The 288,358-nt window shown below is 44.2% G+C and overlaps 1 protein-coding gene across 1 annotated transcript; it reads right to left on the bottom strand.

The window, feature by feature from the left end:
• Positions 1 to 83,458: 83,458 nt before the first annotated feature.
• LOC137380815 (V-type proton ATPase 116 kDa subunit a 1-like) lies at positions 83,459 to 245,724 on the bottom strand. The gene is made up of 20 exons (XM_068053200.1): positions 245,608 to 245,724; positions 245,199 to 245,277; positions 244,956 to 245,053; positions 243,016 to 243,144; positions 228,980 to 229,089; positions 221,946 to 222,072; positions 220,453 to 220,535; positions 220,255 to 220,348; positions 182,262 to 182,474; positions 169,623 to 169,773; positions 141,053 to 141,192; positions 139,557 to 139,717; positions 132,191 to 132,284; positions 130,967 to 131,085; positions 114,180 to 114,396; positions 101,896 to 102,003; positions 99,675 to 99,776; positions 99,177 to 99,294; positions 92,320 to 92,491; positions 83,459 to 83,552 (listed from the first exon to the last, which is right to left on the bottom strand). The coding sequence occupies exons 1-20, from the start codon at positions 245,722 to 245,724 to the stop codon at positions 83,459 to 83,461; spliced, it is 2,526 nt and encodes an 841-aa protein (XP_067909301.1).
• Positions 245,725 to 288,358: the final 42,634 nt, after the last annotated feature.

Here is a 288,358-nt window from a genome sequence, read left to right as displayed (position 1 = left end):
TGAATATAGAAGGTTCAGCGGGGAAGTGAAAAAGCAAATAAGAGAAGCAAAGAGAGTATGAAAAGAGACTGGCAGCTGATGTAAAAGAAATCCAAAAGTCTTCTCTAGGCATATAAATAATAAAAGGGTGGTAAAAGGAGGAGTGGGGCCAATTAGGAACATAGGAGCAGGAGTAGGCCATTCAGCCCATTGAGCCTGCTCCGCCATTCAGTACGATCATGGCTGATCTTCCACTTCGATACCTTTTTCCCACACTATCCTCATATCCCCTTATGTCATTTGTATTTAGAAATCTGTCAATCCCTGCTTTAAACATACTCAATGACCGAGCTTCCACAGCTCTCTGGGGTAGAGAATTCCAAAGATTCACGACCCTCTAAATAAAGAAATTTCTCCTCATCTCTGTCCTAAGTGGCTTCACCCTTATTTTGAAATTGCATCCCACAGTTCTAGACTCCGCAACCAAGGGAAGTATCTTAGCTGCATCTACCCTGTCTATCCATTTAAGTATTTTGTAGGTTTCAATGAGATCCTCTCATTCTTTGAAACTCTAGAGAATATAGGCCCAGTTTCCCCAATCTCTCTTCATAGGACAGTCCTGCCATCCCGGGAACAAGTCTGCTGAACTCATTGCACTTCCTCTATGGCAATAATATCCTTCTAAGGTAAGGGGACCAAAATTGCACACAGTATGCCAGGTGTTGTCTAACCAAGGTTCTATACAACTGAACCAGAACTTCACTGCTCATGTACTCAAATCCTCTTGCGATAAAGGCTAACATACCGTTAGCCTTCTTAATTGCTTGCTGTATCTGCATGTTAGCTTTCAGTGACTAATTGACGAGGACAGCCAGGTCCCTTTGTACATCTACACTTTCTAATCTCTCACCATTTAAGAAATATTCTGCACAACTATTCCTCCTACCAAAGTGGATAACCTCACATTTTTCCACATTATATTCCATCTTCCACATTCTTGCCCACTCATTAAGTCTATCCAAATCCCCTTGCAGCCACTTTGCATTTTCCTCAAAACACACATTCCCACCTAGTGTTGTGTCATCTGCAAACTTGGAAATATTACATTTGGTTCCCACATCCAAATCATTGATATATATTGTGAACAGCTGGGGCCCAAGCACTGATCCATGCGGTACCCCTCTAGTCATAGCCTTCCAACGCGAGAATGACCCGTTTATTCCAACTCTGCACTTTCTGCCTGTTAACCAATCCTTAATCCATGCCAGTATATTACCTCCTATACCAAGTGCTTTAATTTTGCTCACCAACCTCCTGTGAGGGACTTTATCAAAAGCCTTCTGAAAATCCAAATATATCACGTCCACCCAAATCCCCTTTATCAATTCTGTTAGTAATATCCTCAAAAAACTCCAACAGGTTCGTCAAACATGATTTCCCATTCATACATCCATGTTGACTATACCCAATCAGATCATTATTATCCAAGTGTCCATTTATCACATCCTTTAGAATAGATTCTAGCATTTTTCCAATGACTGTTGTAAGGCTAAGAGGTCTGTAATTCCCTGTTTTTTTGTCTCCCTCCCTTCTTAAATAGTGGGGTGACATTTGTGACCTTCCAATCTGCAGGAACCACTGCAGAATCGATATAATTTTGGAAAATGGTCACCAATGCATCCACTATCTCCATTGCTACCTCTTTGAACGCTCTGGGATGTAGAATATCAGGTCCTGGGGACTTATCAACCTTCAGCCCCATTAATTTATCCAATACAACCTTCTTACTAATACTAATTTCCTTCAATTCCTCATTCCCCCTAATCCCTGGATCTCTAATTTTGGAGATTTCTTGTATCTTCCTCAGTGAAGACAGGCACAAAGTAATCATTTAGCTTCTCTGCCATTTCTCCATATAAATTAACCTGACTCTGCCTGTAATGGACCCATATTTGTTTTAGCCAAATGTTTCCTTTTTATGAACCTATAGAAGCTTTTACAGCCTGTTTTAATATATTTTGTTAGCTTACATTCATACTATATTCTCCCTTTCTTTTATCAGTTTCTTCGTCCTCCTTTTCTGTATTCTAAAATCTTCCCAATCCTCAGGTTTACTACTATTTCTGGCAACTTTATAGGCCTTTTCTTTTACTCTTATACAATCCTTAACTTCCTTTGTTATCCATGGTTGACTGCCTTTACTTTTGGGGTTTTTGTGCCTTTAAGGAATGTATAGTTGCTGTAAACTATGTATTTCTTTAAAGACTATCCATTGCCTATGTACTGTCATACCATTTAATGTACTTTCCCAATCCACCTCAGCCAATTTGCCCCTCAAACCTTCATAATTTCCTTTGTTCAAATTTAACACCCTGGCTTCAGATTGAACTACCTAATTTTCAAACATAATGTAAAATTCTATCATATTATGGTCGCTCATCGCTAAAGTTTCTTTTACAACAAGATTATTAATTAGCCCTTTCTCATTACATAATACTAGATCTAAAATAGCCTGTTCTCTAGTTGGTTCCTCAACATACTGCTCTAGAAAACCGTCCCTAACACAGTGGAGAAACTCGTCCTCTACAGCATTAGTGCTCATTAGGTTTACCTAGTCTATATGCAGATTGAAATCACCCATGATTACTGTATTACCCATGTTACATGCTTCTCTAATCTCCTGATTAATACCATGTCCCACACTACCACTACCACTTTAAACAACTCCTACCAATGTTTGCTGCCCCTTGCTGTTTCTTAGCTCCACTCAAACAGATTCCACATTCTGTTCTTCCGATCTGAGATCCTCCCTTACCCCTTATTAATGTATTGATCCCATCCCATATTATCAGTGCAACACCACCTCCTTTTCCTTTTTGCCTGTCCTTCCTAAATTTCGAATATCCTTGAATATTCAGTTCCCAGTCTTGGTCACCCCCTATAGCCACGTTTCCATTATGGCAATTAGGTCATACCTATTTACCTCTATTTGGGCCTTTAAATCATTACCTTGTTGTGAATGCTGTGTGCATTCGGCTATAGTGTCCTTAAACGTGTCTTCTTGATGTTCTGCATTCTAAGCCTAGTTGATGCTCACCTTTGTTTTGCCTTCTAATGTCACTTGCTACTTTTCTACCTCCTGTTACATGCTTTACTTCCTTCCAATTTGAGCAACCCTCAGGTTCCCATCCCCTGAACCCTCCCCAACAGGAAATATTTCTGCGAGGATGTTAATTCCAGTCCCGTTAACATGTAGCCTGTCCATCTTGTACAGGTCCCACCTGCCCCGGAGCCGGTCTCAATCCCTCAAAGCGACCTGCTGTTTTATGGCTCTCACCTCTCTAACTCTCTCTGAAGCAATCATGGAGAGATCTTTGAACTTTAAATCTTGCGTGGTCTGCAACCTTTTGAAATTCTTACAGCTACACATTTAATTCCCCAAAACTAATAGTGGCCTTTAAAACATTAATACAAACCATGAATTAGATGATCATAACACTGCCTGTACGAAGGCATCAGGACCGGATGAGATACATCCAAGGATACTGAAGGAAGTGAGAGTGAAAATTGCAGAGGCACGGGCCACAATTTGTTCAAAAAAGGGTGTAAAGATAAGCCCAGCAACTACAGGCCAGCCAGTTTAACCTCCGTGGTGGGGAAGCTTCTTGAAACGATAATTCAGTGCAAAATTAGTCACTTGGGCAAATGCGGGTTAAGTAAGGAAAGCCAGCATGGATTCGTTAAGGGCAAATCGTGCTTAACTAACTTGCTGGAGTTTTTTGATGAGGTAACAAAGAAGGTTGATGAGGGCAATGCTGTTGATGTGTACATGGACTACTGAAAGGCATTTAATAAAGTGCAACACAACAGACTTGTGAGCAAGGTTATAGATCATGGAATAAAACACATTGATACGAAACTGGCTGAGTGACAGGAAACAGACAGTAGTGGTTAGTGAATGTTTTTCAGACTGGAGGAAGCTTTGTAGTGGAGTTCCCCAGGGATCGGTGTTATGATCCTTGTTGTTCCTAACACATATTAATGACCTAGACCATGGTGTACAGGGCACAATTTCAAAATTTGCTGATGATACGAAACGTGGAAACATTGTGACTAAGGAGGATAGTGTAGAACTTCAAAAGGACATGGACAGTTTGGTGGAATGGGCAGATAAGTGGCAGATGAAATTTAATGTAGAGAAGTGTGAAATGATTCATTTGGTAGAAAGAATGTGGAGAGACATTATAAAATAAAGGGTACAATTCTAAAGGGTTTCAGGAGCAGAGGGACCTGGGTGTATATGTGCATAAGTCATTGAAGGTGGCAGGACAGGTTGGGAGAACGGTTAATAAAGCATACAGCATCCTATGCTTTATTAATAGGGGCTTAGAGTACGAAAGCAAGGAAGCTATGTTAAACTTGTATAAAACATTGGTTCGGCCTCAAGTGGAGTATTGTGTCCAGTTCTGGGCACCACCCTTTAGGGAAGGTGTGAAGGCACTAGAGAGAGTGCAGTAAAGATTCATGAGAATGGTTCCAGAATGAGGAATTTCAGTTATGTGGATAGATTGCAAAGTTGGGACTGTTTTCCTTGGAGAAGAAAAGGTTGAGAGGATATTTGATAGAGGTACTCAAAGTCATGAGGGGTCTGGATAGAGTAGATAGCGAAACTGTTCCCACTGGGTGGCAGGATCGAGATCAAGAGGACACAGATTTAGGAGAATTGGCAAAAGAAGCAATGGTGACATGAGGAAAAACTTTTTCATGCAGCGACTGGTTAGGATCTGGAATGCACTACCTGAGAGTGTGGCGGATGCAGGTTCAATTAAGGCAGTCAAGAGGGAATTGGATTATTAGCTGAAAAGGAAGAATGTGAAGGGCTACGGGGAGAAGGCGGGGGAGAAGCATGAGGTGAATTGCTCCTTTGGAGAGCCAGTGCAGATATGATGGGCCGAATGGCCTCCTCTGTGCTGTAATAATTCTGTGATTCTGGATTGTCTGATCTCAGACAGAAGGGCTCCGTAATTAGACTCAGCACCCTGTGGACTAGGAAGGAATGAATATCAACTAGGGTTTCCACTCTGAATGTTCTCCAGTGACTGTCGTTAGAACATTGGTGAATGTGGATCCGGCTTGGCTGTGATAGAAAGAAAGAAAAAAGACAAAGATTTGCATTTCTGTTGTACCTTTCACAAAGTTTTACAGCCAATGAAGCACTTTCTGAAGTGTAGTCATTTTTGTAATGTGAGAAACCCCGCAGCCAATTTGCACACAACAAGCTCACAAAACAGCAGAATCACAGAATTGTTACAGTGCAGAAGGAGAACATTCTGTCCATTGTGTCTGCACCGGCTCTCCAAAAGAACAATCTACTCAGTTCCATTTTCCCGCCTTCTGCTCGTAATCCTGATAATGATCAGAATATCTGTTTTTTGTGATATTAATTGAGGGAAAATACTGGCGAGGACAACTCCCCTGCTTTTCTTCAAAACCATGCCATGGGTTCTTTTACATCCACCTGAAAGGGCAGGTAGGTCCTCGGTTTAAGGTCTCATCTGAAAAGCAGCACCTCAGTACTACATTGGAGTGTTAGCTTAGTTTCTGTGCCCAAGTCTCTGGAGTGGGATTTGAACCTTCAGCCTTCTGACTTAGTGGTGAGAGTGCTACCAACAGAGCCACAGCTGCTGCAAGTTGCAGTGGAATAGCCTACAGTTGTTCACTATATAGGTTGATATACAAAGGCTGATGGTCGAATTTGAATTCAATTAATAAAAAATCTGGAATTAAAAGCTAAGCTATTGGTGACCATGAAACCATTATTGATTGTTGTAAAAATCCAACTGGTTCACTAATGTCCTTAGGGAAGGAAATCTGTCATCCTTATCTGGTCTGGCTTATATGTGACTGCAGACCCACAGCAATGTGGTTGATTCTTAACTGCCCTCTGAAATGACCTCGCAAGCCACTCCATTGTATCAAACCACTACAAAGTCGAAGAAAAGGAATAAAATTGGACAGACCACCTGGCACTGACCTAGGCACCGGAAACAACAATGGTAAACCCAGCCCTGTTGACCGTGCAAAGTCCTCCTTACTAACATGTGGGGACTTGTGCCAAAATTGGGAGATCTGTCCCACAGACCAGTCAAGCAACAGCCTGACATAGTCATACTCACGGAATCATACGTTACAATGTCCCAGACACCACCATCACCATCCCTGAGTATGTCCTGTCCCACTGGCAGGACAGACCTACCAGAGATTGTGGCACAGTGGTATACAGTCAGAAGGGAGTTTCCCTGGGAGTCCTCAACATTGGCTCTGGACCCCAGGTCAAACATGGGCAAGGAAACCTCTTGCGGATTACCACCTACTGGCCCACCATCCCATCTGATGAATCAGTGCTTCTCCATGTTGAATACCAATTGGAAGAAGCACTGAGGGTAGCAAGGGCACAGAATGTACTCTGGGTGAGGGACTTCAATGTCCATCACCAACAGTGGCACAGTAGCACCACTAATGACCGAGCTGGCCAAGACCTAAAGGACATAGCTGCTAGACTGGGTCTGCGGCAGGTGGTGAGGGAACCAACAAGAGGGAAAACCTACTTGACCTCATCCTCACCAATTTGTCACAGATGCATCTGTCCTTGACAGTATTGGTAGGAGTGACCACCACACAGTCCTTGTGTGGTGACACAGTGGCGCAGTGGTTAGCACCGCAGCCTCACAGCTCCAGGGACCCGGGTTCGATTCCGGGTACTGCCTGTGTGGAGTTTGCAAGTTCTCCCTGTGTCTGCGTGGGTTTTCTCCGGGTGCTCCGGTTTCCTCCCACAATCCAAAAGACTTGCAGATTGATAGGTAAATTGGCCATTATAAATTGTCATTAGTATATGTAGGTGGTAGGGAAATATGGGGACAGGTGGGGATGTTTGGTAGGAATATGGGATTAGTGTAGGATTAGTATAAATGGGTGGTTGATGTTCGGCACAGACTCGGTGGGCCGAAGGGCCTGTTTCAGTGCTGTATCTCTAATCTAATCTAATCATAATCTAATCTTGTGGAGACGATGTCCCGTCTTCACACTAAAGGTACCCACCATGGTGTGTGGCACTACCACTGTGCTAAATGGGATAGATTTCGAACAGATCTAGCAACTTAAAACTGGGCATCCATGAGGCACTGTGGGTCATCAGAAGCAGCAGACTTGTATTCAACCACAATCTGTAACCTCATGGCCTGGCATATCCCCCACTCTTACCATTACCATCAAGCCGGGGGACAACTCTGGTTCAATGAAGAGTGCAGGAGGGCATGCCAGGAGCAGCACCAGGCATACCTAAAAATAAGGTGTCAGCCTGGTGAAGCTATAACCCAGGTCTACTTGCATGCCAAACAGCAGAAGCAGCATGCAATAGACAGGGTAACTTGTCTTCTGACTCCCCAGAGATTGTCCACTATCTACAAGACACAAGTCAGGAGTGTGATGGAATACTCCCCACTTGCCTGGATGGGTGCAGCTCCAACAACACTCAAGAAGCTCGACACCATCCAGGACAAAGCAGCCTGCTTAATTGGCACTCCATCCACAACCCTCAGCATTCACTCCCTCCACCACCGACGTACAGTGGCAGCAGTGTGTACCATCTACAAGATGTACTGCAGCAACTCACCAAGGTTCCTTCGACAGCACCTTCCAAACCTGCGACCTTTAACACCTAGAAGGACAAAGGCAGCAGATGCATGGGAACACCACCACCTGCAAGTTCCCCTCCAAGCCACACACCATCCTGACTTGAAACTATATCGCCATTCCTTCACTGTCGCTGGGTCAAAATCCTGGAACTCCCTTCCTAACAGCACTGTTGGTGTACCTACACCACGAGTACTGCAGCGGTTCAAGAAGGCAGTCCATTACCATCTTCTCAAGGGCAATAGGAATGGGCAATAAATGTTGGCCTCGCTAGCGATGCCCACATCCCTAGAACGAATAAAAAAAAATTACAATTTGAACTATCTACATATGAGCAATAATCGATCAAAGACCGATATAAATTTGCTTTGACCATAATGATCGAAATGTTTAAATCTTTAAGCATGACTTGTGTTTCTGTACTATGCCCAATAAAAGTCCAAGCTCTGAAGTTTTCCTACTTCAGACAACCCAATGAGCAAAGAAGTTGCCTTTTCCCATAATTTATTCTCATGGTTGTTTATAATACTCACCATTATTAAAATTGAAAAGCATCTTGTATTTAAAGAACAAAGAAGGCTTGCTTGCCCCCTTAGTGTAAAGTGATAACAGATCAAGTGATTTTACACATTTAAAGTTGGATAATATGCAGATTGATGGCAACTTATCATTTTAAAATCATAGAATTGTTACAGCACAGAAGGAGGCCATTTGGCCCGTCATGTCCATGCAAGAGCAACTCAGCCAGTACCACGACCTTGCCCCCTCCCCGCAGCCTTGCAAATTCTCTCCTGATAACCATCCAAATCCTGTCAGGTTAGGCAAATTTGACCAAGGAACAGCACATCAGAATTTTTACCTCATGTTTTATGGCCTGGAGTTTCTGCTCAGTTGCATTGGTTTTTTGGGGGCACTTCAGTCGAAGTTGGAATTGTGGAATTTTAAGCACAAACTACATCCAGTGCAAATTGAGTTTCTGTGATCTTTTGAGCTAGTTTAAAAAAATCTTGCAGGAAGCTGGCCATGCTCCCAGATTGAAATAATCACTATTGTGAGTTTCTACTATGCCTGTTTGAAGGCCTTCAAGAAGGCCCTTAACATTTTTAAGGTGCAAGGACACCAATAGGCATGTTTTAAAAGCTTTTGAATACATTTTTAAAATTTATTTTTTATTCATTCATGGGATGTGGGCATCGCTGGCCAGGCCAGCATTTATTGCCCATCCCTAATTGCCCTTGAGAAGGTGGTGGTGAGCTGCCTTCTTGAACCGCTGCAGTCCATGTGGGTTAGGTACACCCACAGTGCTGTCAGGAAGGGAGTTCCAGGATTTTGACCCAGCAACAGGGAAGGAACAGCGATATAGTTCCAAGTCAGGATGGTGTGTGACTTGGAGGGGAACTTGCAGGTGGTGGTGTTCCGATGCATTTGCTACCCTTGTCCTTCTAATTGGTAGAGGTCGCGGGTTTGGAAGGTGCTGTCTAAGGAGCCTTGGTGCGTTGCTGCAGTGCATCTTGTAGATGGTACACACTGCTGCCACTGTGCATCAGTGGTGGAGTGAGTGAATGTTAGTGGATGGGGTGCCAATCAAGCGGGCTGCTTTGTCCTGGATGGAATCGAGCTTCTTGAGTGTTGTTGGAGCTGCACCCATCCAGGCAAGTGGAGAGTATTCCATCACACTCCTGACTTGTGTTTTGTAGATGGTGGATAGGCTTTGGGGAGTCAGGAGGTGAGTTGTTCACCGCAGGATTCCTAGCCTCTGACCTGCTCTTGTAGCCACGGTATTTATATGGCCACTCCAGTTCAGTTTCTGGTCAATGATAGCCCCTAGGATGTTGATATTGGGGGATTCAGCGATGGTAATGCCATTGAATGTCAAGGAGAGATGGTTAGATTCTCTGTTGTTGGAGATGGTCATTGCCTGGCACTTGCGTGGCGCGAATGTTAATTTACTGAGAATCTGACTATTGTACACCAATATAACTAGCAAATGTTTATGTATATTTTCTGAAAGTAATTTTCAGTTATTTACTCACGTTACTCATGTGGTGAATTAGAAACTCTGATTAAAATGATTATTTTTTTTATGATAAACCCACTTTCAGCTGTATTAATAAAACTGCACCAAGTTACCGCTCTTAATTATATCAAGGAATTTTTTAAAAGCAAATCAAACTGCGCAAAGTTATCATTATTAAATATATCAAGGAATCTTTTTTAAAGAAAAACATTTAAAAATATATGTTCTAAAATGCTGCCTGATTGTGTTGGTTCATGGCAGATTTTACATTCAGTGATAGGCAAATGAGTTTGAATGGAAACTTGAGAAAAGAATCTTCGCAAAACTAGTGCAATGTTGGGTTGAATTTACCTCTGGATCGCCGATAACTCCCAAAGTGAAAACTCTACTTGACGATTTCTAATATAAATAAAGACCAGCAGAGGGAGTGCTGAGCCACTAAATAGAGATTGTGAACTTGGTCATAATCTGCTTTGGAGTTTTGGGTTGTTGCAGAGTTTTCATTATTTATTTAGAAGCTAAAAAACTCATGAAAACATACAATTTAAATTATGTTCTGACGACTTTCTGTATCTAAATCCATTCAAAAAACCCCACAATGCATCACAGTTGCAGCAATTCTTCTTAAAAGAATCATTTGGAAATTATAGAAACAGAGAACACAAACATTTCTTCTACTTAATGGCATGACACCATCCAAAAACAAATGGTTTCTTTCAAGAAAATTCAACCCGATGTGCCATACCCATGGACGCAAGCCAAAAGCCACCTTTTGTGAGTATGTGAACATGCAGTATTCAGGCTTCTTGTGCTGAAGTCTACTAGGTGCTTGTTACTTTATAAACATAATGGGCAACATGTTTTGATATGACAACATTGTGCAGTGTTCTGAAACAATGGCTGTGGCAATCCCCAGGACTTCTCCTGGAATCCTATCGTAACTTCAGCGAGAGTCTGGTGGAATCAGACAATGAACAAGGCAGGAGCCCAGATGGGCCAGGTCTCTGCCATTTTTATGATTTTACAGCTAACCATAAGGTCTGTCCCTTGCAAGGCAAATGGTGCCAAGAGGCAGTCCTGGGAGCAGAGCCAAAAGTGGTGACTGTCTCTAACTCTCTATTCTCCTATACAGTTGGGACCTGATGTTGGTGAGATCAGGCGTACCAGCTGATTGATGGGTATAACCGGCTCCACCTGGACATTGGGGTGGGGTTGGGGAGCAGGGGCAAGAATACAGATTCAAGGCAAGTGGAGGAATGGACTGACTTAGACTCATGAAGAAAGAAAAAGATTTAAAAATAAAATACTGGATGGGACCCCTGTAGGACCGAAGGGAACATGGCTGGGCTAGGTAACCCTCTATTCCCCAGTAGTGGGCAGCCATATGGATGGTGGTCACTGAAGCTTTACTTTAGTAGTGCAGGCATCTGCCGGCCCTATGCAAATTAAAGGCCCTCCCAATGATGCCATATGTTAGCATATTTACCTTATTAATCATGTGTAGTCCAGCAATGTTGCAGGGCAGCCAGAAGCCCTTTAAGAGGTGGTGGTACCTGATAATGAGCCACCTGCTCCTGTGGCATTCCCAGCACGTCATGAGCTGAGTGCTGGGAGTGAGAGTATTTATTATAATGAACTGACCTTGCAATATAACACAAAGTTTGTCGAATGCTTCACCAACATGCACAACACCCAGAGAACAGTGGTCCTGGTCTATAAGAACAAATAGAAATGAGTTACTTGGGCTTCATGGGCTGGATTGCCAGGAACTGTGGGCGGCATACAACCCACAGGCAATAGTTTGGATACTCACTGCAAGGGGATGATTTTGTTGTGGGCAACTATATCGCCAATACTGCATAGTGTCAAAAAACTCAATTGGGCGATAAACAGAGGTTTTCTAATTACTTCATAATCTCCGGATTGCTACCTGAGCCACGTGCAAATTGGTTTAAGGTAAATAAGATTAGAGAGGTAAACGCATGGCTCAAAGATTGGTGTGGGAGAAATGGGTTCCGATTCATGGGGCACTGGCACCAGTACTGGGGAAGGAGAGAGCTGTTCTGTTGGGACGGGCCCCATTTGAACCATGCTGAGACCAGTGTCCTGGCGAATCATATAACTAGGGTTGTTATTAGGACTTTAAACTAATTAGTGGGAGGGAGGGTTCAATTGAGGGGAAGTTTAAAAAATAAAAAAGAAATGAGAGAGCAGAGGTGCAGGGTAGTGAAGAGGCAAATGGTAATCAAAGTGTGACAGGAAGGGGCAGAAAATATAAGCCGAAGAGTGCAGCAGAAATTAGAACCAGAATGAGTAATAATGGCAAGAAGTCAAAGCTTGAGGCTCTTTATCTGAATGTACACAGCATTTGTAACGAGATAGATGAGCTGACAACACAAACAGAAATGAATGAGTATGACTTGATAGCTATTACAGAGACGTGGTTGCAGGGTAACCAAGACTGGGAACTTAATATTCAAGGGTATTTGACGTTCCGGAAAAATAGGCAAAAAGGAAAAGGAGGTGGGGTAACTTTGTTGATAAAGGAAGGTATCAGTGCGGTGGTGAGTAGTGATATAGGTGCAATAGATCGTGATGTGGAATCAGTTTGGTGGAAATAAGGAATAGCAAGGGGAGGAAGTCAGAGGGAGTCGTCTATAGGCCCCTGAAGAGTTGCCTCACTGTAAGACAAAGTATAAATCGGGAAATAATGGAGGTGTGTAAGAAGGGCACTACAATTGTCATGGGTGATTTTAATCTGCATATTGACTGGACAAATCATATTGGCAGAGGTAACATGAAAGACGAATTTGTAGAGTGCATCAGGGATTGTTACTGAGAGCTATACATTGCAGAACCTACCAGGGAACAGGCTATATTAGATCTAGTAATGTGTAATGAGGTAGGATTAATAAGAGATATCGTAGTTAAGCATCCCCTAAGGCGTAGTGATCATAACATGGTAGAATTTCAAGTTCAGTTTGAGGGCGAGCAACTTGGGTCCCAAACCAGTGTTCTCAGCTTAAACAAGGGCAATTACAGAGGTATGAAGAAAGAGTTGTCTAAACAGGCTGGGAAAATAGACTAAGGGGAAGGTCAATGGATGAGCAGTGGCAGACATTTAAGCAGATATTTCATAACGCTCAGCAAAAATTTATCCTGGTCAAAAAGAAGGACTCGATGAGAAGGATGAACCACCCGCAGTTAACAAAGGCAGTCAAGGAGAGTATCCAATCAAAAACTAAGGCATACAAAGCGGCGAAAACTAGTGGTAGGCCAGAGGAGTAGGAATTTTTTAGGAACCGGCAGTGGATCACTAAAAAGCTAATAAAGAGGGAGAAAATTGATTATGAAAGTAAATTGGCAAGAAATATAAAAACAAACAGCAAGAGCTTCTATGGGTATATAAAAAGAAAAAGTGTAATAAAGTGAACGTGGGACCCTTGGAGGATGCGACTGGAGAATTGATAACGGGGAACAGGGAAATGGCAGATAATTTAAACCAATATTTTGCATCGGTCTTCACTGTGGAGGACACTATAAACATCCCACAGATATCAGATAAGCATCGAGCTAATGGGAGGAAAGATCTTGTAACAGTCTCTATCACGAGGGTCAAAGTATTTGACAAACTAATTGGACTAAAGGCAGACGAATCACCAGGACCTGATGGCCTACATCCAAGGGTTTTAAAGGGAGTGACTACAGAGATAGTGGAGGCATTGGTCGAATATTCCAGAACTCACTGGATTCCGGGAGGCTCCCAGCGGATTGGAAAACCGCTAATGTGACGCCCCTGTTCAAGAAGGGAGGGAGACAAGAAGCAGGAAACTATAGGCCAGTCAGCTTAACATCGGTTGTTGGCAAAATGCTAGAGTCCATTATTAAGGAAGAAATAGCAGGGCAGTTAGAAAAGCTTATCGTAATCAAACAGAGTCAACATGGTTTTGTGAAAGGGAAATCATGTTTGACAAATTTTCTAGAGTTCTTTGAGGATATAACAAGCAGAGTTGATAAAAGGGGAACCGCTAGATGGAGTGTATTTAGATTTCCAGAAGGCATTCGATAAGATGCCACATAAAAGATTATTGCACAAGATAAGAGCTCACGGTATTTGGGATAATATATTAGCAAGGATTGAGGATTGGTTAACTCACAGAAGACAGTGAGTCGGGATTAACGGGTCTTTTTCAGGTTGGAAAGACGTAACTAGTGGAGTGTCACAAGGATCATAGTCATAGTCATAGAGTTATACAGCATAGAAACAGGCCCTTCGGTCCATCATGTCATCAAGCACCTAACTATTTTAATCCCATTTTCCAGCACTTGGCCCATAGCCTTGTATGCTATGGCGTTTCAAGTGCACATCTAAATACTTCTTAAATGTTTTGAGGGTTCCTGCCTCTACCACCTCTTCAGGTGGTGCGTTCCAGATTCCAAACACCCTTTGGGTGAAATTTTTTTTCCTCAAATCCCCTCTAAATCTCCTGCCCCTTACCTTAAATCTATGCCCCCTGGTTATTGACACCTCCGCTAAGGGAAAAAGTTTCTTCCTATCTAACCTATCAATGCCTCTCATAATTTTGTATACCTCAATCATGTCCCCCTCAGCCTTCTCTGCTCTAAGGAAAACAACCCTAGCCTTTTCAGTCTCTCTTCATAGCTGAAATGCTCCAGCCCAGGCAACATCCTGGTGAATCTCCTCTGCTCCCTCTCCAGGGCAATCACATCCTTCCTATAGTGTGGTGCCCAGAACTGTACACAGTACTCCAGCTGTGGCCTAACTAGCGTTTTATACATCTCCATCATAACCTCCCTGTTCTTATATTCTGTGCCTCGGCTAATAAAGGCAAGTATCCCAAATGCCTTCCTAACCACCTTATCTACCTGTGCTGCTGCCTTCAGTGATCTATGGACAAGCACACCAAGGTCCCTCTGTACTTCCTAGGGTCCTACCATCCATTGTATATTCCCTTGCCTTATTAGTCCTCCCAAAATACATCACCTCAACTTCTCAGGATTAAATTCCATTTGCCACTGCTCCGCCCATCTTACCTGCCCATCTATATCGTCCTGTAATCTAAGGCTTTCCTCCTCACTATTTACGACACCACCAATTTTGGTGTCAACTGCGAACTTATTGATCGTAACTCCTATATTCACATCTAAATCATTAATGCACCCTACAAACAGCAAGGGTCCCAGCACCGATCCCTGTGGTACACCACTGGTCTCAGGCCTCCACTCGTAAAAACAACCCTCAACCATTACCCTCTGCCTCCTGCCACTAAGCCAATTTTGGATACAGTTTGCCAAATTGCCCTGGATCCCATGGGCTCATACCTTCTTAACCAATCTCCCATGTGGAACCTTATCAAAAGCCTTACTGAAGTCCATGTAGACTACATCAACTGCTTTATCCTGATCTACACATCTAGTCACCGCCTTGAAAAATTTAATTAAATTAGCTAGACATGAACTCCCCCTGACAAAGCCATGCTGACTATCCCTGATTAATCCCTGCCTCTCCAAGTGGAAATTAATCCTGTCCCTCAGAATTCTTTCCAATAGTTTCCCAACCACTGGCCTGTAATTACCTGGTTTATCCCTGCTACCCTTCTTGAATAATGGTACCACACTTGCTGTCCTCCAATGCTCTGGTACCTCCCCTGTGGCCAAAGAGGAATTGAAAATTTGTTTCAGAGCCCCTGCTATCTCCTCCCTTGCCTCATATAATAGCCTGGGATACATCTCATCTGGACGTGGGGATTTATTCACTTTTAAGCCCGCTAAAACAGCTAATACTTCCTCCCTTTCAATGCTAATATGTTCAAGTATATCCCAATCCCCCTCCCTGATCTCTACACCTACATCGTCCTTCTCTATAGTGAACACAGATGAAAAGTAATCGTTTAAAACCTCACCTATGTCCTCCGGTTCCACACACAGATTGCCACTTTGGTCTCTAATGGACACTACTTGTTCCCTGGTTATCCTCTTGCCCTTAAATAATGATAAAACGCCTTAGGATTTTCCTTTGTCTTGCCGTCCAGTGTTTTTTCATGTCCCCTCTTTGCTCTCCTAGTTACTTTTTTAAGTACCCTCCCCTACACTTTCTATACTCCTCTAGTGCCTCTGCTGTTTTCAGCGCTCTGAATCTGCCATAAGCCTCCTTTTTTTTCCTGATCCAATCTTCTATATCCCTTGACATTCAGGGTTCCCTGGACTTGTTGGTCCTACCCTTCACCTTAATGGGTTTGAATGACTCCTCTTTGAATGACTCCCACTGGTCTGATGTAGGTTTTCCTACAAGTAGTTGCTCCCAGTCCACTTTGGCCAGATCCTGTTTTATCACATTGAAATTGGCCTTCCTCCAGTTCAGTACCTTTATTTCCGGTCCATCTTTGTCTTTTTCCATAACTACCTTAAATCTTACAGAGTTATGGTCACCATCCCCGAAATGCTCCCCCACTGACACTTCTACTACTTGACCGGCTTCGTTCCTTAGGATTAGGTCCAATACTACCCCTTCTCTTGTAGGACTTTCTACGTACTGGCTCAAAATGTTCTCCTGTTTGCATTTCAAGAATTCCACCCCCTTTAAGCCTTTTGCACTAAGACTATCCCAGTTGATATTGGGAAGTTGAAATCCCCTACTATTATTACCCTATTATTTTTGCACCTCTCTGAGATTTGCCTACATATCTGCTCCTCTATCTCTCCCCCTGACTGTTTGGAGGCCTGTAGTACACTCCCAGCCAAGTGATTGCCCCCTTTTTGTTTTTAAGTTCTACCCATGTACGGCCTCATTTGAGGAACCTTCTAAGATATTATCCCTTTTTACTGCAGTAATTGATGCCTTGATCAACAGTGCAATACCACCTCCTCTTTTATCCCCTCCCCTATCATGCCTGAAGATTCTATACCCTGGAATATTGAGCTGCCAGTCCTGCCCCTCCCTCAACCATGTCTCTGTGATAGCAATAATATCATAATGCCATGTGCTAATCAACGCCCTCAATTCATCTGCCTTACTAGTAAGGCTCCTTGCATTAAAATAGATGCAATCCAGCCTTGCATTTTTCACTTGTGCCCTTAACAGTCTATATTTGCTCTGCCTTCCAGACTGACTCAGCTTCTCTTCTATATTTGTCAGTGCATCACCCACTACTGTACCTCCACTTTGTATCCCATTCTCCTGCCAAGTTAGTTTAACCCCCCCACCCCACCGTTCGCCCTGGACACTGGAAGTGTCCCTGATTTCCCACATTGCACAGGAGGAGCACTCCACATTGCCGAGCTGCCTTGCCATGACTTACCCTTAATTTATCCCCTTAAATTACCCAAAAATTAGATTATTTACACTTGGGACCTTGATTCCCTCAAAAAACTACCTAGTATATTAAAAAAAACTGTAGACCTTTTCCTTTACTTTTAGTCACTTACCCAGCTATTTAGAGTTATTCCCTAATAGCAGTTACTCACCAACCAATCACCTTACAGCTTTCCTGTGACGTCACTGCTCACTTTGTTTTCAAACTCTGGCGCATCTGGACTGCTCTCTGCGCCGCTCCCGGAAGATAAGTGACTGGGCCTCGATCCTCGGGCTCAATTTATCAGCTCTACTCTCGGCGTTATCCCCACAGGTCCGCTCCTCTCTTGGAAGGTAAGTGTTTGGGCCTCGATCCTCGGGCTCAATTTATCAGCTCTACTCTCGGCGTTATCCCCACAGGTCCGCTCCGCTCCCGGAAGGTAAGTGACTGGGCCTCGATCCTCGGTCTCAATTTATCAGCTCCGCTTTCGGTGTTCTCCCCACAGGTCCGGTCCGCTCCGCTCCCGGACGGTAGATCAGTCCTAGGGCCTCAATTATTTACTATCTATATTAGTGACTTAGAGGAGGGGGCAGAATGTAATATATACAAATTTTCTGACGATACAAAAATAGCTGGGAGGGCATGTTGTGATGAAGCCATAAGGAATCTGGAAGGGGATATAGATAGGTTGAATGAGTAGATAAAAACTTGGCAGATGGAGTTTAATGCAGGAAAGTGTGAAGTCATGCACTTTGATAGGAAGAATCAAAAGGCAGAATAATATTTAAATGGAGAGAGGCTTCAAAAAAGTGCAGCACAGAGGGATCTGGGTGTTCTTGTGCATGAAACACAAAAAGTTAGAATGCAGATGCAGCAAGTAATTAAGAAGGCAAATGGAATTTTGGCCTTTATTGCTAGGGGGTTGGAGTTTAAAAATAGGGAAGTCTTGTTACAACTGTACAGGATGTTGGTGAGGCTGCACCTGGAGTATTGTGTACAGTTTTGGTCTCTGTATTTAAGAAAGGATATGCTGGCATTGGAGGCAGTTCAAAAGAAATTCCTGGGACGAAGGGGTTGACTTATCAAGAACGTCTAAACAGGTTAGGTCTTTATTCATTAGAGTTTAGAAGAATGAGGGGTGATCTTATTGAAACGTACAAGATTCTGAGGGGGCTTGACAGGGTAGATGTTGAGAAGACGTTTCCACTGGTGGGGGAATCTTGAACTAGGGGACATAGTTACAGAATAAGGGGACACTCATTTAAAACTGAGATGCAAAGGAATTTCTTCTCTGAGGGTAGTGAATGTCTGGAATCCTCTACCCCAGAGGGCTGTGGAGGCTAGATCACTGAAAGTATTTAAAGAGGAGGTAGATAGATTTTTGAAATGTCGGGAGTTGAGGGCTATGAGGAGCTGGCATGAAAGAGGAGTTGAGGTCTGTGGCAGATAAGCCATGATCTTATTGAATGGCGGGGCAGGCTTGAGGGACCGAATGGCCTACCCCTACTCTTATTTCTTATATTTAGCTGGTATATAAACTTTAGTGGGACTTGTTAAACTTTGTTATTCGCTTCTGCCTGGAGTGCATTCAGACCATGTCATTTCCTTCCATCTCCCTGCAGCCTGATGCAGCTGTGTCATCTCTGCCACAGAAAGTACTTCATTAAGATGCTATAACCATCTACTGATAGATGTTATTAAGGAATGACGTCAAGGTGATTTGAATTATATGCTATAAGTTACTATAAAGTCAGCAAGTCAAAACTAGATAAAAATAAAAATCACCATGGTGATGATTATTGCACCACTTAATTTGGGCATTCTTCATGTCACATCCTGCACACCAGAACAGCAGACACTAACATCCATGCCTAAATTTGGATTCAAGTGAAGCACCCAGCCGCCACTAGAGAATGTATCAGGACACAGATCCAATTCATCTCTATCAAAGTAGGTTTATGCCCAAATTCCTGCTCCCCCCAACGAATGCTGGTTGTAATTGCTCTGCAGAATATACACAACAGTTTGAATAGCATTAAACGGAAGATAATAAAATGCTTCAGAACACCATCTACTTGGTATAAAAACAGGAAACGCTGCAAATATTCAGCAGGTATCATCTGTGGAGAGAGAGACAAGAGTTAACAGGCTGAATTTTCATCTCGAGGCGCAGGCGGGCTTGAAGGCTTGCCAGGAAAAAAATCGCGGCGCCAAGCAGCATGCCAGTTTCACGATGTGTCCCGCCTCCCAGCAATTTTAGTGGAGGGATTCTCTCGGGGATCGTAACCAGCCCGAAAGTGATGGGGAATCAACTGAGGCAGTTAACAAGCCTCTTGAGAGCTCGTTGCGGGGATGATTTAGTTTTTTGAAGTGATGCCCGGGAAGCACGCTGGGTCAGCAGCACGTCCAAGGAGATGAGGCGGCTGTGTAGCAGGGAGCCATTCAGAGAAGCGGGAGCCATTCCTGATGCTGCGTAAGTGGTGGATTAAGCAGAGAGGAGCTCATACATTAGCACACAGTGGCCATAACTTGAGCAGAGCTCACAGAGTGTTTCAGGCGGAGGCACTGGGGTAATTGCAGGGGAATGCACCTGCAGGGGTCAATGCGGCAGAGCAGGAAGGTCCAGGCACACGTTCCTGTGCAGCTGGTGGCAAGCGAGTCCATCCCTGGACATGGGGCTCAGCTACTCTGAGGTGGCGATGAGTAGTGATGATGAGCAGCTGCACTAGCAACACATGCAGTTCCTTGGAGCAGAGGTGATGCCCAAGGGGCAGGGAGGGCATGAGGGCGCTACACTCACCATAGGATCAATCACCAAAGACTCATCTTCCTGGACATGGCAGAGCATCAGTGCCACCAGCGGCTGTGGTTGCTGACTTGTGTGCCCTCATGGAGGAGGACCTCAGACCTCGCCGGTCATGTGGGCACACCCTGCGAGTAGCTGTGAAAGTGACAGTGGCCTTGAAATTCTTTGCCTCTGGGTCATTTCAGGTGGTGGCAGAGGACCTGTGTGGCATCTCGTAAGTGGTCACCCCCATCACTGCATAAGGCAGGTTACGGATGCCCTGTATGAGAGGGCATTGAATTCCTGACTGATGGGCCACTCGGGCCCAGAGGGCTGTGGGCTTTGCCTCCATGGCAGGATTCCCTCAGGTGCAGGGCATGATTGACTGCACCCATGTGCCATCAAGGCTCCAGCGGAGCAACCAGGGGCATTTAGAAATTGAAAGGAATTCCACTCCCTCAATGTACAGCTGGTGTGCGACCACCACAAGTGTTTCTGCAGTTGTGTGCAATGTTTCCTGGCAGTTGCCATAACGCCTTCATCCTGAGGCAATTGCAGGTATGGCAGCTGTTAGTGCCACCACAGAGAGTATGTGAATGGCTGCGAAGGGACAAGGGTTATCCATTGAAGAAATGGCTGCTGACACCTGTGTGCAACCCTACAACACAGGCACAGTGGTTCTGCAACCACTGTCAGCTTAACACAAGGGCCACCATAGAGTAGGCCGTTGGACTCCTGAAGATGCAGTTCCGGTGCCTTAACTGGTTGGGGGGTGCCCTGCGATACACTCCGTCAAGAGTTTCTCGCATGGTGGTGGTTTGCTGTGCTCTGCACAACGTGGTCCTCCAGAGAGGTGTGGAGGAAGATGCGGAGGAGTGGCACATGTCTTCGGAGTAGGAGGATGAGGAAGATGTGGTGCAGCACGATGATCCTGCATTGTAAGGCCTTCCAGAGGTCCACCTGAGGTGCAAAACCACTGACCAGCATGGCACGGTAGCTCAAGCACACTTCTCCTGAGGACGCACATCATTGATGACACATCATGGATGAGTACCACACCTCTCCCACAAGGAGCTGCCGCATCCAAAATGCCTGCCATGCAGAGCCATCTCCTGTTTCCCCACAATGCCTGGAAGACATTAAGCTGGCGGCCTCCCCATGTGGCAGGGTGCTGCTCTTCCGTTGGCAAAATGCCGGCGACTCCGTAAAATAGTCAGCAAATCAGAATCACAGTCCAGCACTGGGAAAATGCTCCGGTGGCAGACCGCATTAGGGAGCTGTCCTGAAACATTTTCCCACTATTTTACTGGATCACTAGCTGGCAAAAGAGGGAAATGGTGACACATCCTGTGGACTGGTGTGTACTACCATGTCGACCAGTTGCTACAGCATTTTGGCAACAGGCGCCAACATCAAAAACAACTCGCAGCTTCACGTGCAGCACTTGTTGCAGAACCTGCCTGTCAATGGTTGGCCTTCACAGCCATCAGCAAAGGTGCACCAAGAGAAGACATGTCATCTAATTGGATTGTTTGCTGTATGTTCTTCATCTTTTGTAGATGAAAGGATGCCAACCAACCAACCAACCACGTATATTTTATCAATTAAAAAAAAACAGGACTAAACCTACATGAGAACTGTTCCAGGATTTAGAAAATTACCTGTTACCCATGACATGAATAGCATTAGTGCTTCTTTAAAGTAATTTCTCCAGACTTGTACAGTAAGAACTGCTGCCATTGCATCCTTGGCTATTTCGATTGTGCTAGTCTTGATAACGGTTTCTAATTTTAAAGGTTATTTGGGATGAGCCAGGTATGATGGAAGAGGCTGGTGTTCCTGTACAAATTATTGCAGATCGATTGTCAAAATTCAAGTAATTGCTTTGAGAGCTGGTTTGCAAATGCTAAATTATGCACAAGTTGTTTTTGACTATGTCTTACAAACCTCATTATCTGAAAGACAATAAGCTACACTCCCCAAGGGTACAAAATAGAGGCACGGGAAGGACTGGTATAATGCTAAAAGGCAAAGGTTAATGATATTCAACGGCTTGTAGAAAAAAATTTACTTTAATCACACTTGAATTGTGGTATTTGGGTTGAATTCAGGATTTTTTGTGAGAAACATGGAAAATTATTCCAATCATAAGCTGCAAAGTCAGAAGCTCAAATTCATATATTTCTGTAAAATTACATCAGGTAGTTTCTGGTCTTTCTTGTATGCCATTCAAATAAACAGGCAAAACTGAAGTGTGTAATGGGATCTGTTAATCCAAATCTGAAGTCACAAGCTGTTTAGTATAAATAACATTGAGAGACATGATTGACATTGCCAGCCATCTATACTCTTTAAATTACATATTACATATTAGATGCCAATCTTAATAAAAATAGAATAGTCTTGGACCTCAAATTTCAATCAAAGCCAGGGAACATTCCTAGCGAAATCTTGAACGGGTCAGAATATGCACTGGAACCTGGTTCTGCTAGGAGTTTACCCCATACTTTAAAGAGCCTTTTTCTGTGTAGGGGGTGGGAAGGGGAATGAGCAAATCTCCTGTCTATCCCTCCCCCCATGTGAAGAATCTGTGCTTGGGGGAGTGCGCAGGCTTTCCTACAAATTCCATTTAAAGACCTCATTGGATATCAGACAAGTGAGAGCTGGCGTGACTTCCGCTGAGGCTTCAGGAAAGGCAAGACAGCTATTGCTGCAACAAGTATATCCAAAAATGGCTGAACGCACTGGACACAGCAAAAGCTATGGGCCCTGACAGTCTCCCAGTTGTAGTGCTGAAGGCTTGTGCTCCAGAACTAGCTGTAACCCGAGCCAAGCTGTTCCAGTGGAAAATTGCCCAGGTATGTCCTGTCCACAAAAAGGACAAATCCAATCCTGTCAGTTACCGCCCCATCAGTCTACTGTTACTCATCAGGAAAGTGATGACAGCTGTTGTCGGCAGTGCTATCAAGCAGTACTGCGTCTGCAATATCCTGCTCAACTGATGTTTAATTTCAGTTCTGCCAGGGCCACTCAGCTTCTGACCTCATTACAGCCTTGGTCCACACATGGATAAAAGAGCTGAATTCCAGAGGTGAGGTGAGAGTGACTGCCCTTGACATCAAGGCAGCATTTGACTGAGTGTGGCATCAAGGAGCCCTAGCAAAATTGAAGTCAATGGGAATTGGGGAAAAGTTACTACTGGTTGGAATCATACCTAGCAGAAAGGAAGATGGTTGTGGTTGTTGGAGGCCAATCATCTCATCCCCAGGACATTACTGCAGGAATTCCTCTGGTTAGTGTCTGAGGCCCAACCATCTTCAGCTGCTTCATCAATGACCTTCCCTCCAACATAAGGTCAGAAGTGGGGATGTTCGTTGATGATTGCATAGTATTCAGTCCCATTCGTAACTCCTCAGATAATGAAGCCCAGATGCAGCAAGGCCTGAACAACATTCAGCTTGGGCCGATAAGTGGTAAGTTATATTTGAACCACATAAATGCCAGGCAATGATCATCTCCAAAAAGACAGAATCTAGCCATCACCCCTAGACATTCAACAACCGAATGCTGGGGGTTACCATTGACCAGAAACTGAACTGGATCAGCCACATAAAATGCTGTGGCTACAAGAGCAGGTCAGAGGCTGGGAATTCTGCGACGAGTAACTCACTTCCTGACTCCCAAAGCCTTTCCACCATCTGCAAGGCACAAGTCAGGAGTGTGATGGAATACTCTCCACTTGTCTGGATCAGCGCAGCTGCTGCAACACTCAAGAAGCTCAACACCATCCAGGACAAAGTAGCCCACTTACTTGGCACCCCATCCAACACCTTAAACATTTACTCCCTCCACCACCTGCACACAGTGGCAGCAGTGTGTACCAGCTACAAGATGCACTGCAGCAACTCACCAAGACGCTTTCGACAGCACCTTCCAACCTGCGACTTCTACTACCTAGAAGGACAAGGGCAGCAAATGCATGGGAACACCACCACCAGTAAGTTTCCCTCCAAGTCACAGTGGCGCAGTGGTTAGCACCACAGCCTCACAGCTCTAGCGACCCGGGTTCAGTTCTGAGTACTGCCTGTGCGGAGTTTGCAAGTTCTCCCTGTGACCGCGTGGGTTTCCGCCGGGTGCTCCGGTTTCCTCCCACAGCCAAAGACTTGCAGGTTGATAGGTAAATTGGCCATTGTAAATTGCCCCTAGTGTAGGTAGGTGGTGGGGATGTGGTAGGGAATATGGGATTAATGTAGGATTAGTATAAATGGGTGGTTGTTGGTTGGCACAGACTCGGTGGGCTGAAGGGCCTGTTTGAGTGCTGTATCTCTCTGTGACTATCTTGATATAACTATATTGCCGTTCCTTCGGTCACTGGATCAAAATCTTGGAATTCTCTCCCTAACAGCAATGTGGGTGTACCTGCACCAGATGGACTGCAGTGGTTCAAGAAGGCAGTTCACTACCTTCTTAAGGGCAATTAGGGATGGGCAATAAATGCTGGCCTTGCCAGTGATGCCCACATCCCATGAATGGATTAAAAAAAGGTAACTGATCCCAGAGGAATTGGTTACTTGCAAACAGTGTCCTGTTAACTCCCATCAGTTGATGTCCTAGTTGAGATTGAACATGCACCATCCAGAAGAAGCACGAGCATGTTTTAGAAATGCAGTGCAAACATAATGTACAGCAGGGCTTTTGTCAATCATTTTTAATATTAATCTGTAAAATAATTTTACCTTTCCCTGAGAATTGACATTATTAATACATAAATGGCTAAAATTTGTTCGCATCCATTTTCAGGCGTGGGAGTCGCAATCCGCGATATGCTTCCACCTGTTCCCATTGAGGTAGGTAGAAGGCAAACTGCTTCATTATTTGAATGATTTCAGCATGCAGCACAGCACAACCTGCATTGCTGGCTGGCCACACACACAACAGGAGGCCTAACAGCTTGTTCCAGCTAGCCTCCAGCCCTTAAAGGCTGCACTGAATGAAAGGAAGTTGCTATTGAATGTTAGTGCTGCAATTGGAGAGAAGGGAAATGGAGCATCAGGGCAGTTCACTGATGCGCGCTGGAGGCCTTAGTCATGGACATTGTTAGGAGGAAAGAGCCCATATTTCCACAGGGGCAATGCAATCATTGACAGTCTGCCCTTTCTCTTGCAAGACAAGGTGGACCATATCGAAGAAAGCAATATTGAATCAACATGGGACAGGCAGACCTTCATCCCCTGTGCTTGATGTAGGAAATGGTGCTGTGCATCATGGGGCTGGCTGCGACAGAGTCCATATCATCCTGCTTCACTGACAACATTCAAGATGACGGCATGTTACTATTTTATGCCCCTTCTCAACTGCCACCTCACTCTCTTCCTGCTATGTGATATTATGTGCAAGCTGCAAATGGTGTGACCATTGTCTTGCAGACCCCCACCTGCCAAGAATGAGGCATATTCATTTTGTCATATGAACATCGATTTTTAAACCGTTGCTGGAGTGAAGAAATGATTTGTTAAAAAATCAACAGACACTTGGCTGGAAGAACATTTGCATACTAACAAACAGTGCTTGTGGAGAGAAAGGACTATTCTCTGGTCCACTTAACCCACAATGGACTTTGATCACCAGACTTTGAAGGTGAGGAAGCTCACATTCTAGGATGACTGCTAAGATGGCAGAATCTACAAACAGCTAGTCACATGACTAACCTGCTGGGCAACCTGGTTTTTTTTTTGAATTGTGCCACAGAGAAAGACTCAGAAGGCTGTTTGAACTGAAGCTGGAACAAGGAAGCCTCTCTCTCTCTCTCTGGCTTTCTCCCCAAGCCACCGGATCCATGGAAGACATGTAAACCTCAAGAGAGAAAAGACTCCGACATTGAAACAAGTTGAAGTGTGAACTGGGCCCCAACAAACAGCAGGACTGACCAGCAACCAACGACTCCACATTGAACTTAAAGGACTATAGCTACCAGATATTGCCTCAAACCTTTCCCCTTTATTCCTTCTACTTTTCCTGTCTCTGTCTGCGTATGTGTTTATTGCGTATGCATGCTAGCATGGTCGGGTTGCATATTCATAGTAACCGGATTAGAGTTTAAGATTAATAAACTTCTCCCTTTCTTGTTTAAAATCTGAGAAAACCTGCCTGAATTGATTTCTTTGCCTTACAATTGGAAAGCGGTGAACAAGGATTCACTAAGGGGGAGCTAAAAAGAGTGTTTTTAAAATTGAACCCTGTTATGATTAAACCAGGCGAAGGCTGAGACGGAACCCCTAGGTCATAAACTGGTCGTAACACCATGGACCTCTTGCTTTATAGCCACTGTCCCCCCCCCCCCCCCCCCCCCCCACCCCCCCGCTCCAACTCTCCCCTTCTGATTTTCAGATTTCAAATGCCTTAGAACTGCCACCTGCCCAGACACAGTGGCCCCAGGGGGAAGAGAGAGAGCAAAAACACATCACTGATGAACAAGCATCGTCACTTCAGATCTGACACTCACTTTAGAGACTATTATTGAGTCTGGACCTACATGCGTTGTGTCATGGGCATGATTGGGCAGCAGCCAGGCCAGGGGGAAAGTATCACGTGTGTCAGCTCACTGAGGGTGAAGTCGCAGCTGAGTTCTGCTGCAGGAGACTCAGATGAGGACTTTGATGGAGCAGTTTACAGAAGAATGCTGATGGCCAGGCACACTGAGGTGCTTGGTGCATTGGTTGGCCTGCCAGATAACCTGTTGTCACTATCAAGGAGCATGTAAGTGTCTGGCTCAACTTGATAGAGGGCATCGCATGGAGCTTGGAGCCAATCCTTTGCAGTGTGGAAATAGCCAACTCCATTACAGCACTTATGGAACAAAAACAGAAAATGCTGGAAATATTCAGCAGGTCAGGCAGCATCTGTGGAGAGAGAAACAGAGTTAATGTTTCAGGTCTGTGTGACCTTTCATCAGAACTGGGAAAAGTTAGAAATGTAATAGATTTTGAGCAAGTGAAAGGGGGAGGGAGGGAGAAGAACAAAAGGGAAAGTCTGTGATAAGATGGAGGGCAGGAGAGATTAAATGACAAAAGGTTTCATGGTACAAAGCCAAAGCAAGTAGTAATGGGACAAGTAAAGAAACAAAAGATTTGTCTGGATGAGGTGTAAATGGTAGGACAGAAGCCATTTGAACACAAAGTAAAGGGAATAAAAAAGAAATGGGGGTGAGGAGATTTGAAGAAAATGAACCAGCAAAAGAAAACACAAAAAAAGAAAAGAATGGGGACAGTTGTTATGATCTAAAATTATTGAACTCTATGTTGAGTCCAGAAGGCTGTAAAATGCTCAGTTGAAAAATGAGGTGCTGTTCCTCAAGCTTGCATTGAGCTTCATTGGAACACTTTAGCAGGCCAAGGACAGAAAGGTCAGAGTGGGAGCAAGGTGGAAAATTGAAATGACAAGTGACAGGAAGCTCGGGGTTGTGCTTGCGGACTGAACGGAGGTGTTCCACAAAGAGGTCACCCAGACTGGGTTTATCCCCCCAATGTAGAGGAAACCACATTGTGAGCAGCGAATACATTGGGCTGAATTTTACTGACCCCCTGTCGTCAGGGGTCGGGGCGGGGGCTGGAAAATGCCTTCCAGAAAGGCCCACCATGGATCTCAACGCCACAGAGGCCTTGTGGCGGCCCCCACCCCTCTGCGACAGGAGCCCAATTTAAGTATTTAAATTCATTAAAATAAAAAAATTAATTACCAGTACGCTTCTACCGTCTGTTTCAGGAACGATATTGTGCCGGTGGCCGGCACTCTGGCGCCCTCGGATCCCCGTCTGGGGAACCGCGATGGAACACTGTGCGGAGGGGGAAGCAGGTAAATTTCTCAGTGCGGAGTGAGGGGAGCGGGGTCAAAGTCATATTATTGGTGTAGGGGATGGTGGGAAGGGTTATAGTGTAAAGTGGATGAGGGAAGGTCAGCTTGATAGGGCAAGTGTTTTGGGGGGGTTGGTGGTGAGGGCAAGTAATTAAATCTGTGGTTATTGGGGGTGGGAGAGGGGCAAGATAAATTTATTTAACTTTTTTACGTAAATGTACCTTTAAATATTAAGTGGAAAGGTCAGACTCGAAGCCCTTTAAAATGGCATCAGTGCCTGCACGCAGACAGCTGATGCCATTGCTAGGGATGGACAGCCCAAGTCCGCCCCGGCTATTTAAATGAGCCGCTGTGCTGAATACATGGCGGCTCCGTGACGTATGGCCCGCATGGGCAGGCTGCCATTGTTTTCGTCCACCGCGGATTTTCAGCCCATTATACTAAATTGAAAGAAGTACAAGTAAATTGCTGTTTACTTGGATGGTAAGAAGGGAGGAAGTAAAAGGGCAGGAGTTGCATCTCCTGTGCTTGCATGGAAAGCGGGGGAGGTACTGGGGGTGAATGAGGAGTCACAGCACTTATGGACCCAGCCGTGATGCAGCACTTGGTGACTGTTGTCTCAGTTTCCACTGCAGTAGGGGCGGCAGCCACCCAAGTTCTCAGAGGTTATGAGATCCCTCCTTGCTGCCATGCAGTTCAGGCTGCTGCTATTATGGCTGTGGATCTCAGTGCTCAAAAGGGCTTGCAGGCTCTTGCGGCAGTCCAGCAAGATTACTAGGATTGCTGATGTGCTGCTCCATGGGAGTGGCAGTGGCACTGTCAAGCACATACCTCTCTCAGGATGACAGTATTCGTGCTCCCACACTGCCACTCCACCAGTGCCCTTGCTGTTGCCTTTCAGCCAGCCAACCGAGACTGTTGCTGCCCAGGTTGAGGTGGTGCAGTCCAAAGCTGGATCCCCAAGGCCCAGAGCTATTAGAAGGCCATTTGCAGTGTCTCTACAGTGAAAGTCAGTAGCCTTCCACCAGCCATGATACAGCCACTATGTAGGAACACTAGGTCAGGTAAAGGCACCTGGAAAACAGACACTAAGGGAATGCACAAAGGTGGATATTTAATTTCTGTTTGTATAATTTATTTATTTTTTTATTTATTTAAAGATATAGCACTGAAACAGGCCCTTCGGCCCACTGAGTCCGTGCCGACCATCAACCACCCATTTATACTAATCCCACATTAATCCCATATTCCTAACACATCCCCACCTTCCCTCAATTCCCCTACCACATACCTATACTGGGGGCAATTTTATAATGGCCAATTTACCTATCAACCTGCAAGTCTTTGGCTGTGGGAGGAAACCGGAGCACCCGGCGGAAACCACACACAGTCAAAGGGAGAACTTGCAAACTCCGCACAGGCAGTACCCAGAATCAAACCCGGGCCACTGGAGCTGTGAGGCTGTCGTGCTAGCCACAGCGCCACTGTGCTGCCCTTAAATTCCACTGGTTGCTGTGGTGGGATTTGAACCCATGCCTCTAAGGCATTAGCCTGGGCCTCCAGATTACTAGTTCAGTGACATTACTACTACGCCACTGTCTACCCCTTTACCACTACCCCACTGTCTACCCCTTTACCACTACCCCACTGTCTACCCCTAGTGGATGTGTTTTTGGATAAAAATGTAATGGAAAGTTTATTGTTGGTGGCTTTTATTGTAGGATCTTGACCAAGGAGATGTGGCATCCCAGGTGGATGGTGAGTTGGGGTATAGTGGAGCCATGGTGGTAAGGAGAAGTTGCCCTATGGGAAGTGGCTTCTGAACAGGTGCTCTCAGACAGGTGCTCTGGAGCCATGATCTCCTGCATACCTCCTCTTCCTTCTTTTCCCAAGGTGACCTCTGGATTCCTGATGATGGTAATGTTGTGGAGGACGAGGCAGACCACTGCAAACTTGGAGACATGCTCTGGCGTGTACTGGAGGGCTCCCCCAGAGTGGTGCAGGCATTGGAAGAGTTGCTTCAGGACGCAGATGGTCTGTTCCACCTAAGTTCCTGGTGACTCCATGGCTCTCTTGTGATTAGATGGCAGAGGGGAGTCATAAGCCACATGTACAGGGAATAACCTTTGCCCCTGAGCAGCTGAGATAGCGGAGATGGCAAATTGCCTCTGAATGAAGGCATCGTGGCTGCTTCCAGGATAGTGGGCATTCACCAACATGATGTACTGTGCATGCTTACACATCAACTGCATATTGATGGAATGGTTGCCCTTGCGGTACCTGTACCTATCCCCATTGACAAGGGGGACCTGTAGAGCCACGTGCATGCAACCAATGTCTCCATGCACCATCTTGAATCCCACTATCCTGGCAAATCTACTTGCCCACTCATCTTGTTTTCCTTCCTTGGAGAGAATATGATGGAATCACCTCTCTTGGACTCTAGGGCTTCTGTCACCTCCTGCATCAATGGACGGTTTACTGGGAAATATTGAGTATATCACACCCACTCCTGCCTGGAACTATCTGGTTGCATAAAGTTTAATGCCACTATGATCTTTGCGGCCACAGGCAGCGCTGTCCTCAACTTGGTGTGAGCCTCCAGGTCATGTTGAGGAGGTGGCACAGTTCTATCACCAGCTCCTTGTTGAATCTGAGTTGCCTCAGGCATTGCTCTTGGATGAGGTGGAGGTGGGAGAAGTGATCTTTGAAAACCCAGAGAGCCCTCCTCCTCCCTGTTCACTGAACTTCCCCTCTCTGCAGCCTTTGCTCCATATCTTGGTGTTGCGGACTCAGAGGCATTGAAGCTAAAGCCCTATACCTCTTGCAAACTTGGGTGGCCAAATCCTGATCAGATACATCAGCTCACCAACAGACCTTCAAAAACAGGCCACTGTACTTACACAAACTTCTTCACAGCAGAAGTGTCAAAGACGCCTCACTTACAAGTTGGATGCCTGTCCCTTTATATAATGCTAGTGGCGGGGTGGGGGGAGGGATTCCTTGTGCAGCTGACTGCATGTTCAGCTGAGAGTGATTAGCACAGGCATTCAGATCATGGATCATGTTTGAATGATGTGCATCAAATCAGCTGAAATGGCTGATTGTTGTGCCTATCAGACCTCTCCTCATGCTACTGATGGATGCATGGCACATCTGCGCTAGCACCCTGCCCAGAATGGGCAGGGCCTCGTAAAATGGCTGTGGAAGGCTTCCAGAGGGGAGCCCAATGTTTTCTTGCTATCATAGGATATTCTCAATGGTGGGAATGGCAGTGGCACAGCTGCCCGCCAACAGGAGGCGGATGGACAATTAAACCAATTAATTGGCCAATTACCAGTTACTTCCCACCTCTGCAAAAATTTTACCAGCCTTGGGATAGGCCCCCAGCACTGCTGAGACTGCCAAGTAAACTGTGGCAATCTCCCAGCAGGTTCCAGTGTTGGGTGCCTTCCTTATGGCCGATCCTGGCCCACAGAGCAGTGCTCTGGCTATAATGGCTGCCCGCATGGCTCCAACACTGCCGCTGGAGGGGTCACCCTTCCAATCACTGGGACCTGCCTGCCTGCTCCTGGCACAGTAAATAAAAAATCTTACCTGGTCTTCAAGGCCACCACAAAATGGAGGCACCTTCTTCCTGCAGCCTCAGCAGCGACCACCTCTATTGGTTGTGCTGCCAAGTTGCTGGCCCTCTGATTGGGCCAACAGCTCTGAGAGGTGGGCCACCATCCTCTTAATTGGCCACTGCTGCTAATATCCCGCCTTGGGTCCCACCGTCCATCCAGTGGTAGGATAGCCTGGGACTTGGTATGATTCCGGCTTGAGTTAATGAACATAACACAGAACTGACCCTGAGATGTCCGCAGCAATGATTTCTGCCTTTGTTTCCAGATGCATGGCCTTGTCAAGTGTTGGGCATGGACCTGGGGTATGTTGGGTCGAGGGCCATGGCCTAAACCCCAAATATGGGTGGATTCTGGTTAGGTCAAGCAGAGTATGCTTTCGGTAGACTTTGGTGGAGGGAAAAGGAAATCAGCATTAATATAAACATTATTGAACATTATTTCTGAAATATTGTACTCATTCCAGGATTTTCTACTTCTGTACTCTCTAGTGCACAATTCTCCACCTAGTTGAGCAGAACATACCAGCTGGCGATCACAGAAGTGGGAATCCTGGCTTTTTTAATTTTGAGAGAGGTAATTTATTTTTTAACTTACTGTGACCTTCGTGAAAGGGATAGGTTTTTCTAGAAAGGTGTTTGGCAATCTCTGTTTGTGAACAAGTCTACGATATTAGGATGCGCATTGTGCTGAAAAATGTTCACATCACTTTTGAGTAATTTCATTGTGATGAAAATGCCAAAAATCTACTCTAGCTACTGTCCATTTACAAAAAATGTGTGCCAAACACTTTTCCATGAATATAATACATTATTGACATTGCCTTTTCAGTCACTAGATCATAAGAAATACAGGCTACTTCCTGTACTGTTTTAAACTAGTGGGGAAGATTTCTTCTGCACTAGATATTGCAATAGCATAATTGTATTGTTTATAACTATGTTTGTAATTTTCCTACATCTAATACAGAGGAACTTTTTTTACCAACAGGTTAGTTAAAAGTGCCATTTTGCAGATTTGTTTTTGAAAATGTTCTCATTCATCCTACAACCTTGGGCTCAGAAGGTGATGCAAATTTTAAAACCTTTTTATACTTATTCAGGATATTATTGAGAGATTTATTTATTATTCCTAATTTATTTTTATTAAGTTACAGTTGATTGTGTTTTACACAAGGAAACAGGACACAATTACCAATACTGTTGTTTGTTATTGAATATTAGGACACCACCTACAAGAAGAGTGAGAGGGGATCTTCTACAGGGACGTAAGCTATCTGGCAGCAAAGAGGAAGTCAACCTGGAATAAAACTTTCAGATATATTATTAACAATTATTAAGGGGTTAAATCTAAGACAGCCATTAAGAATTCTCTCTTTACATAGAAGGTGATCAACACCTGGAATGACATCCTAGGAAAGGTATTTAGGACCAAGACAGTGGACTTATTTAAGAAACAGGTAGATACTGGAGTGGGAGGATGGTAAGTAAGGTTGACATGCAAGTAGATTGAGATCAAATGGGCTGAATGGCTATCTTCATTCAATCCTATCCCGTCTTATGTAGGACAGAGGAAGTTATCACATTCAGTTTATAAGACAATTCTCAGATCATGGCCACAGAGAAGAGATAATTGTTGGTGACAGAAATCCAAGAAATACAACAAAGCAATGATTGTGGATGCATTTCAGAGCCTCATCCTTGCAACCAGATTGTAAAATGAAGGTGTTAACAAGCTGTCTACAATTCCTGAGAGAGGTGACATTAAAGGTTATTTAATTACCTTTTGTAGAGGGAGCTCATTAGTTTCTTCAAAATGCTTTTAATTTCCTCAGAGACAAGTTCAGACAATTTAAGAACTGTACATACAGTAATCAACTTTAAATTACCCTTCAAACAAAGAAGATCTATGATTAGATCGCTTCTCTTTACATATTTATACCATAGGAATGCAGATTGTTAGATGGAAAAAGACCAAAGTCTACCTAGATCACCTCCTACAATCCTGGTTGTCATGCAGGCCCCCACCTGCCAAGAATGAGGCACATAAATTTTGCCACATGGACATTAAATTTTAAAATTGTTACTGGGAAGAAAAGAAGGCCTATTACAAGGGGTTGCCAAGCCCCTGGCTGGAAAGACATTGGCTGGAATTTTACGCCACCCCAACGAGACGGATGGTGGCGGGGGCTGGCATAAATTGGAGCGGGAGGCTTTGGGAGGCCTTCCCGACCCGCTCCCACCTCCGCCCCACTTTACATAGGGCGGGGGGTGGGGGGGGGGGCAATAAACGGGCCGCCCACCCCAGGCCAATCAAGGCCCTTAAGTTGCAAATTAACGGGGCTGGACCCTGAAAATCAGGCACAGGGTGCCCAATTGAGGGCTGCCCCACTTCCCCAGGACCCAACATGCCCCCTTTGCCCCAAACGACCAACTTTGCCTCGCTGGAGCCCAACTGATTAACCCTGGCGAGGCAACCAAAACTCACCTGAAATCCCGGCTCCATGTTTTCACCTGCCGTCTGCTGGGCTGCAGTCCCAGCAGTGGCCAGCACTCCTGGTGGCGCTGCTGGGACTAAGAGCTGCCGGCCTGCTGATTAGCCAGCAGCTCAATGAGGCGGGACTTCCTCCCTCAAGTGGGTGGAAGTCCCACCTCGGAACAATTAAAGCCTGGGGATCTGTAAAATGCAGGACGGGTCCCCAGGCTAGGCGGAAGCTGGTTTGACACCAACTTTTATGTTGATGGCCAGCTCCTGTCCGCCCAATGTAAAATCCAGCCCATATTTTTCATTCTAGCAGACAGTGTTGGAACAAAGGAACCAGTCCCTGCCCCAATACACAGAACAGACCTGGTCAAAACAGTCAGTCACGTCACCACCTAGGGGAGTTTTATATTGGAGAAACAGTGTTTGAAGACAGAGAGCTGTTTGCTCCTGGACTGGAAAAGACCTCTCTCCTGTCTGTTCTCATCTCGTTCTCACCAGCTTGGGAATCCATTGAAGACATATGAACCCTCAGAGAGAAAAGTATCCTACAGTGAACACGGTTTAAGAAGAATACTGAGCCCCAACGAAAATCAAAATCTACCTACAAGCAACAGCTACAGTGAGCTCGAAGCACAGTAACAAAAGCCCCTCTTCAGAGATTGCCTCAAACCTTTCCACGATTTTTCTTCTCTTTTCTGTCTCTATTTGCATGTGCGTATCGTGTATGCATGATAGCGTGGGGCACAGCATGTATCTGTAGGCATTAACCGAATTAGAGTTTAAGTTTTAATAAATTTCATTTTTCTTCTTTAAACCTAAGAAAGCCTGTTTGTGTTCATTTCTTTGCCTTATAATTGGAAAGCAGTGAACAAGGATTCACCAAGGGGGAGCTAAAACACGGTGTGTTTAACACAAAGCCCTGTTACAGTAAGACCAGATGAAGGCTAAAAGAGACCCCTAGGCATCTTTCTCACCTGGTCGTAACATGGTAGTTGCATGATACAATGATAATGAGTAGTTGATTAATCATAGTAATCAATCTTTATCAATTAGGCTACAGCAGACTCAGAAATGACATGTGGAAAATCCCATTGGTGGAGAACTTTGTGAACCATAGCTCCAAAGTTGCATTTTCCTCTCAAATACGCTACACTTGTCAAATAACATGGCTCAAATAATGCATATACTGTATCCTTTTTGGCTGCAGTGGAGGGACAGGAGATCTGCCTGTTTGATTGTTGCAATAAATGTCCTGGTCAGTTTCCTGACAGTTTTTCCAAGAGGAGTTGACTATTTTAGACAGAAATAAACTTCCTGGATGTTGTTACCACCAGGTGAGAAAGAGGTCTAGGGTTCCCTTTCAGCCTTCACCTGGTCTTACTGTAACAGGGTTTAACTTTTGAACACACCGTGTTTTCAGCTCTCCCTTGGTGAATCCTTTTTCACTGCTTTCCAATTATAAGGCAAAGAAACCAGCACAACAAGTTTTCTCAGGTTTAAAGAAGAAAAGTGAAATTTTATTGAACTTAAACTCTAATTTCGTTTATGCCTACGGATACACAACACGCTCATGCTAGCATGCACACGCGATATACATGTGCAGATAGAGACAGAAAGAAAACAGAAGAAGTAAAGTGGAAAAGTTTGAGGCAATGTCTGAGGGTTGAATGTGTCAGGGAATGGCTGCTTTGTCCTTCCAAACACTGTCTGTTAATATGCAAATGTCTTTTCCAGCCATGGCTGATCTGTGTAGCAAGTCCTTTCGTCACTCCAGTAACAGTTTAAAATCAATGTTCATGACAAAATTAATGTGCCTCATTCTTAGCAGGTAGGGGCCTAGCATGACAATGTACATTCCTTAAAGTTTGAATTTTACTATATTACCAAAACATTTCATGGTCACTGAGAAGATCAATTGAAATGCAATGAGTTATTGTGAATATTAATTGATCCTGCACAGTTGCTGCAAAGAGATCAAAAATTATAGTACAATCAGCAGAGATTGAATAGTAGGGTTTTCAATTATTAGCACTTAGATTGCTGATGTGTCCAATGCTTGTGCCGGGTTAGCATTTATAGTATGCTCTTGGTGTGTGCATGTTATTACTAGGGCAGTAATTTGATCAGCATATGCCCTGACTAGTCACAATGCACAGAATGGCAGTATACTGGAAATGTTATCTAAATGTACAGCACATGAGGACTGGTATGCTGTAATTTGTTGTGTGATAATATGTCCAACCATTGTATCTGATTAACCTAAATGGATTTAGCAACCTAATTTATAGCCTAGATAGGTAACAGTGGAATAATAAGGCTGGCCGTCTTACAATTTGAAACGTCATTACCATGTGTAGAGACCAGATGAGCCTACGTGTCCTGAGGGATTGAAATCCTATAGTTGCAACTCTGATATGGCAAATTCACTTTGTGAAAAAGAAATTCCTCGAGGATCTTTGGGTACAACCAACTTTAACATTTTGAAACACAATGCTTAGTTACCGGGCCAGATTTTCCTGTAAAAATAACAGCAGGGTGTTGCCGTTATTTAGGTAAAAATAGTACAGCAATTTCAGATGAGGAGCAGATGCACGTTTAATGCAGATATCCAGAAAGTTGCTGTCCAAGCTGCGTTTACCTTCACGAAAATGACATCTTCTTGTCTGTCTCACCATAGAAATGAATTGAACAGCAAGAAGTTGCTGTATTTGTGTGGTAAATACAAACTAAACTCACTGCGGAAAGTGATGTCTTGTCATTTCAAGTCTAAGTACCCTTTCAACAATATGATAAATATTAATTACTGCCAATAAACTTCTCTGGCACTGAAAAATAGCTTTTATAAGTGTGGAGACTCATCCAGGTATAAGTTGCTGTTGGAGATTTTAAATATCTATTATTTTAAATATAATTTTTAAACTCCTTTCTGTCTCTTTTCTCTCAAGCCAATTTTTCTTTCCCTTTCTATATTTCACTTTCTGTACCTGATTTGACATTGAATTCACCCCTTTAATTTACACTTCCTTCTCAGTCCTTGCGTTGTTTATTTCACTATCTTTCAACCTGAATGATTAAAGAGATATGCAGTTGCTTGTCCTGTTCACTCCGGTCCCAGATTCCCTGTTTCCCTTGCTGCACTCAGTTCACATTTTCAGCAGCTCACAACACAAAAAATGTTAAAGCCTATATGTGCAAAGGTAAGTCTAAATAATGGCAGGTGCTTTTAAATGCCCTGTTACAGCAAATTATGGCCCATTTATGAGATTTAGATTTTAGATTTAGAGATACAGCACTGAAACAGGCCCTTCGGCCCACTGAGTCTGTGCCGACCATTAACCACCCATTTATGAGATTTTCCTTGTGTATTTGACTGAACAATTTTATCACTTGTTTGGAGTCTTTTTTTCTCTCTTCAATGCCAGCTGTCCTCTCACATTTCATATATACCATCACAATGCTGATGTATTTTTTCTCGTCATTCTTCTGTGTGTAGCTTTTAAGGTTTGTGGGATCTTATGTCAGAAAAACGCATTTTTGTCCTTTTTTTCCTCCTTTATTTGGTATGTCTATATAAATTGTAGCTCTCTTTTACAATACACAGTAGTGAATTTTTGATATAGGTGGAAAACATTTTGAATAGTTTACCTATCTTATACTTATGTGTCTTTCTATGATTAATCTTCTAATTCATGTCACAATCAGAGTTCACTATAGCTAACTATTTACAGCATAAAGATAAAGGGGTGGGTTTTTTTCTTTGCTGCAATGGTGGTGGGCCTTCTACGGGCAGGACTGTCTCAAGCTCCATAAAAACATAAGAAATAGAAGCAGGAGTAGGCTATTCAGCCCCTCAAGCCTGCTCTGCTATTCAATAAGATCATGGCTGATCTGATCATGCCTCAACTCCACTTACCTGTTTGCCCCCATAACCCATGACTCCCTTGTAGATCAAAATCTGTGTAACTCAGCCTTGAATATATTCAGTGACCCAGCCTCCACTGCTCTCTGGGGAAGAGAATTCTAAAGATTACTAACCCTCTGAGAGAAGAAATTCCGCCTCATTTCCACCTTAAATGGGAGACCCCTTATTTTGAAATTTTACCCCCTAGTTCTAGATTCCCCCACAAGGGAAAACATCATCTCAGCTTCTACCCTGTCTAGTCCCCTTAAAATATGTTTCAATAAGATCACCTCTCTTTCTTCTAAACTCCAGGGCCCAACCTACTCAACCTTTCCTCATAAGGCAATCCCTTCATTCCAGGAATCCACTTAGTTAGCCTTCTCTGAACTGCCTCCAATTCAAGTATATCCCTCTTTAAATAAGGAGACCAAAACTGTAAGCAGTACTCTAGGTCTGATCTCACCAATGCCATATACAGTTGTAGCAAGACTTCCCTACTTTTATACTCCACCCCCCTTGCAATAAATGCTAACATTCAATTTGCCTTCCGAATTACTTGCTGTATCTGCATGCTGACTCTTTGTGATTCATGTACGAGGACACCCAGATCTCTCTGTACTGCAGCATTCTGTAGTCTCTCTCCATTTATATAATATTTTGCTTTTCTATTCTTCCTACCAAAGTGAATAACCTGACATTTTCCCACATTATACTTCCATCTGCCAAATTTTTGCCCACTCACTTAATCTACCTATATCCCTTTGCTGACTCTCTGGGCTGAGTTTTAAGGGACCGTTTGAGATGGGAACAGAGGCGGGGGGTGGGGGGGGGCGTAAAATAGAGATGGAAGATGTCGAACTTCATGACATCCCTTCTGGATTTTACTGTGGATGGCTAGAATGGAGAGCAGACTTCACACATCCACGTGGTGGGAAGGCAATTAAGAAGCCAGTATTTTATTCTCCGTTTTGCATTTAACTGATGGTGAATGGGGCTTCACAGCCTTGCTTGGTGAAAAGAGGTGGCAAGGAGACGTGAGCTCAGTGTTGTCTTCACTGGGAAGCCATCATGAGGCTGTGTCACTTGGCAGCGAGGGTGGAGGAGGGAGGCCATTGGGAAACACTGTTAGGAGTGGGGGCCATGGTGGCAGCTTTGTGGGGGCGCTACACCAAGGTGCCATCAGCGCAGTGCCACCTCATCGGAGGGCACAAGTGAGGGGAAATGGCAAATAAAAACAGAACAGGTCAGGCAGCATCTTTGGAGAGAGAAGCAGAGTTAATATTTCAGGTCAGTGACCCTTCTTCAGAACTGGCAGATATAAGAAATGTAAAAGATTTTAAGCAAAGAAGGGGTGGGGCAAGAGATAACAAAAGAGAAGGTATTGATAGGACAAGGTCACCGAATAGCTGACCAGAAGGCCATGGAGCAAAGGTAAACAATATGTTAATGGTGTGCTGAAAGACAAAACATTAGTACAGATAGGGTGTTCTTCTTCTTCTTTTGGGCCTCCTTATCTCGAGAGACAATGGATACGCGCCTGGAGGTGGTCAGTGGTTTGTGAAGCAGCGCCTGGAGTGGCTATAAAGGCCAATTCTGGAGTGACAGGCTCTTCCACAGGTGCTGCAGAGAAATTTGTTTGTCGGGGCTGTTGCACAGTTGGCTCTCCCCTTGCGCCTCTGTCTTTTTTCCTGCCAACTACTAAGTCTCTTCGACTCGCCACAACTTAGCCCTGTCTTTATGGCTGCCCGCCAGCTCTGGCGAATGCTGGCAACTGACTCCCACGACTTGTGATCAATGTCACATGATTTCATGTCGCGTTTGCAGACGTCTTTATAGTGGAGACATGGACGGCCGATAGGGTGTTAATGGACTAAATACTGTACAGCCACAAGCACAAATATGAAAAAAACAGTGGGTAGGCACAGTAGAAACAAACTGAACAAACTAAAATAAAATAAACACAAAAAAAAAACTAAAGATAAAAGTAAAATGGGGGGCCCGTCATGCTCTGAAATTATTGAACTCAATGTTCAGTCCGGCAGGCTGTAGTGTGCCTAATCAGTAAATGAGATGCTGTTCCTTGAGCTTGCGTTGATGTTCACTGGAACACTGCAGCAATCCCAGGACAGACATGTGTGTTGAAATGGCAAGCAACCAGAAGCTCAGAGTCCTGCTTTCGGACTGAGCGGAGGTGTTCCGCAAAGCGATCACCCAGTCTGCGTTTGGTCTCCCCAGTGTAGAGGAGACCACATTGCGAGCAGCGAATACAGTATACTACATTGAAAGAAGTACAAGTAAATTGCTGCTTCACCTGAAAGGAGTGTTTGGAGCCTTGGATAGTGAGGAGAGAGGAAGTAAATGGGCAGGTATTACACCTCCTGCGATTGCAGGGGAAGGTGCCGTGGGAAGGGGACGAGGTGGTGAGGGTAATGGAGGAGTGGACCAGGGTGTCACGGAGGGAATGATCTCTTCAGAATGTTGACAGGGGAAGGGAAGGGAAGATGCCTTTGGTAGTGACATCACGCTGGAGGTGGCGGAAATGGCGGAGGATGATCCTTTGGATATGGAGGCTGATGGGGTGGAAAATGAGGACAAGGGGAACCGTGTCGTGGTTCTGGGAGGGAGGGGAAGGGGTGAGGGTAGAGGTGCGGGAAATGGGCCGGACACGGTCGAGTTCCCTGTCAACCACAGTGGGTGGGGGAGGGAATCCTCGGTTGAGGAAAAAGGAAGACATATCAGAAACGCTGTCATGGAAGGTAGTATCATCAGAGGAGATGGGTCGGAGATGGAGAAACTGGGAGAATGGAATGGAGTCCTTACAGGAGGCAGGATGTGAAGAAGTGTAGTCGAGGTAGCTGTGGGAGTCGGTGGGTATATAATGAATATTAGTAGACAGCCTATCCCCAGAGATGGAGACAGAGAAGTCGAGGAAGGGAAGGTAAGTGTCAGAGATGGACCATGTAAAGGTGAGAGAAGGATGAAAATTGGAAGCAAAGTTGATAAAGTTTTCCAGTTCGGGGCGGGAGCAGGAAATGGCACCGATACAGTCATCAATGTACTGGAAAAAGAATTGGGGGAGGGAACCTGAGTAGGACTGGAACAAGGAATGTTCGACATATCTCACAAAAAGACAGACCTAACGAGGGCCCATGCGGGTACCCATAGCAACACCTTTTATCTGAAGGAAGTGAGTGGAGTTGAAGGAGAAGTTGTTCAATGTGAGAATAAGTTCAGCCAGGTGGAGGAGGGTGGCGGTGGATGGGGACTAGTTGGGCCTCTGCTCAAGGAAGAAGCTGCTCAAGGAAGAAGCGGAGAGCCCTCAGACTGTCCTGGTGGGGGATGGAGGTGTAGGGAGATGGGACGTCCATAGTGAATGAAGAGGAGGCGGTTGGGGCCAGGAAACTGGAAATTGTCAAAATGATGTAGGGCGTCAGAAGAGTGGGATATGGGGCTGTTTGCCTTGAAGTCCTTGCACTCAGGGAGAGGCAACCTGTCATGGGCCTCATTCACCCTGGCTTTGAGGCCTGCATTGAGGAAGAGGAGCAGCATAGAGGGAGGGATGTGTAGGCATCTGCAGGGGCACTACTTCAGCTTGGGGCACATAGCAGGGCTAGCCTCGGGAACAGGAGGCTGGAGAAGAATGCAGAGGGGTACACCAACAGCCTCCTGTGTGTGGAAGAAGCTACCCTCCAGAACCAAGGCTCAACTACCTGCAGATGTCCAAGTACAGTGTTTTTGAAGACTGCACCTCTCCAGGGAGGTCATCACTGATCTGTGTGCCATGATACCGGATGTGCTGAGCCCCATGGGACTTGATGGGCAGCAGATGCCTGTGGCGCTAAAGGCCATCTTGGAACTGAACTTCTATGCCATCGGATCATTCGAGCGATCTATAGAAGATCTGTGTGGAATCATACAGCCCATGGCGCATTGATGCAAAGGGGGTCACCAACACCCTGTTCAAGAGGGCCAGCAGCTATGTGCACTTCTGCATTGATCCAAACAGTCTAGCTGAAAGGGCTATAGGATTCGGTGACATTGCAGGATTCCACCAGGGGGTCACTGACTGCACACATGTGGCTATCAAGGCTCCCATCGACCAACCTACAGCCTTCATGAACAGGAATGACTTCCACTTGTTTAATGTGCAACTGGTCTGCGACCAACGTAAACAGATCCTACAGGCATCAACAATAGAAAGGAGACATAGTGAGTCAACATAATTTGTTTATGTTATGTCACACCAAACACAACCCTATCCATTTTGAATGTACCTTCAGTTGTGATCACCTAAGTGCATCTAGATTCTCTTTTAAATTGTTTCTGGTTGCTCCTATACCCTTGTACTGTCTGCTGAGGTGGAGGCAGGCTGCTGACCTTGCTGTCCCCTGGCTTGGGACAGCCATCCTCTGGCTGCCTGAGGACTGAAGGGCCCTGGAACACTGAGGGCCTCCTGAACAGAGATCCTCTCTTGTCATCAGGGATGATGGAGGCACTGGCATCATTGGCAGAGGGGCTTTGGAGCCACTGTCCACACTTGGAGCACCCAGAGAGGAGTCTCCAGATGCATGAGGCAGTCGCTTCTCCATGCTTATAAGGCACTCGTATCCCCTGCTGACCTGAGAGGGACATTGACCTGGTGGAGACTCCAAGAGCCTTGTCCCCTTCTCGCCTTGCCACCATTGCATGGAGCTCATGGATAAAGTGATGGAGTGCAGGTCTGCATGCATCTCCAGCAGCCACTGATTGATTTGCTGGATCTGGCTCTCCATGAGAGTCGCTAATCTCTCAACGGAGGAAGCCAGACACGCAGCTGTCAAAGACAGTGCAGTACCCTAGACCTGGATGGACTCCTCCATCGTCCCCACTTGGATATTCATAGCCTCTGGCATCTCTGCCAGATGTTGCCTTACTTCTCGCTGCATAGAGCTATAGAACCATAGAAAAATTATGACACAGAAGGAGGCCATTCAACCCATGTGTCTGCGCCAGATGAAAAAACGAGCCATCCAATCTAATCCCACCTTCCAGCACCTGGTCCGTAACCTTGCAGGTTACAGCATTTCAGGTGCATGTCCAGCTACCTTTTAAATGTGTTGAGGGTTTCTGCCTCCACCAGCAATCCGGGCAGTGAATTCCGGACACCCATCACCATCTGGGTGAAAAGGCTTTCCTCATGTCCCCTCTAATCCTTCTACCAATTACCTTAAATCTGTGCCCCCAGATTATTGACTAGGGGATTATTGACTTCTTGGCTAGGGGAAACAGGTCCTTCCTGCCTACTCTATCTAAGTCCCTCATAATTTTGTACACCTCAATTAAGTCACCCCTCAGCCTCCTCTGTTCTAAGGAAAACAACCCTAGCTGATCCAATCTTTCCTCATAGCTGCAACTATTGGCAACATTCTTGTAAATCTCCTCTGTACTCTCTCCAGAGCAATTATGTCCTTCCTGTAGTGTGGTGACCAGAACTGTATGCAGTACTCCAGCTGTGACCTAGCCAGCGTTTTATACAGTTCCAGCATTACATCCTTATTTTTGTATTCTATACCTTGGCTAGGAAAGGAAAGCATTCCATATGCCTTCTTCACCACTTTATCTACCTGTCCTGCCACCTTCAGGGACCTGTGGACATGCACTCCAGGGTCTCTCACTTCTTCCACACCTCTCAATATCCTCCTGTTTATTGTGTATTCCCTCGCTTTGTTTGCCCTCCCCAAATGCATTACCTCACACTTCTCCGGATTGAATTCCATTTGCCACTTTTATGCGCACTCAACCAAACCATTGATATCATTCTGGAGTCTACGGCTTTCCTCTTCACTATCAAATACACGCACAATATTTGTGTCATCTGCAAATTTCCCAATCATGCCTCCCACATTTCAGTCCAAATAATTAATCTATACCACAAACAGCAAGGAACCCAACACTGAACCCTGTGGAACGCCACTGGAAACTGCTCGACATTCACAAAAGCATCCGTCGACTACAACCCTTTGTTTCCTGTCACTGTGCCAATTTTGGATCCAACCTGCCACATTCCCCTGTATCCCATGGGTTTTTATTTTTCTGACCAGTCTGCCATGTGGGACCTTGTCAAATGCCTTACTAAAATCCATGTAGACCACATCAACTACCAATCACCTTAAATCTGTGCCCCCTGGTAAATGACCTCTCCGCTCGGGGAAACAGGTCCTTCCTGTCTACTCTATCTAGGCCCCTCATAATTTTGTACACCTCAATTAAGTCACCCCTCAGCCTCCTCTGTTCTAAGGAAAATAACCCAAGCCTATCCAATCTTTCCTCATAGCTGCAACTTTCAAGCCCTGGCAACGTTCTTATAAATCTCCTCTGTACTCTCTCCAGAACAATTATGTCCTTTCTGCAATGTGGTGACCAGAACTGTACACAATACTCCAGCTGTGGCCTAACCAGTGTTTTATACAGTTCCAGCATTACATCCCAGATTTTGTATTCGATACCTTGGCCAATAAAGGAAAGCATTCCATCATCTCCCTGGTGCGTCTGTGCTGTGCTCATCAGGTTATGTGCCCGAAACCAACTAGGACTGGATACCCCCGCCAATGGGAGAATATCTGTGCTGGTAGAGTGTGTGGGGGAATGATGTGACGCTGCACCCTCTGAGGCTCCCTCCTCCTCCTTAGAGGTGACCGGCTTGCCCCCAGTCTCTTCAGTTCTTTGCTCTTGTTGTTCATCTTGACCTGTATGAGGAAATATAGACATTGAAGTTTCAGTGTCTGCCCATTGTGACATTCTAACCACCCCAACTGTGCAATTTCACCGCTACTGTGGTGATCACATATGCAGCATGGCTGTTTTGTACCAGACACCCCTTGTGCCCCAGGATATGCTCATTCACTCTCTTGGGTAGGTGCCCCTGTCTCGCCATCAGCTATGGAGCGACCACCTTGCTGTCCTGCCAGTTCCATGGCCTCCTCCTCCATCGGGCTGAGGTCATGGAGATAAGGTACGTCACCGCCAGTCTTGGCAGGCTCCTTCCTGGGATGTTTTCTCATGCAGACACAAAGATCAACAAAGCTAGTCTCCCAGCAGTGACAGCCCATGACCTCTGATGGTGATAGTCCATCGGTACATGATGGGAGCACACATATACCTCCTACATGCATGTCCTCTCGAGGGACTGTGTGGGGTTTGACAATGATCGACGTGTGCTCCTTACGAAGATGCAGATCAACCCTAGGCATCATGTCGCTGCCCTTCCCAATGCACATGGCTGGGTGGCCACTCCCTTAACACCAAACGCTCCCTCTCGCTGAGCCACATGCAATGCCAAAGGGTCCAAAGTGTTTGGTGTTCTTACCTTAGCAGCCCGGATGAGGTCATTGACCCACTTCCTGCACTGGATCCATGTCTTAGGGGTGACCCCATGGCTGCTGATCTCCTCTGCAATTTCCATCCAGGCTTGCTTCGTCAGGCGGACAGGTCTCGTCCTCCACTCCCTAGGGAAGAGGTCCTCCCACCTTGCCCTTGCAGCCTGGAGGAGCACCTGCAAGGAGGCATCACTAAACTGTGGGGCCATCCAGTGTCTTCCTTCAGCCGTGGTCACTGCAGGCTCACGATCAGTTCCTTGCCTCTTAGGCAGCAGCCAAGGTCTAGAGGCAGCACAGGCAGCAGCCAAGGTCCAGGGGCAGCACAGGCAGCAGATAAGGTCCAGAGGCCAACACAGGCAGCAGACAAGGTTCAGGGGAACATAGGGCACTCAGTAAGGCTTTCTTTTCATCCAGGCAGTAGTGAATGCAGGCTTGGCAGCCCTTTAAATATGAGGCCAGCACCTGCCATTGCATCAGGCACCATTGTCAACCCCCTCCCCACCTCAGGCCCTTGATTACACAGGCCCCACGCCTCCCCTTCCTTAAGTGGTCGGCTGCCAAGTGATCATGGTCGGCTGCCCACATTTCGCTTGTGCGGTGACGGCACCTGCTTCCAGTGGCCCCACCGAAAGCCACGTCGTCACTTTAAACTTCAGTCCTCTGTGTCCACGCAGCTTTTTTTCCCACTATGTCAATGCTCCTGTGTCCAGGTAATTTCCTGAGGTCTGGGTGATTATTATAAGTTGGGCAGTTGGGATGATTACATCACTCCTTCCCACATGAGAGTACCTGTGCTGGTAGAGGGTGCGGGACAATGATGTGACACTGCACCCTCTGAGGCTCCCTCCTCCTCATCAGGGGGTGGCCCGAGTCTCTTCAGCTGTTTCCTCTTGTTCATCTTGACCTGCATGAGAAAACATAGACATTGAAGTGTTAGTGTCACCTCCTCAGATAAGTGGCAGCAAAATTGCTATGGCACTTTGCTGAACTCTAGTATGGCTGGTGGATGCTGACTAAAAATCGTACAGTTGTTTTTGAAGCTAAACTATTTACAATTCTCACTTTGCCTAGTGCAATTGCAATATTGTTACTTGCCTTTACAATATGTCCCTTTAAAATTGAACCCTTCCCCCACAGAGCAGCACCCCCCCACCCACCCTGCCACCGGGTCATAGCATTGCTGTATGCCAAAAACACACTGGTGTTTCTTGTTCTCAATGTTGCAAAGGTGCAAATGATGGAAAATATGTCCTCCTATCATGGTGTCTTAATATAATACAACTACTCATATATGGGTAGACCTGCTGTCACTTCTGGTGGAAATCCCTTGGTTGGCAGGGAGCCAATGGAATGCCGACCCACTCAATCTTCCACCCCTGCCCACACAGATTATGCAGAAATTTTGATGTAATTGCAGAGGAATACCATGGAGAAGTTTAACTTAAGAATGCATACTTGGGGTATTTAGGGTATTTGGAAAGATGTTTAAAGCCTGTAAGTAACTAAATGTATTTAAGTACTGCATAATGTATCTGACAATGTTTGAGAGATATGAGTTTGGAACATATAAAAGTAAAGCGAGTAGGTCTAGATGTTCTATTGGGATTTGCCATACTTAATGTTAATTGAGGAAGCTTAACAATGTTTGTACCAATGAATAACGGATCTCCACAGTTGCTAGGGACTCCGCCACCTTGATTTCAGCAGTTACCAAACAGGGGCTAGATGTTCAGCCTGTCCATCACCTGCTTGTAGATTGATTCTTGCAGCTTGGATTTCCTCTTCCTTCATTTTTGCCTGTCACCTGTTAATCCCCTTCAGCTTGGCAAAGGCTGCAAATGGGTTGAAATGTCTTTTGAGCCTTTCAGAAATGTTGCCACTATGTTAACACACTCTGCTTTGTCACCATCTAGTTATGTTTCACTTGATGCAGTTTTCCACTCTAGCCGCTCGCTGATTTGCTTCATGTCCTTGTCCAAATCTGTACCTGGAGCTCTGTATAATTTGATAACATGGTGACCTTAGTCCTGTAGGGAAGGAAATCTGCCATCCTTACCTGGTCTGGCCTACATGTGACTCCAGGCCCACAGCAATGTGGTTGACTCTTAAATGCCCTCTGAAATGGCCTAGCAAGCCACTCAAGGGCAATTAGGAAAGATTGGATAGGCTGAGGTTGTTCTCCTTGGAACAGAGAAAGCTGAGGGGAAATTTGATTGAAATGTACAAAATTTTGAGGGGCCTAGATATAGTGGAGGTGAAGGGTCTATTCACTTTAGCAGAGAGGTCAGTGACGAGGGGCATAGATTTAAAGTGATTGGTAGAAAAATTAGAGGGGAGATGAGGAAAAACTTTTTCACCCAGAGGGTGGTGATGGTCTGGAACTCGCTGCCTGAAAGGGTAGTTGAGGCAGAGACCCTCAACTTATTCAAAAGGAGTCTGGATATGCACCTCAAGTGCTGTAAGCTGCAGGGTTATGGACCAAATGCTGGAAGATGGGATTAGAATGGGTGGATCGTTTTTTGGCCGGCACAGACACGATGAGCCAAGTGGCCTCTTTCTGTGCCTTAAACATTCTATGATTCTAGGGATGGGCAATAAATGCTGTCCTAGCCAGTGATGCCCACATCCCAGAAACGAATAAAAAGACATTGGGTGGAAATAGCATATTTGTATTCATGTTAATGCAAAACCTATTTCTAACCATTCTGGTATAAACTGAACTGGACCAGCCACATAAGTGCTGTGGCTACAAGAGCAGGTCAGAAACTGGGAATTCTGGGCTGAGGAACTCACCTCCTGACTCCCCAATCCCTGTCCACCATCTACAAGGCACAAGTCAAGACTGTGATGGAATGCTCTCCACCTGCCTGGATAGGTGCAGCTCCAACAATACTCAAGAAGCTTGACACCATCCAGGACAAAGCAGCCCGCTTGATTGGCACCCCATCCACCACCTTCAACATTCACTCCATTCAACATTCACTCCCTTCATCACTGACGCACAGTGGCAGCAGTGTGTACCATCTACAAGATGCACTGCAGCAACTCACCAAGACGCTTTCGACAGCACCTTCCAAGCCCGTGACCTCTACCACCTAGAAGCACAAAGGCAGCAGATGCACGGGAACATCACCACTTGCAAGTTCCCCTCCCAGCCACACACCATCCTGATTTGGGACTATATCATCGTTCCTTCACTGTCGGTGGGTCAAAATCCTGGAACTACCTTCTTAACAGCACTGTGGGTGTACCTACACCCCAAGGATTGCAGCAGTTCAAGAAGGCTGTTCACCACCACCTTCTCAAGGGCAATTAGGGATGGGCTATAAATGCTGATCTAGCCAGCGACGCTCATGTCCCATGAATGAATAAAAAAAATTACATCCATATGAGAAAATTTGGCTGCAATGTGTATCTTGAGGTATTGTTACAATAAAGTTAACAGTTGAGTGTGATGTTGCAGAACAAAGTCCTTAAAAACTAAATTACAGAAGTTTTTTTCTAAAATGTAACACTTTTCCATAAGTGGATGTCTTTATAAGGCTGGGATTAAAGTATATTGTTGCGAGAGAGTAGATGGAGATTTATTCAAGTTTTTGTTTGATAATGCTGTTGGGTTCTTGAAATGAATAAGCTTCATTTCTCAATGCTACCATCTCTCATTTGCTGTAAACAAAAAAGCCACACAGATACTAGCATCTGTCCTTCCTCCCAACTTTTACATAATCGAGTTTGAATGAAGTGCTGGACCCAGTTGACGTAGAAAAGCAAATTAGCAATCATTACAATCATGCGGCAAGGAGTCTTATCAGTGCATAGAGTGGTAGGAGAATTGTGGGGATGTGGTAGGGAATATGGGATTAATGTAGGATTAGTATAAAATGGGTGGTTGATGGTTGGCACAGACTCGGTGGGCCGAAGGGCCTGTTTCAGTGCTGTATCTCTAAATAAATAAATAAATATTTTTGACCTATTTCAGTGGGCTCCAGGTTGCATAGAGCTTAGCAACATAATGAATCATGAACAATAATATCATAAAGCTCTAACAAGCTGCAGAAGCTACATATTTCTAAAAGTTGATCTCAATAAAAAAAAATCCTCTTGATTTTACAGTCATTTTTCCACTTTGTGCTCCTAACTTGTGGCATTGTACGTTGGGAGCGCATATCAGAATGCCAGGCTTGAAGGATGGAGCAACTTTTATGTGGCCCAATCAATTTTCTATCTATTGTAAGTTAATGGGCTGCATAACAGGTGTGCTACTGGCCTTACCCACTATTTAGATCTGTATCCCAGTATGTGATGCTGCAGGCCTGAGTGCAAAAGCAGGAAAATTACCCTAATGTTTTGGAGCTTAAGCTATAACCTTAACCAGGAACGTCCAGGAAGCAGTTCCAAGGAAATTCCTGGACATTGTCTACATATCTGCAATATCCCACAGAGCCAAAGGGAAAGAGAACTGGGGGGCTTAGTAGTGCAAAAGAAGAAAAAGGAAGAGAAAAGCTCCAGTTTAATTAAACGATAGAGAGTGCAATTTGCCATTTGTATACAGATAGCTTTCATAAAGGTTTCCTAACCCATAGCTACTTAATTTTACCAGTGACACAGCCAACCATACACAGTGTTTATAATGGATGCATTTTATATCCCGTGGGAAACTGCAACAACTGATCTGTTGCCCCAAGAGAGCTGGCTGGGAAATTGCTGCACTGCCATGATTGATGATGTTCTTGGTTTCAATCCAAACTGCAACTTAAACCTGACAATGTTGATTCAATCTGGGATCCAACTCTGTACAGAGAGTAAGGATTTTTGGTGTTGCAATAAATCAGAAAATCCCCCACAGCATAGCGTCTGATGCTGGAATAAAGCAGCAGCATTGGGTAGGGATTGCAATCAGGACCGGCAGGAAGGACAAGATCAAGCAGGTGGAATGCCTTTGTGAATTGGGAAGAGGGGATTATAGTGAGAAAGTGTCTCAGCCAACTGAAGGGAAATGAATGGAAGAGGGAGAGTGCATCCATAAATTGAAGATGGATTGAACGGGTAAAGAGCCTCTTTGAATCTTGAGTACTGTGTCCAGTTCTGGTCACTGAGACACAAGGATGTCTTCCATGTGCTAGAGGCAGTGTAGAGAAGAACCACAAGGCTAATCCCTAGTGCCAAAACTATGAGGAAAGTCTAAAGAAACTTAAACATTTTGGGCTTGACATGAGGGACTGAATTTTAATGTAAAGCCGCGGGGTCTCGGGGGCGGCAGCAGAAGCGGGTGCCATCACTGCACGAGCGAAATGTAGCCGACTGACCACAATCACGCAGTGGCCGGCCAGTTAAGGAAGGGGAGTTGTGGGGCCCAGGCAATCAATGACCAGAGGCGGAGGAACAAGGCGCCAATGGCAGTATCATCTGATACCACTAAAGATGCTGGCGTCATATTCAAAGGGCTGCCAGCCCTGCATTCACTGCTACCTGGTTTAAAAGAGTACCTTCCTGAGTGTCCTCTGCTGCCCCAGGACCCCTTCTGCTGCCTCTGCTGCCTGATAGGCAAGGAGATGAACGTGAGCCTGCAGCGATGATAGCTGAAGGAAGACACCGGGTGGCCCCATGGTTTAAAGATGCCTCCCTGCAGATTCTCCTCCAGGCTGCAGACGAAAGGCGGCAGGTCCTCTTCCCCAAGGATGGGAGGAGGAGACATACGAGCATACGAATTAGGAGCAGGAATAGGCCACTCGGCCCTCGAGCCTGCTCGGTCAATAAATAAGATCATGGCTGATCTGATTGTAACCTCGACTCCACTATCTCGCCTACCCCCAATTACATTTCACCCTCTTTCTTATCAAGAATTTATCTACAGCACCTGTAAAAATATTTAAAGACTCTGCTTCCACTGCCTTTTGAGGAAGAGAGTTTCAAAGACTCACGACCCTCTGAGAGAAAAAATTTCTTCCCATCTGTGTCTTAAATGGGCGACCCCTTATTTTTAAATAGTGACCCCTAGTTCTAGATTTATTTATTTTATTTAGAGATACAGCACTGAAACAGGCCCTTCGGCCCACCGAGTCTGTGCCGACCAACAACCACCCATTTATACTAATCCTACATTAATCCCATATTCTCTACCACATCCCCACCTTTCTCCTACCACCTACCTACACGAGGGGCAATTTACAATGACCAATTTACCTATCAACCTGCAAGTCTTTTGAGGTCGGAGGAAACCGGAGCACCCGGCGGAAACCCACGCAGGCACAGGGAGAACTTGCAAACTCCGCACAGGCAGCACCCAGAACTGAACCCAGGTCACTGGAGCTGTGAGGCTGCGGTGCTAACCACTGTGCCACTGTGCCGCCCACAAGGGGTAACATCCTTTCCACATCCACCCTGTCAAGACCCCTCAGGATCTTACATGTTTCAATCAAGTCAATTCTTACTCTTCTAAACTCCAGCCTAGCCTGTTCAACCTTTCCTCATATGACAACGCACCCATTCTAGGTGTTAGTCTAGTAAACCTTTTCTGAACTGCTTCCAATGCATTTACATCCTTCCTTAAATAAGGAGACCAATACTGTACACAGTATTCCAGATGTGGTCTCACCAATGCCCTGTATAATTGAAGCTTTACCTCCCTACTTTTGTATTCAATTCCTGTCTCAATAAACAATAACATTCTAAGCATTCCTAATTACTTGCTGAACCTGCATACTAACCTTTTGTGATTCATGCACTAGGACACCCAGATCACTCTGCATTGCAGAGCTCTGCAGACCTGCCCATCTGACAAAGCGAGCTAGGATGGAGATTTTGGAGGAGGTCAGCATCCATGGACATGGATCCAGTGCAGGAAGCAGATCAATGACCTGATCCGGTCTGCTAAGGTGAGAACTCCTATCACTGAATACCCCACTACCAACATCCTGGGGGTCACCATTGACCAGAAAATAAATGCTTTGGCTGCAAGAGCAGGTCAGAGACTGAGAATTCTGCGATGAGTAACTCACCTCCTGTCCCCCCCAATGCCTGTCCATCATCTGCAAGGCACTAGTCAAGAGAGTGATGGAATACCCTCCACTTGCCTGGATGGGTGCAGCTCCAACAACACCGAAGAAGCTCAACACCATCCAGGACAAAGCAGCCTGCTTGATTGGCACCGCATCCACCACCTTCAGCATTCACTCCCTCCATCACCTACAGTGGCAGCAGTGTGTACCATCTACAAGATGCACTGCAACAACTCACCAAGGCTCCTTCAGCAGCAACTTCCAAACTCACGACCTCTACAAACTAGAAAGCCAAGGGCAGAAGATAGAACCATAGAACCATAAAAGTATAGAAAGATTACAGCACCACAGGCAGCCATTCAGCCCATAGTGTCCGTGCCGGCCGAAAAAACTAGCCGCCTGATCTAATCTCACCTTGCAGCACCTGGTCCATAGTCTCGCAGGTTGCAGCACTTCAGGTGCATGTCCAGGTACCTTTTAAATGAGTTGAGGGTTTTTGCTCCACCACCGTTCCTGGCAGTGAATTCCAGACACCCACCACCATCTGGGTGAAAATGTTTTTCCTTATGTTCCCTCTAATCCTTCTACCAATCACCTTAAATCTGTGCCCCCTGGTAAATGACCTCTCCGCTAGGGGAAACAGGTCCTTCCTGTCTATTCTATCTAGGCCCCTCATAATTTTGTACACCTCAATTAAGTCACCCCTCAGCCTCCTCTGTTCTAAGGAAAACAACCCTAGCCTCTTTCCTCATAGCTGCAACTTTCAAGCCCTGGCAACATTCTTGTAAATCTCCTCTGTACTCTCTCCAGAACAATTATGTCCTTTCTGCAATGTGGTGACCAGAACTGTACACAATACTCCAGCTGTGGCCTAACCAGCGTTTTATACAGTTCCAGCATTACATCCCAGATTTTGTATTCGATACCTTGGCCAATAAAGGAAAGCATTCCATATGCCTTCTTCACCAATCTATCTACCTGTCCTGCCACCTTCAGGGACCTGTGGACATGCACTCCAAGGTCTTTCACTTCTTCCACCCGCTCAATATCCTCCCGTTTATTGTGTATTCCCTTGCTTTGTTTGCCCTCCCCAATGCATTACCTCACATTTCTCTGGATTGAATTCCATTTGCCACTTTTCCACCCACAACCAAACTATTGATATCATTCTGGAGTCTACAGCTATCCTCTTCACTATCAAATACACAGACACTTTTTGTGTCATCTGCAAATTTTCCAATCATGTCTCCCACATTTAAGTCCTTCTTTCTTTTGGGCCTCCTTATCTCGAGAGACAATGGATACGCGCCTGGAGGTGGTCAGTGGTTTGTGAAGCAGCGCCTGGAGTGGCTATAAAGGCCAATTCTGGAGTAACAGGCTCTTCCACAGGTGCTGCAGAGAAATTTGTTTGTTGGGGCTGTTGCACAGTTGGCTCTCCCCTTGCGCCTCTGTCTTTTTTCCTGCCAACTACTAAGTCTCTTCGACTCGCCACAATTTAGCCCTGTCTTTATGGCTGCCCGCCAGCTCTGGCGAACGCTGGCAACTGACTCCCACGACTTGTGATCAATGTCACACGATTTCATGTCGCGTTTGCAGACGTCTTTATAACGGAGACATGGACGGCCGGTGGGTCTGATACCAGTGGCGAGCTCGCTGTACAATGTGTCTTTGGGGATCCTGCCATCTTCCATGCGGCTCACATGGCCAAGCCATCTCAAGCGCCGCTGACTCAGTAGTGTGTATAAGCTGGGGAGCTTTTAAGTCCACATTTAAGTCCAAATCATTAATATACACCACAAACAGCAAGGGACCCTACATTGATCCCTGTGGAACACCACTGGAAACTGCTTTCCATTCGCAAAAACATCTGTCGACTATTACCCTTTGTTTCCTGCCACTGAGCCAATTTTGGATCCAACCTGCCACATTCCCCTGTAACCCATGGACTTTTATTTTACTGACCTGTCTGCCATGCGGGACCTTGTCAAATTCCTTACTAAAATCCATGTAGACTACATCCATTACACTACCCTCATCAATCCTCCTTGTTACTTCCTCAAAAAACTCAATCAAGTTAGTAAGACTTGACCTTCCCTTAATAAATCCATGCTGACTGTTCCTGATTATTCGTGTTTTTCTAAGTGGCAGTTTATCCTGTCCCTCAGAATTGATTCTCATAATTTACCCACCACCACGGTCAGACTGACTGGCCTATAATTATTTGGCCAATCCCTCGCACCTTTTTTAAATGATGGTATAAAGTTTGCAGACCTCCAATCCTCTGGCACCTCGCCCCTGTCTAGTGAGGATTTGAAGATGATCCTCAGCGCATCCGCTATTTCCTCCCTGGCTTCCTTTAACAATCTGGGATGCCATCCATTCAGCCCTGGCGATTTATCCACTTTCAAGGATGTCAGACCCTCTAATACTTCCTCTCTCATTATGCTTGTCATATCTAATATTTCACACTCCTCCTCTTTAACTACAATGTCTGCATCAACCCTCTCCTTTGTGAAGACAAAGACAAACAACTCATTAAGAACCCTGCCCACATCTTCTGCATCCACACACAAGTTCCCTTGTACATCTCTGATAGGTCCTACCCTTTCCTTAGTTGTCCTCTTGCTCTTAATGCACTGATAAAATATCTTCAGCTTTTCCTTGATTTTACCTGCCAATAATTTTTCATGTCCTCTTTGCTTTTCTAATTTCCTTTTTTACTTCACCCCAGCACTTTCTATACTCCTCCAGGCTTTCTAAAGTATTAAGTTTTTGTGATCGTCATAAGCTTTCTTTTTCTGCTTTAACTTACCTTGTAAGTTTCGAGATAACCAGGGGGCTCTGGATTTGGCAGCACCACCCTTTATCTTTGTGGAGACATGCTTACACTGTGCCTATAGTAGCTCACTTTTGAATGCCTCCCACTGGTTTGCCACTGACTTTCCTTCAAGTAGCTATATTCAGTCCACTTTCGCCAGGTCACCTCTCAGCTTCGGAAAATTTGCCTTCCCCCAATTTAGAACTTTTACTCCTGTTTTATCCTTGTCCTTTTCCATGATTATGCTAAAACTAACTGTATTATGGTCACTGTCTCCAAAATGGTCACCCACTGTTACTTCATCCACTTGCCCAGCTTCATTACCAAAGACTAAATCTAGAATTGTGCCCCCTCTCATTGGGCTTGTTATATGCTGGTTAAAAAAGTTCTCTTGAATACAGTTGAAGAATTTTGTGCCCTCTGTGCCCTTCACAATGTTTGTATCCTAGTTGATATTAGAGTAGTTGAAATCCCTATTATTGCCCTATAGTTTTTGCACTCAGAAATTTGCCTACATATTTGTTCTTCCATCTCCCTCTCGCTATTTGGGGGTCCACGGTACACTCCTAGTAGTGTGGCTGCCCCTTTTTATTTCTGAGCTCCACCCATATGGCCTCATTTGATGATTCATTTAGCATATCGTCCCTCCTCAAAGCTGTTATTGATTCCTTAACTAATAATGCTACACCCCCTCCTTTTTTATCCCTGTCTCTATCCTGCCTGAAAATGCTATATCCAGGGATGTTGAGCTGCTATTCTTGCCCCTCATTAAGCCAAGTTCCCGTTATAGCCATGATGAATGGGAGCACCACCACCTGCAAGTTCCCTCCAAGCCATACACCATCCTGACTTGGAACTATATTGCCGTTCTTTCACTTTCGCTGGGTCAAAATCCTGGCACTCCCTTCCTAACAGCACTGTTGGTGTACCTTTTTTTAAATTCTTTCATGGGATATGGACATTGCTACTAAGGACAGCATTTGTTACCCATCCCTAATTGCCCTTGCAACTGAGTGGCTTGCTAGGCCATTTCAGAGGGCAGTTAAGAGTCAACCACATTGCTGTGGGTCTGGAGTCACATGTAGGCCAGACCAGGTAAGGATGGCAGATTTCCTTTTGTAAAGGACATTAGTGAACCAGATGGGTTTTTATGAAAATCGATCATAGTTTCATGGCACTATTACTGAGACCAGCTTTCAATTGCAGATTTTTTATTAATTAATTGAACTTATTAATTAATTGAATTTAAATTCCACCAGCTGCCGTGGTGGGATTTGAACCTGTGTCCCCAGGGCATTGGCCCAGACCTCTGGATTACTAGCTCATTGACATTACCACTACACCACCACTCTTCTTCTTCTCTTTTTTGGCCTCCTTGTCTCGGGAGACAATGGGTAAGCGCCTGGTGGTGGTCAGTGGTTTGTGGAGCAGCGCCTGGAGTGGCTATAAAGGCCGATACTAGAGTGACAGACTCTTCCACAGGTGCTGCAGATAAAATTGGTTGTTGGGGCTGTTACACAGTTGGCTCTCCCCTTGCGCTTCTGTCTTTTTTCCTGCCAACTGCTAAGTCTCTTCAATTCGCCACACTTTAGCCCCGCCTTTATGGCTGCCCGCCAGCTCTGGCGATCGCTGGCAACTGACTCCCACGACTTGTGAGCAATGTTACAGGACTTCATGTCGCGTTTGCAGACGTCTTTAAAGCGTAGACAAGGATGGCCGGTGGGTCTGATACCAGCGACGAGCTCGCTGTACAATGTGTCCTTGGGGATCCTGCCATCTTCCATGTGGCTCACATGGCCAAGCCATTTCAAACGCCACTGACTCAATATTGTGTATAAGCTGGGGATGTTGGCCGCCTCGAGGACTACTGTGTTGGAGATACGGTCCTGCCACCTGATGCCAAGGATTCTCCGGAGGCAGCGAAGATGGAATGAATTGAGACGTCGCTCTTGGCTGACATACGTTGTCCAGGCCTCGCTGCCGTAGAGCAAGGTACTGAGGACACAGGCTTGATACACTCGGACTTTTGTGTTCCGTGTCTGTGCGCTATTTTCCCACACTCTCTTGGTCAGTCTGGACATAGCAGTGGAAGCCTTTCCCATGCGCTTGTTGATTTCTGCATCGAGAAACAGGTTACTGGTGATAGTTGAGCCTAGGTAGGTGAACTCTTGAACCACTTCCAGAGCGTGGTCGCCGATATTGATGGATGGAGCATTTCTGACATCCTGTCCCATGATGTTCGTTTTCTTGAGGCTGATGGTTAGGCCAAATTCATTGCAGGCAGCCGTAAACCTGTCAATAAGATTCTGCAGACACTCTTCAGTGTGAGTTGTTAATGCTTCATCGTCAGCAAAGAGGAGTTCCCTGATGAGGACTTTCCGTACTTTGGTCTTCGCTCTTAGACGGGCAAGGTTGAACAACCTGCCACCTGATCTTGTGTGGGGGAAAATTCCTTCTTCTGAAGACTTGAACGCGTGTGAGAGCAGCAGGGAGAAGAAAATCCCAAACAGTGTAGGTGCGAGAACACAGCCCTGTTTCACGCCACTCAGGATAGGAAAGGGGTCTGATGAGGCGCCGCTATGCTGATTTGTGCCTTTCATATTGTCATGGAATGAGGTGATGATACTTAGTAGCTTTGGTGGACATCCGATCTTTTCTAGTAGTCTGAAGAGACCACGTCTGCTGACGAGGTCAAAGGCTTTGGTGAGATCAATGAAAGCAACGTAGGGGGGGCATCTGTTGTTCGCGGCATTTCTCCTGTAGCTGACGAAGGGAGAACAGCATGTCAATGGTCGATCTCTCTGCTCGAGAGCCACACTGTGCCTCTGGATTACGAGCTCAGTGACATTACCACTGCACCACCACTACACTCCCCGTTACACCCCAAGGACTACAGCAGTTCAAGAAGGCAGCTCACTACCACCTTCTCAAGGCAAATTAGGGATGGGCAATAAATGCTGGCCTAGCCAGCGATGCCCACATCCCCTGAACAAATAAAAACATTTTTTGGACACTTTGGGCAGTGCATGTGGCTCAGTGAAAGTGAGTGTTTGGTGGAAAGGGAGTGACCATCCAGTCATGTGTATTGGGGAAGGGCAGCAGAACATTCTGCCTGAGGCTTGGCTGCATCCTGTTTAGAGGCGCACGTCAGTCATTGTTTAACCCCACACACTCCCTCCAGAGGGGTTGCATGCTGGAGGCATATGTGCACCCCCATAATGGACTGATGGATTATCACCATCAGCAGTCTTGATCTTGTCCGCACTTGGAGACTAACTTCGTTCATCATTGTGTTTGCAGGATAAGACAGCCCTCAATTGGAAAATCCATGCCAAGACCGGTGGTGGAATGCCTTATTTCCATGTCCTCAGCCCGATGGAGCAGGAGGCCATGGAATTGGCAGGACAGCTAGGCAGCCACGCCATAGTTGATGGTAAGACAGGGGCACATACCCAAGAGAGTGAGTGAGCATATCCTGGGACACAAGGGTGCATCTTATACAAATGAGCTACGCTTCTCATCGATTCACTGCATAAATGGAGCTGTACAGTAGTGATGATTGGAATGTCACGATGGGCAGATGTTAACCCTTCAATATTTATTTTATTATGCAGGTCACGATGAACGAGAAGAGCAAAGAGCTGGAGAGACTAGGGGCAGCTGTTCACCTCTGAGGAGGAGGAGGGGGCCTCAGAGGGTGCAGCGTCACATCATACCCCCGCACCCCTGACCAGCACAAATACTTTTATGTCAGTGGGTATCCGATCGATTTAGATTTGGGCACACAACCATGTGAGCACATCACAGAAGTGTCCGGGCAGCTGATGGAGGCTGTGACAGCCCAGGCCACTGGCAGTCAGAGGACTGTAGGAGGCCAGGCCCATGCTGAGCCCCAGGCTGATGATGTGCCTCTGGTGTTGCTAGCAACATGGGAAATGCTGCAGCTGCAGTGAGAGGTAAAGCAATGTCTGGCAGAGATGCCAGAGGCTATGCATACCCAAGCGTGGAGGATGGAGGAGTCCATCCAGGCTTTCGGCGCGGCACTGTCTCTGATGGATGTGTATCTGGCTTCCTCCATTGAGAGACTGGCGACTCTCATGGAGAGCCAGATCCAACAGACCAATCAGTGGCTGCGAGAGATGTGCGCAGACCTGCACTCCATCGCTTTGTCCATGAGCTCTGTGCAGCAATGGCAATGCGAGAAGGGGATGTGGCAACTGGAGTCTCCACAAGGTCCACGTCCCTCTCAGGTCAACAGGAAGATACAAGTGTGCCTGATAAGTGGAGAGGAGCAGGTGGCTGCCACATCTGCGGGCTCCTAGTATGGACAGTAGCTCCAAAGTCCCTCTGCCAGTGACGTCAGTGCCTCCAAAATCCCTGATGACGGAGGGGATCCCGGCACCGGTGCAGGAGCCACTCGGCATGCCAGGGCCCTCCAGGCCTCAGGCAGGCAGAGGATGGCCGCCAAGGTTATCCCAGCCAGGATGCAGCAAAGTCAGCAGCCTGTGTCCACCTCAGCTGACAGTGCAGGGGGAGCACCACATATGAGCATCCGGAAAAGATTTAAGAAGAGCATCTAGATGCACTTCGGGGTTCACAGGTGAATGTATATTCCAGATGGATTGGGTTACGTTTGGTGTCACGCGGAATAAAGAAATGGTGTCATCTCACTGCATCTTTTTTCTATTGTTGGCGCCTTTTTGGACTTCATTTAAACCCTTCCTGCCAAGTGGCTGGAAGCGAGTGCACAATGCTTTGGCTCTGCCAGGTGATATGCACCTGGGCGCTGCAGTGTAGAAGGAAGGAGGCAATGACAGGGCTGCTTAAAGGTAAAGCTTTATTGCAGTGCTTCCAGAAGGTGGTAAGGCGCAAAGGAAATGTGAATGTATAAGGGCGTCTTGTGCCTCCCTTGTGCATATCTCATGGTGCCTTTCCTGTTGTGCCTGGGGCCCTTCAACTGGTACTTCCTGGGCAGCATCCTCCTCTGCATCCTCATCATCACAGAAGGCATCGTGCTTCATGATCTCCTCACTGGGCAACACCTCCCCAATCTGTACTGCCAGGTTGTGCAGTGCACAGCACACCACCACAATACGTGAGACCTTCACCAGGGCATACTAAATGACTCCACTGGTTCGATCTATGCACCTGAATCTCATCTTGAGTAGACCAATGGCCTGCTTGATGGTTGCTTGGGTTGGCCCAAGCAGGTATTGTATCTCTCCTCTGCATCTGTGCATGGGTCCTCATAGGCATCTGTGGCCTTGTCCTCAGTGGGTAGCACTTGTCTCCAAGGATCCATCCCTGAAGGTGCATGGGGAGATGGAAAAGGTCTGACACTTGGGACTGTTGAAGTATGTAGGCATCGTGGCTGCTTACTGGGAATCATACACACCTCTGGAGGATCTGTTTGCGGTGGCTGCAGACCAGTTGCACATTGAGCGAGTGGAAGCCTTTCCTGTTGATGAAGGCTGCTGGCTAGTCTGCCGGAGCCTTGATGGCCACATGCGGGCAGTTGATGACAACCTGCACCTGGAGAAATCCAGCAATGGCTCCAATTCCTATAGCCCCAAATCCTATAGCCCTCTCAGCTTCTCTGGGTCAATGCAGAAGTGCACATAGTCTCAGGCTCTCCTGAACTGGACATTGGTGGCCTCCTTGATGCAGCAATGCGCCGCGGACTGCAAGATTCCACACATATCTCCAGTGGATCCTTGAAATGATGCAGTGGTGTAGAAGTTCAGTGTCTTGGTGACTTTCAGTGGCATTGGGTGACCCCCAAGTCCCATGGGGCTCAGATCATCCTACATCATGGCAATAGATCAGTGATGGCCTTCCTGGAGAGGCAGAGATTTTGGAGACGCTGTCGCTTGGACATCTGCAGGTAAGTGAATCTTGGCCGGTAGACCCTTTATGGAGGGTAGCTTCATCTGTGCGCATGAGGTTGTTGGCGTACCCCTCTGAGTTCTTCTCCGCCTTGCCTTTCCCGAGGTTGGCCCTTCTGTGGGTCCCAATGGCACCCTGGTTTATCTGCCCTGCACAGCTGGCCTCTTAGCCCACACTCCTGACAGTGATTCCTGATGCCCTCCTTCATCCACTCTCCCTGCTAATTGACAGTGCTTCACCTGATGGCTTCCCAGTGAAGTCAGCACGGAGCACCCACCTCCTTGTCACCTCCTTTAACCAGCTGAAGCTCTGAAGCCCTGTGGTTCCCATGAGCCATCTGTTAAATCGGACCCAGTAAATAAAATTGCTGTCTGTTGGGCTCTTAAGTACCTTAATTGCCTTCCCGCCACGTAGATGTGCGAAGTTCGCCTTCCATTTCGGCCTTTGACAGTAAAATTCAGAAGGGCAATCATGACACTGGATTTCCGGTCCGCTGTCTTCTGTCCCTATTTTATGCACCCCCACCCCCCGCCACCTCCATTCCCATCTCCAACGGTCCCTTAAAATTCTAGCTGAGGTGTCTGAAGAGGTGATTTTATAGAAATAAATAAGATAGTAAAAGGTATGGAAGGGGTAAATCTGGAAAGTCACTGAGGTTCAACTATATAAAGGATAAATTTAAACCTGATATCAAGAAATTATTTTTCACAGAATGGGTAATCAATACTTGGAAGAGGATGAAGTATGTTTGTCTTTGGATATTTAGAAGCAAGAAAACAACAGGAGGGCACAGAGATGTGTAAGTTGTTGATCAGGAAGTTTATGTGAGGATTATAGCTTTAGACAGGAAATTACAAGGTGAGGTAAAAGCGAGAGGATTATGAAGAGTGAATGGAAAGTATTAGCATCTGTGATTAATTCATCACAGGTCAGCGATAAATGGGCTACCTCTAAACCTCAAGAAAGAATCATCAGGAATTGGAAGGGGAGAAAGGCATGACCATCCTTGTTTCCACTGTTATGTACAAATAAATACTCAAATTGCTGTGCCCATAACTAGCTACTTTTATTTCCGGACCCTTTTGAAGATTTCATCAAAAAATAACAAAAGCAATACAAGAGATACACTGGAGTGTGATTGCTACAACGTGCTTACTCCCATAGGAGTTAACAATATGTAGCATCATACGTTTCACAACCAAGGGCAGCGTTGTCATAAAATGGAAACAAGTGTTGAGTGAAACCAAGAAAATTTGCATACTAGATGGATTAAGGTTGGTATAAATAGTTAAAAAAAAGTAAGGAAGCCTGTGAAGCTGCCCAATATATTACATTAATAGTAATAAAGGTAGTGTTATAAATATGGGTAGGGTCAACACCAAGCAAGTATACATCGTGTCATGTTGTGTACCTGAAAACTGTTGAGCTGGCGATGTATCTGGATGTTATAGCATAGGAATCTCATGACCAGTGGCGTGAGGCTGCTGCAAAAGCAAATAGAGTGTTAGGATGTGTTGCTAGGATAATTAAATACAGAACAAAAATACTATGATGTATTTTCATAAGGGCTTGGTTAGGCCTCTTTTAGAATATTGGGCTGGATTTTACCAAGCCCTCGACGTCGTGATCCGTGGCGGTGGAGGGGAGGGGGAGCCTGAAGATGGGTCTGGATGAGGCCTGCCATGGACATCAACACCGGGAGGGCCCGGCCTGACCCTCCCAGCGGTGGCGAAACTCCGTGGGGGAATCCCCCTGCCGCTGCGCAACAGGACCTCAATTAAAATATTCAAATGAATAAAATTAATAAATTTACATTGACGTACCTCGAATCTTGAGGGCCTGCCACGATCTTCGGCACAGCGGCCAGCACTCCTGCGCCTTCAATTCCCCGTCTGGGGAAAGGTGGCGTGACATTGGTGGGGAGGGGGGAGGAGGTAAGATTTTCAGTGTGGGGGGGTGGGGAGGGGTCAAATGCATGTAATGGGTGTAGAGAATGGTGGGAAGGGTTGAACTTCAAACTTTGTTTGGGGGGGGAAGTGGTGCTAGTGGGGGGGAAAGATCAGATGTAAGAGTTCGGTGTTTTTGGGGGGAATGGCAAATAGTTATTGGGGGGCAAGAAAGGGACATAAGAAATGTATTTATTTAATTTTGGGGGTATGTCTTTAAAAATTTAAATTAGGTGGCAGGGCTGGCTGCCCTTTAAAAATGGCACCAGCATCTGCGCAAAGGCAACTGACACCATTGCCGGGGACTAACAGCCTGTCCCCTCCACATTGATTTGGGTGGCGGGCCGCCCCGGCTATTTAAATGAGCAGCTGCGCTTGAGATTGCGGCGGCTGACTTCGCCGCCAATATTGGTGGCAGGCTCTTAAAATCCAGCCCATTGTGTCTGGTTTTGGTCTGCTCACCTGATGCAGAGGCCCTAGAGGAGTCTGTAGTACCAAAAATCTGGACACACGTTGACTATAGCTAATGTATCCAAACTATAGTTTTATTTCTCTTGTAACAAAAACAGTTTTTTTCCCCAAGAGTCATGCATTTTGCAGCTCCTTGGAAAACTGTCATGCTGCCTGTAACTGCTGTGTATGATTTGAGCTCCAGTAAGCTTTTGATCCAATATTAATTCAATTAAAGGTTCTTTGAAGGATAGGTAGCATTTCATATTATGATTTCATTTCACCCACACAGACAGAATTGTTTCCCAGCTGCTGTTAGGTGTCAAAAACAGATTAGTAGGCTATCAAGAAGTTTAAGATCTCGCCATTTCCATCTTGCAGTAAAGCAAGAACTACCACTAGCACCCTACATACTGCTCCATGGGACAGTGATAATATTCTCACTTATGGTGACTACAGTGACATTCTAAACTGTGCCTCATCCGCCTCAGTCATTAAAATAGTTGCTTTTGAAAATGTATGTTATTAACCCATATTGATGATAGATTTGCAGCAAAGTTATGCTCCTAAGCTTTCATCCCCTGAATTGTGAAATGTTGCCAGGGTGCAGATGTTGATTTGCATATTTGGAACCCAGTGAAAATCCAAGAGAATGCAGAAGATGAATGAAGTTGTTTTGCATCATCGGTGTACAAGCATCAATGTTGCCTGTAACTGGCAATTCATAGCAGATTGAGATTGGGGGCAAGGGTGCTGTGGCAAAATAATGCATTGCTGTCCAGATGTAGCTTGGTGTTGCTTCCTTTCATTCAACTGCATTCGCAGACACCATGGGCAGAATTTTGCTTTATGGGTTGAACCCTGATGTTGGGGTCAAATGGGGGTCACAACTCTGCATTGTGTAGGGAACAGTCACCTGGCAATAATTTTCCCTGAATTGTCAATTAGTTGCCAGAGGTCAGGCTCGCCGTCCAATTAAGGATGGTGGGCAGGCTCTCGAAGCTGGAGGGCCAAAAGGAGGTTCTCCAGCTTGGAAGGTGCAGCAGCTTACAGTTCAGGTAAGAGAGAGAAGGTGCCTGCATTTTAAAACTTTTAAATTAAAAAATGGCCTTAGCAGCCCGGCCACCATTACGGCAGGGGGAGGGGAGGAGGGGGTGGCCCTCCACAGGGTAGCCTGTAGCTGTTGCTGAGGCCAGCAGGTGGGTAGGGCCACAAAGCCTGCCTGTGTAATATTACTTGTTCCTATTTTAAGACTTTCAGGACTACAAGTAATAACCAAAGAAAATGTGGGTTTTTATTATAACTTCACTAGAACATATGTATACAAACAGTTACTGCATGAACCACAACTAAACACGTCTCACTCTGTTGGGCTACACCCACAACTCCCTCGTCATAAAAGGAAGGGATAGACCGTGTGAACGTCATATTGCACCAAGAAATCATACAAGAGTAGGGAAATTTGATAATGGAACAAACTTAAAGGCTTTGTATCTGAATGCACAAAGCATTCGGAATGAAATAAATGAGTTAACAGCACAAATAGAGATGAATGGGTATGATTTAGTGGCGATTACTGAGATGTGGTTGCAAGGAAACCAGGTGTGGGAACTGAATATCCAAGGGTACTCAGTTTTTCAGAAGGATAGGCATGAAGGAAAAGGAGGTGGTGTAGCTTTGTTAGTAAAGGAAGAGATCAGTGCTGTAGTGAGAAACAATATAGGCACTGGAGATCAAGACGTAGAATCAGTCTGGGTAGAAATAAGAAATAGCAAGGGATATGTATAGGTTAGGTGAATGGGCCAAAATTTGGCAGATGGAGTTTAACGTGGATAGGTGTGAGGTTATCCATTTTGGTCGGAAGAATGGAAAGGCAAATTATTATCTAAATGGAGAGAAACTTCAGAGTGCTTTGGTGCAGAGGGATCTGAGTGTCCTCATGCATGAATTGCAGAAAACTAGTATGCAGGTGCAGCGGGTAATAAGGAAGGCAAATGGAATTTTGGTATTTATTGCTAAAGGAATAGAGTATAAAAGTTGGAAAGTGTTGCTGCACCTGTACAAGGCATTAGAGACCACACCTGGAGTATTGCATACAGTTTTGGTCTCCTTACATGAGGGGGGATGTAGTTGCATTGGAGGCTGTTCAGAGGAGGTTCACCAGATTGATTCCAGAGATGAGGGGTTTGTCTTATGAAGAGAGATTGAGCAGTTTAGGCTTTTACTCACCAGAGTTTAGAAGAATGAGAGGAGATCTAATTGAGGTATATAAAATGATTAAGGGGATTGACAAAATAGACATAGAGAGGATGTTTCCTCTTGTGGGGCAATCTAGAACGAGAGGTCATAGTTTTAGGATAAGGGGTAGCAGATTTAAGACAGAGATGAGGAGAAATTACTTCTCTCAAAGGGTCGTGAGTCTGTGGAATTCACTACCCCAGAGTGTGGTGGGTGCCGGGACTTTGAGTAAATTTAAGGAGGAGATGGACAGATTTTTAATTAATAATGGGTTGAAGGGTTATGGAGAATGGGCAGAAAAGTGGAGTTGAGGCCGAGATGAGATCAGCCATGATCGTGTTGAATGGCGGAGCAGGCTCGAGGGGCTGAATTGCCTACCCCTACTCCTAGTTCTTATGTTCTTATGTGTGACACAACATCACTTCTTCCAGTGACCTTCACGTACATCCCCTTAAGGTGGTCCGCTTTTAAGGTTGTCCCACAACATCCCCCTTTTTTCCAAAGATATAAACAAGTGGACAATAAGCAATGATGTTGCGGTTCAGACTAACTATACATGATTAAAACAAAACGCTATTTACAAGTCAGTAAGTTTAACACTCTCTAAAATGTAGAGGACATTTGCTTATTTGTCCCGATCTTATTATCGGGAACATTTTCCCAGAGCTGAACTTGTATTGATGGCCCCTCTGAGACTCTGGTGACTCAGAACTCTGGTTAGCATGTTCTTTTTCTGTGCTCATAGCTTCTGTACATTCATCTTCAGACTTTGTCTTTGAAGGTGTCTGCGATACCACAGGGTTGTCACCTGTTGTGTTGTTGTACAGCTCTCTGAGTTGACTTCAGTTCTGCCTGAAAACTGCACCATTAGATGTCTGGACCTCATAGGATCTGGACTGGTTGTATCTCCTCGCAATCTCTGCAGGTACCAAGTTTCTGGTGCACGATTGAGGACTCTGCTCTTCTGTCCTACTTGGAATCGAGCTAATTCTGGTCATGCTTGCTTTGTTTAGAAAGCTTAGAAAAATGATGACTGGCAACATCGTCAATCACCAGCAATCCCTCTGGCCTCTGGGTACTTGTTGCTACAATGAACTGAAGCCTGAGGGGAAACTCCTGGGCGGCACAGTGGTGCAGTGGTTAGCACCGCAGCCTCACAGCTCCAGCGACCCGGGTTCAATTCTGGGTACTGCCTGTGTGGAGTTTGCAAGTTCTCCCTGTGTCTGCGTGGGTTTCCTCCGGGTGCTCCAGTTTCCTCCCACATGCCAAAGACTTGCAGGTTGATAGGTTAATTGGCCATTATAAATTGCCCTTAGTATAGGTAGGTGGTAGGGAAATATATAGGGACAGGTGGGGATGTGGTAGGAATATGGGATTAGTGTAGGGTTAGTATAAATGGGTGGTTGATGGTCGGTTGATGGTCGGTGGGCCGAAGGGCCTGTTTCAGTGCTGTATCTCTAAAAAAAAAATCACCTCTTTGTGTCAAAACTCCCAACCTTTGTGTCATTCTTTACGTGGACTGACCCGACACACTTGACCTGGATATTTTCTACCATCTTCGGTGTGTTACTGAATTCATGTAGTGTGACAATTCGTAAATCTTGGCATACTGGAAGTCCTACGACAGCTGGTCCAGTTGTGTCTACAAAATAAAAAATTGTGGTAGCCATTCGGAGCTCCCATAGCTGCACTGCAAGGTTATTGTTCCAACGCACTAGATTGGAGAACTGTTGTCGGTAGTTAGCCTAGATGTGGTGGGTCGTACTATAGATTCCCATTTCTTTAAATACATGACGTCAGTATATGGAGGGGCAAAATAATTGCACTCGATGACAATTTTTACTCTGAGCCTATGCTTGCCACTCTTCTGCAGACATACAATCCCAATCATGGCGAATGCCTCAGATTGCATGACAGCATTAACACATTGATGCAACTTAACTATGCGAAATGCATGCTCGCTGTTCGCAAGACTGCATTCTTCATCCGTGACAATCTGTCTCTCTGCTGTCCTGATGTACCTGCTTGGGCTTTTGTTGTGTGTTGGCAGACCTTTTGTTGCATTTGTCATCCTGTCTTGCAGGTGTTCTCTCTGTATGTGATCTGTCACCATTCCTGTGTGCAGTATATGATCTTGGCCTTCTGCATTGGCTTGCCCAATGTCCTCACTTGCCACAGGTTTTGCACAGGTCTTGGTACACTGGACAACTACAAATTGGGTGAGTCAGGCCACATTTGCCACAAGGCTTAGCAGACTGCTGAGCCTTGATTACCATACCAATTAGTTATTTTTAATTTTTTACATGTATTTTTTGTGTTTATTTTATTTTATTTCATCTTAGTTTGTTCAGTTTGCTTACCCACTGTTTTTTTTCATGTTTGTACTTGTGGCTGTTCAATTTTCAGTCTGTTAACATCCTATCTGTACTAATGCTTTGTCTTTCAACACACCATTAACGTATTGTTTGCCTTTGCTCCATGACCTTCTGGTCAGCTATTCTGTGACCTTGTCCTATCTACACTTTCTCCTTTGTTATCTCTTGCCCCACCCCTGCTTTACTTGCTTATAACCTTTCACATTTCTAATATTTGCCAGTTCTGAAGAAGGGTCACTGAACTGAAACGTTAATTCTGCTTCTCTCTCCACAGATGCTGCCAGATCTGCTGAGTATTTCCAGCATTTCTTGTTTTTATTTCAGATTTCCAGCATCCGCAGTATTTTGCTTTTATTATGCAATTGTAGTAGCTGTTCCCAGCACATATAACCGTTGACACCCAACCATAATAGCTTCAAATTTGCTTACATCATTGAGTAGTGCATCTATGGTGTGCTCTTTCTTCTTTTCTAGCAGGTATTTTTGAAAGGGTTCTAGTGGGGTAGATGCGATTACTAGTTCTATAACCCATTCCAACAATTTGATATCTGTAAAGCCACAATATTGAGCCTTGTCTCGGCACCTTGCAACGAACTGGTCAATGAACTCATCTTGCCTTTGCCGTTAGGTCATAAGCTCAAGCCTATGCAGTCAGAAATTTACCTTCACCTTGAGTTGCTGCTCCAGAAATATCTATAGCTTGCTAGGGTCTTTCTGATCTTCAATCCTGATGTATTGGTCCATTGCAGGCTCTTGTTGCCCAGTGCGATCTTCATTTTGATAGCTTGTTTCTCTGTTTTGCTCACTTCTTGATCCAGGAAAGACAGTTCCATGCACTGTCAAAACAGTTTCAATTCAGAAGCTATGTCTGATGCCTTCCGATCTATAACTGGATATCTGAAAGACATTAATTATCTTAATGATCCTGCTTTTTTATATAAATATAGGACTTTTAACAGGTTTTCATTATTACAGACACACTTCTTTTTTCTTGTTTAGACAGATTAGTTTTCTGCAGGCCTGCCCATTTAAGAGTAAGACTATAATTTTTTTTAAGACAGAGAGAGCAGTTCTTTGTTGACACAGATTGTTTTTGTTAAAACCAAAGGAACAACTCTTTGTTTACACAGGCTGGTTCTTTTTTGTTAATCTGAGTTTTTTAAAAACTGAGAACAGTTTTTTTTTCTGTAGCCAGCTGCAGCTTGCAGTACTGGCAGCTGTCACAACCAGACTTTCTCACTCTGCTGCGTATCTCCAGTGTCACTGTCGAGTCCTTCTTGCTCTTTTTGGAAAAGGCCCCACCCACAAAGCAAATAGAAATGGGAGAACTAAAACAGTAATGGCTCAACTACTGCTTTTCAAATTTTTTGACCAACTACCAGATAGGTGAAAGCTCTGATAACCTGACAAATTTCCTGCTTTACTCACAGAGTTTCAACACCTCCCAGGGTCCTGCACGTGGTCTAGCTTGCTGCACTGTTGTACGGTCTCCTGCCAGCTGCTCTCCAGGATCTTCAGCAACTCCACGGGCGGCAGTGGCGGAGTGGTATTGTCACTGGACTAGTAACCCAAAGACCCAGGGTATTGCTCTGGGGATAAAAACAAGAAATGCTGGAAATACTCAGCAGGTTTGGTGACATCTGTGGAGAGCGAAGCAGAGTTAACGTTTCAGGTCAGTGACCCTTCATCAGAACTGGAAAAGGTTAGAAATGTAATAGGTTTTAAGCAACTAAAGGTGAGGGGGTGGGGGGTAGAGATAACAAAAGTGAGGGTGTTGATAGGACAGGGTCACAGAGAATAACTGACCAGAAGGTCATGGAGCAAAGGCAAACAGTATGTTAATGGTGTATTGAAAGAGAAAGCGTTAGTGCAGGGAGGGTGTTAATGGACAGAAAAATGAACAGCACTGGCCCAAAGCATAAACATGAAAAACACAATGGGCAGCCACATGGTAAGAAAAATTAATGATGAAACAAACTGAAAAAAAAGAAAAAAGAGAAAGGAAAAAAAACTGAAAATAAAAAGGGGGGCCCGTCATGCTCTGAAATTATTGAACTTATTGTTCAGTCTGTCAGGCGGTAGTGTGCCTAATCAGTAAATGAGATGCTGTCCCTTAAGCTTGCGTTGATGTTCACTGGAACACTGCAGCAAGCCTAGGACAGACATGTGGGCATGAGAGCGGGGAGGGGGTGTTGAAATGGCAAGCAACCGGAATCTTGGGGCCATGCTTTCGGACTGAGTGGAGGTATTTCGCAAAGCAGTGACCCAATCTGCGTTTGGTTTCCCCAATGTAGAGGAGATCACATTGTGAGCAGCGAATACAGTATACCAAATTGAAAGAAATACAAGTAAATCGCTGCTTCACCTGAACAGAGTGTTTGGGGCCTTGGATAGTGAGGAGAGTGGAGGTAAAAGTGCAGGTATTACACCTCCTGTGATTGCATGGGAAGGTGCTGTGGGAAGGGGTCGACGTGTTGGGGGTAATGGAGGAGTGGACCAAGGTGTCATGGAGGGAACGATCCCTTCAGAATGCTGACAGGGGAGGGGAGGGGAATATGCATTTGGTTGTGGCATCACGCTGGACGTGGCGGAAATAGTGGTGGATGATCCTTTGGATGTGAAGGCTGGTGGGGTGGAAAGTGAGGACAAGGTTCTGGGAGGGAGGGGAAGGGGCGAGGGTAGAGGTGCGGGAAATGGGCTGGACACGGTTAATGGCCCTGTCAACCACAGTGGGGGGAATCCTCTGTTGAGGAAAAAGGAAGACATATCAGAAGCACTGTTGTGGAGGGTAGCATCATCAGAGCAGATGCGTCAGAGACGGAGAAACTGGGAGAATGGAATGGAGGCAGGGTGTGAAGAAGTGTAGTCAAGATAGCTGTGGGAGTCAGTAGGCTTATAATGAATATTAGTAGACAGCCTATTCCCCAGAGATGGAGACCGAGAAGTCGAGGAAGGGAAGTATCAGAGTTAGACCATGTAAAGGTGAGAGAAGGGTGGAAATTGGAAGCAAAGTTGATAAAGTTTTCCAGTTCAGGGCAGGAGCAGGAAACGGCACCGATACAGTCATCAATGTACTGGAAAAAGAGTTGGGGGAGGGGGCCTGAGTAGGACTGGAACTAGGAATGTTGAACATATCCCACAAAAAGACAGACATAGCTAGGACCCATGCGGGTACCCATAGCAACACCTTTTACTTGAAGGAAGTGAGTGGAGTTGAAGGAGAAGTTGTTCAATGTGAAAACAAGTTCAGCCAAGCGGAGGATGGTGGTGGTGGATGGGGACTAGTTGGGCCTTTGCTCAAGGAAGAAGCGGAGAGCCCTCAAACCATCCTGGTGGGGGATGGAGGTGTAGAGAGATTGAACGTCCATAGTGAAGAGGAGGCGGTTGGGGCCAGGAAACTGGAAATTGTCAAAATGACGTAGAGCGTCAGAAGAGTCACTGAAGATGTAGGTGGGAAGAGACTGGCCCAGTGGAGAAAAGATAGAGTCAAGATAGGAAGAAATAAGTTCAGTGGGGGAGGGACAGGCTGACACAATGGGTCTGCCAGGACAGTCCTGTTTGTGGATTTTGGGAAGGAGGTAGAAGCGGGCTGTCCGGGGTTGCGGGACTATGAGGTTGGAAACTATAGAGGGAAGATCTCCAGAGGAGATGAGGTCAGTGACAGTCCTGTGGACTGTAACTTGATGTTCGGTGGTGGGGTCATGGTCTAGGGGGAGGTAGGAAGAAGTGTCTGAGAGTTGGCGCTGAGCCTCTGCAAGGTAGAGATCGGTACGCAAGACAACAACAGCACCACCCTTGCACTGGGGACATGGGTTCGAAACCCACCATGGCAGAAGGTGGAATTTGAATTCAATAAATAAAAATCTGGAATTAAAAAGCTAGTCTAATGATGGCCATGAAACCATTGACATAAAAAAATAACATCTGGTTCACTAATGTCCTTTCGGGAAGGAAATCTACTGTCCTTACCTTGTCTGGCCTACATGTGACTCCAGGCCCACAGCAATGTGGGTGACTCTTAAATGCCCTCTGAAATGGCCTAGCAAGCCACTCAGTTATATCTAACCTCTACAAAGTCAGTAAGGAATGAAACTGGACGAACCACCCAGCATCGACCTAGGCTTCGGAAATGACAACGGCAAACCCAGCCCTGTCGACCCTGCAAAGTCCTCCTTACTAACATCTGGGAGCTTGTGCCAAGTTGGGAGAGCTGTCCCACCGACTAGTCAAGCAACAGCTTGATATAGTCATACTCACGGAATCATACCTTACAGACAATGTGCCAGACACTGCCATCAGCATCCCTCGGTATGTCCTGTCCCACCGGCAGGACAAACATATGAATTAGGAGCAAGAGCGGGCCACTCGACCCTTCGAGGCTGCTCCGCCATTCAATAAGTTCATGGCTGAACTGATTACTCCACATTTCCATCTACCCCCAATAACCTTCCACCCCCTTGCTTAACAAGAATCTAGCTACCTCTGCCTTAAAAAATATTTAAAGACTCTGCTTCCACTGCCTTTTGAGGAAGATAGTTCCTCTGAGAGATAACATTTCTCCCATCTCTGTCTTAAATGGGCGACCCCTTATTTTTAAACAGTGACCCCTATTTCTAGCTTCTCCCACAAGAGGAAACATCCTTTCCACATCCACCCTGTCAAGACCCCTCAGAATCTTATATGTTTCAATCAAGTCGCCTCTTACTCTTCTAAATTCCAGTGGATACAAGCCTAGCCTGTCCAATCTTTCCTGGTAAGACAGCCCGCCCATTCCAGGCATTAGTCTAGTAAACCTTCTTTGTACTGCCTCCAATGCATTTACAGCCCTCCTTGAATCAAGAGACTAGTACTGTACAAAGTACTCCAGATGCGGTCTCACCAATGCCCTACTTTTGTATTCAATTCCCCTCGCGAATTACGTGATGTACCTGCATACTAATCTTTTGTGACTCATGCACTAGGACACCCAGATCCCTCTGCATCTCAGCGCTCTGCAATCTCTCACCATTTAGATAATATGCTTCTTTTTTATTCGTCCTGCCAAAGTGGACAATTTTACACTTTCCCACATTATACTCCATTTGCCAGGTCTTTGCCCACTCACTTAACCTATCTATATCCCTTTGTAGCCCCCTTATGTCCTCTTCACAAGTTAATTTCCTACCTATCTTTGTGTCATCAGCAAAGTTAGCAACCATACCTTCGGTCCCTTCGTCTAAGTCATTCATATAAATTGTAAAAATTTGAGGCCCCAGCACAGATCCCTGTGGCACATCACTCGTTACATCTTGCCAACCAGAAAATGACCCATTCATGCCTACTCTCTGTTTCCTGTTAGCTAGCCAATCTTCTATCGATGCCAATATGTTACCCCCTACACCTTGTACTTTAATTTTCTGCAATAACCTTTGATGTGGCACCTTATCAAATAATGCCTTCTGGAAATCTAAGTACAACACATCCACCGGTTCCCCTTTATCCACAGCCAATGTAACTCCCTCAAAGAACTCCAATAAATTGGTTAAACATGATTCCCCTTTCATAAAACCATGTTGACTCTGCCTGATTACTTTGAATTTTTCTAAATGCCCTGCTATAATGTCTTTAATAATAGCTTCTAACATTTTCCCTAAGGCAGATGTTCAGCTAACTGGCCTCTATTTCCTGCTTTCTGGCTCCCTTCCTTTTTGAATAAAGGAATTACATTCGCTATTTTCCAATCTAATGGAACCTTCCCTGAATCCAGGGAATTTTGGTAAATTAAAACTAATGCATCAACTATCTCACTAGTCACTTCTTTTAACACCCTCGGATGAAGTCCATCAGGACCTGAGGACTTGTCAGCCTGCAGCTCCAACAATTTGTTCCCTGGTGATTGTAATTTTCTTGCGTTCCTCGCTCCCTTTCATATACTGACTTACAGCTAAAACTGGGATGTTACTTGTATCCTCAACAGTGAAGACCGATGCAAAATATCTGTTCAATTCATCTGCCGTCTCCTTATTATCCATTATTAATTCCCCAGACTCACTTTCTATAGGACCAATGCTCACTTTGTTAACTCTTTTAAAAATATATATAGAAACTCTTACTATCTGTCTTTATATTTCTAGCTATCTTTCTCTCGTACTCTAATTTTACCTTCTTTATCAATTTTTTAGTCATTCTTTACTGTTTTTTATATTCTGTCCAATCTTCTGATCTGCCTCCCATCTTTGTGCAATTATAGACTTTTCTAGTTAACCATGGATGGCAGGTCCCACCTTTGGAATTTTTCTTTCTCGTTGAAATGTATCTATTCTGTGTACTCTAAAATATCCCCTTAAATGTCTGCCACTGCATCTCGAATGGCCTATCCCTTAACCTGATTTGCCAGTTCACTTTAGCTAGCTCTGCTTTCATGCCCTCATAATTGCCCTTATTACCCAGCAGAGGTGGCAGCACAGTGGTGTACAGTCTGGCGGAGTTGCACTGGGAGTGGTGGGTGCGTGGAATGCGCTGCCAGCGGTAGTAGTAGAAGCAGATACATTAGGGGCATTTAAGCAACTCTCGGATAGGTACATGGATGATAGTAGAATGAAGGGTAGGTAGTTAGTTTGATCTTAGAGTAGGTTAAAGGTTCGGCACAACATCGTGGGCCGAAGGGCCTGTACTGTGCTGTACTGTTCTATGTTCTATGTTCCAACATCGACTCCAGACCCCATGAAGTCTCATGGCATCAGGTCAAACATGGGCAAGGAAACCTCCTGCTGATTACCACCGACCGCCCTCCCCTTCAGCTGATGAATCAGTACTCCTCCATGTTGAACATCACATGGAGGAAGCACTGAGGGTGGCAGGGGTGCAGAATGTACTCTGGGTGGGGGACTTCAATGTCCATCACCAAGAGTGGCTTGGTAGCATCACTACTGACCAAGCTGGCTGAATCCTAAAGGACATAGCTGCTTGACTGGGTCAGCGGCAGGTGGTGAGGGAACCAACAACAGGGAAAAATATACTTGAACTCGTCCTCACCAATCTATCTGCTGCAGATGCATCTGTCCATGACAATATTGGGAGGAGTGACCACTGCACAGTCCTTGTGGAGACAAAGTCCTGTCTTCACATTGAAGATACCCTCCATCATGTTGTGTGGCACTACCACCGTGCTAAATGGGATAGATTTTGAACAGATCTAGCAATGCAAAACTGGGCATCCATGAGGCGCTGTAGGCCATCAGCGGCAGCGGAATTCTACTCAACCACAATCTGTAACCTCATGGCCCGGCATATCCCCCACTCTACCATTACCATCAAGCAGGGGGACCAACCCTGGTTTAATGAAGAGTGCAGAAAGTCATGCCAGGAACAGCACCAGGCATACCTCAAAATGAGGTGTCAACCTGGTGAAACTACAACCCAGGACTACTTGGATGTCAAACAGTGTAAGCAGCATACGATAGACAGAGTTAAGCGATCTCATAACCAACAGATCAGATCTAAGCTCTGCAGTCCTGCCACATCCAGTTATGAATGGTGGTGGACAATTAAACAACTAAATGGAGAAGGTCCCTCCACAAATATCCCCATCTTCAACGATGGTGGAGCCCAGCACATCAGTGCAAAAGATAAGACTGAAGCATTTGCAACAATCTTCAGCCAGAAGTGCCGAGTTGATGATCTATCTCGACCTCCTCCTGAAGTCCCCAGCATCCAATTCGATTCACTCTGCGTGATATCAAGAAATGACTGAAGGCACTGGATACTGCAAAGGGTATGGGCCCTGACAATATTCTGGCAATAGTACTGAAGACCTGTGCTCCAGAACTAGCCACACCTCTAGCTAAGCTGTTCAAGCTACAACACTGGCATCTACCCGGCAATGTGTAAAATTGCCCAGGTATGTCCTGACCACAAAAAGCAGGACAAGTCCAACCCAGCCAATTACCATATTCAGTGAAGTGATGGAAGGTGTTGTTGATGGTACTATCAAGTGGCACTTGCTCGGCAATAACATGCTCACTGTCGCTCAGTTTGTGTTCCGCCAGGGCCACTCAGCTCCTGACCCCATTACAGCCTTGTTCCAAATATTGTCAAAACAGCTGATCTCCAGAGGTGAGATGAGAATGACAGCCCTTGACATCACAGCAGCATTTAACTGGGTATAGAACAAAGAACAAAGAACAAAGAAATTTACAGCACAGGAACAGGCCCTTCGGCCCTCCAAGCCTGCGCCGATCCAGATCCTCTATCTAAACATGACGCCTATTTTCTAAGGGTCTGTATCTCTTTACTTCCTGCCCATTCATGTATCTGTCTAGATACATCTTAAAAGACGCTATCGTGCCCGCGACTACCACCTCCACTGGCAACGTGTTCCAGGCACCCACCACCCTCTGCGTAAAGAGCTTTCCACGCATATCCCCCCTAAACTTTTCCCCTTTCACTTTGAACTCATGACCCCTAGTAATTGAATCCCCCACTCTGGGAAAAAGCTTCTTGCTATCCAACCTGTCTATACCTCTCATGATTTTGTATACCTCAATCAGGTCCCCCCTCAACCTCCGTCTTTCTAATGAAAATAATCCTAATCTACTCAACCTCTCTTCATAGCTAGCACCCTCCATACCAGGCAACATCCTGGCGAACCTCCTCTGCACCCTCTCCAAAGCATCCACATCCTTTTGGTAATGTGGCGACCAGAACTGCACGCAGTATTCCAAATGTCGCCGAACCAAAGTCCTATACAACTGTAACATGACCTGCCAACTCTTGGACTCAATACCCCGTCCGATGAAGGAAAGCATGCCGTATGCCTTCTTGACCACTCTATGCGACCTGCGTTGCCACCTTCAGGGAACAATGGACCTGAACACCCAAATCTCTCTGTACATCAATTTTCCCCAGGACTTTTCCATTTACTGTATAGTTCACTCTTGAATTGGATCTTCCAAAATGCATCACCTCGCATTTGCCCTGATTGAACTCCATCTGCCATTTCTCTGCCCAACTCTCCAATCTATCTATATTCTGCTGTATTCTCTGACAGTCCCCTTCACTATCTGCTACTCCACCAATCTTAGTGTTGTCTGCAAACTTGCTAATCAGACCACCTATACTTTCCTCCAAATCATTTATGTATATCACAAACAACAGTGGTCCCAGCACGGATCCCTGTGGAACACCACTGGTCACACGTCTCCATTTTGAGAAACTCCCTTCCACTGCTACTCTCTGTCTCCTGTTGCCCAGCCAGTTCTTTATCCATCTAGCTAGTACACCTTGGACCCCATGCGCCTTCACTTTCTCCATCAGCCTACCATGGGGAACCTGATCAAACACCCTCCTGAAGTCCATGTATATGACATCTACAGCCCTTCCCTCATCAATCAACTTTGTCACTTCCTCAAAGAATTCTATTAATTCTATTAATGACCTTCCCTGCACAAAACCATGTTGCCTATCACTGATAAGCCCATTTTCTTCCAAATGGGAATAGATCCTATCCCTCAGTAACTTCTCCAGCAGCTTCCCTACCACTGACGTCAGGCTCACCGGTGTATAATTACCTGGATTATCCCTGCTACCCTTCTTAAACATGGGGACAACATTAGCAATTCTCCAGTCCTCCGGGACCTCACCCGTGTTTAAGGATGCTGTAAAGATATCTGTTAAGGCCCCAGCTATTTCCTCTCTCGCTTCCCACAGTAACCTGGGATAGATCCCATCCGGACCTGGGGACTTGTCCACCTTAATGCCTTTTAGAATACCCAACACTTCCTCCCTCCTTATGCCGACTTGACCTAGAGTAATCAAACATCTGTTCCTAACCTCAACATCCTTCATGTCCCTCTCCTCGGTGAATACCGATGCAAAGTACTCGTTTAGAATCTCACCCATTTTCTCTGACTCCACGCATAACTTTCCTCCTTTGTCCTTGAGTGGGCCAATCCTTTCTCTAGTTACCCTCTTGCTCCTTATATATGAATAAAAGGCTTTGGGATTTTCCTTAACCCTGTTTGCTAAAGATATTTCATGACCCCTTTTAGCCCTCTTAATTCCTCGTTTCAGATTGGTATCAAGGAGCTCTAGCAAAACTGGAGTCAATGAGAATCAGGGGGAAAACTCTCTGCTGGTTGGAGTCATACCTAGCACAAAGGAAGATGGTTGTGGTTGTTGGAGGTCAATCATCTTAGTCACAGGACATCACTGCAGGAGTTCCTCAGGGTAGTGACCTAGGCCCACCCATCTTCAGCTGCTTCATCAATGACCTTCCCTCCGTCACAAAGTCAGAAGTAGGGATGTTTGCTGTTGATTGCACAATGTTCGGCACCATTCGCGACTCCTCAGATACAGAAGCAGCCCACGTCCATAAGCAACAAGACCTGGACAACAACAGGCTTGGGCTGATAAGTGGCAAGTAACATTCGTGCCACACAAGTGCCAGGGAATGACCATCTCAAATAAGAGAGAATCTAACCATCTTCCCTTTGACGTTCAATGGCATTACCATCGCTGAATCCCCCCACTATCAACATCCTAGGGGTTACCATTGACCAGAAACTGAACTGGACCAGCCATGTAAATGCTGTGGCTACAAGAGCAGGTCAGAGGCTGGGAATTCTGTGGCGAGTAACTCATCTCCTGTCTCTCCAGTGCCTGTCCACCATCTACAAGGCACAAGTCAGGAGTGTGATGAAATGCTTTCTACTTGACTGAATGGTTGCAGCTTCAACAACACTCAAGAAGCTCGACACCATCCTGGACAAAGAAGCACACTTGAATGGCACTCTGTGCACCACCTTCAACATTCATTCACTCCACCACAGATGCACAGTTGCAGCAGTGTATAATCTACAAGATGCACTGCAGCAACTCACCAAGGCACCTTCCAAATCCGCAACCTCTACCACCTAGAAGGACATTGGCAGCAGATGCCTGGGAACACCACCACCTGCAAGTTCTCCTCCAAGTCACACACTATCCTGACTTGGAATTATATCGCCATTCCTTCACTGTCGCAGGGTCAAAATCCTGGAAATCCCTTCCTAACAGCACTGTTGGTGTACCTACCTCCCATGGACTGCAGCAGTTCAAGAAGGCAGCTCACCACCACCACCTTCTCAAGGGCAATTAGGGATGAGTAATAAATGCTTACCTAGCCAGTGATGCCGACATTCCCCGAATGAATAAAAAAACCCATCTAAACACATCTCACTCTGTCGGGCCCGACCCACAACTCCCTGGTCATGTGTGATGCTTCTTCCAGTGACCTTCTCTTATGGTTGTCCCACAGCACCCTGATGGGGTGGCCTCCTGGTCTGCTGCCGGGAGGCCGCCTCTAGGTAGACAGCTTAGTCCGTAATGGGGTTCCGCAGGCCAATTGGAAAGTTTCAGTTGGCCTCTGACAACAGGTCTTAATACACCATTAAGTATCATCAATTGACTTGCAGCTGGGTAGCCCTTCAGCCGCTAATCCCACCTCTGGGAAAATGGCCCGGGGCCAGGATAGTGCTGGCAAACTGGCAAGTTGGCCACTGGTAAGAATGTTTGCACCCATTTGCCTCTGTAGGGGCGAAAATCCTCTCCCATGCCCCACTCTAAACTGATACCATGTTTTGAGGATTATTTGTGATGACTTGGACAATTTGCATGGTGAAGGAAGCATAAAAATACCGTGTAATTAGTTTGGATATGTGTCTGATTGACAATCTTTTGACATTGGAAGACAGTTACACAGATTACATGAAGCTTCTGGATCTGTCCCCGGGGTATTGAAACTAGGAGCTTTGTCAAAATCTTTAATTTGCAACCTATGGACAGAATAGAACCTCTAACAAGAATCAGACATTTCTATAGCAGTGAGAATATAAAAAACACAGTATGAAAGTTAATTATCAATTATAGTACAATATAGAGGTTATAAATGAATGATCTTTTTATATGAGATATTAGCATACTGTAACATCGAATGTAATATCACTATTTATTTACTTGTCATTTGCCAATAAATTCAGGTTCACAATTAAACATAAAAACAATAGGGCCAAGAACACATTAAGACTGCATCCCAACATATATTCAGGGATGCACCTGTTGGGTACTTCTGCCACTGATCCTGGAATACTCTTCAGGATTTCTTCCTTTGCTCGTTGATGACAGGTGCCTGCCTGGCTACATCTGGGGTTAAAAAGGATACAAATCAAAATGGTATTATTACCAATAGGCTTTCCTTCTCATAAAGGTTGTAGTAAAGTCGTTAACATGGTCAGTTTTAACTCTAGGTGTTTTCATTTTCTCTTTTAGGGCAAAGCTTAATGTGCTTGCACTCTCTTTTCTGTTTTAATGTAATTGTTAGCTATTTAAAACAAACATGTTAACAATTGCATTCAAATAGTGTAGAAGGAACTTTTTTTTGAATGATAACATGTGTGCTAAAATAGGAAATTAAACCCTAAGAGAGGGTCATATTTGTCCAGTTTTTATACTTCTGAAGTTAATAGCCTAGCTCGCAGCAGGATCATCTTATTGAAATGCTGAGTAAGGTGTGCCATGCTGGAGAGCAGATAACTCCTGAAGTATTTGTTCTCTTCACACTTTTGCTGTCTATTTCTGAAATACTAATTAAATAGCGCAACAAAAACTTGTTCTCATTAAAAATGAACAAGGATCATAAACTGTAGTGGACTTAAATAAAGATGTAACTTAATAAAACCTGCTCACAGTAGGTACAAATATAGCCTCTGTAATATAAATAGGCAGTCAGTTCAGGCTTCTTGGTAGTTACTTTATTGTCTGATGAGTGACATAAACATTGGAAATCTTTATGGTTTATATCGTTATTCTATATATCTGCCACTAATAATTGCATTTGAAAAATATTCTAGAATTGCTCATATAGCAACATTACTATCTGTTTATTACATTTTCTACCTTTTACTACCTCTTAGAATGGTATGTCTGCCAGGTTCTTTTCCTATCACTAGTCCCTCCAGGACTAATTAGGAAGTACAAAATAGCAGCATATTGAAGAGTCACCATCTAGTTTTTCCCTTTTCTTTCTATGGGAATTGACTTGATCTCTACTGAATCCCTCCTCACAGCATTGCAGCTGAAGTGAGAACATCAGTCTTGAGGCGATTCAAGCCTGCATTCCATTATCACTAGCATCTCTCATTATTTTTAATTTAATGAATCATAGAAATTTACAGCATGGAAGGAGGCCATTCGACCCATTGTGTTCCTGTTGGCCGCCTAATTCTTCTTTCCGGCTCTTGGTCTGTAGCTTTGTATTTTGCAGAATTATTTTCTGCCCAATGGGGTGAGAGATGTCAGTCCATGAGAATTAAGCATTGTGCTGTTGTTTTAACTTAGTATTAGTGTTCTCAACATTAAAAATTGGCAAACTCCAGGTTGCAGTCACTGGTATTCCATGGCCAAATAGAACAGTAAGTTTGTGCATAATGTTCCACAGACAGCAAATGAACAACCAATTACTTTTTCTTTGGTATAAAAACAGAAAGTGTTAGAAAAATCAGATGGTTTGGCAGCATCTGTGGAGAGAGAAGCAAAGTTGACATTTCAGGTCAGTGACCTTTCATCAGGACTCAAGAGTTCAGAACTTCAAGGCTTCATCAGGATTTCTGATGAAAGGTCAGTGACCTGAAATGTTAACTCTGCTTCTCTCTCCACAGATGCTGCCAGAACTGCTGAGTTTTTCCAGCACTTTCTGTTTTTATTTCAGATTTCCAGCATGTGCAGTATTTTGCTTTTACTCTTTCTTTGGTGTTGATTGAGGGCTGAATGTTGACCAGGACATTGGTAGAACATTCTGCTTTTCTTAAAATAGTGCCATGGATCTTTTACAAATACATGAGCAGGCAGACATTTAATTGGGGATAAATTTGGTAACCTCTGAAACCGGGCAGGGTGATTGCAATGCTTGATTTATCTACTCCCGTTGACTGCAACTCAGGCAGCATGCCAACTTCATACTGCCTGTTGTGTTAAATGATTTCAGCATCCATCCAACACTAAGTGTGCTGTTGATTGATTGGATGTCTAAGCATGGGTCAATATCATGAGTGGCTAGTACCAGTTAAAGCTAGCCTGCACTGCTTAAAGCAAGCCTGCACCTCTTAAAGAGCAAGTGCTGGTAGTTGTGCAGTAAGTGAATATGACCTGTGAAACATTGAATAACGGCACAGCATGGGAGAGAGCGGGCTCCAGTGTTTTTGGATGCTGCACTGGGGGCCTTGGTGGAGGAGGTGGAAAGGAGGAGAGATGTCCTGTATCTGCAGGAGGCCTTCCATAAATATGTTCAGAAGGCAGTGGGAGCAGATAATCATGGAAGACAATGCCAGGAATCAAGCCCCAAGGACCTGAATGCAGTCCCACAAAAAATTCAATGACCTCATATGAGTTGTCAGATCAGTAAATGCAGCTGCAAATGCCATATCAGGAATGTCAGGGAAATGTAACTAAAGAAATAACTCACTTAGAGAGCTAGCACAGGAGAGATGGCCTGAATGGTCTCCTTCATTGTAAAAATCTATAATTTTATGTAAATCACTTTGAAGTGTTTCTTGCACATCAGGAGCATTTAAAAAATGCAAGTTGTTGTTGATGTAAAGTTCCTGCTATGAGGTAGAGGCTATGGCTGGGATTTTGTCTTGGCGACGGATGTCTTGACCACTGGCAAAAGTGCCGGTGAGGGTCCCGTGTCACCTCCTCTGCGAAAGGCCCGCCAAATCAAGTGGCAATTAGGTACTTAAGTGGACGGGGGCAGGCCTTCCCTGGGATCAAGGACCCCAGTGGTGGAGGTCCTGCCTGCTGAGAGCTGCCAGCCAATCAGAGGCCAGCAGCTCTTTGACTGAGCCGCACCACCACAGAGACTGTGGCTGCTGTTGGTAGAGCACTCACCCAAGGCCCTGGAACCAGGCCACAGGTAAGTCACAGCGGGGGAGTTTCACGAGGTGGGGGTTGCAGGTGAGGGGGTTGTAGTGGGGGGATACAGCAAGGGTAGGAAGGGTGGCTTTCAGCAGGCCCCACCTTCCCTATGCCGGGGTCCCTCGTTCAGGTACTAAGTGCATTTTAATGAGGGACCCCCTCCCCTGGAGCCGGCAACCCCGCACGGGTTTGCTTGGTGTGCTCCCCTTGTGGCACCAGGCCCACCTGCCACTGGGCTAATTCCTACGGCGGCAGGATGAGGCACGTAATTGGGCATTAATTGCCCACTTAAGAGCCTCAATTGGTGGGAGGGCAGATCTTAATTTAGGTGGAGGTAGGAAGGTGGCGGGGTCCCCCCTCTGCTACCATCCCGCACAACTATATGCTCTTCCTGCTTGCAAATCCGACATGGAGAGAACATAAAACTCCCCACTATGAATGCCAGACTACCATAAACATCCTTAAGAACAGAAAACAGTTCTCAAAAATAACTCAGCAATTCATTAAGCTAATCACATCTGTAATGAGCATGCTCGCATTATCATACAAGACACAGATACATAGGTGAGAAACACAATTAAACATGTTTCTGAATGCTTTGATTTTAAAACATTTGATTACATTACATTTTCTACTAAGATAAATCTGCACTGTTTATTTGTAATACATCTGATGAATTATGCACTATTAATGAATAAAGTTTGATGCTACTAAACATGATGTTTGCTATATTTCTGAACATCGAGCAATGATACATTTTAAAATCATAGCTTCTTTGTTTCATACATAACAAGAAATATTTGTCAGACAATATTGCTATTAATTGCTGAGTTGTCTTTTACATATGTCTGTAAATGAGAAGGGAATGAATTTATAGCCTGCTCCTTTGTAAAATTTGTTTTGAAATTCCACCCTGCAAGAAAATAAAGGAGAAAACTTGGTACAAATCTAGTAAAAGGGAATAACATGTAAAATATTTTCTGTAGAATTAAACAGTAATCTTTAGCAGGATCTTCACAGAAAAAAAATTACAAAAATGTTTTCAAGCTACATGTACATGCAACTGCATAGCTAGTGCTATATGACTTTCTCACATTTTTCATATTGAAGCTGAAGAAGGTGAAAGTTTTCAAAATACTCTTTTATGTGTACCTGTCACAATAAAAGCTTGTAGGAGTTATCTTCATTTTAGTTGTATATTTTTGTTTTGCTTCCATTGAGATCCTCCATCTTAGCCTTCCACTCAATGCAAGCTGCTGTGATGATATGGTTTAAGGGGACAGCATGCCTGTGTTCTGGAGCTGGGAGTCAATGGCTCAAACCAGATTGGAGGTTTTACTTCAATCAAATTTAAGGGTAGCACAGAGATGCCAGGAGCTACATTTTCAGACCCAAAATCATGCTACCCAAGGAACCATAGAACCATAGAAAAATTATGCGACAGAGGAAGCCATTCAGCCCATTGTGTCTGTGTCGGCCGAAAAAACTAGCTGCCCACTCTAATCCCACCTTCCAACCCGTAGGCTTGCAGGTTACAGCACTTCAGGTGCATGTCCAGATACCTTTTAAAAGAATTGAGGGTTTCTGCCTCCACCACCATTCCTGGCAGTGAATTCCAGACACCCACCACCCTCTGGGTGAAAAGATTTTTCCTCATGTCCCCTCTAATCCTTCTACCAATCACCTTAAATCTATGCCTCCTGGTAATCGACCTCTCAGCTAGGGGAAACAGGTCCTTCCTGTCTACTCTATCTAGGCCCCTCATAGCTTTGTATATGTGATGAAAACCACACCTGCCAAGAATGAGGCATATTAATTTTGTCATATGGAACATTAATTTTAAACTCTTACTGGACTGAAAACATGGCTGTACCTGCATTCTAACAGGACAGTGGCTGGAAACATTTGCATTTTAAGAGACATTTGCCTGGAGAAGACAATGGAACTGCTCCCTGATTCAATTAACCCAAATGGATTTTGATCACTAGACATTGAATGTGTGACAATCAGAATTCCAGCCCCCTACTGAAGATGTCTACTAAGATTGAAAGAATCCACAAAACCTTGCCAGGCAGGTTGTCCCGAAGAAAAGAGCTAGTCACATGACTGCCCTGCTGGCCCTGGTTTGGTTTGAATTGTGTTCACAAACAGTATGAAGTCAGACTGCAACTGAACTTGAAGAGAGAGCATCTCTCCCTGTCTCTCTCTCACGAAAAGAGACTGCAACTGGATTTCAAGAAGACAGCATCTCCCTGTCTCTCTCTCTCTCCCTCTCATGCAAAGACAGGGACACATGGAAGAAGCTAAGTCTCAAGACAGAAAACCATTGAAACAAGTTTGAAAGCGTGCACTGGGCCCCAACGAGATGGCAAGATTTAACTGCAATCAAAGACTTTACATTGAACTCAAAAGACAGTAAATGAACTCCAGCTATTGCTTCAAACCTTTCCCCTTGATTCTTTCTCCTTTTCTGTCTCTATATGCATGTGTGTTCATTGTGTATGTATGCTAGTGTGGCCACGTCACATATTCGTAGTAGTTTTAACTGAATTAGTTTTAAACTTACATCTTTCTTGTATAAATCTAAGAAAACCTGTCTGGTTGATTTCTTTGCCATTACAATTGGTTGATTTCTTTGCCATTACAATTAGATAGCAGTGAACAAGGATTCACTGAAGGGAAGCTAAAAAAAGGTGTTTTACAAAATCAAACCCTGCTACGGCCAAACCAGGAAAAGGCTGAGAGGGAACCCCTAGACCCCTTTCTCACCTGGTCGTAACAGTATACCTCAATTAAGTTACCCCTCAGCCTCTGTTCTAAGGAAAACAAACCTTTTCTATCCAATCTTTCATCATAACTGCAACTTTCAAGTCCTGGCAACATTCATCATTTATAATGAACCATTATTTAACTCTTTTTCTTTCTAGCAGCTTTGGCAATGCCGACTAATACAATGTGAAGGGAAATTTGCAGTCATCTGTAGGATTTCATGTTTGATATTTGAACCTGTTTACAAAGTGAGGCATCGATGCAGATCATTGGATTGTGCTTTAATGTTATTATAATATGAGTGCAGTACAAGAACAAAGGAGAAATCCAGCATTGTTGTAAAAGTCTTGCTGAAGGCGAGCCACACCTTTTGTGCTTTTGGGTACGAGAGGTATCTCCCTCTATTTAATGGTACACCATTTCTTCAATACTACTCAAAATTGTCAATTTTGTGAAATGCTACTATATTCCCTTTGGGGTGACTGGAAGAAACCTGTGACAGAAATTAATTGAGATTGTCACCTTCACTATAACCAGTAATGCTGCTGCAATTAGAGAGAAGATTCTAGGTGATTAGCCCAAATCACTGCACACATTCCTGTTTGTTGAAAGCTAGGAGATTTGTCCTTGGCATGAAACCAAGAATTTTCTCTTTTCCTCTGTACTCTCCCTCCTGTGAGGTGCAGCATCAATCACCAAAGCAAAGAATTTACTAATTTAACACATTTCTGTACTCACAAATATGCTAATAAGGTAGGGTATATCTACTGGGTTTATTTTCTGCTGCTAGTACCCAATGATATTGGCATCAAAATGGATATACGACCAGAAATGGTATCCTACCCAGGTGATTTTAGTGCTATTCCTAGTTTTCCAACCCATTGTGATAATGATTGTAAGGCTGGTCAGAGTTATATCAGTATTATCAACTTCAGCTGTTTGCCACAAAAAAGTTATTCTTTAGATGTAGCAGCTTTCAGCAGAGAACATATTTCATGGTTGCCAAGCCGCCTGCTCAGATGCAACTGTCCCTCCTATAGCAACAGCACCAAGATTAACAATAACAACTTTATTTATTTCGTGTCTTTAATGTAAAAAAATGTTTTGGTGCTTCACAGACACATAATTTAAAACGTCAGCCACTGAGCCAAAGAAGGAGATATTAGGAGCGGTGACCAAATGTGGGGTCAAAGAGGTGGATGCTAAGAAGAGCCTCAAAGGAGGAGAGGGATTTGGGGAGGCATTGGGATTTTGGGAGGGAATTCTAGAATGTGGGACCTGGGTGGCTGAAGATATGGCCACCAAAGGTGAGGCAAAGGGAGGGGATGGATTACACAAGAGGCCAAAGTCAGATGAACGGAGAGTTTTTGGGGAGGGTGTAGCACCAGAGGAGGTTGTAGAGTTAGAGAAAGGTGAGACCATGAAAGGATTTATAAACAAGGATGAGAATTTTAAATTTGAGGTGGGAGAACTGCAGGAATGTAGGCTAGTAAGCGAGTATAGGGGTGAAAGGCAAGTGGGGATTTGCTACAATAGAATCCTGGGAGCAGAGTTTTGGATGAGATTGAGTTTATGGAGGGTGGAGGATGGGAGGATGGCTAGGAGAGAATTGGAGTAGTTGAACCTGGAGATGATCAAGGCATAGATGAGGGTTTCAATGGTGGATTGGCTGAGGAAGGGATGAAGATGAGCTATGGTGTAGAGACGAAAATTGAAGGAGAGGATGTGGGATTAGAAGCTTAGCTCAGGGTCAAATAGGTTGTTAATGTTTCAAACCGCTTGGCTCAGCCTTTGACAGTAGCCTGGAAGGAGGATGGAGCCATTGGCATGAGCGCAAAGTTTGTGGTGGGGGCAGATGGTTTCAGTCCCTCCAATGCTTAGGTGGCTGAAATTATAGCTCATCTAAGACTGGGTGTCAGCAAAGCAGACTGACAACACAAAAGCAGTGGAAAAAGAGAGATGGTGAAGGAGAGGAAGTTTTGAGTCTCATTGGCATACCTATGGAAGTTGACCCCATATCTGGATAATGTTACCAAGTAACAGCATGGAACTGAGGTACAGGAGGGGGCCAGGTTTAGATCCTTGGGGGACTCTGGAGATAACAGATAGGTATGAATGGACCCAAGCCATGGCAATGCCACTGAGCTAGATAACAAAGGAGAGGCATTGGAGAAGGATGGTGTGGTTGATGGTGTCATAGGATGCAGACAAAGAATAACACATCATGGTCACAGTTACAAAGAATGCCATTTGTGAATTTGGTTAGGGCTGTTTTGGTGTGCTTGGAGGAATGGAAACCTGATTGAAAACAATCAAAAATGGAGTTGTTGGATAAATGAGCACAGATTTGGGAGGTAACAGCACTTTCAAGGAGAGGAAGGGAAGGTTGAAGATGCAGCAATTGTTTGCGAGAATGGAGGGGTTGAGATAAGGTTTTTTGTGAAGTGGGGTGATGACAGTGCCTTTGAAAGATGAGCAGGACTGTCTCGGAGGTGGGGGAACCAATTACAAGACCAATGGGATGTATTTACAAACAATTGAGGGGCGTACATACAATCTATCAATGGGGGTGTATTTACATTCTATAAGTATAACCAGCCAGGGAGGCTTCGGTGGTGGCAAGGTGTCACCGTCCATGATGGTTTCAGTCAAAACCAGCACACTGATGTTGTCATATGTATTAAGGCCAGGATGGATGAGTGAATGGCTGTACTGCAGGGACATGTGGAGAGAGGTGGCAATTGTTGGTTTGACAGCAGAATCCGAAGGGTCAGTAGCGAGTGGGGTTAGCAAGATGGGAAGGAGGTTGGTGAGGCTGGCCTCCAATGGGTATGTTGTAAGAGGAAGATGTTGAGACAGGAGGATGGGGCAATTGGGGTTGCTGCAGCTAAGGAGGCAGCTACAGGTGCCTTGATAGGCCTTTTAAACAATGCCAAGAGAAATATAGAGAGTAGACATGTGCTTTTCCAGGAGGATTCAAGCCTGAGATGGTGGCAGGAGAGCATGAAGGCAGAGAAATAGAGTTAGTTTGGGTAAGGATTAGCAGAGCAAAGTATGTAAGCAGAAAGAGCTGAGAGGTGGCACGGCTGGGTGACAGGAAGGGGGGAGAATGGAGAGAAGAAATAAATGAAAGATTTGCATTTATGTAGCACCTTTCACAGCCACATGAAGTCCCAAAGCGCTTCACAGCCAATGAAGCACTTTTTGATGTGTAGTCACTGTTGTAATGTAGGAAACACGACAGTCAATTTGCACAAAGCAAGCTCCCACTAACAGCAATGTGATAATGACCAGTGTGAGGTGATTCACTTTGGAAGGAGTAACAGCAATGCAGAGTACTGGGCTAATGGGAAGATTCTTGGTAGTGTAGATGAGCAGAGAGATCTTGGTATCCAGGTACATAAATCCCTGAAAGTTGCTACCCAGGTTAATAGGGCTGTTAAGAAGGCATATGGTGTGTTAGCCTTTATTAGTAGGGGGATCGAGTTTCAGAGCCACGGGGTCATGATGCAGCTGTACAAAACTCTGGTGAGGCCGCACCTGGAGTATTGCGTGCAGTTCTGGTCACCGCATTATAGGAAGGATGTCGAAGCTTTGGAAAGGGTGCAGAGGAGATTTACTAGGATGTTGCCTGGTATGGAAGGAAGGTCTTACGAGGAAAGGCTGAGGGACTTGGGGTTGTTTTCGTTAGAGAGAAGGAGGAGGAGAGGTGACTTAATAGAGACATACAAGATAATCAGAGGGTTAGATAGGGTGGATAGTGAGAGTCTTTTTCCTCGGATGAGGATGGCAAACACGAGGGGACATAGCTTTAAGTTGAGGGGTGAAAGATATAGGACAGATGTCAGAGGTAGTTTCTTTACGCAGAGAGTAGTAGGGGCGTGGAACGCCCTGCCTGCAACAGTAGTAGACTCGCCAACTTTAAGGGCATTTAAGTGGTCATTGGATAGACATATGGATGTAAATGGAATAGTGTAGGTCAGATGATCGGCGCAACATCGAGGGCCGAAGGGCCTGTACTGCGCTGTAATATTCTAATTCTAAATTCTAATTCTAATAATCTGTTTTTTTGTAATGTTGATTGAGGGATAAATATTGGCCAGGCACTAGGGATAACTTCTCTGCTCTTCTACGAAACAGTGCCATGCGATCTTTTACATCCACCTGAGAGGAAAGATGGGGCCTTGGTTTAACATCTCATCCAAAAGACAGCACTGGAGTGTCAGCCTAGATTTTTGTACTTCACCTCCTGGAGTAGGACTAGAACCCACAACCTTCTAATTCAGTAGCAAGAGTGCTTCCAACTGAGCCACAGTTGACACACATAGATAAGCCTATGAGGGGCTAAATGAAGAAAAACAAGGGAGATAGCAGGCATAGATTTGGGTCCAAAGCAGCAGCAAAAATTCAGACGTCAATGTATAGAGAGGGATTTCAGGTTATGTGGCAATGGCAGAGTTTAGGAAAGACATGACATTATTACAAATAGAGAACAAGGAAGAGATGGTATGAAAGAGTCCAACGTTAATTTCTAAGGCTGTGGTTTTGTATTGTCTGTAAATTTAACCAGTTTACACTAATCTTCAGAATGCAAGTGGTTAATCTAAATTATAAATAGGAGGGGTCCCAATACTGATCTTTGGGGTATTCTACTCAGCACTTTTCAACATCTTAATGTAACTCCTTTAACATGAATATAAATAGATTCACGGTACACTGTCCCAATCAGAACTGTTCTGACAGTCTCAAATCTTGTTAGTTGCAAACATTTTGAAAGATTTCAATGAAGCACAATATTTAAATAAGTAGGTTAATTTTGCCACAAGAAAATGACACCGAGCTTCATCAAATCTAGTTTTTAAACATATGTAAATACTAGTCAGTTTTCTGGTGAGCTCGAGAATACATTACTTTATAACATGTAATGCAAAATATATCAGGATCATTGATTTATGGTGATTGAATAAGTGCAATTGCATTTTATTACAAAGTACTATGGAGTGCTAATAATATTTCTGGTACAAATTTTGATTATGCCGACATTTCCCTAGAAACCATAAATCACGGGCCTTGATTATTATCTGCTCCTTCAGTGTTGTAATGACTTATAACTTGCCCTTGCTTGAAGTCTAGGATACTGAAGAAGACTGTAGGAAGATGCTTGAGTTTTCTGGGAGGTAGGAATGGAGGAATACTGAAGAAAGGGGCTGTGAAAGGTTATTAGTAGTTTTGGGAATGGAGAGGGTTTATGGGCATAAGTGCAGTGGAAGAGGATTGTAGCTTATGACATGAGTAGGGGGTTGGAGTGTGTGATTACTGGGAGGGAAATTTCTGGGTAGATATAGTGAGAAAGTGTTATGAGGTTTGGCAGTACTGTAGTGTGTTGGGCATGTGGAAGTAAGGTGCTGTGATGTAGCAGTGGTAGGATAGTAGTGGTGGGTGTGGGAGCATCATTGAGGGGTGGGTAGTTGGCTGCTGGAACACTGGGAAGGGGATACTGGAGAGTGGGAACAGTAGAACACAGGATTGTGGAATGCAGCTGAGAAAAGTGCTGTAGCCACATCGTGGTTGTGACGGGGGAACTAGGTATAAGTTCTTTAAAGAAGCTAAAGCTGGTTCCTCAGCCATAGTCTGGAGGAAGATGACAGGGTTTTTTCTTGAAGTTGGGTAGGCAGTGAAGAGCAAGAATGGGAGGGAGAAGGATCAGGTAGGGAATAGCAGTGCTGAGAGTCAGCAACATAGAACAGAGAATGGGGTTCAGCGTGGCAAGAAAGGCATGAGCACTCATGTAGCTGGGAGAAGGAGTTGTGAGTAGTGCAAGGCAGTACGAGAGAAAAGGTAGCAAAGAGGTCGAAGCATTGGTGGATTGAGAGGATACTAAGTTGTGGTAGGTAGGATTGGGTAGTGGGAAGGGTGAAAAGACATGGCTGCTTGGAGTTAAATAACAGAGGTGACTCTACACAGTGCTTCCACCTACATGCTAGATTCACCTCTGTTATTTAAATTTAACACTGCTGATAATCACAGTCTGCTGTTAAATAATAGAGGCTCCCCAAGCTCAGTCACCTGGAAACTCATTCCAGAAGTTCCTCCCCACACCACAAAAGCTACATTCTTAGCCCTGATGGGAATGCCATGATAATAAAAGAGCACCAAGTGCTTAAGCAATTTAAAGCCCAATCCAGTTCAGACCTGGGAATGGGTTTTTGCAATGTGGTACATGGGGTGGGACCATGGCAACTCAGAGCAAGGAGGAAGGAAGTTACTACCTCAGGATAGGCTAGAGATGTGAATATATCAGCTCAGTTTTAGGGCAATGGAAGAGACATCAAAAGTCAATTGCAGGAATCACTGAGGAGGCTCATTCCTTACTTTAATAGGCCTGACATGTTTGGAGCTATGGAGAACATTGCCATAGAACCATCTACCCTGGGAAGTAAGTATGCTTTTAAGTGTGACAGCAAGGCATTACAGGCAGCCATGACAGAAAGAGCATGATGGAAAGTGTGACACTTACAGGAAATAAATGATATGTGCAAGTCTTAATATATAATAAATATTTAAGAATGGAAGATCTGCCCCAGTTAACCTGGTCCTCAAGCTTTTCACTAAAGTCCAAATTTTAAAACAAGTGGTTATATTAATTGATTGCCTAACATTACAACTATTTCTTCATGTTTCCCAGTGAAGTGATTAAATCTTTCTTCCAATTAATTTGCAGGAATGAATTACTGAAATAGAATTTTCTTCAATAATAAAATCACATTTCAGTTATCAGTTAATCGGTGAAAAATAATTAAATATTGCACTAAAATTGCTTACAATAATAGGGGGAAATGTGTAACTCATTTTCTAGGCCAGGCCCCTTTTTAATCACTTTTCACACCTTGCAGTTGCTCTTATGTACCTACCAGTGTAGACGCAGGGCATGCAGAAATGCCGAAAGACCTTCCATGACTAGTAGAATAGCCACAGTGAGAACAGCAAAAACAGCAAAGGTGATTGCGAGCCCAGTAGAGCTTAAGCCTTTATTTGCAGTGAAGCCATTGTGTAGAACCATGTGCCACAACACCTCAGAAAGTTCTGTAAAAAAATAGATTGGTTAGTGTCTTCTCAATGCCCACTGATTTTATGAGGTATTGGCCTAGATTATCTAATTGGTGTAAGCTTGACTGGAAGTTTGTCTGGGTTGGCAGGCACCCACCGACTTTCTGTGCACTGATCCTACGTGTAGTTCTTGAGTCATCCTTATTGTTGTAATGTGGGTCCACTCCCTGGGAGCGATTTCAATTCCTGGATTGGGACCCTGACGTCATGATGACTTCCAGGGCCCAACCTCGCGTCAACGTGAAAACATGTGTGCACCACAATTTTCTTATATAAGGTGCTTGAATGGTCATGAGTCGGATTTGCCGCCCAGCTGGAGGCGGTGGACGTGGGAGGAAGACAGGGCCAAGTCAGAAGTGGGCCTGATTTAAAGCCATTGCTGAAGCTGTTGTTCGACCACATAATGAAGGCACAACAGGGAGGGGCTCCATGCTACAAATAGACAGTAGGTCCATAAACTTCCCCAAAGGGAAAAAGGCAGATTAAGATCCTCGGCACAGATCCAGTCAGTTCTAACATAATAAAAGCTTTCATTGATATAACACCTTTAATGTAGAAAGACATTCCTAAACAGAGGCATCAGGAAAATTAAACACTAAGCCAAAGAAGGCGAGATAAGGAAGGCTGACTCTAAAAAGGGTCTGCACTTTAAATGTTAGTCTGTCTTTTCTTTTTCGATTTGTTGATAGACTTGCCATTGTGTTACCAGAATTTCTTGCTTTAATTTTGGTCTGTCTTGAGTCCTCTCTCCAGTGTTCCTTGGCAATTTGCTGCTGCTGAGAACTCTGCATCATTTCTGTTTCCAGCTCTGAGGGCCATCTCACAGTCTTCTATCATCATTTCTGACTTCTGCCTCTGTCTCGACATAGCTGATTGCTCCCTGTTATGTCATCGCCTCCTCTTCCATGTCATGGTTCAGACAGTGTGTCAAAACTAACCCACAGAAATAAAATACCCTGAACGAGCTGCTAACATGCTCATTAATGGCCTTAAGTGGCCATTAAACAAGTGTGGGCGGGTTGCCTGTTCTGCCTCCTGTCGTCACGTTCCAATATCTGAGTGTGCCAGTCTCGCGTCAGGAAACTGACATGCTGACCCCGGGGGGGCGGGTTTCAGTGACTGTCATCCCCGAACCCGCCTTCTCCAGCAATCCAAAATTCTGCACCCACCCCCCCCCCACCCCCCCCAGTGTGTAAAACTACCATGATTAGGCGCTTTCCTGTTGAAGAACGGGAATTCAGATGGTGTCGTAGGATTTTAAAGCTTGCACCAGCTTAAAATGAAAGGCATGGCGATTGTAACTGGACTAGTAATCCAGAGGTCAGTGCTAATAATCCAACCAATGTGAGTTCAAATCCCATTATGGCCATCTGAAAATTTGAATTCAGTTAGAAAATAATTTGGAAATAAAAAGCTGGTATCAGTAAAAGTGATAATGAAGCTATAGGGTCGTCATAAATAACCAACTGGCTCCTGCCTTTGCTCCTCCGCTACTAAAACACTCATACATGCCTTGTTACCTCTGGACTTGAGTATTCCAATTTGTTTTGGTTGACCTCTCATCTTGCACCCTCTGTAAATTTGAGCCCATTCAAAACCCAGGTGGCCATATCCTAACTTGCTCCAAGTCATATTCACCCATCACCCTAGTGCTCGCTGACCTACATTGGCTCCTGATCTAACAATGCGTTGATTTTAAAATTCTCATCCTTGTTTTCAAATCCATCCATTGACTTGCCCCTCCCTACCCCTGTAACCTCCTCCAGCCCTACAACCTTCCGAAATCTTTGCACTCCTCCACTTATGGTCTTTTGTGCATCCCTGATTTTCATTTCTCCACCACTGGTGGTTGTGCGTTCAGTTGCCTATGCCCTAAACTCTGGAATTCCCTCCCTTAAACTCTCTGCCTCTCCACCTCTCTCTCCTCGTTTAAGATGTTCCTTAAAACATAACTCTTTGACAAAGCTTTTGATCACCTAGCTAATATCTCCTTATGTGGCTCACCACCAAATTTTGTTTGATAATGCTCCTATGAAGTATCTCGGTACATTTTACTGTGTTAAAGATGCTACATAAATGGAAGTTGGTATTGTTGTAATGTCCTATAGGGAAGGAAACTGGTTGCCCTTATCTGTCTGTCCTTCCACCAGGTGGTCCTGGGAAGTGACAGTAAGAAGCTGAACAGGAGGAATATGGTATCTACATTTGATGAAGATGGGGCAGTCAACAGTGGTCTTGGTAGAGGCAGGGGGAGGCAAATTTATCTCAGGATGGGAATGTGGTTGTAGGTACTGCCCGAGTTTTCTTCCTTTTCTGTGAGTGGGATCATTGAGGAATAACCTGCCAGGTCAGGAAGCAGCCTGTTTCTCGGATTGTTTGTATTCTTGATAAGTGCATGACACAGTATTTACTGCCCATCCTGAGTTGCTCTGAGCATAGGAAGGGTCAAGAATAATGTGTGGGAGTAGAATAACCTGTAGGCCAGACTAGGTAGTGCTGGCAGATCCCCTTCCCTGAAGGACATTAGTGAACCAGTTCAGTTTTCACGACAGAAAGACAAAGCTGCATTGGTATTTATGCAAAATTATTCAAATAAGCTACAGGGAGCATTTCAGGCACTCAATACAAAAGCTTCACCTGCACTGGGAGTGGAATTTCAAGCCCATGAGTTGACAAAAATCTTTAAAGCTGTTGTCTATACAGGCAGTCAGATTGCACTAAGGATGAGTCTATATTTGGAATTAATAATTAAGTTATCTCTCCACTGGATTTTCAAGGATTTCTTGCAGTTTCCATAGCAATTCATATTGAGTGGGAATATCTATTTGACTGCATTGACATTTGATTTATGACTATCCTCAACTATGTGGGCTGCGTTCGGTAACTGGTTCTGTATAATCTGTAATTAATTACTGGTTTTCCATTTTTAGTTATACCTCTTAGATAATGGAGGTTATATTAGACATTTTCCAATACTCGGGAATATTTATTGAGTTTAGTGAATTTACAAAAATGTAGGTTAAATCTTCACTTGTTTCAGTCTCCATTTTCTTTGAGGGTTGTGGTGCAAGATGTCTGGATCAGAGACTTAATTTTATGAGCATCAAGCCTTCTGGCAATTATATTTATCATTATTTGCATAGTGTTAAACTCCCACAGTGCTGAAAATATTGGTCTCCTTATTTAAGGAAGGTTGTAAATGCATAGGAAGAAGTTCAGAGAAGGTTTACTAGACTAATACCTGGAATGGGCGGGTTGACTTATGAGGAAAGGTTGGACAGGCTAGATTTGTATCCGCTGGAGTCTAGAAGAGTAAGAGGCGACTTGATTGAAACATATAAGATTCTGAGGGGTCTTGACAGGGTGAATGTGGAAAGGAGAATCCAGAACTAGGGGTCACTTTTTTAAAATAAGGGGTCGCCCATTTAAGACAGATATGAGAAGAAATTTTTTCTCTTAGAAGGTTGTGAGTCTTTGGAACTCTCTTCCTCAAAAGGCAGTGGAAGCAGAGTCTTTGAATATTTTTAAGGCAGAGGTCGATAGATTCTAGATAAGCAAGGGGATGAAAGGTTATGGGGATAGGCGGGAATGTGGAGTTGAGCTTACAATCAGATCAGCCATGAACTTATTGAATGGCGGGGTAGACTGAGTGGCCTACTCCTGCTCCTAATTCAGATGTTCGTATGTTGTAAAATTTGGCATTGACTTTGGCAATTCCTGCCTGCGGTGCATAGTATGGACTTGAGCATGGGAATCTGAGTTCAATTAGAACAAATCAGAGGAAATAAATAGAATGTTAATTGAAAAACTTTTAATTAAACTTAAGCTGACCAGGTTTGCCTCCTCTTTGATCCCCTAGAAAGGTCTTTTTCTGGCTTTCCTTCACTTTCAAGCATTCTCAAAATTTGTCTAGTCACTTAATCTACCTTTTATGATTCTATCATGTGAGAGAATATAAACAGTCCAGCCATAGTGAAAGGCCATAAAATGCAAAATTGGTGATAAGGTAAGTTAGAATAGTGTTCATTCACATCCGTGTTCCAATTCAACCAGGATTGAAAATATGATGACCTTGATAATCCATGGCTGTTTGGTGGATTCCTGCCACACATCTGGGGTGAATCTGCCAAAATAGTCATAGACTTGGGTGGGACCAACCCGTGCCAATGTTTCTAGGATGGCCTTGTGGGGTTGGAGTATCTGTCTACCCCTACAATGCCACAGATGTAAGGTTGGAGATGGGGTGAGGAGTCTCTACAATTATATTTTCAGCTCCTAAGCCCTCACTTAGTGTAATTATACCTGGTTTCAGGGGCAGACAAGGGGCTCCAAAATTCTTTCAGCATGGAGGGCTAAAGTGGCCCCTTTTTAATGGAATAAAAACAGAAAATGCTGGAAATACTCTGCAGGTCAGGCAGCATCTGTGGAAAGAGAAACAGAGTTAACATTTCAGGTCGGTGACCTTTCATCAGAACTGGGAAACGTTAGAAATGTAACAGGTTTTAAGGAAGTGAAAGGGAGGAGGGTAGAAAAAGAACAGAAGGCAAGGTCTGTGATAGAGTAGAAGACAAGAGAGATTAAATGACAAAACAGTTGGTGGTGCAGCATCAAATGGAGTGGTAATGGGACAAATAAAAAAAAACAAAAGATATGTCTAGTGGAGGTGTGAATGGCAGAATAATGAACAGCTGCAGTCTGAAAGCAAAAACAAAGGAAAGACAAGACTGAAACCTAAACCTGCAAAGAAAAAGGAAACAAAATGGGGGCAGAGATCACAGTCTGAAATTTTTGAACTCAGTGTTGAGTCCAGAAGGCTGTAGAGTGCCTAATCAAAAGATGATGTTCTGTTCCTCGAGCTTACATTAAGCTTCATTGGAACAGTGCAGGAGGCTGAGGACAGAGAGGCCAGCATGACAGCAAAATGGGGCATTAAAATGGCAGGTGACTGGATGCTCGGGGTCATGCTTGCGGACTGAATGGGTGTCCCACAAAATGGTCACCCAATCTGTGTTTGGTCTCCCCAATGTAGAGCAAACTGCATTGTGAACAGTGAATACAGTATAATAAATTGAAAAAAATACAAGTAAATCAGTGTTTCATCTGGAAGGAGTGTTTGGGGCCTTGGACGGTGAGGAGAGAGGAAGTGAAAGGGCAGGTTTTGTATCTTCTGCACTTGCACGGAAAGGTGCATGGGAATGGGCAGGGTGTTGGGATGATTGAGGAGTGGACCAGGGTGTTACAGAGGGAATGGTCCCTTTGGAATGCTGAAAGGGAAGGGGAAGATTTGTTTGGTGATGGCATCATGTTGGAGGTGGTGGCAATGGCAGAGGATCATCCGTTGAATACAGAGACTGGTGTGGTGGAAGATGAGGCAAAGGGAACCCTATCATGGTTTTGGGAGGGAGAGGAAGGGGTGAAAGCAGAAGTGTGGGAAATGGGATGCACACGGTTGAGGGTCATGTTAACCACAGTGGGGGGTGGGGGGCGTACTGGGGGAGTCCTCGGTTCAGGAAAATGGAAGACATCAGAAGTGCTGGTATGGAAGTTTGCATCATCGGAACAGAGATGGAGACAGACAACTAGCTTAACGGAATGGAGTCATTACAGGAAGCAGGGTGTGAGGAAGTGCAGTCAAGGTGGTTGTGGGACTCAATGGGCTTATAGCAAATATTCATGGATAGTCTATCCCCAGAAATACAGACAGAGAAGTTGAGGAAGGGAAGAGTCAGAGATGGGCCATGTGAAGGTGACAGAAGGGTGGAAATTGGAAGCAAAGTTGATGAGATTTTCCAGTTCAGTGTTTTGATGATGCCGTTTGGTGAAGGGAGATTATTGTTTGGGAGGAAACCTGGCACGCTCCCAAGCCAGCCAACTACTGTTGGTGTTTTCAAGATTTTGGCAGAGGCAGCACAGATGTGTCCTCACTCTGTTGAAGGCCCAGCTCTTCTGCCTCCATGCACTGATCTCTCAAACTTCAGTAGGGAAAATGATGGTGGCTGCATTTGGGCACTTACGCTAGGAAGCGGTCTCTGGGGATGCCCAAAGGATCTGAACTTACATGAATTTGGTTTATTTCTATCTTTGTTTGTTTGTGCAAGTCCGTAGCACAAATCAGCATTTTATTCAGAAAGGCTGCAATGATGATGTGGGGAAACAAATACTATACCAGTGCAGTCGGGAGCTGTCTTCTGAAGTTAGAACTTCATTGCATGTTGAGCATTTGACAGCAAGTTTATTTTCCCATTGGTGCCTGGTGAGAATTTATGTAAATAAGTGGTGGGTCGATGATAATTGCTGTCTTCTTCCCATTTCCCATACCTCATTCTTAAGGTTAATGTAGAGAAATATTTAATACTGTTATAAAGATTAAAACCCTTTTAAATTCAAAACTTCAGAACCAACTTGCTCTCAGTCAAGAATAACTTCGGTTATGTTCTCTGCCCACAATTAGGGACAGTACACTTGTGGTGATTTTCTGATTTTGCTGTCGACTCGAATATGCTTGATGCTGGCACTGGATGCGACAAGATTAAAATGCTTCATTTCCCAGCCCTGACATCCTTCATGAGCATCAAAATCATTTAGATTCCCAACAATTGGCAGTTAGGATGTTATCAGTGACACTACTAGGCAATTTGAAACTTATGATATTCATACTCACCTGCATGAGCCAAGCTTAAGGCCCATAAGCGAAGGTATGAGGCAGTGTTTGATATACAACCCAGGCAGTACTCAATAGTGTGGATAGCCTGTTGTACAAAGGTATCGCCAAAGCTGAACTGTTGAGTTAAATATAACAGAAGTGCATTCATGTCATAACATGAGCTATGCAGCGCTTTAACACATCAATAAAGTAATATAGAATCATTGTAGAATTTTAGAACTTTACTGTTATATGTGAGTGACATTACTGGAAGTAAATTATGGAATTACACATTGGGAAACTAACCTTTTTAAAATGAAGTACTTACAGTATATTGCATTGTGCACTTGTAGAAAAGATTAGTTAGAAAGTGGGCTTAATGTGGGAGAAGTGGAAAGTGGTAATCTCATGGGTGATTAATGTTTGAACTTTTCACAGAAACATCTCTACTGTAAACATCCATTAATACTTAGCAAATGTTAATAAACTTACTATTGATCTGTATCACCATCTTACCTTTTCTCCCTCCCAGTGGCTTTCATTTCTTCTCCCATTAATTTCTACCTCAGTGTGCTCAGACTGGAGGATAGAAACTTTTGAGTTATCACACAGGCGTACCTTGATAGGAGAACCATTCAAATTCTCAAAATTCATTAAAATTTGTAAATCTACTCATAAGGCTGCATTAAGATAAAATAATGTGATATCATGGGTAAATCAAAATGCATCAGTAAAAGAATATTACTTAGTTGCATCAATGTAGTTTAATCAGAAATTACTCTCGGCTCCCTCAGTTAACCAGGAGAGTTTGTGGGTTCCAATCGCCACTACAATTATGGCCAATGGGGAGGGGGTGGGGTGGAAAGGTTGCCTGGCTGAGGGGGTGGGTTACAATTACCTCAGCAGTTCTTTGGTGGGACGGCCGCAGGACGGTTGGCTCCAAAATCTTAGGCACTGTTCTGTGGTGGTGGGGGTTGATGACTATACTTCTGCTCAATGCAGGGTGAAGTGTGAGTTGAGAAGTTCCTTCCATATATTAGTGCTCATTGTGGGAGGATGGCCAAGTATGGATGGGAGGAGGGTGGAGCTAGTGTGGGTGGTACAATGGCCCTGTTCAGTGGAGTAGGATTAATGTAAGTTTGTGGTGTGCTTCTAGAATTTCTGCTAAGGGGCAGGAATGCATCTTTATTTCATTCTGTTTCCTCCTCTTTAGGTTTGAAATTATGGTCATTGTGGGTTGTGGTGGGAGACACTGGAGCAGAAGGCACGGCTTCTGATTTGTTCTTTCTCATGAATAACAGCAGAACACCTCAGCTGTTCAATCTTGGGATCCAAGATTTAGCGTTTGAGTTTGGTCTTTGCCTATGGCTCACATGTGACTATTTGAAATTAATTTTCTGCGTGGCAATGATGTAAGTGTAAGGAAACAGTTAACTTTTAATTTTAAGCTTTTGCCTGTTAAGTAAGTTTCTGTTAGAAGGATAGTTTAAATTAAAAGGAATTCCACATATACAATAACTATTATTAATAATTACATACCTACTTAAGGTCACACTTACAGTACAAGGAATTGGAGAATTCACATCATGTGCCAAGCTTGAAGTCTAAATGACGGATAACAAATTATTGCACAGACACAGAACAAACAGGGAATGTTTAAGCTGATAAGATTTCAGCAGAGGCAAAACCAGACTTCCTTTGTTTGCTGAGATGCCTGTATCAACTTCTATAAGTCATGCAGCTGTGAGATAGTTGACAGGCTAATGGTGCCATCTATCTGACAGCTAGGATGACCAACTCCTCCAATAACATTGCTGAGGAATTTGGTCAGGCAATATCTGAAATATTGAGCTTCTGTAAATGTCTCCAGTTGAATGACTTGATTGACAGCTCAAACAAGGTGAATTTTGGGCAGTTATTATTGCTAAAACTGAAGACCAGCTAATTGGATGAGGTTATATTTGAAACATGTGTTTTCTCACATAACAGGAGTGAAAGAAAGGCACAAAAAGAGAGGTGTTAGAATAGATACTTAAGAATTCAACAAGACTTGCGCAGTCATTTAGACTTCAAGCTTGGCACATGATGTGAATTCTCCAATTCCTTGTACTGTAAGTGTGACCTTAAGTAGGTATGTAATTATTAATAATAGTTATTGTATATGTGTGATTATTGGTAATAGTAATCATTGTATGCTTAATTCCTATGAAAGCCAATAAATGCCCTTGAACTTAATTATCTTGTGGAATAACATTAATTTATAAGTAAGAACATCTATTCCCTAACAAAGGGGTAGAAGGGATATTTAAGTCCTAGAGACAGTTGCAATTTCTGCGATTAAGAAAATTCAGAGTTCCTTTGTGCTTCTGATTTCATGCCTTCCAATCTCTCAATGATATGCAAGATCTGGCAATCAGACAATCAGGATACCTGAGGATCTGCCTATTTAAAGCAATTACATCTTGTAGTTTTAAAGGGACGGGCTAATTAAACACAGTTACACTTTAATACCAGAATAATACATTATACATTACGTTATGCTAGTGAGCTTATGACGTTGTGCAACATGAGCAAAGCCATCGGAGATTCATCATTTTAAAATAAATACTTAATGCTCATGTTAAAAGAGCAGACAGAGGAAGGTTAATTGAACACATTAAGCATTCATCTGCTAATATCACCAACAGTACGTTCTAGGCTCAAAATGGTGACAAGTCAGATATGCACATGCCCTTACCACATGCTTTGTTCTTTGGTGGTCACTATACAGCAGATAGGGCTTAATAAGGAGCATCCATGGAACTGTCAGCAGAGCAGTGAGAACTAAGAATGTTTGGACACTCCTCTGAGGAAAAAACATTTTTTTTTAGTAAACATCTGAGATGTGCAAAAGAGGTTATCAGAGCAAAATATTAAAAAATACAATACATACCACTCCAGCGTCAATTCTGATTCTGCTAATAATGGCTACGGAACTTCATATTAACTTCTGAATTTCTGTGGAGCTATTAGAATTAATAGTGGTGGACACCATTGTGTACAAACCAATTTTCTTACTAATGCAATCGACATGTTCAATCCCACTCTTTCTTGCAGTGTTATTCAGGAGTATATGTGTAATGAGTTCTTTATTTCTTTATATTGTCCGAATATAAAGGAGATGCATGGAGTCCCATTTGCTGAAGATCTCAAACAGGTTTATTACAGATAAACTGTTATATACAGTACAGAGCAAACTATTTACAGAACTTTACTATGGGTGTTACGGTTGCAGAGTGACTTTGGCTATGAGTCACATGACTGCATCCTGGTACTTAGCTTATTAGCTTACTAAGATCTTAAAGAAACATGACTCTTAAAGGCAATCATATAACATCCCCTTTCCTTCCAAAGATAAGTCTCGTATGCTACAAGTAAAAACGCATAACTTTGGATAACATCAAAATTATTTACACATGGATAGAGATTATGAAGTTTACATGTGCAGAAGATTAAGAATCCACATATCGTTTCAGTGGTTCTTGCTTGGAGAATTTGCGTCTCAGCTATTGCTGTATTTTTCTGAGGTTTCTCCCTTTCTGCATTCAGCTTCTGTTGCTCTGCCTCCAGCCTGCTAACATACTCTGTTGCTTTTCTCAAGATGACCACTTTCAAGGCCTTGTCATTTTTGGAAAGTTCCGGCACCTCATCTCGCAGAGCCAACAGACAATGCTTCATCTCATTCCTCCTCTGCCTCCTCAGGACATTGTATGTCCTTTGTCTCTCCTCATCCTCTGCATCTGAAGGCCTGGGACTCAGGGTCGAGGACTTGTTGGGGGAGGAGTACTTGGCCTCATGGCGGTACCTGTCTGTTCTGGCTCATTGTGGTGCTGGCTGTTCTCTAGAGAGCAGAAGTGAAGGCGCGGCTGTACTGTTGCTGGATTTCCAGACTGCACCATTTGATGCTGGTCAGAGTCTGCGAGCGAGTTCCGGTCCTTAGAGATTTCCCCTTGGCAATACTCCTCACTGCCAGCCTTTTGCTTCTCAGAAGTGACAACGTCAATCTCTTCTTGAGTCGCTGGAGCATGAGGAAATACTGCCTGTTGACAAAGAACTTTCACCACCTGAGTTTGCATCTTCATTCTCTTGGTGTGGTGTCTCTGAGTAGGGGCTGATACTTTCCAAACCAGAACCACTGAGATTCTGGAGGAACTGTGTCTCAATGCAGGTACCCTTGGTTTCTTCTGCTGTACTGGGTACCTTGGTGACCTCGTGGATAGTTATGATGTTGAGGTCCTTACACGCTGGTAGTCCTGCCACTGCTAGTCCGCTCATGTCTACCAGGTAGAATATTTATGGTTTCCATGCCGACTTACCATAGATGCATTGCATTGCTAGTGTGCACTGCACCAAATGGGTGACCCATTGTATGCAGATAACTTGGCAGTTGCCAGTTGTATCATTGATTTCCGATGACTCCGGTACATATCCTTCAGGATTCGGACTGGTAGATATTTGCATTAGCCCCGGTGTCAATCTTAACCCTGAGTGTATGTTTGCCAGCTTTCTTTGGGCACGTGATGTTAATGGTAGCAAAAGCTTCCAGTTGTTTGACTTCATCAACATGATGTCTCAGAATCACAATGTGGAACACCTGCTCGTCTTTTGACTAAGAATCACTCTTCTCTGAGTCTTGTCTCAGGTCTGTTTCGCTGTGGACTGTGTATCTGCTTGCATTTATGCACTCTGCTTACTGCTGTTGCCCTGTTGCTGTGCCTGTTGTCTGTTTGTTTGTGTCATACTGTGACTTCTGGCTGCATCTTTGGAGCCAGATTTCTTGTATAGGTGGGCCCAGTGTCTTTTTGCACCACATGTCTTGCACAGATCTTGAAATGCAGGACAACTTTGCGGTTGGTGAGACAAACACACCTATCACACAGCTTGCGTGCTCTTTTCGACCTGGTTATCATGCCGATGCTGTAGGCTGCACCCTAGTGCTTGCAGATGCTGTTATCCAGCTACAATGGCTTTATATTTCCTGCCATCTTCTAGCAATGCAGTGATGTTGTGACCTTTCTTTTTCCCCAAGAGGTTTTTCGGAAACGCTTCAATGGATGTTGAGACAATCATCAACTCCATTATTCGGTCCGATAGCTCAGTTTCTGGAAAATCGCATTTGTTGCTCTTACTATACCATCTACTGACGAACTAGTTGATTGATCCTGTGGCTGTTGCCTGTAGGACATCAAATCCAGGCGGTGAATTTTAAAATTCACTCATAACTGGAACTGATCTTCCAGCACTTTCCATATCTTTTGGGGATCTTTCTGGTCCTCTTCAGATAAGCCTGAGGTATTGCTTCTATGTAATCCCTCATTTCCAACTGCCATTAGTATTTTTACAGTTTCTTTCTCTGGTTCTGCAACCGCTTGGTCTGTGAAGCATAGCTGCATTATTTGTTTAAAAAGTTCCAGTTCATGCTGAGAAATTTGGTACCCATCTTCTGCTGTTCTTTTGCCTAAAACATGCTTTAAGACTTGTTCTATGACTCTGCACTGTTTCCCTTTAAGAAATTCTCTGTCATTTAGACTAGCAGTTGGATTAAGAGGAGCAGTTGTTTAACAATGCTGTGTTTATCTTGCATGCAGAACTTAAGCCTATCGGTTCACTAGGCAGTTCAATTGTTTTTTTAGAGTTTGTCTATGTTCTTCATGCTTGATTGGCTTAATGGTATTTTTATAGCTGTGGCTTCATGAATGGAAGCCCTTCTTCATGCTAAAGTGATTTAATGAGTTTTTTTCAAAACTTTGGCTGTATGGATGAAGGCTGTGCAGTAATCGGGGTTTTCCCATGCTTTTTGCAAACGGATGCCTCCTGTAATGGTGCCAAGCTCAATCAGCCTGGGAGAGGAGCTGGGTCTTCCCCTTTCTTATGGAGTCTTTGCAAAAAGAAAACAACTTTCTAAGCATTTCAAAGCTTTTTTTTTAAAGCAGTATCCCTCGACCGTCGGCACAATGACTCACCCAATTTACCTGCAGCCTGTTGTTCTGTATTCTGTCTTCTACAGCTTGAGGTAAGTTTTTTTTTAACTGTTTGAGCCAATTTTTTTTTAACTTTCTCTCTACTGGCTGTAGGAAGTGTTGTTTTCAAGGCTGTTTTACCTGTGGTCTTCAATTTAGACTTTGTCTTCTCACCACAGCTGCCACCATGTAATGAGTTCTTTATGTTGTTTGATGCAACATAAATGAGATGTGTGGAGTCCAGTTTGCTGAAGATCTCAAAAAGGTTTATTACAGCGAAACTATTATATACAGTACAGCGCAAACTATTTACCGAACCTTACTCTGGGTGTTACAGTTGCAGAGTGACTTTGGCTTTGAGTCACATGACAGCATTACTTAGCTCATTCACATATGATGATCTTAAAGGGACATCACTCCTAAAGGCAATCCTACAACATTATGCACCCCTAGATGGCACTGTATCAGGTCCATCATATTTTCTTTGTCTCTATCATGCCTCTGATTCATCCTCATGCCTTATGTCTAGTTCTAATCATGTCTTATTTCTTCGACAGCACCTTCCAAACCCGTGACTCTCTACCACCTAGAAGGACAAGGGCAGCAGCCACACAGGAACACCACCACCTGCAAGTTTCCCTCCAAGTCATGGACCACCCTGACTTGGAAATAAATCGCTGTTCCTTCATGATCGCTGGGACAAAATCCTGACACTCCCCACCTAACAGCACTGTGGGTTTACCTACACTACGTGGACTGCAGCAGTTCAAGTAAGTGACTCATCACCAACTTCTCAAAGGGCAATTAGGGATGGGAAATAAATGCTGGTCTTTCCAATGACACCCACATTCTATGAACAAATAAAAAAACATTCTAATGCCTGTTGAAGCACATCATATTTGTCATTTGTCTTAAATCTGTCCTTAAAACTGATTCTCTTCACGTCTGACTCTGCCCAGCCTTGGCTCCTCTGCTACTGAAACTCTTATCCATGCCTTTGTTACCTCTAGAATAGACTATACCAATGCAGTCCTGGTTGAACTCTCATGTTCTACCTTCTATAAACTTGAGGTTATCCAATCTCTACTGCCGTCATCCTAACTCGCAACAAGTCCTGTTTATCCATTATCCCTGTGCTTGCTGATTTACATTGACACCTGGTTATGCAACACCTTGATTTTAAAATTCTCTTCCTTGTTTCAAATCCCCCCGTAGCCTCCCATCTCCCTATCTCTGTAACCTTCTCTAGCCCCTCAACCCTCTGAGATATCTACATTCATCTACTTCTGGCCTCATGACATCCCCATTTTTAATTGCTCCACCATTGGTGCCATACCTTCAGCTGCCAAGACCATATGCTCTGGAACTTCCTCTTAAATCTCTCCTTCTTTAGGGTGCTCCTTAAAATCTACCTCTTTGACAAAGCTTTTGGTCATCTGCCCTAATATTTCCTTACGTGGCTTGGTTTTAAATATTATTTGAAAATGCTCCTGTAATATATTTCTGTAAGATGTTGAAGATGCTATATAAGTGCAAGTTGTTGTTTTTGTTGTTGTTGCCACATCTGTGCACTTCATTACCCTATTTAAGTGTAATGTTCCCATACCTGTATTTTCAATCATGCTCCATGTGCGACTGAGTCCTCTTCCTCTCATGGACCATTTTGTTCATTATGTGGAAGGCTGGAATATTATTTCCTCCCAACAGTTTTCCCTAATATCTTTTCAATCTTTCTGTGAAACTGTTTATGAGAACGGGAAGGAGTGGTGCTTTTCTATGGAGGCAAATGGAATGAGAGGGAAGGGGAGCTGTGAATATTTGTGGGAAGAGGTTCAGAAGCAAATGGAGGAGGTGGGAAGAGACCAGGGAACAAATGGAATAACTAGCTGGGGGCAGTATTATCCTGGCCCACTGGCAAGTGCCTGAAGTATTTTTAAGCCTCATTTTTGAGGCTGGCCAGGTTAACATCTGCTAATGTCAAGTTTTGAATAAAAATGTAAAAGTATAATGTTAAACGTCTTATAGAAACTCTTACTGATTTTCACCTTTGCCAAAAGTAGTACTACTTTGGACAAAAGTCTGGCACTATTGCACATGTCTTGCTATTAGTGAAAAATATACCATTTAACCCTTTGACTATTGAGTTAGCTGTAGCATAATGAGTCAATAATAGTTATATAGGAACAGGAATAGGCTCATCAAGCCTATTGTGCTATTTTGTGAAGTACAAGAGGGGTGAATGTCTGTGAGGATCCTCCTTTTATCCACTGTAACTTTGGCAGAAAAGACCCAGAAACCCTGGAATGATGGCTGAAGTTATGCCGGATGGGTGGAAATTCCTCTTCATCTCTTAACTCACCATCCTTTCTCCATATCCCTTAATAGACTTACTTTCCCAGTAAATGTCTTTCTCATTTTTAAATAATACATTCAGTTCTGCAACTATGGTCTTCTGGAGCATTCCAACAACATTTATGTATGGAATTATTTTTCTGAATTTGGCTTTAACAAACTAGGATTAGAATTTCCTATCATGTCCATCAGAAACATGCCACTGCGCTTACCCAAATGACCTGGTGGATAAAGACATGACTTGATGTATACGTTCTCTAACCTGCACTGCCCAAATTGCTGTTGTGGTGGCACAGCCATTATTCTCACATCCCACCCTCACATCTTGCCATACTGAAGATCACAAGCCAGTCACAGGTGAGGAAGGCTCTTTGGCCCATTTAAACTCATCCATCCAGAATTTCCCATTGCAACATTTCATTGTTTTCTAAATATTTCCAGAATTTTCATCTCCACCACTCTATCTGGAAGTCTATTCCATTTGTTGATTACACTCTATATGAAGAGCATAATGTCCTAAATTTACCTTTTTTCTAATTTTAATCATTATAAACTAAAGTAATATTCCAGATTTACATTTTCCATTAATTATCTTATCTACTTTGATAAGACTATGACCCTGATTTTCCTCTTTGGGCTAGAGTTTCTATGACTGCCCCATCCTGATTCATTTTCCTGGATTGGGCCTTATTGGAAATGCTTGGTGGCCTCACAGCTAGTGCAAGTGTTTCAATAACAGGGATGCCATTGCAACCCCAGACTACTCGGCAATAGATGTAAAGGAGCAAGTGGGCCCTGAAGATCAGAATGAGGCCTCCCACTGAAGGTCTTGGTTGATATCTTCAACATGGTGGCCCCAAGAAATGGGATTTTGGGCAGAATCACAGAGGAACCCTCCCCACCCCCTATTTCTAAGATGCTTTCTTTCCAAGTTAGGAACTTGCTTTTCTCATAATTCATACCTTTGACGCTGGGAATCAATCTCATGGCTCTTATCTGCACTCCTTCCAGTGCTTCAATGCTTCCCGTGTGTCTCAATGGCCAGCGCTGAATGCAATATTCAAGGTTCCAATCTGACCAGAGTACTTTACATTTTGATCATGACTCCTCTGACTTATATTCTACTGTCTTGACTGGTACCTTATTCTCCTTGGTGCACTGTACCCTTTTCCATCTCTATTGCATTTCGTTCAAGATCCCTGTCCCATATTGCCTTCCTAAGTCCTATGCTGGCTTTCCTACTGAGATGTTCTCCCTTCCCTTTTTTTTCTCCTTGGCTTGAGTCCTCAGCCTTAGTAACTTCATGTAACTTCATATGCAGGGGAGGCAGTGGCGTAGTGGTAATGCCACTAGACTAGTAACCCAGAGCCCCAGGTGCAGTGGTTAGCACTGCAGCCTCACAGCTCCAGCGACCCGTGTTCAATTCTGGGTACTGCCTGTGCGGAGTTTGCAAGTTCTCCCTATGACCGCGTGGGTTTCTGCCGGGTGCTCCGATTTCCTCCCACAGCCAAAGACTTGCAGGTTGATGGTAAATTGTCCATTGTAAATTGCCCCTAATGTAGGTAGGAGAATTGAGGGAAGATGGGGATGTGGTAGGGAATATGGGATTAATGTAGGATTAGTATAAATGGGTGGTTGAGGGTCAGCACAGACTTGGTGGGCCAAAGGGTCTGTTTCAGTGCTGTATCTTTCTATCTATCTATGATAATGCTCTGGGAACATAGGTTTGATTTCCACCATGGCAGAAGGTGAAATCTGAAACCCATTGTCACTTGTTGTAAAAACCCATCTGGTTCACTAATGTCCTTTAGAGAAGGAAATTTGCCGTGCTTACCTGTTCTGGTGGCACTACCACCATGCTAAATGGGATAGATTTCGAACAGATCTAGCAACTCAAAGTTGGGCATCCATGAGGCGCTGTGGTCCATCAGCAGCAGCAGAATTGTATTCAACCGCAATCTGTAATCTCATGGTCGGGCATATCCTCAAGTCCACCATTACCATCAGGCCGGCGGATCAACTCTGGTTCAATGAAGAGTGCAGGAGTGCCAGGAGCAGCACCCGGCATACATAAAAATGAGGTGTCAGCCTGGTGAAGCTACAGCACAAGACTACTTGCATGCCAAACAGCAGAAGGAGCATGTGATAGACAAGGCTAAGCGATCCCACAACCAACGCATCAGATCTAAGCTCTGCAGTCCTGCCACATCCAGTCGTGAATAGTGGTGGACAATTAAACATCTGACAGGAGGAGGAGGCTCCACAAATATCTCCATCCTCAAAGATGGGGGGGGCCTCAGCACATCAGTGCAAAAAACAAGGCTGAAGCATTTGCATCCATCATTAGCCAGAAGTGCCGAGTTGATGATCCAACATCCAGCATCACAGATGCCAGTCTTCAGCCAATCCAATTCACACCATGTGCTATCAAGAAATGATTGAATGCACTGGATACTGCAAAGGCTCTGGGCCCTGACAGCATTTCAGCAACAGTACTGAAGACCTGTGCTCCAGAACTAGCCATGTCCCTCGCCAAGCTGTTCCAGTACAGCTACAGCACTGGCATCTACCCAACAATGTGGCAAATTGCTCATATATGTCCTGTGCACAAAAAGGACAAATCTAACCCGGCCAATTACCGCTCTCGATCATCAGCAAATCGATGGAAGGGGTTGTAGACAGTGCTATCAAGAGACACCTGGTCACCAATAAGCTGCTCACTGACACTCAGTTTGGGTTCCGCCAGGGCCACTCAGCTCCTGACCTCATTACAGCCTTGGAGCCTTGGTCTAAACATGGACAAAAGAGCTGAACTCCAGAGGTGAGGTGAGACTGACTGCCCTTGACATCAAGGCAGCATTTGACCAAGTATGGCATCAAGGAGCCTTAGCAAAACTGGAGTCAATGGGAATCAGGGGGAAAACTCTCTGCTGCTTGGAGTTATGCCTAGCACATAGGAAGATGGTTGTGGTTGTTGGAAGTCAATCATCTCAGTCCCAGGTTATCACTGCAGGAGTTCCTCAGGGTATTGTCCTAGGCCCAACCATCTTCAGCTGCTCCATCAATGACCATCCCTCCATCATAAGGTCAGAAGTGGTGATGTTTGCTGATGATTGCACAATGTTCAGTACCATTCACGACTCCTCAGATACCGAAGCAGCTCATGCCCATATGCAGCAAGACTTGGACAATATCCAGGCTTGGGCTGATAAGTGGCAAGTAACATACACGCCTCACAACTGCCAGGCAATGACCATCTCAAACAAGGGGGACTCTAACCATCTCCCCTTGGCATTCAATGGCATTACCATCGCTGAATCCCCCACTATCAACATCCTGGGGGTCACCATTGACTAGAAACTGTACTGGACCAGCCACGTAAATGCTGTGGCTACAAGAAGAGGTCAGAGGCTAGGAATTCTGCAGTGAGTAACTCACCTCTTGTCTTCCCAAAGCCTGTCCACCATCTATAAGGCACAAGTCAGGAGTGTGATGGAATACTCTCCACTTGCCTGGATGGGTGCAGCTCCAACAACACTCAAGAAGCTCAACACCATCCAGGACAAAGCAGCCCGCTTGATTGGCAACTCATCCACCACTGCCAACATTCACTCCCTCCACCACCAACGCACAGTGGCAGCAGTGCGTACCATCTCCAATAGGGTTGTCCAACATAGGGCCCGCGGGCCAGCATCCAGCTCACCAGAGCTTTCCATCCGGCCTGCGGATACAAACTGTACCTGGGGCTGTTCCTCATCTTCCCCAGGGGTCCGTGACTGGAGATGGGAAATTTCCCATTGTCTTCTTCTTGCAGAGCGCCCTTTTTAAAAACAACCGCTGTCAATTTCACAGCTCAGCTGTTGAAGCAAGAACGCGCTTCCCAATTTTGACAGATTCAGGGTTTTCTGACATTTTTGAAAAGCTCGCCGGAAAACCCCGAATCTTTCTGATGTTGGGAAGTGCGTTCGTGGTTCAGCAGCTGAGTTGTGAAACTTAGCGTGATGTTTTTAAACAAACTGACCACAAAGCTGCTATGCTGAATGCTCCCACTGAGTGCAACTCTCAGAGAGAGGGGGAGAAAGAGAGTTGGGGGGGGGGCAACAGAGAGAGAGGGGAGGGGAACAGAGACAGGGGACAATCGAGCGAGGGGGGCAGAGAGAGAGGGAGGGACAGGGAGAGGGAGGGCGGAGGACAGAGAGAGGGAGGGGGCATAGAGAGGGAGGGGGAAACAGAGAGAGGGGGAACAGGCAGAGAGGCGGGAAAACAGAGAAGGGGACAGAGAGAGAGGGGAAACAAAGAGAGAGAGGGGTAACAAAGAGAGCGAGGGGGCTGAACAGAGAGTGAGGCGGCAGAACAGAGAGCGAGGGGGGAAAAACAGAGAGAAGGAGGGGAACACAGGGAGAGAGGGAGATCAAGATCACTCCTGACAGATGGAAATCTATCCAGAATACTCTGCATCACTACATCAAGTGTGCAGGCAGAGACTGGCTGCTTATGCAAACAAAAACAATGCCAGGTATGTTACTAAATCAGTTTTCAATATCGTGATGAGAAAGTAAGTCAATAAATTAGTCTTCTCATTTAAAGCTTCTTCACAAAAATGCACATTTGTTGTTTTTATTAGTAAGATCAATTTTTAATGCCTTTAGCTTTCAAAGTTTGCTCACAGGCCCCCGTAATGTGGCCCTCTGTCCGAAAAGACTGGACAACACTGATCTACAAAGTGCACTGCAGCAACTCTTCAAGGCTCCTTCAACAGCACCTTCCAAGCCTGTGACCTCTACCACCTTGAAGGACAAGGGCAGCAGATGCATGGGAACACCACCGCCTGCAAGTTCTCCTCAAGCCAAACACCATCCTGACTTGGAACTATATCGTGCCGCTCCTTCACTGGCGCTGGGTCAGAATTCTGGAACTCCCTTTCTAACAGTACTGTGGTTGTACTTACACACCAAGGACTGCAGTGGTTCAAGAAGGCAGCTCACCACCACCTTCTCAAGGGCAATTAGGGATGGGCAATAAATGCTGGCCGAGTCAGCGATGCCCACATCCCAGGAATGAATAAAAAAAAACTTCCCTAATCCCCTCCAACTGAACTATTTCCAGACTCAACTATTCCAATGCTCTCTTGGCTATCCTCCACCCTCCATAAACTTCACATTTACCTATCACTGCTGCGCTCATTTACAAATCAAATTTAAAATTCTTATCATTGTGTTCAAGTCCCTCCATAGCCTCACCCCTCCCTATCTTTGTAACCCCTTCAGTCCTAAAACCTTCCGAGATCTCTGCGCTCCTCTAATTCTGGCCTCTTGCGTATCCTCAATTTCCATTGCCCCACCATAGGTGTCTTTGCCTTTGGCTGTCTAGGCTTTAAGTTCTGGAATTCCCTCCATAAACCTCTCCACCTCTCTCTTCCTCCTTTAACATAGAGACATAGAAAATTTATGGCACAGAAGGAGGCTATTTAGTCCAACGTATCCATGTTACTTCTTAAAACATTACTACTTTAACCAAGCTTTTGGCTACCTGTCTGAGTAAAATTTGTTTGATAACATTCCTGTGAAGAGTCTTGGGATTTTTTTTACATTAAAGGCACTATATAAATGCAAGTTTTTGTTGTCTTATCTTTACTCAGCCTCAGCCTTCACATAAACCTCTCCATGGGTACTCCTCAATTGTGCCATCTCTTGCAATATCTCCACTCACAAGGTCTTGATCACCAACAAAGCAATCTCTCACCAATTCCTCATCTATGTTACCACCCACATCCCTCTAACTTCTACCAGCTCCACTTCTGTTACCATCTACCTGTGGGAAAAATCTCTCCTTCCAACTTTCTTACTAATTCACTCTTAAATTCACAACTCCTTTTCTGCTGGTCCTTCACTCATTACTACTTTGAACTGCTTAACTGCACCCTGTCCTCTGCTTTTGGCAGTCACATTCTTGGAAAGACACTCAATATCTCCTGCTCATGCTGCTCCCCCTATACTCTCTCCAGCATCTTTCCTTAGTCAGAAGGTTGCAAACTTGTGTTCACCTGATGACAATAGCCATTCATTGCAAGATCTGATTCAACCAGGCCAAAGCAGTAATATAATGATAACACTACCATGTTCAATTTCCCATCTAAATCACACATATATATTCTGCATTGTTGCTCAGGGACAAAAGCACAGTGGAAATGCTACTGGACTAGTAATCCAGAGGCCTGGACTAATACTGGGAATTTAAATTCAACTAATTAATAAATCTGGAATAAAATACTAGTCTCATTGATCATGATCATAAAACTGTCATAAAAACCCATCTGGTTCACTAGTATTGTCTGAATGTGTGACATTATTTTAGTGCCCAGATTGAAGGTTCTGCAGCCATAGTAAAATTAATGGCTATGTAGCAAGTAGTGTGATCAGATTGTGTGACATTATTTTAATACTTACATTGAGCCCTTAATAATGACATTGCTTATAATTATTGGTGAAATCAGAATGTCTGATATTGTTTTAAAACTTGCAACAACCCCCTAAATTGTTAATAATATTAGTAATATTATTGTCAAGAATGAATGAGGTTATTCAAATGTACAACATTACTTTAATAAGCTCAGTAACAGCAATTTTCCAAACAAACCAAAAAGCCACACTCAGATTTCTGAAGTGCCCACCTGCTTACAGTAGAAAGGTGTCATTCCTGGGCCACTGTAGTTAAACATTAACATGTTGATGAAGTGAACAAGGATACTTGGAGCAATTTCAGACTCGGACACAGTAAAATTGCACCACTTGAAGATTATCAAGAAGACCAAGTAGCCAAACAGAGCAGTCAAGAAAATGACTTCTGGGATAAACTCCAGGAAAATGTTGTTAACTTCCTTAAAGTAACTGAAAGTAAATGCAGAAATTAGTCACAATCATCCAGTTCTTTTTTTGACAGAATTACCATTATTCTGTTACTATGTAAAGAGAATGTTTATGAAATAGTACCTGGCATTACAGTCATTGTATGGCTGTAGAAATCTATGTTTTTTAAAATTGTGCTTAAGATTATTAAACAATAAAACATTTCATTTCTAAACAGAGGGGCAGATTTTCATTTTTACCATCTGGGCATAGGCAGAGTTCAGAAAAGAAAATATGATGGGGAAGATTGCTAATTCCTTACAGAAACTTCTGGATATTTATTCCTGTCATTCATTTCAATGAAAAGAAAATTCACCCCCATTCACCTCCCTGCCACCAGATTTTCCTTTCTGTGCTCCACCCAGATGTTGTTTAATGCCTGTGTGGTAAAGATGAAACAGACTCCTAATGTCCTAATATCAGAGCAGGGACTCAGAATAATTACCAGTCCAACTGAAATGCAGTGGGAGTTTTGCTTTATGTTTTCTGTCTAATGTCTCAAAGGTATTGTAAAAATAACTGAAGGGCACGTTTGAAGACATTTTTGCATATTGACAGACGGTACTTGAAATGACAAAGGGGCTATTCCCTGCTCCAATTTAACCCACAATGGACCTTTGATCACCGGGTATTGTGTGTAGAGGAGACATTAAAAAATATACTAGGACAAGACAATCCACAAGGGCCAGGATTGATTGGGCCAGTTGGTCATATGACTAACTGGCTGTTGCAGGTTTTTTGAACTCGCCACAGAGAATTTGAACTCAGAAAGCTGTCCTGGACTGAGAAAACCTCTCTTCTGTCAGCTCCCATCTCTTTCTCGCGGAACTCCAAAACACAGACACATGAACCCCAAGAGAGAAAAGTCTCCTACATTGAACAAGGTTTAAGAAGAGTACTGGACCCCAACGAAAAGCAAGACCATACCTTCAACAAAGGGACTCTACAGTGAGCTCGAAGCACAGAAACAAAAAACCCTCCTCAGAGATTGCCTCATACCTTTATCTTTTCTTCTGCTCTTTTCTGTCTCTATTTGCATGTGCGTATCATGTATGCATGCTAGTGTGGGGCGCAGTGTGTATCCATAGGTGTTAACCGAATTAGAATTTGTAGTTTAAGTTTAATAAAATTTCACCTTTCTTCTTTAAATGTAAGAATGCCTGTTTGTGTTCATTTCTTTGTTTGATAATTGGAAAGCAGTGAACAAAGATTCACCAAGGGGAAGCTCAAAATATGGCATGTTTAAAATCAAACGCTGTTACAGTAAGACCAGGTGAAGGCTGAGAGGGACCACTAGACACCTTTCCCACCTGGTCATAACAATGATTAAAATGGTATATGCTGTTGATCTATATATTTTAACAAAAGTATTAAACCAATTATACAACTTAAAATCTACTTTAAATGCCTTCACTAGAACATTGGACAGAGGATTGTTACATGAACACTTTGAGCATATGCCTTCTGATATTGTGAACAATTTCTAGTTTATTTCTAGTCCATGGTTTCTTCCACAATAATAAAAATAGATACAGTATCAGTTCTGGCAGAAAAATCAAGAGCATAATTTCTTCCAATTACATTTTAAGCACACTTGTATAAAAATAACACAAAGAACATAATGAAAAGTATTTTTTTCTACAAATGCAGCTATTAAAGTTGAAAGCGTCCAAGTATGGCTTCCCTTGGAAATTAGCTTTTATCCAATTTATCCTTAAGAAAAGTAATCAGTATTACCCTCCTGTCACCCTATTGTCTTTCTAAAGTTATGTATGTGGGTCCCAATGATAGGGTCTAGGCTAGGCAAGTGAAAGAAAATAAATGTTTTAAAATATTTTTCCAGATGAGCCCTCTTGCTCAGGGGTCCAGCTTTCCTACCCAATGGATGGTTGAGTACAAACGTTTCTATGAGCATTGGGTGGGCAGGCACCAGAGATGAAACTGTAATGGTGCTTGTGTCTGCCTGCCTCATGCTAATTAAGCAGCCTTCTACTGACCTGGAATCTCTAGTGGGGTCAGCTCTGGAGGCAGATGTGATCCTGGTGTAACTGCCAGGATCACATCCTGAGGAATTCCAGGTTCCTGGAATCTGCTGTTAATTCTCAAATGACTCATCATTGTGAAAATTCTAGGTCAATCCATAATTCATAAATAGCAGTATGGTTCTCAGGATAACTATTCCTCTGATGATAATTGCTAATTATTTTGTGGGCCTATGCAATTTTATGAATGAATACTTTGAAGAATCATCTGTCCTTGTCTGGAACTGCGTCCTTCTAGACAATTTACCACTGCTTGGTTCCCCCACCAAAGATAATCATAAAGCCTCTTAACAAGGCTACCTGATTTTTTTTCTCAAATCACATTATCTGATGTGGTTGGTAGTTTATCCTTTGATTCTTTTTCCATTGACTCATAGGTTCTATGATCAATGATCCTTATCATCCATCTCTCTCTATTTTTTTGCTGATGAATTCATTTTATGTTTCTTACGATAACACGTTCTCACCACCTCCAGTATTCTCTGTGCAATGGTTGAATCATTATGTCTTGATCTTCTCCATGACCTTCAGTGGGATAATGAAAATGTGCTTTCTTTCAATTCTTCAAAGACACGGGCCGGAAGTTTATGGTGGGCGGATGGGAGCCGGCCTCTGATGTAAAAGTCCGTGGTGAACCTGCTTCCGCCTTGCCTGAGGATCTGTTCTGAATTTTATGGGTCCTCAGGCTTTAATTGTTCCGAGGCGGGACTTTCACCTACTTGAGGGAGGAAGTCCCGCCTCATTGAGCTGCCGGCCAATCAGTGGGCCGGCAGCTCTTAATCTCAGCAGCGCCACCAAGAGTGGTGGCCACTGCTGGGACTGCAGCCTAGCTGAGGATATAAGAGCTTTTCCCGGCTTTAGGATGTCCGTCTGCCACGTGTAAAATCCGCGTGGAGGTAGGCAAGGGCCCTTAAATGGCCGTTAAGAGGCCACTTAAGGGCCTTGATTGGCCTGGGGTGGGTGGACCGTTTCTCGCCCCCTCACCGCCCTACGTAAAGGGCGGAGGAGGCGGGAGCGGGTCAGGAAAGCCTCCCGTAGCCTCCCGCTCCATGTTACACCACCCCCCACCCCCCACCACCATCCCGTTTGTTGGGGTGGTATAAAATTTTGGCGACAGTTTCCTTAAGTTGTTCTAACCAAAAACGGCTATATTTTATTTTTGAAGATACCGCTCTCATGCCTCTACTGACATTCTTGTTTTGCCTGTCTCCTTGGACCTCAAATGAAACTCCAAGTAACAAAGGGTTGAATTTTGTTCTCTTGTCGGAGGCAGGTTCAGTGGCATGGGGGAGGGGCAGAGAATTTCCGCAGAGCCAGGAAACTTTGCGCCATACCACAGTATACCAATTTTGTCAGAGGTAGGGAAATAGCATGGCGGTACTGATGCCCCAACGCAACGGCACCTTCACTGAAATGTTTGAAATGCTGCTTTAAATAAATTTGAATCTAATTCACTGTGATCAAACAAAAGTTTCTCAATTTTGTGGTTGATGCGTAGCACTCATGTGCCTTCAGTTTTCTGACTTTGGAAACTGGCGCCATCGAGGCAAGAGTCCTAGGTATCGCGAGAGGGAAGGTAACCAAACCAGAGTAGCATAGGGGAAGTGGGGTTTACAGTGGCCATTGCCACAATACTGGGTGTCCAAGGGGCTTGTGTGGGTGAATGGGGGGGAACTCTGCAAGGAACTTGTATGTGAATAGGGGGATCTCTGCAATGGGCTTGTGTATGAATGGGGGGGATCTCTGCAATGGGCTTGTGTGTGAATGGGGGCATCTCTGCAAGGAACTTGTATGTGAATAGGGGGATCTCTGCAATGGGCTTGTGTATGAATGGGGGGGATCTCTGCAATGGGCTTGTGTGTGAATGGGGGCATCTCTGCAAGGAACTTGTATGTGAATAGGGGGATCTCTGCAATGGGCTTGTGTATGAATGGGGGGGATCTCTGCAATGGGCTTGTGTGTGAATGGGGGCATCTCTGCAAGGAACTTGTATGTGAATAGGGGGATCTCTGCAATGGGCTTGTGTATGAATGGGGGGGATCTCTGCAACGGGCTTGTGTGTGAATGGGGTGAACTCTGCAAAGGACTTGTGTGTGAATGGGGGGAACTCTGAAAGCATATAGGTTGTGTGTGTCGGGGTGCCATTAGAGGGTATCTTAAATGATTTTGTTATGGATGTGACGTCTCACACTTCTGGATAAGATGTTAGACCCACAGTAATCATTACTCAAGCATCGGATGAGCAAAATTGACAAACATTTTTGGCCAGAGAGGTTCATTTTTGCATCAGAAGGAAGCCGAAGGGCCCAGGGAAATTGGCATGGGTCTCATTGACTTTGTTTTTCTGGATCCCCTTGTGGTGTTGAGGCAGGCCCAAGAGGCAGATACGGTTCAGCCAGAAGCTAAAAGATGTGAACAGCAGCAGCCAGCAAGGCCAAAAAGAACCCAAGTGCTCCAGAGGGACTATAGGACTCATATAACCTACCTGCCGACGTCCAAGTGACACTGTCAGCGAAGGCTGTGTCTGTCCACGGAGGCTGTCACAGACCTATGTGGTCCTCTGCATGGCGAATTGCAACCAATGGGATTTGGTGGTCACCTTATGCATGTGGCCCTGAAGATTAACATGGCACTCAACTTTGAGACATCGGGATCATTCCAGGGATCCACCAGGGACATGTGTGGGGTCTCTCAGACTGTAGTGCACTGCTGCATCAAGGAGGTGACCAGTGCCCTGTACAAGAGGGCCAGCGACTATGTGTGCTACCAGACAGACCCTGAGAGCTAGGCCGAGGGCCACTGGATTTGGGGCCATCGCTGGATTTCCCCAGGTGCAAGGTGTAATTGATTGTATTCATGTGGCCATCAAGGCTCCCACGGACCAACCAGCCATCTTCAACAACAGGAAGGGCTTCCATTCAATCAATATTCAACTGGTCTGTGACCACCAAAAGTGTTTTTTACAAGTGTGTGCCCGCCTCCTGGGAAACTGCTATGTCTCCTACATACTTCGCCAGGCCCAGGTGCGACAGCTTTTCACTCTCCCTGTTCGCCTTCAGGGGTGGATTCTCAGGGGACAATGCCCTTGAAGACATGGCTTCTGACACCAGTGAGGAACACTTGCAATGATGTGGAGGAGAGCTTGCCACATCTCCACCCGAGGGTTCATCATGCAGGCCATCGGGCTGTTGAAGATGAGGTTCTGATGCCTTGATAGATCTGGCCGAGCACTGCTGTATGCCCCAGAGATGGTTGTGCGTATTGTGGTGGTGTGCTGCGCTCTACATAATATTGCAGTTCGACGCGGGAAGACCTCACATGAGGAAGACATGCATGAGCATCGAACATCCTCTGACAAAGACAACACAGAGGAGAGACATGGCCAAGGAGCTATGGAAGAGCGCCACATGACGATGGAGGCCACATGGTGAGCAATGCGTAAGGTAGGCAAGGGACAACCTTATAATGACGTAGTGGTATTGTCACTGGACTAGTAACCCAGAAAACCAGGGTATTGCTCTGGGGACATGGGTTCGAAGCCCACCATAGCAGGAGGTGGAATTTGAGTTCAATTAATAAAAATCTGGAATTAAAAAGCTAGTCTAATAATGGCCATGAAACCATTGTCGATTGTTGTAAAAACCCATCCGGTTCACTAAGTCCTTTAGGGAAGGAAATCTGCTGTCCTTACCTTGTCTGGCCTACATGTGACTACAGACCCACAGCAATATGTTTGACTCTGAATTGGCCTAGCAGGCACTCAGTTGTATCTAGCTGCTAAGGAATAAAACTGGACAGACCAACTGGCATCGACCTCAGCACCAGAAGCGACAATGGCAAACCCAGCCGTGTCGATCCTGCAAAGACTTCCTTACTAACATCTGGGGGCTAGTTCCAAAATTGGGAGAGCTGTCACAGTCCCACAGACTAGTCAAGTAACAGCTGACATACTAATACTCACCAAATCATACCTTACAATGTCCCAGACACCGCTATCACCATCCCCGGGTATGTCCTATCCCACCGCAGGACAGACCCAGCAGAGGTGGCGGCACAGTGGTATACAGTCGGGAGGAAGTTGCCCTGGGACTCCTCAACATCGCCTCCAGACCCCATGAAGTCTCATGGCATCAGGACAAATATAAGCAAACCTCCTGCTGATTACCACCTATCGCACCACCCCCCCCACCCTCTCAGCTGATGAGTCAGTACTCCTCCATGTTGAACGGCACTTGGAGGAAGCACTTAGGGTGGCAAGGGTGGAGAATGTACTCTGGGGGGGGATCTTCAATGTCTATCACCAAGAGTGACTTGGTAGCACCACTACTTGCCGAGTCCTAAAGGACGTGGCTGCTAGACTGCATCTGAGGCAGGTGGTGAGGGAACCAACAAGAGGGAAAAATATACTTGATCTCGTCCTCACCAATCTGCCTGCTGCAGATGCATCTGTCCATGACAGTATTGGTAGGAGTGACCACCGCACAGTCCTTGTGGAGACAAAGTCCTGTCTTCACATTGAGGATACTCTCCATCATGTTGTGTGGCACTACCACTGTGCTAAATGGGATAGATTATGAACAGATCTAGCAATGAAAAACTGGGCATCCCTGAGGCGCTATGGACCATCAGCAGCAGAAGAATTGTACCCAACCACAATCTGTAACCTCATGGCCCTGCGTATCGTCTACTCTACCATTACTATCAAGCGGGGAGACCAAACCTGGTTCAATGAAGATTGCAAGAGGGCATGCCAGGAGCAGCACCAGGCATACCTCAAAATGAGGTGTCAACCTGGTAAAGCTACAACCCAGGACAACTTGCATGCCAAAGTGCGTAAGCAGCATGCAGAAAGAGCTAAGCTATCCCATAACCAATGGATCAGATGTAAGCTCTGCAGTCCTGCGACATGCAATTGTGAATGGTGGTGGACAATTAAGGAGGAGGTGGCTCCACAAATATCCCCAACCTCAGTGATGGGGGAGCCCAGCACATCAGTGCAAAAGATAAGGCTGAAGCATTTGCAACAATCTTCAGTCAGAAGTGCCAAGTTGATAATCCATCTCAGCCTCCTCCTGCAGTCCCAAGCATCACAAACGGCAGTCTTCAGCCAATTCGATTCACGCCAAGTGATATCAAGAAACGACTGAAGGCACTGGATACTGCAAAGGCTATGGGCCCTGACAACATTCTGGCAATAGTACTGAAGACCTGTAGTCCAGAACTTGCCGCACCCCTAGCCAAGTTGTTCCAGTACAGCTACAACACTAGCATCTACCCGGCAATGTGTAAAATTGCCCAGGTGTGTCCTATACACAAAAAGCAGGATAAGCCCAACCCAGCCAATTAACGCCCCATCAGTCTACTATCAATCATCAGTAAAGTGATGGAAGATGTCACCAACAGTGTTATCAAGCAGCACTTCTTTAGTAATAACCTGATCAGTGACGCTCAGTTTGGGTTCCGCCAGGACCACACAGCTCTTGACCTCATTAGCCTTGGTTCAAACATAGACAAAAGAGTTGAAATCAAGAGGTGAGGTGATAATGACAGCCCTTGACATCAAGGCAGCATTTGACCGAGTATGGCATCAAGGAGCCCTAGCAAAACTGAAATCAATGGGAATCAAGGGGAAAACTCTCCACTAGTTGGAATCATACCTAGCGGAAAGAAAGATGATTGTGGTTGTTGGGAGGTCAATCATGTGAGCTTCAGGACATCAATGCAGAAGTTCCTCAGGGTAGTGCCCTCGACCCAACCATCTTCAGCTGCTTCATCAACGACCTTCCTTCAATCATAAGGTCAGAAATGGGGATGTTCATTGATGATTGTACAATGTTCAGCACCATTCCGACTCCTCATATACTGAAGCAGTCCATGTAGAAATGCAACAAGACCTGGACAATATCCAGGCTTGGGCTGATAAGTGGCAAGTTACTTACGTGCCACACAAGTGCCAGGCAATGACCATCTCCAACAAGAGAGAATCTAACTATCTCCCCTTGACATTCAACGGCATTACAATCACTGAACCGCCACTATCAACATCCTGGGGGTTACCATTGACCAGAAATTGAACTGGAGTAGCCATATAAATACCGTGTCTACAAGAGCAGGTCAGAGGCTAGGAATTCTGCGGCGAGTAACTCACCTCCTGACTCCCCAATACCTGTCCACCATCTACAAGGCATACGTCAGGAGTGTGATGGAATACTCTCCACTTGCCTGGATGGGTGCAACTCCAACAACACTCAAGAAGCTCCACCATCCAGGACAAAGCAGCCCGCTTGATTGGCACCCCATGCATCATCTTCAACATTCACTTCCTCCATCACCGACGCGCAGTGGCAGCAGTGTGTACCATCTACAAGATGCACTGCAGCAATACACCAAGGCTCCTTAGCACCTTCCAAACCCATGACCTGTACCACCTAAAAGGACAAGGGCAGCAAATGCATGGAAACACCACCACCACCTGCAAGTTCCCCTCCAAGTCATACACCATCCTGACTTGGAACTATATCGCTGTTCCTTCACTGTTCCTGCGTCAAAATCCTGGAACTCCCTTCCGAACAGCACTGTGGGTGTACCTACCCCACATGGACTGCAGCAGTTCAAAAAGGCAGCTCACCACCACCTTCTCAAGGGCAATTAGGAATGGGCAATAAATGCTGGCCTAGCCAGCAACGACCACATCCCGTGAATGCATAAAAAAAATTGGCACAAAAGAACATTTAATTAAAGTAAACATGACATAGTTGTGTCACCCATGAATACTCATGTGTGCATGTAGGTATTTTTTAAGACATTCATGGGTGCTCCTCTGCAGTGTAACTCCTGCATTATCAGTGGTGCTGGATGCTGGCTGCTGATCAGGGCCTTCCTTGGCCTGAGATGACTTTGGGGGGGTGTCCTCTGGGTGCCTGAGGCCTGGAGGGTCCCTGCTGCCTGAAGGCATTCTGCATTGGTATAGGACGCCCCTCAGGCTTCGCGGCTGCTGGAGCTGGACTCACTGGCAGAGGGGCTGAGGAGTCGGTGTCTACACTCGAATTGCCCTGAGGGGAGTCCCCAGATGTGGAGTGCATTCTCTTCTCCTCCCACTCAAGGCTCGTTCTTTCACTAGCTTGTGACCCTGATACCCTGATTGTAGAGTTGAGTTGATTCCCACTGAGGTGAGAGTATCTGCGCTGGTGAAAGGTGCAGGAGAGTCATGGGACAGTGCATCCTCTGAGTGTTCCTTCTCCTCAGAGGTTGTCAGCAGTCTCTTAGGGTCTGCAGTCACCTGCAAGCAGCGACCTGCAAGATACAATTAAAGCAACATGTGTGGGCTAGGCTACATATTTCCCATTATGGACAGCATGCCAGAGCTAATTCAACATGAGTTTTGCATTTTTATCTGATCGGTAATAATCACTCTCTTGCGCATGGACCCCGAGCTCCACGTCTGAGATGGCGCGTCCTCTTTGGCTCCCAGCTATTTGTAGTACCTCCTGTTTGGCCTGACTAAAAGGACACAGGTCGGGCACTCCACCATCAGTCCTGGCCACCTCCCTCCTGTTATGATCCTTCTTCTCCTGAAAAAGCAAGGATGCAGGTATTGAACATTGCCAAATGTCTCAATATCATTTTACTACTAACATGGGCCCCTCATCAACACCTGGGGAATTCTTTGTCTCTCATACTGACTCAGCCTGTCTTGGGTCTTACTTGGGCTGAGATATAAATGAAGAAGTCTTGTTTCACATATTGAAGCCAGTCATCTGCCATCAATCTGCTATGATCGCCTTGTCTTTGGAATGTCTTTGGCACCCATGTGGCATTCCGTTTGGTGATAACCAGATCACAACAATCGATTTTGGAATGTGCCACTTAGCTTTGCTGAATGCAGGAGCTCATTGACCCTCTTCCGACACTGCATCCAGTTTCGTTGGGTGACCCCACGGTTGTTGAGTTCCTCTGCGATCTCCGTCCAGGCTTTCTTGGTCAGGCGGGAAGACCTCTTCTTGTCATCACTGGGAAAAAGGACCTCCCACTTTTTCCTTGTAGCCTGCAGGCCAATCAGCAGGGAAGCATCACTGAACTGTGGGGCCACCCTTGCTCGGACATCTGACGTGGTCAGAAGGATGCCCGGAGGGATGCTTGCTGAGTTACAAATTTGTTTAACAGCACAAAAGTGTTGCTTCGATGAACTTATGTTGAATGCGCAGAGAGAGTAAATGCTGGGCTGGTAGGCTTTCAAAGATGGCGCCAGCACCTGCTCCAACATCAGGTGACGCCGTGAACGGTGTCTCCATTGCCGCCCCTGCCACGTGATTGGGGGGGGGGGGGGGGGGGGGGGGTGGGGGAGAGGCTGCCACCATAATGCAAAATGGGCACCCGTTCCTTAATCGCGGTAGCGCAGCCGCTGACGTCACAAGCAGGACCACCGCCATTTTGTGCACGATAACGGAATCAAAAATTCAGCCCATAGTTTCTGCTAGTATACAAAACACTTTTTTTCCTTCCCACAACTCATAACTAACTATGAAGTCTATATCTTAAATACAGCTTTCATGGGCTGAGTTTTCATTGGGCTGAGGAGGTGAGACCAGAGGCGGGCATGCAGGCAATCTGGCGTCAGAGAGCAGCACGCTGGTTTGCTGGCATGTTCCCAACTCCAGGCAATTTTGCATGAGGCTGGTTCGGGGCTTGATAGCTACCTGGTAGCTAATTAGGCTACTTAAAGGGCCTATTAAGGCCACTCTGCTGATGTAGACTGGAATTTTCCAGTTGGCAAGCGGGCCCCTGCTGTGGCTGAAACTCGGTGAATGGATGGAGGCGGCCTCCTGGTGGCAGACTGGGGGCTAGCGCTCTATCAAGCAATTTAACCACCCTTGCCCCACAGCAGCAATTGCCATCGGGTTACAGCTGCGGCTGCACGTATTCCTGCAGAGGGGTTTCCCCTTCATAATGATGGCCTGCAGCAGTGGACTCTGTGTCTTTGTAAAGTTTGAAAACTTGTCAGAGGACACCTCCATCTTGAGACGCCCTCTCGTTCTCCCCACTACATTGGCAGCTCCCACTTCTGATGGCGGGTCCGCTGATCTTTCAGTGCTGCAGGATCTCCTATTGGCCCTCCAGCCTCAGGATCTCACCTGCCACCCTTAATTGGTTGGTGAACACACCAACTGAACACTAATTGGCTATGTGGGGGTCAGGACCTAAAATGATCCTGTTGTCAGGGCACTGACCCAAAAATGAAAACTCAGCCCTTTATGTTGGGATTCTGTTCTAGCACTTCTCCCACACACTTGTACAGGATACAAGAAAAGGCTAATTGTCTGATAGACAATTCCATTCTCTCCATTAGCTTCCAACTCCTCTCTCCATTACACTATTATGGTCTCTATGTAATTGCGGGTGCTATAATCAGTGCTCGACCAAGCTACTCTTATTTCTACCAACTACAAATATACCATATGACATAGGGCAGGATTTTATCCTGCCTTTGGAGACTGGAAAGGAGGTGGGGGAGTAAACAAAATGGCAAGGGGTGCTGTTCCCGATGTTGTCCGGGCCCCCTCCCATTTTGTCCAGGGCACGGAAGGCTGAGTACTCAGCTCCAGAGGACAGGCAGCTCTGCAGTACCAGCAATGCCACTGGGAGTGGTGGCCACTGCTGGTACTCCAGGAGGCCTTCAGTACTGAGGATGTTGGAGCCCCTGGGACAGGTGTGTAGGGTGGGGGGGAGGTTGGTAAGGATGGAGCGTCGAGGTGGGTTCTCCCCTGCCTTCCGGCCCACTGTTAGGACCCCTGTCGCTGGAATAAAATCCGGCCTGTAGTTTTCTTCCTCCTTATATCTGCACTGTGATGAAAACAAACTAATCACACTGGGATAGAAAATCCTGTGTGTTGGAACGGGAATCTTGCTACACCTGTGAGTTTCACACCTCAGCTTGTGGAATATTTGAGGTCAAAATGTAGACAGCTCATTTAAATTTCTCCGATGGGTGTCCATGCCAATGTGGGTGGGGCCGGGGCACAAGATGCAGAGGTTCAAAGTCTCTCAGGGACAAGCCAGAGTAATTAGCATATACCAAAAGACAAATGCAAAAGATAAAAAGAGATACATGGAGAAGAATAAAACAAAGATAACAGAGAAAATAATTATAGACATTTTGGAAGGCCCAGGCTCTGAAAATCCTCACACTGACATCCACGGATGTCTTCCAACAGTGAACATCCAGAGTTTGTGGAGCCTGTGGGAGGGAACATCATTTGCATTGGGAAGGTGAGTGTAAATGATACTGCAATTACAAATCTGGCACCCACCTGTTCCATACAGCTGGAAAGATGACATCAGCTCAGGGGTGACTTGCTCAGAACCCTCTCCCAGCCATGCCTTCTTTTGCTCCATGTGTAAGGAGACTGATAAAGATTAGGTCACTTATGTGACCTGAATCTCCTCCTAGTTGGGACCATCGCCGTCCGTCTAGAGGCACTTGGCAAGGGCATACTCTTGGCATTGCACAGGCGGCAGGGAAAGTGGGCACTCAGTGCCCGAGCTTTGAATGGGATTGGTATTCTCTGGCATCATGGGGGCAGAAAAGCAAGGGGCCAGGCTTCCAAGGACAATTGGGCAGCCACCTGCCCAGAAGGAAGGCTCCAGCTGGCAATGGGGGCATGACTGTCAGATTTTGGGCCCAGTGAGGCGACACCCTCTGCAGGAAGGGCAGAACCCCGGGCATCAGGAGGGCATAGGAGAGGAAGGAGAGGAAAGAGAGGCAGAAAGGCAACGGAGGCCAAACCCTGAACACAGGAGCTACTGCCGAAGACAGAGCTATCTGGAAATGACCAAGAACCAGTGCAACTCTGTCGGCAGATGGTCACAGAGATTGTTACCACAGACTTTGCACCTCACTAATACTGGTTGCCATGCCTTGCCAGTAGCCGTCAAAGTTACTGTGGCCTAGAACTTCTTCACTTTTGGCTCCTTCCAAGGAGCAGCTGGGGAACTTCGTGGCATCTCACAAACAGATGCACAACATTGCATCTCACAAGTCAATGATACCCTCTTTGTCAGAGCTGTACTGCACATTCATTTAATGACAGGCATGGCCTTGCAGGGCCAGAGCACATTGGGTTTTGCCTCCATCGCTGGATTCCCCTTGCTGCAGGGCATCATCAATTGCACCCATGTGGCCATCAAGGCACCCAGCCACCGGTCAGTGAGATCTATCAACAGGAAGGGCTTTCACTCCTTCAATGTCCAACTGGTCTGCAACCACAACAAGAGCTTCCTCCATGTGTGCACTCACCTTCCTGGCAGCTGCCATGACTCCTTCATCATCTGCCAGTGCAGGCTGCCTCCGATCTTTACTCCAACTCCCAAAGTGCATTGATAGATCCACGGGGACAAGGGATATCCCTTGAAGAGATGACTATTCACTCCTCTACAGAAGCCTCAGATAGAGGCACAGAGGTGATACAACCAATGCCACATGCTCACTAGGACAACCACTGAGCAGCTCATTGGGCTTCTGAGGATACGATTCTGGAGCATGGACCAGTCGGGTTATGTCTTCCAATACCCTCCTGCAAAGGTCAGTCATTGTGGTAGTCTGCTGCATTCTCCATAATATGACCCTCCAGAGAGGTTTGGACCTTGAGGACAGGGAGGCCCTGGAAGGAGACAGCTCATCGGGGGAGGTTTGGGCACAGTAGGTGAGACAGGATGAAGACGCGGAGGAAGATGACGCTGAACAGAGAGGTGCCCCTGCCGCACATCAAGTTGGCCTTCTCCTGCCACCTTCCAGGAAGACGAACTCCCTCCTCTCCCTCACGGCCTCCAGCATTAGATCCAGGTTGGTATCGATGAAGCGAGGGGCTGCCCTGTCCCGGTTGCCAGGTCGCCTGCTCCCATGTGACATCTCAATTCCCTCTGGTGCATTGGAAGGCTTTGGCACAAACTGCAGATCTCTCCCTCAGGACAACCAGCAGCCTCAGTGATGGCATCTGTAGGGTGTCTAAATACGTCCCACACTTCATCTGACACACCTCCGTTCAAAGTGTACAGGAAACCCATCTCCATATCAATTAAGGGTTTTCCCATGTAAAAGTCGTAACTTTCATCAGTTTCCCACCAGAGGCAGATTTCTGACCTGAAAATACTTGGCTTGTGTTTCCTGCCTCCGTGGTGAAAATTCAGCCCAGAATAGTTAGCATAATTAGTAAGTTTGCAGATGACACCAAAATTGGTGGAATCGTGGACAGTGAAGAAGGTTGTCTAAGGTTACAACAGGATATGGATCAACTGGGAAAGTAGGCAAGGGATTGGCAAATGGAATTTAACGCAGACAAATGTGAAGTGATGCATTTTGGGAAGTTAAACCAGGGCAGGACATATACAGTGAATGGCAGGGCCCTGGGTAGTGTTGTTGAGCAGAGAGACCTTGGGGTGCAAGTTCCCTGAAAGGGGCAACACAGGTAGACAGGGTGGTGAAGAAGGCATATGGTATGCTTGCCTTCATCGGCCGAGGCATTGAGTACAAGAGTTGGGATGTCATGTTACTGTTGTACATGACGTTGGTTAGGCTGCATTTGGAGTACTGTGTGCAGTTCTGGTCGCCGCACTACAGGAAAGATGTGATTAAGCTAGAGAGGGTGCAGAAATGATTCACAAGGATGTTGCCTGGTTTGGAGGGCTTGAGTTATAAAGAGAGATTGGATAGGCTGGGTCTGTTTTCCCTGGAGCGAAGGAGGCTGAGAGAGGACATGATAGAGGTATATAAAATTATGACAGGCATAGATAGGGTAGATAGCCAGAGTCTGTTTCCCATGATAGGGGTGACTAAAACTAGAGGGCATAGATTTAAGGTGAGAGGGAGGAGGTTTAAAGGGAATCAAAGGGGTAAATTTTTCACACAAAGAATAATGGGTATCTGGAATGAGCTGCCTGAGGAGGTGGTGGAGGCAGGAACAGTAGCGACATTTAAGAGGCATCTGGACAGGTACTTGAATGAGCAAGGCATAGAGGGATATGGAATTAATGCAGGCAGATGGGATTAGTATAGATAGGCATTATGGTCGGCATGGACGCGGTGGGCCGAAGGGCCTGTTTCTATGCTGTACGACTCTATGACTCTGTGACTCTAATAAAGATTGTATTCAATAGTAATCCTATTGATATTTCTGAGGGCTCTGTACCATTGTTATTTATGTTTCACTAATTACTGTAGGCATGTGGATCATGTAAAATTAATATTTGTATGTAAAATGAAAGTTTACTTAGTTATACTTGCTCAGTGTGGAAAGCACAGCACATGAATTAGAGGAGTTAGTTATAACTTAGTGATTGAGCAGAATCAGCATGTGATGCCAATATCCTTCAATTGGAATGGCAAATAACAAAAACAAACTTTTGAAAAATTTGCATTATCAACACTAGGTGGAACCCATTCACCACAAGTATGGAACAAGCCTTAACTCTGCGACAACACCAGCATTATTTTCTCTTAAAGAATTTGTGTGCTGATCAAGGCAAAAGATATCAGTGCTGGGAAGTGAAACATTTTCCCACATCTGTCAACCAAATCAGGTAGTTCATGAATTAGGTATAAAGTAAAGCTCCTACTGCTCAACCTCAGCACTGTGCCTCTAACCCTTAGAAAACCATCCCTGCCCACCATACCAGTGTGACAGGTTTTGTTTCTGAATCCTGCCATCCGTGTGACCTATCTGAGTTAGACTAACAATCTATTTTGATATGCCAATCCATGTTTGGACTGCCCTAACTCATTTGCTTAGGAATTTTCTAGGCATCAGAGTGTGGAGATTTTTGCTTAGTCTGTCATCAATTCATATTTAGACCTTGGAGATGAAACGAAAGCTATTCACCCATTACGCAGTTCAGCAACTCTCCCTTTCAGAAGTCAGTATCCTGAACAGAAAATTATTCAGTTATTTTTTTCAAATAGCACTTTATCATTATCTTCAGCTGTCTGTAATTTTTTAAATTATAGATGTTTACAGACCAAGAGATGAGAATCAAGGTAGAATTTCTGTTGAGTAGAATTTCTCCTGATTTCCCGCTATAACTTCAATGGAAGATCAATGGGATTCCCTGCAAAATGGGCACTTATGATGGTTTTCCAGCATTTCCACCAATTTTCCATCAAGGTTACAGCAGAAGATTGGAAGAATTCTATCCCAATCTCAACCCCATAATCATGCCACCATTTATCTCCTGTGTGTGATAACACTTTTAACTCTTACAGAATTCCAATAATCAACATAGAAACATTTACACCATGGTATGTAGAATTAAATTTGGAAGTGCTCATTAAAGTAAGCAATCCCCTTACATTCTGAAAGAGCTCAGATGCTTTTAACAAGAAGTAACAACCACAGAAAAATCAGAATTTAAGTTATTTTTAAATGCAAAAGAAAGATTGGACAACTGAAGCATTATATACTTAGGCAAGCCCTTCATTTTCTATCTGCTTTTACACATTGTAACCAAGGCTGTATACTCACATGTGGTTCAATAAGCTTAGCGTGACTCCAAAAAGCATGTGAATGACCCCCAGGATAACTGACATCTTCATCTTGTAGGAGTTCAGGAATGTTAGCTTATTTATAGCAATGTTCCATATCTGAGAATAAATAAGAATGAAGCTTAATGTCTGTGTTGACAGCATCATTAGACTTTGGGCTGTAAAGAATATTTGGATGTTGAAAATACAAAAGAATGGATTGGAATAGCAGTTTTTAAGAGTTGGGCCCAACTTGCTGGACACTACCAGAATTGGAAGCAGTATAAGAGATGAGGTAACTAAAGAGGCACCGTTTAGGTGACATCAAAGTCAGGTTTTAAAAGGTGCTGAAAGGAATGAGTTAGATTAGGTAGTGAAAACAAAAATGCTGGAAACAGCATCTTGTAGAGCGAAGGTAGGGTTAATGTAAGGTGATCATACATCTCCATTTTTCAGGGACAGTCCCTGGATGAGATGCTGTGTCCCCAGGACAATAATGTCCCCAGGGCACAAAACTTGTCCCCTGAATACCCTAACTTTTAATTTCTCATGTTGGAATATGTCTAATATTGAGGTACAGCACAGAGTACCTTGGATAAGATGTCTGCTAAATGTCTAAGTAATACTAATAAATGCACAACAGTGTCTGAATACATTTCAATAGTGTGATGTCACATTCATGGTGATTATTTATGCTTTTGTTTCATGTACATGTGGTGTACATGTGGAACTGTTAAAATATAGGCTGCTAAAAACTTTTGCCATGATATGCTGTGCAACTAACATTTTCCATCGTGACTACTTTGCTGTGCTGTCACCCCGTGTGTCCCCGGATTTGGTTTAGAAAATATGGTCACCCTAGGTTAATGCTTTAGCACAATGTACTTTGATCAAGGGTTCTGATGACAGTAACATTAACCCTCTTGTCCTCTCTCTGCAGATGCTGTATGACTTGCTGAATGTTTCTAGCATTTTCTGTTTTTATTTCAGACTTGCAGCATCTGTAACTCATTCCTTTTTGAATTAGAGCAGGAGATGGAAAGTTAATCCTGATTTCAAGGTTATAATAGGGAGGAAGAGCAGAGAGAATGGCATTCTTCAAATTTAGGAAAAACAAGACAGGACAATTCAGAGATCATAGCAGTAATGTTAGAGTAGAGTGATACAAGAAAGGTTTTCATGGAGGGATAGAGGGTGGAGCCTTCAGAAGCTTAATGCCACTTACTGGGTCAATGCCAAATGGATAGGGTTTTCCTGAAAACACTCCTATCACCGCAGGATTTAACTGGAGTATGGCTGACTTCTGCAAAGTTTCGTTACTGAAAATAATTTGTAGACGTGAACATCATCAACATCAATACTTGACCCTACAACTAGTAAATGTGTGTTAGGAAAGGCTATGGAAGCATTGTGGTTATGTTACTGGACTAGTAATCCAGAGGCTTGGACTAATAATCCAGTGCCAGAGTTCAAATCCCACCATGGCAGCTGGGGAAATTCAATTCAATTAAATAAACAAATCTGGAATAAAAAGCTAATACTAGTAATGGAATCATGAAACTACTAGATTGTCATACAAACCCATCTGATTCACTAATGTACTTTAGAGAGGAAATCTGCTGTCCTAACCTGGTCTGGTTTACATGTGACTCCAGACTCGCAGCAATCTGGTTGACTCTTAACTTTCCTCTGAAATGGCCAAGTCTGACATTTCGTTGCATTGAACTGCTATGAAAAAGTCACTGTGGGAGTACTTTCACCAAACAGACTTCAGCAATTCAAGAACATGGCTCGCTACCACCTTCTTAAAGGCAATTAGAGATGGGCAATAAATGCTGGCCTTGTCAGTGATGCCCACATCCTGAGAATGAATAACAAAACCCACACTTTGTTTTCACAATATTCTACTTTCACATTTGAGTTTTACAAAGGTTTATAAAGATGTCTTTTAAAATAGTTATAATAACTGATAGTCATAGAACCTTAGAATTCTAAAGCACAGAAGGAATGCATTCAGTCCATGTAACTGTGCTAAAGCAAATACATAATATATATATATATAGAGAGAGAGAGAGCAATGCAACAATTTGCTCTTTACCTGTTTTGCCTGAACTGGGTTTTTATTTCATAACATTACTATCATGTTAAATTCAGCTGGTTCTCTTAGTCTTGAGCTAATAGGGATGAAACCAGACTGGTTGCCATGGTAATCTGAAGTAGTACTTAGCTACCTCAAGAGGGAGTCACTTTTAACCCATACCAGCATTAAAGCTGCTGTTTATACTGGTTTCTGTAGCTTTGAAATAATGGAAGGATCCCGGGAAGTCAGTCTGTTGAAATGGTCAGAAATTAAAAGGCGCAATACACTATCAACCAAGGTTGGGGGTAGGGGGAAGAGGGTCTAATTATCAGCTTAAGAGCCAATTATTTTCTGGGTTAATCAAACATTGAGAGATATGTTATTTTCTCACAGTTCTAAGGGTTGGCCCAACAAAGATCCCTTGGTGATTTACAGCTTAACAGACTGAGCCCTTGACCACAGAGACTTAAGGCAGAACACAGAGGAGATTCTCTGTCTCTGTCTCTTCTCCCTCTCCCATATATAAAATGAGCTGTGAGGTTAGCAGAAAGTTGCTTGCATTTTAAAGGTGTGAATCAGCAGGCTTTGGAATAGCTTAGATTGAAAGTCAGCCTATGTCTAAGGTGTTAAGTAAGTTTGCATCTTTGTTAAGAGCATTGGAAATTGGCTGATTTCACTGTGAGAATTGTATTCCATTTGTTCAGGTACCTAAACAAAAGAAACATATAGCACTGCTGATGCAGGCATCAATGCTAGAGGAAGCAAGTAGGATGCTCACAAGTAGCCTAGGCCTACTGGAATGCTGCTTTCAGACTTAACCTTTCTGCCCCAATCCAGAGAAGACTGCGTGTCGCTGTGCTGAACAATAATGCCACTGGGAAAGAACTCAACGTTTCCTTTTATGGAAGGCGATTTACCCATGAGCCCTACCCAAAATACCTGGGTGTCATCCTGGACAGGACTCTCACCTATCGACCTCATCTCATCAACAATGGCCAAAAAGTAAACTCCATGGAGAAACTGATCTGGAAACTCTCTGGAACATTATTGGGGAGAATAGCCAGCACACTTCACACTACAATAGTGAGTGGCCCTTGTCTACGGAGTCAGTAGTATAGTGATAGTGTTACTGGACTAGTGATTCAGATGCCTGGACAAATACTTTGGGGACGCAAGTTCAAATTTCACTACGGAATAAAAAGTTATAAAAACTCATCTGTCTGGTTCACTGATGTCCTTCAGGGAAGGAAATCTGCTGTCCTTGCCTGGCCTGGCCGACAGGTGACTCCAGACCCATAGCAATGTAGTCGACTCTTATGTGCCCTCTGAAATGGCCTAGCAAGCCACTCAGTCATATTAAACCTCTACAGAAAAGTTAAATAAGAATAAAACTGAAGGACCACCCGGCATTGACCTAGGCACCGGAAACAGCAAAGGAACACCTTACCCAGTCGACCCTGTAAAGTCCTCCTCACTAACATCTGGGAGAGCTGTGCCACAGACCAGTCAAGCAACAGCCTGATATAGTCATACTCACTGAACCATACTTTACAGCCAATGTCCCAGACACCTCTATCACCATCCCTGGGGGTGTCCTGTCCCACTGTTGGGACAGATCCACCACACGTGGTGGCACAGTGGTATACAGTTGGGAGGGTGTGACCCTGGAACTCCTCTTGACCCCCATGAAGTCTCATGGAATCAGGTCAAACAAGGCCAAGGAAAATTCCTGCTGATTGCCAACTGCAGCCCTCCCTCAGCTGATGAATCAGTACTCCTCCATGTTGAACACCACTTGGAAGAAGCACAGAGGGTAGCAAGGGAGCAGAATGTACTCTGGGTGAGGGACTTCACTGTCCACCACCAAGAGTGGCTGAGTCCTGAAGAACCTATCTGCCAGACTGGGCCTGTGGCAGGTGGTGAGAGAACCACCAAGAGGGGAAAACCTACTTCACCTCATCCTCACCAATCACCTGTTGCAGATGCATCTGTCCATGGAATCTGTTGTGCCACCCAAGCTCCATCCTTCTGCACCCTGGACCAGATCCTTAACGAAGACATTACAAAGTTGACAGACAACAAGAGCACATGGCATCTCACAGTGAATCCCTCTAAAACCATATCGGGTGTATTTCACCTTCACAATTCCAGTGACAAAAAAAAAAATTGTGTATCTACATGGATGGTCAGAGATTAAAGCATGATTCCAACCCAACATATTTGGGAATGACTCTGGATAGGACTTTGTCCTTCTGCGAGCATCTGAAAAAAACAGTAGCAATGGTCAAAATCAGAAACAACCTATTAACCAAACTTGTTGGTTCTACGTGGGGCGCTGCTGCCACAACACTCCGGATCTCACCACTTGCCCTACATACTCAGCAGCAGAGTACTGTGCACCTGTCTGGCATAGGTCATCACACACACATCTTGTTGATACTCAATTGAATGCAACAATGCACATCATAACTGGAACCCTCCACTCAACATCCCTCCCCTGGCTTCCTGTCCTTGCAAACATCACTCCCCCACAGATCCACCGACTGATGAAAACTCGCAAGCTGGTTGAAACCATCTGTGCTGCACCTCACTTACCACTCCATAATGACATGTTCAATCCAACTACTGCCTGCCTTCCTTCGGCACCCCATATAGGGCAACCTTCCTGAGCAAGATCTACCAGCAGACATCATTTGGATCAAGGAATGGGAAACATGGGAAGTCTCTAACAAGTTCCTTGTGACAAACACTATATGTCAAATGGCAGGCTTTGAACATTCATGGAGAGAGTGGTCCTTGCTAAACAGGTTCAGGAAAAGCCAGGGCCCCAACACAGCCAACCTCCACCACTGGGGCCTCAGTATAAACCCTTTACGCATTTGTGAAGAGACACAAACAATGCTGCACATTACCGAGATGTCAGATTACAGATGTGATCACAGATGTCAATCCGCAGATAATTCGACTCACTCCACGTGGCATCCCCTCTACAGGGACTAATCACCTTAGAGTCAGCAAATGAGGAGGCTTGGCTCCAGGGATTTGCATTCGCTAAATAATAAAACAAATAATAGTATTGGTCGGGGTGACCACCGCACAGTCCTTGTGGAGACTCGTGAAATAATAAAATAAATAATTGTATTGGTAGGAGTGACCACCACGCAGTCCTTGTGGAGACAAAATCTCAGTGTGTTGTGTGGTACTACACCATGTTAAATGGGATAGAATCAGAACAGAATTAGCAGCTCAAAACTGGGCATCCAAGGGGTGCTGTGGGCCAACAGTAGCAGCAGCAGAATTGTATTCAACCTCAATCTGTAAACTCATGGCTCGACAGATTCCTTACTCTCCCATTGCCATCAAGCCAGGAGATCAATCCTGGTTCAATGATGAGTCTAGGAGAGCAAGACAGGAGCAGCACCAGGTGTACCTAAAAATGAGGTGCCAAGCTGCTGAAGCGAAAACACAGAACTATGTGCATGCTAAACAGTGGAAAGAGAATGCTATAGACAGAGCTAAGTGATCCCACAACCAATAGATCAGATCAAATTTCTGCAGTCCTGCCATTTCCAGACGTGAATGGTGGTGGACAATTAAACAACTAACTGGAAGAGGAAGCTCCACGAACATCCCCATCCTCAATGATTGCGGAGCCCAGCACATCAGTGCAAAAGACAAGGCTGAAGCATTTGCAAACATCTTCAGCTAGAAGATCAGGAAGATCCTCCTCCTGAGGTCCCCAGTATCACAGATGTCAGTCCTCAGACAATTCAACTCACTCCACGTGACATTAAGCAATGGCTGAAGGCACCAGAAAGAACAAAGGCGATTGGCCCTGACAACATCCTGGTTGTAGCACTGAAGACTTGCACTCCAGAACTAGATGCGCCCCTAGTCCTCAGAGTAGTGTCCTAGGCCCAACCATCTTCAGCTGCTTCATCAATGACCTTCCCTGCAACATAAGGTCAGACGTGGGTATGTTCGCTGATGACTGTACAATGTGCAGTACCACCTGCAACTCCTCAGATACTGAAGCAGTCCGTACCGGCTTGCAGCAAGACCTAAACAACATTCAGGCTTGGGCTGATAAGTGGCAAGTAATATTCGCGTCACACAAGTGCCAGGCAATGGCCATCTCCTTACCTGGTCTGGCCTACATGTGACTCCAGATCCACAGCAATGTGGTTGACTCTTACATGCCCTCAAAATGGCCTAGCAAGCCACTCAGTTCAAGGGCAATTAGGGATGGGCAATAAATGCTGGCCTGGCCTGCGATGCCCACATCCCATGATAGAATAAAAAAAAAGGAACAGGTCAGGAGTGTGATGGAACACTCTTCACTTGCCTGGACGAATGCAGCTCCAACAACACTCCGGAAGCTTGACACTATCCAGGACAAAGCAGTCTGCTTGATCCGCACCCCATCCACCAACTTGAACATTCATTCCCTCCACTATCATTGCACAATGGCAGCAGTATGTACCATCTACAAGATGCACTGCAGCAACTCACCAATGCTCCTTCGACAGCACCTTCCAAACCAGTGACCTCTACCATCTGGAAGGACAAGGGCAGCAGACACACGGCAACAGCACCACCTGCAATTTCACCTCCAAGTCACACACCATCCTGACTTGGATCTATATCACCATTCCTTCACAGTCGCTGGGTCAAAATCCTGGAATTCTACCCCCCCCCCCACCCCACGACTAACTGCACTGTGGGTATACCGATGCCACAAGGACTGCAGTGGTTCAAGAAGACGGCTCGCCACTACCTTCTCAAAGGCAATTAGGGATGGGCAACAGATGTCAGCAATACTCACATCCCGTGAATGGATAAATAAAAAGCCAGAACACTTTGCAATGCAAAGTGTCCCTAGTCTACTGTGCTGCAGAGTTCTCTTTACCTCATGGTCCTGTAACAGCCATATAAAGACCCTGGATGTGCAGCTAAATGTTACAATGGGGATGGCGTCTGGGATGTTTAAGTCCACTGCAACTAAGTGGCTCCCAGTGCTGTCCCACAATATCCTGCCTGCCATTTGCCACAACAACATCGTGCTCTGTAAGTCATGAGCAACACCAGCTCTCCCATTCATTTAAAACGTAAAACTTAAAAAACCCACCAAGAAAGCGCTTAGTATCAGATCAGCCCTTCTGGGAAACAGCAGCTGGTATCAACCCACTATGCAGATGAATGGAATCGCGAGATACATGCAGCATAAAGGACAGGCACCTCATCACTTACCCAAGAGCAGAGGTCCCTGGCTTTGACCTCCCTCAAAGACAGCGGACAGTGCTCAACCAAATACACTCAGGGCATGCACAATGTGGCCACCCTCTACACAAGTGGAAGATGAGGGACGACATAAAGTGGGTTTGTAGCCATGAGTGTCAGACTATGGAACACATCACATTAACGTGCCCACTAAGATTTGTTGCGGGAGACACCTCATTTCTCCACTAAAATAAAAGCAAAATACTGCAGATTCTGGAAATCTGAAATAAAAACAAAAAGTGCTGGAAAATACTCAGCAGGTCTGGCAGCATCTGTGGAGAGAGAACTGGCAAGGTCACAGGCCTGAAATGTTAACTTTGCTTCTCTCTCCACAGATGCTGCCAGATCTGCTGAGTATTTTCCAGCACTTTTTGTTTTTATTACCTCATTTCTCCACTTGGCACCTCAGGAGGCCATCGAATGGATAGACATCCCATTATAAGCTTTTCCCATCATATGAAAGCAATAGTAACAAAATAAACCAGTTTGTTGGCTTGAAATTGTGTCTTAGGGATGAACTAATTGAGGTGCTAAAGATGATTAAAAGATTTATTCGGGTATATAGAGATAAACTATTTCTAAACTATTTCCTCTGGTGGAGAAGTCCAGAACAATGGGTCATAACCTTAAAATTAGAGCTAGGCCTTTCAAGGGTGATGTCTAGAAGCACTTCTTCATACAAAGACTAGTCAAAATCTGGAACAATCTCCCCCAAAAGGTGCTGAGGCTAGGTCAATTGAAAATTTCAAATCTGACATAGATAACTTTTTGTTAGGCAAGTGTATTAAGAGTTTCAGATCCAAGGCAGGTAGATGGAGTTAAGATACAGCTGCAACTAATTGAATTGCAGAAAAGGCTCGAGAGATTATAGCCTATTCCTGTTGATATGTTCCTCTTTTTGATAGACACTTTTCAGTATGCTTTCCCTGAAAAGAGAAGAATGCATATAATGGCAGGTGTAATATTTCAGTAGTTGGTCTACAGATCGAGGGTTTCATTTGGTCATCTCATTGTTTAATGAGATATTTTCTTATAAAGGGTACAGGAGATGTAGGATCCCTTACAGGAGTGATGCTGAACCTTAGAGGATAACTAACTAACATCCAAAATTTGTGACCACATTTTTAATAAATATTTATTGCCTTTGTAAAAGACAAATCAGTTTGTTGATTTATGAGTAAGTGCAAGAATCCTTATACAGCTCAAGGACATTCTCATGTGACAAACTCACCTCCACGGTCCATTTGGCTGGAACATAGCTCTGACATTCCAGGCTGATCCAAAGAGATTGAAAGTTTTGGAGAAGCAGTCATTGTATATGAGACCAGTGTAGATTGAGAAGAGTCCCATTAGCAGAACAATGTAACGCCCATGACACAAAATGCTTAGAATCTAAACAAGGTAAGATTATTTCAATCTAATTAATGTGATGCAAAAAATGAAATGATTCAGTGCACTATTATAAATGTTAATAGATTTATTATACTTTTTTATAAAACAAAGTTATTTTAAAATATTGTAATTTCCTATGAATTAATATATTTCAGACCACTTTAATCAAGATTTAACAAGTGTTCATCAATTAATCATTTGAGAAATGTGAAATTAAAATTAATTACTAATGAAAAATCTAAACATTTTAGGTTCTGACTTCAGATAACAGTGTGATAGGTGAACATAGAACATAGGACATAGAACAGTACAGCACAGTACAGGCCCTTCGGCCCACGATGTTGTGCCAAACCTTTAACCTACTCTAGGATCAAACTACCTACATACCCTTCATACTACTATCATCCATGTACCTATCCAAGAGTCGCTTAAATGTCCCTAATGTGTCTGCTTCTACTACCACCGCTGGCAGTGCATTCCACGCACCCACCACTCTCTGTGGAAAGAACCTATCTCTGACATCGCCCCGAAACCTTCCTCCAATCACCTTAAAATTATGCCCCCTGGTGATAGCCCTTTCCACCCTGGGAAAAAGTCTCTGGCTATCCACTCTATCTATGCCTCTCATCATCTTGTACCCCTCTATCAAGTCACCTCTCATCCTTCTTCGCTCCAATGAGAAAAGCCCTAGCTCCCTCAGCCTTTCTTCGTAAGACATGCCCTCCAGTCCAGGCAGCATCCTGGTAAATCTCCTCTGCACCCTCTCTAAAGCTTCCACATCCTTCCTATAATGAAGCGACCAGAACTGAACACAATATTCCAAGTGTGGTCTAACCAGGGCTTTATAGAGCTGCAGCATAACCTCGCGGCTCTTAAACTCAATGCCCCTGTTAATGAAAGCCAACACACCATATGCTTTCTTAACAACCCTATCAACTTGGGTGGAAACTTTGAGCGATCTATGGATCTGGACCCCAAGATCCCTCTGTTCCTCCACACTACCAAGAATCCTGTCTTTAAGCCTGTATTCTGCATTCAAATTCGACCTTCCAAAATGAATCACTTCACACTTTTCCAGGTTGAACTCCATCTGCCACTTCTCAGCCCAGGTCTGCATCCTGTCAATGTCCCGTGGCAACCTACAACAGCCTTCCACACTATCCACAACTCCAGCAACCTTCGTGTCATCGGCAAACTTGCTAAACCAGCCTTCCACTTCCTCATCCAAGTCATTTATAAAAATCATGAAGAGGTGGATGTTGGTTATTCTTTTGTGTAGCCTTCCTTTTATTTTATCATTTGCCTGGATGATTTTTGGTGAAAGAAAACACTTACCTCATTATTCATCTTTATGTTTCTATGGTGTTTTTCATACAAGATCATCCCCAGAGCCATTATTGCCATGATTAGTCCATGTCCACAATCACCAAACATGATGGCGAAAACGAAAGGAAATGTGATGATGCTGTAAGGGGCTTCATGGGGACAAAAGAACAACTTCAGTACATAAGCATTGTTAATCAGAACTATTTGAAGAGTGATTTTTGAGGTCTGTCTAAAGAGAAAAAATTATTTATATAGCATATTTTCCATCCTCAGGATATCCTAAAGTGCCATCAATTACTTTGGAAGAGTAGTCACTTGCTTTGTAGGCAAAAATGGCAGCAAATTGTCACAAAGTAATGAGATGAATGACCAGTTCATCTGTTTTTGGTGGTGTTGGTTCAGAAGTAAATGGTGGACAAGGCAACTTCTCTGCTCTTCTTCAAATGGTGCCATGGGATCTTTTACATCCACCTGAGAGAGCAGATGGAACCTCAGTTTCAAGAAGACACAACCAAGAATATAATAATCATTCAGTGACTGCCCATGTGCTCAGATTCTGGAGTGGGGCAGGCAACCACGACCTTCTGACTTAACTAATACAACATAATCAGATGATATCTGCCAGACATGCTGTTTGTGGTATTTTCATAAAGCTAATACCATCAGTAAAATTTACAAACCTAGAAATTACTGTTGTTAGGTGAATGACATTCCTTTGCCCACAATTTAATTATGCCACTAATCTGCTTATGGTTTAATGTCTCTGTTAAAATAGCAGAAAAAGTAATGTTGTACCAGCTCATTAAGTATTTGTCAACTAATATCAGCAATTGTAATATCTAGGCTACAGAACCTGTAATCTTATATTTATCAGAGGAGATTGTTGTAAAAAAAACCTGTAACACATTGCATTTATATAGTACCTTTAACCAAAACAATGTCCCAAGTTGCTTCACTGATAATTGCAAGGAAAACAGATGCTGAGCTAGTAAGGAAGATGTTATAAGAGTGATCAAAGGTTTGTCTAAAGAGATGGTGAGGATTAGGAAAGGAATTCAAAAGAGCACAGCTCTGGTGGCCAAAGGCTGTGGTGAGGCGAAAGAATTGTAGATGAATAAAGAGCTAGAATCAAGGTAATGAAGTGTTTGGCGGGTGCTATAGGGGGATAAATTTCTCATTGTGCCTATTTTCTGGGTGGAAAACAAGGGCATAAAGGACTAATTTTGTGACGCAAAGTCCTGTGTCTGAAGGTTACCTGAAAAACCTTTGACCGAAGATTGGGTCGGGTGACGTTCAGACTTCCCTGCTGACTGCCTAAAACAGGCAGTAGGCCCCTGAAATATGTTAGTAAGGGTTTTTACATTTCGGCCTTGGCTGTTTGGTTGCACTCATGTCTCTGAGACAGAAGCTTTGACTCAAGTCCTGAGCACATAATCGAGGCAGACATTTACACAAGAACAGAAGGACACAAGAAATAGGAGCAGGACTAGACTATATGGCCATCGAGCCTGCTCCACCATTCAATATGATTATGGCTGATCTTCGGCTTCAACTCCACTTTCCCACCTGCTCGCTATATCCCTTGATTCCCTCAGAGACCAAAAATCTATCTATCCCAGCCTTAAATGTATTCAACGATGGAGCATCCCTTGAGTGAAGTAATTTCTCCTCATCTCAGTCCTAAAAGATTGGCCCCTCATCCTGAGACTGTGCCCTCATGTTTTAGATTACCCGACCAGCGGAAACAATCGCTCAGTGTTTACCCTATCCAGCCCCTTCAGAATCTTGTATGTTTAAATGAAATTGCCCCCCATTCTTCTAAACTCCAGAGAATATAGGCCCAATTTACTCAGCGTCTCATCATAGGACAACCCCCTCGTCCCAGGGACCAATTTAGTGATCCTTTGCTGTATCGCCTCCAATGTACGTATATCCTCCTCAAATGTGGAGACCAAAACTGCACATAATATTCCAGATGTGGTCTCACCAAAACCCTGTACAACTGTAGCAATACTTCTTTATTTATGTACTCCAATCCTTTTGCAATAAAGGCCAACATTCCATTTGCCTTCCTAATTGCTGGCTGTACCTGCATGCTAACTTTCTGCGTTCCTTGGAGAAGCACACCCAAGTCGCTTTGAACATCATACTTTTAAAAAATATTCTGCTTTTCTGTTCTTATGACCAAAGTGAATAACTTCACACTTCCCTGCATTACATTCCATCTGCCATCTTACTGCCACTCACTTAACCTGTCTATATCTCTTTGCAGTCTCTCTGTGTCCTCCCCACAGCTTACCTTTCCACCTATCTTTGTATCATCAGCAAACCAAGATACATTACTCTCTGTCTCTTCATCAAAGTCATTAATATAGATTGTAGATAGCTGAGGCCCCAGCATGGATCCTTGCGGCACTCCATTATTCATTGCCTGTCAACTTGAAAATGCCCCATTTATGCCCTCTTTGTTTCCTGTCTATTAACCAATCCTCTATCCATGCTAATGTATTACCCCCAACTCCATGAGCCTCTATCTTGCCTATTACCCTTTTGTTTGGCACCTTATCAAATGCCTTTTGGAAATCCAGGTATACTATATCTACTGGTTCTCCTTTATCTACCCTACTGGTTACATCCTCAAAAAACTGTAATAAATTTGTCTAAATGGTGAGAGATTGCAGAGCTCTGAGATGCAGAGGGATCTGAGTGTCCTAGTGCCTGAATCACAAAAGGTTAGTATGCAGGTACAGCATGTAATTAGGAAAACTAATAGAATATTATTGTTTATTGCGAGGGGAATTGAATACAAAAGTTATGCTTCAGCTATACAGGGCATTGGTGAGACCATATCTGGAGTACTGTGTACAGCACTAGTCTCCTTATTTAAGGAAGGATGTAAACGCCTTGGAGGTAGTACAGAGAAGGTTTACTAGACTAATACCTGGAATGGGCAGGCTGTCTTACGAGGAAAGATTGGACAGACTAGGCTTGTATCCGCTGGAATTTAGAAGAGTAAGAGGCAACTTGATTGAAACATAAGATCCTGAGAGATCTTGACAGGGTGGAGGTGGAAAGGATGTTTCCCTTTGTGGGAAAATCTAGAACTAGGGGTCACTGTTTAAAAATAAGGGGTCACCCATTTAAGACAGAGATGAGGAGAATTTTTTTCTCTCAGAGGGTCGTGAGTTTTTGGAATTCTTTTCCTCAAAAGGTGGTGGAAGCAGAGTCTTTGAATATTTTTAAGGCAGAGGTAGATAAATTCTTGATGAGCAAGGGGGTGAAAGGTTATCGGAGGTAGGTAAAAATGTGGAGTAATCAGTTCAGCCATGAACTTATTGAATGGCAGAGCAGGCTCGAAGGGCCGAGTGGCCTATTCCTGCTCCTAATTCGTATTTTCGTATGTTCGTCTGTTCGTACGCATGTTCGTATGTCAAACAGGATTTCCCATTAATAAAACCATGTTGACTTGTTCTAATCATACTGTGCTTTTCTAAGTGCATTGTTAAGACTTCCTTAATAATAGGTTCAAGCATTTTCCCAATGACTGATGTTAGGCTAACTGACCTGTAGTTCACTGTTTTCTCTCTCCCTCCTTTCTTGAAAAGCAGTGTAACATTTTCCAACTTCCAATCTGATGGGACCGTTCCCAAATCTAAGGAAGTTTGGAAAATCATAGCTAGCGCATTCACTATCGCAGCAGCTATCTCTTTTAGAACCCTAGGATGTAGGCCATTAGGCTATGGGGATTTGTTGGATTTTAGGACCTTACGTTTCTCCAATACTTTTTTGCTGCTGATATTAATTTCCTTAATTGCCTCACTCTTTTTAGCCCCAAGATTACGGTCTCTTTTCGGTATGAAACTACTATTGTGAAGACTGAGGACAGACACGAAATATTTGTTCAATGCCTGTGCCATTTCTGCATTCCCCATGATAATTTCTCCTGTCTCTGCTTCTAAGGGAGCAACATTTACATTAGCGACTCTTTTTATATACCTATAATAGCACTTACAAATTTGCTTTTTATATTTCTGACTAGTTTACCGTCTTATTCTATTTTTTCCTTTTTTAACAACTTTTTGGTGGCCTTTTGCTGGTTTCTAAAACACTCCCAATCCTTAGACTTGCTACTCTTTTTTGCAGCATTGTCTCTCTTGGCATTTCTTCATGGACGAAGATTTTGGGAAGGTTGTACTCACCGGTTGCAGGCCTGCTGGTGGCTAGTCAGGCCTTTCCGTAACTGACAAATTCTCCCACAGCAGGTGCAAGTGAAGGTGTAGTCGCTGCTGGGGACAATTGGATTTATCCTGCTCCTCCTTTTTTCTTTCATGCTGGTTCTTCACTCAGTCTCGAAGGTGTCTGTAGTGCTCCCGATGTAGCATCTCCAGGCATCATGATCCATGGCCTGCGCTTCCCACTGGCGATGGTCAATGTGGCACACAGAGAGGGACTTCTTCAGGGAGTCCTTGAAACGTTTGCATGAGGCCCCTCTGTTCCTTTTACCGATGGTCAGCTCTCCAAACCACACGACCTTGGGCAGGCGACTGTCGTCCATCTGGGCAACATGACCCACCCAACGCAGTTGGCTTTGCAGGAGGATGGCTTCCATGCTGGTGATGTTGGCTGTTTCCAGGACTTCAATGTTTGTGATGCGGTCCTGCCAGCGGATCTTGAGGATGCTGCGGAGGCAGCGCTGATGGAAGCGCTCTAGAAGCATACATGACGGCGGTATAGGACCCATGATTCAACACCATACAGAAGGGTGTTGAGGACTATGGCTTTGTAAACTTTGAGTTTGGTCTGTGCTCTGAGGCTGTGGTTGCTCCACACTTGTTTGTAGAGTCTGTTGAATGTACTGTTTGCTTTTTAAAGCCTATTGTCCACTTTCTTGTCTATGGTGGCATCAAACGAGATGACGCTTCCCAAATAGGTAAATTGCATGATGGCATTCAGCTCGGTTCCCCCGATGACAATGCTTGGTGGTCTATATTGTTCTTGGGGTGCAGGCTGATGTAGGACTTCAGTTTTCTTTAAACTGATTTTTAGTCTGAAAAGTTGTGCTGTCTCGGAAAAACGTGTTGTTATACGTTGCAGGTCTGACTGACTGTGGGCCAGGAGAGCGCGGTCATCTGCAACAATGACTGCAGCACTGTAAGCCTCTTCTTTTAATCTAATACTATCCTTAACTTCCTGAGTGAGACATGGATGGGTCTTTCTCGCTGAGTTTTGTTTTTCAATGGAATGTATTTTTATTGAATATTTTGAATTGTTTCTTTAAAGGCTTTCTACTGTTCATTTACCACCATACCTTTTAATCTATTTACCCAATTTACCTTTGCCAGTTCTCCCCTCATACCTATGTAATTGGCTTTAAGTTTAAGATTCTTCTTTGTGATTGGAGTATATCACTTTCAAACTTAACACGGAATGCAATGGTATTATGATCACTATTTCTCAGTGGATCTTTTACTATAACATTAATCCTGCTTCAATACACAATACTAGATCTAAGACAGCTTTTTCCCTTGTCAGTTCCACAATGTATTGTTCCAAGAAACTGTCCCAAAAACATACTACAAACTCATCTTCTAGACCACTCTTATCAATTTCATTGCCGCAGTCTATATGAAGATTAAAGTTACAAGCTCCAATAATTTCTTTTCATGCTCTGTCCAATGGTGTAGCTACTGTTAGGGGGCCAATAAACTGTTCCCACAGTGTTGTCTGATTCTTGCTATTCCTAATTTCCACTCATACTGATTCTACTTCATGATCTTCTGAGGACAGATCCTTTCTCACTAATGTCCTTATGTAATCCCTTACTATCAGGACTACCCCACCTCCTTTGTCATTCTGTCTGTCTTTCCGAAATATTCTGTATTTATTTCCCAACCATGATCACCTTGTAGCCATGTCCCTGTAAGTGCAGTACTGGGGGAAACCTGCACAGTTGGAGGCACTATTATAAATACAAGCTCTTCCCTCTTTCTTTAATTCCTGTTTATGGACCTTTCCAAAGAAATTTGTCAGTGTTGATTGGAGCTGATGCCTGGCCTGCTTCACCCAGTTTCTTGGATTGTAATACAGCCAAACCAGTGGTCCTTAAAGGAACAACTTAATGCTTCCATCAAAAAGGTAAGGCAGTCTTAATAAACTTACCTTTATGTGAAGCTGGGGAAGCTAAGTGCTCCTCCCAGATCTACTGCACTATTGTGAGCCACTGCCAGCCTGTGCTAGCTCCCCTTGTATTGTCCTCCTTTCCTCTGGTCCAAATTGTTCCAGGGACAATCACCAAGCTGGCCTTTGGATGTAGGACAGGCACTGGCAGGGTTACAGGATCAAGGCGGCTAGATGGAGTTAAGATACAGATCAGTCATGTTCTAATTGAATGGCAGAACAGGTTCAAAGGATGAATGGTCTAGGCCTCTTCCTATGTTCCCATGTGTTGTGTTCACTTGAACCTGCTAACTCAGTGATGGTTGCTACTGAGGCAAGTTGACGTTTCAGTATTTCAGTCACCTTAATTATTTTTCTTCACATTTTTCCTGCTGACATTAGGATTTCCTGACCCGTAGAGGGGAATATTAACCCCCCAAAATGGGTGAGTTTTGGTTGGGTGGAACATAAAAATGTTACAAATCTCAAATCCAGACCCAACCCACCTTGAACCTGCCCACTTTCGGTTTTAATGGAGGTAAGAAGGGGGTGGGCAATCAGACAACGCATTCCCGTAGCTGGGGAAATTTCCCAGGGTGCGCTGGAATTAGGATTGGTTGCCCGCTCCACAGAGGTGGGCAACCAATTAACATTGTTAAAGCCCAATTAGGGGCGATATCATGGCTTTGCCAGCATTTTTCTGGTGGTGCAGCGGCCCCCTGTGGCAGGCCAGGGGCCATCTGAGCCAAAAGCTGCATGCTCCATTGATGGGCCATGGGCACGAGAGGCTGCACTTGTGGCCTAAATGATTCCTCTGGAGGGCTTTACCCTCCGCTCTGAGGTGCCTAACGGGTTTGTTCCTCAAAACTTTTTATTTGTATCCCTGTCTCTGAGGCCACCTCCATGTGGAGGCGCCCTCACGGGCCCCGACCTGCCTCAGCAGTGCCCACCTTTCCTGGTGGGCTGCCGAGGTTCCAGAGCTGCTGGCCATCTGATTGAGAGCCTGCCCAAGTTCCTTAATAGGATGGTGAACGTGGAGCCAGCCTATTAGGAGGCTGACTCCAGGAAGATTGCGCTGCCGGGCACGCTGCTGGCAACTGTGGTCTTGGGACTGCCATTTGGTCAGAATGTCAGGGTTCCGAAGCTGAGGGGAAATCCAGTCCATTGCCTCTGAAAATGAGGAAGCAGGAGAGGTAGGCATTGTTGAAAAGTAAAGTGTGACTAAATCCATAAGATTAGATGGTGGGGTTGGAAGGTAGGGATGGTGTAGAGGGGGGTAGTGGGGTGCAGTTGCAGCTTTTGTGTGGCATTTCAAAAGCTAAAAGTGGCTAAAGCTGTTAAGATTATTTAGAGAGATAGCATTAGTGATCCGGGCTGGCACCCTTGTGGTGTTGGTTTGTCACAGAGGCTTGATGATCACTGGATGACTGACTCCTAAATTATGATTATTTTTGGTGATCACGATTGGTGCCCATTTCTTTTGCTGATGAATTGTGCAGTTTGTAGTACAGATCACATCTAGTAACATTTTCACTGGCTGACGGCTAGAAATAAAATGGTGGCACCCATGTAATTATCAATGGGGGCAGCCGTTCGATTGCTATCAGCAGCGTTTTGGCATGATCGACACCCAGGTAACTAACTACCTCTTCCTATGGCACGGACTGATTGTTTACCGTACAGCATTGTCTCTGATGGCGCTTTTGCCATTTGCAGCAACCCTGTAATTTAAAGGGAAGTGACACAGATGCTGAAACTGACAGATGATGTACTGATGATGACACTGGCCCTGACACTGTCCTTGACATTCTCACTGCTCCAGCTGCTTCATCAATGACTGGAGTGGCTAAATTGTGTGTGCTGGTTTCAAGCCCCTGATTTTTCTGTAGCTGTTAATCATTTCTTTTTTGAACTGTTTGAAATTGACATTTTTCATCAGCTATTTGTGAAAGTAAAGCTTTTCAAATCTGCCATGATGAGAAAATAACCAAAAAACTTGAAAGAAGGGGAGCGGTACATACATTTGAAAATCACACTGTAAATAATCTCCTGATCTAAAGCCTGTGAACAACTTATTTACGACAGCTACTAATTCGAATCTGTTTCAGTCAGTTACTTAAGTACAAATTGACTGATTCGGTTCATGATATAGAGAAGCTAGTTAAAATTCTCTGATTTATAAGAAAAATCCTTTTGCATAACAACTTGTTAACTCATCTCCATAGTACAACAAACAAAAGTAAATACAGTTGCATGTTCCCATTCACCGTTTTCCCACAAACAGCAAATCAATCCTTACTCAATTTATGACCAAGTTGTTGCGATTATTAGGGAATGGTCATAAAATACAACAACTGTAATTATATGCTACAATGTACAGCAAACATCTATTGCAAATTCTGTGTCTTGCAGCTGATTCTGAGCGTTCACTTGAAATCCTTCTTGGCCTCGTTCATGTTTCTTACACAGAAATTTAAAAGCCTACAATTTGATTTTTTTTCTATGCTTTTTGATTGGTGCTTGTCAAATATAAAAGGTTGACTCTCACAAAGAACTGGCAGAAGTCTGCAATTTGGCACTCCTTTCTCGACTTTGTAATATTGTAGTACTTATTTCTAAAGAAATTAAATATAACGCAATAAAATAAACACTGTGTGGGGAGATTTTCCAGGGTCTGCACCCAGGGAGACAAGATCACACGGGTGCAGTGAATATGGGAAAATCAGGCAGCCCGGGGTGCTCGCCTGTAAATCAATGAAAGGTGAATACGGGTGTGCACTCTGACCCACTGATTTTTGTTGCACCCATGTGATCCAGTGTTTCTGGCTGCAGATCCAGGAAAATCTCCCTTTTATCTGCATACATGGTGGAAATGACAGAGCTCCTTTGTTCCACTTAACCGTTCAGTTTTGAGATCACAGGCCAATTGTAAGGCACTCCACTTGGTGTGATTGGGGCAGTCATGGCCCAATAGTGCACTTACTGCACTATTCCTGTTCCATTCCTGAAGCAGATGCGAGCCTGACCTAACTATTTAGATTGGAGCAATACAACATAACTAAGATGCTATTGCCATTTTCAGGGCAAAATGTGGAAATACTGTTCAGTGATACAACTGTGATTCACAAACCACTGACCACCTCCAGGCGCGTATCCATTGTCTCTCGAGATAAGGAGGCCCAAAAGAAAAAAAGAAAGAAAGATACAACTGCCAAGTAGTATTGGGCAGTGTCGACATAAAATAACAATTGGAAAGGCTATTTAAAACAAGCATTCACCTAGAGAAAGAGGAGCTAGACAAGGTTCAGCATTGCATGGTACGGTTAGGCACTAATAGATAATTGGCAGAACTATGCAGCACCAGGTTGCCATGCTGACTATATGTGTGATTCCTTGAGGAAGAAAACAGGTACAAGCAATAGGCAGACGTGCTGCTGAGTATGGCCCCCAGCAGCACCATTGACCATGGTCAATGCTGCATGCTCTGCTTGCCCCAGTGATTTCCATTGCTTCCTCCTCCATCTGAATGAGCGTGTGAATGGAGACTGACCCCAGCTCCATCTCCCTGGTTCCGATCCTCCTGGTTGTTGTGCATCAACTTCTGCTGCAGAAAGAGAGGGAGTGAGTTAGTGCATGGATGATGTAAAGTGTTGTGCAGCTGTGTGACATTGCTTACTATAGTGTGAATGTTGCGAAGGAGAAGCAGCAGGCTGTGAGCAGAATGGGGAAGTGGTCGTGCACAAGAAAGTGGCTCCAGTGTGAAATGTGGCAACAGTCGACTGAGGAGTGAACTATGTCTCAGCTGCCACCCAGTAAGAGCAGAATACTTTTTTTCCCTTTTGGGAGGGAAGCACTATTAGCACAATTGTAAGGACAGGGAGAGTTAGTAAAATATCCTAAAATAAAAGCAAAATACTGCGGATGCTGGAAATCTGAAACAAAAACAAGAAATGCTGGATTCACTCAGCAGGTCTGGCAGCATCTGTGGAAAGAGAAGCAGAGTTAACGTTTCGGATCAGTGACCCTTCTTCGGAACTGACAAATATTAGAAAAGTCACAGATTATAAACAAGTGAGGTGGGGGTTGGGCAAGAGATAACAAAGGAGAAGGTGCAGATTGGACCAGGCCACATAGCTGACCAAAAGGTCACGGAGCAAAGGCAAACAATATGTTAATGGTGTGTTGAAAGACAAAGCATTAGTACAGATTAGGTGTGAATATACTGAATATTGAACATCAGCAAGTGCAAACCTGAAGAAAAACAACCTGAAAAAAACAGTGGGTGAGCAAACTGAACAAACTAAAATGAACTGAAATAAATACAAAAAAAGATTGTAAAAAATGTAAAAAGGAATGCCAAAAAAAAAAGGAAGAAAAAATAACTAAAAATGACTAAAAATGAAAGTAAAGTGGGGGGCTGTCATGCTCTGAAATTATTGAACTCAATGTTCAGACCGGCAGGCTGTAGTGTGCCTAATCGGTAGATGAGATGCTGTTCCTCGAGCTTGCGTTGATGTTCACTGGAACACTGCAGCAATCCCAGGACAGAGATGTGAGCATGAGAGCAGGGGGGAGTGTTGAAATGGCAAGCAACCGGAAGCTCAGGGTCCTGCTTGCGGACTGAGCGGAGATGTTCCGCAAAGCGGTCACCCAGTCTGCGCTTGGTCTCCCCAATGTAGAGGAGACCACACTGTGAGCAGCGAATACAGTATACTACATTGAAAGAAGTACAAGTAAATCGCTGCTTCACCTGAAAGGAGTGTTTGGGGCCTGGGATAGTGAGGAGAGAGGAGGTAAAGGGACAGGTATTACACCTCCTGCGATTGCAAGGGAAGGTGCCCTGGGATGGGGACGAGGTGGTGGGGGTAATGGAGGTCCACTCCTCCATTACCCCCACCACCTCGTCCCCATCCCAGGGCACCTTCCCTTGCAATCGCAGGAGGTGTAATACCTGTCCCTTTACCTCCTCTCTCCTCACTATCCCAGGCCCCAAACACTCCTTTCAGGTGAAGCAGCGATTTACTTGTACTTCTTTCAATGTAGTATACTGTATTCGCTGCTCACAGTGTGGTCTCCTCTACATTGGGGAGACCAAGCGCAGACTGGGTGACCGCTTTGCGGAACATCTCCGCTCAGTCCGCAAGCAGGACCCTGAGCTTCCGGTTGCTTGCCATTTCAACACTCCCCCCTGCTCTCATGCTCACATCTCTGTCCTGGGATTGCTGCAGTGTTCCAGTGAACATCAACGCAAGCTCGAGGAACAGCATCTCATCTACCGATTAGGCACACTACAGCCTGCCGGTCTGAACATTGAGTTCAATAATTTCAGAGCATGACAGCCCCCCACTTTACTTTCATTTTTAGTCATTTTTAGTTATTTTTTCTTCCTTTTTTTTTGGCATTCCTTTTTACATTTTTTACAATCTTTTTTTGTATTTATTTCAGTTCATCTTAGTTTGTTCAGTTTGCTCACCCACTGTTTTTTTCAGGTTGTTTTTCTTCAGGTTTGCACTTGCTGATGTTCAATATTCAGTATATTCACACCTAATCTGTACTAATGCTTTGTCTTTCAACACACCATTAACATATTGTTTGCCTTTGCTCCGTGACCTTTTGGTCAGCTATGTGGCCTGGTCCAATCTGCACCTTCTCCTTTGTTATCTCTTGCCCAACCCCCACCTCACTTGTTTATAATCTGTGACTTTTCTAATATTTGTCAGTTCCGAAGAAGGGTCACTGATCCGAAACGTTAACTCTGCTTCTCTTTCCACAGATGCTGCCAGACCTGCTGAGTGAATCCAGCATTTCTTGTTTTTGTGTAGTAAAATATCCTGTTGTGTTTGAGGTATTGGGGAGAATTGAGAGAGTCAGGTGGACTGCTGTGACAAGGTCCCATCCTGAGAAACTGAGATAGGAAGACATCATTCTCACCCTTGCTATTTCGGTCAGCCAGGTTGTTGAAGTGCTTGCGACACTGAGCCCACATCCTGGGGGGTGATAGTATGGACATTGCTATTGTGTGCCACTTCTCTCCAGGTCTAGATGCAGTGTCTGTTTGGCCACCCTGCTGCCTTCTGATGTCTGTCTGCCCTCATTTGTTCCAAAAACACCTCCCACCGCTGGGTCATAGAATCAAGTTTATTTAGCCTGCGACATGCTGCTCTTGTAAACTCTCCCAGTAGCAGGCTTGATTTGAACCTAGTTGAATGACATTTTGTATTGTTATGACCAGGTGGGAAAGGGGTCTAGGGATTCTGTCTCAGTCTTTTCCTGGATTGGCCGTAACAGGGTTTAATTTTTAAAACACCATGTTTTAGCTTCCCCTTGGTGAATCCTTGTTCATTGCTCTCCAGTTGTAATGGCAAAGAAATCAACCAGACAGGCTTTCTTAGATTTATACAAGAAAGGTGCAAGTTTATTAACCTTAAAACTCTAATTCGGTTAAAACTACTAAAATACGTGACGCGATCATGCTAGCATGCATACGCAATAAACACACATGCAGATAGAGACAGAAAAGGAGAAAGAATCAAGGGGAAAGGTTTGAAGCAATAGCTGGAGTTCATTTACTGTCTTTTGAGGTTGAATGCAGTTTGATTGCAGTCTTTGATTGCAGTTAAATCTTGCCGTCTCGTTGGGGTTCAGTGGACACTGGCAAACTTATTTTGATGTCTTGAGGCTTAGTTACTTCTGTGGGTCCCTGTCTTTGCGTGAGAGGGAAAGAGAGAGACAGGGAGATGCTGTCTTCTTGAAATCCAGTTGCAGTCTCTTCTTTTCGTGGGAGAGAGAGAGAGAGATGGGGAGAGATGCTCTCTCTTCAAGTTCAGTTGCAGTCTGATTTTTTCCTGTGTCACAATTCAAACCAAACCTGGGCCAGCAGGCCAGTCATGTGATTAGCTCCTTTTTTGGAACAACCTGCCCAGCGAGGTTTTGTGGATTCTTTCAATCTTAGTAGACATCCTCAGTTGGGGACTGGAAGGCTGACTTTCACACGTTCACTGTCTTTTGATTAAAATCCATTTGGTTAATTGAATCAGGGAGCAGTTCCATTGTCTTTTCCAGGCAACTAAACTGTCTCTTAGAATGCAAATGTTTCCAGCCACTGTCCTTTTAGAATGCAGGTGCAGCCATGTTTTCAGTCCAGTAAGAGCTTAAAATTAATGTTCCATATGACAAAATTAATATGCCTCATTCCTGGCAGGTGTGGTTTTCCTCACAGTATTCACTCTTTAAATGGACACAGTACCTTTTTTTATTCGTTTGTGGGATGTGGGCATCGCTGGCTAGGCCAGCATTTATTGTCCATCCATAATTGCCCTTGAACTGAGTGGCTTGCTTGGCCATTTCAGAGGCCAATTTAAGAGTCAACCACATTGCTATGGGTCTGGAGTCACATGTAGGCCAGACCAGGTAAGGACGCCAGATTTCCTTCCTGAAAGGACATTAGTGAACCAGATGGGTTTTTGCAACAATCGACAATGGTTTTATGGTCATCATTAGACTAGCTTTTATTTTAATTCCAGATTTTTATTAATTGAATTCAAATTTCACCATTTGCCATGGTGGGATTCAAACCCATGTCCCCAGAGCATTAGCCTGGGCTTTGGAATACAAGTCCAGCGATAATACCACTATACAATTTGCTGGAAGTCCTGCCCTCTAATTTAGGGGTGTGGGGGGAGTTGCCCATCACCGCTGGAAATATAGGGAACCTGCTGATAATATATAAATGAAGCTCAGCTATCTAAATGGTTCAGACCTCCTGCTGATTATATCAGACAGGTAGCCGGATTGCCCTTTCACCGTCTGCCTGAAAACCACTTGCACTGAACATGCACCATCATATTTTGTCATTGCAATTTTATAAACCTTCTAAATTAAAGCGTTGTCGAGGCTTAAATTGGACTGCATTTTGCATGTATAATTAGATTAGCATTCTAAGGCCCCAAAATGGCAGGTCAGAAGTGCACCACCAGCCATATTGGGTAGGGGCAAACAAGAGGTGTCCTTTAGCCATGACTATAGCAGGCACCAGGCCCTTCCTATTTGTGATTAAGGGGCATAGCTCCTCCTTTAGATCCCCATTGCAATGTCGATTTGCTCTGAGGCAAACCAACCCTAAACATTACCTACATTAAAGAAAAAGTAAGTCACTTACCACAATCACTATACCAATCGTTTCCAATGTCCCTCTGCACACCCCTCCCTGGCCCAAACTGGGGCTGCTTATCTCCAGTTTTTAATTCACTGAAGGAACTACACCTGAAACATGTATCTATCTCTTTACTTTTCAGATGCTGATGGGATTTTGGTTTATTTCCAGCATTTACTGTTTTTAGTTCTTCTATTTTGTTGCTTAAGACAAGAAAAGCCATTAAAAGCTGTTTCCATATAGTGAATGATCCTGCACTTATTTGATTCTCACTGCAGTGCCAGCATGCTGCAGGGAATTTCAGGCATATAACCCAGGTTCAGCCATCTGTAGCACAGCATGCCAGTTCACTAGTTCATGATGTCACCAGGGAATCTCCAGCACAAGATTCATCTTAAGTTTTCTTTTCAATTGAATTAATGGGGCCCCTGATGGTGGAGCACACCATGCTGCTGTTAGAAAATTCTTTAAGCTGGTTTCAGATCTAATGTTGGGTGGAATGTGATAACACCAGCAACATTATCAACATCCAGACAATAAAGTGCTCACTACTTCACTGGTCTCTTAAAATAAATGTGGTTTTATTATGGACACAGAAACAAGAATTTTTTTCTTCTTTTCTTAGGATTATAATACGTCAAAAGCAATTTTGAAAAATGATAGTCCCTTTTCAGGGGCATTGTCATAGAAAGGTATTTGGCCAAAGCAGGCACACACTCTGCCCAGTTTCAGCTGGGAATTCAGTTGAAGTATGTCTTTATTTATTTTTGTGGAGTCAGGTGGGTAGGAGTGCCACTGTGGGCTGCACAAAAATAACTTGGGCCGTTACTGCACTGGGTTGCTCCCCTCTGCCTGAATGAACACCCCTCTCCTCCCCGACCTTATATTCTCCAGGCTGGTTTGGCCCCTGGGCTGTTAGATATAAAACTGGTCTGGAGCTGAAAGTCTGTCATGGGGCACCCTGTTTTCTGCCTGAAGCCCACAAGGTGTATGGTAATGAGACACAGCTCTCAAAATGAATTGGGCTTCCCATTGGCACTATTGGGTGGCAGGTGTGCAGTTTCTGCCAGTTAGCTGCCTGGTTGTTAAAAATCCAGAGGCCAATTTGATTAATGTGTGTGTTTAACTTGTTGTTAGCAAATTCCTTTGTTAAAATAGGCGGAAAAAAAAATTAAGCGCAACTTAGGTATATGTACAATCACAGTAATTTATAGGCTCATATTGCTTATGTGTTCATTGTGACAAAAGTGACATGAACCTCTTTCCTTCCCCAAAATGCAAGTAATCCATTAAACAGATTGAAGTGCTTGAGGTCAGCAGCATTTCTTTAGAAAACCGTGCTCTCCAGTGGAGATGCAAGGGCCAACTTTCAGGTACTGCACACATCAGGCAGACAGTGGGAGGAGAAATTGCATGGCCTGACCAATGTCCTTATTTGAGTGTGATCAGCGAGCTGCTAGAGATTAATGATTGCTGACAGGCAGCTCACTGATCATGAGGGGTGGGAAATCTAGCAGGTCCACTGTGGACGTGAGCTAGAAGCTGTTGCTTCAATGGGAGGAGGGATGGTGGTTACTGGGGTGGGGGGGTGGGGAGGGGGGCATGAAACAGCAGCAATCATGTGGCTCTAGGGCCCATGAAAATGAGTACCACAGGTGCCCCTGTAATTTTTATGTAGAGGCCTGCAGCGGTCCCTCTAAAACCCATTGGTTAGGCCACTTGCCATTAATTTCCACTGGACAAAGTGTGTGTTCCATCCTGTGAAACATGAAAATTTCATTGCGGGCCCTACAACCAGCAGAGGACCTCATTTAATCATTGTAATAAGGTTCCCGCATGTTTTTGGAATGCTGGCTGTCCAGATCGAGGCATGCTTGAAAATCGAGTCGGGTTGGCTTTCTGTGGCCAGTAATGTTTTAAAGAGTGGAAAATAATTGTACCCGTTATTCAGCTTGAAGAAGGCAGCAGGAAGACAATGATCATTCCCAGTAACATTAGGCAAAGCAATAGGATTCAGTTAGTGCAACAAGAGTGCTAAAAAGACAGAGATAAGCTGCAGGATATCCACTAAGTGTAATCATCATCCTGACAAGACCCGCTAGGAAAATATTCATGGGAGACTGAATGCACCAAATTTGAAGATTGAGATTGCTGCTCTGAACAGAAGGACTGTCAGCTGTTGCACTCAAAATGCATTTCATGGGAAGCCTTCACAGCTTTAATGAGGATGACATGTTTTAAGGATCTAAGGTGAATTTTTTATCAATCATATAATTTGATGCTTACAAACACCCAAACTATTCCTCCAACAGAGCAATGATGAAGATGTTTTTTCTTTACAGGCACAGTAGCTTGAACTATTTCATACTCCTTTTGAAGTAGCTTAACCACACTTTCTGAGAAGACAGCAAAACACAGCTTGCTGATGTTGGCAATTGGGAACTGTAAATAGTCTGTCCCAAGTTCTCACTCCCAATCAAATGTGATAAGGTTAGCAGTAAATCTGCTGACATCAAACGTATCCAGAGCTGCCTGCATGATACCAAAACAGAAGCCTTACATTCTTAAACACCCACAATAATGCCATACAGAGACAGAAGTTACATCTTTAAATAAAAAAATCAGTCTGGGAAAAGTCCATCAGGCTAGAAAATTTATAGAAGGCCAAAATATGATACAATATCACTTGCCAGCAATCTCTGGAGCAGAGCCATACTGTATTTTTTTCACCATGTGATCAATAAAATGATTGACACATCAATTTATTGTGTCAAAGATATGAAGTTTATTTAACAGAGTAAAGACTTCAGTTTAAACATTTGAAATTAATGTATGGACAATCATCATCCTTGTTTATGACTGTCCAGGGACAATTAATCTAAAACTGTTAGACTGGTTGCTAATGCCTTTTTCTCTTTTGTGCTAATTAAATATGAATGTGAAAGCAAACTCTCCTTTCATTTGTTACGACCAGGTGAGAAATGTGTCTAGGGGTCTTTTACTGTCTTCACCTGGTCTTATTTTAACAGGGTTTAATTTTAAACACACTGTGTTTTGAGCTCCACATTTATGAATTCTTGTTCACAGCTTTCCAATTATAAGGCAAAGAAATGAGCACATGAAGTTTTCTTTAGGTTTAAAGAGGAAAAGTGAAATTTATCAAACCAAAAATTTAAACTCTAATACGGTCAACACCCAAGGATATACGACACGCCCACACTAGCATGTACATGCGATACACACATGCAAATAGGGACAGAAAAGGGCAGGAAAAAAATAAAATGGGGAGGTTTGAGGCAGTCTCTAAAGGGGGTTTCTTGTTACTGTTTCTGTGTTTCCAGCTTGCAATAGAGTCCTTGATTGTAGACAGTTCTTACTTTTCGTTGGGGCCCAGTATTCTTCTTAAACCTTGTTCACTGCAGGAGACTTTTCTCTCTTGGTGTTCATATGTCTTCAACGGTTCCCGAAGCTGGTGAGAGCGAGATGAGAGCAGACAGGAGAGAGATATTCTCAGTTCAGGAGAAAACAACCTTTTGATTTCAAATTCCTCAGGGTAGTGTCCGAGGCCCAACCATCTTCAGCTGCTTCATCAATGACCTTCCTTCAATCATAAGGTCAGAAGTGGGGATATTTGCTGATGATTGCACATAGTTCAGCACCATTCACAACTCCTCAGATACTGAAGCAGTCTGTGCAGAAATGCAGCAAGACTTAGACAATATCCAGGCTTGGGCTGATAAGTGGCAAGTAACATTCGCGCCACACAAGTGCCAGGCAATGACCATCTCCAACAAGAGAGAATCTAGCCATCTCCCCTTGACATTCAATGACATTACCATTGCTGAATCCCCCACTATCAACATCCTAGGGGCTATCATTGACCAGAAACTGAACTGGAGTAGCCATATAAATACCATGGCTACAAAAGCAGGTCAGAGGCTAGGAATCCTGTGGTGCATAACTCACCTCCTAACTCTCCAAAGCCTGTCCACCATTTACAAGGCACAAGTCAGGACTGTGACGGAATACTCTCCACTTGCCTGGATGGGTGCAGCTCCAACAACACTCAAGAAGCTCGATACCATCCAGGACAAAGCAGGCCGCTTGATTGGCACCCCGTCCACAAACATTGACTCCCTCCACCACCGACGCACAGTGGCAGCAGTGTGTACCATCTACAAGATGCACTGCAGCAATGCATCAAGGCTCCTTAAACAGCACCTTCCAAACCCGTGACCTCTACCAACTAGAAGGACAAGGGCACCAAATGTATGGGAACACCACCACCTGCAAGTTCCCCTCCAAGTCACATACCATCCTGACTTGGAACTGTATCGCCGTTCCTTCGCTGTTGCTGGGTCAAACTCCTGGACCTCCCTTCCTAACAGCACTGTGGGTGTACCTACCCCACATGGACTGCAGCAGTTCAAGAAGGCAGCTCACCATCACCTTCTCAAGGGCAATTAGGGATGGGCAATAAATGCTGGCCTGGCCAGCGACACCCACATCCCATGAATGAATAAAAAAAAAAGAATTCCTTGTTGCAAGTTCAAATTCAAAAAACTCCAACAGTCAGTCATCTGACTAAACTGGCCTGACCACGTCTGTTTGTGTATTGGCCAAGTTAGTAGTTAACCTGGAATGCTTCAACGTCTGGTAATCAAAAGTCCATTGTGGATTAAATTGGAGCAGGGAATAGCTCCTTTGTCCTTTGAAGTACTTGTCTGTTGAAATGTTAATGCCTTTCTCCAGCCAAAGTCTCCAATTGTTTTTTTAAAGCAAATTTTTTCTTCACCATCAGCAGTTTATAATCACTGTTCATGTGGCAAAATTAATTTTCCTCATTCTTGGCAGGTGGGGGGCTTACCTGACACATTGCATCTAAAACATTTCACTGCCAGGTTCTTTGCATGAATTCAGGTTTCTTCACCATGAATATAAATAGGAGTGTTTGAAGATCATAAGAATGTTTAAGAACTGCTTGGAAAGTAAACTGCCGTGGTGCAATTGACAGAAATTCACCATGCTCATCATTTTGATCTGGGGCATGGCCAGTTTTGTGGGAAGGATTGGTTTACAAGGTGAGGTTTTTTAAGCTAGCATTAAAGATCACGGAAACTTGATGTAACTTACGCTTAAAAATTCCTTGATCTTTTACTCTGGTTAGGGCGAATTCAGACAAATTGTGCTGACTAGCACAAACTCTAGGTCCATAAACTCAATAATGATAGCCTCAAGAACTCTGTAATATAATTTGTTCAAAAAGTCATAAGCTTTGTTACAATATTCTTCCAGTTGCTCAGTAGCTGAGCAATGATAACAATATTTATTTATTTATTTAGAGACACAGCACTGAAACAGGCCCTTCGGCCCACTGAGTCTGTGCCGACCAACAACCACCCATTTATACTAACCCTACTGTAATCCCATATTCCTTACCACCTACCTACACAAGGGGCAATTTACAACAGCCAATTTACCTATCACCTGCAATTCTTTGGCGGTGGGAGGAAACCGGAGCACCCGACGAAAACCCACGCGGTCACAGGGAAAACTTGCAAACTCCGCACAGGCAGTACCCAGAACTGAACCCAAAGCTGGAGCTTTGAGGCTGCGGTGCTAACCACTGCGCCACTGTGCCGCCCTAAATATAATAGAAAATGCTTGAAATGCACAACAAATCAGCTAACACCCAAAAAAAGACAGATTATTATATATGCTTAGAACCATAGAAAAATTATGGCACAGAAGGAGGTCATTCAGCCCATCGTGTCTGCGTCGGCTGAAAAATCTAGCCGCCCAATCTAATCCTACCTTCCAGCACCTGGTCCGTAACCTTGCAGGTTACAGCATTTCAGGTGCATGTCCAGGTATCTTTTATATGAGTTGAGGGTTTCTGCCTCCACTACCATTCCTGGCAGTGAATTCCAGACACCCACCATCCTCTGGATGAAAAGGTTTTTCCTCATGTCCCCTTTAATCCTTCTACCAATCACCTTAAATCTGTGCCTCCTGGTAATTGACCTCTCCACTAGGGGAAACAGGTCCTTCCTCTCTACTCTATCTGGGTCCCTCATAATTTTGTACACCTCAATTAAGTCACCCCGAAGCCTCCTCTGTTCTAAGGAAAACAAACCTAGCTGATCCAATCTTTCCTCATAGCTGCAACTTTCAAGCCCTGGCAACATTCTTGTAAATCTCCTCTGTACTCTCTCCAAAGCAATTATGTCCTTCCTGTAATGTGGTGACCAGAACTGTATGCAATACTCCAGCTGTGGCCTAACCAGTGTTTTATACAATTCCAGCAATACATTCCTGCTTTTGTATTCAATACCTCAGCCAATAAATTAAAGCATTCCATATGCCTCCTCCATCACTCTATCTACCTGTCCTGCCACCTTCAGGGACCTGTGAACATGCACTCCAAGGTTTCTCACTTCTTCTACCTCTCTCAATATCCTCCCGTTTATTGTGTATTTATGTATTGTGTATTGTGTTATTGCAAGAGCTATGGGTCTGTTCTTGTGGAAGATCTCAACTGGACTGTTAGGCTGCTTTATCTCTTTTGGACCAAACATCTATTTCCAGCATTTTGTTTCAGAATTCAAGCATTAATGGTTTTTCTACTTGTCTTTATTGTCTTTTTAAATATTGGCTCAATTCCCAGCAGTAGTCCTTGCAGTTGGTTTGATTTACAGGGAGTTTTTTTTTAGAGAAAGTATGGCAAGGTAAGTTATTCCACGTCAGAGGAAAGACTCACTAGTAATTGTGCCTAGTTCAAAAGCAACTGTAGTTTCTGTCAGCTGATCCTCGACAGTGTCAGTGGCAGTTGTGGTAAGGGTATGCCATCCGAAGTATCCTACATGAAGAAGGTGATGTGGAAGTCATGGAGGAAAATAAGGAGAAAAATAATACTTAGGGGCATAATAGTTGTGGTATTCAAAGTTCAACAGGGCCACCTCATGATCAGTGATGGAATTGATATTAAAAACACCATGGCCAGAAATATTCTCTTCCCTGCTCTCACTCTGCTGCCCTAAGTTTGCTGAAGTGCAGTGGAAAGTGCAGTGGAGCTTCCGTTTATACTCTGAGATATGAACTGACAGTTTGGAATAAAACTTTAGATATACAGCAAACAATCACATGGGTGTTGTTTTTGAAAAAGTCTGCAAAGCGTTATATGGTGTCAGAACTGGGCTGGAAAGGAAGATGTAAAACTCTTAGTTTATTTAAGACTAGAAGGAAATGTCACTGCAATGTGGAGAAAAGGAAAACAAACTTTTAACTGTATGCAATGGCAATGGGCCTTGGAGAGAAAATGCACAAACTGCAGGTGTAAGGTAACAAATTCTTCGAGGTTTACATTACATTTACTTGTGGTGAGGGAGGGAACAATGGAACCTGATAGTGGATGAATTTGAGGAATATTTCAAATCTTAGAAAACTATTAAATATAAAAGGCAATTGTTAAAATAAAGTTTCTACATTACCTCAGTGACTACACTTCAAAAATACTTCACTGGCTGTAACTGCTTCAGGGTGGACAGAGGTCGTGAAAAGCACAATATAAAAGCAAGCCTTTCAAGTTTTTCTTTTTACAAAGAGGAAGACTTGAACAAATGATTTGGGGAAAAATGGCCAGGTCCTTTGAGTTCAGAGCTTTTGTTGACTGTTTCATAGGAAGCTGCAATGGGGGAACTTTAGGGTTTTTCTGGATGGATGAACCATGACGGTCGAATGGACTTTCTCATTTGTAATTATCATGATGTTATATACCAGGATGCCCTCTGGGATCACCTGAACTCCAAAGATTTTCCATTATGTCATGTTACAGATGCATGAAGACATAAAGTGGAAGTTAGTAGTAGATGATGATTCTGAATTTCCACAGTCCTTTCTGGTACACTCTTGGCTTAAGTCTATTGGGAGCTTGGTGGAAGATCTAGAAACAGGATTGGATATTTTGAAATGCTGGAGCATGGCCTTTGCTGTAGGTTTCTTGGGTGAAGGATCTCACTGGGGAACCTCCATCTTCCCCTAACGCGATCACCTATGTCAGAGGGGGAAAGGCTGGCAAAGTAGCGGGGCGGGGGGTGGTGGGGGGGGTGGGGTGGTGCATCTCCTTGGCCTGGGTTCTGCTGGGTGGCAAATGTACTATGACGGAGGATCTTATCCTTGAGATAATTGCTACTAGAAAATACAGTGAGAGTGCATGTACTTGAGAAAAATCAACTGAAACCAGGAACTGTTTCGTATAAGAGTGTCAAGCAGATATCATGTGTTAGAACCATAGAAATGTTACAGCACAGAAGGAAGACATTCAGCCCAATGTATCCATGCCGGTTGAAAAATCTAGTCTCCCAATCTAATCCCACCTTCCAGCACCTGGCCCATAGCCTTGCTGGTTACAGCATTTCAGGCGCATGTCCAGGTGTCTTTTAGAAGAGTTGAGGGTTTCTGCCTCCATCACCGATCCAGGCAGTGAATTCCAGACACCCACAACCCTCTGGGTGAAAATGTATTTCCTCATGTCCCCTCTAATCCTTTTACCAGTCACCTTAAATCTGTGCCTCCTGGAAATTGACCTCTCCGCTAGGGGAAACAGGTCCTTCCTGTCTATCCAGACCCCTCAATTTTGTACACCTCAATTATGTCACCCCTCAGCCTCCTCTGTTCCAAGGAAAACAACCCTAGCCAACCAATCTTTCCTCAAAGCTGCAGCTTTCAAGCCCTAGCAACATTCTTGTAAATTTCCTCTGTACTCTCTCTAAAGCAATTATGTCCTTCCTGTAATGTGGTGACCAGAACTGGACACAATACTCCAGCTGTGTCCTAACCAGCATTGTATACAGTTTTTTAGAAATTCATTCATGGGATGTGAGTGACGCTGGCCAGGCCAGCATTTATTGCCCATCCCTAATTGCCCTTGAGAAGATGGTGGCGAGCTGTCTTCTTGAACCACTGCAGTCCATTTGGGGTAGGTATACCCACAGTGCTGTTAGGAAGGGAGGTCCAGGATTTTGACCCAGCAACAGTGAAGGAACGGCGATATAGTTCCAAGTCAGGATGGTGTGTGACTTGGAGGGGAACTTGCAGGTGGTGGTGTTCCCATGTATTTGCTGCCCTTGTCCTTCTAGTTGGTAGAGGTCGCGGGTTTGGAAGGTGCTGTCTAAGGAGCCTTGGTGTATTGCTCCAGTGCATCTTGTAGATGGTACACACTGCTGCCACTGTGCATCGGTGGTGGAGGGAGTGAATGTTTGTAGATGGGGTACCAATCAAGCAGGCTGCTTTGTCCTGGATGGTGTTGAGCTTCTTGAGTGTTGTTGGAGCTGCACCCATCCAGGCAAGTGGAGAGTATTCCATCACACTCTTGACTTGTGCCTTGTAGATGGTGGACAGGCTTTGGGGAGTCAGGAGGTGAGTTACTCGCCTCAGGATTCCTAGCCTCTGACCTGCTCTTGTAACCACGGTATTTATGTGGCTACTCCAGTTCAGTTTCTGGTCAATGGTAACCCCTAGGATGTTGATAGTGGGGGATTCAGTGATGGTAATACTGTTGAATGTCAAGGGGAGATGGTTAGATTCTCTCTTATTGGAGATGGTCATTGTCTGGCACTTGTATGGCGCGAAAGTTACTTGCCACTTATCAGCCCAAGCCTGGATATTGTCCAAGTCTTGCTGCATTTCTACATGGACTACTTCAGTATCTGAGGAGTCACGAATGGTGCTGAACATTGTGCAATCATCATGACCTTATGATTGAAGGAAGGTCATTGATGAAGCAGCTGAAGAAGGTTGGGCCGAGGACACTACCCTGAGGAACTCCTGCAGTGATGTCCTGGAGCTCAGATGATTGACCTCCAAAAACCACAACCATCTTTCTTTCCGCAAGGTGTGACTCCAACCAGTGGAGGGTTTTCCCCCTGATTCTCATTGACCTCAGTTTTGCGAGGGCTCCTTGATGCCATACTTGATCAAATGCTGCCTTGATGTCAAAGGCAGTCACTCTCACCTCACCTCTTGAGTTCAGCCCTTTTGTCCATGTTTGAACCAAGGCTGTAATGAGGTCAGGAGCTGAGTGGCCCTGGCGGAACCCAAACTGTGCGTCACTCAGCAGATTATTGCTAAGCAGGTGCTGCTTGATGGCACTGTTGATGACACCTTCCATCACTTTACTGATGATAGAGAGTAGGCTGATGGGGTGGTAATTGGCCGGGTTGGATTTGTCCTTTTTGTGGTCAGGACATACCTGGGCAATTTTCCACATTGCAGGGTAGATGCCAGTGTTGTAGCTGTACTGGAACAGCTTGGCTAAGGGCGCAGCAAGTTCTGGAGCACAGGTCTTCAGTACTGTTCCCGGAATATTGTCAGGGCCCATAGCTTTTGCAGTATCCAGTGCCTTCAGTCGTTTCTTGATATCATGCGGAGTGAATCGAATTGGCTGAAGTCTGGCATCTGTGATGCTGGGGACTTCAGGAGGAGGCCGAGATGGATCATCAACTCGGCACTTCTGGCTGAAGATTGTTGCAAATGCTTCAGCCTTATCTTTTGCACTGATGTGCTGGGCTCCCCCATCATTGAGGATGGGGATATTTGTGGAGCCACCTCCTCCAGTTGGTTGTTTAATTGTCCACCACCATTCACGGCTGGATGTGGCAGGACTGCAGAGCTTAGATCTGATCCGTTGGTTATGGGATCGCTTAGCTCTGTCTATCGCATGCTGCTTACGCAGTTTGGCATGCAGAAAATCCTGTGTTGTAGCTTCATCAGGTTGACACCTCATTTTGAGGTATGCCTGGTGCTCCTCCTGGCATGCCCTCCTGCACTCTTCATTGAACCAGGGTTGGTCTCCTGGCTTGATGGTAATGGTATAGTGGGGGATATGCTGGTCCATGAGGTTACAGATTGTGGGTGAGTACAATTCTGCTGCTGCTGAAGGCCCACAGTGCCTCATGGATGCCCAGTTTTGCATTGCTAGATCTGTTCGAAATCTATCCCATTTAGCACGGTGATAGTGCCACACAACACGATGGATGGTATCCTCAATGTGAAGGCGGGACGTCGTCTCCACAAGAACTGTGCGGTGGTCACTCCTACCAATACAGTCATGGACAGAAGCATCTGCAGCAGGCAGATTGGTGAGGACGAGGTCAAGTATGTTTTTCCCTCATGTTGGTTCCCTCCCCACCTGCCGCAGACCCAGTCTAGCAGCTATGTCCTTTAGGACTTGGCCAGCTCGGTCAGTAGTGGTGCTACCGAGTCACTCTTGGTGATGGACATTGAAGTCCCTCACGCAGAGTACATGTTGTGCCCTTGCCACTCTCAGTGCTTCCTCCAAGTGGTGTTCAACATGGTGGAGTATTGAGTCATCAGCTGAGGGAGGGCGGTAGGTGGTAATCAGTAGGAGGTTACCTTGCCCATGTTTGACCTGATACCATGAGACTTCATGGGGTGCGGAGTCAATGTTGAGGACTCCCAGGGCAACTCCCTCCCTACTGTATACCACTGTGCCACCACCTCTGGTGGGTCTGTCCTGCCGGTGGGACAGGACATACCCAGGGATAGTGATTGCAGTGTCTGGGACATTGTCTGTAAGGTATGATTCCGTGAGTATGACTATGTCAGGCTGTTACCTGACTGGTCTGTGGGACAGCTCTCCCAACTTTGGCACAAGCCCCCAGATGTTCGTAAAAAGGACTTTGCAGGGTCGACAGGGCTGGGTTTGCTGTTGTCGTTTCTGGTGCCTAGGGCGATGCCGGGTGGTCTGTAATTCATTCCTTTTTATTAACTTCGTGGTGGTTAGGTACAACTGAGTGGCTTGCTAGGCCATTTAAGAGTTAACCACATTGCTGTGGGTCTGGAGTCACATGTAGGCCAGACCAGGTAAGGACAGCAGATTTCCTTCCATTAGTGAACGAGATGGGTTTTTACAACAATCGACAATGGCTTCATGGCCATCATTGGACTAGCTTTTAATTCCAGATTTACTAATTAAATTCAAATTCCACCTTCTGCTATGGTGGGATTCGAACCCATGTCCCCAGAGAAATACCCTGGGTCTCTGAGTTACTAGTCCAGTGATAATGCCACTACGCCACCGCCTACCCTCTATCTACCTGTCCTGCCACCTTCAGGGACCTGTGGACATGTACTCCAAGGTCTCTCACTTCTTCGACCCCTCTCAATATCCTCCCGTTTACTGTTAGGAGAACGGTTGAAATGGAACGGAAAAGATCTGAAAATTTAAGTCAGTGAGAGAGGAAAGGATTGAAGAACCAAAAGATAGGGCGGCGCAGTGGTTAGCACCGCAGCCTCACAGCTCCAGGGACCTGGGTTCGATTCCTGTACTGCCTGTGTGGAGTTTGCAAGTTCTCCCTGTGTCTGCGTGGGTTTTCTCCAGGTGCTCCGGTTTCCTCCCACAAGCCAAAAGACTTGCAGGTTGATAGGTAAATCGGCCATTATAAATTGTCACTAGTATAGGTAGGTGGTAGGGAAATATAGGGACAGGTGGGGATGTTTGGTAGGAATATGGGATTAGTGTAGGATTAGTATAAATGGGTGGTTGATGTTCGGCACAGACTCGATGGGCCGAAGGGCCTGTTTCAGTGCTGTATCTCTAATCTAATCTAAATTAGAATATTCAGCTAAAACTGAGATTAAGAAGAGTGAACTGCAACGGAGATACTCAAGCAGAGTATGAAAGCAGCTGGATAGATTACATGTAATACATACTGGTTATTTGAACATTGAGTTAAAAACAATTGTTGGTCAAAAATTCCTGGTCCTTTTGGCACATTCCCACCGTAACTCTGGCAAGAGTGTAGTGGAAAGACCGCAAATTAAACCGGGACCTGGAGACGCAGAAGTGGGTGAGGTGGAGTTTTGATTGCCTTACATCAGATGCGGGACATGGCTTGGACAGCCCTGAAGAGGTGAGCCCAGTAGAGACAATAATTTCACCTTTGTTTATGTTGGTTTAATTCATTGGGCATTTGTCTTATGCCACAAAGAAGAGAAAATCAATGATTTGTGTAATCGTAACCTCTTACCTCCTTTCTTTACAGTTTTAGCTCTGATAAAAAATATATAATATGTTAGCAACAGAAAATTCCTGTTAGAATAGATTAGTATCTTCAAGTCATAATTACATCATTTATTGATTTGCTTCTGAATATTTTGGGTTAGAGTTTGACTTTGCACAATATTGTAAAATGGATAGTGAGTCGACAGCTCAATTTTATAACTTCTCTGCTTTTCAATTCTACCCCTCCAGAAATGAACCTCAGTGCATATAGTTTGCTTTTTACAGTTAATGGAAATAAAAATTAAGAGAGATGTAGAATGGGCTGCTGATTCGCTATCGCCCGCTTTACATTATTGCACAGTCAATATCTGCCCCATTCACTCTCTGCTGTTATTTACATAGAATGTCCAGCATGGAAAGAGGCCATTTGGCCCAACTAGTCTGTGCTGATATTTCTACTCCACACAAGTCTCCTCCCATTCTATGTACCTCATCACAGCCTATTACCTTTTCTCCCATTAACTCATCGAGTTTCCTTTTGAAAGCATCTAAACTATTTACCTCAAGCACTTCCTGAGGTAGAGTTCCATATTACAACCACTCTCAGAGTAAAGAAATGTTTCCTTATTTCCCTATTGGATGTATTAATAATTGTCCTATATTTATGGCCCCTAGTTTTGGAATCTTCCACAAATGGAATTCTCTCTACTTTTATCCTGTATAACCAAATTATAATTTTAAAGACCTCAATTTGTTTCAGGGAAATCTTAGATGATACTGTTATTGCAGCCATATAGAGCAGACCAGATATATTGTGTGCAAACCACTAATCATGGTGATACCCAAAGGACACTCTTGGAAGGGAGAGAGCTCAACAACTTTAAAACAATGACTTTAGAGACCAGAACTATTCTAAAATTGTGGTTTTATCATCTCTTAGTTAGGAAATAGTGGTTGTCACATCATGTTGACTCCAACCCTTAGGACTGGAGATTAAACTGATGGACGGACGGACAATGAATTTGGACTGCAGCAGGTGACAGCCTTACATTGTGTGCGATAGTTGAGTTAGAAAAGGTCGACAGCTAAACTGTAATCTTGAATAGAAATTCCAGCACCAGCAGTGTTTAACTGGACTTAAAACACATGGTTATTTCAAACTGGACTGTCAGTTACAATCACGCAACTGGTTTGAGTGATAATAAAACACAATTGGATTAAATGGAATAAAATAACATGCACTTTACCTGGATTAACTTCTCGATAGTTTCCTACCCCATATGCATCAACAATGTTCTGAAATCCCACAGTAAACATGTTTGTCTTGTTAAATGTTGGAGGAGTTTGTTTTGCCTCTATTCTGTTCAAAATAGGAGGCATGGTAGAGCCGTTCCGGACCTAGACCAACAAGACAATGCCATCGGTACTGTCAATAAATCTTACTAAAGGCTTGAATATAACAGACAAACAAATGAGAGATTACTCTGTCACAATATGAATTCAGCATGCTGCATGACTAGACATTGATATTGCTACATTTGAAAGAGCTTATATATTGTCTGCACTTGAGCTCTGATCCACAACGATGTGGCTAGGGAAGGACACTCATCAAACATATAGGGGGTAATGTTAACATGGTGATGTGTTGGAAGCACTTTGCACTGCATTTGCATCTCATTTCCAGGTTTCCCAACTAATTGGCACGAGCAGGCATGATGATGACTTGCATTTTTTTTAATTCATTCATGGGATGTAGGTGTCACTGGCCAGGCCAGCATTTATTATCCATCCCTAATTGCCCTTGAGAAGATGGTGGTGAGCTGCCTTCTTGAACCGCTGCAGTCCATTTGAGGTAGGTACACCCACAGTGCTGTTAGGAAGGGAGTTCCAGGATTTTGACCCAGCAACAGTGAAGGAACGGCGATATAGTTCCAAGTCAGGATGGTGTGTGACTTGGAGGGGACCTTGCAGGTGGTGGTATTCCCATGTATTTGCTGCCCTTGTCCTTCTAGTTGGTAGAGGTCGCGGGTTTGGAAGGTGCTGTCTCAGGAGCCTTGGTGCATTGCTGCAGTGCATCTTGTAGCTGGTACACACTGCTGCCACTGTGCGTCGGTGGTGGAGGGAGTGAATGTTTGTAGATGGGGTGCCAATCAAGCGGGCTGCTTTGTCCTGGATGGTGTAGAGCTTCTTGAGTGTTGTTGGAGCTGCACCCATCCAGACAAGTGGAGAGTATTCCATCACACTCCTGACTTGTGCCTTGTAGATGGTGGGCAGGCTTTGGGGAGTCAGGAGGTGGGTTACTCGCCTCAGGATTCCTAGCCTCTAACCTGCTCTTGTAGCCACGGTATTTATGTGGCTACTCCAGTTCAGTTTCTGGTCAATGGTAGCCCCTAGGATGTTGATAGTGGGGAATTCAGCGATGGTAATGCCGTTGAATGTCAAGGGGAGATGGTTAGATTCTCTCTTGTTGGAGATGGTCATTGCCTGGCACTTGTGTGACACGAATGTTACTTGCCACTTATCAGCCCAAGCCTGGATATTGTCCAGGTCTTGCTGCATTTCTACATGGACTGCTTCAGTATCTGAGGAGTCATGAATGGTGCTGAACATTGTGCAATCATCAGCGAACATCTCCACTTCTGACCTTAGGATTGATGGTAGGTCATTGATGAAGCAGCTGAAGATGGTTGGGCCCAGGACACTACCCTGAGGAACTCCTGCAGTGATTTCCTGGAGCTCCGATGATTGACAACCACAACCATCTTCCTGTGCGCTAGGTATGACTCCAACCAGCGGAGGGTTTTCCCCCTGATTCCCATTGACCTCAGTTTTACGAGGGCTCCTTGATGCCATACTTGATGTCAAGGGCAGCCATTCTCACCTTATCTCTTGAGTTCAGCTCTTTTGTCCATGTTTGAATCAAGGCTGTAATGAGGTCAGGAGCTGAGTGGCCTTGGCGGAACCCAAACTGAGCGTCACTGAGCAGGTTATTGCTAGGCAAGTGCCGCTTGATGGCACTGTTGATGACACCTTCCATCACTTTACTGATGATTGAGAGTAGGTTGATGGGGTGGTAATTGGCTGGGTTGGACTTGTCCTGCTTTTTGTGTACCGGACATACCTGGGCAATCTTCCACATTGTAGGGTAGATGCCAGTGTTGTAGCTGTACTGGAACAGCTTGGCTAGCGGCGCGGCAAATTCTGGAGCACAGATCTTCAGTACTATTGCCGGAATATTGTCAGGGCCCATAGCCTTTGCAGTATCCAGTGCCTTCAGTCGTTTCTTGATATCACGCGGAGTGAATCGAATTGGCTGAAGTCTGGCATCTGTGATGCTGGGGACTTCAGGAGGAGGCCGAGATGGATCATCAACTCTGCACTTCTGGCTGAGGATTGTTGCAAATGCTTCAGCCTTATCCTTCGCACTGAAGTGCTGGACACCCCCGTCATTGAGGATGGGGATATTTGTGGAGCCACCTCCTCCAGTTGGTTGTTTAATTGTCCACCACCATTCATGGCTGGATGTGGCAGGACTGCAGAGCTTAGATCTGATCCGTTGGTTATGGGATCGCTTAGCTCTGTCTATCGCATGCTGCTTACGCAGTTTGGCATGCAAGTAGTCCTGTGTTGTAGCTTCACCAGGTTGACACCTCATTTTGAGGTATGCCTGGTGCTGCTCCTGGCATGCCCTGCACTCTTCATTGAACCAGGGTTGGTCTCCTGGCTTGATGGTAATGGTAGAGTGGGGGATATGCCGGACCATGAGGTTACAGATTGTGGTTGAGTACAATTCTGCTGCTGCTGATGGACCACATCATGGATGCCCAGTTTTGCATTGCTAGATCAGTTCAAAATCTATCCCATTCAGCACGGTGATAGTGCCACACAACACAATGGACAGTATCCTCAATGTGAAGGCGTGACTTCGTCTCCACAAGGACTGTGCGGTGGTCACTCCTACCAATACAGTCATGGACAGAAGCATCTGCAGCAGGCAGATTGGTGAGGATGAGGTCAAGTATATTGTTCCCTCGTGTTGGTTTCCCCACCACTTGCCGCAGACCCAGTCTAGCAGCTATGTCCTTTAGGACTCGGCCAGCTCGGTCAGTAGTGGTGCTACCGAGCCACTCTTGGTGATGGACATTGAAGTCCCCCACCCAGAGTACATTTTGTGCCCTTGCCACTCTCAGTGCTTCCTCCAAGTGGTGTTCAACTTGGAGGAGTATTGAGTCATCAGCTGAGGGAGGGCGATAGTTGGTAATCAGTAGGAGGTGACCTTGCCCATGTTTGACCTGATGCCATGAGACTTCATGGGGTCCGGAGTCGATGTTGAGGACGCCCAGGGCAACTCCCTCCCTACTGTATACCACTGTGCCACCACCTCTGGTGGGTCTGTCCTGCCGGTGGGACAGGACATACCCGGGGATGGTGATGGCAGTGTCTGGGACATTGTCTGTAAGGTATGATTCCATGAGTATGACTATGTCAGGCTATTGCTTGACTAGTCTGTGGGACAGCTCTCCCAACTTTGGCACAAGCCCGCAGATGTTAGTGAGGAGGACTTTGCAGGGTCGACAGGGCTGAGTTTGCCGTTGTTCGTGCCTAGGTCGATGCCGGGTGGTCCCTCCATTTTCATTCCTTTTTATTGACATCGTAGCGGTTAGGTATAACTGAGTGGCTTGCTAGGCCATTTCAGAGGGCATGTAAGAGTTAGCAACATTGCTGTGGGTCTTGAGTCACATGTAGGCCAGACCAGGTAAGCACAGCAGATTTCCTTCCCTAAAGGACATTAGTGAACCAGATGGGTTTTTACAACAGTCGACAATAGTTTCATGCCCATCATTAGACTAGCTTTTAATTCCAGATTTATTAATTAAATTCAAATTCCACCTTCTGCTGTGGTGGGATTCGAACCCATGTCCCCAGATCAATACTCTGGGTCTCTGGGTTACTAGTCCAGTGATAATACCACTACGCCACCGCCTACCCGAGTCGCTTTCAACTGAACTATTTAAAGGGCCACTGCAAAGATGACAGCTCATGGATTGTGGAGGTGGAGGAACAGAGGAATCAAATGTCATTATGGAGTCCCAATGTAGCAAGGCTGTGCCTCGCTTCACAGATGTCTCCCTTGACCTGATGCTGTAATCTGTTAAGGCCCGCAGGGAGTTATTCTTCCCTACTGATTGAAGGAAGTAACCTGCTCAGAGAGAAAGAAGGCGTGGCTAGATATTGCTGAGGAGGTGCTCAGCTACTGGGTACAGTGCCAGAAGTGATTCAATGACCTACACTGCAGGAAAGGTGAGTACAATGACACATAGACAAAGACTTGCAGGTTGATAGATAAATTGGCCATTGCAAATTGCCCCTAGTGTAGGTAGGTGGTAGGAGAATTGTGGGGATGTGGTAGGGAATATGGGGTTAATGTAGGATTAGTATAAAATGGGTGGTTGTTGGTCGGCACAGACTTGGTGGGCCGAAGGGCCTGTTTCAGTGCTGTATCTCTAAATAAATAAATAAATAAAAATAAATAAATTCATGTCCTCAATCTTCCACAGGGTCATCAAACATCCTGCAGGAGGTGGTACAAGATGATGATAACGACCCCACAGGGGCCATCACAAATTCTGAGGGTGTGCCATCACAGGACTCATGCAGACCATGTACCAGCTCAGATACTCACACTTCAGTGGAACTGTAAGACATATAGTTGTGTTTTCACCTGGTGACTCACACAGGTACAGCAGTGGAGAGTTCCTGTTGGAGGCTGCAGGATGCTCCATGCCCTGCTCAGCTGGACGCAGATGCTGAAACTTGGGGAGGGCGGGGGCGTTTACAAAGAGGAGACATCTGCTGCCGCACCAAAGAATGTGTGATGTACTGGCAAGTTTTCCAGCTGCACTGTGCACGCTTGCAGAGAGGTTAGAGGAGATTTTGCAACCATGAGTGGCGTGATATTGCAGGCCTTTACGATGATGTCTTCCTCTGTGGGAAGAGTGGCCACCCGCATGAAGCATCAAACACATGCAGGTCCTCAACAATGGCTTGCACGCTCTGAATGTCACCTTAAATAGGATTGATGAAACCCTAAACTTGGCTGTTCAGCACTCCGCTGATATGCAGCAAAGTGTTCTGTGGCTCATTCCTAGAAGGGAAGATTGGGTGGGCCATGAGAGGAAAGATGGTGAAAAAGGATATGGAAGTGGGGACTCTGCTAAAAGTATTTCCACTTGTCATCCATTGCACGGTGTTCCCCCAGCCCCATCTCAGTCAATGCCCCATGTGCTGCCTCAATTCCCAGTGGCTGAGTCTGCCCTCTGCAGCTGCAAGTGGACCAGTCTTTGGTGGGGTTCTCACAGGCTTCAAAACCCCAACGAAGTCAGCCAAAAGCATCTCAGTAGTCAGAGCAGGAATCCGAGCAGTCTGTCTCCACCTCTACTGAAGTCAAGGGGTTGCACCATGCAGAAGTAGGAGAAAAAGGAAAAGATTCGTACTTGCACAAGGGAAAGCACAAGAGTGTAATACACAATTCTAGATTTGTACATTTCTATTTGATTTGAGCCACATAAATATTATTTATTTCCCATCTTGGCCATTTTTGCCTGCTGTCTGGCAAGTGGCCTTCTCACTTGTGATGAATGGTAAGCCAGGATTTAAAGCTGAGCAATGGATGTCTGTCAAAGTGATGCTTTGCTGATTGGAGGATTGCTTTCTGTTGTGGAAGGGTGGGAGGGTCAAGTTGGTTTAGCATGTGGCTGTCAGATGTGTGCACAGGTGAAAACTAACTGAATCTCAATATTATGAGGGCATCCTTGGATCGGTGCTTTGCTCCTTCTTAAGGTCCAGTCCTCTCTGCTGTGCTATGTTGTGCAGAATGCAGCACACCATGATCATTCTCAAGACCCTGCCTGGAGTGGATTGAAGGGCACCTTCAGACCTACAGAGTCACTTGGTGCATCTTCAGCATGCTGATTGCCTGCTCAATTACTCATCTCATTGTCATATGGCTTTGATTGAAGCTTTATTGGGCCTCATTGCTTGCACTCCTCACAGATGGCATTAGTCACATTTTAAGTGGGTAGCTTCTGCTTCCAAGCAGCCAACTGGTAAGTCTGTTCCAAAGTGTGAAGAATTCAGGGAAGGTGGACTGGCGTAGGATGAAAACTTTATGGAAGCTGCCCAGGAATCTTGCGCACACCTACATAATCATCTTTTTGTGGTTGCACACCAGCTGTACATTGATGGAGTGGAAGCCCTTAAGGCTGACAAACACTCGTGGGTGAACTATGAATGCCTTAATTGCCACATGTGTGGCACCTGCTCAGTCTGACTGGCATCTTCGGTGCCAAAATGTACATAATTGTCTGCCCTGGCAAACATGCCATTGGTCATTTTTATGATGCATTTGTAGATGCTGACTGCAAAATCCTGCACATGTCTCTTCTAGATCCCTGGAAGGAGGCTGAAGCAAAGAAGTTGAGGGTAGTGGTCACTTTGACAATCACTGGTAAAGCTTGACCACTAGGTCCACTTGGCAGTAGGTCTTCCAGCAGGCTGAAAATGCCTGCCACGACAAGACACAAGACCCTGATCCTCCTGAGGCACTGGTGTTCAGACATGTCCAGGAAACTGATACTCTGCCTGTACGCCCTTTGTGGAAAATAGTGCCACCTGTGAGCACCACCTGTGCTCATTTCCTTTCTCTTGTGGAGCAGCAGGTTTGTGAGGAGAAGGCTGCTGCTGCTCCTGCTGGTGCTGCTTCTGCTCTTCCTACTGCTTCTGGTGCTGTTGCTTCTGCTTGTCATCTTGGTCCTCATCTGAGGTCCAAGCTAAAATAGCATAAATGTCACCCAAGCTGAACCTGACACATCACAAATGGCAGATGAAGATCAGATGCATAAACCTTCCAAGTAGTGAAAGTAAACTTTCAGAACAAGCACTGAGAATAGAAGCCTTTCACACAATTAAGTAAAGAAGCAGGTGTGAGGTCTCAATACTAATAGTAATTTTTATCTGTCATTTCTTCAGCTCCCTCCATTGCCGCTGTGCTTTCTCCTTGCTTTCACTGATGAGTTTCAGGAAGCCCAGTAAACCTGTGCACCCACAGTTATAGTTGAAAAAACCCTGTTTAAAAAACCTCCTAACCATCTATTAACATATTTAAATTTGCAGCCTGCCTCTCCTAAAGGGGTTGCTTGCATGATTGCCTAATGTGCTGCAGTGAAATGTGGAAGTTGGTGAGTTGGAGCCAGCTTCCCAACGTGCTGTCAATTTCAGTGCTTTTAACCCTCACCTGCTCCCAAACCCACTCATTCTTAGATGTTACAATTCGCCCCATGCTGTAGGCTGACCATGATTATTATCCAGTATGGATTTTATTTTTGGAGTACCTGCAATCTAATGTATACTCTCATTGTCAGAACAGTACTGGACTTACATCAGCAGGAACTAAAACCAACTGGTCAAAAGGTGAGCAGAGCTGCAATATTGCTATGAGCATCAGAAAGTGGGGGAAGGGTGGAATGACGTCAGTGACTTGTGCACCCATCCTCGCAGCATCAGAAAGATGAATTGATACTGATAGAATGGGAAACAAAGAGGAAATGAAGGAAAGCAAATAGAAAAGGCACAATGGGAAGTCTGTCAACCGATCAGATGACAGGCTCAGTAGCCAATATAGAAAAAACAAACCTTGGAGAGAGCATGCAGAAGGAAAATATTAAACAATATGAACTGTCCATCGATTACAAGTTATTTATGCACATAGCAACACCAGCATATCCTCTTAAAAGATCGATAATTCCAAAACAAAAAGGCAGATTTTGCCTTTCTCTTTTAACTACATTGGCTATCCATTTTTCATGAGCTGCTGTTCACATATGTGACTAGAATAAACACAGGATGAGCTGACTGAATAATATTGGCTCTGCATCTCAGGCTGAGAATTTTGTATTACACTTCATACAGCTCTATACAGAACTTAGCATAATCTACTTTTTCTAATATAAGCACTTCCCTTCATTTTTTATGATTTTTTTTTCTGTTAAACTCATTTTCCAACTAGTGGGTGAGATTAAGAATTACTGTAGATATGGCCTAAAGAATGACTGTGCAATTAACCCACGATGAAATGATCAATAATTACTTCGCTCTCATTCATGATGATTGATAGTTATCTCCACCTCACCCAGTACAGAGTGATTGGAGAGCAGCATTCCCACTCTCATACAAAGCAGGATGAATATAAGTCACCATTCTGGAAGCATACATGACAAGATAACTTGAGTCCATGATCCCTTCTGCCCTCTATAATGCAGAATAACTATACCTCATTATCCTAAACCTCATACATTTCAGAATGACTGTACCCTCATTCATTAAGAATGATTGTGGACAACTATCCAGCCCTCTGAATTTTCAGAATTGTAGTTGAATGCGGTCTGATATTAAAATGAATCAAATTTCCTCCTACCAAAAGGTAACACCTCACATTTATCTATATCTGAAATTAATTTGCCAATTACACACCCATTCTGCAAGTTTATTAATGTCATCTTGTATTTTGTTGCAGTCTTCCTTAGTATTAACTGGCGTTGCCTGCAAATTTTAAAAATTTAAAAACTTCTGATGCCTGAGTCCAAATCATTTATGTAAATTGCGAACAACAGTGATCCCAGTGCCGATTCTTGTGGAACACCATTTTAAGTCTTTTGCTAATTTGAGTGGCTACCCGTAACTCTTATTCTCTGTTCTGTAGCCAGCTTGCTATTTATTCTGCTACTTGTCCCCTGACTGTACATGCACTGACCTTAATCATGAGTCTACTATGCAGTACCTTAGCAAAGGCCTTTTGAAAATCCAAATATATTACATCTACTGCCTTACCCTTGTCTACCCTTGCTGTTCATTCTTCAAATAATTCAATAAGGTTGGTCAAGCATGACCTCGCGTTTGAAATCTGTGCTATAGTTTATTACATTTTTGGTTTCCAGGTCTTTTTCTATTTTATCTTTCATTAAAGATTCCATTATTTTTCTATAGTTCCCTGGACTTGTTCAATCTCTCTTTGTAATTGTAGGTATAACATTAGCTGTCTGTCAGTCTTCTGTCACGATTCCCTTTTCCAATAATTTTTTATACATATATGTAACAGTGCCTCTGCTATCTTTTCCCTAGCTTTCTTTAATATGTCCAGATGCAATCCATCAGGACCGGGATTTTATCCTTTCTCAGTTTGATTAGTTTATCAATTATCTCTCCCCTTCCTGTCTTAAATACCTTTATGTCTTTTTTGATCTCCTTTTCTAATGTCATATCCACATTGTTAGTCTCCCTAGTAAATACTAGAATCATATTATAGAATTATAGAATTGTTACAACACAAAAGGAGGCCATTTGGTCCATCATGTCTGTACTGGCACTCTGAAAGAGCAACTCAGCTAGTCCCACTCCCCAGCGCTTTCCCCTTAGCCCTGCAATTGTTTTTCTTCAGATGCTTATCCAACTCCTTTTTGAAAGCCCCAATTGAATCTGCCTCCACTGGACTCTCAGGCAGTGCATTCCAGATCCTAAACACTTGCTGAGTAAAAACGTTTTTCCTTGTGTCATCATTGGTTCTTTTGCCAATCACCTTAAATCGTGTTGTCTGGTTCTCGACCCTTTCGCCAATGGAAACAGTTCTCTCTATCTACTCTGTCTAGACCCTTCATGATTTTGAACATCTCTATCAAATCTCCTCTCAACCTTCCCCTCTCTAAGGAGAACAACATCAGCTTCTCCAATCTATTCATTTAACTGAAGGCACTCATCCCTGGAACCATTCTTGTAAATCTTTTCTGCGCGCTCTTCTAAAGTGTGATGCCCACAATTGGACACAATACTCCAGTTGAGGCCGAGCCAGAGCTTTATAAAGGCTCAGCATAATTTCCTTGCTTTTGTAATCCATGCCTGTATTTATAAATCCCAGGATCTCATAGGGCTTTTTAACCACTTTCTCAACCTGCCTTTCCACCTTCACAATTTGTGCATATATACCCCCAGGTCTCTCTGCTTCTGCAACCCCTTTAGAATTGTGCCCTTTATTTTATATTGCCTCTCCTCATTCTTCCTACCAAAATGTACCACTTCACATTTCTCTGCATTAAATTTCATCCGCCACATGTCCCCCCATTCCACCAGCCTGTCTCTGTCCTCTTGAAGTCTATCACTATCCTCCTCACAGTTCTCAAAACTTCCAAGTTTTGTGTCATCAGTAGACTTTGAAATTGTGCCCAGCATACCCAAGCCTAGGTCATTAATAAGGCAAAGTAATTGTTCAACATTTCTGTTATTTCGCTGTCATTACCTGCAAGTTTATCTTGTGCATCTCTTAGTGGCTCTATCCTGATTATTCTTTTGTTACTTATGTGTCTGTATTCTATTATTTCTCTTTATATTCCTTGGTAATTTAGTTTAATAGTTCCTCTTTCCCTTCCTCATCACAACCCTTTGAGGGAAGAAATTTCTCCTCATCTCAGGCCTAAATGGCCGACTCCTTATCTTGAGACTCTTTAACAAGGGGAAACAGCCTCTCAGCGTTTACCTTGTCAAACCCTCTTAAGAATTATATGCATTTCAATTAGATCACCTTACAAACTCCAGGCATTAAAGACCAATTCTGCTTAATGTCTCCTTATAGGTCAGCCTTCTCAACCCAGGAATCAATCTAGTGAAACTCTGTTGCACCTACTGTAAGGCAAGTTTATCCTTTCTTAGATAAGGAGCTCAAACTATACACAGTACGCCAAGTGTGGTCTCACCAAAGCCCTATATAATTGCAGGAAGACTTCCTTACTGTTATACTGCAATCCCCTTGCAATAAAGGTTAACATGTCATATGCCTTCCTAATTGCTTCCTGTACCTGCATGTTAACTTTCTGTGATTCATGTACAAGGGCCCCCAAATCACACTGAATACCAACATTTAATGGTCTTTAATATTCTACTTTTCCATTCGTCCTAAGAAGTGGATAATTTCACACTTCCCCACATTATACTCCATTTGCCACCATCTTACCCAACCACTAAACTTGTCTCTATCCCTTTGTAGCCTCTTTGAAACTTCCTCACAGCTTTCTCACCTAGCTTTGTATCGTCAAACTTGGATATATTATACTCAGTCCCCTCATCTATATCATTGCTATAGATTATAAGTAGCTGAAGCCCAAGCACTAATCCTTGTGGCACTCCACCCTGCCATCCTGCTCTCTGTTTCCTGTTCAATCCCATGAGCCCTCATCTTGTGTTGTAACCTTTTGCTTGTCACCTTATTGAATGCCTTCTGAAAATCCACTGCTTCCCCCTTATCTACCTTGCTAGTTGCACCCTCAAGAAACTCTAATAGATATGTCAAACATGATTTCCTTTTCATAAAACTGTTGATTCAGCCTAATCACATTATGATTTTTCAAGTGCCTTGTTACCACATTCTTAATAATAGATTCTCGCATTTTCACACTTATTGATGTCAGGCTAACTTTCTTGAAAGCAGGGTTACATTTGCTACCTTCCAATCCGTTTCTAGAATCTAGGGAATTCTTGAAAATAAAAACCAATGCATTCATTATCTCTGCAGCCGCCTATTTTAAAACCCTAGGGTGTAGGCCATCAGGTCCAGGGGATTTGTTGGTATATAGTCTATTAATTTTTTCCAGTATTTTTTATTTATTAATTATAATTACTTTAAGTTCCTTTCTGTTATTAGACTCTTGGTTCCCCAAAACTTCTGGTATTGTCTATGCACTTAGCGTATGCCTTTAGTTTCAATTTTGACCTTATGTCTTTATTCATTCATGGTGTTTCATTATTTTTCATGTAGGAAAAAGGACCCTATCCACTACAGCTCCCATCAGTTCTTATGTGTTTCTCCTCTTCACCCTATCAACCTCTCCCATTACCATTCTTGATAAGTAGCATAAAACTTTGGTGTCCTACTTGAACACAAGCTGCTGCTTCCATTCTGTCATCAAAACCATCTTCTTCAACTTTTAAAGCGACACCTATTTTGGCTCTACCTCTCTCTGCAGTGCTGCTGAGACTCTAAGAGACTCTAATCCATGATGTTATCATTGAAATACTCAACTTCTCCAAAGCTCTAATATCTAGATACCCTCTGTTTCAACCTTCCACAAACTGCAACTCATTCAGAATTCTGCTGCCATGTCCTTACCTACTCAAATGTGTAACTTCAATCTGCCATGTTCCACTCACTCTCTCTGTCTTTTAAATCAATAGGAAAGTCTTTGTCCTTACCTTCAAAGGTTTCCATGGCCTATCGGCAAAACCTGCTTCAAACAAACATGCATACTTTGTTCCTCCAGCATTGGGTTACCCGTCGTCCTCTGTCCACTCCACCATTTGTGGCCACTCCTTCAACCACTGCTCATCTGCACTCTAAAACTCCCTCTGAAATTCCCTTTCTATTAACTTCTCCCATTCTTCTTTTAAAAACCTTCTCAAAACCTTTCTCCAATTCTGGTCTTTTGACCTCCCATCCCATTCCACCTGTGGTGCGTCTATCCTTTTCCACTCTGTGAAGCATTTTGAGATGTTTCTTTCAAATATGAGGAATTGTCATAGTTCCTTTTCCAATCCTCATGCAATGCAGAATGACTATAGATCATTATTCTGACCCTCACACATTTCGGAATAGCTAATAACAATTGGTTCACCCATTAAATGCTCCAAACTCAAAGCTGATTGTTAAGTCTGATGCAGCATAATAGCAAAAATATAAATAAATGATGGCTTTACAAAAATGCTTGTAGCTTGACTGAAAATGCTAAAGGGGTTTTAGAATCAACAATAGATTTAGGTTCATAACTTTTGGATAGACTTGATATACTTACTGCTTCTTTTGTTAATGTGCAGTGGACTTTTTTAAGGTCTGTAACAGGACACCAGATTTCAGCTATCAAGCACTTCTGGGTAATATCTATGTTACAAAGATTTAGTGTGTAATAAATTGCTTTCATCTTCTTTACTTTAACATTCCACTTGTAAACATCCTTAGCAGCAGATGTCAGCAAATTTTTACGGTGCTTTTCTGTCTGGTCAAGTACCTGTCAAAAAAATGAAAGAAATAACATTATTAAGGTCATAAAAGCAAAATACTGCGGATGCTAGAAATCTGAAATAAAAACAAGAAATGCTGGAACCACTCAGCAGGTCTGGCAGCATCTGTGAAAAGAGAAGCAGAGTTAACGTTTCGGGTCAGTGACCCTTCTTCGGAATTAATTATTATTAAGGTCATGTTTTGATGCACATGACCCTGCCACTGTAAATGAAAAAACACCTCACAGTTACATTATTATCTCTAGATTGCACCACAGAAAGACGACTCAAAGATACTTACTTAATAATCAAACCAATTGCAACTCAAGAGACCAGAGCAATTATTGGGTAATGCAGTGAAGAATTTATTGCAACTGGCCAAAGCCCAGTTGTGGCATATGACCTGTGATTCAACTCTGTATGAAATGACAATTAGCAGATATGTTTATCTCTTATGTTAAAATTAAATTAAGCAAGCAAATGGACTGCTGGGTTGAGCACTACCGAGAACTGTACTCCAGGGAAAATGATCTCACTGATACCGCCCTCAATGCAGCCCAGTTCCTGCCAGATTTGTCCGAACTGGACGAACAGCCAACAAAATCGGAGCTCAGTAATGCCATTGATTCTCTAGCCAGCGGAAAAGCCCCTGGAAAAGACGGCATTACCCCTGAAATAATCAAGTGTGCCAAGCCTGCTAAACTCTCAGCACTCCATGAACTGCTTTGCCTGTGCTGGGATGCAGAAGCAGTATCACAGGACATGCGCAATGGCAGTATCATCACAAGGGTGACCGCGGTGACTGCAACAACTACCATGGAATCTCCCTGCTCAGCATAGTGGGGAAAGCCTTTGCTCGAGTCATTTTAAACAGACTCCAGAAGCTGGCAGACTGTGTCTACCCTGAGGCACAGTGTGTCTTCCGAGCAGAGAGATCCATTATTGATATGCTGTTCTTCCTTCACCAGCTACAGGAGAAATGCCGCGAACAACAGATGCCCCTCTACGTTGCTTTCATAGATCTCACCAAAGCCTTTGACCTCATCAGCAGACGTGGTCTCTTCAGACTATTAGCAAAAATCAGATGCCCACCAAAGCTACTAAGAGTCATCACCTCATTCCATGACAATATGAAAGGCACAATTCAGCATAACGGTGCATCATCAGACTCCTTTCCCATCCTGAGTGGTGTGAAACAGGGCTGTGTTCTCACACACACACTGTTTGGGATCTTCTTCTCACTGCTGCTCTCTCATGCATTTAAGTCTTCAGAAGAAGGAATTTTCCTCCACACAAGATCAGATGGCAGGTTGTTCAACCTTGCCCGTCTTAGAGCGAAGACCAAAGTACGGAAAGTCCTCATCAGGGAACTTCCCTTTGCAGACGATGCTGCATTAACATCCCACACGGAAGAGTGTCTGCAGAGATTCATCGACAGAATTGCGGCTGCCTGCAATGAATTTGGCCTAACCATCAGTTTCAAGAAAACGAACATCATGGGACAGGACATCAGAATGCTCCATCCATCAATATCAGCGACCACACTCTGGAAGTGGTTCAAGAGTTCACCTACCTAGGCTCAACTATCACCAACCTGTCTCTCGATGCAGAAATCAACAAGCGCATGGGAAAGGCGTCTGCTGCTATGTCCAGACTGGCCAAGAGAGTGTGGTAAAATGGCGCACGGACACGGAAAACAAACGTTCGAGTGTTTCAAGCCTGTCTTCTCAGTACCTTGCTCTACGGCAGCGAAGCCTGGACAACGTATGTCAGCCAAGAGCGACGTCTCAATGCATTCCATCTTTGCTGTCTCCGGGGAATCCTTGGCATCAGGTGGCAGGACGATAACTCCAATGCAGAAGTCCTCGAGGTGGCCAACATCCCCAGCATGTATGCCCTACTGAGCCAGCTGTGCTTGAGATGGCTTGGCCATGTGAGCTGCATGGAAGATGGCAGGATCCCCAAAGACACATTGTACAGCGAGCTCGCCACTGGTATCAGACCCGCCGGCCGTCCACGTCTCCGCTTTAAAGACGTCTGCAAATGCGACATGAAGTCCTGTGACATTGATCACAAGTCGTGGGAGTCAGTTGCCAGTGATCGCCAGAGCTGGCAGGCAGCCATAAAGGCGGGGCTAAAGTGTGGCGAGTCAAAGAGACTTAGCAATTGGCAGGAAAAAAGATAGAAGCGCAAGGGGAGAGCCAACTGCGAAACAGCCCTGACAACCAATTTTATCTGCAGCACCTGTGGAAGAGTCTGTCACTCTAGTATTGGCCTTTATAGCCACTCCAGGCACTGCTCCACAAACCACTGACCACCTTCAGGCGCTTACCCATTGTCTCCTGAGACAAGGAGGCCAAAGAAGAAGAAGAGCTTTATAAAGGTTCAGCATAACTTCCTACTTTTGTGCTCAATGCCTCTATTTATGAAGCCCGAGATCCCATATACTTTGCTAACCACTCTCTCAATATGCCCTGCCACCTTCAAAGATTGACGCACATGCACCCCAAATCCCTCTGCTCCTGCACACTCTTTAGAACTGCGTCATTAAGCCGATATTGCCTCATCCTATCTCTTCTGCCAAAATGCATCAGCTCACATGTGTATTAATTTCCATCTGCCACTTGTCTGTGCATTCTGCTAGCCAATTTGTCCTATTGCAGGCGGTTCCTATCATCCTCGTTGTTTGCCATTCCTCCAAGATTGGTATTCTCATCAAATTTTGAAATTCTACTCTGTATTCCAAGATCCAAATCATTTATATATATATAGCAAAAGGAGCAGTGGTCCTAGCACTAACCCTTGGGGAACACCACTGTCTTCCATTATCCAGTCTGAAAAATAACCATTTACCATGACGTGCTGCTTTCTGTCCTTAAGCCAATTTTTTGTCCACTTGGACATTGACCCTCCTTTCCATGAGCCTCAATTTTGTTAACCAGCCTGTTCTGTGGTACTTTATCAAAGTCTTTCTTAAAATCCATATAGACAACATCCACCACATTCCCTTCATCAACCTTCTCTGTTACTTAATCAAAAAATTCTATTAGATTAGTCAAGCATGATCTTCCTTTTACAAATCCATGCTGGCTATCACTAATTAACTCAAACCTCTCTGAGTGCCTGTTGATTTTTTCCCTGATGTTAAACTAAATGGCCTGTAGTTACCAGGAACGTCCTTACATCCTTTCTTGAATAAGGGTGTCACATTTGCCACTCTCCAATCCTCTGGCACCTTCCCCATATCTAGGGAAGATTGGAAGATTGTGGCAAGCCTTTCTGTTATCTTCACCCCCACTTCCTTTAGCAACCTGGCGTGCAAGCCATCTAAACCAGGTGAGTTATCTACCTCAAGCATAGTACCTCCTCCCTCTCAATTGTTACAGCCACGTGGTGATCACAAGAACACAAGAAATAGGAACGAGAGTAGACCATATGGCTCATCAAGCTGGCTCCGCCATTCAATATGATCATGGCTAATCTTAGGCTTCAACGCCACTTTCTCACCTGCTCCCCATATCCCTTGATTCCCTGAGAGACCAAAATTCTGTCTATCCCAGCCTTAAATGTATTCAATGATGGAGCATCCGCAACCCTCTGGGGTAGAGAATTCCAAAGCTTCACAACCCTTTGAATTAAGTAATTTCTCCTCATCTCAGTCCTAAATGATCGGCCCCTTATCCTGAGACTGTGCCCCCATGTTCTAGATTCCCTGACCAGCGCAAACAATCTCTCAGTGTCTATCCTATCCAGCCCCAACAGAATCTTGATTGTTTCAATGAGGTCACCTCTCATTTTTCTAAACTCCAGAGAATACAGGCCCAATTTACTCAGCCTCTCATCAAAGGACAACCCCTGCAAGTATATCCTTTCTTAAATGTGGGGACCAAAATTGCACACGATACCCCAGATGTGGTCTCACCAAAACCCTATACAATTGTAGCAATACTTCTTTATTCTTGAGGGGTGTGGGTGGTTCCCAATGTTCAACTCCCAACTCACCACAGCAAGTGTTTTTTGTTGTTGTTAGGGTTTAACCTCTTCATGTTTTATTTGTCAAATAAACAGACAGCGACAGGTTTTCTTGAAGGTTTTAAACAGAAGATTAATTATTTATTGAGCAATATGCCTTACCCCGAAATTGTCGCAGCACTACTCACGCACGCATTCACTCTCACATGCAATCTCAAGAGAAGATAGATAGAAAAGTACAGGGTAAGATGTACACAGAGTTCAGGTTGTAAAAGTCTGTTGTTTCAGGAATAACCTGTGGGAGCTTCCTTGGAAGGTGAATTTGTAAAGTTGCAGGCCTGTTTGCTGGTTGACTAGTAATCGTTGGGCTGCTGCAGTCACCTGGTAGTTCACTTTAGGTTGAAGGTGGTGCTGATGTCAATTCTCACTGGTAGAAAAGCAAGTTTTGCAAAGGTACGCTCTTATCTCTGTTGCAGCTAGCTTTCACTTGTCTCAGCAGGGTTCAACTGTGTTGGCTGGAAATGAACTCTCTCTCTCTCTCTCAGTCTTGCTGAAATTCAAGATGGCTTTTTGCTGCAATGTGTGGCTGAGGAGAAACCAGACTGGTGTTGTTGTCTCTAGTCCTGTCCTGAAAAGACTCCCCCTTTATTCCTCAAAATGATTATCTTTTAAGGTGAATATGTTTTACAAAGATTGGCTTTGCCCATGTGACTTCAGTTTTCAGCCCTAGCTGGGCTGTATAATGGCATTAATGATGGCCCCATTCTGAGGAGATGAGGGTGGTTCACACTCCATTGTGATGGAGGTTATTCGAAGACAAGAAGTTTGCGAAAGGTCTTGTCTTATTGGGCTGGATTTTACAGGCCCCCCCGATGTCAGGGGTTGCAGTGGATGGGCCTGGAAAATGCCACCGGGAGAGGCCCGCCATGGGCCTCAACATCGGGAAGGCCCGGCCTCATATTGCTGGCGGCGGCGAGGCCTGGTGGCGGCCCCCCCACCACCGCTAGGCGACGGGACCAACATTACCATAGTCAGAAAATGCAAATGAATGAATTAAATACTTCCCTGCTCCCGCCGTCCATTCCGTTGCCATATTGGTGGCGGTGGCCGGCATTCCCACGCCTTTGGATCTCCGTTTAGAGATTCGATGTGGGACACTGGTGCGGAGGGGGGAGCAGGTAAGTATTTCAGTGCAAGGGGGAAGTGGGGAAAAACTATTCTGATTGGTCGAGGGGATAGTGGGAAAGTGTTGAAGGTAAAAGTTAATGAACCTTGGCGGGGGAAGGTCAGGTACACAAGGTAAGTATTTTGGGAGGAGGGGTGGTGAGAGGGCAAGGAACGAACTAAATGGATATGGGGGCAGGCGGTGGGAGAGGGGATAGAAACATTTCTTTAATTTTTTTAATTAAATCTAAAGTGCATATTCCTTTAAAAATTTAAATTAAATGTAAGGGCTGGAAGCCCTTTAAAAATGGTGTTGGTGCCTGCGCACTGTCCCCGGATGCCATTGCTGGATTCGGACCTCCTGCCCCCTCCATGTAATCGGGGTGGGGGGTGGGGAAGCGGTCCACCCCGACCATGTAAATGAACCATCGCATTTAATATTGCAGCGAGGCTGCGGAGTAAAGCCCATGTGTGTGGGCCGCCATTTTCTACGGCTGCCGCCATACATAAAATTCATCCTATTGTGTTTGAGTATAGCTCACATCTCGGTGTGATTATCTGTTGCATTTCCATGAGACCGGGCTTAATTGTTTTTTATAAAATGCTGGTTAGGCCACAGCTGGAGTATCGCATACAGTTCTGGTCATCACATTACAGGAAGGACATAATTGCTCTGGAGAGAGTACAGAGGATATTTACAAGAATGTTGCCGGGGCTTGAAAGTAGCAGCTATGAGGAAAGATTGGATAGGCTAGGGTTATTTTCCTTGGAACAGAGGAGGCTGAGGGGTAACGTAATTGAGGTATACAAAATTAGGAGGGGTTTAGATAGACAGGAAGGACCTGTTTCCCCTAGCGGAGAGGTCAATCTCCAGGAGGGTTGACTTGATTGAGGTGTACAAAATTATGAGGTGCCTGGATAGAGTAGACAGGAAGGAGCTGTTTCCCCTGGTGGAGAGGTCAGTTACCAGGCGGCACAGATTTAAGGTATTGGTAGAAGGATTAGAGGGCACATGAGGAAAAACTTTTTCACCCAGAGGGTGGTGGGTGTCTGGAATTCACTGCCAGGAACGGTGGTGGAGGCAGAAACCCTCAACTCATTTAAAAGGTACCCGGACATGCACCTGGTGCTGTAACCTGCAAGGCTACGGACCAACTGCTGGAAGGTGGGATTAGATTGGGCGGCTAGATTTTTCGGCTGGCACAGACACGACGGGCTAAATTGCCTCCTTCTGTGCTGCAGTTTTTCTTTGGTTCTTAGTAGACATGGATTTGAATTTGATGGCAAGTCATGTGTTTTGTCCTTTGTTGGCAGCACATTGTCCACTTTTTAAAAGAAAAGTCAATTTTTCTAACTCTTCAGTTTGAATTCTGTATTTTCAATTACTGCACCTCACATGAGCATAACACAATTTTTACCCTATTCATTGCCTCTACTCTCTCCACTTCTGCTGATATTTTGACAGATTCCTCTTCCTTAGTAAACACCCATACAAAGTACTCATTAAGCATTCTAGTCTTGCCCTGTGCCTCGAAGCATATATTACCCTCTTTATCCCAAATATGTCCCACTCCTCCACTTACTATTATATGCCGGCAGAAGATTTTTGGGTTCCCTTTAATGTTGACATAACATATTTGATAATCTAAAGAAAAACAGCTGCTCAATGTTTTCACTTTTGACTCCTTTAACATTGCTGAAAAACTGTGATAACTAGTAGGTTTTGTTGTCAAGGTGATCTTTCTTGTGTGTTTATTGAACAGTTACATTGTCAGTCAGAATTCTCTGCCTAATAATTGATCAATCAGCTGTCAGTCAAACTGAATAACAAAACAAAAAAGAAAATGCACATTTTATTAACATTGCTGACAGTTTGAATTATTACAGAAATTATTTATTTAAATAGTGAAATGCAATGGACATCAATGTGAAATAAAATGTTTGTAATAAAGCAATTACAAATACCCTGTGTCAAGAAGAAAAGCCCACAAATTACAATCCTTCATTTTTGCTGAAACAGACTCTTGTGTTAAGAATTCACTTCAAGCAGTGAATTATATACTCCAGAGATTTAGCTGGTTAACATCTGAGGTAATACTGTTCGAAGATGCTGAATATTTTTGGTTAAAACTTAATTGCAGAAGAATTGTACAAACAGCAACCATAGAAGTAACACAGAATGTGCTGGAAACTTACAACAGGCCATTTGACATTTGAAAGGGAAAAATGGCAAATCTTTTTAGTGAGACCCTCATTAGAAACTGATGAAAGGCCGTATCCAAAACATCTTTCTCTTTTAGATCATAGTCAACCTGCTATGCATTCATTACAACTACAGAAGACTAAGTTTTCCCTTTTATATCTATATTTGCTTTCCTGCTTTGATTTTATTGTCTAGTATGCCAATTATATTCTGCTAAAAAGGTAAGACTAGAAAGCTTACTTATTCTTAGCAGTATGGAGACATGCTTTTTGTAATATGTATAATAGATTTCAAAATATCATTTTTATGTTGTTTCTCCAAGGAGGTGTAATTTTTTTTAAATGTGTGGGATAGTACTACAGCAACTGGCACTAATCCAGAACGAGCTCAGTGCAGATCAGTTCTTAAACTAAACGAAATGACAAGCTGACAGGTTTTAGCACATGAACATTTATTGGCTTCTACATAGGAGTCGGGCAGACTATTGATTAAATATACTTATGTAGGCTAATCAATTTTCAGCAAGGACACTTAAGGGAGTAAAGTGTCATGGGGGGTAATTTACTTTCACAGCAAAGGACTGTCATTTTAAATTAAAATTATACAATTTTTAAAACTCTGGCTATCAGGAGAACTAGTTTTGCTCCTGATTTATTCTGCTAGCTGAAGTTGGAGATTGTCACTTGGTTGATATCACTAATGAGCTAAGTCTATGATTGGCTGCTTCAAAACAAAAGATCACTATTTTTATTCCTTTACAATAGAACCATTTACATTTACAGTACAGGAAGAAACCATTTGGCCCATCTATTAGTGCTGACCCTAAAATAGCTAGAGTAAACAGAAACTAATTGAACTGCCCCATTCTCTCCCTCGAGCCTTGTTGATTAGATTAGATTAGATTAGAGATACAGCACTAAAACAGGCCCTTCGGCCCACCGAGTCTGTGCCGAACATCAACCACCCATTTATACTAACCCTACACTAATCCCATATTCCTACCAAACATCCCCATCTGTCCCTATATTTCCCTACCACCTACCTATACTAGTGACAATTTATAATGGCCAATTTACCTATCAACCTGCAAGTCTTTTGGCTTGTGGGAGGAAACCGGAGCACCCGGAGAAAACCCCACGCAGACACAGGGAGAACTTGCAAACTCCACACAGGCAGTACCCAGAATCAAACCCAGGTCCCTGGAGCTGTGAGGCTGTAGTGCTAACCACTGCGCCACTGTGCCGCCTTGTATCCTGAATGGACATTAATTGCTCATCTCATTATTAGCTATGTCTGTTATCCGTTCGTCCTAAAGTCTACAGGTTTCTAAAATCGCTGCAGGGTGTCACTTTTTGACTTAATTTATATTCTCTCCAACACTTTTCAACCTTGGTAGCATCTTGCATTAGGGGCCCTACTGTTCCACCTAAGTTTCTCGACAATATATCAAAATCTGTAGATAGATCATCACATTCCACACAATACCTATTATGCCTGTATATGTCACTGTGATAGATGTTTTCAATATTAAATATTATGTAACATTACGACCCATAACAGTGCCATGTAATTTGAAAAAATCAAGATACCTGCATGCATTTCCAGTCCTTTGCCACTAAGTGGCTCTGCATCAATGTTCTTGAATTAAAGGTAAATTATAAAATCTTTGTGAGTTGCAATAATATTTTAAGTGCAAAATTATTCCAGTAAATGCTAATTTTACCTAAGCCAAAATGTTGGTCTGAGTGCAGCATCCATGCAGCATCTGGTACCGATCTGAATAGTTAAGCTAGTAGAATGGACAGAGAAGTGGCAAATGGAATTTAATACAAGTGTGAGGTGATATATTATGACAGAATAGATAGGGTGAAGCAATATGGACTTAATGGCGCAGTTCTAAAGAGTGTACAGGGACACAGGGACCTGGGGGTTCATGTGTGTAGATCTTTGAAGCTGGCAGAACAGTGACAAATGGAGTTCATTTCGGAGAAATGTTAGATAATGCATTTGGGAAAGGCTAGCAAGGTAGGATAAATGGTAGCATTCTGAGAAGTGTAGAGGAACAGAATGGCCTTGGAGTACATGTTCACAGATCCCTGAAGGTGGCTGGACTGGTGTATAAGGTGGTCAAGAAGGCATATGGGATAGTTCCTTCATTAGCCGAGACATAGAATGTAAGAGCTAGGAGATTATGTTGGAACTGTATAAAACACCAGTTAGGCTGGAGTAGTGCATGCAGTTTTGGTCACCGTGCTATAGGAAAGGTGTGATTGCACTAGAGAGGGTACAAGGGAGATTTACAAGGATGTTGCCTGGACTGGAGAATTTTAGTTATGAGGAAAGATTGGATAAGCTAGCTTTTTTTTGGAACAGAGGAAGTTGAGGGGAGACCTAATAGTACTGCGTAAAATTATGAGGGGCCTAGATAGAATGGGTAGGAAGGCCCTATTCCTCTTGTTTGAGGGATCTATAACCGGGGGGCATATATTTAGGGTATGAGGTTTAGATGGGAATTGAGGGGAAATTTTTTCACCCAGAGGGTGGTGGGGATCTGGAACTCCTTGGCTGAAAAGGTGGTAGAGACGGAAACGCTCATAATATTTAAAATGCACTTGAATATGCACTTGAAGTGCTGTAACACTCAAGGATATGGACCAAGAGCTGGAAAGTGGGATTAGGCTGGATGGCTGTTTGTTGGCCAGCATGGGCCAAATGACCTCCTTCTGTGCTGTAAAGGTCTATTATTGTATGAGCTAGTCCCTTCAAATCAGTCAAAATATTTTTTCTCATTAATATACAAATATTTAATATCTTTTTGTAGAACATCACTGTTAAATTTCCTGGTTTTCTTCTCTTATGCAATGTTCACATTAGCATGATATAATAAATAGTCAGTAGCTCATTTTAAGTGTAATAAATTTGACAATTGAGGTCTTACCAATAACAGAAAAAAATTCAAAAGCATGCACTAGTGCTGTGTGGTACAAAACACCAGCTGTAACCATGGTAACTTGCACCTAATAACTCTTTTTGAGCTTTCTGTGGTGTCAGTACCACAAACAAAATACACTTCTTGTACACAGTCAACATAACAGTCAAGGACCCCTCATGCTGACTCTTAAGAGTTTCTGTAAGCATCCTATCTGTAACCAAGGTAAATATGATGCTACTTTACCATACGCTATAAAAGAAGTTATACAATACCTTCCAAATACTTCACTACTGAATGGTAAGTTTATTTTTATCTCTTTGGACCCCATGACATGAGACTGAAATGTATGTTATATAGAGATAAAAGATGGGAATTTATGGATAGTAACCAGCCCTCTATACCTCCCTGTGACTTCACTGTTCACTTTTTTCATGCATTGCACATGATGGACAACAACTCAATTGTGAATTTTCTTTCACTACCGCTTTGCTTCTTTAATCAGGAATGGCGCAATAACAAAATTAATTTTTTGAAAAAAAAACTGCTCACATGCTGCTCAAGGTCCGCCTGATGAGATTTTAATGTGGATTTCTGTTTAGGTGGCCAGTTTCAGTTTTGGTCTTCCACTGAGTAGAACATGCACTGTGTCCTCTCCACCTAGTTGAACTGAAAAAAGGGCATCCAAACTTGCCATCCTTAAAGGGACTGCCAAAGGCTGCATGGAAAACATTCAAGCTGAGTTTTTGAATGGTCTTTGTGGGGTCAGCAGTGCATGAATGTTCCTTCTGACCTGACAAAAACCATCCCATCCATTGCTCTTTCTTCACTGGTATATCCTGCTGTCACATGACCTCCTCTACCTGATTTCCCACCCACCGCCCTTTTTGGAAAGCTGCCTTCAGCATTTATTTAGCACTAGCAGCTCACTGATTTTATTATAATGAGGATAAATCAACAAAACCAGGCAGGCAGCGTGATTGCTTCACCTTCGTAAAACTAGAAAATATGCTGGACCTGAGGCAGTTCACAGTAAGGATAATCTTCCTACGAGAACCATCTCAACCAATACTTCCTTCTCTCTCCTTCTTGCTGCCTTATTTCCTTAATTCCCTTTGCCAGAAATTATAAATTTCTATAGTCTGTACAGATTGCATTATCCCATTAGAACATTGATCATTTAAAAATATAGGAGGTCTAATTAACTATCCAGTATTAAATGGTAGGGATTAATATGGCTTGTTCTATATAAATTATATTTTGTTGTCCTCCACCATTATCTGCTATATGTCAAGACAAGAGCTGCCCTCCTGCAGAGGCAGTTCACTGATGAAGGTACCTGAATATTAGTTGAACTGATGTTGTCATTGTGACATTCCTTAAACAGCTGCTGTTGTTCCCACTAGTACAGGTCTGCAAATAAATATATGAATCTTCTTTGTAACACAATAGATCACAGAATAATTACCTATCTTGCAGATTGCATTAACTAAAGAAAAACTTAAGGCCTTCACTTAATATACAAATTTGTCAACTCTCTTAAACCAGCAGGGCCGGATGAAATGTACCCCAAGCTGTTAAAAGAAGCAAGAGAAGAAATAACAGAAGGTCTGACCATCATTTTCCAGTCCTCACTGGATGCAGGTGGGGTGCTGGAGGATTGGAGAACTGCTAACGTTGTACCTCTGTTTAAAAAGGGAGCAAGTGATAGACCGAATACTTACAGGCCAGTCAGTCTAACCTCAGTAGTGGACAAATTATTGTAATCAATTCTGAGAGACAGGATAAACTGTCATTTAGAAGGGCACAGATTAATCAAGGATAGTCAGCATGGATTTGTTAAGGGAGATCCTATCTGACCAACTTGATTGAATTTTTTTGAAGAAGTAACAAGGAAGATAGATGAGGGTAGTGCAGTTGATGTGGTCTACATGGATTATAGCAAGGCTTTTGACAAGGCCCCACATGGCAGACTGGTTAAAAAAATAAAATCTCATGGGATCCAGGGAAATGCAGAAAGGTGGATACAAAATTGGCTCAGTGACTGGAAACAAAGGGTAATTGTTGACAGGTGTTTTTGCAGCTGGAGGGCTGTTTCCAGTGGCGTTCCACAAGGCTCAGTACTGGGTCCACTGCTTTTTGTGGCATATATTAACGATTTGAACATAAATGTGGGGGGCATGATCAAGAAGTTTTCAGACAACACAAAGATTGGCTGTGTGGTAGATAACGAGGAGGATAGCTGGAGGTTGCAGGAAGATATTGATGGGCAGAATAGTGGCAAATGGAATTCAACTTGGAGAAGTGTGAGGTGATGAATTTGGGGAGGTCAAACAAGGCAAAGGCAGACACAATTAATGGGACAATATCGAGAAGTGTAGAGAAAGTGAGGGATCTTGGAGTAAATGTTGACAGATCCCTGAAGGTAGTAGGACAGGTCGATAAGGTGGTTAAGAAGGCATATGGAATCCTTTCCTTTATTAGCCGAGGTATAGAATATAAGAGCAGGGAGGTTATGTTGGAACTGTATAATTCATGGGTTAGGCCACAACTTGAGTACTGTGTGCAGTTCTGGTCACCTCATTACAGAAAGGATGTAATTGCACTAGAGAGGGTACAGAGGAGATTTACGAGGATGTTGCCAGGACTGGAAAAATGCAGCTATGAGGAAAGATTGGATCAGCTGGGGTTATTCTCCTTGGAAAAGAGAAGGCTGAGTGGAGATCTGATTGAAATGTACAAAATTTTGAGGGGCCTGGATAGAGTGGAGGTGAAGGGTCTATTTACCTTAGCAGAGGGATCAGTAACTAGGGGGCATAGATTTAAAGTGACTGGTAGAAAGATTAGAGGGGAGATGAGGAAAGGTTTTTTCACCCAGAGGGTGGTGGGGGTCTGGAACTCACTGCCTGAAAGGATAGTTGAGGCAGAAACCCTCAACTCATTCAAAAGGTTTCTGGATATGCACCTCAGGTGACGTAATCTGCAGGGTTACGGACCAAATGCTGGAATTTGGGATTAGAATGGGTGGAACGTTTTTCGGCTGGCACAGACACAATGGGCCAAGTGGCCTCTTTATGTCCTGTAAACGTATTATGATTCTATGACTCTTTGGGTCAGGAATTTCCTTGGAGTTGCTCCTGTTCCAACATTGTATGTTTACGGGACATGTGGAGGAAACACGCTTTCACTCGCACCGCTGGGGAAGTTAGGGAGTAGAAGCAGCTCTGAGGAAATTCCCAGCCATGGTTCTGCCTTAGATATTCTGGGCTCTTCTGTAAGTGGTCTGGGCAGCTTATGTTCTTATGCATAGCCCAATATATAATTATACGATAGCATAACGTCGGGGTATAACAATAGAATCCACTTGGGATCTAAACTGGGAATCTTTCACACCGTGCCTTCATGTGTGCTTCTCCAGTCTTTCTGTAGGTGGAGTGCAAAACACTTTGACAAGACAAGGCCTGATGTGAATCGTTAAGCTGCTTTATTTTACAGACATCAAGTGAACACATCACAGTAATGGCTCTTAAAGAAAATAACACTTCCTTAATTCAATCACACGTTTAGTTTAGAGATACAGCACTGAAACAGGCCCTTCGGCCCACCGAGTCTGTGCCGACCATCAACCACCCACTTATACTAATGCTACACTAATCCCATATTCCTACCACATCCCCTCCTGTCCCTATATTTCCCTACCACCTACCTACACTAGGGGCAATTGCTAATGGCCAATTTACCTATCAACCTGCAAGTCTTTGGCATGTGGGAGGAAACCGGAGCACCCGGAGGAAACCCACGCAGACACAGGGAGAACTTGCAAACTCCACACAGGCAGTACCCAGAATTGAACCCGGGTCGCTGGAGCTGTGAGGCTGCGGTGCTAACCACTGCGCCACTGTGCTGCCCACGTCTTTAAATAAATGAGAAAAAAAAAATAAACCACCTGCCCAGTCCTTTTTTGTGGGTTGAATTGCATGTTTTTGGCATTATCTTTCTTTCTAGACAATCTCTCCCACAAAATCGCACCTTAGTGTGTCCTTTTTAAAAAGTGACTGACTTCCTGTGTGCCTCTTTTTTCCTTCCCTGTGTTTTCAATTCCTTCCCCATTCTGGGATTTGCCAGTAGGCCTATCAACCAAACTGAGCATGCCTTTTCCCAAGAATGTGTTCTCAGCCTGCCTCATACTGAGCTCACATGAGTAGACTTATTCCCAGCATGATAGGTATGGTTGCTTTGTTAGGCCATCAGAGACAAGAGTAAGGATTTTTGACTCATTAACATATTTCAGTGATTGTAGCATTCTTTTCACACTTGTATGAATTCTCTTTGTTTTAAAATACACTATGTAAACCTAACTCCTTCTCAAATGTGGTCTCTGAAGAAAAAGTACAATAATCTAGAAATGTGACTGTGATACTAAAGTAAGAAATTGGTTTGATCTGTACACTTCCTATGTTAGGAACTATCAGACTTAGTAAACTATTGGGGCAGATATGACTCATGGTACATTGTACATATTACCATACAATGAATGGAACTCCAAGGCTTGAGGCAACCTTGGATAGTATTGACTGCATATACATTTTGATGTAGCTTCAACACTTCAGTAAATGTTTTATGGTGGTGAATTTAAAACACAGACTGAGTCAATTATTGAAGATGGTTGCAATTAACTGAGGTTATCTCCACTAATACTCTAACTCACATTCAGATCAAGCTTTAACAATGGCAGCAAATTAAACAGTAATTGTTTTGGGACATAGACTTAATGATTTTTATTTATTCACAGGATGGAGGCATCACTGGAAAGGCTAGCATTTATTGTCCATTCTTCATTGCCCTTGAGCAGATGGTAACTTGCTAGGCCATTTCAGAGTGCAGTTAAAAATCAACCACATTGATTTGGGTCTGCAGTCACATATAGGCCAGACCAGATAAAGGTGGCAGGTTTCCTTAAAGAACACTTCTGAATCAGTTAGGTTTAACAACAATGATAGTTAACATTACTGATACTAGTTTATTATTTCTAATTTATTTAATTAACTGAATTCAATTCAGAAACTGCCATGGTGGGATTATGAACTCAATTCTCCAGATTATTAGCCCAGGTCTCTGGATTACCAGTCCACTATGCTACCATACCCTTAATGAGTGAGCAAAACTATGGCAGATGGAGTTCAAAGTGACAAATGTGAGTTCATCCCCTTTGGATCTGGGAAAGACAAATCACAATATTTTCTTAATGGTGAGTGTGTAGGAGCCATGGAGGAGCAAAGGGATTTAGGTGTGGATATACACAAATCACTAAAAGCTAGTGCACGGGTACAAAAAGTAATCATAAAGGCTAATTGAATGTTGGCTTTTATCTCAAGAGGTTGGCATTCAAAAGTGAAGTAGTGATGCTTCAGTTGTACAGAGCCTTGGTCAGACCCCATCTGAAGTGCTTCAGATTTGGGCACTGAACCTCAGGAAAGATATATTGGCCTTGGAGTGGGTCCAAGGCAGATTTACCAGAATGATACCAGAGCTTAAAGGGATAAATTATAAGGACATGCTTCATAAACTTGGCTTATAGTTGTTTGGGTTTAGAAGGTTCAGGGGTTTTAATTAAGGTGTTTTAAATGATAAAGGGAATTGATAATGTAGATTCAGTGTAACTATTTCCAGGCACTAGAAGTATCCGGATCAATTATAAAACAAATCTTTCACATTCATGCGCAGAAATTTTGGGTAGCTCAGGGGACGCTTTGCCATATGAACTACCCACAATACACAAATTCTTTGTGATTAGAATTCAGAAGACCATCCACCTTGAAATCCATGACTATTGATGAGACAGAAATCCAACAGCCTGTCCCATTAGAGAAGCACAACATGTGATTTTTGAAAAGCCTATTTGCAGTGTGTTTCAGTTGGTAGCACTCTCACCTCTGAATGATAAGATTCTGGGTTCAAGTCCCACTGCTAAGACTTAAGTACAAAATCATGGCTAACTCTCTAGTGCAGTACTGAGGGAGTCAGATGAGGTGCTAAACTGAGGCCCCATCTGCCCGCTCAGGTGGATGTAAAAGATCCTATGGTGCTATTTTGAAGAAGAAGAGCAGGGGAGTTCTCACTGGTGTCCTGGCCAATATTTATCTCTCAATCAACATCACCAAACAGATTATCTGGCTGTTATTACTTTGCTGTTTGTGGGAGTTTACTGTGTGCAATTTGGCTTCTGTGTTTCCTACATTACAAAGTGACTACACTTCAAAAGTACTTCATTGGCTGTAAAATGAGATGTCTGGTGATCATGAAAAGTGCTATATAAATGCAAGTCTTTCTTTTAGTTAGCAAAGTTGCTCTGTTCAAGTTTTCCTCCAATACCATGGCAAAGGTATAGTTTCCACAAACAGATCATGTCTCCTATGATCTAATATCTGAACTTTAATACATAGGGTGCATGCCAAGGTTTAAAAATTAACCCATAATTGTGGCATATAGTTCATTGGAGATTACATGGGGAATACCAACCTTTTTATTCTAAAAAGAGGAAAATGCTATGTGCAGAGGCTAAAACTGCCAGTGAGATTTATTTGCAAGTTATATAATGCATAAAAAACAAATGATGTAGTGAAGTATAGTGCACTGAGATATTATAGCATTTTTGTTTCTCATGCTGATATACAGTACACATGTTCCTGTTCTTCATATTGATGCACGACCATCACACTCCCCTTTCTACTGTTGTAGTAATTTGCCAATAGACTTCATAACTCACAGGATATATAACACTGATTTCTTAGAGAGATTCACCATTGCAATTGGTTCTTGCAGAAGCTCATTGTTTTGCCTTGGTGTTCTCATTGCTGATATAGATTTGCTATGAAGACAGAAATAAAGACTTGCACTTATATACCATCTTTCATGACCTCAGAACATCCCAAAGCATTTTGCACCCAATGACATACTTTTGAAGTGTAGGGATTGTTATAACTCTGCAACTTTTCACAGAAATTAATTGCAATTCTCTTGTTTTTCATATCAATTCACCCCAAAGTTCTCAAATACTGCAGAATTTCATTGTTTTTTTCATTGCCTCACATAGATTCTGTGTGATGCTCTTACTATTCACATTTCTTTGCCACCTTGCTCTCATTTTCTCTGTTCTCACTTTTTAAAAATGTAACTCATAACAGAAATTCAAAATGACAATTGTTTCTTGCCCAGAAGAAATCTTTCAATTCATTTACCTCCCTTTGTGAAAAAAAAACTGTTTGCTGAGTTTTGTACAAAGCTGAGAAAAAAGCTGCTGAATTACATCTCTTACTTCTAGGACTGATATGTTGCAATTTTCAATCACAGAAGTCAATGCCGGAAATGTAGTTACACTGCCTTGCCGCAGTCCAAATAGGCTAGATGTTAGGTTGTTTCTTCTTTTCTCAGAGAGTAGTGAGCCTCTGGAATGTGTTGCCAGCTTGTGCATTGTGCGTTGATGCTCTCAAGGCTTCAAAAGAGTGTGGGACCAGTTCTTGAATCAGGCAAAGATCATATCATACAAAAGGTAAGTAGATTTGCAGTTAATGGGCAGGATTTTGGTGCTGATATGGTGGGCGGGAACAGAGGTGGGCAGATGCGGAATTTCCTGATACAGGCTGGCATGCTGAGTCCCTGCCACGGTCCCGATGCCTGGCCATTTGCCTGGAGGCTGGATTGGGTGCAGAACGACTACACACCCGCAAGCGACGGGTGGCTTGATAAGTCAATTAAGAGGTGGCCAACGAAGGCCAATGTTCAGAGGCTACCTGGAATTTTCTAGTCAGCGTGTGGGCACCCCACAGTGTCGGGAGCATGGTAGACCAGCGGACAAGCACTCCAAGATCACTTTGAGGCCACCATACCTACTTGGCCACAGCTGCAGCCGCAGGTTGCACTATATTGAATACAATGTGATGTAGATTGTTGCCAGGTAGATATGTAAATAGACAGTAAGCATCATTAAAGGATGTGATGTCATGGATTGTACAGAGCCTCGTGCAAGGAGTATTGTAGTAGCAGCCACAGATGACAGATGTTTATAAATAAACTCCAGTTAGCTTAACCCACAGACTACTATCTTTATTTGGTACAAAGAGTATAGTAACCCCAATAATACATGGTGGCAACATAAGAGTGATCATAGAAGAGAAGGAACGCTAAAATCAAACAAAAATCAAGAAACAGAAGAAGGTGGAAAAAGCATTGCCCTTGCCAGAGGCCTTCAAATGGGTAGCAGGTCTGAACCAAGCCAAGGTGTGGCTGAAATGGGTCCAGAGGTTCGAGAGGTACCGTTCTGCGTCAGATTTAGCACAGAGACCACCAAACAGCGGGTCAGTACATTGTTATTTGCCAGAGGACATTCTCATAACCCAGGGAACCGATGAGAAGCAAACTACTTATGCTGAAGTCATGAAAGCTATAGAAGGGTAATTCAAGCTCAAGAAAAATGTTATTGTTGAATGGGCAAAATTTAATAAATGCACCCAGCAAAAAGGGGAAATCGTTGAATCATTTATTAATGACCTATACAAGATCGCTGAAGATTGCGAGTGTGGGAGCATGTGGGAGGAATTGATTCCAGACAGAATTGTAGTCAGGGTTATTGACGATGCACTGTCAGATCAATAACAGTCAGGGGAAGACTTGAGTTTACAAAAAGCCATTCAGCTAAGCAGATAGTGGGGTTAACCGACCCGTAGTTCGAGGGGATGGGAAGAATCTTGAAGACATTAGACTCAGTGGAGTTTGTGAAAAAAACAGAATGGAATGGCACCAAAAAGCCTGAAAGGCGGGAAGGCATCTAGAGGCAGCAGCACTGGATCTCAGTAGGTGTGGTCAAGAGAGGCACCAGCAGGAAAATTGTCCAGCCAGGGAGGCGGAATGTTGCCTTTTTAAAAAAGAAAGGACATTTCCAGTCGATGTGTTGTAGCCAGAAGCAAATGCTGCAGACTAGCAAAGGGACAAATTGTTTAAATAAGAGAATAAATGAGGTACAAGATGAGCAAATGATTGAAACTCCTTTCTTAGGAGAAATACAAGGAGCAGATGAAAATTGCTGGACAGCAGATATCATGTTAGGGGAAAATAAAACTAGCTTTAAGTTAGACGTGGGAGCAGTGGTTTCTGCTCTTTTGGGTAAGGAACCAAGTCTAAAGAAGGGAAGCTTTAGAACAACAAACAAGAAGCCAAATGAGACTGGAGGCATAGAGCTGAAAGTTATAGGGGAACTGAGAACGACGACTTTAAGATATAAGAATAAAGAAGTTCCCGAAATGCTATATATTATTAAGAATCAGAGTTATTCATTACTCAGAAGGAAGGCATGTGTCTACCTACAAATGATATGTAGGGTAGATGAAATTAAGGGACAAGAGAACCAACCAAGAGATTTTAGGGCTGAATTGCCAAAGCTATTTAGAGGATTAGGAAGACTGAAGACAGAATATCGCATAAGGCTGAGGAAAGAGGCAGAGCCTGTGTGTTTATTTACACCAAGAAAGGTCCCAGACACACTACTGGAAAAGGTTAGAAAAGAAAAAGAAGCAATTGAGAACTAAGGATATCAGGCGTAACTAAATCAACTAGATGGTGTTCTGGTATGGTACCAGTAAAGAAACTAAATGGATCCATAAGAATCTGTGTAGACCTCACTCAACTTAACAAAGCAGTAGAGAGAGAGATCCGTCCTATGGATGAAAGTTTAGCAAAACTGGGAAAAAGCTCCATATTTACTAAATTAGGTACAAACAGTGGATTCTGGCAGTTACTGTTGGACGAAGAGTCTAAATTATTGACAACATTTATCACACCATTTGGAAGATTCTTTTTCAACAGGTTACCATTTGGTATAACATCGGCACCGGTGATCTTTCAGAGAATTATGTCAAGAATCCCGAAAGGCTTAGAGGGAATAATCTGTCCCATGGATAACATCCTCATTCACGGAGGAAACTAGAAAGAACATGACACAGGGGTAAGAGCTGTATTACAAAGACTAGAAAAAACAGGTCTCACGTGAAATCAGAAGTGTGTATTTTTGCAGACAACAGTGAAGTTCCTTGGTCACATAATTGATGGGTCAGATATCAAGGCAGATTCACAGAAGACAAAGGCAATAAAAGATTTCCCAGAACCAAATAACATAACGGAACTACAAAGATTCATAGGAATGCTGAATCAGATAGGGAAATTCTTACCAAATTTAGCAATGATATATGAGCCCTTACAACAGCTGCTGAAGAGCAGTAATATGTGGTATTTGGGAGAAAGCCAGAAAAAATCCTGTGAGAAAATCAGAGACATTAACTTCGTCATTGGTGATAGCGCATTATGATCCAGAGCTAATGACCATAATTGCGGCGGATGCATAAGCAACAGGATTAGGCACAGTCATGTTCCAAATCCAGAAGAATGGGAGAAGTGGACCTGTGTATTTCGCTTCTCATTTGTTAACTGAAACCAAACAGAGATATGGGCTGAATTAGAATGGCGCTGAGCTTCAAAAATGGCGGGGTGCACGCGCGAGAGTTACTCCGCAGAGCCGTCGCAACATTTAGCTCAGCGGCTCATTTAAATATTCGTGGTGGACCGTCCCCTGCGCGATGACATGGAGGGGGCAGGCGCTCTGTCTCTGGCAACGGCGTCCAGCGCCACCACGCAGGTGTTGGCGCCATTTTAAAAGGGCTTCAAGCCATTCCAATCATTAACATTTTTAAAGTAATATGGAAGTTGCATTAAAAATTAAAAACATAATAAAAGTTTCAATACCCTCTCCCACCACCCCCCATGACAAAACAGATTATTACTTACCCTCCCCTCTAAAAAAAGCTTACCTTTCGGTGCCGACCTTCCGTCCCCCAAAGTTTATACTCTTTGAACCTTACCCCTTCCCACCACCCCTTAGACCAATTGAAATGGTTTCACCCTGCTGCCCCCCCACGCTGTAAACTTACCTGCTCTGCCCTCCCCACCAGTATCCCGCATTGGATCTCTGAGTCCCGGCAACCGGCTGGAAAATTTCAGCGGGATGGCTGACGGGAGCAGGTAGGTCATTAATTATTTGGGCTGGATTTTATAGAAGCCTCGACGTCAGGATCCAAGACGGGGTGGGGGGGGGCGCATGAAGACTGCCCAGGATGAGACCCGTTACGGACCTCGATGCCGGCAGGGCCCATCCTGATCTTGCCGGCGGCTGCGAGGCCTCATAGCGGCACCCCCGCCACTTGAAAATGGAACCACGATTTATGTATTTAAATAAATTTACATAAGCTGAATTAATTGCAAGCCCACCTCCTCCTCTGGTCCCGTTGCGAACTTCATGCCACTGGTCAGCACTCTGCCTTCCAATCCCCGTCTGGGGAATCGAGGCGCAACACTGGTTGGGAGTGGGGTGCAGGTCATTTTTCTGTTTGGGGGGTGAGCAGCGACAAGGTCTTCTCATTGGTGGAGGGGATGGTGGTAAGCAGTAAAGTTTATAGTTGATGCACTTTGAGGGGGGGGGAGTAGGTCATTGGAATAGGAAAGTGTTTGAGCTGAGTGGGCAAGTATTTGATATTGTGGTTATTGGCGGGGGTGGGAGGGGGTGGGATTGGAGAGGTGCAAAACTACCGGTTTTAATATTTTTAATACATTTTTACTTCTTTATCAAAAAATCCTGGAAGGGCTCACAGCCCTTCAAAAATGACGCCGACGCCTGCGCAGTGGTGCCGGACGCCGTTGCCGGGGACGGCTTGCCTGCCCCCTTCACATCCTCGGGGGGTGGGGGTGGGGGTTGGGGGGGGTGGAGGGGGTGGTCGGTCTGCCTCGGCCATGTTAATGAGCCGCCGCATATAAGATCGCGGCGGCTCTGCGGAGTGAAACCCATGTGTATGGGCCACCATCTTTTATGGCTGCTGCCGTACTCGGTGGCGACAACATAGAATTCAGCCAATTAATTAACATATTTAAATCATGTTCCCGTCACCGAGCGGCAGGGGGGCTGCCACGAGGCCTCGTCCTTGCCGGTAATATGGATTAAGGCCTTCCCAACGTCGAGGTCCGTGGCGGGCCTCTCCTGAAGGATTTTACAGGCCCCCCCCCACCATGACGCCTGATGTCAGGAGGCTGGTAAAATCCAGCCAATGCAGTTATTGAGAAGGTAGCATTGGCATGCGAACATTTTTTGGACTACATATTAGGCCTAAAGATGAAGATTGAAACTGACCACAAGTGGTTACTTGTGATGTTGTTGAACTAGGAAGAGTTAGCAATGTTACCTCCAAGGATATAAAGGTTTTGTCTAAGACTAATGAGGTTTAATTTGACGACCGAATATGTTCCAGGTAAACAACAAATTACAGTTGATGCATTATCATGAGCAACAATTGGAAGACCTGAAGAAGGAGATGTCTTAATTGTGGAGGAAGTAGAAGTCTTTACTTTAACAATAACCAAGAATTTACTGGCAATAGCTAAATAATTGAGTGAAACCAGAAACTTGCAGAAAGAAGATGAGGTACGCGATAGAATAAGAGAATATTACCAAAATGGTTGGTCAACGTATATGCCACATAACCCGGTTTTAGGGAAATATCATGAGCAGGAAGATCATCTGAGTATTGTGGATGATTTGCTAGTCAACGATGAAAGATTGGTCATCTCAAAAGCTTTAAGATTGGAGATCTTGGAGAAATTGCATCAAGGCCATTTAGGGATTACTACAGCAAGAACCAGAAACTCAATATGGTGTCCTGGAATATTGAAAGATATCGAAGAAATTGAAAGATATCGAAGAAAGATATCCAGATGCATCACATGTGCTACTACCAGACAGGAGGTGAGAGTGCCACTTATGTCATCTTCGTTTCCATCCAGACTATGGGAGCGCCTAAGAATGGATCTCTTTGAGTGTAAAGGGAAGATGTCCCTTATTGTCGTTGATGATTACTCGAGATGTTGAAGTTAAGCTACTACATGGGGTTAGGGCCAGGTAAGGAGGGAGTCTCAGGCTCTTCACTTGCCCTTCCTCTTATTTGACTGCAACAGGGTTTATTCCTTTTTTAAACAGTGGTTGTGCTTACCACCTCAGTGAGTGTTTTACCTTTTTCCTTTAAGTGATGGTGAAAGAACCAATCAGACAGGTTTTCTTGAGTTTAAACAAGAAACAGGTAATTTTATTATACTTAACACTCTGACCCTGACTTAAAAATATTAAAATACGCTACACATTCATGCATACATTCACATGAGAATCACACACAAATAGATTACAGAGGGAAAATAGATTTGGTGGTTGGACATGGCACAGTCATGATGGGCTGAATGGCCTCCTTCTGTGCCGTAATTTTTCTATGGTTCTATGGTTCTAAAGTCCAGATTAAGTGGAATTTAAATACACAGTCTGTGAAGTGGATGATCGGTAGTCTTTGGCTGAAGCTGTATTTTTGAAGTCTTTGCTGGCCAAAGTGCACTTTTGCCTGGCTTGCTTTGCTCAGGGTTTTCCTGATGGCAGAATTGTATTTGGTTCTCTTCCCCTGGTCACTGGCTGTAGCAGTCTGTAGGCATGGAGGGTCCCCCAGTTGTAGACGGTTTTCAAACTTGATGTTTTCTGGGGAGAGAGAGAGAGAAAGGGAGACCTGCAGCCTTCTCTGCAGCCTTCTCTGCTGCTGTCCACTCAGTTACTGCTTGTCTCTTTGTCTGTTTAACAGCTCCCCAAGATGGACAGACAGTCACATGGTTGCTTCAGGTTTTTCTGGAAACTTCTAATGAAATTCAAGATTCCGCAGGCCCCAGGATATCAATTTACACTTGGAGGGGGGTTTCAAAGTCAATAAGTGAGGATTGCCTTGACTGCTGTGCTAATGAAGCAATTTTAGGTAATTCAATCACTTAGAGCAAGCCATTGTCCTGGCTGGGCTTCTTGTTAGACTTTTTGTCTCTAGTTCAATCTCCTGGTATTTCAGATGCAAATTGCAGTGGCCATCTTGGCTGCTAGTTTTTAAAAAGTTACTGCAGGATTTTTCCCATAAAAATCTAATGTAAGTTTCCATCCGAAGAAATTAATATTTCTCATTTGGCATATAGGATTTTCTTGACAATGGTCAGAGTTCAGAGGCTGTGATCTCATCTTCAAGAGAAAATTTTGCTACACACGATCTCTGATAATGGGGGGCAATTTGCGAACAAAAGTTTCAGAGGTTACTGAAACATATGGATTTGTTCATGTCACCAGTTCATGGAGGTACCCTCAAGCCAATGGAGAAGCAGAGAGAGGTGTACGAACTGTGAAGATGTTTAAGATTTTCAACTGGCACTGTTAAAATTAATAGATCTACATTACTTCTGAATGGGTTAGCCCCATGTGAATTACTAATAGAAGAAGGTTGAAGACACAACTTCCTATACTTTCAAGTACACTAACGCCACAAATTAGCACAGAAGACTTGGTAAAAGTGAGGGAGAGAGAGGATACAGAGCAGTCAATTCAAGCTGAGAATTATGACAGACGCTACAGAGTGCGAAATCTGTCAGATATCCAACCTGGAGAATCGGTTTGGGTTAAAGACGAGAATAGATATAAAGAAGTGATAGAGCAATCACCACATCCAAAATCATATGTTGTCCAGACTGACCAGGGGATGATAAGAAGGAACAGAAGATCATTGATGCCAGTTCCACAGAAGAAACAAATGGAAGAGTTGCAAGAGAATCAGTCATCAGAGAGAACTGATGAACCGGTGATACGACAACCCAGAGGACAACCGAGGTAGAGAACTGGAGCCATCAAATAGTTCCACTCAAATACAAGAAAGTGAAGACAAAGAGCTAAGAGACTCTAAACCCCAACTATGTTCAAGTGAAAGGAGAACGTGTTGCGGCAGAATCATGAAATCGCCACAGCGTTACTTAACCTGATGAAGGAAGTCAGAGACTTGGGAGGAGTTGTAGTGTAATGTGATGTAGATTGTTGCTAGGTAGATTTGTAAATGGACTGTAAGCATCATTACAGATATGATGTCATGGATTGTACAGAGCCTGGTGTGAGGAGTATTGTAGTGGCAACCATAGATGATAGATGTTTATAAATAAACTCCAGTTATCTTAACCCACAGATTACTATCTTTATTTGGAACATAGAGTATAGGAACCCAGATAATACATTATGGAGAGGTTTCGCCTCCACAATTGTGGACCAGCAGCTGTGGCCATTTTTAAATTCGGTTTTGTAAGAAGTGCTGAGAGGGCACCTCAGGATGGAGGCAGGCAGGCTGCAACAGCAAGTTGTAGCTCCTTTAGTGCTGGAGGGCCTCCTATTTTATGCTGATGTCAGTGTCCTGACCCAAAACGGAAAAGTCTGCCCAACATCAATGGTCAATGTGATCTCATAGACTGGTTTTGATCACATGAGGGGGTCTGAGAAAAGTTTTTCAGATTTTTCTTTTTCCTTTATTGCCTCTGTTTTCTTCCTTTTTTTGCCTCTCTCATACCTACCAGGGAGTTGGGAAGGGTCTCATCATGATACTCCAGGCATCATGGATGTGGGGCAGGCTTGATGGATCACCTGGTCTGTTCCTGCTTGTCATGTCCAGTACAAGCATGTCCTTTTCATAACTTTAAACATGGATTATATTCAATATAATAACTTCTGAAAAGGAATTTTCTTTTTGTTTTAAATGAACCACAATGGACACTAAAAGTGGACATGGGTTGCAAAGATGGTCAGCGAAGGTCAGATGACCTTGACTTGTGTATTCAAGAACTGACTCACTGGCTGAGAGGACAGAAGAATACCTTCCAGACTAAGAGGTGTTATCAACGCCCAATCTGAAACCATAGGGAGACTTTCCTGAATTGAATGGTTTTCTCTTGGAAACAAAGATAGTAATGTTCTTAAACCTCCTCAGGATGAATGTCTTAGAACAATAAACAGGATGATCAACCTAGATGCCCCCCACCATATTTGGAAAAGGAACTGTGAGAAGTCACATGGTGGGGCAGCCATTTTGGTCTCCTTTAAAAAAAATTTAAAATACAGCCTGCAGAGAAAAGCAGAAGGCAGACAAGGCAGTACCATGGTGCCTTAAAAGAACTGGAACCTATAACATCTTACAGTCTCCAAAGCTGTTCCTTTTCAAGTCCACAAGTACAGAAAACCAACCTCCTAATGATAAGTATACAAGCAACTAACTTTGTGACCTGCTGAAAATCCACCTCTTCGAGAGAATCCTGCAATGACTTCAATATATGACTTTGGCTCGAATCTACCTAAGTACATTTCAGGAGTGAAAATGCCTTCTTCACTGGGCCTACAACACATGCCTTTTCCCCAAGATGAACTAAATCACATGACGTATGAACTATTCATTTGCTTATAATTTGATAAAATGCACTATCCTTTTTTAACAGCTTCTTTCTCAAGTGCATGTATGTGTGCACAAGTGGTGAGTGAGTGACGTAGCATTAGATTTTAGGGGTGAACGTGTGAATAAAAATTATCCTCTATTTAAACCCACGAAAAGTGTGCTGCTGGTTATTCAAATTGGCCGTACACTCAGGGGTTAAGAAACATACACATCTTCCTTTTCAAAACACACTGATTATGGATAGAAAAGGGAAAAAAGAACAGGGGTTTCAGTTCCCTCTCAATTCTGTCCGTAACACTGCTCATCATCATCCTGTTCATATATAACCACTGCATGACAAAAATTTTTTGCAAAGCTTTGTACTTGTGCATAATGAAAATGCTACTATACCAACCAGGAACAAGGAATACTTGGGTAAGAGTGATCATTGTATCATAAGGTTTAGATTAGCAAAGGAGAAGAGCAAGGAACAATCTAAAGTAGAACTTCTAAATTGGAAGTGGGCAAACTTCAAAGGGGTGAGAGGGGATCTAGCCAGGGTAAAATGGAACCAAAGATTGACAGGAAAAACTGTAACGGAACAATCAGTGATCTTTAAGGAGATGTTTCAGGTGTAGGGTAGGTACATTCTAACAAGGGCGAAAGGTAAGGGAACCAAAACCGTGGCTCCTTGGATGATAAGGGAGGTAGAGATTATGATGAAACAAAAAGTGATGTTTGATGCATATCAGGTGAATTCTTCAAGCGAGAACCAGGCCACATACAATAAGTTGAGAGGGTAAGTGAAGAGGAAATTACGACTGGCAAAGAGAGAATATAAGAATAGAATGACAGTTAACATAAAGGGGAACCAAACATTTTTCTACTGGCATGTAAATAGTAAGGGGGGTTATAAGAGGTGGGGTGGGGCCTATTAGGGACAAAGGGGGTGATATATGCTTAGAGGCCCAGGGCAAGGCTACAGTACTTGTTGAGTAATTTGTATCAGTGTTTACTAAGGAAGAGGATACTGACAAAATATTGGTAAATGCAGATATGGTAGAGTGCTTAGAGTGGATAAGTCTCCTGGTCCAGATGGCTTACATCCCAGGTTACTAAAAGAAGTGGGAGTGGAGATAATGGAAGGGCTTACCATAATCTTCCAATCTTCTCTAGATACAGGGGAGGTGCCAGAGGATTGGAGAGTGACATTTGGGACATGCTTATTCATGCTATGGGTCAGTTAATTTAACATCTGTGTGGGAAGGGTTTTAGAAACAATAATCAGGGAAAAAATTGACAGGCACTGGGAGAGGTTTGGGTTAATTCGGAGAGCTAGCACAGGTTTGTAAAAGGCAGATCCTAGTGCCAGGGTTCGAGACACCTGCTCAGGGATGGAGAGGAACATTCAGTGGGATTATCCAGTTGTTGTGGTACACGCGGGTAGCAACAACATAAATAGGATTAGGAAAGAGGTTCTGCATAGAGAGTATGAGAAGCTAGGGGCTAAATTAAAAAGCATAACCTCAAAGATAATAATCTCTGGATTATTGCCTGAGTCACAAGCAAATTGGAATAGGGTAAATGAGATTAGAGAGTTAAATGAGTGGCTCAAAGATTGATGTGGAGAAATGGGTTTTGATTCATGGGGCACTGGCACCAGTATTGGGGAAAGTGGGAGCTGTACCATTGGGATGGTCTTCACTTGAACTGTGCTGGGACATGCGTTCTGGCGAGTCGTACAGCTAGGGTGGTAGAGAGGGCTTTAAACAAAATAATGGGGGTGAGAGATCAAGTGAGGGAAGATGTGATAATTTAGAGTGAGAGGAGAAGGCAAGAGAGCATGGTTGCAATAATGGAATTGATAATCTGAGTGTGACCGGGAGGGAAGATTAGAAGGAAGCAAAACTGGTAACAGGAAGTAGAAAAGTAGAAATTAGAAGACAAAGTGAAGGCAAACATCAAATAGGATCAGAATGCGGAATAATATTAAAAAGACAAGGTTAAGGGCACTCTATCTGAATGCATGCAGCATTTGCAACAAGGTAGATGATTTGAAGGCTCAAATAGAGGTAAATGAGTCTGATTTAATTGCTATTAGAGAGATGTGCTTACAAGATGACCAAGACTGGGAAATGAATATTCAAGGATATTTGTCATTTAGGAAGGATAGGCAAAAAGAAAAGGAGGTTGGGTAGAGCTCTTAATTAGGGATGAGATCAGTACATTAGTAAGAGAGGACCTTAAATAGAAGGATCAAGATATAGAATCAATTTGGGTGGAGTTAAGAAACAGCAAGGGGTAGCAAACATTGGTGGGAGTTGTTTATAGGCCACCAAACAGTAGGGGTAATGTTGGGCACGGTATAAATCAGGAAATTAGAGGTGCATGTAACATGGGTAATACAGTAATAATGAATGACTTCAATTTACATATAGACTGGGTAAACCTAATCAGCACTGATGCTGTGAAGGATGAATTCCTGGAGTGTGTGTGAGATGGGTTTCTGGAGTAGTACCAACTAAGGATCAGGCTATTTTAAATCTAGTATTATGTAATGAGAAAGGGCTAATTAATAACATTGCTATGAAGGAAGTTTTGGGAAATAGTGACTATAATATGATAGCATTTTACATTAAGTTTGAAAGTGATATAGTTCTTTCTGAAACTAGGGTCTTAAATCTGAACAAAGGAAACTATGAAGGTGTGAGGGGCAAGTTAGCTACGGTGGTTTGGGAAAATACACTAAGAGATTTGACAGGAGACAGGCAATGGCTAGTGTTTAAAGAAGTATTACATGGTCTACAACAAATATATATTCCTCTAAGACTCAAAAACCCAGTAGGAAAGATGAATCAACTGTGGCTAACAAAGGAAGTTAAAGATTGCATTAGATCAAAGGAAGTGGCTTATAAGGTTGCCAGAAAAAGTGGTAAACCCGAGGATTGGGAACAATTTAGAATCCAGAAAAGGATGACCAAGAAACTGATAAAGAAAGAGAAAAGAGAATATGAATGCAAGCTAGTGAGAACCATAAAGGTGGACTGTAAAAGTTTCTTTAGGGAAGTGAAAAGGAAAAGATTAGCAAGGACAAATGTGGGTCCATTACAATGGAGACAGGAGAATTTATAATGGAGAATAGGGAGCTGGTGGAGAAACTAAACAATTACTTTGTGTCTGTCTTCACGGAGGAAGAAACAGAAAATCTCCCAGAAATACTAGGGAACCAAGGAATTGTGAAAATGAGGAACTTAAAGAAATTAATATCAACAAAGAGGTAGTACTTGAAAAATTAACTGGATTGAAGGTTGATAGATCTCCTGGACCAGGTGAACTACATCCCAGAGTGTTGAAGGAGGTGGCTACAGAGATAATGGATGCATTGGTGGTTATCTTTGAAAATTCTATAGATTCTGGAAAGGTTCCTGCAGACTGGAAAGTAGCAAATGTAACCCCACTATTTAAGAAAGGAGGGAGAGAGAAAACGGGGAATTACAGACCAGTTGGTTTGACATCAGTAGTAGGGAAAATTTTAGAATCTATTATAAAGGATGTGATAACTAGACACTTATAAAATAATGATACGATCGGGCAGAGTCAACATGGATTTATGAAAGGGAAATCTTGTTTGATAAACCTGTTGGAGTTTTTTGAGGAAGTTACGTGTTATCATAGATAAAGGAGAACCAGTGGATGTGGTGTATTTGGATTTTCCGAATGCTTTTGATAAGGTCCCACACAGGAGGTTAGTAAAAAAAAAATTAGGGCACATGGGATTGGGTGTAATATACTGGTATGGATCCAGAATAGGTTAACAGACAGAAAATAGAGAGTAGGAATAAACGGGGCATTCTCTGGATGGCAGGCTGTTACTAGTGGGTTACCGCGAGGATCAGTGCTTGGGCCACAGCTGTTCACAATCTAGATAAATGATTTGGATGTGGGGACCGAATGTAATATTTTCAAATTTGCTGATAACACAAAACTAGGTGGGAATGTAAGTTGTGAGGAGGATGCAAGGAGGCTTCAAAGGGACTTGGACAGGCTAAGTGAATGGGCAAAAATATGGCAGATAAGTGTGAAGTTACATACTTTGGTAGAAAAAAACAGAAAGATAAGAGTATTTCTCAAATGGTGAGAGGTTGGAAAGTGTTGATGTCCAAAGGGACCTGGGTATCCTTGTTCATGAGTCACTAAAAGCTAGCATGTAGGTGTAGCAAACAATTAGGAAGGCAAATGGTATGTTGGCCTTCATCATAAGGGGTTTTGAGTACAGGAGTAAAGAGGCCTTCCTGCAATTGTATAGCGCCTTGGTGAGACTGCACCTAGAATATTGTGTATAGTTTTGGTCTCCTCATCTAGGGAAAGATATACCTGCCTAAGCGGGAGTGCAATGGAAGTTCACCAGACTAATCCCTGGGATGGGGGGATTGTCTTATGAGGAGAGATTGCAGAAACTGGGCCTGTATTCTCTACAAAATTCTAACAGGGTGGGACAGGGTGGATATAGATAGGATGTTTCCCCAGGGGACATAGTCTCAGAATAAGGGGTAGACTATTTAAGACTGAGATGAGGAGGAATTTCTTCACTCAGAAGGTGGTAAATCTTTGGAATTCTCTACCCCAGAGGGCTGTGGAAGCTCAATCATTGAACATGTTCAAGACAGAAATCGATAGATATCTGGATACTAATGACATCTAGGAATATGGGGATAGCGCAGGAAAGTGGCGTTGAGGAGGTTATCAGCCATGATCTAATCGAATGGCAGAGAAGGCCCAACCGGCTAAATGGCCTACTCTTTCTCCTATGCTCCTATGTTCCTATCACAGAATCACAGAATAATACAGTGCAGAAGAGGCCCTTCGGCCCATCGTGTCTGCACCGATGCATTAAAACACAATGCTTGACTAATTGATTTTTTTGATGAAGTAACAGAGAAGGTTGATGAAGGAAAGCAATGGATGTATTTTAAGAAAGGCTTTGACAAAATACCACATAAATGGCTGGTTGCCAAAACTAAGGCTCATGGAATAGGAATGTCAATGTCAGCTTGGATAAAAAATCTGTTCAAGGACAGAAAACAGCGAGTCCTTGGAAGTGGTTGTTTTCAGACTGAAGGTTTGTCATAGAGTCATAAAGTCGTACAGCATAGAAACAGGCCCTTCGGCCCACCGCGTCCATGCCGACCATAATGCCTATTTATACTAATCCCACCTGCCTGCATTAATTCCATATCCCTCTATGCCTTGCTCATTCAAGTACCTGTCCAGATGCCTCTTAAATGTCGCTACTGTTCCTGCCTCCACCACCTCCTCAGGCAGCTCATTCCAGATACCCACTATTCTTTGTGTGAAAAATTTACCGCTTTGATCCCCTTTAAACCTCCTCCCTCTCACCTTAAGTCTATGCCCTCTAGTTTTAGTCACCCCTATCATGGGAAACAGACTCTAGCTATCTACCCTATCTATGCCTCTCATAATTTTATAAACCTCTATCATGTCCCCTCTCAGCCTCCTTCGCTCCAGGGAAAACAGACCCAACCTATCCAATCTCTATTTATAACTCAAGCCCCCCAAACCAGGCAACATCCTTGTGAATCTTTTCTGCTCCCTCTCGAGCTAAATCACATCTTTCCTGTAGTGCGGTGACCAGAACTGCACACAGTACTCCGAATGCAGCCTAACCAACTTTATGTACAACTGTAACATGACGTCCCAGCTCTTGTACTCAATGCCTCGGCCGATGAAGGCAAGCATGCCATATGCCTTCTTCACCACCCTGTCTACCTGTGTTGCCACTTTCAGGGAACTATGCACTTGCACCCCAAGGTCTCTCTGCTCAACAACACTTCCGAGGGCCCTGCCATTCACTGTGTATGTCCTGCCCTGGTTTAACTTCCCAAAATGCATCATTTTACACTTGTCTGCGTTAAATTCCATTTGCCACTCCCTTGCCCACTTTCCCAGTTGATCTATATCCTGTTGTAACCTTAGACAACCTTCTTCACTGTCCACTATACCACCAATTTTGGTGTCATCTGCAATCTTACTAATCATGCCCCCTACATTCACATCCAAGTCATTAATATATATGACAAACAACAGAGGGCCCAGCACCAATCCCTGTGGCACACCACTGGTCACCAGCCTCCAATCTGAAAAACAACCCTCCACTACCACCCTCTGCCTTCCATCACCAAGCCAATTTTGTATCCAATTTGCTAGCTCACCCTGGATCACATGTGTTTGAACCTTCTGGACCAGCCTGCCATGTGGGACCTTGTCAAAGGCCTTGCTAAAGTCCATGTAGACAATGTCCATCGTGCTGCCCTCGTCAATCCTCTTGGTCACCTCATCGAAAAATACAATCAGATTCGTGAGACATGATTTCCCACGCAGAAAGCCATGCTGACTATCCCTAATCAGACCATGCCTTTCCAGATGCATATAAATCCTGTCTCTCAGAATCCCTTCCAATAACTTTCCCACCACTGATGTAAGGCTCACCGGCCTGTAGATCCCTGGCTTATCCCTGCTGCCCTTCTTAAATAACGACAGTGTTCCTTAAGGTTCAGTGCTAGGATCACTGTTTTTTTTATATACATAAATGACTTGGATATTGGAATCTTTGGCCTCCTTGTCTCGAGAGACAATGGGTAAGCGCCTGGAGGTGGTCAGTGGTTTGTGAAGCAGCGCCTAGAGTGGCTATAAAGGCCAATTCTAGAGTGACAGACTCTTCCACAGGCACTGCAGATAAAATTGGTTGTTGGGGCTGTTACACAGTTGGCTCTCTCCTTGCAATTCTGTCTTTTTTCCTGCCAACTGCTAAGTCTCTTATTTTGGAATACAGAGTAAAATTTCAACATTTGCCAATGATTCTTGGAACTTGGAAGTGTGGCAGACAGTGAGAATGATACCAATCAACTGGAACATGACACAGATCGCCTAGCAGAATAGAAAGACAAGTGGCGGAAGGAATTTAATACAGAGAAATGTGAGATGATGCATTTTGGCAAAAGTGGTATGGGCCAGGATTTTGTGTGGCCTCCTGAGACGGGGTCAGAGGCGGGTGGGGGGGGCATGAAATATTGCGATGGGTGACGGGAGGGGTGAGGGCATGGAGGGCCAGTCACCTCCCCGTCGCCAAGCTATCTTCCTGGGGCGGGTTAGGCCGCGACAGCCTTCCCGCCCAGAGGCCAATTGAGGCCCTTAAGTGGCCTATTAATGGCCAATTAAGGGCCTATTCCTGCTGCCACTGGGATATTACCAGCGGCTTGGGGTATCTGCACCACATGGGGAGGATGCCTTGTAACACGAGATGCCCTTCCTGCAGGCTTGGGAGGGTGGGTCCCACCTTTGTGGCCCACAGAGGACCACCATCGGCAACAACTTTACCCCCAGGACCCCTTCCCCCAGATTGCACGACCACCAACCCCCCCCACCCCCTCACTGGGGCCTGCTGGACTGGCCCCAGTGACCCAGCCTCACCTACCTCTGGTCCGGGTTTCCAGCACTGGGCCTGGGACTGAGGCTTCTGCAGTACCAGGAGTGGCCACTGCTCCTGGTGGCATTGCCGATACTGCTGAGCTGCTGGCCCTCTGATGGGTTGGCAGGTCTTGGAGGCACGTTCCCCATCTTTAAAGGGACAGGGATCCTGGCTCCTGAAACTTTGATTTAAAAAGACTGGAGGATCGCTTCGGGGGAGGGCACACAAAGGCACGGTAGGGGGGTGCGGGGGGGTTCCCTCCCGCCTTTTCGGCCTGGCGCCAGGAGCCCCGCCTCCAGCACAAAATCCAGCCCAAGGAGAGGAAATATAGGCTAAAGTGTACAGTTCTAAAGAATGTACAGTGACAGAGGGACATGGGGGTTCATGTGCGTAGATCTTTAAAGGTGGCAAGACATATTGAGAAAGTAGTTAACAAAGCAATTGGGATCTTGGGATTCATAAATAGAGGTATTGTGTACAAAAACAGGGAGGTTGTGATGAACCTTTAGAAAACTGTGGTTAGACCATAACGAGAGCATTGCATCCAATTCTGGTCACCACACTTTAGGAGGGTCCTTGAGAGGGTGCAGAGTTGATTTACCAGAATCATTCCAGGGATGAGTGATTTTAGCTACAAGGTTAGGTTAGAGAAGCTGAGGTTGCTCTTCTTGGAGCAAAGAAGATTGAGGGGAGATTTTATAGAGATGATTCTGACAGGTTTCGATAGGGTAGACAAAGAAAAACTATTCCCATTAGTTGATAGTACAAGGACTAGGGGACACAGATTGAAGGTTTTGGGCAAAAGTTGCAGGGCATGTGAGGAAGAACTTTTTTACACAGCGAATGGTAATGACATGTATACGGACTTACATATGAACTTATGAATTAGGAGCAGGAGTAGGCCACTCAGCCCTTCGAGCCTGCTCCGTTATTCAATAAGTTCATGGTTGAACTGATTGCTTCACATTTCCACCTACCACTGATAACCTTCCACCCCCTTGCTTATCAAGAATCTATCTACCTCTGCCTTAAAAATATTCAAAGACTCTGCTTCCACCGCCTTTTGAGGAAGAGAATTCCAAAGACTCACAACCCTCAGAGAGAAAATATTTCTTCTCATCTCTGTCTTAAATGCGCGACCCCTTATTTTTAAACAGTGACCCCTAGTTCTAGATTCTCCCACAAGGGGAAACATCCTTTCCACATCCACCCTGTCAAGACCCCTCAGGATCTTATATGTTTCAATCAAGTCACCTCTTACTCTTCTAAGTTTCAGTGGATACAAGCCTAGCCTGTCCATGTCTTTCCTGGTAAGACAACCCGTCCTGGAACCTTGGACAGACCTTGAACTTGCTGCCTATGAAAGTGGTGGAATTGGAGATGATGTATGATTTCAAAAGAAAATTGGATGGGCACTTGAGTGAAATAAACTTGCAAGACTACAGGGATACAGCTGGGGAATGGGACTGATTGGATTGCTCTACAAAGAGCCAGCATGGATTTGATGGGCTGAATGGCCTCCTCCTGTGCCATTATGACTCTATGACAAAGGGTTCATTGAGCTTGTCAAATATGTCAGCCAAATAGCCCAGTAAAACCTTAGAAACTAAGCCTTTGTAATTCTTTTTACAAGAGTAAAATGGAGTTTCTCCTGAATGTCCACCAAGGTTACGGTGACAAAGTGGAAGAAACCTGGGGGAAATTCCTCGCCATGATTTATACACTGTAAGAAATGTTGAAAATTTGAAAAAACTTCTACACAAGTTTTAAATTAGGTTTTCCCCCTTAAGACTAGTACAATATTTATTAGGTTCTCTGTTCTATTATAATATAAACTGACTGCAATATTTGCGTGTAAGTGACTTGTTTGCTTGATTCACAATGTCCCATTTCTCTGGCCACTGATTTTATTCACTCATTGATCTTTGCATCCAAATTTCCAATTTTTGTCACCAGTTGCGACAGTTTATTCTACCCCATGGTGTGAACTATGGAGTGGTCTGTGGTGTCTGTTAGTGGGAAAATGCAATAAATCTATCCCATGAGCTGTGCAATATAGTAATAAAATATGGATGACACAGTAATGATTACAAAACAGCTATCACATTTTGGAGTTCAGATGATAGTTACAAACCACTCGGGCTTTATCTTGCTACATATAATGTAATTTGAATTCCTCACAGACATTCTTACGTTGTAATTATTGTCAAGAACCTATAGCTTTCTGAAATTACTACACAACTGCCAAGTAATTTCCTTCTTATACCATCACAAGAATCATGTGACAATATTGTTATGCAACAGCAATGTCTTCACAGCTTTTGTTACTTTTAATGTGGTTTCCATTTTACTGAGACTACAGCATAAAATATTTGAAAAATGTTAGGTGATACAGGATGAATTTGGTTTTGTAATTTGATCTGAGAGTTCGGATGACATTCAGAATACATATTGACTTGGCCATTGTAATTTAAGATTTCATCTGAACTGTAAGAGTAAATGACACATTTACTTCCCACCATTTTCATTTCATACTTACTGTTACAACAAATAGGTTCTATTGCAAAACAGGTCCCTACAGGGCAAATGTTCCACTCTTGGTGCTGAAGCAGTGAGACTAGAGTCCAGCCTGGTCAGTGCTCACCAAAATCGTAATGGGATAATCTTAGTCCACATTGCTGATGTATGGTGGGCTTCAGGTGGATATTGCTTATGATGCTGGGAACCTACATGAGGGCCATGGGCAGTAACTTTAAAGGGCTGTGGTCACAAATTAAAGGGATGCAACATGCAACAGCTTGAAGGAAGTTAGCTGCATGATGGGGGGTGGGGGGGGGGGGGGAGGTGGGGGGTGGAAATTCAGCCTTTATAAAAGCCACAAAAATGTTCACTGGATTTAATCATCCTTCTCAAAATCACTGTATGGGATGAAAGAAATGACCACAGGATGGTAAAATAAATGTGAAAGCAGGAAATGGAGGCTGTGACTAAATGTGACTGTATATGCATACAGGAAAGTTAGGGACATATTTAGAAAACTTCCCCCTAAATGTTTACACAAGGCACCACTGGAGACTTATCTCATGGATATAGGGCTCGAGGGCAAATTCCCATGTTTTTTGGCAATAAAATGCTAGATTCCTGGTTGATGGGGCGGAATTTAAGGTAGGATCCAATTCTTTTGGGATTCCCATTCCTTTATTCACCTATTCAAATTTCTACCCCATTTGAGGGCAGGCACATAAAATGTGCACAAATGGGCAGGCATGTGCAAATGCAGTAACTACATCATTCAGTGCAATCCCCACATTTGTCCCCTTAACAAAACTGGGTCATTAAATTTCTGCCAGAATTGAATGGTCATGCAAAGGTATTTGGAGGTTGAACTGAGTTCTGAGTCCAGCTTCTTGTACCGATACTGGATCATGCTTTTCTTGGCCACCTTTTTTCGGTGCTAATTGGTGTGAATCTCATTTGCTACATTCCATTTGGATTTTCAGATTCCAGGCCCATCCAAGGGTTGGGCCTGCCCTAGCAATGCACCTGAACCATGCAAATGGCCCCTAGTCAGCAAAATTTCAGGATCCTCTTTGACGACACGTGCAGCATACATGAGATTTGCTGCACCTGCTGGATGTCCAATGGGTGCCCATAGAAGAGAATCTACCCTTGCATTTCTAGATAAACATACCATATGCAGATCCTCAATTCGCATGTTTACACCAACACTCATTTCCATTCTTTCATGTAAGGTTTCTGGGCAAGGATACACTGTGGCATGGAACCTGGAAAATAAAATGATAGGAAGACTTTAAACCTAGTCCAGCGTCATTCACATTGGGTTATTTATCCTTAATGCATCTGTTAACAGAGCTCACTGGATATTTACCCATCACATATCTTCCTCACTTTGCTTTTAAACTGTTCTCCTTGGAAGAAAACTATGAACACATCTTTACTGATGAACTCATCCTGGGGATAAAGAAAAAAGAATTGAGAAACTTTTTTTATATCAATGGTATAAATCTGACAGGAAACAAAATACTTATTAATTTGATAGATTGGTAATGACTTAGGCAACAATAGTAACCTAACTTGCCAAGTGGGAAACCCACAGGATTGGGTGAGATGTGTGTTATACCCTCTGTCCAATCTTACTCTTCATTGACTCTAATGGAGAGGAAAATCAGATGGGGAGCAAAACCGGCATTACATCTGATTTTGTCAGTCTCCCAACAGGCAGGCTAGGTTAAAATTGCCCCACAGTCTAAGGGTGGTATTGTTATATATATATAATATATTCATAATACAAGCTTAAGTCAACCCATTTTTCAATTCCTTTGCACAATATTCAGGAAAACAAGGAAAATGCCTAAGGGCCCTTGTTGAATCATGTGTAATTATCTCAGAGTCCAGCATTAGCATTCAACCACCTGTTTAAAAATAGCTCTGCCGATATTGTCTCAGAATGTGTGAGTCTGGGGTTGTGCACCAGTGACGATGCTTTGCACAAATTGGTTGGGAAATGTGACAGGTTTATCCATCACAAGCTCCATGGTATGACAGTCTTTGACACCAGCAAAAGATCTCATGTGATCTGTTAATGTGTCTTCTGTGCTCAGAGAATTTATATTTAAGTAAATGGTGAAAACTGCATTTTTCCTGTTTCCACTAAAAGTGGTTACTGAATGTACAGTATGGGTGGAGGCCATTCAGCCCACTGTTCCTGTGCCAATGCTAGCCTCAATTGAAACTGTCTATACAAACTCATTTTTCCAGCCCTTTCTCCATATCCTTTTATATTCTTTGTCAAATACTTAGCCAATTCAATTTTTAATGATGTGATATTTTCTTCCCAATGGCCACTTGTGGTAAAGCACTCCAAAATCTAATGACCCTTTTGGTAAAATTTCAACTGACTCCACCCAACAAAAACTGTAGGAAGGGGAGTTATAGCACTACAACCCAAGAGGTACACATTGCTCATTTGTCACACTGCACCCATTTTAACATCACTTTTCTCTTGGGTGACTCAGGCATCCACCTGACTCGGGCAAGAGCCTCATAAATACATGCAAATTGGGGTCCTATCTGCAATAGCACCCAAAAGCTATTTTAACATCCTACCGAGAGAAGCACACCCCACGGGCACTCACTTCTCAGTAAAACCTGGCTGACACCCAGCGGGGGCCCTTTATGATAAATGCTCCTCTGAACCTCACAAGGAAAGCTTGAACAAGCTGCCATCTCAGTATCCTCCCCACCCACGAGACCCTCCCAAATCCTCTCTCCGTGACTTATATGACATTTACCTACAAGGGTGCTGAATCAAGAAATCATCCCAAATTAGTCAGTATTTCAAATACAAAATGTTTTCCTTACAGCCATAGGATCCTCTGCTGGGGCATTGATTTCTACATGACGTAAGACAATGTTTCCATGACACACCCTCCATAGTAATCTTTCAAAAGCAGGAAACCGTTCTCTTTTGATCACGCCAGCCACAAAGCTACATAAAAGATATGGAGAAAACTTATGAGATTGGAATACGTTTATGCATTACATCCTGTTGGTAATTTAATATTAAACATATCTTCTGATGGCTTTCTAGGTAAATGTACTGTGTGGCATGGTGTTAAGCCTAGAAGTAAGTTCCAGGCCATGATAATTTCACTGATCTCAATCAGAGCAGATGTTTGATTACTACAAGCAGCTTCAGTGTCTCTGCACTATGTAGGTTTGAAAAATCTGCCATATTGATGCTATCCAATGATTTCTGTTGGGAAGTGTGAGTATGCAGATGTCTTGATATCCTTCACAGTTGAATAATATAGGAACATCCACTTTCTAGACTCACGCATGAGAAATGTAAGAAAAAGTCAAGTAGAAGTAAAATGCTATTTGGATGGGCAGGCTCATCTCTTATCAGGGGACATGAAGAATGGCAATTTTCAGAGGTACCAAAAGGTTGCCAACAAGAGTCAATTTGGATCCTCTCCAGATGCATTTTACTTGTGCTCCATGCAATTGTCAACTTCTATAGGCAAGCATTATGTGTCTTATAAAAGAAAAGTTTACAATATGTGTAAATTATCTGGGATAGCAGATATTGGGTGAGCTAACAGCTCTTTTATCATTGAGGTATACACTGCAAATAGCACAAACTACTACCATGCACTTCGGATGTCTCCAAACCTCATGTTGGTAGACCAAATGAGTCAGGTTGAAATTGATTAATCAAGATTATTAAGAAGTAATTTGAATAGAGGTAGCAGCAAAAAAAAAATCAGAACTTAGCTGCATCCAAGTACTTCACATAACTTACAGTTTCAGTTTCCAAACAAAACAAACTCTAAAGTCTTAGCAGTTCTGTTCAACACCTTTGTGATGAAAAGTTTTACGTGGGATTGAATTATCATGGAGTGCCCTACTAGCCGCTGGTCTGTACAGTGTAACAGCAAGATAGGAAAACACTGAAGAACCAACACCTGGGTTTTTTATTCCCATTGAAGTCAAGCTAGTAAAAAATAAAAAGAAAAGAAGGACCTTCAGAATTAAACTGTCAATCAAAATTGATCTTAAAGCCATACAGTGTAGGAAATAGTTGACTGACAATCTGGTGATTAAGCTTTGAAACATTGGCCCAGGATTTGTGGGTTTTTTGATGGTGAACAGTCAGCATTTAACATCATTACCACTCTGAATCTGATCGCAGCTTCAGGATTTAGCACAAGCATAGATTAACATAGGTCTCCTGAAGTTGCAGTCTGTCATTCACTACTTTGTCATAGGCTGCGCTGTGGACCCTTGCACACCACCACACCCACCCCACCCCCCCCCCCCCAACACCCAGAGCTAACAAGCAGTGAAATCAGTTGACCTGGAGAGAACCTTCCCTTTACCACTCTCATATCATTGTTCGAAACATCATTAAAACGTTAACCCTTGTTCAATGAGATGTAATTGGGTTTTTGGTGGCAATCTGAGCAATAACTACTGTCGTGTGGTCACTTTAAGAAACCATGACTAGAGGGCTGTGGGTGTAGACTGATAAAGTGAGGCATTTGTATGTGTGCTGCTGTATTAGTTGTGTGTGTATATGTTCCAGTTTAAGTTGCAATAAAGATCCACGTATTTTTTGCATATTATTTGTATTCCTGTGACTCTTATAGTAATTCACATACCAAAGGAACAAATAATCGAACAACTGCTGCTGATATGCCCCTGAAATAATATGTGGAATGTTGTTAATTGTCTCCATTATGATTAATTACTAGACTTTTTTTAAATGATATTTTTTAAATAGTTACATTTTTTGAAAAGTTTTTTCATGATATTGCAGCTTCCACCTTCACCCCATGTGTATGTTGTTACGACCAGGTGAGAAAGGTGTCTAGGGGTCCCTCTCAGCCTTCACCTGGTCTTACTGTAACAGGGATTAATTTTTAAACACATCGTGTTTTTAGCGCCCCCTTGGTGAATCCTTGTTCCAATTATAAGCCAAAGAAACCAGCACAAACAGGCTTTCTTTGGTTTAAAGAAGAAAAGTTGAAATTTATTAAACTTGAACTTAAACTCTAATTTGGTTAACGCCTAGGGATACACAACGCGACCATGCTAGCATGCACACACGATACACACATGCAGATAGAGACAGAAAGAAAACAGAAGAAATAAAGTGGAAAAGTTTGAGGCAATGTCTGAGGAGGTTTTTTGTGTTACACTTCTAAGAGCTCACTGTAGTGTCCTTTATTGTAGGTAGATCTTGCTTTTCATTGGGGCCCAGTATTCTTCTTACTTCTTGTTCACGATAGGAGACTTCTTTCTCTTGGGGTTCATGTGTCTTCAGTGGATTTAGAGTTCCATGAGAAAGAGATGGGAGCAGGCAGACAGGAGAGGCTGTGGCGAGCCAGCCAGGAGAGATCTTCTCAGTCCAGGAGCATTTTGCTTTCTGTCCAAACTGTTTGTACGAATTCGAAAAACTTCAGGTTGTGTATTCGGCCATCTTAGCAGTCAACCTGGAATGCGAACTCCCCCACCTTCAACGCCTGGTGATTAAAAGTTCATTGTGGGTTGAATGTGTCAGGGAATGGTCCTTTATCCTTTCCAAGCACTGCCTGTTAATATGCAAATATCTTTCCAGCCAAGGGTCCATTGTGGGTTGAATGTGTCAGGGAATGGCTGCTTTGTCCTTCCAAAGACTGCCTGTTAATATGCAAATGTATTTCTAGCCAAGATCTGGCAATTTTTTAAAGCAAGTCCATTCTTCACTTCAACAACAGTTTGAAATTTAATGTCCCTGTGGTGAAATTAATATGCCTCATGCTTGGCAGGTGGGGGCCTGCATGACATTGTCCTGATCTTTATTTCGCTCTGCATAAAATTTGGATGGCTGTCTGTGAAAATTCTTTAATGTGATTGGCTGCTTGGACAACTTTTCTTCTCATTCATGGGATATGGGCGTCACTGGCTAGGCCAGCATTTATCTCCCATCCCTAATTGCCCTTGAGAAGGTGGTGGTGAACCACTGCAGTCCATGTGAAGTAGGTACACCCACAGTGCTGTTAGGAAGGGAGTTCCAGGATTTTGACCCAGCGACAGTGAAGGAACGGCGATATAGTTAAAGTCAGGATGGTGTGTGACTTGGAAGGGAACTTGCAGGTGGTGGTGTTCCTATTCATTTGTTGCCCTTGTCCTTCTAGTTGGTAGAGGTTGCGGGTTTGGAAGGTGCTGTCTAAGGGGTCTTGGTGCATTGCTGCAGTGCATCTTGTAGATGGTACACACTGCTGCCACTGTGCGTCGGTGGTGGAGGGAGTGAATGTTTGTGGATGGGGTGCCAATCAAGCGGGCTGCTTTGTCCTGGATGGTGTCGAGATTCTTGAATGTTGTTGGAGCTGCACCCATCCAGGCAAGTGGAGAGTATTCCATCACACTCCTGACTTGTGCCTTGTAGATGGTGGACAGGCTTTGGGGAGTCAGGAGATGAGCTACTCACCGCAGGATTCCTAGCCTCTGACCTGCTCTTGTAGCCACGGTATTTATATGGCTACCCCAGTTCAGTTTCTGATCAATGGTAGCCCCTAGGATGTTGATAGTGGGGGATTCAGCAATGATAATGCCATTGAATGTCAAGGGGAGATGGTTAGATACTCTCTTGTTTGAGATGGTCATTGCCTGGCACTTGTGTGGCGTGAATGTTACTTGTCACTTATCAGCCCAAGCCTGGATATTGTCCAGGTCTTGCTGTATTTCTACATGTACTGCTTCAGTATCTGAGGATTCGCGAATGGTGCTGAATATTGTGCAATTGGTGAACATCCCCACTTCTGACCTAATGATTGAAGGAAGGTCATTGATGAAGCAGCTGAAGATGGTTGGGCCTAGGACACTACCCTGAGGAACCCCTGCAGTGATGTCCTGGTGCTCAGATGATTGATCTCCAACAACTGCAACCATATTCCTTTGCGTTAGGTATGACTCCAACTAGAGGAGAGTTTTCCCCCTGATTCCCATTGACTTCAGTTTTGCGAGGGTTCCTTGATGCCATACTCAGTCAAATGCTGCCTTGATGTCAAAGGCAGTCACTCTCATCTCACCTCTTGAGTTCAGCTCTTTTATCCATGTTTGAACCAAGGCTGTAATGAGGTCAGGAGCTGAGTGGCCCTGGTGGAACCCAAACTGAGCATCACTGAGCAGGTTATTGCTAAGCAAGTGCTGCTTGATAGCACTGTTGATGACACCTTCCATCACTTTACTGATGATTGAAAGTAGACTGATGGGGTGGTAATTAGCCATTTTGGACTTGTCCTGCTTTTTGTGTACAGGACATACCTGGGCAATTTTTCACATTGTCGGGTAGATGCCAGTACTGTAGGTGTACTGGAACAGCTTGGCTAGAGGCGCGGCAAGTTCTGGAGCACAGGTCTTCAGTACTATTGCCGGAATGTTGTCAGGGCCCATAGCTTTTGCAGTATCCAGTGCCTTCAGTCGTTTCTTGATATCACACAGAGTGAATCAGATTGGCTGAAGTCTGGCATGTGTGATGCTGGGGACTTCAGGAAGAGGCCGAGATGAATCATCATCGTGGCACTTCTGGCTGAAGATTGTTCCAAATGCTTCTTATCTTTCGCACTGATGTGCTGGGTACCCGCATCATTGAGGATGGGGATATTTGTGGAGCTACCTCATCCAGTTAGTTGTTTAATTGTCCACCACCATTCATGGCTGTATGTGGCAGGACTGCAGAGCTTAGATCTGATCCGTTGGTTATGGGATCGCTTAGCTCTGTCTATCGCATGCTGCTTACGCAGTTTGGCATGCAGATTGTCCTGTGTTGTAGCTTCACGAGGTTGACACCTTATTTTGAGATATGCCTGGTGCTGCTCCTGACATGCCCTCCTGCACTCTTCATTGAATCAGGGTTGGTCTCCTGGCTTGATGGTAATGGTAGAGTAGGGGATATTCCAGGCCATGAGGTTACAGATTGTGGTTGAGTACAGTTCTGCTGCTGCTGATGGCCCACAGCACCTCATGGATGCCCAGTTTTGCATTGCTAGATCTGTTCAAAATCGATCCCATTTAGCATGGTGATAGTGCCACACAACACGATGGAGGGTATCCTCAATATGAAGGCGGGACTTCGTCTCCGCAGGACTGTGTGGTGGTCACTCTTACCAATACTGTCATGGACAGCTGCATCTGCAGCAGGCTGATAGGTGAGGACGAGGTCAAGTATGTTTTTCCCTTGTGTTGGTTCCCCCACCACCTGCCGCAGACCCAGTCTAGCAGCTCTGACCTTTAGGACTCGGCCAGCTCGGTCAGTAGTGGTGCTACCGAGCCACTCTTGGTGATGGACATTGAAGTCCCCCACCCAGAGCACATTTTGTGCCCTTGCCACCCTCAGTGCTTCCTCCAAGTGGTGTTCAACATGGAGGAGTAATGATTCATCAGCTGAGGGAGGGCGGTAGGTGGTAATCAGCAGGAGATTTCCTTTCCCACGTTTGACCTGATGCCATGAGACTTCATGGGGTCCGGAGTCGATGTTGAGGACTCTCAGGGCAACTCCCTCCCTACTGTATACCACTGTGCCGCCACCTCTGCTGGGTCTCTCCTGCCGGTGGGACAGGACATACCCGTGGATAGTGATGGAAGTGTCTGGGACATTGTCTGTAAGGTATGATTCCGTGAGTATGACTATGTCAGGCTGTTGCTTGACTAGTCTGTGGGACAGCTCTCCCAACTTTGACACAAGCCCCCAGATGTTAGTAAGGAGGACTTTGCAGGGTTGAAGGGGCTTGGTTTGCCTTTGTCGTTTCCCGTGCCTAGGTCAATGCTGGGTGGTCCGTCCAGTTTCATTCCTTTTTATTGACTTTGTAGCGGTTAAATACAACTGAGTAGTTTGCTGGACCATTTCAGAGGGCATGTAAGAGTTAACCACATTGCTGTGGGTCTGGAGTCACATGTAGGCCAGACCAGGTAAGGACAGCAGATTTCCTTCCCTAAGGGACATTAGTGAACCAGATGGGTTTTTGCAACAATTGACAATGGTTTCATGGCCATCATTAGACTAGCTTTTAATTCCAGATTTTTTATTAATTGAATTCAAACTCCACCTTCTGCTGTGGTGGGATTCAAACCCACGTCCCCAGAGAAATACCCTGGGTCTCTGGGTTACTAGACAGCGACAAAACCACTACGCCACCGCCTCCCCTTTCCTTGGTGATATCACTGCAGCTTGACGATGGGATTCTTGATTGTACTATGCTGCAATTAATTGCACATTGAGAGACTTAAAGTTCTCATCACAGAACCTACAAGATCTCTCAGTGCAGTTTTCCTGGAGGTCAGCAGCGAATGCCCTTGCTTCACGGCTGATCGCAAAATCCGAGCCATTGTCCTGAATAGGAGCAGTATGAACTGACAGTTGTTTATTCTCTATTAGCTACCAGCTGAGACAACATGGCCTGGTTGATACAGAATACTGATCACCAACATCTCTTAAACAACTGGCCAGTGCACAGGCATAAATATTTCCTTATTTAAAGACTTCAGAGATGAACAGAAACCCAAGGTCACAATACAACCGGATATATATATTTCAGATCTACTCCCATACACTGACAGCTCTCCCAGTAGAGATCACAGAAGACACTTTTAACTTGTAACAACACTAGCTAGCTGTAAATTCTAATATAAAAGCACATATATAATATAGAGATTCTTACTATCTGAAATAGGATGAAGGGGTCTGTCACAGTGACTACCTACAGAGAGGAGGGAAATATAGTTTGAGTATTTCATGTGCTGTGTATCTTCACCTCTTGAGCTGTTTCTGCCTGATCTGTTTTGGATTGTTTTTTGTACCTACTGTGTTAATATAGCCTGCTTTGCAATGGTATATGAAAGACTAGATTTACCCCAGTGTTAGACGTCCTCCTCCACTAGTACTGCTCTGCCTCCTTGAAAATCCTGTTACAGAGACGGACTCTTCAGAGGGGAGCTCAGAGCCTGACAGCTGGGATTCTGCCTGGGGAAGACAAAGCCCAACACACATTAAAAGCTACAGGCTGCAAAGTGCTTTCATTCTTCAATTACTGCAGGCTGAAAGCTTATTTTCCATGAAGTGAAAATCATTTATCAATTATTTAAATACAGAGCAGCCCACATAGAAGAATTCTCATTTACAAAACTATTATAAAAGAGTCTAATTTATTTCTCCTTATGAGAACAAATTGATAAACATAAACAAGCTTATAGTAACAGAATCCAAAAACCTACAGTTGCCATCATGGCAGAAGTGTTGTGATGTGCTCAGTGACCTCTGATGTTGACCCCACCAGCATTTGTGAGGTCAACTGTAGATCACCTTTTTTAAATACTGGCGGTGAGTGCCGGTGTCACATTGACCATTGTTAAGCGGGATTAGCAACATTAACACTAACAAAATCTTTGGTGAGAGGGGAAATTCAGGCTGCCTCCCAGATCTAGACCTCCATGGCCACTCAATTTGCTGGAACACTTCTCACTGGATGTACTGTTACTAATCTTGCTGACTGGAAGACCAGGAACACTGCACTCCTGATGTTGGGAGTTGCTGCCCTGGCCCCTCCCTCTCTGATGCTGCTGACTTTGTAGTGGACAGTCAGAGGCTCCATTGTGCTTTGTTCCTAATCTATTTTTTGGTCCCTCTGTTACACTCCCATCAGGGTTGCAGCAGGAGTACAGCAGATGGGCCAAGGATTTTCAGCCACTCAATGTTTAAAGTACTGTAAGAAAAATGGTTAGTGTCGACACCTGATATTAGTTATTCCATCAACCCATCGACAAACAGTGTTTATGAAGTATGAGCAGTTTAACAGTTTTGGCTTTCTTCCAGCAGAGAAAGAGTTTCCATAAATAGGCTGATTCTTCACCCATACCTTTATGTATGTCTTGAGGGTTGGTATGCCATTACCCTTGAATTATAATATACACTGGACAGCACATGTCGTCTTCTCAAAAAGCAGTAAATATCACACTGGCAGACCAAAATATCCAGGCTAAAACTAATAGATTTATTCACAAGTGAAATATGATATTGAGGCAGCAGATGAGGCAAGAAACCAGTGGGATAATACTGAAAGAATAAAGATAGAATCAGGCCCCAAAAAGTTAACATCCTCGTTAGAATGTATTTCTTACACAATCTGATAACCTGAAAGTCTTTTGTAAACATTCTGATACAATATTATACATAAGTGATGTGGTTCTTCTCACTGAGTTTAATTTCATAAGCAATCTGAACTGAATTAAAGATATTGGGGATGTAAGTTTAACAGTTATGTTATTCCTGGTGAATCTTCTTCTTTGGCCTCCTTGTCTCGGGAGACAATGGGTAAGCGCCTGGTGGTGGTCAGTGGTTTGTGGAGCAGCGCCTGGAGTGGGTATAAAGGCCAATACTAGAGTGACAGACTGTTCCACAGGTGCTGCAGAAAAAACTGGTTGTCGGGGCTGTTACACAGTTGGCTCTCCCCTTGCACTTCTGTCTTTTTTCTTGCCAACTGCTAAGTCTCTTCGACTCGCCACACTTTAGCCCCGCCTTTATGGCTGCCCACCAGCTCTGGCAATCGCTGGCAACTGACTCCCACGACTTGTGATCAATGTCACAGGACTTCATGTCGCGTTTGCAGACGTCTTTAAAACGGAGACATGGACGGCCGGTAGGTCTGATACCAGTGGTGAGCTCGCTGTACAATGTACACATGGCCAAGCCATCTCAAGCGCCGCTGACTCAGCAGTGTGTATAAGCTGGGGATGTTGGCCACCTCGAGTACTACTGTGTTGGAGATGCGGTCCTGCCACCTGATGCCAAGGATTCTCCGGAGGCAGCGAAGATGGAATGAATTGAGACATCGCTCTTGGCTGACATACGTTGTCCAGGCCTCGCTGCCGTAGAGCAAGGTACTGAGGACACAGGCTTGATACACTCGGACTTTTGTGTTTCGTGTCAGTGCGCCATTTTCCCACACTCTCTTGGCCAGTCTGGACATAGCAGTGGAAGCCTTTCCCATGCGCTTGTTGATTTCTGCATCGAGAGACAGGTTACTGGTGATAGTTGAGCCTAGGTAGGTGAACTCTTGAACCACTTCCAGAGCGTGGTCGCCGATATTGATGGATGGAGCATTTCTGATGTCGTGTCCCATGATGTTCGATTTCTTGAGGCTGATGGTTAGGCCAAATTCGTTGCAGGCAGCCGCAAACCCGTCGATGAGACTATGCAGACACTCTTCCGTGTGAGATGTTAATGCAGCATCGTCAACAAAGAGGAGTTCCCTGATGAGGACTTTCCGTACTTTGGTCTTCGCTCTTAGGCATGCAAGGTTGAACAACCTGCCACCTGATCTTGTGTGGAGGAAAATTCCTTCTTCTGAAGACTTGAACGCATGTGAGAGCAGCAGGGAGAAGAAAATCCCAAATAGTGTGGGTGCGAGAATACAGCCCTGTTTCACGCCACTCAGGATAGGAAAGGGCTCTGATGAGGCGCCGCTATGCTGAATTGTGCCTTTCATATTGTCATGGAATGAGGTGATGATACTTAGTAGCTTTGGTAGACATCCAATCTTCTGCTGTCGTCTGCTGACGAGGTCAAAGTCTTTGGTGAGATCAATGAAAGCAGCGTAGAGGGGCATCTGTGGTTCGTGGCATTTCTCCTGTAGCTGACGAAGGGAGAACAGCATGTCAATGGTCGATCTCTCTGCTTGAAAGCCACACTGTGCCTCAGGGTAGACACGCTTGGCCAGCTTCTGGAGCCTGTTTAAAGCGACTCGAGCGAAGACTTTCCCCACTGTGGTGAATAAACAGCTGTTAATCAATCAAGATTAATAACACAATGGAGTTTATTGTCCATAGAATGACTTAATGAGCAGATGTTTGCACTTTTAGATATATATTAATGATTTAACCATTTATAAGTCAATTAGCAGCTAGAATGAAGCCTTTGTATTGTGACTCTAATTTATAGGCCAAGTGAACCTTCCGACAACTGGCCACCACTAGTCTCCAATATGAAATTTAGTAGTTTATGTCAGCTTCCATTTTGTTTGTAATTATTTCATTTTTTTAATATGTTTATGGGATGTGGTCATTGATGGCTAGGCCAGCATTTATTGCCCATCCCTAATTGTCCTTGAGAAGGTGGCAGTGAGCTGCCTTCTTGAACTGCTGCAGTCCTTGGAGTGTAGGTACGCCGACAGTGCTATTAGGAAGGGAATTGTACAACCTAACACACAGAAATTATTCATATTTCATCGAGGATGAAAATACTGCTTTCATCAATTGTCTTTCTACCCAGAAAAGGAATTATTTGTTGTTCTCCCTTACAAAACCAGTCTGTCGTATTGTTCATACAAACTACCCTTGCACAGTGTCAACAAATCTTTCCAGTCAAATTGATCTATCTGACATATGGAGACCTTTTTGACAAATGTGTTTCCTTGCAACTATCGCTTATTGTACTTAACACTTCCTGCAGTCTTGTTCACTATGGAGTAATTTTAAGAGTCTGTACAGCCAGAGGGCTGCTGCTCCTAAATGCTATGCTTGCATGCATGGAAGCTGGATAAGCAGCAACAGGATTGGTTGTGGTGTCTGCAATAGTCAACTAATCTGTTGACAGACAGAGCTTGATTTTTCACTGGCAATTGTTCATTATTGCAGTTTAAATTGTTTGGTAGATAGTGGAGATTGAGTGGTAATAGGTTGAAATAATTTTGAGGGTTTTCAAATGCTTTCAGAATTCTGTCACCTTATGGTAAGGCCGCCTATTAATTGTTTGCCTCTGTTTAAATTTCACTAAAAACAGTTTTCTGCTCACTAGTGTTCCCTTCACCTGTCCTAATCAGTTCCTGAAGCTGTGCTTTGGAATTCTGGGTGGAATTTTGTGGGCCTCCTAGAGATGGGCTAGGAGGTGGGAGTGCCGATAGAATTGTAATGGAAGGCAGGGGCACAAGGCCTGTCACCTTCCTGTCACACCACTGTTTAGTCAGTGGCAGGAAAGGCTGAAGACGATGTCTCGAAAACATACTATGCTGAATGGGGATTTTTAATTCATCGGTTGGAAACCTACATTAACTTTTAAAAAACTGGCAGTTAAGATGCCACCACAATTTGCATTGAAATACCTCATATTCCAGGACATTGAAGTGGAGACGTATGTCTAAAAGCTCCTATCCAGGACAATGGCTTGAACAGTTGAGAAAATTATGTAGGATCACCCTCATTAGCAGGGCATACAAAGCCATCTTGGAAAATTCACTAGTGGAGATGTACCTCCAGGGGGTAAACATTGAAACAATGCAACCTGAGAGAGATTTGGGATTCTTAGACTTTGGACCTCATTAAAGAAAAGTACTGAGAGAACCATGTGACAGTCTCCCCAGTCTTTGTAAACTTGGAGTTTTTTGTGACACACAGCAGACAAGCTTTGAGAGATAACCAGCGCAAGACCCTGGTGGGGCTGTCGCACTCTCTTTCTCTCGCTCAGTAATATCATGTTTCAAAACCTGTCAGCGACTGCGGAACATCAAAGTCTACCATTGCTACCAACAGAGACCCCGGGGAGAAAGCCACCTACAGGAAAACCCTGAACCAGGTGGACCAGCTGCAAGTGCACTTCTACCAGCCAGAGACTTCAGAACCACGAATTCAGCAGGAAGACAACTGAATTACCGTACCCCACAGACTTTATATTATTTTTATTTGTTCTGGAGTATAATCCAACCAAACTCTTCTTCATCACTCTGTAACCTATTTGTGTGTGTGTGTGAAAGCTGGAGTGTAGTTTATTATTTTCACTTAGATTGGGATTGATTTTAAGTACAATAAACTAACCTCTTTCTTGTTTAAACTCAAGAAAACCTGTCCGATTGATTCTTTCATGATCATAGCACATAAAGGATTAAGCACTCACTGAATTGGTAAACACATCCACTTTTTAAAAAGGATTAAACCCTGTTGTGGTCAAACAAGGAGAGGGAGAAGAGGGGAGTCTTTCAACCTCTCCTCACCTGATCATAACAATGGTCTTCCCGCCCCAAGGCCAATTGAGGCCCTTAAGTGGCCAATCAGCAGGCACTTAAGGGCCTCTTCCCATCATCGCTGGAATTAAACCAGCAGTGGGGGGCCTCTCCCACCTGGGGAGGTTACCCAGTGAAAAAAAGCGACCTCCCTGTGGGCTTGCGGGGGGGGTGGGGGTGAGGGTCCTCCTCCATGGGTAATCTGTGACCCACGGAATGCTCCCAGTGGAAAAGGCTGCCCCTCGGTTAACAACTTTCCTGCCCTCAACTCCACTGCTGGGACTGCAGTCCTGCTTGAAGAAGATGTCGGGGAGCCCCAGACCTAGGGTAAGTTTTAGCTGCCTCACCGAGGGTGATCGGTCAGGCCCCAGCGAGGCAAGGGTGGCTGTTTAGGGGACAGGGGGCGTGTTGGGTGTTGGGGGTGGTTGGGGCAGCCCTCAATCAGGCACAGGGTACCTGATCAGGAGGAGCCCCACCTGCCAGGCTACCAGAAAGCTTTTGTCAGGCGGCTTTTCTTGGTCCTGGGACGCCCGCTTGCCACAGGTAAAATCCCTGTGGAGGCCAGCGAAGGCCCTTAAATGGGCATTAAGTAGCTACTTAAAGGCCTTGATTGGCCTGGGGCGGGCGGGCCGTTTTATTCTGCCACCGCCCTGCGTAAAGTGGCGGTTGAGGCAGGAACAGGTTGGGAAGGGCCCCCCAAGCCTCCCGCTCCATTTTACGCCAATCCCGCCACCATCTCACTCTTCGGGGAGGTGGGCGTAAAATTCAGCCGAGAACCATAGAGTTATTTACGGCACAGAAGGAGGCCAATCAGTCCATCAAGTCCATGCTGGCTCTCCACGGAGCATTGCTGGTGGTCCCACTCCGTGGTTCGATCCCCATAGATGCTGGCCCTTTGATTGGCTGTGAGTTCTGGGAGGGTACCTCTGTCCTTAAAGGGACAGGGATCCGAGCGCTGGGTAGTTAATTGCCCGAGCGCTGTTGAATCGCACTGGGTGGGCTCTGAAGGCCTGAAGTGGGGCTCCCCTCACCTTTTTGGCCCAGCGCTGGGACCCCCACTGGGTCAACTAAAATCAGCACCCTGTGTGCAATCTAATAGAGCCTTCTGGAGAACAATGGAGATCTGGTTATGTCACTTCTCTCCATTTCTGGGTGTTTCCGAATTGACCTAGAAGGGGCGGTTCTTCCATTCATCCTTTACAAGGCAAATGATGTGCCAAGGACAAGGACTTCCTCAATGAGAGTTCCCAATCCTGGCCCTGGAAGGTGACAACAAGTAGTGGCTGGTTTTCCCAGTGAGATGAGGCACACTGACTGCAAACCGACAGGTTTTACTCATTCCTTGTAGCAGCCTCGAAGAAGCCAGAGGCAAAGATGTTCAAGGCTGCAGTACCCTTGACTAAGCAATGATGTGTCATCTGTGAGTTACAGGCCTTGTTACAGGAATCAACACAACTCTGTCACAACCCTCCTAGAGAAGCAAAGGCCTTGTATGCACTGCGAGAGCTGCATGCATACTATCCTGGGTCGATAAACTCCTTCTGTTCTGCTGCTCAGTTGGCTCCCTCACCCTGCTGCTTCTTTTTCTCCTGCTCCTCCTCATGCCAGTGTGGGATCTCCAGAAGGACTTCCCACCATGAGGAGATAGGTGAGATTCCAGAAATGTTCAACACCAACTACAAGCACTTTAAAATAGCAAATAAAGCAGTTTGTGACACAAGAAAAATATCTCCCAAAACTTTCTGGTGCTTTACCTGAGAGTAACTGAGGATCACTTTGAACATCACTAAAAATGGCCACTTCTGATTTGTATCCCCCATGGTTTGAGGGTGGGAGCAGAAACCAGTGGTATCAGAGATGAAAATGGCATCTGACCCCAATTTGCATGAGGCTCCCATCTGTTTCTGGTGGGGAGCTCTGGCCGCCTAGATCGAAGTCCACCAGAAAATTGGAACAAGTGGAAATGCAGCAGTAAGTTGGTACATCAACTATGCATTCTATTTTGGTGGTGTTACTTCCCTGTTCTGAAGCACAAATGGGGCAGTGAAAACACAAAAATTGCATTCATATACTCTGTGTGCAGTCTTTGCTTCTTGCTGCAAAATTCCATCTAAATGTCAAACAATTTTGTTGATGATGTCCTTCAATAAAACCGTTGTGTCAGGATCGTGGTGACGCTGAGTAAATGAAATCTTTTATGTGCTTCAAGCACAGTATCATGGACATCATAGGCTAGAACTATAGGGCCAAGCAGTTGCTAATCAGATGGCAATGCTCCTGTTTTGTGAGACGGATTTATACCTTCATCAAGGTCAAAGCAGTGTTTGTGCTCAGATGCAACTACAGAACATTTCTCAAGTGCTCATCCTCCACATGCCGCAGAGGAGAGAACTGATGCTGCAGGATTGTCCTGGTCTCAGCACTCTCTTGTCAATCATATCACTTACAGCAGGTATAAACTAGACACACCAGGTCTGAAATCTCAACAGCACTGTTGCGGGAATGGTGATAGAGTGGGGTGGGGGCTGGTGAGGACCAGAAAATGGGCTGAGTCTGCTCATTTCCAGAGACAACTCATTCACTTATCTATTGGAGTCTTCTTCTTCCTTGGCCTCCTTGTCTCGCGAGACAAAGGGTAAGTGCCTAGAGGTGGCCAGTGGTTTGTGAAGCAACGCCTGGAGTGGCTATAAAGGCCAATTCTAAAATGACAGACTCTTCCATAGGCGCTGCAGATAAAATTGGTTGTCGGGGCTGTTTCACAGCTGGCTCTCTCCTTGCTCTTCTGTCTTTTATCCTGCCAATTGCTAAGTCTCTTCGACTCGCCACTCTTTAGACCATCCTTTATGGCTGCCCGCCAGCTCTGGCGATCACTGGCAACTGACTCCCATGATTTATGATCAATGCCACAGGACTTCATGTCACGTTTGCAGACGTCTTTAAAGCGGAGACATGGACGGCCGGTGGGTCTGATACCAGTGACGAACTCGCTGTACAATGCGTCCTTGGAGATCCTGCCATCTTCCATGCGGCTCACATGGCCAAGCCATCTCAAGCACCGCTGGCACATTAGGGTGTATATGCTGGGATGTTGGCCGCCTCGAGGACTTCTACATTGGAGATACGGTCCTGCCACCTGATGCCAAGGATTCTCCAGAGGCAGCAAAGATGGAATGAGTTGAGATGTCGCTCTTAGCTGACATACGTTGTCCAGGCCTCGCTGCCGTAGAGCAAGGTACTGAGGACACAGGCTTGAAACACTCAGACTTTTGTGTTTCGTGTCAGTGCGCCATTTTCCCATACCTCTTGGCCAGTCTGGACATAGCAGCAGACGCCTTTCCCATGCGCTTATTGATTTCTGCATCAAGAGAAAGGTTACTGGTAATAGTTGAGCCTAGGTAGGTGAACCCGTGAACCATTTCCAGAGTGTGGTTGCCAATATTGATGGATGGAGCATTTCTGATGGAGCAGTGATTGTGTAAACCCCATGCAAAACAGGAATAATTTTCTGGGATACATAGAAATTACAGCACAGCCTTTAAAAAGCTAGTTTTGGCTGAGGATCGTAAGGGAAGGCTGGGGGAGCAGCTGGTAAGCTTGATTCAGTGAGTTAACTGTCAGCTCGCTTGATTGGATAGCCCTGATTTTAATTCAGGGCAGGAGTTGGTAGGGCTGGGTTGGTGTGGCTGGAATCCAGCTTCATGCCCTCGTCCCTTATTACAGCTCATGTGACCTTTCTAGCCAACACCCTCAGATGCCTGCGCATGTTGGTGGCAGAATGCTGTACATAAGAACATAAGAATATAAGAAATAGGAGCAAAGTAGACCATACGGCCCCTTGAACCTGCTTCGTCATTCAACACGATCATGGCTAATCCTGTACCTCAACTTCAATTTTCCTCCCACTCCCCATATCCCTTGATTCCTGGAGAGACCAAAAATCTGTCTATCTCAGCCTTAAATATACTCAAAAATGTTTAGTGTTTAATATGTCAGGATACAGTTATATTGATATGCTGTTTCACTTTTGCTGAGAGTGTAGAATGTGTGGCTCATGCTTGTTGACTTCCTTTTGTCGGCACATTGTAAAACGAGTTAGCCAAGATAATCTTGAAATAAGGAAATGGACAATTGGGTTAAGATGATTAGTAATATGCTTAAGTGTAAATTGATTAACCATCTGGAGGTTTTATAGCAGCGATCTCATTTTTGGGGTTCTTGTTCACAGTAATACCTGTCATGTCATAATGAATTACCTAGGACAGTATGCATGACTAGAGACCTATAAAGACCTTGAGCTTTTCTTCACAATTTGTAGAGAAATTCAGGATTGAAAAATAGATGAAGATTACATCACTATCCAGAGAGAAAGTGGGTTAATTGTGTTTATTTCTCTGCATATCTACCGCTTAGAAACATTGCATGTATCAAAGACTTGCGTTAAACACAATAAAAGGATTACATTGCATATTTGGTTGTCAGATTCAAATGTTCTTACAATATAAAACCAGGCTTCTCAGGCAACTGCAATGGTGACACACCTGCTGATGAGTTCTCTTGGGAGTCAGAAGCCCTAAATCAAGGGCCAGCTTGGCCTCAAGCTCCTGATACCACAATGTGTCAAATACGACTGGCATCCTTGGCAAGCAGCATAGAGAGACACCAAAGGGAGGACCAATGGTAACAAAAAACAATTACTACAAATATATATGTACATAGTAAAACCATTTTGTGAGCTAAATTTGGGAGGTCCAAATTTAGCCTGGCTTTCATATTTGAGAAGATGTTTGGAAGTAGTTTTGCAACAGGGGACAGATTTCCTTCCATGCCTCCTTAAGCAGATCTTTTCTGAAACATCATTAAGGGAATGACATGGTGTGCAGTTCTGGTGTAAATTAGCTTCTACTTGGTTTTCTTCTTTGGTGTAGCCTTATCCTGCATGTCTCTATCATTAGCATCACAATTGAGAAAGGACTTTTCTAATGACTTCAGTAAAAAATTGATGTTTCAGACAAAGTTTTTGCATGCTCAAAACCCATGAAGTCAATAATGCCCTGGCATCATAAGTCATAGAGGTAATCTAATCCTCTTTTCGAAAAGCTTAACTTAAGTCAGCTGCAATTCTGGTGTAAATGCCAGAATTCCTGAGACAGCAGCTTTGGGCATCGTTAACCTGTCAGCTACAAACGTGTACCACTTTGTGGGGTGGGCATATCTTCTGCCAGCAGTTATTTTCACCAGCTATTCTTTACAAGAGTACATTACTTAGGTACAGTGAGCAAGAAAAAACATTGCACATTAATGCATATAGCATATATAGTGCTAGGGGACAGCACAGCAGTGCGTCATGTTAAGTGTATTGCACTCCTATGTGAAAAACAAATGGTCAGTGGCATAAAGATTGCAGTAATTAATTTTTTTTAGCAACAAATAATTTTGTAGAATGCAAAAACAATGTAAGTCCAGAAATTCCTTGGGGTAGTGAGCACTCCCGGGAAATACACCAGGATTGCACCTGAGGGAATATGTGAGGGCGGTGGGAGACCATTTGACTTAAATACAAGTTGCAGGCACCCTCTCTACCATAGATGCATTATGGATGCCTCTTTGTTCCAGGATGCTAAAAAAATCCATCCTTGATGTTCAGGATCCTAGAAGTAGTCAGAGTTGGCCTCAAATGGCTCCTTTGCATGGATGGCACAATAAATGAGATTAACCTTAGTGGTTTGGGGATCCAGGCCATAATTCTGACATTGACTTGACTTTCTATGTGGCTGGGAGTGTGGGAATTCCCAAAGTAGGATCTGGGGTTCTGCAGAAGTATCACTCAGGAGCCAACTTTACATTTTGTCCTCCTTCTCAAACATTTCTCTCAAGATATGTGCCTCATGAGCACTCCATGAAAACTAGTATTAATTTCCAGGCTTCTAGTATTAGTAATTTGTTTATGATTATGGGTGATTTTGGGTCATTTCTTTACATTAAAGGTGCTATGTGACTGAAAGTTCTTGGTGTTATTGTAATTCTTTCAGTTGACAAAAGGGAGGGAAGTACTTGTGTGAATGGTAAAATGAGGACAATGAAGCACCTTATATAATAGGAAATGTCACACGAATGGGAAAATTGGGTCTGCCTCTTCCGAATATCTGTATTGAATTTAAATCTTTGAAGGCAGTTGGTGAAAGAGGTCACTTATCAGAACTATGATGAGGAGGTGAAGTGCATTATAGTCAGTCAAACTGATACTTCCTGCTGCTAACCTAAAGGACCTAGTAGCTTATAGGTTTACTTCAAGTGAGTAAATTTTAATTCTAGAAAGAGTGCCATTCTAAAATGTTGCTCCTTGGCTACAGTCTCGTTGAGAGTTGATGCAGGTCAGAGATAGGGACCGGATTTTTAGCCCCTCCCAGGGCCGGAACAGAGGCGAGCAGGTGCTAAAAATAGCATTGCCAGCTGGCATAACGGTCCCCTAGCTCCATCCCGCCCTTGGGCCATTTTTCTAGAGGTGAATGGGCAGTGCCACCTGCCCACAAGCAGCGGGTAGCCGATGCAACTAGTTAATGGCCACTTAAGGCCAATTGTTGGAGGCCGACTGGGATTTCCCAGTCAGCCTCCAGGCCCTCATAGGTAGTGGGGGACAGTTTAGCTGCCTAGAGGCGGCCTCTCTGCAGCCGACTGGGGGGGTGGGGGGTGGGCGTTGGGCAGCGCTCTAGGCAGGCTCAGAGGCCCTCCCTGCCTGTCTGGGTCCAGCAGCTCTGTGGAGCGGCTTCCCTCACCACTAAGTGATGGTCTGGCTGCAAAGGCCATTTTTATGTTAACTTTAAAAATGTTGGAGAGAGAGCGCCTCCATTTTGGGGCACTCTCTCTCTTATTTACTGCCATGGCATCCTCCTATTGGCCCTCCAGCTTTGAGCGCCCACCTGCCATCCTTAATTAAACGTCGATTAATTGTGACCAATTCAGGGAAAAATCACAGTTGGGTGACTGCTTCCCACACAGTGCGGGCCTCTGACCCCCATTTAGTTTGATGGCAGGGTTCAGAAGCCTGCAGAAAAATACTGCCCCAGGTCCCTTACGCACTGTTTCTCATTGAGGTAGGTGGAATGTCAGTGGTTCACACAGCATTAGTTAGCAGCAAACCTGATCCTACGTCCTTGAGACTTCGGCATCGTGGTCTGCTCTCATCCAAAGTGTCTAGCAAAGGTGCTGCACACTTCATTATATCGGATGCCTGTTATTGCATTATCAGCCCCATTTGTGAAAAAGTATAGGGTCAATTTTCTTGGCTTAACTTGCACCCTGCCTTAGTGCTAGATTACAGCAGCATTGCCGAAGTGCACTGCTCCTATCCACCCTCAGCATTATTAAGATTTCCTGCAATCCTGCAGTGGATACAGTCCACTGGATGCCAATTCAGATCAGCAGTGAGAAAGTTATATTTGGGCTTCAGGATCTAGTGGGGGGAGGGGTTCAAATATTAATGAGGCAGATCTACTCTGATATCTCCGCCATTGTCTTGAGATCCCTGTGTACCTGTAATCAGTGAGGGTTTGAGGGCAGATTTCTTTTCTGGCTACTCCTACAATTGGAAAATGAGGTGAGTGATCAGGAATGCCCTCCCACTTCATTCGACGGGTTTTATCGGGACTGCGTGTACTGCAGGCACAGGCCAAGCTCTGCTTCTCCCCTAGAAGGCCCTGGAAATCTTGAGGCAGTGTGATGACCTAGAAATCTGAGTCTCTGCTATGGTTGCAATCCCTCCAGTGTTGTCCTGGAGTCTTCACGAATTAAAGATTAATGTCCAGGATACTGCTGTGAGCAGCCTAGGAGAAAAATCACTGGGACATTAAAAATTGTGAGTTTTTAAACTTTTATTTGAATATTTTTTTCATTACTTACAAAAATATCGGGCATTGGAGAAAAAGGTTATTTGACTAACAGTAAAGGATCATCCGACGGGGTAATGAGTTTGTTCGCCTTCCAATTGGCTTGGGAAGGCAAGTATGGCCATGTTGAAGGACAAATGGCAGTGGTGTGAGGGTCAGGTGGTTGGCGGCAGGGGGTCATGTGATGCACCTCCAAGATATGTCCAAACAGAGTTGGAAACCCTAGTCTCGAGAAGCATTATTGGTTTCATTGTACCTTTGGGCTTAAACCTATTCAAAATATACACCAGCAACAGAGACTGAAATGATTGCAAATGATTCATGTGCAACCTTCTCAGCTGCAAGAAGCATGGAAAATTATTCTAAATGTAAGTTGTGGTCATTGTTACACTATAGCAGCAGATGCTGAAAGGGTTTTTCTCCACCAGTTACAACACTTTAGAAAACTTTTAAGCACTTTTCTTGCACAAACTAACAGTTGGACTTTGTTGTGTTCGAGGGCAATATATTCATTAGCATCATTCAATGACTGTTACTGATCTTATTATACAGAAAGAGGACAAACTGTTTTTATCAAACATGACAGCCCTTTGATGATTGTAATTGTTATTTTAGTTGAGAGCTGTAAAAACTATAAATATTATATACAATTATTACATGAGGGGATCTGAAATTATATGCAGGACACACAGTACATTGTGAATGAATGTCAGTAAAGCCATATATACAAGAATCTGTTTGCACATGTGTGTGGGAGTGGAGTGGGAGATAAAGGATAGAGTTCTGGCTGGGGCAATATCCCTTTCTAGCTTGCATAAACTTTAAATCCCACTGCTATCTATTAAGAATTCATAAATATGAAATACAAAACAAATGTTAAAATATAGACATATTAATATGTTTTCCCCACATAAAGGACACTAATATTTCTCCTGATGCCATTTGAAGTGCTTGTTATTCCATGATGGTGCAATAACATAAATGTATTCAATACGTATGTGGCAACAACTGACATACCTCTTCAAAGAAATCTTCAGTTATCTGAAGAAGAAACTTCAGCTCTGTCAACTCCAGGCAATTATTTTTCAAAGCTTCTTGGTTCGTGTTGATCTCTTTCAACTCTTTTTCTAGCTTTTCAAAAGCAGCCTAAATGAGAAAACATGGAAATTTTACTGCTGTAATTCCCTATGGTCTGCAAAGAGCACTATGAAGGGCAGATAAACCTAATTAAAATTGATTTGCTGAGAGGACAATAGATTGAAATGTTAACGCATCATTTTATAAAAGGACTTAAAATACCCATTTTTGACTGAGATGGCAAATAAAATCTAAAAATTGTTCTCCTTGCTCTTTTGCTGTTTTAACTCACAGACCAATTACCATAATGTCAGCAGATATTATTTTTGTTACTTTTCTAAAGGTGAATATTATAAAGATAGGGGACAGTCATTTTCCTCTAACTTGCTACTTGGTGACTTAAACTATAATCTTGTTATTTTTGGTGCAGGAATAATTTTAAGGTTTAAAGTTTTACAGTAGTAATTCTGATAATCAAGACAAATAATGCAATCCTTATTCTTTGATCGTACGCACAATCGTACGCCTTCTACATGCTTCATTGTGGTCTGTCATGCCCATCACTCAGATTCTGAAATATATTTGGGAAAGATAAAGTCAGGAAAAGCAATTTCTCCAAACTCTGAGAGAAGGTCCTTCAGTCCTCCAAGAAGTAAAGCAGTAAAGAGTCCAATTTTGTGAGATGAGAAAAGACCACAGTCCACCTAGTTGGTATTCCACTGTCCTGGTGGTCACATGATGCAATGGTAAGTGATGAAAGCGGCATTCACGTATTCCAGCATAATTTATGCACCTTTAATATCATACAATTTTCAGCTTTGTGTTTAGCCCACAGATCCCCATGATTCTTCCTATATTGCTAGATTGTTGTACTACCAGGATAATAATATTAGTATTGTCACACACATGTTCTAACATAAATAGAAATGGAAATGCCCTGAAATGACACAACAGGAGTGACAGTGGGATGGGTTCAATCTACAAAAAGAAAGTGATAGTTTAATGATGGATGGATATTGGCTGTGATTAAATTTTTGATTCCCAATCAGAGGACAGATCTCTAACCTTTACTACTTTTAACTGACCTCCCCTAGTTGAACAAGGTCTGTCAATTCCTGACTAAGAGCATTGGACAGAGAAAAGAGAGGAAGAGGTGACAGAGCAGGCACATAGCCCAGAGCCTGATAGTAAATCAAGCATGGAAAAGTGAAAGACAAAAGAGTTAGAAAATGAGAACAAAGAAGGTGAGAGGGATAAAAAAAAAACATTGGAAAAGTATAAACAAAGCTGCATCTGCGATTCTTCCAACATTATGCAGTGAATATACATAATATATATCAGAAGGAAGTGATAAATACTAAAGCATTCTAAATGACATTTAGAATCTTATAAACTTTTTGATATCACAGATCTCCTCAGAGCACAGTAAATCACATTACATTTTAATTTACAGAATAATCCTGTACCATTTTCTTTAACAACGTACCTATGCATTCTTTTTACAAATGCTCTAAAGCAGTCTATAATTTTTACAATAAATTTTATGCATGTTAGGAAGAAATCTATGTTAATCTGTTAGTTGTGTATCAATTGTTTGATTATGTGCAGGTGGAGGGTGTTAATTGGGGTCTTACTTGAGCACTTAGAAGCAGACACCTACTGAGACTGGTGAAGGGTTTGACTGAGGAGCTACATGTTTGTAATCCTTTTATTCTGTACAATAAATCTGAAACTGAGTAAAGAAAGGTTCCAGCATTATCCTTCCATAACAAACTTTCTGGAGCTTAACAATCTATGTTGAATTACAGAGGAAGAAGACAGCGATTTTCTGCGGAATCAGTAAATGGGGACAGGCAGTGGTTGCAGACATCAATACTCACCTCCAGTTCAAAGACATCCCTTGGGCAAGGGGCCTTATCATTTTCTGTACTTTCAATGATTGGGATGTTAGCTTTTGTAATTTCCTTTTCTAAAAAGCCTGCAATAAAGAATAAAAATGCACTATGAGACATAGCACTCAACTTCAAGCACTTGTCAGTTTTTAACTAATGGTGATGAATTCATTTTTTAAAATAAATTACACGAGGAATATTTTAATTATCCAACTGGGATATAAAACCTACGTAGAATTCTTTCCATCTCTTCACATCGCCTGACCTCATTCACAAATTTCCTCTGGAATGCAATGGTTCCTGGATTCAGCTACATGAGTGTGGGAAGAAACAGTTGAGATGCTGTTACTAATGTGAAAGTGATGCTGATCACAATAGCTTCTCTGATATTTAAATGGTTGATTTTCTATTTATACTTTTAATTGCTTACTCAGAATTCACTAAATGAATACGAGGATATGCGACAAGCTGTCTGGGTGTGGAGGGGACACAGCCAAGAGAGCTGTGCATCATTTTCATCATGTATCAGTTGCAAGCGATGCAGAGATGCGCTTGAATACAATTTGGCGCACTGTGTCACATCTTTGTAAACAAAATAAATAGTTTGCCAACAACGTTTTTTAATGAAAAAGGTACTCACATCTCTGAATTGTACAAGTCCTAGCTCTCCCAGTTCATTAACACAACAGTACGCTGTCTCAGTCTGAAAGAAAAGTTGAACCAAGCACATTTCTTCACTCCTGAAGATTGAGCCCATACTCAGTCGTGATTAATTTCTCAGGAGTCAAAGTGAGATGTTTTACTTTGTTGTATTTGATCTCAGAGTTCTTTCCTGGAGAAAGATTAGCTGCACGTATTACTTCAAATATTAAACCTTAGCCTTTTGCTTTCTTTATTGATTGAAGATTAAAGGCACTTGAATATTTTTAACGTGTCAGTAAATGATCTTAACAACTTGCTTAATTTATTCAGAAATCAAATTCCATTCTGTTAAAAACAAACAGAGCCAAGCCTAAAAGCAGCTTGGTTTCCTTGGAACACCTAAGTTTGCTATTCATCTAACAGGAAAACATATTTGTCAAACAATGCTTAGTGACATCATTTAGATTACAATATAACAGTATGTATTTATATTTTGTGATAAAATCAAACTTACCTTGCAATAACAGTCCAACCAAGAAGACAAACACCAACAAATGTGTTCTAGTAGTGCACAGAAAAGTATTATCTATAATGTGGGTTTGTATCTCACTTTAATGGTACCGAAAATCAATTAGTGTCTATGCCCAGCGGTTGTATTAGTAAAACTTTTTCCAGGGCTCTTCTGTCACAAATCTATATAATTAATGTGATAGAAACATCAATGTGATCTCTCAACCTATTTAAGTTCATTCTCATCTGGTGTCAAACAATGGAAGACACATGTCAGGCAAAACAATACTATGGATTTGTTCATATTCATTCTAGCCTGCAATGCTACAGTCAATAGTAATACAGAAGTAAAGCAAGCCCACTTGAATGTAACTCATTAAATCAACAAATCTCATTTGAATGCAACTTTCACAAATTCTCAAACTAATCATATCACTTGCATTACGATTCTGAACATTTGTAAGCAATCTGTTACATGCAAGCCCCATTTATATTCAGTAAACAATTATTTCTCTGTGTTCCTATTCCAGTTTCCAGCTCATCCCCATTTCTCACTTTTCCCTCCAATCTGTCCTGAAGGATGTCTGTCTGTAAGTATTATTTGCTGGTGCTGTGAACAATGCTGCTGCTTCTTCAAGAAGAACAATAACTTGTATGCATATCATAATGAATGTTCTAAGGTATTTAACAAGAGAGATCAGATGACAAACAGGAATTGGGAGAAGAGTTAGGGGAATTGACAAAATGGATGGCCAAAGAAATTTATTTTGAGGAGATGCAGAAGCATATAGAAGGTTTTAGGAGGGAATTCTAAATTGCAGGATTGTGAGGGACTGAAAGTTCCGTTACTGCTGGTAGAGTAATGGGAGGAGATATGCACAGTAGGCCAGAGCTGGAAGAGCAAAGGGTGTGAGCTGGAACATAGGGCTGGAGGAGCTTGCAGTGGTAGATGGCACAAGGCAATGGAGAGATTTCACAAAGCGAGTGAAAATTATGAAAATGAATGCATTGGGGATGAAAGAACCAATGGAGAGCAGGAGTGATTGTTTGGAGAAACTTAGGGAGTAATTTTAATCCCCCAAAAATGAGTTAGTTGAAAGAAAGAAAGAAAGACTTGCGTTTATATAGTGCTTCTCATGTCTCAACGTGCTTTACAGCCAATGAAGTACTTTTTGAAGTGCAGTCACTGTTGTCCTGTAAGGTTGGGTTGGGTGAGATGATTGAAAGTATACTGATGTGACGGTAATTGGCCTGATTAGATATGTCCTGCTTTTTGTGGACTGGACATACATGGGCAATTTTCCACATTGTCAGGTCGCACCAGTGTTATAGCTATACTGAAACAGGTTGGCTAGAGGCACGGCTAGTGCTGGAACACAAAACTTCAACACTACAGTTGGAATACTGTTGGGGCCCATAGCTTTTGCTCTATCCAGTGCACTCAGCTATTTCTTGATAGCATGTTGAGTGAATCTAATTGGCTGAAGTCTGGTGTCTGTGATGTTGTGGGCCTCAGGAGGAGGCTGAGATGGATCACCCACACGGCACTTCTGGCTGAAGATGGTCGCAAACAATTCAGCCTCATCTTTTGCACTGATGTGCTGGGTTTGGCTATCATTGAGGATAAGGATATTCACGGAGCCTCTTCCTCCTGTTGTTTAATTGTCCACCATCATCATGACTGGATATAGCAGGACTACAATGCTTTGATCTATTGATTGTGGGATCTCTTAACTCTGCCTATAGCATGCTGCTTCCACCGTTGAGGACCTTAGAGAAGGAGGGGACATTAAAGATGTAGTCAGAGTGACAGTGGGGCCAAGGGCAGGCTTTCTAAGAAGAGTAATGACTGCTGTTTTGATGGGGGAAGGAGTAAAGCAGAAGAAAGAAGCAAATCACAAAATCAGATCTCGGGGTGGACAACCAGGGAACACCATGTGTATTCAAGCCTGTTGCCTTTGAGTTCGAGGATACAGAGCTATAGATTCTGGCTGGCTCTCCACGGAGCTACGCTGTCAGTCCCACTTGCTGGCTCGATCTGCGTAGCCCTGCAAGTTTATTTTTCCGAGGTGGCCATCCAACTTCCTCTTGAAGTCATTGACTGTCTCCACTTCCACCACACATGTGGGCAGCTGCTGTGTAAAAAAGTGCCTCCTCATATACCCACTGAATCTTTTGTCCAAAACTTTCAATCTGTGTCCCCTAGTCCTTGTACCATCTGTTAATGGGAACAGGTTTTCCTTGTCTTACTTACCTAAACCTGCCATAATCTTGTACTCCTCTATTAAATCTCCCCTTAATCTCCTATGTTCTAAGGAGAAGAAACCCAGCTTTTCCAACCTAGCCTTGTAGCTAAAATTCGCCATCTTTGGAATCATTCTGGTGAATCTCCTCTGCGCCCCCTCAAGGACCCTCACATCCTTCCTGAAGTGTGGTGACCAGAACTGGATGCAATACTCCATATGTGGCCTTTATAAACATTCAGCATAACTTCCCTCTAATCCCTATTCAGTTATTGAACTGAAGTGTGAAGCCAGAGTGTTTAGTGGGATAAGGCATCAAAAATGGAAGCAGGACAACATAAAGGTGTGTTATGGAGAATGAAATAGAGGAAAACTGAGGCCACCCTGTTTAATGACAGAAAGGAACTCTGGACCCTAGCAGTTCGATTCCATCATCCTCCCAGACTGCTTACTTAGGTTCAACCTGACATCTAATGGACCCTGAGTCATAATTCAAATTCTACATACTATCCATATTACTTATTTCTCCCTGTGTGTGCCTCCATTTTTGCCTCACCCAACAAACTTTGCAACTTCCAGGTTTGACTTCTCCAACATTCTTTTAGCTGGTGTCCTGATTTCCACCTTAAGTTCTTGTGTCTGTCTTTTATCCTCTACTGTCCTGCTCACCAGTCATTCCTGTCCTTGCCAACCTCCAAGGTATTCATTTCAAAATGCTCTTGCTTGTTCACCAGTCTTCAGTGCGGCTCCAGGCTCTTCTGGAATTCCTGCTCACAGTATATGGTGCCATTCAATTCCATAGAATCATAGAATGATTACAGTATAGAAGGTGGCCATTCAGCCAATTGTGTCCGTGCCTGCTCTCTGCAACAGCAACTCACCTAGTTCCAATCCCCCTTCTTTTCCCCATAGCTCTTCAATTTTTTTCTCTTCGGGTAATTGTCCGATTCTCTTTTGAAAGCCACAATTGAATCTGCCTCTATCACACACTCAGGCAGTGCATTCCAGATCCTTACCACTCGCTGTGTAAAAAAGTTTTTCCTCATGTTGCGGTTGCTTCTTTTGCCAATCACCTTAAATTGGTGCCCTCTGGTTCTCGATCCTTCTGCCAATGGGAACAGCAGAAGGTGGCAACAGCACTGAGATCAGGAGCATGCCAGAATGAAGTTGGAGTGTGATGGGGGAAGTTAAGAAGAGCACCAGAATAGACTGGAAGAGGAAGAAATGCGATATTAGAGCTAGAGGTAGGCAGACAAAAATGGCAAAGCAGCAGAAGGATGTGGACCATCCTAAGCAAATGTTGGTCACAACAGAATTGGCGGCAAGGATAGCATTGGTAATCTTTTTATATGCATCCTGAGGGCTCCAACAAAAGTGACTGACTGACCTACAAAGAGAAAAAGTTTGGATAGTCCTGAGTTCCTTAATGCATATTATAAGGCATATTTCTTTCCAATATTAATAGTCTATGAATATCTGTGAACTTTTAATTGCCTGAATTAGTACCAGCTATAAAAGCACTCTGTGTTCTCTCTCTCTCAGCAAACTGGCTCTTTCCCTCATACTTAAGTGCCTGTGACTAATGAGAGTCTTTCTCGAGAATGAATGAACAGTGGCAATGCAGTGGGCGGGATTCTATAGAGCCCTTGATGTTGGGATCTGTGGCGGAGTGGGTGGTGGGCGGTGGGGGAGCCTGGATGAGGCCCACCACTGACCTTGATGCTGACACGGCCCGATATTGCCGGGTACGGTGAGGGCTTGTGGCGGCCCCCCGCTGCTCGGCAATGGGACTGCAATTTAAATGTTTAAATAAATTAAAATACCTGCATTAATTACTCTCCCATCACCTCCTGAAGTCCCGCCGGAATCTTCACCCCAGCGGCCGGCACTGCTGCGCCTTTGGATCCCTGTTCGGGGAAATGAGGCGCAACACTGGTGGGGAGGGGAAGGAGGTAGTTTCTCAGTACGGGTGGGCAGTGGGTAGTGGGGGGATGGGGTCATATTAACGTCATGGATGTAGGGGATGGTGGGCAGGGTTATAGTTTAAAGTTTGTTCAGTTTGGGGGGGTAGGTCAGATTGTGAAGGTAAGTATTTTGGGGGGTAGGGCATAATAATTAATTTAATTGACATTGAGGGGTTGGGAGAGGGGCAAAAGAAATATATTTATTTATTTGAATTCAATTTCACTTTAAATATGGGAGCGGGCCATCATTTTTTTGCCATAGAATTCAGCCCAGTGTTGCAATCATTGTTCCTGTTTTTGATTAAGTTCATAGACAGTTTGGTCTGTAGAATAAAGATTTATTGGGTTAATGCTGAAGACAGTAAGAGCAACCCCTCCCACTGTAAGAGTGATGATGTCATAGTCACATGAGGTTAGGCTGGAGAGAAGAGAGCAGCACGAAGGATGCTAGCTTAGGAGGCTTGATGAGAGTGTATATAGTATTATTTATATAATAAACAGTTCTTAGTTGACCTTATCCTGAGTCTGAGACTTTCTCCAGAACATGCCTGTTCTGCTACTAAACACATAACATAGTGTCACCAGTTAAAACGACAAAGAAAATTTGAAGACCTCCCTATCTCATGGAAAAGCACCAAGAAAACAGCAGATCCAATAGGAGGCCTTCAATGAATTCAGGAGCTGCTCCATAGCCACAGATGACACAGACAGTCGGTGATAATACAGGCTCTCAGACCACACCACAAAAAAGGTTGGGGACCGCATCGGTATATCGAAGTCCAGCGATCAGGTCAGAATTTCAGCGCCGGGTGATGGTCCAGGATCGGGTGAGAGATTAATACGGTACCAATTACAGTTAATGGTGCACTGGGTCAAAACCACAGGTAGAGAAGTCGATCTCGGACAAAGAGATGGGTGGAGTCGGACGGAGTCGGCAGCCATTGCTCAGCCAGACTGTGGAGAGAGAGCATGGAAAAGGTCGGAAAGTGTGGGAAACCCCCAAAAGACCACGAAACACATGGGACACTCTAGAAAGCCTTACTAAACTGAAGAAAGTAATATGGATTAAAAATTTGGAATGCCAGAATGTTTTCAAGATCTAGAAGGACTGAATCAGGTTCAAAATTGGAGGAAGAGATTCCTAAGGTTTAGGATTCCTCCCCAACTCCATAAAAAGTCAGAAGTTGAACAGGTCAACACTCTTTTATATTTATTAGGTGTAATTGCAGATGACATAATTGTGAGGCAAGGAATAAAGGAGACTTCTGATAAATTTGAAGATGTTCTTCAAGCTTTTGATAAATATTTTAATCTTCACGGCAATAAAATCCTCGAAAGGGCCAAATTTATTAAATGGGCGTGGAAGATAAGGGAATCTGTAGATTCTTAAATTAATGATCTATACCATTTGGCAGAGGAATGCAAATACAGTGAATTATAGGCAGAACTAATCAGAGACGGAATAGTTGTTGGCATAGCTAATCAATCTCTGTCAGACCTTTCGCAGTTGACGGAGGACCTTATACTCAAAAAGTCCATTTAGATTGTAAGACAGACTGAAGTTCGCAAACAAAATAGGCTCATTCTGTTGGCTGAAGACAAGCTGTGGATGAGGAGAAATCCAGTGACTGTACAGTTTGTGAAGCCAAGGTCTGAGAAACACCTTGTGGAAAAGAAGACATGCACAGGTGAGAAAGTGCATAATACCGGGAAACCGTGCCAATGCTGTGGAGCCAGGAAGACCCACAGAAGGGAGCAGTGTCCAGCAAATAAAGCTGAGTGCTTCAATTGTAGAAAGACTGGACATTATAGGAAAAGGTGCCAGAGGAAAACTTCGCTCAAGTGCAAAGCAGAAGACTTTCACTCAGAGAGGCGTGAATCAAATGCATCAGTATCCAGAAGATAAAACACCAGGAGATTTCCTAGGAGAAATAAATGATCAGAATCAAGGATTCCGGATAGTGGACATCTACTTAAATGGACACATCATAAATTTTAAACTGGACACAGGTGTTAATGTCACAGTTCTGTCAGACCAAGAGCCATGGTTGATGAAACATTGCCTAAAACCAGCAGGGACATAGTTGCATGGTCCAGACGGGACACAACTGAGAGTAAAAGGCAAACTGCAAACAACTCTCCAACTCAGAGGGAGACAAATCGTGGAGACCTTGTATGTCTTGCATAATAAAGAATCCTTACTGAGTAGAAAAGCATGCTTAGAGCTGCATTTGATCAAGAAGATAAAGTCAAGCAAACAGTGGTAAAGAACCACTTCCGAGCAGAATACCCTAAGCTGTTTCCAGGGCTCGGAAGACTCAAGACAGAGTACGGAATCACACTCACGGAAGGGGATAGGCCAGTGTGTATTTTTACACCCAGAAAGATACCACATCCATTATTTAGCCAAGTTCAAGACCAATTGGAAGAGACGACAAGAATGGGCATTATCTCTGCTGTAACACAACCAATGGAGTGGTTTGGCCATAGTTTCTGTCCCAAAACAGAATGGAACTTTATGTATTTGCGTGGATTTAACACAGCTCAACAAAGCAGTAGCATGTGAAATTCACCCAATGTCCACAGTTGATGACAACTTTTTTTTTTATTCGTTAGGGATGTGGATGTCACTGACTAGGCCAGCATTTATTGCCCATTCCTAACTGCCCTTGAGAAGGTGGTGTTGAGCTGCCTTCTTGAACCGCTACAGTCCATGTAGCGAAACTTTCTCAGAACACCGTGTTTACAAAACTTGATGTCAATAATGGGTTTTGGCAAGAACTCCTAGATGAGACCTCAGGATTACTGGTTACATTTATAATGCCTTTTGGGAGATTTTGATAATAATTTCCACACGAGAGATCTTTCAAAGGTCTATGTCTAACATCTTAGAAGGGCTCAAAGGAGTTATTTGTCACACGGATGACATCCTGATACATGGGCAGTCAGTTGAGGAACATGAGCAGAATTTGAACGGTTCTACAGAGACTTCAAGACACAGGGCTCACTCTGAATGAGAAGTGCAAATTTTTAAAGACCTCAATTTGTTTCTTGGGACACATAATGAGCAGAGAAGGCATAATGGTAGTTCCACAGAAGACGAGGGCCATTACAGAATTTCCTACTCTTACTACCATTCAGCAGCTCCAGAGATTCCTGGGAATGGTAAACCATCCACCAAAGTTCCTCCCTCACTTAGGACAGATAACTGATCCACTCAGACAACTCCTCAGAAAACAGCAAGTGTAGTGTTGGAATTCCCACCAGAACAAGCATTCAGGAGAATAAAAGAGATGCTTATATCACCGGACATCTTGGCACACTACAACCCATGATGATACTACCTATGATGATAGTAGCTGACGCCGCCTCAACAAGTGTAGGGGTTGTTCTTTATCAGGAGCAACCTGTTGGTTCCCGTAGACTGATATTCTATGTGTCAAGAACTTTGTCAGACACAGAGACATGGTATGCAGTAATAGAAAAAGAAGCGCTGGCCATTGCTTTGGCATGTGAAAGAGATTACAAAAATGCCTCCATGAAATCAAAGATTCTGTCTAAGGTTGATGCAGTAAAAATATGAGACAGTATACGTCCAAGGGAAGTTGCAATCGTCAGCCGATGCGCTTTCTAAAGTGATGGTAGACCATTCAACACAGCAGGATATGAATTTTGTATGTGAGATAGAATCATATTCTCAACATACAGCACAAAATTGACCAGCGAGCACACAGAAGTTGCAGGAAATACGCTAAACCCAAAAGAGTGACAAGGACTGTAGTTGCGTAAGGCAGTATTGTGTACAAGGGTGGCCACAGGAACGTCCAGGTGGGAGAACAATGAAAATGTTTTATGAGTATTGAAATATTTAACCATTATAGATGACTTGTTAGTATACACTGCCAGACTAGTTATTCCTAATCCACTGAGATCAGAAATCTTAGATTGTTTACACCAAGGCCGTTTGGGTATAACCAAGTGCAGAGTGAGGGCGCAATCTTCTGTATGGTGGCCTGGAATATCTGGATATCGAGAACATAATCCAAAACTGTCAGACATGCACAGTACAGACACTAGAGCAACGTGAACCCTTGTTAACTGCACAGTTTCCAACCCTATCGTGGCAAAGACTGGGTATGGATTTATTTATGTTCTGCAGGAAGTCATACATGATCATCATCGATTATTTTTCAAGGTGGATAGAAGTCAGAAGATTGCATTCTACGATGACAGAAACAGTCATCAAAACTCTTCAAGATATATTTGCAATGCATGGTATCCCTGATGAAATATTGTCCCACAACGGACCACAATTTATGAATGAATATTTTTCTCACCTTGCGACAAAGATGGGATTTCGACATCTCACGAGTTTGCCAACGTACCCACAGTCAAACGGCGAGGCAGAAAGACGTGTAAGAATCATTAAGTCATTACTAAAAAAGAATGAAATATCTTCCCATTTCACTTTTAATTTATAGATCTATGCTGCTGATGTGTGGATTATCACCAGCAGAATTACTAATGGGCAGGAAGATAAGAACATAGCTTCCGATATTGCCGAAGAACTTGCTTCCTGGATTGAATGTCCAGGACTACGAAAAAGTAAGAGACAGGGAGACCTCTTACAGAAGGCAACAAACCCAGAATTATAATAGAAAATTTTGAGCAAGAAACTTACCTGAACTAAACAATGGTCAAAGAGTATGGATATGTGACCTGGAAAAAGAGGGTACAGTAATCCACAGACACGAAAAGTACCAGCAATCTTATGTTATACACACGACTGAAGGAAAAGTGAGAAGAAACAGGAAAACTATCATCACTATTCCTCAAAAGCAACAGCCAGTCATTCATTTGGAAGATCTAGATGAAGAGGAACAAATCCAAACCGAACAGAAATCTACGATCAATAGTAAAGAGCAACCAAGTCAGCGATACAGATTTACAAAGAAGACGACTGATCGTCCCAGTCAGACTACAACCAGATCAGGGAGAGTCGTCAAACCTCCTAACCGACTAAATCTGTGAAGTCAGAGACCTGATCGGAGAGAGGGTAGTAGGTAAGTCAAATATGTAAATATGTTTGATAAAATGTTGGATAAAGACTTGGGGGGAGATGTAAGGATGTATTGGGTTAATGCTGAAGACAGTGAGAGCAACCCCTCCCCCGTAAGAGTGATGATGTCATAGTCACATGAGGTTAGGCTGGAGAGAAGAGAGAGCAGCACGAAGGATGCTAGCTTAGGAGGCTTGGTGAGAGTCTTTATCGTATGATTTAAATAATAAACAGTTCTCAGTTGACCTTATCCTGAGTCTGAGACTTTCTCTAGAATGCCCCTGTTATGCTACTAAAAACAACAACACACAACATGGTCCATACAACTAAACAATTACTGACACATGACTGGTGCATTGGACGAACCTGAGTATGAACATTTTATTGATTCTGCTAGTGAACAGACATTAAAGAACTGCCACAGAGTGTTCATAAATCATTGTGACATATTAGATTCAACCTTTTTAAATGCAAGATTGATTTAATAAGCTCGTTACAGAAGTCAGTAAACAGACTGGGATTTAACGAGTAGGCAGTGGCTTTGCCCACCGGTGGGAAAGTGTGGGGGGCCAGCCCCTCTACACCGGCCCTGGAAGCCACGATGCTATTTTGTGTGGTTCATGCCATTAATTGCCTAAGGTTGTGACTTTCGTCCCTCTGAGGCAGGATGCCCCATCTCCAAGAATTGCCGGCCAATCAGAGGGCTGGCAACTCTTCAGGCGCAGCAGCGCCAACGGAGCGATGGAGGCTGGAGAATAAAGTAAGTGGGATCGAGGCTTGCTGGGGCCAATCAGCCAGACCCCAGAGAGGGGGAAGGGAGTCAATTGTGAGGGTAGTGGGTGTCTTCCAGTTGGGGCAGCCTGTGCCACTGTGGGGGCCCTCCATGGAGCACAGGGTGGTGGATCAGGAGGGAGCCCCCCACAGCCTCCAAGGAGGCCACCAGATTTAACTGGACAGCCTCCTCAGATGGCCAAGTGTCCATCCGCTACTGGTATTTTACCAATGGTGGCAGGAAGAGGCCCTAAGTGACCATTAATTGGCCACTCAAGGTCTCAATTGGCCTAGGGGTGGGTGAGTCACCTGCCACCTCGACTGGTAAAATACAGTGGGATGGCACCTTCTGCCATCCCACCTGGTTTTACACCCACCTGCCTCCCAGCCCTCTCCCGGTGGGGGATGGAGCGTAAAATTCCAGCCATACATAGTTAAGAGTATTGCAGCCCTCAGATGTGAGTAATTTCAAGGTGTGCCCACGTAAGGCTGAATTTTATGACGTCGGCGGAACTCCTGGTGCCAGGCTAAAAAGATGGGGGGATTCCCGCCTTGGCCATTTGGAGCTCCCCCCGACACAATTCTACAGTGCCAAGCCAATTAACAGCCCGGCACCGAGATCCACATCCCTTTAAAGACGGAGATCCAGCCTCCAAGAGCTGCCAGCCAATCACAGGGCCAGCAACTCAGTAGTATCGTCAGTACCAATGGGAGTGGTGGCAACTGCTGGCATTGCAGGAGGCCTCGGAACCAGGCCCAGTGCTGGAGCCCCAGTTCTCAGGTAAGTGAGGCGGGGTTGCCAGGGCCAGTCCGGAAGGCCCCAGCGATGGTGAACGTTCAGTACGGGGGAGAGGGTCCAGGGAGGTGGATTGTTTGCTGGTGTGGGCCCCCCATGAGCAATCTGTGGCCCACGGAGGCGGCCCCCACCAAGCCAGCAGGGAGGTTGTCTCATTTTATTGTGATCTCCCTACATGGCAGAAGCCCCCCCCCTGCTGGCTTAATGCAGTGTGGATAAGAGGCCCTTCACTGGCCATTAATAGGCCTCTTAAGGGCCTCAACTTGCTTCTGGGGTGGGAAGGCTGCCTTTGACCTATCCCCCACCGACAAAATTGCAGTGCTTCGGGAAGGTGATGGGCTCCCCGCCTCCCCTCACAATCCTATGGGCTACCCCACTGTCTAGCCCGTCTGTGGGGGGGCCATAAAATGCGCTTATGGTGCAGGTGCACTTGTGCTGGCAGTGAGAAGGGCTGGCCTCACTAGACATTATGAGGCCACCCCTCTCCTTAGTTTCAATAGGTTCCCAGCTGGAAAATGGGCAGTAGGAGCTAGACTGGAAGCATGCTTGACTGGGGTAGAATCTTTGCTGAGTCTGTCTCTCTTAAAGAGCTTCTGCAAACCTTTGAAAAAGAGTGTTTCTGATTTCAGCAAAGACGTTTTGCTTGAAACTACAATAAAGTGAAGTGGTGACATATGGAGAATTGCCCCTTTTTAAGGAGAGTTTTCAATGCAGGTCTTCAGCAAAGAAAGCAGAGATGCAAGATGCACAGAGAGGGTGAATAATGTCTCTCTGTCTGTAAATAAGGAAACCAGTTAATAGAATCAGGAATAGTGCAATGATAAGTAGACATTTTTGCATACATTTTAATATTACAGCATAGCACCTGCGGCAAGAACCAAAATTGCAAATTACAGAACCCTTTGGACGTGACATGGAAATCATCAAGACAAACTTTCCCTTTTCCTGGTTGCAGGACACAATTTTTTCATTGCATGCACTGTCACGTGTGATTGTTGAAACAACTGCTATGTGACGTCACCTACATGCATGTTGTATGTAAACATATGAGACTTTTGGTAGCTAGTTAAGTATAATGTTATACTGTTATACATAATTTCCCAGGATGGTGCTCGTTGAAATTTGAATTAAAATATTATGGAAGCTAATGAACTTTTAAGTTGAAGCTGATCCCGATACACTGGCCACTTTAATTGGGTCGTGTTTGTCTGAGCAAACCACCTGATTGAGATGTTCCTTAATGATACAGTTATCAGGGTTCTTAATTAGTTTATGTCTGTGTAAACTAATCGGCTAGTTTAGCTTCGAACTAACTTACTGAAATACAGAATTAAGACATGCTTCTGGTCAGCAGATTCACATGGTTGAACAGCAATTAACTGCAGGGAGCAAGTGCTGTGTGATCAGATAACAGCAATGAGGAATTGTACTGATCTTGTTAGCTGAACTGTGGAAAGATATGTATGTTTGCTTTTCAGGAATTCATCTTGTTAATTAAGTGATAGATAAGTTCACTTCATCGTTCTGCCTGTTGTGGACTAAGTGATAGGGATTGATTGCTATGATTAGTCAACCGTTCCATTATTATTGCATTGGCAAACTAGACGGACAGTGGTCTTTTTTTGTCTTGCAATTCCTAAGTTCCAATGAAATGGAATTGTTTTAAACTCTTTTAGTATAACAATGTTATTGGCAGATGTGCCAGGGGTCAGGTATATCTCGGACCTTTAGGGTTTAAAAAAGAGAAACTTCATGCAACTTTTTTATTAGTGTTGATAAAGGTTTATTAATGGTAGTCAGGTTTATCAGCAGTAGCAAGGTTATTAATGAACAGATAGAGAAATGACAGGGGTTCCGAAGAAGGGTCACTGACCCGAAACGTTAACTCTGCTTCTCTTTCCACAGATGCTGCCAGACCTGCTGAGTGATTCCAGCATTTCTTGTTTTTATATTAGAGAAATGACAGGGCTGCTCCAAGCTTCAGAGTGCACATTCTGTGCCAAGTGGGAACTCGAGGACACTTCTCGGGAGCAGGATGTGTTGAAAGTTGCAGCAGCTTGAGCTCTGGGTTTCAGAACTTGAGCAACAGCTGGCGACACTGTGGTACTTTGGCGAGGTTGAGAGCTTCATGGATAGCACGTTTATCGATGTGGTCACCCCGTAGCTTAAGAGTATGCAGGGAAAGAGGGAACGGGTGACTGCCAGACAGTCAAGGAGAAACAGGCAAGTAGTACAGGAGACCCCTGAATGTGTCTCGCTCTCCAACCGGTATTCAGTTCTGAATACTGAGAAAAGTGATGATTCATCTGGGGAGTGCAGCCAGAAAAAAGGCCATGGCTTCACGGCTGGCTCAGCTGCACAGGGGGTCACAAAGAATACTGAAAGAGCAAAAGGGATAGGAGATTCAATAGTCAGGGAACAGACAAGTGTTTCTGTGGCCGCAGATGTGGATCCAGGATGGTGTGTTGTCTCCCTGGTGCCAGGGTCAAGGATGTCACTGAACAGCTGCAGAGCACCGTGAGGGGGGAGGGTGACAGCCATCAGTCGTGGTCCACATTGGTACCAACGACATAGGTAGGAAGAGGGATATGATCCTGCAGGAAGAGTTTAGTGAGCTGGGTAAGAAATCAGCAAGCAGGACTTCAAAAGTAGTAATCTCTGGATTACTTCCAGTACCACGTGCAAGTGAGTATAGAAATAGGAGGATAGTGCAGATGAATGTGTGGCTGGAAACAAGGTGCAGGAGCGAGGGCTTTAGATTCCTGGGACACTGGGATCAGTTTTGGAGAAGGTGGGACCTGCACAGGCCGGGCGGGTTGCACTTGAACAGAGCTGGGTCAAATTTCTTTGCAGGGCAATTTGTTAGTGCTATTGGGGAGGCTTTAAACTAACTTGGCAGGGATGTGGGAACCAGGAGGAAATATCAGAGAGGAGTACCAAGGTGGACACAATACTGGGAGAGATAGATAGCACTAGAGTAGGGAACAGTAAGTTAATAGGTGGGGTCAGTGTAAGGGAGAAAATAATAAAGTCTAAATCAGGCTTAATGTGCATGTATGTGAATGCACAGAGTGTTGTTAATAAGATTGGTGAGTTACAGGTGCGAATTGACATGTGGAAATATGATGTTGTGGCTATAACAGAGACCTGGCTTAAAGAAGGGCAGGACTGGGTGTTAAATATTCCTGGATGCAAGGTTTTCAGGAGGTGGTGACATAGTGGTAATGTCACTGGGCTAGTAATCCAGAGGCTCAGCTAGTGCTCTGGGGACATGTGTTCCAATCCCACCGTGGCAGATGGTGAAATTTGAATTCAATTCATAAAGCTGGAATTAAAAAAAGCTAGTCAAATGGTGACCATGAAACCATTGTCGATTGTTGTAAAAACCCATCTGGTTCACTAATGTTCTTTAGGGAAGGAAATCTGCCATCCTGACCTGTCTGACCTACATGTGACTCCAGACCCACAGCAATGTAGTTCACTCTTAATTGCCCTCTGAAATGGCCTAGCAAGCCACTCCGTTCAAGGGCAATTGGGATGGGCAATAAATGCTGGCCTGGACAGCGACTCCCACATCCCATGAACGAATAAAAGAAAAGGAAAGATAGAAAAGGAAGAAAAGGGGAGGATTGGCAGTATTGATTAAGAAGAGCAGTGCAGTGTTGGAGAAAGAGGATATCCCTGAGGGGTCAAGGACAGAATCTATCTGGCTACAGCTAAGGAACAAAAAAGGTGCAATTATATTGCTCAGTGTTGTCAATAGGCCACCAACTAGCGGAAAGGATGAAGAGGAACAAATTTGCAAGGAAGTTACAGAGAGCTGCAAGAATTATAGAGTAGTTATAATGGGGGACTTGAATTATTCAATATATAGACTGGGATAGTAGTAGTGTGAAGGGCAAGAATTCCTAGAGTATGTTCAGGAAAATTTTCCACGGCAGTATGTTTCCAGTCAAACAAGAAGGGAGGCACTGCTGGACCTTGTTCTTGGGAATGAGGTGGGCCATGTGGATCAAATATTAGTAGGAGAACACTTAAGGGACAGTGATCATTGTACCATAAGGTTCAGGTGGCAGTGGCGTAGTGGTATTATCCAGGGTATTGATCTGGAGACATGGGTTCGAATCCCACCACAGCAGAAGGTGGAATTTGAATTTAATTAATAAATCTGGAATTAAAAGCTAGTCTAATGATGGCCATGAAACCATTGTCGATTGGTATAAAAACTAATGTCCACTAATTCACTAATGCCCTTTAGGGAAGGAAATCTGCTGTCCTTATCTGGTCTGGCCTACATGTGACTCCAGACCCACAGCAATGTGGTTAACTCTTACATACCCTCTGAAATCGGCTAGCAAGCCACTCAGTTGTACCTAACCGCTACGAAGTTAATAAAAAGGAATGAAACCGGACAGACCACCCGGCATCGACCGAGGCACCGGAAACGACAACGGCAAACCCTGCAAAGTCTTCCGTACTAACAACTGGGGGCTGGTGCCAAAGTTGGGAGAGCTGTCCCACAGACTAGTCAAGCAACAGCCTGACATAGTCATACTCACGGAATCATACCTTACAGACAATGTCCCAGACACTTCAATGACTATCCCTGGGCATGTCCTGTCCCACCGGCAGGACAGACCCAGCAGAGGTGGTGGCACAGTGGTATACAGTAGGGAGGGAGTAGCCCTGGGAGTCCTCAACATCGACTCCGGACCCCATGAAGTCTCATGGCATCAGGTCAAACATGGGCAAGGTAACCTCCTACTGATTACCACCTACCGCCCTCCCTCAGCTAATGACTCAGTACTCCACCATGTTGAACACCACTTGGAGGAAGCACTGAGGGTGGCAAGGGCACAAAATGCACTCTGGGTGGGGGACTTCAATGTCCATCACCAAGAGTGGCTCGGTAGCACCATACTGACCGAGCTGGCCGAGTCCTAAAGGACATAGCTGCTAGACTGGGTCTGCGGCAGGTGGTGGGGGAACCAACACGAGGGAGAAACATACTTGACCTCGTTCTCACCAATCTGCTTGCTGCAGATGCTTCTGTCCATGACTGTATTGGTAGGAGTGACCACCACACAGTCCTTGTGGAGACGAAGTCCTGCCTTTACATTGAGGATACCCTCCATTGTGTTGTGTGGCACTATCACCGTGCTAAATGGGATCGATTTCGAACAGATCTAGCAATGCAAAACTAGGCATCCATGAGGCGCTGTGGGCCATCAGTAGCAGCAGAATTGTACTCAACCACAATCTGTAACCTAATGGCCCGGCATATCCCCCACTCTACCATTACCATCAAGCCAGGAGACCAACCCTGGTTCAATGAAGAGTGCAGGAGGGCATGCCAGGAGCAGTACCAGGCATACCTCAAAATGAGGTGTCAACCTGGTGAAGCTACAACACAGGACTATCTGCGTGACAAACTGCGTCAGCAGCATGCGATAGACAGAGCTAAACAATCCCATAACCAACGGATCAGATCTAAGCTCTGCAGTCCTGCCACATCCAGCCGTGAATGGTGGTGGATAATTAAACAACTAACTGGAGGTGGTGGCTCCACAAATATTCCCATCCTCAATGATGGGGGAGCCCAGCACATCAGTGCAAAAGATAAGGCTGAAGCATTTGCAACAATTTTCAGCCAGAAGTGCCGAGTCGGTGATCCATCTCGGCCTCCTCCTGAAGTCCCCAGCATCACAGATGCCAGACCTCAGCCAATTCGATTCACTCCGCACGATATCAAGAAACATCTGAAGGCACTGGACACTGCAAAAGCTATGGGCCCTGACAATATTCTGGCAATAGTACTGAAGACCTGTGCTCCAGAACTTGCCGCGCCCCTAGCCAAGCTGTTCCAGTACAGCTACAACACTGGCATCTACCTTGAAATGTGAAAAATTGCCCAGGTATGTACTGTACACAAAAAGCAGGAAAAATCCAACCTGGCCAATTACCGCCCCATCAGCCTACTGTCTATCATCAGTAAAGTGATGGAAGGTATCATCAACAGTGTTATCAAGCAGCACTTGCTCAGCAATAACCTGCTCAGTGATGCTCAGTTTGGGTTCCGCCAGGGCCACTCAGCTCCTGACCTCATTACAGCCTTGGTTCAAACATGGACAAAAGGGCTGAACTCAAGAGGTGAGGTGAGAGTGACTGCCCTTGACATCAAGGCAGCATTTTTGACCGAGTATGGCATCAAGGAGCCCTCGCAAAACTGAGGTCAATGGGAATCAGGGGAAAACCCTTTGCTGGCTGGAGTCATACCTAGCGGAAAGGAAGATGGTTGTGCTTGTGGAAGGTCAATCATCTGAGCTCCAGGACATCACTGCAGGAGTTCCTCAGGGTAGTGTCCTGGGCCCAACCATCTTCAGCTGCTTCATCAATGACCTTCCTTCAATCTTAAGGTCAGAAGTGGGATGTTCGCGGATGATTGCACAATGTTCAGCACCATTCGTGACTCCTCAGATACTGAAGCAGTATGTGTAGAAATACAGCAAGACCTGGACAATATCCAGGCTTGGGCTGATATGTGGCAAGTAACATTCGCGCCATACAAGTGACAGGCAATGACCAACAAGAGAGAATCTAACCATCTCCCCTTGACATTCAACAGCATTACCATCGCTGAATCCCCCACTATCAACATCCTAGGGGTTACCATTGACCAGAAACTGAACTGGAGTAGCCATATAAATACCGTGGCTACAAGAGCAGGTCAGAGGCTAGGAATCCTGCGGTGAGTAACTCACCTCCTGACTACTCAAAGCCTGTCCACCATCTACAAGGCACAAGTCAGGAGTGTGATGGAATATTCTTCACTTGCCTGGATGGGTGCAGCTCCAACAACACTCAAGAAGCTCGACAACATCCAGGACAAAGCAGCCCGCTTGATTGGCACCCCATCTACAAACATTTACTCCCTCCACCACCGATGCACAGTGGCAGCAGTGTGTACCATCTACAAGAAACACTGCAGCAATGCACCAAGGCTCCTTAGACAGCACCTTCCAAACCCGCGACTCTACCAACTAGAAGGACAAGGGCAGCAAATACATGGGAACACCACCACCTGCAAGTTCCCCTCCAAGTCACACACCATCCTGACTTGGAACTATATCGCCGTTCCTTCACTGTCGCTGGGTCAAAATCCTGGAACTCCCTAACAGCACTGTGGGTGTACCTACCCCAAATGGACTGCAGCGGTTCAAGAAGGCAGCTCACCACCACCTTCTCAAGGGCAATTAGGGATGGGCAATAAATGCTGGCATAGCCAGTGACGCCCACTTCCCATGAATGAATAAAAAAAAAGGTTGGTTATGGAAAAGGACAAAGAATAAGAAATAAGAATAATTGACAGGGGGAAAGCCAACTTCAATAGGGTGAGAATGGATCTGGGCTGAATAAATTGGAATCAAAGGTGGGCAGGAAAAACAGTAGCTGAACACTGGGCTACCTTCAAAACAGAGATAGTTCGGGCACAGTCAATTGTTATGTCCAAAGCGGGAGGAGTGCACTGTTAATTCTTGATTTTTAAAGAAGCCCTGAATTTGCAGAAAGCTTGCATCTTTAAAAAAAGGACTTTTGCATCGAATGTGAGAACTGACACCTTTTGCTACACCCCTGGTGGAAGACCTATGTGAAGCCTTATACAATTGAATTTCTTTGAACAGCTACCCATCATTGACTGTTCATCAACCTCGCCTGGAAAGCCTTCGAGTGGTATCCAACTATTCGATTTTGGAATACCTCGCCAAACCAAAGAACTTCCTTCCAGGTCATAACGGTCCCACTTCTCCATAGGTCACAGAATATCAATAAATTTTCCCACGACCGAAACAGCCAATTAGATACCCTATTTATCCCCAGAATAAAGCACATCAACTGTGTTTCTTTAATCAACAACAAAATTAACTGTTTATTATAAAATTGAGTCTTAACCAATAATGAAGTAAATCTATATACGAATTGAAATATTAAAGCTCCTTATTTTTCCCTAGCCCTCATGTACATGCACATACATTCAAAAACTGGTTAACTGGGAAAAAAAAAGATTTTTGTTGACAGCTGTTTCAAAGGAATGAAAGGAATAATAAAATCTTAGACTGTTATGACCTGGAAGGAAGTTCTTTGGTTTGCCGAAATCTCCTTCTGATCTCCTGGCAGGTCCAAATCAAGGGTTCGAGGCCCTTCACTAACCTGATGTCCAGGACAGCGACAGGCAGCGGTGGACCTGGAAGGAGTCGGGACTGGAGCAGACCTATAAAAGAAAGAGCGGGGCTCGAGGCCCTTCACTAACCTGATGTCCGGACAGCAGCAGGCAGCGGTGGACCTGGGAGGAGTCGGGACTGGAGCAGACCTATAAAAGAAAGAGCGGGACACGAGGCCCTTCACTAGCCTAATGTCCGGACAGTGACAGGCAGCGGTGGACCTGGAAGAAGTCGGGACTGGAGCAGACCGATAAAAGAAAGAGCGGGGCTCGAGGCCCTTCACTAACCTGATGTCCGGACAGCGGCAGGCTTTCTGACAGTTTCTGTGCCCGCTCTGTTTGGATTAAGTGGAAAAAAACTAATAGTGACATCACTGAACTTCTGTGGGCTGATTGGTCGGTGGGCGGCAGCTGGTATTGCATGTGGATAGCTGAGATAGACCAGAGTTTAAAAAAAAAGGTTCCTTTCAAAATAAAGCCTTAGGATAGCTACCTGTAAATTATTAGTAATTACTATCTGTACTAGTGCTGTTTGCAGAGAGTGAGGCTGTGGGTTGAGTGTGAGTATTTTCACTGGCTGGGGGCAATGGAACGTGCTCTTTAGTCTCTTTCTTTTCTGACATCTCAGCCTCAAAGGTACAGGGGATAAAAGCTGATTGTAAATAGCTGGTAAGTTATTACACTAGCAATATTTAATTCCAAAGTAAGTAATGGCAGGGCAGCTTGTCCAAGTGGAATGTGCCTCATGTGCAATGTGGGAAGTCGTGGACATGCCATGTGACCTTGGCGAACATGTCTGCAGAAAGTGTCTCCGTTGCAGAAGCTTGAGCTTTGGGTTTCGGAGCTCGAAAGGCAGCTGGAGTCACTGTGGAGCATCCACGAGGTGGAGGATTACATGAATGGCACGTTTCAGGAGGTGGTCAAGCACAGTCGGGGGGGGTGGGGTTACTGAGTGACTGCCGGACGGACAAAGAAGTCAGGGCAGGTAGTGCAGGAGTTCCCAGAGGACATCCCACTTTCTAATCGGTATTCAGTTCTGAGTACCGATGGGAAAGAGGGTTCCTCTGGAGAGTGCACCGAGAATCATAACCGGAATATCATGGCTGAATCAGTTGTGCTGGGATGGAGAAAAAGGGACAAGAGGGCAATAGTGGTAGGGGATTCTATGGTTAGAGGAGCAGATAGGTGTTTTTGTGGTCGCACACGTGATTCCAGGATGGTATGTTGCCTCCCTGGTGCAAGGGTCATGGATATTGGAGCTGCTACAGAGTATTCTGGAGGGTGAGGGTGCACAGCCAGAGGTTGTGGTCCACATTGGTACCAATGATATTGGTAGAAAGAGGGATGAGGTCCGGCAACAAGAATTTAGGGAGCTAGGTAGCAGATTAAAAAGTAGGACCTCAAAGGTTGTAAATTCTGGGTTTCTCCCGGTGCCACGTGCTAGTGAATATAGGAATAGGAGGTTAGAGCAGATGAATGCATGGCTGAAGAGATGGTGCAAGAGGGAGGGCTTTAGTTTCCTGGATCACTGGGCCTGTTTCTGGCTAAGGTGGGATCTGTACAAGTTGAACCGGAACGGGACCAACATCCTTGCTGGGAGGTTTGCTGGTGCTGTTGGGGGGATGGGGGGGGGGTGGCGGTGGAGGGGGTTTAAACTAAGTTGACAGGGGATGGGATACAGAGTGGTGGTACAGTAGGGGGTGATGTACAATCTAATATAGAAGAGAAACTGTCAGTCTGGTGGGCAGAGTAAATATAGACCTGTTAAAGCTCAAGCGAATAATGCAAGGCTGGATTGTATCTATTTTAATGCAATGTGTCTTACTAGTAAGACAGATGAATTGAGAGCATTGATTAACACATGGGATTATGATATCATTGCTATCACAGAGACATGGTTGCGGGAAGGGCAGGACTGGCAGCTTAATATCCCAGGGTATAAAATCTTCAGACGTGATAGGGGAGGGGATAAAAGAGGAGGTGGCATTGCACTGTTGATTAAAGAGTCAATTACTGCAGTAAGGAGGGATGATATCTTAGAATGTTCCTCTAATGAGGCCATATGGGTAGAACATAAAAACAAAAAGGGGGCAATCACTTGGCTGGGAGTATACTACAGGCCTCCAAACAGTCGGGGAGAGATAGAGAAGCAGATATGTAGGCAAATCTCAGAGAGGTGCAAGAATAATAGGGTAATAATAGTAGGGGATTTCAACTTCCCCCATATTAGATGGGATAGTGTTAGTGCAAAAGGCCTAAAGGGGGCAGAATTCTTAAAGTGCATCCAGGAGAGTTTTTTAAGCCAGCACGTAGAGAGTCCTACAAGAGGAGGAATGGTACTGGATTTAATCCTAGGGAATGAAGCCGGACAAGTGGTAGAAGTGTCAGTGGGGGAGCATTTCGGGGATAGTGACCATAACTCTGTAAGATTTAAGGTAGTAATAGAAAAGGACATAGAGAGACCAGAAATAAGAGTACTGAATTGGGGGAAGGCAGATTTCAATATGATAAAACAGGATCTGGCCAAAGTGGACTGGGAGCAGCTTCTTGTAGGAAAGTCTACATCAGACCAGTGGGAGTCATTCAGAAAGGAAATAGTGAGACTTCAGGGCTAACATGTTCCCGTAAAGATGAAGAGTAGGACCAACAAGTCCAGGGGATCCTGGATGTCAAGGGATCTAGAGGATTGGATAAGGGAAAAAAAGGAAGCTCATGGCAGATTCAGTGCACTGAAAACAGCAGAGGCCCTAGAGGAGTATAGAAAGTGTAGGGGGGTACATAAAAAAGTAATTAGAAGAACGAAGAGGGGGCATGAAAAAACACTGGCAGACAAGATAAAGGAAAATCCCAAGGTGTTTTATATGTATATTAAGGGCAAGAGGATAACCAGGGAAAGAGTGGGGCCCCATTAAGGGCCAAAGTGGCAATCTGTGTGTGGAGTTGGAGGACATAGGTGAGGTTTTGAATGATTACTTTTCATCTGTGTTCACTGTGGAGAAGGACGATGTAGGTGTAGAGATCAGGGAGGAGGATTGTGATATACTTGAACATATTAACATTGAAAAGGAGGAAGTATTAGCTGTATTAGTATGCTTAAAGGTGGATAAATCCCCAGACTCAGATGAGATGATCCCCGGCTGTTAAGTGAGGCAAAGGAGGAGATAACAGGGGCTCTGACACAAATTTTCAAATCCTCTCTGGCCACAGCAGTACCAGAGGACTGGAGGACAGCGAATGTGGTACCATTATTCAAGAAGGGTAGCAGTGATAAACCAGGTAATTATAGGCCAGTGAGTCTAACATCAGTGGTAGGGAAACTATTGGAAACAATTCTGAGAGACAGGATTAGTCTGCACTTGAAGAGGCAGATATTAATCAGGGATAGTCAGCATGGCTTTGTCAGGGGGAGATGGTGTCTAACAAATTTGATTGAAATTTTTGAGAAGGTGACTAAATGTGTAGATGAAGGTAAAGCAGTTGATGTAGTCTACATGGACTTCAGTAAGGCTTTTGACAAAGTCCCGCATGGGAGATTGGTTAAGAAGTAAGGGCCCATGAGCTCCAGGGTAATTTGACAAATTGGATCCAAAATTGGCTTAGTGGAAGGAGGCAGAGGGCAATGGTCGATGGTTGTTTTTGCGAATGGAGGCCTGTGACCAGTGGGGTGCCACAGGGATTGGTGCTGGGACCCTTACTGTTTGTAGTGTACATTAATGATTTAGACGTGAATATAGGAGGTATGATCAGTACTTTGGAAATGACATGAAAATTGGTGGTGCCATAAATAGTGAGGAGGAAAGCCTTAGATTACACAACGATATAGATAGGCTGGTAAGATGGGTGGAGCAGCGGCAGATGGAATTTAATCCTGAGAAGTGTGAGGTGATGCACTTTGGGATGACTAACAAGACAAGGGAATATACAATAGATGGTAGGACCCTAGGAAGTACAGAGATCAGAGGGACCTTGGTGTACTTGTTCATAGATCACTGAAGGCAGCAGCACAGGTAGATAAGGTGGTTAGGAAGGCATATGGGATACTTGCCTTTATTAGCTGAGGCATAGAATATAAGAGCAGGGAAGTTATGATGGAGCTGTATAAAATGCTGGTTAGGCCACAGCCGGAGTACTGTGTACAGTTCTCGTCACCGCATTATAGGAAGGATGTGATTGCACTGGAGAGGGTGCAGAGGAGATTCACCAGGATGTTGCCTGGGTTGGAGCATTTCAGCTGTGAAGAGAGACTGGATAGGCTGGGGTTGTTTTCCTTGGAGTGGAGAAGGCTGAGGGGGGACTTGATTGAGGGATACAAAATTATGAGGGGCATTGATAGGATAGATAGGAAGAAACTTTTTCCCTTAGTGGAGGGGTCAATAACGAGGGCATAGATTTAAGGTAAGGAGCAGGAGGTTTAGACGGGATTTGAGGAAAAATGTTTTCTCTCAGAGGGTGGTTGGAATCTGGAACACACTGCCTGAAGGGGTGGTAGAGGCAGGAACCCTCACAACAATTAAGAAGTAATTAGATGTGCACTTCAAGCACCATAGCTTTTCAAGGCTACGGGCCAAGTGCTGGAAAATGGGATTAGGATAGATAGGTGTTTGATGGCCAGCACAGACACGATTGGCCAAAGGGCCTGTTTCTGTGCTGTATAACTCTATGAATCTACAGTTTGCTCTCAAGCTGAGGTAGAGCTTGAGCTGGGGGACAGTGCACTTCACAGAAGGTTGCATAACGTACTCCATTTGTCAAAAGGAGCATTACAGATCCAAGCACCCTTGGCACATAGACAGTGCGTTTGAGGAGGGAGCACCAGAAGCAGCACAGATAGCAAGTGAGGACAAGTAAGTGGAGATAATGTGAAAAGAAAACGGCAAGTGATAGTGTCCTCAGTTGAATAGGGAAGTAATTGTGTCTTCTGGTAAAAAGAAATGGTCAAGGGCTAAAAGACCTTCCTGACGTAATTTGGGACAGCACTGATTACATTACAGAGATAGTTGAAGAATGTGCAGGAGTGCACCTCTGTTCTTTCTGCAGCAACATTTCATAACTTCATTGCATGATGGACAGAGTGGCTATTCTCAGGCATTTTCAGAGGAGCCTTGATAACAGGGGAACCAAAACCCAGACACAGTTTCTCTGACAAACACTATGACAACAGCCTTGGAAAACCTGGGATCACACATGCAGGGCCAAAAAAACCACAAGTGTTCTAGCAGAAGACTGGCAAAATCCTCCTGCAAAGCATTTTTAAAATTCTTTCATGGGATATGGGCATCACTGGCCAGGCCAGTATTGGTTGTCCATCACTAATTGCCCTTGACAACTGAATGACTTGCTAGGCCATTTCAGAGGCAGTTAAGAGTCAACCACATTGCTGTGGGTATGGAGTTACATGTAGGCCGGACTAATTAAGGGCAGCGGATTTCCTTCCCTAAAGGACATTAGTGAACCAGATGGATTTTTACAACAATCAATGATAGTTTCATGGCCCTTTTACTGAGACTAGCTTTCAATTTTATATTAATTAATTGAACTTATTAATTATTCTTAAATTCCACCAGCTGCCATGGTGGGATTTGAACCTGTGGCCCCAGGGCATTTATCTGGGCCTCTGGATTACTAGTTCAGTGAAATTACCACCACACCACCATCTCTCCGGTTGTTGGCCCTGTTGCCCAGGAGTTTCTAACATACTTTGTAAGGAATGGAATCCCTGCCTGCCTTTAGAATATAAATGCCATTTGCGGGATGGAGTTGGGGATCAGAATCTCTGCTCTGGAATTTCCAACTATCTTGGCTCAGTTGGGAACTGGCATATATCTGGAGGATCATATGCCTAGTAAGGTGATACTGCCATCCTCCAGATGGGAAAAGGTTGGTCTTATCTGTGGTAGCCTGGACCCCTGATGTATGGGCTAAGTTTCTTAAAGATATCCTTTTACACAATGGGCTATGTGGGAAATGACTGGGGTCAGTGGGGGTTGGGGTGGATGGTGGGGCCTGAACAATCACATTCCAATGGCAAGCACCAGTTTCTTCTACTCAGGTTCACTTATGTGTACTAGTAGATTGGCATTAGAAGAAGCATACTTTAGGGTTACCAAGGGAAGGCACCACCTAATTCCATGACCTCTGCTACCTAGAAAGACAAGGGCAACAGGCAGATGGAACCCCAGCATCTCCAAGTTTTCCTTCAAGTGCTTCAACATCACTGGATCAAAATTCTGGAATTACCTCCCTAACAGCACTGTGGAAGTACCCCTTCACCAGATGGATTGCAGCGTCTCAAGAAGATGGCTAACCATCACCTCCTCAAGGGCAATTAGGGATGTGCAATAAATGCTGGCCATATGAAGAACAAAAAGGAGTTCATGATTATATAAGTATCACCTCATAAATTTGGAGCACAAGTGTTGGCTACTTCTGTTGCGAAGGTTGCAAAAGACAGTAGAATGACAAACCATATTTAACCTACAGTAGATGAAAATATGTCACATATTGTATCTTTATAAGTGTTACGACCAGGTGGGAAAGGGGTCTAGGGGTTCCCTCTCAGCTTTTCCTGGTCTGGCTGTAACAGGGTTTAATTTTTAAAACACCGCGTTTTAGCTTCCCTCTCAGTGAGTCCTTGCTCACTGCTCTCTAATTGTAATGGCAAAGAAATCAACCAGACAGGTTTTCTCAGATTTGAACAAGAAAGTGTAAGTTTATTAACCTTAAAACTCTAATTCAGTTAAAACTACTAGAAATATGTGACGTGACAACACTAGCATGCATACATGATAAACACACGCAAATAGAGACAGAAAAGGAGAAAGAATCAAAGGAGAAAAAGTTTGAAGTAATAGCTGGCTTTGGGTTTGATGTAAAGTCTTTGATTGCAGTTAAGTCTTGCAGTTCTCGTTGGGACCCAGTGCACACTTTCAAACTTGTTTTGATGGTCTTTTGTCTTGATGCTTGAGTTACTTCTGTGGGTCCCTGGAACTCTGCATGAGAGAAAGAGAGAGAGACAGGGTGGGACCTTCCTTCTCTTTTTCTTCAAATTGCAGTCTCTTTCCAAGCTGTTCTGTGGGCACAATTCAAACAACTCCAAGTTGGCCAGCAGGTTAGTCATATGACTAGCTCCTTATTTGGCACAACCTCTCAGCGAGGTTTGTGGATTTCCCCCAAGCTTAGCACTCACTCTCAGTGGGGTTGGGGGTGGTAGAATGCTGGCTGTTACACATTCAATGTCTCTTGATCAAAAATCCATCTGCCTAATTGAATCAGGGAAGCACTCGCATGGTCTTCTTCAGGCAACTATCTTTTATAATGCAAATGTGGAGCCATGTTTTCGGCCACTGTTGTGGTCTATTTAAACAAGTTATTTCCAGTCCAGTAACAGTTCAAAAATAAGATTCCATACGACAAAATTAATATGTCTCATTTTGGCAGGGGTGTGGTTTTCGTCACAATGAGCAATACCTGTGTGGGGTTCTGATCGATGAATGCCTGCTGCATCAATGTTCCAGGCTACAACTTTATTTCCTCCATTTCTTACTCCTCTTCTTCCTCTGATACTACTGCACTGTGGACCTGCTCTTCATTCTTTTGCATTACAACTGTGTTTTGAGTTATGAAGTTACACAACGTGCAACAGATGGTGACTGTTTGAATACCTTTGCAATCGAGTTGCAGAGAAGCAGCCCACTTGAGAGAATCAAACAGTGGGATCAATGCTTGAACATGCTAATGGTGTGCTCCACATCAATTCTGGTTGAGGTATATGTACCACTGCACTTCTATTCTGCTACTGTTCTGGAATTTCTCAATAGGATTTTCAACCTAGGCTGCAGAGGATGTCCCTGATCACCCAGCAGCCATCTGCTCCATCTATGTAAATAATGCAGGTAGCATGGATTGCTGTATAATGAAGATATCATGGTTTTTCCTGGACAATGGACATTTACTTCCTTTCTGATGCTTCTGGAGTCAGTCATCCCTTGAATTTTAATTGAATAGTAACTCTTTTTGTTCATATAGGCTCTAAAGTTGATATAATAAACCCCGATGTCCACATGATTGAGTGGCAGGGATTCCAAGAGTGACAATCAAATGTCTGTGCCCTGCTCAGCTAAAGCAAACTTTCCACAAGGGAAGTGAATAAAAAGACGTATCTATAAAATATAGAGTCTATCATTCATGTGATATATATATAATATATATATGTGGACTGCATGCTGCTGATCTGGTAGATATCCTCTCTAGTGGTTTGATAAATTTGACATCGTAAAAGTTTAATGCTGCAGTAACCTTTGCAGCTTCAGGAAGAACCGTCCTAGTTTAAGAAGTTGCTTGTCAGTCAGTCTAGAGCTGATGGTCTAGTTCAATGACAGCTACTCAATGAAGCAGAGGTGGCAAGGTTTCCTCTGACATAACCACTGTTGATTGTCAGGGTTTGTTAGTGCAGATTTAACACCCGAGCAATGAAATTGCATTCTTGGAACTCAGATTTTCCAACCCATATGGTCCCACAATTTTGCTAATTTTAAGGAAGTTAATTAGGAAGAAAATCAGGCATTCTCTGGTTAGCCACTAAAAATATCTACCCTCTAATTTTTATTTCTTCTAGTTTTAAAATACTTCACATAGAGCCATAAGTTTAGAGCTGTCAGTTTAGGGACAGCAGCTGAAAATACTGCACTGTGATGTGATAAAGGATTTTGAAGCTTACTGTTTATTCTGGCTGCTGAAAGACCCTTAAATTTTGCTTCACTTCAGATTCTAAGCATATGGTGTTGAGAAGGCCGCCTTTGATATTTCACTGGGCGTTGAGCTCCTATTGGTCACATAATTTGGCTAATAGTTCTTCCTTCTGCTCTTTCTGAATTAGTGCGGAGGTCTGCTGTCACTTGTGTAGTGTTGAGTTTTCACAAAGTCACAGCTTAAACCAGTCTTTGCTTTGTAAATAGGCTATATAACAGAAGTTCATTGCGGTTTGTTAACCTGCTACATGGTAAGCAATTGATTCAAATTCAGTATATCTCAGTGAACCAATAATTTATTAATGATCAAGAGAGTAGACCAAGTTCAGTAAAGTTGGGTCAGAATGGCTGACAGTTCCTTAAATTTATTAAAATAGCCCTTTCTATAATTACTGATTTTATAGATGGAGTGCAGCAGTTTAAGAAGGAGGCTCACCACAATCTTCTTAAGGGCAATTAGGGATGGGCAATAAATGCTGGTCTTGTCAGGGCTGCCCACATCCCATGAAAGAATTAAAAAAAAACTCCTCGAATCTTTTTAATGGATTCATGTTCTCGACTAAGCTAATAATTTACTTAGTCTGTCAGAATAGTATCTCATAATGAAAGCTGCTTAATCCAATTATTTTTGAAAATGTATTATTAGGATAATTGATTTAATATTCTAGAATTCCAAGAAGATTTCAAAACATTAAGCTTGGGCAATATAAAAGAAAATCCTCCAAATATATCTATTCACACGCTATAATAATTTGTGAGACGCTTGCTGGGCTGCAGCCCAAAGTATCAGCAGACTTGTCAAGGCAGCTGAAACAAGGCTTCAGTATTTCTGTAGACTGCTGGATAGCACTTCAAGTCATTCCATGTGTCTCATTATACTTATTGTCCAGTACTATGTGCAGTTGTCTTCAGGAGTCATCAACCATGACTCCAGGGGATATCCCTGGTTTCCAATCAATCACCTCAAAACATTTGGCTCCTCAAAGCTGGTATGCTTGATTTGTAAATTATGAGAGTCACAACAGCTATCTGGGTAGTGATGATTGACATGTAACATCAAGTGTCTTGAAAGAGCTGAACACTAATAGAATGTTTGTCCTTACCCTTGATTAGATTGAACTGGCTTGCAAGGCCATGAATGCAGTCAATGGTCCCTTCACCTGTGGGAACCCAGATAGCCTGTAAAAGTTGACTGTTCAATCTCTTCATAAAGCAGGACCATAGAACAAAAAAACTATAAATTGAGAAGCCCACCCAAACAGAGAATTGATGGCCTTCTTTACGCAATGAAGTGCAGCTGCTTAACTGCTGTTACATGGGTCACGTGAGATTGCTTGGAAGGAATCGATAGCAAAAAACAAAGATTATAGTTGTCATTTTAACAGCCACAGATAGTGTTATACTTGTTGACATGGGCTACAAGTCCTGCCACTAGCTAGAAGAATTGCCTAAAAGCCCATGGGAAGAATCAACAGTGTACTAATAAGTTGACTAGTTGAGAAATCTACGTAAGAAAGATGGGGTTAGTAAACCCTGTGAAATGGGTAGCTATGAATTGGATTCAGATGTGTTCAGTGATGTCCCATGCTCAGTTTCTCCACTCTTACCTCTATTTCTTTGTCATATTCCTCTTTGAAACTAAGAAGTAGATGGAACCTAATTGAAAATTCACTTTTTTATGGCCAAAACGTAAGGTTTTTCTTTTTACTAAAATTTCAAGGAGAACTGCTCACAGGTGTCGCAGTGTAAAGGGCCAAAATATTGCTGCCATAGTGATGTTGAGAGGTACATCTACTTCAGCAAAAATGGCCTTTACTTTGCAGTATTGTCTCTGGCATACTGTTCGGTTCTTTTAATGCCATTTATATAGCGGCATTATTTAATAAGGGCTGGTGACAGGCTTTAACTGCATGAAATTGTAGGATGCAATGGCTACACTGACCCACTGACAGAACAGTTGATGCCCAGGAGGAATATAATGGTAGTGAATTGTGGGGGTGTGATTACAGAAGAACACCACACTGTCCCACTTCCCTTAACTTCCTGTCCCCCAAAGCAGCAGAAAACTGACACTTTTCTCAAGAAAAATCCAATGTCAAACTGTGAGATGGAATCCCTGCCCACCAAGCTTTCAATCAGACTCTGCTCAAACAAAGGACTCAGGAATATCTGTCAGTCATTGTCATCAACCAGATTGAGGTGTATTTTTGAAGTGTCAGCAGGAGGTTTGTGAACCTTCTGTCACAGATCCTGAAGCGAAGACAGCAGACTATATGACGCAGGATTTTTGTTCTGGGGTCAGGACCCTGACCTTGAGAACACTTCCAGGTCCTGACGCTGCACAGTGTTAGCTTTAGACATGCGGCTCAATTTTGAAAGGAAAGGACACTAATTGGCCCGGCGTCGAGATCGCCATCCAAGCATGCACGAGGAGGTGATGGGAGTTGCACTCATTGGGCAAATGGCAGGCATTATTGTGGTGGCTGTTTCATGCAGTGATGTAAGAGAGAGGAGACCAGGGGAACAACACCAGGTCAGGCACTCGTGCCAGGGCAGTGCCATGTTTCTCAGATGCCTCCTTTGAGGTTCTCTAGGCGGAGGTGGAAGCAAGGCGACATGTTCTGTTTCCTGAGAGGGACAGGAGAAGACCAGCCAGCCAGACAAAGCAGGCATGGCTGGAGGTGGCTCATACTGTGAGTAGCCACTGTATTGTGAAGAGGACATGGGTTCAGTGCTGCGAGCATTTCAATGACCAACTCAGGTCTGGCAAAGTTGAGTGCGATGTGACACCTAGATGAGAGGCCTCCAGGTCTGTAGTCACCAGCATCCACATGAGCCGAGCAGCCTGGGGGCTCAGAGTGTTCCTGGACATAAGAGAAATGTGTGCCCAGGAACATTGCAGAGCTGTGAGCTAAGCTCATAACTCTCGCATTATTGTGATGGAGGCAACATTGAAGACGATAGCATTTCGTGATTGTTCAGCTGGAAGTTCTGAGGGAGGGCAGCATTGTCTTAACTCTCTATCTTTTTCTTTTGACCTTGCAGGAGAAAAGAACGCATAATGCCAGAGAGACGGCATGCTCAGATGGTGGAGTGCCCGAGCTACCCATTCTTACTTCCATGGAGGAGGCAGCCCTCGAAGTGGCTAGGGTGGTATTGCATTAGGGAGAGGGTGATGGAAAGATGGGATTCAAAACAAAAAGGATGAAAAGATCTCCAAATCTCCAGGTGAAGGGGTTGGAGCGTACTTCTCCCTGGATGACGCCATTCCAATACATCAACTGTAATGTCGTGCTTCAGCTCTGCAGAAACATCTACTGATGAAGGCAAATTCTCATGACCACCTTCTTATGTCTCCCATAGGGCTGGTTCAGTGGGGAGAGTTTGCGGCTACAAGAGGGACGTCATCAGTGTTGTCCTTGGAAGAAGAAGCAGAAGAGCCTGCACCATCACGCCATTCAAGAGCACCCTCCACCAGCGCAGTTACACTTACATCAATGTGTCCTAAATCCAGCTTAGGACAGTAAGAGCAGGAGTAGGCCATTTGGCCCGTCACGCCTGCTCCACAATTCAGTTAGATCATGGCTGATCATCTACCTCAACACCAATTTCCCGTGCTATCTCCACATCCCTTGATGTAATTCTTTTGGGCCTCCTTATCTCGAGAGACAATGGATACGCGCCTGGAGGTGGTCAGTGGTTTGTGAAGCAGCGCCTGGAGTGGCTATAAAGGCCAATTCTGGAGTAACAGGCTCTTCCACAGGTGCTGCAGAGAAATTTGTTTGTTGGGGCTGTTGCACAGTTGGCTCTCCCCTTGCGCCTCTGTCTTTTTTCCTGCCAACTACTAAGTCTCTTCGACTCGCCACAATTTAGCCCTGTCTTTATGGCTGCCCGCCAGCTCTGGCGAATGCTGGCAACTGACTCCCACGACTTGTGATCAATGTCACACGATTTCATGTCGCGTTTGCAGACGTCTTTATAACGGAGACATGGACGGCCGGTGGGTCTGATACCAGTGGCGAGCTCGCTGTACAATGTGTCTTTGGGGATCCTGCCATCTTCCATGCGGCTCACATGGCCAAGCCATCTCAAGCGCCGCTGACTCAGTAGTGTGTATAAGCTGGGGATGTTGGCCGCTTCAAGGACTTCTGTGTTGGAGATATAGTCCTGCCACCTGATGCCAAGTATTCTCCGAAGGCAGCGAAGATGGAATGAATTGAGACGTCGCTCTTGGCTGGCATACGTTGTCCAGGCCTCGCTGCCGTAGAGCAAGGTGCTGAGGACACAGGCCTGATACACTCGGACTTTTGTGTTCCGTGTCAGTGCGCCATTTTCCCACACTCTCTTGGCCAGTCTGAACATAGCAGTGGAAGCCTTACCCATGCGCTTGTTGATTTCTGCATCTAGAGACAGGTTACTGGTGATAGTTGAGCCTAGGTAGGTGAACTCTTGAACCACTTCCAGAGCGTGGTCGCCAATATTGATGGATGGAGCATTTCTGACATCCTGCCCCATGATGTTCGTTTTCTTGAGGCTGATGGTTAGGCCATCTCCACATCCCTTGATGTAATTAGTATCCAGATATCTATTGATTTCTGTCTTGAACATTTGTTTTTATTCGTTTGTGGGATGTGGGTATCGCTGGCTAGGCCAGCATTTATTGCTCGTCCCTAATGGCCCTTGAGAAGGTGGTGGTGAGCTGCCTTCTTGAACCGCTGCAGTCCTTGGGGTGTAGGTACACCAACAGTGCTGTTAGGATGGGAGCTCCAGGATACTGATCCAGCGAAAGTGAAGGAATGATGATATAGTTTCAAGTCAGGATGGTGTGTGGCTTGGAGGGGAACTTGCAGGGTGGTTGTGTTCCCATGCATCTGCTGACCTTGTCCTTCTTGGTGGTAGAGGTCGCAGGCTTGGAAGGTGCTGTCGAAGGAGCCTTGGGGAGTTGCTGCAGTGAATCTTGTCGATGGTACACACTGCTGCCACTGTGCATTGGTGGTGGAGGGAGTGAATGTTGAAGATGGTGGATGGGGTATGATCAAGCGAGCTGCTTTGTCCTGGACAGTGTCGAGTTTCTTGAGTGTTGTTGGAGCTGCACCCATCCAGGCAATTATTGCTTCACACTCCTGACTTGTGCCTTGTAGATGGTGGACAAGCATTGGGGAGATAGGTGGTGAGTTACTCACCGCAGAATTCCATTCAGGACTGAGATGAGGAGAAATTTCTTCATCCAGAGAGCGGTGAACCTGTGGAATTCACTACCACAGAAAGCAGTTGAGGCCAAAACATTGTATGTTTTCAAGAAGGAGTTAGATATAGCTCTTGGGTTTAAAGGAATCAAAGGATATGGTGAAAGTGGGAACAGGTTACTGAGTTGGATGATCAGCCATGATCATAATGAATGACGGAGCAGGCTCGAAGGGGCGAATGGCCTACTCCTGCTCCTCTTTTCTGTGTTTCTATGTTTCTAAGCCTCTGACCTGCTCTTGTAGCCACAGCATTTATGTGACCACCAGGATGTTGATAGTGGGGATTCAGGGATGGTAATACCATTGAACGTTGTCATGCAGACTCCCACCTGCCAAGAATGAGGCATATTAATTTTACTATATGAACATTGATTTTAAACTGTTGCTGGAGTGAAGAAATGACTTGTTAAAGAAATCACCAGACCTTTGCCTGGAGGCCATTTGCATACTTGTGGAGACAAAGAACTACTCCCTGGGCAAATTAACCCAAATGGTATTTTGAACCCCAGATATTGAAGGTGTAAGGATGCGCATTCCAGGGACTGCTAAGATGATACAATCCACAAATGCAGGAGTGGTTAAGCCAGTTAGTCACATGACTAACCTGCTGGCCAACTTTATTTTTGAATTGTGCAACACAGAAAGGAACAGAAGGCAGTTTGCAACTGAAGCTGGAACAAAAAAGCTGATCTTCTGGATGTCTCTCTCTTGCTTTATCCCAAGCCACCGGACCCATGGAAGACACGTAAACCTCAAGAGAGAAAAGACTCCAACATTGAAACAAGTTGAAGCGTGAACTGGGCCCCAACGAACAGCAGGACTGACCAGCAACCAAAGACTCCACATTGAATTCAAAGGATGGAAATTATAATCCCAATATTGCCTCAAACTTCATTCTTTTCTACTTCTATCTGCATGTGTGTTTATCGCGTATGCATACTAGCGTGGTTGCGTTGCATATTCGTAGTCAGTAACCGGATTACAGTTTAAGATTAATAAACTTCCACTTTTCTTGTCTAAATCTAAGGAAACCTGTCTGATTTCTTTGACTTACAATTGAAGTAGTGAACAAGGACTCACTGAGGGGGAGCTAAAAACAAGGTGTTTCTAAAATTAAACCTTGTTACAGTTAAACCAGGCATAGGCTGAGAGGGAACCCCTAGACCCCTTCTCACCTGGTCGTAACTTCAAGGGGAGATGGTTAGGTTCTGTCTTGTTTGAGATGGTCATTGCCTGGCACTTGTGTGGCACGAATGTTACTTGCCACTTATCAGCCCTAGCCTGGATTTTATTTTTATTCGTTTATGACATGTGGGCATCACTGGCTAGGCCAGCATTTATTGCCCATCCCTAATTGCCTTTGAGAAGGTGGTGGTGAGCTGCTTTCTTGAACCGCTGCAGTCCATTTGGGGTAGCTACATCCAGAGCGCTGTTCGGAAGGGAGTTCCAGGATTTTGACCCAGCGACAGTGAAGGAACAGTGATATAGTTCCAAGTCAGGATGCTGTGTGGCTGGGAGGAGAACTTGCAGGTGGTGGTGTTCCCATGTATCTGCTGCCCTTGTCCTTCTAGGTGGTAAAGTTCGCGGGTTTGGAAGGTGCTGTCGAAGGAGCCTTGGTGAGTTGCTGCAGTGCATTTTGTAGATGGTACACACTGCTGCCACTGTGCGTCGGTGGTGGGGATAGTGAATGTTCAAGATGGTGGATAGGGTACCAGTCAAGCAGGCTGCTTTGTCCTGGATGGTGTCGAGCTTTTTGAGTGTTGTTGGAGCTGCACCCATCCAGGCAAGTGGAGAGTATTCCATTACACTCCTGAAAGGGTGTAAGGACAGTCCTACCAACTACAGACCAGTTAGTTTAACATCAATGGTGGATAAGGTTTTAGAAACAATAATCAGGGAACAAATCAACAGGCACTTGGAGAGATTTGAGTTAATTAATTAATCAAATTGATTTTTTTCATGAAGTAGCAGAGAAGGTTGGTGAAAGAAATGCGGTGGATGTTGCCTATATGGATTTTCAGAAATACTTTGACAAAGTACCACATGAAAGGCTGGTTAACAAAATTGAGGCTCGTGGAATAGGAGGGTCACTGTCCAATTGGATAAAAAAATTGGCTCAAGGGCAGAAAACAGCAAGTCAAGATAAATGATTGCTTTTCAGACCGGAAGATCGTAGACAGTGGTGTTCCCCAAGGGTCAGAGGTGGGACCACTGCTTTTTCTTGCTGTATATAAATGACTTGGATATTGGAATACAGAGCAGAATTTCTAAATTTGCCAATGATACCAAACTTGAAGGTGTGGCAAACAGTGGGGATGATAAGAACCACCTGCAACAGGACATAGATAGGCTAGCAGAATGGGCAGACAAGTGGCAGATGGAATTTAATACAGATAGGTGTGAGGTGATGCAATTTGGCAGAAGAGATAGGGAGAGGCAACATAGATTTAATGGCGCAGTTCTAAAGAGTGTGCAGGAACAGAGGGACCTGGGGGTGCATGTGCATTGATCTTTGAAGGTGGCAGGACATATTGAGAGAGTGGTTAGTAAAGCATATGGGATCTTGGACTTCATACAGAGACAGAGTCCAAAAGCAGGGAAGCTATGCTCTGGTTAGGCCCCAACAGGAGTATTGCATCCAGATCTGGTCACCACATTTTAGGAAGGATGTGAGGGTCCTTGAGAGTGTGCAGAGGAGATTTACCAGAATGATTCCAAGGATAAGGGATTTAGTTACAAGGTTAGGTTGGGAAAGCTGGGGTTTTTCTCCCTGGAGCAAAGGAAATTGAGATTTGACAGAGGTGTATAAGATTATGACATGATTAGATAAATTAGATGAGGAAAAACTGTTCCCATTAACTTATGGTACAGAGACTAAGGGGACACAGATTGAAGGTTTTGGGCAAAAGATGCAGGGGGAATGTAAGGAAGAACTTCATTACGCAGCGAGTGTTAATGACCTGGAACTCACTGCCCACGAGGGTGGTGGAAGTAAAGACAATCAATAATTTCAAAAAAAAATTGGACTTGATGGAAATAAACTTGCAGGGCTACCAGGATCGAACGGGGGAGTGGGACTGACTGGATTGCTGCACGGAGAGCCGGCATGGGCTTGATGGGCTGAACTGTCTCCTTCTATGATGGAAATGACTATGACTCTAAGAGCAGGTCAGAGGTTGGGGATTCTGCAATGAGTAACCAACTTCCTGACTCCCCAAAACCTGTCCACCAGCTACAAGACCCAAGTCAGGAGTGTGACTGAATAGTCTCCACTTTCCTGAATGAGAGTGTCTCCAGTGTCTCCAACTGCACTCAAGAAGCTCAACACCAGCTTGACAAAGTAGCCCACTTGATCGGTACCCCATCCATCACATTAAACATTCACTCCCTCCACTACTGTCACACAGTGGCAGCAGTGTGTACCATCTACAAGATGCATTGCAGCAATTCACCAAGGCTCCTTTGACAGCACCTTCCAAAACTGTGACCTCTACCACTTAGAAGGACAAGGGCAGCAGACGCAAGGGAACACCACCACCTGCAAGTTCCCCTGCAATCCACTCACCATCCTGACTTGGAACTAGATCACCATTCCTTCACTGTTGCTGGGTCAAAAACCTGGAATTCCCTTCCTAACAGCACCGTGGGTGTAGCTACACCAAATTGACTGCAGTGGTTCAAGGAGGATGCTCACCTCCAACTTCTCAAGGGCAGTTAGGGATGAGAAACAAATGCTGGCCTTGCCAGTGATGCTCACATCACAAGAATGAATTAAAAAAAAACCGACAAAGCCATGCTCAGCGGAGATGCACAGCCTCGAGAGTCACACACAAGGTGGCTCTACCTGAAGCAGCAGCGTGAGATGTGTGCCCAAATGCAGGAGTTCTCTGAGGCAGTGCGGAGTCATGGGCTGAGAATGGAAGAGTCCATTCATCACTTGAGCTCCGCTATGTCTCAGGCATTTGAGAGCATGAGCTCCTCCATTAAGAGAGTGGCCAACCTGATGGAGAGCCATATGTGACATCACTCTGAGTGGATGCAGGAGCAGCGCACTGACATGCATAGCATGTATGACACATTCTGTAGCATTGACTGGTCAGTGTCACTGATGGTGCAAAGATGCCTGGATTGGATCCGATTTTTGCCCCAGCTGGTGGTTCCCTCTCATGATCAAGTGCGCCATGAAAGGGCTGAGGCAGTCGCAGATGATGATGAGGGGGACACCCCTCACAGCCTGTCGTCATCATCATTTTCCTCCTTGGCCCATCTGAATGTGGGACCATCTGTGCAGCAAGGCCCTGTGACAGAGGTTGCCCCTGATTTGACACCAGTGCTGCAGCCTGTTGAGGTACACCCACTTGCACCCTCAAGACGAGGACGACTGCCAAGGGCAGCACAATCACTTGCATACACAAACATGAGTGGGCTGCCTCCACCTCATCCCCAGCCACAGGGGGAGCACCCAGTTGGAGTGGCCATGATTGTAAGCCCTGCATTGTTAATTGCACTTTCTGGCTCCTAGGTTAACATTTTTTGTGGTTGTGTTAAGTACTAGAGAGTTAATACAATGGACATGTTGATGCTTGCACCCAGACTTGTGTGTTTCCTTTCTTTGATGGCAATAAGGCCAAAAAGGGAAGAAATGTGTGAGCGACGCAAAGGTCTGTGTTTGGGGATAGTGTGGCCGGTGGAGACTTATATTAATTCCAAGGTTGGTAACAATGGAAGTATTCAGAGATGTGTGCATTATGAATGCTTCCTCACACTCAGAGTAAGGTGCCTCATGGAGCCAACTGTCCTACAGGATGTGTAGAGCTCAGGTGAAACAAGCCTGGATCAGAGTGGCCCTCGTTTTCCTGCCATCCTGGTGAGTTCCTGAGGTGGCCCCAATGAACTCTCTGCAAAGCTTGGGGAGGCGGTGGCATAGTAGTGGGGAAGTGGTGGCATTGTGGTATTGTCACTGGACTAGTAACCCAGAGACCCAGGGTATTGCTCAGGGGACATGGGTTCGAATCCCACCATGGCACTGAAACCAGATGGACCACCCAGCATCGACATAGGCAGCGGTAAGGACAACGGCAAACCTAGCCCTGCCGACCCTGCAACGTCCTCCTTACTAACATCTGAGAGCTTGTGCCAAAGTTGGGAGAACTGTCCCACAGACTAGTCAAGCCTGACATAGTCATACTCGCAGAATCATACCTTCCAGACAATGTTCCAGACACCGCCATCACCATTCCTGGGTATGGTCTGTCCCACTGGCAGGACAGACCCAGCAGAGGTGGCGGCACAGTGGTATACAGTTGGGAGGGAGTTGCCCTGGGTGTCCTCAATATTATCTCCAGCCCCCATGAAGTATCATGGCATCAGGTCAAACATGGGCAAGGAAACCTCCTTCTGATTACCGCCACCGCCCTCCCTCAGCTGATGAGTCCGTAGTCCTCCATGTTGAACAGCACCTGGAGGAAGCACTGAGGGTGGCAAGGGTGCAGAATGTACTCTGGGTGGGGGACATCATTGTCCATCACCAAGAGTGGCTCAGTAGTACCACTTTTGGCCAAATCCTGAAGGACATAGCTGCTAGAATGGGTCTGGGGAAGGTGGTGAGAGAACCAACAAGAGGGAAAAATATACTTGACCTCATGCTTACCAATCTGCATGCTGCAGATGATTCTGTCCATGACAGTATTGGTAGAAGTGACCTTTACACAGTCCTTGTGCAGATAAAATCCCGTATTCACATTGAGGATACCTTCCATCGTGTTGTGTGGCGTGTGGCACTACCACTGTGCTAAATGGGATAGATTTCAAACAGATCTAGCAATGCAAAACTGGCATCCATGAGGCGCTGTGGGCCATCAGCAACAGCAGAATTGTACTCAACCACAATCTGTGGCCTCACGGCCCGGCATATCCCCCATTCTACCATAATCATCAAGCCAGGAGATCAACCCTGGTTCAATGAAGAGTGCAGGAGGGCATGTCAGGAGCAGCACCAGGCATACCTCAAAATGAGGGGTCAACCTGGTGAAGCTACAACCCAGGACTACTTGCATGCCAAACAGAGTAAGCAGCATGCGATAGGCAGAGCTAAGCGATCCCATAACCAACGGATCAGATCTAAGCTCTGCAGTCCCGTCACATCCAGTCGTGAATGTTGGTGGACAATTAAACAACTAACTGGAGGAGATGGCTCCACAAATATCCCCATCCTCAATGATGGGGGAGCCCAGCACAATGTGCAAATGATAAGGCTGAAGCATTTGCAACAATCTTCAGCCAGAAGGGCCATGTTGATGATCCATCTTGGCCTCCTCCTGAAGTCCCCAGCATCACAGATGCCAGTCTTCAGCCAATTCGATTCACTCCACATCATATCAAGAAGCGACTGAAGGCACTGGATACTGAAAAGGCTATGGGCCCTGACAACATTCCGGCAATGGTACTGAAGACCACCCCTAGCCAAGCTGCTCCAGTATAGCTACAACACTGGCATCTAACCGGCAATGTAGAAAATTGCCCAGGTATCTCCTGTGCACAAAAAGCAGGACATGTCCAACCTGGCCAATTACCGCCCCATCAGTCTACTCTCAATCATCAGTAAAGTGATGGAAGGTGTCGTTGACAGTGCTATCTAGTGGCACTTACTTAGCAATAACCTGCTCAGTACTCAGTTTGGGTTCCGCCAGGGCCACTCAGCTCCTGACCTCATTACAGCCTTGGTTCAAACATGGACAAAAGAGCTGAACTCAAGAGGTGAGGTGAGAGTGACTGTCCCTGACATCAAGGCAGCATTTGACCGAGTATGGCATCAAGGAGCCCTAGCAACACTGGAGTCAATGGGAATCGGGGGAAAACTCTCCGCTGGTTGGAATCGTACCTAACGCAAAGGAAGATGGTTGTGGTTGTTGGAGGTCAATCATCTCAGCTCCAGGACATCACTGCAGGAGTTCCTCTAGTAGTGTCCAAGGCCCAACCATTTTCATCTGCTTCATCAGTAACTTCCTTCAATCATAAGGTCAGAGGTGGGGATATTCGCTGCTTGTTGCACAATGTTCAGCACCATTTGCGACTCCTTAGCTACTGAAGCAGTCGGTGTGGAAATGCTGCAAGACCTGGACAATATCCAGGCTTGGGCTGATAAGTGGCAAGTAACATTCGTGCCACACAAGTGCCAGGAAATGACTATATCCAACAAGAGAATGTAACAATCTCCCCTTGACATTCAATGGCATTACGATCACTTAATCCCCCACAATCAACATCCTGTGGGTCGCCATTGACCAGACACTGAACTGGAGTAGCCATATAAATACCATGGCTACAAGCTCAGATCAAAGGCTAGGAATCCTGCGGCGAGAAACTCACCTCCTGACTCCCCAAAACTTGTCCACCATCTACAAGGTACAAGTCAGGAGTGTGATGAAATATTTTCCACTTGCCTGGATGGGTGCAGCTCCAACAACACTCAAGAAGCTCGACACCATCCAGGATAAAGCAGCCTGCTTGATTGGCACCCCATCTACAAACATTCACTCCCTCCACCACCGACGCACAGTGGCAGCAGTGTGTACCATCTACAAAGCACTGCAACAAAGCACCAAGGCTCCTTAGACAGCACCTTCCAAACTCGCGACCTCTACCACCTCGAAGGACAAAGTCAGCAGATGCATTGGAACACCACCACCTGCAAGTACCCCTCCAAGCCACACACCATCCTGACTTGGAACTATATCGCCGTTCCTTCACTGTCGCTAGGTCAAAATCCTGGAACTCCCTAACAGCACTGTGGGTGTACCTAACCCAGCAGTTCAAGAAGGCAGCTCACCACCACCTTCTCAAGGGTAATTAGGGATGGGCAATAAATGCTGGCCTAGCCAGCTACGCCCACATCCCACGAACAAATTAAAAAAAAAGTCTCCGCTGCATCTTCCTCTTCTTCCTCTTTCTCTCCTTCCATGGATTGTGCTGTTCCAACAATTCTCCCTCTTCAAGGTCACACCTCTCTGGAGGGCCACATTATGGAGAGTGTAGCAGACCACTACAATGCGCATAATCCTTGAGTGGGTGTACTGTAGGGCACCACCCGACTGGCCAAGACACTGAAACTGCATCTTCAAAAGTCTGATAGCCTGCTCGATGGAGGTCCTTTTGACCAGATGGCATTGCTTGCAGCTATACCTCTGTTGCAGGGTTATGCAAAGGTGCCAAAAGCCATCTCTTCAATGGACATCCCTCATCCCCTAGCAGCCATCTCCGAATGCTCACTGCTGCCATGAAGAGCTGTGGCACTTGCGATTGTCTGAGGCTGAAGGTGGCATGGCAGTCGCCAGAATAATGGGCATACACATGCAGAAAGCTCTTGTTGTGGTCGCAGACCATTTGGACATTCAGGGAGTGGAAGCCTTTCCTATTGATGAATCTCCCTGGCTGCTCACTGAGTGCCTTGATGGCCACATGGGTGCAACTGATGATCCACTGCACCAGAGGGAATCCAGTGATGGAGGCAAATCACACCGCCCTCTGTGCCTGCATTGCCCCATCCACTTGGAACTCTAGTACTCCCCTGTCTTCTTTCATAGTGCGTCTGTGACCTGCCTTATGCCATGTTATGCTGTTGCCTGAGAAATGCCATCAAGGCCCACTGCAGATCCTTGGAACAATCTGGAGGTGAAGAAGCTGAAAACCACTGCGACTTTGATGGCTACTGGTATGGCATGCTCATGAGACCTGCAAGTTCTAAGGTGATCTGCTATGAAGGCACACAGGTCAGAACCCATCTGTCTGGATAGGTGAAGTCTCCTGTTGCACTGATGCTTTGACATATTGAGGTAGCATATTCTTCGGCGGTAAACCCTATGCTGAGAATATCACATTCATCATCTTCCTGCCCCTTGTTCCTCACCTTGCTCCTTGTGCACAGTCTGCACCTGCTGTTACAGGTGTTGGTCCTCATTACTACTTGTCCCTATAGCAGAGTCGCTTATTCTTGTGTCCAGGTCTGGCTTTGCTTTCCGTCAGTTCAACTGTCAGGGCTTCCTGAATTCCCCCATTATGCCCCCATGATCCCTACAGGCTCACGACGTCTCCAAGTCCAACAGCACACACAGTCCAATTGCGCAGTGAGCTATGCTCAAGTGATGGCAACTGTGCACCAATACATGAGAGCCTCTCTAACTTTCCCCCTTTTATGAT

This window comes from Heterodontus francisci, chromosome 2, assembly GCF_036365525.1.
Source record: "Heterodontus francisci isolate sHetFra1 chromosome 2, sHetFra1.hap1, whole genome shotgun sequence".
Taxonomy (NCBI): Eukaryota; Metazoa; Chordata; class Chondrichthyes; order Heterodontiformes; family Heterodontidae; genus Heterodontus; species Heterodontus francisci.
The sequence above is the reverse complement of the archived record's forward strand: the minus strand, read 5'-3'. Positions and strand labels throughout refer to the sequence as shown.

What these genes read in the sequence shown, in the direction of transcription:
- LOC137380815 (XM_068053200.1), bottom strand. Translation starts at nt 245,724, where the DNA reads ATGGGCTCAATCTTCAGGAGTGAAGAAATGTGCTTGGTTCAACTTTTC. An exon ending in GCACATTAACAAAAGAAGCA is followed by an intron (nt 169,774 to 182,261) that starts GTAAGTATATCA and finishes TTGTTGGTCTAG; the next exon opens with GTCCGGAACGGCTCTACCAT. An exon ending in ATCCATTTGGCATTGACCCA is followed by an intron (nt 131,086 to 132,190) that starts GTAAGTGGCATT and finishes ATTTATTCTCAG; the next exon opens with ATATGGAACATTGCTATAAA.